This window comes from Melanerpes formicivorus, unplaced genomic scaffold (assembly GCF_026170545.1).
Source record: "Melanerpes formicivorus ecotype bairdi unplaced genomic scaffold, bMelFor1.0.p_v2 SCAF_5, whole genome shotgun sequence".
Taxonomy (NCBI): Eukaryota; Metazoa; Chordata; class Aves; order Piciformes; family Picidae; genus Melanerpes; species Melanerpes formicivorus.
This window is the reverse complement of record NW_027142357.1, coordinates 20,809,589-21,051,119: the sequence shown is the minus strand read 5'-3', so window position 1 is coordinate 21,051,119 and position 241,531 is coordinate 20,809,589. Positions and strand designations below refer to the sequence as shown.

The 241,531-nt window shown below is 39.0% G+C and overlaps 11 protein-coding genes across 29 annotated transcripts; 7 read left to right on the top strand and 4 right to left on the bottom strand.

The window, feature by feature from the left end:
• Positions 1 to 6,368: 6,368 nt before the first annotated feature.
• BBS5 (Bardet-Biedl syndrome 5) lies at positions 6,369 to 19,752 on the top strand. 2 transcript variants are annotated; one of them, XM_068138661.1, is made up of 12 exons: positions 6,369 to 6,465; positions 8,048 to 8,130; positions 8,965 to 9,030; positions 10,464 to 10,513; positions 11,210 to 11,337; positions 11,818 to 11,953; positions 12,913 to 13,008; positions 13,528 to 13,590; positions 14,400 to 14,534; positions 14,655 to 14,738; positions 17,278 to 17,301; positions 19,364 to 19,752. In XM_068138661.1, exons 1-12 carry the CDS (start codon positions 6,404 to 6,406, stop codon positions 19,379 to 19,381), a joined length of 945 nt encoding a protein of 314 aa, XP_067994762.1. In that variant the 5' UTR covers positions 6,369 to 6,403; the 3' UTR covers positions 19,382 to 19,752. The 2 variants fall into 2 exon arrangements, with proteins under 2 accessions (XP_067994762.1, XP_067994760.1); XM_068138659.1 differs by lacking the exon at positions 19,364 to 19,752 and adding an exon at positions 17,417 to 18,895.
• Positions 19,753 to 20,062: 310 nt separating this feature from the next.
• Positions 20,063 to 28,983, top strand: KLHL41 (kelch like family member 41). Its single transcript, XM_068138658.1, has 6 exons — positions 20,063 to 21,272; positions 23,486 to 23,643; positions 23,735 to 23,842; positions 24,661 to 24,846; positions 26,424 to 26,570; positions 27,989 to 28,983. Exons 1-6 carry the CDS (start codon positions 20,163 to 20,165, stop codon positions 28,098 to 28,100), a joined length of 1,821 nt encoding a protein of 606 aa, XP_067994759.1. The 5' UTR covers positions 20,063 to 20,162; the 3' UTR covers positions 28,101 to 28,983.
• A 41-nt stretch (positions 28,984 to 29,024) lies between these two features.
• Positions 29,025 to 49,599, bottom strand: FASTKD1 (FAST kinase domains 1). Of its 4 annotated transcripts, none has more exons than XM_068138654.1 (17): positions 49,446 to 49,599; positions 48,985 to 49,195; positions 45,930 to 46,432; positions 45,511 to 45,579; positions 44,490 to 44,615; positions 43,016 to 43,414; positions 41,294 to 41,404; positions 40,824 to 40,955; positions 39,465 to 39,951; positions 38,589 to 38,703; positions 37,788 to 37,916; positions 37,130 to 37,261; positions 36,006 to 36,119; positions 35,607 to 35,748; positions 32,726 to 32,840; positions 31,535 to 31,644; positions 29,025 to 31,035 (listed from the first exon to the last, which is right to left on the bottom strand). In XM_068138654.1, the coding sequence occupies exons 3-16, from the start codon at positions 46,262 to 46,264 to the stop codon at positions 31,555 to 31,557; spliced, it is 2,496 nt and encodes an 831-aa protein (XP_067994755.1). In that variant the 5' UTR covers positions 46,265 to 46,432; positions 48,985 to 49,195; positions 49,446 to 49,599; the 3' UTR covers positions 29,025 to 31,035; positions 31,535 to 31,554. The 4 variants fall into 4 exon arrangements, with proteins under 4 accessions (XP_067994755.1, XP_067994757.1, XP_067994756.1 ...); XM_068138656.1 differs by having other exon boundaries at positions 45,930 to 45,993; positions 49,446 to 49,598; XM_068138655.1 differs by lacking the exons at positions 48,985 to 49,195; positions 49,446 to 49,599 and having other exon boundaries at positions 45,930 to 46,796.
• A 2,087-nt stretch (positions 49,600 to 51,686) lies between these two features.
• On the top strand, positions 51,687 to 80,071 carry PPIG (peptidylprolyl isomerase G). Of its 3 annotated transcripts, XM_068138641.1 has the most exons (15): positions 51,687 to 51,921; positions 53,576 to 53,775; positions 56,196 to 56,263; positions 58,377 to 58,456; positions 58,563 to 58,637; positions 60,826 to 60,933; positions 61,403 to 61,447; positions 63,387 to 63,474; positions 64,659 to 64,688; positions 64,779 to 64,918; positions 71,463 to 71,667; positions 72,635 to 72,802; positions 73,341 to 73,425; positions 75,031 to 75,167; positions 75,472 to 80,071. In XM_068138641.1, exons 4-15 carry the CDS (start codon positions 58,396 to 58,398, stop codon positions 76,595 to 76,597), a joined length of 2,268 nt encoding a protein of 755 aa, XP_067994742.1. In that variant the 5' UTR covers positions 51,687 to 51,921; positions 53,576 to 53,775; positions 56,196 to 56,263; positions 58,377 to 58,395; the 3' UTR covers positions 76,598 to 80,071. The 3 variants fall into 3 exon arrangements, with proteins under 3 accessions (XP_067994742.1, XP_067994740.1, XP_067994741.1); XM_068138639.1 differs by lacking the exon at positions 56,196 to 56,263; XM_068138640.1 differs by lacking the exons at positions 53,576 to 53,775; positions 56,196 to 56,263.
• Positions 80,072 to 80,122: 51 nt separating this feature from the next.
• Positions 80,123 to 90,492, bottom strand: LOC137441317 (cilia- and flagella- associated protein 210-like). 3 transcript variants are annotated; one of them, XR_010987382.1, is made up of 9 exons: positions 90,418 to 90,492; positions 90,049 to 90,213; positions 89,020 to 89,176; positions 87,882 to 88,021; positions 87,391 to 87,583; positions 86,640 to 86,804; positions 86,031 to 86,137; positions 84,937 to 85,135; positions 80,123 to 82,639 (listed from the first exon to the last, which is right to left on the bottom strand). XR_010987382.1 is itself a non-coding variant. In XM_068138647.1 (8 exons), exons 2-7 carry the CDS (start codon positions 90,144 to 90,146, stop codon positions 86,036 to 86,038), a joined length of 855 nt encoding a protein of 284 aa, XP_067994748.1. In that variant the 5' UTR covers positions 90,147 to 90,213; positions 90,418 to 90,492; the 3' UTR covers positions 81,504 to 82,639; positions 86,031 to 86,035. The 3 variants fall into 3 exon arrangements, 2 of the variants coding, with proteins under 2 accessions (XP_067994748.1, XP_067994747.1); XM_068138647.1 differs by lacking the exon at positions 84,937 to 85,135 and having other exon boundaries at positions 81,504 to 82,639; XM_068138646.1 differs by lacking the exons at positions 80,123 to 82,639; positions 84,937 to 85,135 and having other exon boundaries at positions 85,678 to 86,137.
• A 1,910-nt stretch (positions 90,493 to 92,402) lies between these two features.
• CFAP210 (cilia and flagella associated protein 210) lies at positions 92,403 to 99,868 on the bottom strand. The gene is made up of 10 exons (XM_068139206.1): positions 99,832 to 99,868; positions 99,144 to 99,674; positions 97,972 to 98,195; positions 97,532 to 97,705; positions 97,255 to 97,448; positions 96,202 to 96,358; positions 95,181 to 95,320; positions 94,191 to 94,383; positions 93,727 to 93,891; positions 92,403 to 93,237 (listed from the first exon to the last, which is right to left on the bottom strand). Exons 1-10 carry the CDS (start codon positions 99,866 to 99,868, stop codon positions 92,974 to 92,976), a joined length of 2,079 nt encoding a protein of 692 aa, XP_067995307.1. The 3' UTR covers positions 92,403 to 92,973.
• On the top strand, positions 99,406 to 105,505 carry PHOSPHO2 (phosphatase, orphan 2). The gene is made up of 2 exons (XM_068138648.1): positions 99,406 to 99,769; positions 100,304 to 105,505. Exon 2 carries the CDS (start codon positions 100,306 to 100,308, stop codon positions 101,029 to 101,031), a length of 726 nt encoding a protein of 241 aa, XP_067994749.1. The 5' UTR covers positions 99,406 to 99,769; positions 100,304 to 100,305; the 3' UTR covers positions 101,032 to 105,505.
• A 1,707-nt stretch (positions 105,506 to 107,212) lies between these two features.
• Positions 107,213 to 114,068, top strand: KLHL23 (kelch like family member 23). Its single transcript, XM_068138642.1, has 3 exons — positions 107,213 to 108,552; positions 109,991 to 110,143; positions 110,727 to 114,068. Exons 1-3 carry the CDS (start codon positions 107,340 to 107,342, stop codon positions 111,035 to 111,037), a joined length of 1,677 nt encoding a protein of 558 aa, XP_067994743.1. The 5' UTR covers positions 107,213 to 107,339; the 3' UTR covers positions 111,038 to 114,068.
• SSB (small RNA binding exonuclease protection factor La) lies at positions 110,055 to 123,831 on the top strand. 3 transcript variants are annotated; one of them, XM_068138644.1, is made up of 12 exons: positions 110,055 to 110,143; positions 118,328 to 118,403; positions 119,703 to 119,806; positions 119,972 to 120,146; positions 120,294 to 120,401; positions 120,502 to 120,602; positions 120,811 to 120,882; positions 120,969 to 121,011; positions 121,636 to 121,776; positions 122,156 to 122,339; positions 122,506 to 122,634; positions 123,389 to 123,831. In XM_068138644.1, exons 2-12 carry the CDS (start codon positions 118,338 to 118,340, stop codon positions 123,484 to 123,486), a joined length of 1,221 nt encoding a protein of 406 aa, XP_067994745.1. In that variant the 5' UTR covers positions 110,055 to 110,143; positions 118,328 to 118,337; the 3' UTR covers positions 123,487 to 123,831. The 3 variants fall into 3 exon arrangements, with proteins under 3 accessions (XP_067994745.1, XP_067994746.1, XP_067994744.1); XM_068138645.1 differs by lacking the exon at positions 110,055 to 110,143 and adding an exon at positions 114,134 to 114,223; XM_068138643.1 differs by lacking the exon at positions 110,055 to 110,143 and adding an exon at positions 114,351 to 114,453.
• On the bottom strand, positions 123,489 to 128,151 carry METTL5 (methyltransferase 5, N6-adenosine). Of its 4 annotated transcripts, none has more exons than XM_068138652.1 (8): positions 128,059 to 128,151; positions 127,525 to 127,647; positions 126,822 to 126,936; positions 126,211 to 126,392; positions 125,741 to 125,823; positions 125,231 to 125,282; positions 124,566 to 124,615; positions 123,489 to 123,599 (listed from the first exon to the last, which is right to left on the bottom strand). In XM_068138652.1, exons 2-8 carry the CDS (start codon positions 127,631 to 127,633, stop codon positions 123,546 to 123,548), a joined length of 645 nt encoding a protein of 214 aa, XP_067994753.1. In that variant the 5' UTR covers positions 127,634 to 127,647; positions 128,059 to 128,151; the 3' UTR covers positions 123,489 to 123,545. The 4 variants fall into 4 exon arrangements, with proteins under 4 accessions (XP_067994753.1, XP_067994752.1, XP_067994750.1 ...); XM_068138651.1 differs by having other exon boundaries at positions 128,039 to 128,144; XM_068138649.1 differs by lacking the exon at positions 128,059 to 128,151 and adding an exon at positions 127,788 to 128,032.
• A 1,117-nt stretch (positions 128,152 to 129,268) lies between these two features.
• Positions 129,269 to 232,374, top strand: UBR3 (ubiquitin protein ligase E3 component n-recognin 3). Of its 6 annotated transcripts, none has more exons than XM_068138634.1 (40): positions 129,269 to 129,857; positions 138,592 to 138,731; positions 139,130 to 139,288; positions 140,538 to 140,681; positions 141,918 to 141,967; positions 145,716 to 145,782; positions 148,808 to 148,938; positions 153,308 to 153,536; positions 155,405 to 155,584; positions 156,742 to 156,875; positions 158,191 to 158,277; positions 158,889 to 158,954; positions 159,042 to 159,131; positions 159,928 to 160,056; positions 160,141 to 160,193; positions 160,845 to 160,978; positions 161,426 to 161,513; positions 162,853 to 162,992; positions 166,027 to 166,123; positions 167,258 to 167,399; positions 168,123 to 168,227; positions 168,997 to 169,170; positions 169,396 to 169,425; positions 170,691 to 171,151; positions 175,662 to 175,750; positions 182,930 to 183,079; positions 183,332 to 183,465; positions 185,580 to 185,690; positions 188,494 to 188,694; positions 189,480 to 189,616; positions 193,330 to 193,415; positions 203,446 to 203,620; positions 210,167 to 210,267; positions 218,510 to 218,634; positions 222,978 to 223,085; positions 223,555 to 223,665; positions 224,443 to 224,619; positions 226,039 to 226,248; positions 227,836 to 227,975; positions 228,433 to 232,374. In XM_068138634.1, exons 1-40 carry the CDS (start codon positions 129,406 to 129,408, stop codon positions 228,548 to 228,550), a joined length of 5,655 nt encoding a protein of 1,884 aa, XP_067994735.1. In that variant the 5' UTR covers positions 129,269 to 129,405; the 3' UTR covers positions 228,551 to 232,374. The 6 variants fall into 6 exon arrangements, with proteins under 6 accessions (XP_067994735.1, XP_067994734.1, XP_067994738.1 ...); XM_068138633.1 differs by having other exon boundaries at positions 188,494 to 188,706; XM_068138637.1 differs by having other exon boundaries at positions 188,494 to 188,706; positions 203,446 to 203,551; positions 228,433 to 232,373.
• Positions 232,375 to 241,531: the final 9,157 nt, after the last annotated feature.

Here is a 241,531-nt window from a genome sequence, read left to right as displayed (position 1 = left end):
TATTAGCTATTAATGCTCCAGCTCATTCTCATAAAATAATGCCATCATTTCATTAAGTGGCAGCACTTGAAGTAAATATCAGATGGAGAGCTGGACGTGATATAAGGATTGATATCTTGCTGGTGAATATCAGTCCAAATCTATTAATGACAGTGGAATTGTCATCAGACAGGTTCAAGAGCCTGGCCTGATTTTAGATGAAATTAGATGACTTAGGATCAAATGGGTTTACTCAGCATTGCCATATTTTGTGAAATTAAAGAAAGATGAACAATTTCTTCCTTTTCCCAACCCTTGTCCCAAATCCCTAACAAACAAGAGCAAAACCAGGATGCCCTGTGCCTTTCCACTCTCACAAAAGTATTTTTTTTGTCTGTTAATGACAGAGAGATCGGTTAATATTTTGGTCACTTTAGCACTAAGACTCCAAAGAGCGAAGATCTTCAAACCTGTCATGGTCTAGTGTGCTATACACTTAATTATACTTCTGGTAAGTCTGGACTGCACTAGACCCAAATTCAGTGAAGCATGTCACTGAGTATATAAATACTACTGAGCTTTATGTTGGAAGCTGAGCAGCTGTAGCAAAAGGTATTTAGAAGACTGACTCACTGCCAAATGAGTCCTGTCATGCACTTCAAAAAATGTAACAAATGATTGCTCCAATAATGAGAAACTCTTTATTTGCATGTCACAGCAGCTATCACTTTTCTAAGCAGCTCTGAAGGCAGAAGCTTTTTTTATTTTAGTGTCTGCTGAAAGCTGGGAGTGCCAGGCACACTAGAATTTACAGATCCAAATTTCACTCTCTGTCATATGCCAGCTCACTACAAGCAAAATGCCTCCTAAAGTTGGATTTATTTCTCCACTGCCAAAACATTTAAAAGGGATATTCATATCCTAAAATATAAATAGGTTTTAAGTTTTCTTGAGAACCACATCACCACAAAACATTCTTTACAAAACTGTAGTTATTAGTTTTAGACAGGAGTCTTACTGTGTTGTAAAGTTAATGATTCTTATATACCATATAAAATAGTATATGGTAAGATATGAGACTGAGTCCAAGTTTGGAAGTTAAAAAGTAAGGGGTTTTGTTGGTTTTGGTTTTTTTAAGTTCCTGTAGAACAGATATTCATTGTAACTAAAATCCTAGGTACTGCCAATGGTATATCTCATTTAAAAGAGCCCATTTTTATTTTATTTTTTTCATATCCAGAGAGAAGATATAATTAAATTAATTAAAGATAGATGTGGTAAGTACCCAAGAATTCCAGAATCTATTGTTAGTTGGTTACATTTACATTCTTCTCCTTTCCAAAAGCATACCAAGTCAAGTCATAATGATCTGTTTGTTTGGTTTTTTTTCTTTTTGTTTCCTTTGCAGGTTGTGGTATTAAATGTAAGGAAATACCTATGGAGCTTGTATTTGTGATTGACAGCTCTGAGAGTGTGGGACCAGAAAATTTTGAGATTATCAAAGACTTTGTAACTGCTTTAGTGGACAGAGTAACTGTAGGAAGAAATGCTACCAGAATTGACCTTGTGTTATACAGTTTAGAAGTTTGGCTAGAATTTGGCCTCAACAAGTATACAACTCAACAGGATGTTAAGCAAGCAATTAGAAAAATGCAGTACATGGGAGAAGGCACTTACATAGCAACTGCTACCCATAAGGCAACCCAGGAAGGATTTTTTGGTGCTTGAAGAGGAGTGTGGAAAGTAGCTATTGTGCTAACAGATGGCCAAGCTGACAAGAGAGAAGCTGTAAGACTAAATACTGTTGTTCGAGAGGCTCACACAGCAAACATTGAAATGTATACTATAGGAATTGTAAACTCTTCAGATCCAACACAAGTTGAGTTTGTGCATCAACTAAATCTGATTGTTTCTGATCCAGACAAAGAACACATGTATCTTACTGATTACTTTAATACCTTGCCAGATGCATTCATTGCAGTTTTACTCTGCATGACTGGAAGAGACCTTCAAGATCATTGTGTCTAACCTATCATCCAACACCACCTAATCAACTAAACCAAGCAACCAAGCACCCTGTCAAGTCTCCTCCTGAACACCCCCAGTGATGGTGACTCCACCACCTCCTCGGGCAGCCCATTCCAGTGGGCAATCACGCTCTCTGTGTAAAACTTCCTCCTAACCTCCAGCCTAAACCTCCCCTGGCACAGCCTGAGACTGTGTCCTCTTATTCTGGTACTGGTTGCCTGGGAGAAGAGACCAACCTCTGCCTGTCTACAACCCCCCTTCAGGTAGTTGTAGAGAGCAATTAGGTCACCCCTGAGTCTCCTCTTCTCCAGGCTAAGCAACCCCAGCTCCCTCAGTCTCTCCTCATAGGGCTTGTGTTCCAAGCCCCTCACTAACTTTGTTGCCCTTCTCTGGACACGCTCCAGCAAGTCAACATCCTTCCTAAACTGAGGAACCCAGAAGGAGGTGGGAGGGGCATTGTCTTTGTGGATCTGTTATGTTTTGATGCTGAGTTGGATTAGTTACAAGGTGCAAAGCAACAGGAACCTAGAAATACAGAGTCCCTTCTTTTAAGGAGTCACCATTATAGGGCAAAGATTCATGACACCAACAGGGAATGTCACCTACACCATAGGAAAACAGCTGCTTAAACTTTGTAAGCTAAGGGCTCATGCACCATAAACCCAGTTATTCCTTTCCATCAGGAAATAACCCATTTTCACTGGCAATGTAAGCAGTTACTTTGCCACTCCCAACTAGTAGTAGGGAATAAGCTCAGATGAACAACTTTAGGTGAGTTCATTGTATTTTGTGCCATGTACAGGGCCTACAGGCTGGCAAATTTGTAACAAATAAAAGCCATAGTCCAGAGAGCCTGGAATAATCTTCTAAGATGCATATAAATAATCCAAAGAAGTACCGGATTATATGTGTATTATTTACATGTATAAAAAATCCAATTTTTTTTTTTAAAGCAGTGAATTTCTCAGTATGAGTTTTTTACTTTGTTTTTAAACAGCTCTGGAGTCCAAAGCAGTCAACCAGTTTCGTGAAGATGAATGTGGTACCTTAATATACAACCATAATGGAAATGGGGCAAGCATCTTTCCATTCAGTGTCTTCAAGTTCTTTATCATAGTATTATAGTATCAGTCAGGGTTGGAAAGGACCACAAGGATCATCTAGTTCCAACCCCCCTGCCATGGGCAGGGACACCCCACACTAGATCAGGCTGGACAGAGCCTCATCCAGCCTGGTCTTAAATACCTCCAGGGATGGGGCCTCAACCACCTCCCTGGGCAACCCATTCCAGGGCTTCATCACTCTCATGGAGAAGAACTTCCTCCTCATGTCCAGCCTGAATCTCCCCACCTCCAGCTTCATTCCATTCCCACTAGTCCTATCACTACCTGAGATCCTGAGAAGTCCCTCCCCAGCCTTCTTGTAGGCCCACTTCAGATACTGGAAGGCCACAATTAGGTCACCTCGGAGCCTTTTCTTCTCCAGACTGAACAGCCCCAACTCTTTCAGTCTGCGCTCACAGGAGAGGTGCTCCAGCCCTCTGATCATCCTCATGGCCTTTCTCTGGACACATTCCAGCATGTCTATATCCCTCTTGTAATAGGGGCTCCAGAACTGGACGCAGTACTCCAGGTGGGGTCACACCAGAGCTGAGTAGATGGGGAGAATCATCTCCCTTGACCTGCTGGCCACACTTCTCTTGATGCAGCCCAGGATCTGATTGGCTTTGCGGGCTGCAAGTGCACATTGAGAGCTCATGTTGAGCTTCTCGTCCACCAGCACCCCCAAGTCTCTCTCCTCAGGGCTGCTTTCCAGCATTTAAACCTACTCATTTACAGAATGTTAACATTATGAAGTCAAATGCTCACTAACTAAAAGTACATCTACCTCTGCAAGCTCACTTTCATTCTTTTTGCATATATTGCATAATGTAGTCCTCATGTAATAAAACAAGCAATTTTTCAGCCGCATCAAGAATATAAGATTCCCCTTTTACTAAGGTATAGTGAGATCAGTACAGCATTTGCCATAGTAATTGCCCCTTCTTTACCTAGATCTTTAAATGCTACCATGGTACAATCACTAACTATACATAATTTTAAATTACATGTATGGCTTCGGAAAGCAACCATTAAACTTTTAATTTAACTAATTTTTAGTTTCTCTGTTTCAGAAATCTGATGTTAGACATGGCTTCTGCAATGAAGACTTCACTTTTTTTTAAGCAAAAGTGTTCCCACAAATCCTATTTTAGTATTTCAAGAATAAAATACCAATTTCCAAACTGCACATAGAATGCTACTGAGTAGAGACAAATACAGCAAATGCATCAACTTGTGGCCTATGTGCTTTCTGGGTCACTGGAAGGTAGCTCAGCTACTCACCATTCCCAACCACATCATAGTTATATTTTGTCCTTTTCTCTGTGAACTTTCTTCAGTTTCCATAGCTAACATGATACACGATAAAAGCAGAGCACATCCACAGATTTATATACCAATAGCTGACATCATGCAATTAGGTTTGTTCAGGTCTGAAGTGGTCCTTAATCATAGAATTGTTAGGGTTGGAAGGGACCTCAAGGATCATCTAGTTCCAACCCTGCTTCCATGGGCAGGGACACCTAACACTAGATCAGGTTGCCCAGAGCCACATCCAGCCTGGCCTTCAAAACCTCCAGGGATGGGGCTTCTACCACCTCCCCGGGCAACCTGTTCCAGGGTATCACCACCCTCATGGTGAAGAACTTCTTCCTGACATCCAATCTGAATCTACCCATTTATAGTTTTTTTCCATTCTCCCTAGTCCTATCATTACCTGACACCCTAAAAAGGCCCTCACAAGCTTTCTTGTAGGCCCTTTTAAGATACTGGAAGGCCACAATTAGGTCTCTTCAGAGCCTTCTCTTCTCCAGACTGAATAGCCCAAACTTTCTCAGTCTGTCCTCATAGGGAAGGTGCTCCAGCCCTCTGATCATTCATGGGGCCCTTCTTTGGACACATTCCAGCACCTCCAGATCCTTCCTGTAATAGGGGCTCCATAACTGGTTGCAGTACTCTAGGTGGGGTCTCACCAGAGAGGAGTAGAGGGGGAGAATCACCTCCCTCGACCTGCTGGCTATGCATCTCCTGATGCAGCCCAGGTTTGACGTGTTTCTCTTCTGAAACCCAAGTCTAATATTCAAATGCATTTCAGTATGTTCATCTCTTTCTTTAAAAACTTTATAAGCTTATGTTCAGAACATCAAATAGCATGGAATTTATTCTTTACCACCTGTCACTGTCATACTGCTTTTTACAATTCTGTCTCCCTGTATATGATGTATTCCCAACTACCTGACTTATATACTTAAAGGCTTGTTTCTAATAAAATATTTCTGGGTTTACTGCCAGGACACAGAATGGATAATGGTACTTTTACAGCATTGAAAACTTGCCTCACAGCTAAATTACGCTCACTGTGCTCCCAGTGATATAACTGGGCTTCCGACATGGCCCTCAACAGGGCAGAATGTCTCAGGCACTCGATGACCATTTTTGGTTGGGTTTGTGGGTTTTTTTAACCTCATGAACAAATGTTAAGTTCAACGTATCAACAAAAAGTGGAATTTGTCTTCAAGTGAAACACCTGCTACAGTGGTTTGGAGGCAGAGGCAGTAAGGACAGCACCGGCAGTGTTTCCTACTTAATCGAGTCCACATCAGCTTCCTGGTGGGTAGCAATAGGTTCCAATTCCAGGACCAGCTACAGGCAAGGAACTGCCAAAGAAGTTATTTCCTATGATTTGTACTTGGTGTGTCTTTTTCTTTGAGCACAGATACTGCAACTATTTCAAGTTACTCCAAATTTATTAGGACACATCCTGTCAACAACAACAAAACCCACCAAAACACCAACAAACAATACCCCCACTCAACCAAGCAACAAACACCAAAACCAAAAGCCACACCAAAGCACAGGACTTAACACTGCTTTACCCAGTAGGCGAAGGTTTCACAGGTTTTGGGTTTACCGACTGTACACGGGTTTATCTTAACGATGGTCCAAGGCAATACAGATGTTACCTTGTAACCCACTGCACCAAGACGAGGAAAAGCTGCAACTACTACACGTTCCAACAACTCGGAGCACTTGGCTCTCCTTCACAAGCCATTCACAAACGCTAGGCCTTTGGCTCTACGACCGCGCCCCTGGAGCGGCCACAAGGCACAAACTGCCACACACACGGACCCGCCCAGCACCACTCGCTACCGCCCTTCGGCCGAGTCGGGGCGCGCTAGGACAGGCGGGAGAGCGGGCGGCCCCGCGCGCAGAGCCGCAGCCACGCCCAGTCGATGCGGGATCGCGAGACACCGCCCCCGTTGCCACGGCCGCACGGGGACTCGCCGGGAGGAGCCATGAGCGCGGTGCTGGACGTGCTGTGGGAGGACAGAGATGTCCGCTTTGACATCTCCCCGCAGTGAGTGTCAATTCAATGCCTCCCCTTACATCGGGGCGCTCGGAGCCGTGCGGCCTCTGTCAGCAGGCTGAATTCTGTCTCTCAGTAGGCTGAGCGCGGCCGCCAATAGTGTGCGGTGCATGCTGGGAGCCTTCCCGGTGTTGCGGCGCTGGTCGCGGGGAGAGTGTTTTCTTGGCAGGCCGGAAAGGGTTATGTGGTCCTTGAGACTCAGGAGTGGGCTGGCCGGGGGCGTTTCGGTGGCTGGAGTCTAGTCACGGTTTTCCAATCTATTCAACACAAACCAACAAAACCTGATCCCCTCAAAATAACAGCAACAACAAACCCAAACCACCACCAACAAAAAGTCGCTCACTGGGGGACTGTGGGGTGATTTGTTTGTATGTTTGTTTTTCCCGCCTGGCGCTGAGAAGTAAAAACGAAGTTGAGGTATTTGTCTGAGGTGATGACGCCAGTTACTGGCAACAAGGACCCGGTGTCGCAGCCGTGGTGTTGGCAGCCTGAGCTGACGGAAATGGGCAGTGGCTATGCGGCTGCCGAAGGACCAGAGGGCTGTCAAGTCCTTGTAGACACAAATTAGCAGCTGTTTGGTGGTCATTGAGGGAAAGTGGGGGGGCGCTGAAAGTGTGCTATCAGGCTTAATTTCCCTCCTGCTCAGCTGACTACTGAGAACATCCCTTGTCCCTCAGACTTGTCTCCTGCGGTAATTTTAGGAACACAAAATGGTATCTTGGATGCTTAAGCAGTTACGTCGTATTTTCTTGTGGAATTGTCATGTAGACGGAGCCTAGTCACAGATTTTCTTTAATGCGATTGTTACTCTTCTTGCAACCTCCTGCCTAACATCTTGTATGCTGTTCTGCTGATGCATTGCTGAGTCCACACCTAGTGAATCACTCCTGATCTTCAGTCCCCTCCAACCCAGTGCAATCTGTGAACCTGTCAATTCCTCTCCTGATTATACATTTTGTTTTGTCATTCCAATGCCCTGAAGAGTTTTGGCAGCTTCAAACAATATAATTAAAATACAGCATCTATAATACTAAATCTCATTATTTAAGTGATTAGATGACCTAAATCAACCAAAATACAAAACTCCCAAACAGCAAAATTACACCCTTTGTGGAAAATTTAGCAGAACATTTCAGCTATTGATGTACAAATTGATATTTCCTTTGCTGGCACCTATTCTTTCCCAAGCCTAGCTCCGCTCCTTGTGACATTACAGCAAGAGGCAACAAACTATCAACTACAAGTTATGCAAATGCAACTGTTTTTGCTTTTCCCTCTAATTTTCACACACTTTCTATTTTGGGGTCTAGTTTGCTTAGTCATACTTGTTATTTTTTTTTAATGTTATGATTTAATTTTAGAAGCATTAATATTTTTCATATGGCAGGTGTAGTGATGGCAATTGCTAGTATATAACATTAATTTGTGTGCATATGTAGATTTTTCATTGTATTATGCACTAAGCAAAAAAAAAAAAAGGAAAGTGGAGAAATAGAAATGGCCCTTTGGAGGATAAATCTATTTTTCTTTAGGTAATTTTTTTCTGCTTTTTTATTTATTTATTTATTTTTAGACAAATGAAAATGAGATCTGGAGAGGTCCTTATAGACTGCTTAGAGTCTGTTGAAGATACCAAAGGAAACAATGGTGACAGAGGTAACTGCATACTCAATGAAATGGTAAACTTTCTAATACTTAACCTGTGTAGGTTCATGAACACCCTCTCCGGTTTCCATTGAACTTGTTGTCAGTGGTCTGTTGCAGAAAATAGATCCTGGCTGTTTCACAGTTATGTCTCCCCATGGAGTATTTTCAAGTAGGATCTCTTGTTCAAATTTACAGGAAAGTGATAATTTTGACTCAGAATTTGTTTAGAATTGAAAGTCTTGTAAGAGTAATTAATTTATAAACTTGTGGTGCTCTTTTGCTGCAATCCTGTTTAGCTATTCCTAACCTGATTTAAACTGAGTCAGTAAGGAATATATATATCTGTAGTGTGCAAGGCCATGAAGCTGCCAGTGTGCTGAGATGACCCTTCCTGGGGCTGGATTTGCTGCTGTATAGGGTTCAGAATCAAAGAAATTTGCATGTGACATAGAGGGGTGAAGTTATTCATGAAGACAGCTGCAACAGTTAACGCTGCCTTCTCCTTTTCCTCCTCAGAGCAGTTCTGCACTGATTGTATCTCCGCATTTTTACCAGAGGCAGATGGATGTGAAATCAGTAACTGTTCTTAGCTTAGTTTTGAGGAATGCTGATATATATTAGAGGTTCATTTGTTTATTCTTTTCTGGATTTTCTCTACAAGCTTTCAAAAAAAGGTGTTTAATGATCTTTTTCTGCTAGGGTGTCCTGTGCTTCTTTTTGTCTTATCAAGGAAAAGAAATATACTGGTATTTCAAAACTAGAGATAAATGTGTACCAGAGAATGGAATGCTTCATTTAATGGAAGTTGTTCAAATTTAAAATATCTACACTCTTGATTTCCAGGTAGACTGCTTGTGACAAATTTGCGGATTATTTGGCGCTCATTGTCATTGCCCAGAGTCAATCTGTGTAAGTATCATCTCCTTAAACAGATGCAAATCTTGTTTTCCTTTGTGGTGTCCTGCTATTCTGTAACAATAGTACTGATTATAACACAGAATAGTAAAATATAGTTCTTTTACTCTGAAATAAACTTTTAGTGATGACTCTATTTGTAATACAGGAACTGTTATAACAATCCTTAGCAAAATATTAATATTAAATGTTAATTTCTCAGAACATAAGTTGAAGAAGTACTTCAGACTTGTTTTTCATTTGTCATATATGGGATTAGTTAATTTTTGTAGAAAGAATCAGAAGTTTGAGTTTCTTCACACTTTGCTCTACTTGTTCCTCTTTCTTGTTGCCACCTGTTTATTCACATTCTGTGTTGTGCTACAGTTTTTATTTCTTTTATTCCCATTTTTAGAGGAGATCACAAGGAAACATGAACCAGTTCAGAGCTCAAGGAAGTCTAACCCTTACAGTTTTTAGAGTTTAAAATACTCTTTAGTTTTCAAGACAATGCATTGTTTCCTAAATTAAGTGAATGTATAGGCCCAAAAAAAAATATTACTGGATACCATTTTTGGCTATTAGTTTTTCTTCTAGTTTTAGAAAAATTCTCATATGCAACATAGGAAATACTCTTTTCTTGGTATTTCCTTAGGTATTAATTCTGTAAAAACTGAATGTGCTTATCTACATAACTGCTGCCATAACTGAGCTTAGTTCTGTTTTAAAGATTTTTTGAATTTATATTAGAACCTGTCCCTGTTACTATCTGCTATCAGCAGCAGGATTGTCAGTTGTCATTCAGATTTAGCCAGCATAATTTTCTTGCCTGTTTGTTTGGTTTTTTTTTAACCCCCCCAAAGAACAGCTGGGAGCATTTCAGGTTTTATTTTGTATCAGAGCACTGTAGAAGAGGCAAAGTGAAATTTATAACTGTTTTCTTTTTGTTTACTTCTCCACTTATACTTTCCATTTTGCTGAGAGTTTTCTATGTCATGCCCTTTGTTCTTCTTCTGCAAAGCATTACATTGATGTAGAAAGTTTTATCAATGGGGGTACAATGATGAGACAGATCTTGAGGCAACAGTCAAGCACTGAAACAAGGAAAATTCTGATTGGATATTAGGAGAAAAGTGTTTGCAGTGGAGGCAGTCAGACAGTAGAACAGGCTCCCAGAGCAGTTCGAAAGTCGACTGGACAGTACCCTGAGCAGCCAAATGGAGTTGGTCTTGCTTTGAGAAGAACATTGGACCAGACAACCTCCCACAGTCCTTTCTTGCTTAATTTTTGATTCTGTGATGAGGGCCCAGACAGTTGACCACCATATGTAATTCTCACAAACAGCACCCAAAGCTGTGCTACAAAATTCAGTATTATACTTGTAATTTTTACTATTATTTTTTCTTGTTATCCAAACTATTCTTTCTTTTTTCTCCCCTTACATTTAGCTGTTGGATACAACTGTATCATAAATATAACTACAAGAACTGCCAACTCGGTAAGTTTCAAAACTACTTAAAATATTAAAAGAAGCTGTAATTCATTCTTCATAGTTATTGCACTGTATCAACAATAATCTGAAAGTTTACTTGCAGAACAGTAACAGAATAGTAATGGAAGTTAAGTTTTAAAAGTTGAGAGTTTTACAGTTCTGTAGGAGTTTGGTTTTAGTGAGTTTTCTAAAGCAGTAAAACTCATGTAATTGTAGTTTTGTGATTCTTCTGCTCTCCAGATAAGACAAGCATGTGTTGGCTCATTGACTCTAAATTTAACAAAGGTCTAGACAAGCACTAGTTTTGTGCAAGAAAGTTCTCCTATACATAGCCTGGACTCTATACAACGGTGAAGCCATTTGTTTGGCTTGAAGTAAAGACCTGTCAGGGAGACTATGTAGGTTAGCTGGACAGCCACATGGTAACAAAGCCAAAAATACTGTTTCAGTTATGATAGAGCAAATGTGTAGCAAGCAGGCTTTACTAGTTTTACTGATGATGAAACTGCTAGTTTCTCATTTAAAAAAAAATAAAAATAAGCGCTGTTGAGAACAGCAGGAGGTGAGTGGTAAAATCAGAATGACACCTTCAGATACACCATTTAAAGCAAGGAATTGGAAAACATATCAAGATTATTTGTTGCCTGTACAGTCAAGCTACTGTATTATCAAAATGTTAAATTTCTTTTTTTTTCCTTGCAGAAATTACGAGGGCAGACAGAAGCTCTGTATATATTGACTAAATGTAACAATACACGATTTGAGTTCATATTTACCAATGTTGTCCCTGGGAGTCCTAGACTCTTCACTTCAGTTATTGCTGTACACAGGTAGCATACTGAAAAATAGCTCTTGTTCATTTACATAATTCGGTGAATTGGGTCTGTGCGATTACTACTGCTGCTGGACTGCATATATAACTGTCCATATTTAATACTCAGAAAACTTCCCCAAAAGAGGAGAACACAATATCTGGAAAGAAGAGAGAGAATGATCACAAATTCATAGACAGCTGTGCATAATGAAAATCAATGTGTCATTGATCATCATTGATAAAATGCTAACAGACATAGATGTTGAATGTTTCTGATTTAACCAGCACTGAAAAATAAAGGATTCTTGATGTCTAAATGATGTGTAATAGGGGACCCAGAAAACATGCTTTGCAGTAGAGGCCAGGAGATTACTATCTTAAGGAAAATAAAGAATAGCGTTACAAATTAACAACACAGAAGATCAAAGCAGATGTCAAAAAACCACAACTCTTAAGTTTAAAGATATCTTCATTAAGTATTTTTGATTTTTTGCAGAGCTTATGAAACTTCTAAAATGTATCGTGATCTGAAGCTGAGAAGTGCATTGATTCAAAACAAGCAGCTGAGATTATTACCACAAGAACAAATATATGATAAAATCAATGGAGTTTGGAATTTATCAAGTGACCAGGTATAGCAACAAGTGAGACTAAGTTGACTATAGCAAAGTTAAAATGTTTTGGCTTTCGTCTAGTAATTGTACTACTAGAGTTTTATGACCTCAGAGAAATTACCTTAATTCATCAGCTGATGTATGCAGAGAAGCTGATCCCATATATTCACTACTCAATACAACACAGGCATGTTTTTGGCAACCTCAAGCCTCCATGACCTGGCTAATATGCAAGGAACTGTTAAAACCATATATTTAAGTGTCTAAAGTTCTGTATCATCCTGGAAGACAATCCTGTTGTTTCCAAAGTGCTCTGCTGAATATGTGTATGTTTACATGCAATTTTGACATCACTGTAAGACAATATTGTCTATTGATTACTGGAAATTGAAAATATTGGAATCTATGTCTTAAAACACGGGGAAAATCAAAACCATTTCTATTATTTTACAGGGCAATAGTTGCAAGTATTCCCAAGAGCCATGAAACAAAATGGGAGCTGTTATTTCTGCCTGTCCATTTTTAGTTCAAAATGGAAATAGGATCCCTCTGACAAGCTAAAGGGCTCTTTACTCTGCATTCACTTGGCACACATCTCCACAATTGCCTAAGTTTAACCCACATGCCGTTATACTTACACTATAGGCCAATTCCAGATCTGTACAGTTAAGAACACTCTCAGATCCTTCATGTACTCCCATGAGGTCTGCTGTGCTGTGATTTTGATCCAGCTATGCTGCAGTAATGGGTACTCCCAGCTATTTTCACCACTAGTGTGCCGTATCCTTTAAAGATTGGTTCTTGCTTCCTTGCAATCAATAGAAGCATTTTGACTGTTTTTGGTAGGAGAGTCAGGCTTTTATTGAATTAAATGTGAAGCTGTACCTTGCTTGTATTTAAATGGACAGCAGTAATCACTGTGTTCAGAAAAAGGCTCTGTGCTTCAAAGGAGCTCTAACATACATCTTCTTTCATAGGGAAATTTGGGAACGTTTTTTATCACTAATGTGAGAATAGTTTGGCATGCAAATATGAACGACAGCTTTAATGTCAGCATACCATATCTACAAATTGTAAGTATCTCAAAACAACTGTTTTCAAAATTAAATGGCATATGTTCAGGCCTTCAGTTAAGACTCCCAAAATTAATATTTCATGTCCCACAGTCAAGAAGGAATTTTGTCTTATCAGTGTCAGCCGTGGGGTAGGAGTTTTTTTTTCTGTCCAGATTATTTGGGGGCTTTGATGGGCAGCTACAGATGTTGAAAATGGCATGTATTTTCAATTTTCAAACTATAATTATGATGCTTCACTCCACCTACATACACTGGGATTAATGATCTGAGAACTTGATGTTTAGAAATGAACCGTTAACACTGTTACTACTTCAATAAAAACTTTCCCATGAGGTTCAAGGATTCAGATTTGCAATGGTAAATGGGAGGGAAGGCTAGTAGCCAATCTACCAGAACCAATAATTGTAATCATTACAGTGTAAATAAAGATAAGTTAGGGAAAAAAAAAGATAAAGCAGATTCTTATCAAGTAATTTTAAAATTGTTAACAAACAGTTTTTACCTCTTTACCATTAGCGTTCAATAAAAATAAGAGACTCAAAGTTTGGCTTGGCACTTGTGATAGAGAGTTCTCAGCAGGTAAGAAGCTTTCATAGCCTTTTTTCATTGGTTAGATTCTGAAATGTGACAGGACTGTTTATAAGGTACTTAAGAGTGTTCCTTCTATGTGGCCTTTTGAACATAGCTTTAAAAAAGTCCTCTTTGCACTGCTTAAAATGTTTGTATGGTAAGGTTGTGGCTGTTGTGAGTTACAGTTTCTCTCCAGTGAAGCCACAGTAGACCAGCACAAATAGTTGAAATAAAGTAAAATAACAGTGAAAAATTGCATATTCTGTCATATTATCTTTGAGTTCTAATTACTTCTGTACTTAATTAAGACTGTTATTTTTAATCTTACTCACTTGTGTATCTGTTTTGCTGTAAGAGACAAGATTATTTTCCTTCAATTTGACCTCAATAACAAATGTTTTTAATGATGGGTTTTGGTTTTTTTATGCTCAGCTCACGTAGTTTACTGTACCTGAACATTTCTTGAATAACAACATCAAGATCTAGCAGACTCACTTGCTGAGTAGCTAGAAATAAATCATTATTATCCCTTCTGAATTTCTCCCAACATTGTTTGCTTTTGGGTTTCTGTGTAAGTTTGTTCCCCATTTTGATAATGGACTAATCGTTAAAAGCTAATATACCTCGTAGAGAACATTGTCATTGTTTTTATTTCACCCATGACTTCAGCAGAAAATAAGATAATATCAAAATATACATAATGTTTTATCAGGAAACTGAAATTTGCTGTCTTTAAAGTGCAAATCCCTATCAAAGGGAACAAGTTACTTAGTAATAAAAAAATTAATTATGTGTCTTCCTTTTTCTCTGTTGTGTAGAGTGGGGGATACGTTCTTGGTTTTAAAATAGACCCTGTGGAGAAGCTACAGGAGTCAGTGAAAGAAATTAATTCAATTCACAGAGTTTATTCAGCCAACCCTATATTTGGAGTGGATTATGAAATGGAAGAAAAGGTACTCCACTAATTTACTTTAAATTAGATACACTATTGTGATAAGATTAATAAAAGATTAATAAGAATATATTAACTATGTTAGATATGGATCTACTTACTTCAGTGTTTTAATTTGCAGCCTCAACCTCTTGAAGACCTAACTGTGGAGCAGGTTCAAGATGATGTGGAAATAGAATCTGATGAACATACAGATGCTTTTGTGGTAAGCTGCTCCCCTGAAAAGTGAAAGATAATTCTGTTTTGGTTAATTCAATTGTAAACAACGTTGATTTATAATCCTCTGTTAAACATAAGCTATAACTGAACTTTCTATATTTAAAACACACCTACACATCTTTAAATCAAAATCTTGATTCCTGCAGGAATTTATTCTCTGTGTGGATTTTTAACTTTGGAACAAACTATTATCCAAAATAAATAGGTAGATAGTAGGTATTTAAAGTAATAGTTGTATGTAGTTTCTCTACACATCAAGATCAGGAATATCTTGAAACTAGCAGTATAATATAAAATGTATTGTATTGAAACTTTTCCTTCTCCTGGAGCAGGTTAGTAGATGGTAATGGCTGTATACACCACATTCATCTAAGATTCAAACTTGAAAGATTTTTGAAAGGCTGCAGTAATTTTGTACTAATAAATGCTTTAGGTTATTGATGACTTTCTTTCTAGGAATTTCTGTATTTACTGTGCAACCCAGTAACACCTGATTGCATGGTTGACTGGACAGGCAGACTGCACATGTTTTAAAATACTGGCCTTGACACAGTGACCGTTGACATGCTTTCTTAATTCATCTCTAAAATTTGGTAAATTAGCAATGCTAGCACCGATCTTATTTCCACTTTCTTTTCTTTTGCTGTCATTTACTGATGTAGATAAACTTATCTCTTTCTTTCTCTCCTTTTCCCTCACTTTTGGCCTTTTTTTTTCTTTCATTTTTGCACATTTTTATTTGGTCTTCAGCATAGTTAAGACCTACCTTTTCCTTAAAGGCAGATTCTGTTTGCTCTATTGGTGCCTTTGTCACCTAGATTAAAGAACTGTGCTTTGCATATTCTAAAACAAAAATTAGAAGCTGTAAATGATTAGAAAGTGATTGCTCTAGGGTGCAGCAGACACGCTGGAGGGAAGGGAGGCCATCCAGAAGGACCTTGACAGGCTGGAGAGGTGGGCACAAGCCAACCTCATGAAGTTCAATAAGAGCAAGTGCAGGGTCCTGCATCTGGGTCGAGGCAATCCCAGGCACAAATACAGGCTGGGCAGTAACTGGCTGGAAAGCAGCCCTGAGGAGAGAGACTTGGGGGTGCTGGTGGACAAGAAGCTCAACATGAGCTCTCAGTGTGCACTTGCAGCCCACAAAGCCAATCAGATCCTGGGCTGCATCAGGAGAAGTGTGGCCAGCAGGTCAAGGGAGGTGATCCTCCCCCTCTACTCAGCCCTGGTGAGACCCCACCTGGAGTACTGTGTCCAGTTCTGGAGCTCCTATTACGAGAGGGATGTGGAGGTGCTGGAACGTGTCCAGAGAAGTGCCACAGGGATGATCAGAGGGCTGGAACACCTCTCCTATGAGGACAGACTGAAGGAGTTGGGGCTGTTCAGTCTGCAGAAGAGAAGGCTCCCAGGTGACCTAATTGTGGCCTTCCAGTATCTGAAAGGGGCCTACAGGAAGGCTGGGGAAGGACTTCTCAGGATCTCAGGTAGTGATAGAACTAGGAGGAATGGAATGAAGCTGGAGGTGAGGAGGAGGTTCTTCACCATGAGAGTGGTGAAACCCTGGAATGGGTTGTCCAGGGAGGTGGTTGAGGCCCCGTCCCTGGAGGTTTTTTAAGAGCAGGCTGGATGAGGCTTTGGCCAGCCTGATCTAGTGTGGGGTGTCCCTGCCCATGGCCAGGGGGTTGGAACTAGATGATCCTTGTGGTCCCTTCCAACCCTGAATGATACTATGATACTATGAATTGGCTTCACACCAATATTCCATGACACTTATGACTGTGATGCTGTTCTGTTGAGTCTTGTGTAGCTTGAGAGACTGCTGAGCAGGAATATGCTTTTCTCTGCGGCCCCTTGCCAGTCTGTAGGGACAACTAAAGCAAGATCAAGCTCTTTTTGATAAACATTAAGATCTAGAAGTTGCTTCTTGGGAGACTTCAAGAGCTGTGAATATTTTCTGAGAGCTGATTTGCTGAAGAATTTGAGTTTTAATTTACACACCCATAGAACAGGAAAGATTGTATGTCTTTGCCAGATCTCTTCCTGAGAGTGGGGTTGTTTGGTTCTTCCATGTTAATTTCTTAGACCGAGTATGATGTTAACTGAGTTTTAAGGTAGTTTTGGAATTTGAATACTAAATGCTGCTGCATGTGAGGCCAAAAATGCTATAGTGCTGTCAGTTTGTCTTCATATTAACATTTTTTCCCTTTGAAGTATTTGTCAGTGTAACAAATGTAATATGAAAATTACACCATTAAAAAAATCTTTATTATGATGGAAAATTCAAAGATTAGTATTTAATGAAAAGCAGCACAATCATCAACTACTGCTAGAAATGTTTTGTAAACTATTCCAGCATAGAAAAAAACCTGTAATTTTCTTTACAAAATAAACCAAATGGATCCATACAGACAGGTTTGTTGAAGAAAATCTACCAAATAGAATTTTGACCCGAAGAAGCAGATCAGGTTTTAGACTTTTTTGGGTGTTTTGGTGATTTTTTTTTTTTTCCCCTCTTTGTTTTACAGGCTTACTTTGCTGATGAAAACAAGGTAAGAATATGTATTTTTCATACTATCAAATTCCTGTTGTTAAAATGGGAGAATAAAATTTAAACATACCTTCTGCTTTATTTGATTTTCTCTCATATCTTGTGCATTCCAAAAGCAACATGATCGGGAGCCTGTTTTTTCAGAAGAACTGGGACTTGCAATAGAAAAGCTAAAGGATGGATTCACACTCCAGGGACTCTGGGAAGTAATGACCTGATTTAAATTGGCTTGTGTTTGTTCCTAAGCAAGGGAGGACTCTCAGTCCTTACTAGGCTTGTGACATCTGTAGAAGATGATTTAGAAATACCGGAGTAGCAAAGAAAGATGATGACAAAGATGAAGAGCAGGCAGATACTAGATTATATGAACTCATATCATAAAGATTATACAAATTCCTTGTATGTGTAAAGGCTTTGTATTTGTTACAATGCTTCTGTGGGAGGACAACCAGTATCTAATACTAGAAGAGGCATGGCCCCAGCTGCTGCTGGAAGCCCCACCTCCTGCAGCCACTCAAAGAACTTAAAAGAACTGTGTTCTAGAAGCCTCAGAAATCCCACTCTTCCTCTGGTCATAGGTTGTAAGGACTGGAGAAGTGCCTCCTCTCTGATAGGGTATATGCACCTGGAACCCCCTCCCCCTTACATGTATGGCAGTTGCCATTTTATTTCAGCTGCCATGATGTAAGATCTCACACCCCATGTTTTCTACTGAGTTGAGATTGGCTGACTGAGGGTGTTGACACACTTGTACCCTCAGGTGTTTTCAGGAATGTGATTGGCAAGACCAGCCATTTCATCCTGCTTTTTCTAGCAGGTTGTCAGAGCAGGAAGTCCCTCCTCTAACAATGCAACAATGGAGTCTACCATGGACTGTTTTAGGGCAGGCAGACCTTCTCCACCCCCGTTTTGATGACCCATGTGTTTACACACTGCTGTGATTGGCTTCTAGAACCAGCCACCACCTGGAAGTATGTCAGAAAAAGAAGCCTTCCCTTCCTATGTATATGGAGACAACCCTTCCATAACTTGTTCAGTGTTGTGCAATGCAGAAATGTCATTATCTGCAGAACACTCTTGTATCTAGACATATTTGCTGTGTCATCGCAGCAGTGCTCTGTTGCTGGTAGCCATGACAAAAAAGCAATACTGTTCCAAATATTAATTTCCATGTCTCATAATTTTGTTAAATGTTCAGCACATATCATTCCAGGTACTTAATTATAATCCAGATAGCTTCATAAAATTGTTGTGTTGGGGTTTTTTGTTTTGGGGTTTTTGACTTGCTTTGGTTTGTTTGGGATTTTTTGGGGGTTTGTTTGTTTGTTATGTGGCTAGAGCACTTATCTGAGATATGATGCACATAAATAGCACATTAATAGCTTCTGTGTCTGAGTCATTAGACCTTTAAGATCTTGTGTGTTAGAGAGAAATGAGTCATTCATTGTTTCAAAGCAGATGCAGCTGTTACGTTTTCTGGTGAGATAAGATGTCTGCACTATTTTCTATAAGTGGAAAAAGTCAAATGAGCTCTGCTCTCAGCTGTTACCTTAGCAGCTGACTGTCATAATAAAGTAACTGTGGAGTGAATGTAATCATGATGTCTGTATATATATTTTAATTAAATAATACTTAATATTGAAAATCAGTCAAGATTTCAATAACCTTTGACAATGCTATGCCTTGTAGATCTTGTATTGAAATAATTGTGTTTTGATCTTGTTCCCATTACACCTGAAGAACATTTTACCATATTGGTTAAAAAAGTATTCTCTACATGGGCAAAATACAGTCCTCCAAGACACATTAAATAATATTTTTAGTTTGTTTTGGATCTGTATGACTGCTTTTAATAAAAATCTGAATGTTCCCTCTTTAAAGTGTGAAACCTTCCAACATGCATAGTTTTTCTAAATTAGCATTCACTTTTCAAACTACTTGTCTGATTTGGGGCTTTTCTAGTTTAAATCCTCTCTCTTTTATTTTAATTAATTTACACATTCATTAAATAATGTTGATCTGGCAGGTGACATGTTTTTCATTCTCTGTTTTACCTTCCCTAGGTACTGTTTTTGGCTTAGTTTCACAGCAGTTAACACCATTTCTATCAATCAAAAGGACTGGTAATGTCTACAGATAATCTGAAATTAAGAATGGGGTTGATAAAGGGGGTGTTGGAGACTTCATTCTAAGTAACTTTTGAAAGCAGAACTTTACCTAAGTAAAAAATGTTTTATGTCTAAACAGTAGAGGTTTGTTTACAAATAAACGGAGCCAAATAGATATTAAGAAGATACTTTGTGAAGAAACTGCAGATGGGGCGGGTGAAAAAGTAATCTTAAAGTATAGAGAATTAATGCAAAGTTCTGAAGTTTAAAGAAAATCTTTATGACTGCAGCAATGAGATGTACTGAGCAGCTCTGAAAAAAACTAACAGTAGTTGCAGCTGACAGCTATATTTATTTCAGAATATTTGGTGACATGAGTATTTGTAATCTTGCTCATAGCTGTCTCATTGAGGGTCAGATTCTGCTGTCCTTACTCATATCAAATAATTTCTTACATTGCACGTGATGTCATTGATTCAATGTGGAGAATGATGGGAAAACCTGACTGTAGTGACTAAAAGCAACAGTTGCTTCTTTCAGTCTTTGACAGCTGTGAGAGCCACTCTTTTTTTTTCCAAACCATCCATCCTACATTCCAACTCTAAGAGTATGTACCTATATTTAGCTAGCAAGATTAAGTTGCAGAGGCTTCAGGCAGGGCAAAGCACATTGGTCTGCCTTTTTTACAGGCAGACCTTGGGGCAGACAGCAGCTATAGCTTTCTGCTCCCTCCCCTTTCTCAACTATTTGGAAAATGGATTCCCAAAGGGAACTCACTGAAGAGCTCAGGCTGTACCAATCCACCCTTCTTCAGGATGGCCTCAAGGAACTTCTTGAAGAGAAGAAATTTATAGATTGCTCTCTAAAAGCTGGTGACAGAAGCCTGCCTTGCCACAGGTTGATTCTGTCAGCATGTAGCCCTTATTTTCGTGAGTACTTCTTATCTGAGCAAAATGAAGAGAAAAAGAAGGAGGTGGTTCTAGATAATGTTGACCCCAACATCCTGGATATGATTGTCAAATACCTCTATTCAGCAAGTATTGATCTTAATGATTCTAACGTGCAAGATATTTTTGCTTTGGCCAGTCGCTTTCAGATCCCTTCTGTATTCACAGTGTGTGTCTCCTATCTTCAGAAGAGGCTTGCTGTTGGTAACTGTCTGGCCATCCTTCGATTAGGTGTTATGCTTGATTGCCCAAGACTTGCATTTTCTGCCCGTGATTTTGTTTCAGATCATTTTATGCAGATCTGCAAAGAAGAGGATTTCATGCAGCTTGCCCCACATGAACTTATCTCAGTTATTTCACCTGACAGCTTAAACATAGAGAAGGAAGAACTGGTATTTGAAGCAGTAATGAGATGGGTCCGAACAGACAAAGAGAACAGAGTTAAGAGCCTGGGGGAAATTTTTGACTGCATACGTTTTCGTCTTATGCCAGAAAAATATTTCAAAGAGCATGTAGAGAAGGATGATATAATTAAAAGCAACTCAGATCTTCAGAAAAAAATAAAGATTATTAAAGATGCTTTTGCTGGAAAACTGCCCGACCCTAGCAAGAGTACAGAAAAGTCAACCAAAGGGGAAGTGAATGGCGATGTAGGAGATGAAGATTTACTGCCTGGCTACCTAAATGACCTTCCCAGGCATGGCATGTTTGTCAAAGACCTAATTCTTCTGGTTAATGACACTGCTGCAGTGGCTTATGATCCTCTTGAAAACGAATGCTACCTAGCAGCTCTGGCAGAACAGATTCCCAGAAATCATTCCAGTATAGTCACCAAACATAATCAGGTCTACGTTGTTGGAGGACTGTATGTGGAAGAGGAGAACAAGGATCAGCCTTTCCAGTCATACTTCTTCCAGGTATAAGTTTTTAAAATGCTGGTACTTGTAAGAGTTACTGAAAAGTCTTCTGAGTATGGAATTGTGTTGTCTAGTCTCTACACCATTGAGGGAGGGAAGTATCTAAAGAGAGTTTTTCCTGTCTCAGAGAGATAAATGAAACTAAGGGGCTTGCATCTTCTCTTTCAAGATGAAAAGGATTAGTGTGTTATAACTAGGCACTAGTTTTCATGGTCTAAGGCCCAGATTTTTCATGGTACAGATGTCTAAGTTTAAGCCTGGTATTTTTGTAAAATACCTTCTGTGTGTTTCTGTTAATTTCCATGAAGGTTGAATGTTTACCTGCTTTAGAGCTAATTAAATGTCTGTCTTCTTTTTTTTTTTCTTTTTTTGCATCTGAAATATTTTTACAACAGCAGTAGTGTGCATATTTTAAATGCTACTTTTGTCACTAAAATTCCAGTAGTCCTTTGAAAACCTAAGGACATTCTAAAAGACATAATTTAGAGGTAAATGTGCCAATATTAGTACACTAAATACTAGGTTTCATCCAAGAGTGTAATCTTATATCGTTGTTAATCTGTGTAAGCACAAGGCAAATTAATACAGGCTGTAACTTCTACAGCATATTTCAGAAAAATCAGTAAAAATACTCTTTGGCATGCTTATACCTTCAAAAAGTTCTACTGTGTTTTTTGCTACCAGGCTGCATGCTTTGGGGGTATTTAAACTATCTCATGGTGAATTATGCAGTGTGATGCTGGCCCTGTCCTGTCTTTAGGCACATTGGCTTAAAAGAGTGAAAGCAGGTCCAGTTTCAATATGAAATAAAGCAGAGCGATAAACAGTGATTGAATTTAAAGCCTTCAGACATTAAAATATGCAAATAGTGTTTACAGCAGTATGCCTCACTGTGATTTTATATGCAAAGAAAGAATTGGCTTGAGGCATCGTTATATCTGTAGGAGGGAAGTCTTAGTATGCTAGAGCAGGATTAGCACTGTTTCATTTCCTTATGTGAAACTAATTACTGAAGTGCAAAACTTGCTACAGAAATACTGTGTTGATGTTGTAATGTATGTAATCCAAAACTGATCAGTCTCTCAGGCTACTAGAAAGGGGTCCCTGGAAAACTAAACCTCAAAACTGAGATTAAAAATTGATGAAATTTTAGACTTTTACTTTGTGTGTCTACATCCTTCTCTTGAAGTCCTGCTCTCTCCCTTATCTCCAATCTTGCTTGCTGCTCCTACTAAAATACTTGCCCACATTAGCTATGTGGCTGTTGCTTTAAAATGGTAATGCGGTGCAAAACTGCTTTTCCCTTATCTCCACCAGTAAAGTAAGTATTACCATTTTATTTAGTAGCTAGTAACCTAGAAAACAAGGCTGCAACTGGCTCAGAAATGTACAACTAGTTTATGCCCTATCATCAGTTGGTATGCTGTCTTCAAGATTGACTCACTAATCATGCTGTGATCTGCAATAGGTACATCTCCTTGTTATGCCACCAGATCTATCTACTGGGGCAATCCATGTCCATGAGCTAGGTTTCACTACTGCAATAAAACTTCCTGTCACATCGTGAACCCAATCTGTATGCAATAGGAGAAGGTACTCTTTTTTTCTAATGTTAGAGAGCATTCAGATTCCATTCTATTCTAATTACAAGTTCTCAGAAAAAATAAAAAACTAAGCACCACAGTTCCACAAAAATACTTGGTTTGGTTGGTTCTTTTTCCTTCTCCTGCTGCTGCTTCTCTGTAGGTGTTTTCAGCATACTGGCTATGAATTGAGACAGCTGTGGGAGTACTTCAGTAGGAATGACATCAATATTATTGCCAATGGATTTGCATTGCCTGCCTTTTTTGCTTAGGAGTGAAGTCTTTAGGCAGGAAGAACAACTTGCACTTTCCAACATGTCTTAGAGAACCCAGAGAGTAGGGGAACTTTAAACAAGGAAGAAGAGCTTAATAATGAGGCAAAGGAACTCGGGATGAGTGAGGGTGAGCAGATGCAAAGAGAGCTGTGTGGCATTGACTCTGCTATGTCTCGGCACCATGAAGCATGGGTGGGTAGTCATTGTTCATTAGTTGCACTGAGGATTGGTTGTTCATGCAAGCAGATAAGCTGTTGAGAGACAGTGAGTGCAATTAATTTTGTACAATGATGTTCATTGTCAGGATTTTTACCATTTGCCTTTCCTAACACTTTCTGTTCTGATGCTCTTTCAGCTGGATAACATCGCTGGGGAGTGGGTTGCCCTTCCTCCACTGCCATCAGCCAGGTGTCTCTTTGGGCTGGGAGAGTCAGACAACAAGATCTATGTAATTGCAGGCAAGGACCTTCGCACTGAGGAGTCTCTAGATTCAGTACTGTGCTATGATCCTGAGTATGTTTGAAATTTAATTATGCCTACTGAGAACATGTAAATAGCCCATTGTTAATTGAAAGAGCTAACGGTGATGATATTCTTGTTCCAGAGCAATGAAATGGAGTGAGATCAAAAAGCTACCCCTCAAAGTATATGGCCATGCTACTATTTCAAACAATGGACTGATATATTGTCTTGGTGGAAAAACTGATGATAAGTGAGTTTCTGAATCCTTTTCGTGACAATTTACAACATTACTTGGTTGGTCCTTTATAGAGTGTATGTCCTCACACCCAGAAATCAGGGTTTCCTTTTTAACAGTTCTGAATTTAGGTTGCCAACGATTTGGCAGATGGGAACACGTTAAGGTATATCTTTTTCATATAGTAAAATTCCATATAAATTGTAATCCTAACTAAAGTTTTTAATGACTGTAGTTATTTCCAAGGCAAATTTTACTTGCACTGCAGCCACAGTACTATTTAGCTATGAGGACCCTTGCTGAAAGTACTGTTTCCTCCCAGGTAGAAATATTTAGGTGCCATGGCATTACTGTGTCAGTTTTTCAAATTTTCTGATGTGTGATGCCTGTTATATCTTAAAAGGTATAACATTAGCAAACCAAAGTTTTGACTCACCGACCAAGTGGTAGTAATTTTTCAGTGTCTGTAGAGGGGACATGTAAGATACAAGATCATCAAAACAGCAGCATAATCTTAATTTTTTAACCTCTCTCATGCATTTGTCCATACCCCCATCTGAACAGCATACGCTGGGGATGGATGTTGTCTTTCTTTTGGAAAGTGCAGTGAATTTGCTGCCCTGTGTAAGCAGCATTTAATATTTTATTTAGTTCTATGGATGTGACCAGTGCTTTGTAGGCATGCAGATTCCCAGATTAGATCCAAGAACGGACCTCAGAGGGAGGAAATAGCTGTTATACATAAGCCCACACCATCCATCTCAACTAGGTCTCACTTGGATCAAGCCAGAAGTTTATTAGAAATGATCAAAGGTTTTGATTTTCCTCTCCAGGAAATGCACTAATAGAGTATTTGTATACAATCCCAAGAAAGGAGACTGGAGAGACCTGGCTCCAATGAAAGTGGCTCGCTCAATGTTTGGAACAGCTATTCATAAGGGCAAGATTGTCATTGCAGGTGGCGTCACTGAAGAAGGCCTTACTGCATCTGTTGAAGCTTTTGATCTGACCACCAATAAGTAAGTGCAATATTCAAGATATTTTTAAGCAAGGGTTTATCATCCAGGCTTTGGGAGCGCTGAGATGTGAACCACAAAGGTGTTCCACATGCCTGTACTCTCTCTTTAGCAGCAGCAGCAGCTTAAAGAGCCTGTTACCTCTAGCCATTTTTCCTGTCCTCACATGCATTTTCTGCACTGATGACACAGATACATAAACAGGTGTGCTGGCAAAGCAGCAGAGGTGGGAGAGGTGGGCAAGGGCTACACAATCTTGCTGAAACAGCACTGGGCCTAAATATGAAACCCCAGCAACAGAAATCAGGTGTCTGAACAGGTCTAGCTGAATGCCCTTCAGGTATGTGGCCTTGTGATGTCTTTATGTTCACTTACCTTATCACAGGGAATTCTGTTTACTACTGGTTAGTGACACACAGATAAATCTGTTCACTGATTCATCATGAAAACTTCAGGAGGGTCTTTAAGTGCATGCTCTGAAATACTACAAAGTACTTACTACTGAAGTACTTACAAGACCAGATACTTTCCAATGTTCTTCACAGCCAGAATCTCTCAAATGTTTATGATTTTCCAGGAGTTTATACCCTCTTTATCAGCGTCATTTTTTTTGTTACTTTCATTACTTTTTCTTCCTGTAATCTCATTTACAAACTGTGATTTAAACTAATATCATTATAGCTTCATTATGATAGCTCAAACTCGTACATGGTTCTGGATGCACCTTTATTATTAAACACTTCCATTATATATGAACACAGTTGGCTGTGCTGTCTTCGCTGGTAAGTGGCATTGCAGCCATCAGCCTCACAACACAAGCTTTCACTTAAATACATGCTCCCCTGAAGAGACTTGCTTCTAAAATTTAACAATTAAAAATGTGAATTGCACAAGAAGCAGTTCTATGAGGGAACTCTGGGCTTCACACATTTGATAGACAGCAAAAGAAAGGTCATTTTCTCCTCATGTTTGGCACATTCTTCTCTTCCATTGAACAGAAACACATGCAGCTTGTGGTCTGGAAAACCTATAGGTTCTTGTTCTGGTCTGTTGTGTTTTGTTACAGCCAAGCCACACAAGCAAGAGACAAATTATCCTGCTAGCTTGGGTGACATTATCCAGAAAGAAGATGTCTGTATGCTTTAGATGTTCATAGGGTGTGAATTGCCAGAAAATGTGAAAGTACAGTAATGAGCTCTGGTTACTTTTGCAAAATTCAAATTATTAAGTCAATACCACTCAAAATGAATATACGTTTTGGAAACTATGGAAAAACTTTGAGTAGCTTAAGAACATGAAGCATATTATTGATGATGGGATGAGGCAACCTGTAAGAAATAGAGATCTGGGCAGAGATGTCATCACAGTGTAACTCCATCACTTAAGACTTGCAGGAAGTCCCTATGGGAACAGAGACTGAAACTCACTGCTGCTAAATCTCAGTATTTTTTTTCCTTTTACTAAACTAGTCACCCAGCTGTCCTTGGTACTGAATTTAGGTCACCCAGAGGTGTATTTTAGTGCATTCACTTTAGAATATTTCTCATGTGTCTAATTTAGAATTCTCTTTTCATCTTCAGGTGGGAGATTATGCCTGAATTTCCCCAAGAGAGAAGTTCCATCAGTTTAGTCACCTTAAGCGGAGCTTTGTATGCTATTGGAGGCTTTGCAATGATTCAGCTTGAATCCAAAGAATTTGCACCCAATGAAGTGACTGACATATGGAAGTAAGTTTTATTTTAATCATGCTTTCCTAGTGGAAAGCCCTACCTAAAATTGAGGTTTGTAGACACCGGATGCTAAAATTAGTTTTCTGTTTAACTCTGGAAATGAACCATAGCACAGGTTGTAAAGCACTTATTGATAGATACAAATGTTTGTTGGTAATAAATAATGATTTTATCTGAAGATCATAATCTTCACATTAATTTACTCTTTAAAAGAGTATGTTGCTGTTTCTCTTGGCAGGTTTAGCCAGAGGCTATTATAAAAACATTCAGTTTCATGACTTGCTTCTGCAGAAAAGCCTGTATACAAGCATATACATATGGCAATAGTCATATGAGTAATTGTCCCAAGAGAATAAAAATCCTTACCTTTTAGATTTTTTTTAAATCTAAACCAAGGGTAACAGTGATGAAACATCACATCCTGGGCTGCATCAGGAGAAGTGTGGCCAGCAGGTCGAGGGAGGTGATCCTCCCCCTCTACTCAGTCCTGGCGAGACCCCACCTGGAGTACTGTGTCCAGTTCTGGGGCCCCTATTACAAGAGGGATGTGGAGGTGCTGGAGCATGTCCAGAGAAGGGCCGTGAGGATGATCAGAGGGCTGGAGCACCTCTCCTGTGAGCGCAGACTGAAGGAGTTGGGGCTGTTCAGTCTGCAGAAGAGAAGGCTCCGAGGTGACCTAATTGTGGCCTTCCATTATCTGAAGGGGGCCTACAGGAAGGCTGGGGAAGGACTTCTCAGGATCTCAGGTAGTGATAGGACTAGGGGGAATGGAATGAAGCTGGAGGTGGGGAGATTCAGGCTAGATGTGAGGAGCAGGTTCTTCACCATGAGAGTGGTGAGACCCTGGAATGGGTTGTCCAGGGAGGTGGTCGAGGCCCCGTCCCTGAGGGTGTTTAAGAGCAGGCTGGATGAGGCTCTGGCCAGGCTGATCTAGTGTGGGGTGTCCCTGCCCATGGCAGGGGGGTTGGAACTAGATGATCCTTGTGGTCCCTTCCAACCTTGAATGATACTATGATACTATGATCTCTGCCATGACTCTTCAGTTGCTAAGGTAAATTCAAGAGTTTTAACTGGTGGAAGGGTAGGGAGTATTCCCAGAAAAACCACCTGTAAGAATCTGAAAGAATTCATAAGGGAGACTTAAGTCAAGTACAAAGCTTTTACAGGAGTAATTAAAGTATGGCACAAGCCAGCAACAAGCTTTAGGGACCAGGAAAAGGCCAACTCCCATGCACAAGAATATATTTCCATTCTGTTCTAGAGGACAAAAGCAGCCTTCTGTGGCATGCTTTAGCACACATGGTTGCTGCAAGCCTTTGCAACATGTAGACTACCCTCCTTTTCATGTATGTGTGATGAAGCACCAAACTAAAATTTCAAGAAGCTATGTTCTGACCTTATTTTGTTAAATGCAGGTATGATGACGAAAAGAAGGAATGGATTGGCATCTTGAAAGAGATCCGCTATGCTACTGGAGCCTCCTGCCTGGCTACACGCTTAAACCTCTTCAAATTATCAAAACTGTAAACAAAATGCTGGAAAATGTCATATGGTGAGGGAGTTTCAATAGGCTCTTCTGGTTTTGTTGCATGAAAGTGTCCCCACATTATAGCAGCATACTAGTTCTATTGTTAACCAGTTTGTCCAAGTCTTAAGATATTTACTAGCTAACCAACAACTGATTTTTTGCCAGCGTTTAAAATCCTAAACAATCCTAAGTAATGCTGTTTGGAATAAATGAAGATTTCCAAGAGTTCTCCAATTTTCAGTCTGTGATAGTGCCTGTAAAAGTAGTTAGGCTCCCTTACACTCAGACAATCCAGGATATTGATGGCTTATCCTCCAAACAATGCCCATGAATTTATTGTTCAGTTAAATACAACTAGTAGGTAGCTAATTTTACTCTAACTGGCTGTTTGTACAGCCTGATTTCCCTCTTCAGCAATGTATGTAAATCTTGCATTCCCCAATCATATCTTGACAAGATTTTCTTTAGAGCCTTCTAGAAGTAATTTAGTCTAAAACTGAGGTGCATATTAAAAATGACAGCAGCATAATACTATGTGGCCCAAGAAATGCTAGGCTCAGCCAAAGCTGTACAGCCAGACATGAAGAAAGAAAGAAAAGTTCACAAGGTTAACAGCCTGACCGTTTCCCCTGCTATGTTTAGGTTTCTGGTAACAAGCATTTTCCACTTTTTTATGCTTTTATATTTATTTCCAAAGCAAGTATTTTATGGAAGTTTTTCTCAGAGATCTGAGGCCATTAACAAACACTCATTAAAAAGTCTCAGAAGAACAGATCACCAGCAAATACCTACAGCAGAGAAGACATCTCCATCTAGCAAGAAGAGTTGATGCGTTTTGATGTTGAAAATTTTAACAATTAAACTTTTGTTTTTAAAACCCTAGATGTATCATTTGCTGGTGTCTCTCGGTGATCAGCTTGTGATTACTATCATATTAACAGGACATAGATTTCTTCTTAGAACCTCTGCTCAAAACAGAGCACTCAGTTTTCTTAGTACTGCATGCCCACTGTTACAGAGTCTCTCTCCAAAGGATTTCCCCATTAAGTAGAAAAAGTGTGGTAAATCTAAAGGATGTCCTAAACCTAAATCTAATTACAATTAATATAGCAGGAAAACTGGAAAAGAAGCCCACCACTCCTGACCAAATAGCAATTACAACCATCAAATGGCCTTGCTCTCCCTGGAGACAGAGGTAAACAAAATGGCAAAGCCACAGCCATTGCAGTGTTACTGTAGACTGGTGGTTAACCTGTAGACTGGTGGTTAACCTGTAGACTGGTGGTTAACCTGTAGACTGGTGGTTAACCTGTAGGCCATCTTGGGTACTAAAGGGGAAAATAGACAAACCTTCAGCTGTTTTTACCATCTTTTCATTGGCTCCATATGCTCTGACACTGATTTAGTTTAGAAAGAATGTCTGCAAAGAATCAAAAGCAGCACATTTTACTAAAGTACTCATATTTTGGTTTTCTCAAATGCCCTTTCTGAATCCACTCAGAGCAACATTTAATCCTCTTCCCTTTGAGAATACCCATGATTTTATCCATACATAACTTGAATATACCTCATTAGGCACAGTGACTGTCAGATACCTGAAAAGCAGAGTTCTGCTCAAGCATGTGGCCACTCATGACTGATCACTTCAGCTACACCCACTGCCATCTTACACTCCAAAGGTGCTACCTGAAGGCCATCTGCACAGGCAAGAGCTCGCTGACTTGTAGCCCATCTTCTGAAATTGTAACCTATGTTTATTGTCTTCTCCTTTCATACAAAATATAATGTGCATATAGCCTGTCTTCAATGACATTTCCTCAAAGTACTCATTTTCTGTGTCCTCACATCTTTGTCCATTTGGTACCATAAGCAGACAAACATCTATTAGATTTTTCAGTCATCCTACAATGTGAGGACTGCCTGAGGAGGAAAGAGTCTTGTAGCTTAGATCAGTTCTGTTGAATTTTTTGTGGCTTTTCATTATTGACCCGATTTGTAGTCAGTCAATAAAAATACCTTCTTCTGTAATGAGTAGTTTAAAAAAAATAAATAAAATAAATAACCAGGTGCATAATGGTCAGTTCAGAAATGCAGCTGCTTACCTCTGCCTCTTCTAAAAGAAGTATTTCTATTGCTTCTACTAAAAAGGCAAGAAAAGATATACCTATTGTATGTGTGTGTGAAAGAGATGAGCACAGCTAACATTTGGCATGAGGTAATGGCAGCTATAGTTAACAGGGCTGCCCCTGAAAATGGGCTCATTTGCAAAACCATGGCCACTCTACAGTTACTGCTCTGCAGTGAACATTCTCATGAACTTCCTGCTGCTGCATCTCACTATCTGATGCCTCTTGACACAAACCCTGGCTGAGCATCATCACAAGAAGCCTGGTAAGTGGCAGATGGTTTTGAGATGTGATAAATAAAGCAGCAGTGTTTTTCCCCACCAAGGTGGTTGTCATTCTCTGAAGACTTTTCTTGGTTTTGATTCTTTATGCCCATTTTCAGCCTATTTTTGCTCTTCTGTACACTGTCTTATTTACAGAACAGGCAGGTTAGATGGTTTGTCTAATTGTGTTTGTTTTCTATTAGCAAAGACTATAGTCCAATGCATTATGTCACATTGATAAATTTAATGAATTGTCCAGTTGATAGCACATGCCTATGTCTGACATAAGCATTATTTTCTTCTTTTCTTGTATAAATCTTTCAGGTATCTCTTCCAAGTTGCATTTAAGAGGAGAGCAGGTGTTTCAAGGGTTTGGGTGGCTGCCAGACCTCTAGAATTAGTCTATCTGAAGTACACAAAGGTGTTCCAGAAGGCTCAAGCCATACTTCTTCTGCACATGCCACATCACAGGGTAGGAGAAGCAGCTGGAGGTTCTTCACTGCACAACACCCTCCCCCGACACAATCATCCATGGTACCTCTGTTCTGGAAGATGGAAACAGAATGGCTGTAATGGCATTCCTATTCTTAGTAAATCTGGATTTCAGTTTCTTGGTTCCACAGCACAGATACTGTTCGATCCCTATTGCTCATTCTGTCACATGCTGGAGGACAGACATAGTTTCTAGCAGATCTGCTGCCGCCTCTCTCTCAGTCGAGAGCAATACCAAATTTATCTTTGGGAAGTTTTATGTCTGGTTAAGTCTCTTGTGCTATTTATTTAGGAGATAATAATGTAATTCTATGGCAAAACTATAAAAGACACATGTACTTAAAGAACAGCTTCCACATAGTGAGAGATTTTAAGCATCTGATTCACATCCCCATGGCCCATTGTGACCTGCCTTTTGCAATAGCTAACAAATTGAGGATTAAATTTCTTGACACTTGATGCCCCATAGCAAGCCTTGATCCAAATGATTCACACAAAGAATTCCAGTATTACAAGAAGTTTAAAACCATAAAGTGTTTGTATAAAACATACTTTTGACTCCATGTCTGAGATCACTGTTTTCCATAGAGAAGATTTCTCAGATATTCTAGCTGTTCATCTTTTGTTGACAGAACCATAGAATTCCATTCAAAGTGAGGAATCTGTAGAATGCAATCAAATAATGATAATATTGATATAATCCACATATAATTTCACAGCAAAGAAAAGGTTCTCCGATATCTGTTGTTCTCCACTTGAAATTATTTCATCAGCTATATCCTTCTAAAAGCTTGGCTTATTCTAATACCAAGAAGATTAATTTCTCTATATGGTTGCTCTTCATGTCAGTAGTCAGTTTACTTCCAGAGAGCAGCACAATTAACAGAGATGTAAAGCAGACACTTGTGCCAATACAGGGTACAACAACTCCATTACACCATCTCCCAATTTTGGTAACCCAAATCAAGAGAAGAATGTTAGGTCACTGATTTGTAATGTTGATGTATCAAACTGGAATGATGTAGCGTAACAGTAGCATAACATTTACTGTCAGGGCAATATGAGAAAGGATGATTATCATGTTAAAAAAAACAAACAAGCTTAAGCTTAAGGAAGGATTCCAGCTAAAACTCAAGTAGGTGAGTAATTACATAGGCAGAAGAATCTGCACTCTGGCAGGGGTTTGGACTCGATGATCTTTGGAGGTCTCTTCCAACCCCTAACATTCTGTGAATGATTCATGAACCTCCATTACCCAAATGTTTCTACGCTGGTAGCTGGGAATCATCTCTGGCCACAAGTCTTCCCTGACAATGCTAACACTGCAGAAGACAGGCAGCATCCATATCCCATCTTGCAGCTGCCATAACTGTCCATCACTCAAGGAGCATAGGCTCAATCTTTTTCTAATATAGAAATCTTTGGTGAACTCTACTTGAAACTCATTTCACTTTTTCTCCTTTACTCAGGCTAGGTGGAGATTGCTAACTTGCCTGCAGTTAAGGTAAGACTTGAGACCTTTTGACTTCAGTTTTATGGCAGCCATTTTCAACGGTGCAAGTTCTATGAAGTCCTTACACTATCTTGAAAACAACTTGGAATTTTCCTCCTAAATACAAAAATTGCTCTCACACAGTGTGTATTTTTCAATATCAAAACTATCTTTACATCTGTTGCAAGAAAAGCAATCAATGCACTATCCATGCAACTCAGAAAGGACGTAAATCATTGCTGACTGCTCACCTGAACTACACGGTATCCCAGCATTTCCAAGTGTCGTTTTTTCGCTGCAGGTTCCCCTTTCAGGTGATGTGAATCTTTGCTAAAAGCTTTTGAATCAAGAAATTCCAAAGCAATTCTGCAAACAACAAAATACACATTTACTTTCAGGTCCTACCTGAGCTGCAAGAAATATTTCTAGTGCAGTATGGATAGTTGCAGCAAGACTATGACTAGATACATCTGACAATTCATAGAAAAAGAAAATTAAACAACTCCCTGAATCTAGATCAAGTATCTCTAGATAAACAGGAGGGAAATATTTTAACTTCACATGTTTTAGAAAAAGCACTTCTTCCCTGCATCAGTTTTTCAAATGGCAAAACCAGCTAACTAGCATTTTCAAGGCTTACCTTTAAAGAGGTGGGAGGAGAACAGTATTCCAATCTCATGAAACACATTTTAAGAACACTCTGTCTTGACTCAACTCAAACTATAATCATTGTAAGAGGGGAATTAGGAAAGGGACAGATTGCACCCTGTGGAGGCAGAGCAGCAAGATGCTTTTCTCTGCTTGCCCCATATGGCTGGAAAACATCAGTTTAAGCATGCGCTGTCTGGCAAGTCAAACTTTGGCCTACTGCTGCCCCCCTGAAATTTCTTGCCCAGTTTCAATTCCCAGCTATTACACTGTCATCCCCTAAATTCCCTTGAACACTTGACCAGGCAGACATGAGACAGTCACCACCCCAAAGGTGGTCCTGGACAAAGATATATAAGGGTAAGCATGTGCATTTACCTTTGTTGACCCACCACCTACAGATCAAGACTCCAAGACAACAATGCTGGACCTAAGGGTGGTGTAATCTCTCTCTTTCCCTCTCTCTCCCCCTCCTTGCTTTTCTCTCAATTTATTTGTTTTTCTTTTTGATAGACACTGCCTATTCTAAAGTAGTAGATAAAAACTCCTCTGCCAGAATGCCTCTACCATTAACACTTTTTGCTAGGTATTAGAAAAAAAACAAACTGTTTTGCATTTTTCCTCAGGGTCACTGTCATAACTATTGCCATTTTGGTCCTGCTGAGCAGGGATAGCCCTCATTGTCCACTGAGTGGGTCAAGGCTTTTGTATTGTTCCTCAGAGTCATTCTTGTGACTCTTACCACTATTGCAGCCCTGCTAAGCAGGGATAACCTATACAGGGGACTACAAAGATTCACCCCTGTCATACACTGAGCAGGATGAGACACCCTGTCTAACCTAGTGTCTGTGTGGGGCTGGTGAGGATGGAGTTACTTTTATTCATAACAGCCTGTATGGTGCTGTACTTTAGGATCTGCAACTAAAATGGCATAGATAACACACCAATATTTTGGCTACTTGCTACACTCTTGCTGAAGAGTGCTTGCACAGCATCAAGGCCTTCTCCATTTCTCATTCTGCACCCACAGTGCATAGGCTGGGGCTGCAAGAGGTTGGGAAGGGATAGAGCTGGAACCCTAACTGGCTAAAGTGATATTCCACATGTCATGGTAGAGCCAAACGGCCCCAGCACAAACCCAGACAGACACTAGGGTGTCTAGACATGGTCCCCCTCGTCCCCCTCCTTCCTGCAGAAAGCCAGGGTAATGTGGGAAAAGGAACAAAGGGGACAGGACCATGCAGGTCTGGTAAACAACCCTATATCTATGGGAAGGGCATGTGTTCTGGTCACAGCCTGGCAGAACCCCTTCCCATTGGGTAACTATGTGCTGGTTTCAGTGTCCTATTGGCCAAATCAGTCTCAGGCAAGAGTTATACACAGGCTGATTTCTAGTCGCCTATGCCTTCCTCAAGCCTTGCTTAGCCTTGCTCATGCCTTGCTCAAGCTTTGTGTGCTTGAACCTGCTTGGACCTTGGCTGGCTTGAAGTTGCCTCGGGTTGCCTGGTCCAGCACCTGGGATAAAGCCACAAGCCTATACACTGCAAGCTACAAGAGAAGTCACACACTCAGGAGTTGGAGCCGAGCCTGATTCCCCTTGCGACGAGGATTTTGCCATGCCTCAGTTTCTCCAGGACAAAGCAAGCGCCCATCACAACAGCATCATTAACAGCCTGCTGTATGCTGAAGCCAGACCAGCCATCCGAGGCCGTGTGGCATGCCGGCTGGCAACCTGCTGTGCCTGGTGCATGAGCGCCCCAAAGCCTCTAATACACAGCAGCAGCACTCCCTACCTGGGTACAACCAGATGTGAGTAATCAATTCATTTCCTCTTTAGCCCAACAGTTCTTGTGACATCTCCCTGCAATGTGGTCCAGTGCCATTTCACTCCTGGGGTATTCTCTTTCTATTCTATTCCCCCCAGTTTGCATAAAATAGTTAAATTGTTATAGTTGCCCAAATACTGTACATTCCCACTGTAAATACATTATAACTGTGCATTGAACCTTTTGATAAGTTTTGGCAATTTTCATATTAATAAAGGTTATTAATATATTGATATTTCCATATAATTTATAAGTAAAGGAAGTATTATATTCCTTCCACACCATATAACATTGGGGGGGGGGGGGGGGGGGGGGGTGTTCCATCTGCATCAATTATTTTATTTTCCCTTTTTGTTTATCATTTTTAATCCTTTCTTCTTTTCACTTACTAAACTGTCTCAATTGCAACCCAGAAAGCTTCTTCATTGGTTTTGCCCTCCAGATTCTTTCCCCCCATGACAATACAGGGGAGTGAGTGAGCATCTGGGTGGGAGTTTAGTTACCAGCTGGGAACACTAAACCTCATAAGGCTTTGGGAAAAGAAGCAGAAAAATAAATAGCCTAAGGGTTGCAACAACCATTTAGGACATAAGCATCAAAATGTTCTAAATTTGATCTAATCTTGGAAGAGTAACATGCAGGAACTTGAAGTACTAACCTTTGAGCTCCTGGTGGCAGAACTTTTCTCCAGTCATCCTTGATGTCGTGTCCGAAGTGTATTCTCTCCATATCATCAAAAGGTACATTCAGAGCCGTATAGGAAAGAGGATTTTTATTTTCATCCAGAATACACTCAAAATCTGTGAGAAAACACAAACCAGTTTACTCATGAAAAAAGTGAAAGCATTTGTTCTGTATGTTGTTTACTTCTAGAAAAACTAAGTGATAACAATAATTAGCTACCCAACATTATTTATACTGTATAGAACTTTCTTGAAATCATATCTTACACAACAATTTCTTCCTTGCAGTATCTCGTGGCCACATGCTCAGGGGTTCGGCGGCAACAGTGGTATCAGAGGTCTCCATAACAACCTTTGAAGGATTAATAACTCACCTATTTTATAGTAGTATGGTGTGAGAACAGACATTCTTGCATAACGGCTCCCTCCCAAGATCTCTGTCAGTAATCTGTAAATGTGTTGTCGCAGTGGATTCATTCGGCTACTGCCTACAAGGACGGAATAAAGGATTTATGTATCAAAATTTCTGCAGCCAAAATTTTGAATGTAATGCTTTGTAACACTGCATTTTTGACAGCCAGAATTACACTTTTCCACAGATCCTTGCTGTTATTCCATCACAATTCAGAAACTATGTGATCATTTTTTGGGTGGAAAGTGGCAGCTGCCTACAAAGCATGAATTTCACAGCCAGATTTTCCATCCCAAGACTTTTACCAGTCACAGATACTTTAGTTCAGGTTTCACCTGTTGAATTTTGCTTGCTTTCATGTGTGCCCAGACATAAGTATTTATTGATTTTGCATCTATTACAGGTTCACTACACTATGTCACTTCTCTGTCTGTTGCAGATTGTTTAATACCTTGCTCCACGAAGTATCTTTAGTCTCAGAGATAAAGTAGATGAGTTCAGTGGATAGCAAAGCAGATTTTTCCCATGAGAATTAGTATCAAGTTTGCATTAGCTGGATTTTCTGAAGTGATCAGTACATCAGTTCACAAAGACCTCAGCTGCAACAATTGGGTCAATAGCCTACATCTCCATCTCTCATCCTTCATGGATCTTGAGTCTTCTGAGATGACAGTGCAGAGTTCAAAAGGAGGCAGCAAAAACATTCATCTTGAAAAATGTAGTGTTCAGTCTCGTAAGCTAAGCAGGGTCAAAGTGACACATCTCCAGCACACAATCCTAATGATCCTCCTGCCTCTCTGTACTCCAAGCCATATACACTGTTTCTGCTTGTTTAAATGTTCTTCTTCTGAAGAAATATCCCATTTCTATTAATTCTCACAGGAAAAACTGGTTTGCTACCTGTCACACTACTGAGCAATTGCACTGTTCAAGAACACATCCTCAGCAGAAAGTGAGGCACACGTTTCTGAGCTCCTATTGTGTGCTAGTGTCAACATGACAGTTTTAGAAGAAGCCTCTATCAGACTGTTGAAAATGGATTATTACTAGTAACATGGGCAGCTTTCTCTCTCCTAAATTACTTACTGTTATGAAAGACCCGTTGGCAGTAGTGCTCGTGAAACCAAGGGATGTGAAACTCTGGGCATTCCAGACAGACTGCTCTGTTCAATTTCATGAGGTGTAGGCAGACCTTCTGCTTTATTGTATCAGGCAGAACTGAGTTAACAACATAAAAAGGTGTGAACTGCAATGTGAAAAACCCAACACATTGACCTAAATGGCTACTTCTGAATTATTCTTTGACTTTTAATGAAGTGGTTGAAGGCAAAATGGCAACAGTGTACTGATAATGAACAAGATACAGGCAGAGAAGAAGAAAGCAGTCAGTCTTATTTAAAGAGACTGGTAGAACTCACTCCTTGTAGACAAGAATCCCACATTGCTTCTTGAGCTGTGTGACTATTTCTAGTAATGAATACCACACTCAGGTACTTACTATCGAATTCATTCAGAAACAAATTTTCTCATCTTCAATGAAAGTCTGTACTTTTAAAACAATGCATATTTTTTGTTCATTCTGTGCCCCTTAGCACTCAAGTAACAACAAGGCTATATAGAGGGGTCTTTCCAGGAAACTGAACTGTTTGAAGAGTAATTCCACTTCTCAAGTCATCTATATGTTCACAATCCATTTTATGCCAAATGCCACATAATCAGATTAATCAGAGCGCTAGATCTCTACCTTCAAGTTCAGCATCCAGTTTGCTTAGGAAAGAAACGTTAAATATCCTTGTTATCAGAACTGGAGGAAAATACCCAGCCACTGCCAAAACATGACCAAGCAGCACCAAGTGGTGAGTTTCAAAACAACCTTTAAGAATCAGACAGAAATTAATATTAACACATGACAATCAGCTGAAAGGCAACGCTCTCCCCCTGGCCTCCCAGATCACCCCAGTTTCTCTCAGTGCAATAAATGAACACAGAGGGAGGTCAAGGTTTACTTCTGCTAACTGCACCAAGAGATTTGCAGGGGGAAACGAGTTAGTCTTAAACCCCAGGTAATTCAACAATAGTTATGTAGACATCAAATTTTCACAGTTATGAAAATTTTTTTAAAGGCACTTTTCCTCTAAAACTTAGCATTTCTTTGTGATGAATCACAAAATGTATCCTGCCCCCAGATCATGAATTCTTGAATTCAAATATTGAATTCTATCCAAATAATGAACTCTATCAAATAATGAATTCTATCTAATAATAGCAGAGCTAATTGGTCAGAATTTTCACTTGCTTTTTACTACACTCAAGATAATTTGCTAGTCCCTTAACAGTAGTTATTAAAGGGTGAAATGAAGCTATAAAACCCAGCGGAAGCATACATTGAATTTTGTTGTGGTTTAACCCGAACATACAGACACTTTTTTTTCTTTGCTTAAAAAAAAAAAACAACCACCAGGCCATTCTATTCCCATTTTTATTCAGTACAAGTAATATCTTCCATTAACACTGGTGTCAGAATATCTTTGTCTAATGTACTTACTCAAGTTAGAAGTAAGATACTGGATACAACTCTCAAAGAACTGTTCATTGGCAGGAGGGTCGTAATTCAGAGCAGAGAAAAGGAAGAGAATAAAATAGATTTCAAAGGGATGAATCTGTGAGGAGGAAAAAAAAAAAGACATCCTAAATTAAGTCACTCCAAAATATCCTCATATTGCTTTACAATAAAAAGGGTTTATATTCATTCAGAATAGGGAGATTTAAGACAAGATTAGCTATTTTCTAATTTTATTTTTTTGGGGGGGAAGGTGTCAACTTTTCCTGGAGAAATATATATTTCAGACAATGCAGAAATCATTAAAATTTCAGTTATGGCTAAAACTTAAAATCTATCTATGCAGATAATCCCAGTGTTTCTGTGTATTTGGATTTTTAAAGCTTTTTAAAGGCTTCCCATTACATACTCACAAAGAAACTAAGCTGTCACAGAAAAAAAATAAAAGATCTATACAAATAGCAGATTGAGAAGAGAAAAAAAAGACAGCAAGAAAATACAGCAATTTTGACCAAAAGACAGACTCTTAGGAAAATCCCTACAAGAATGAGTAATGTGGAAACATACACTACCTGATGTGACCATTTATAAAGAAGTGTAAAAAAACAACTAATTTAAGATGGTCAAATGTAAAGCCAAACTCAAATGATAACAGTTGACCTAGCATCGCCTGAGTGCACAACAAAATTAAAAAGGAAAATTAAAGAGAAGTAAATACAAAATAATATACAGGGAAGCAAAACAATCTGGTACACTCAAGAAAAGTCTCAGAAACCATGTGGACTGTGCTCTGAAACACATCAACCTGCACTTTCTTATTGAATAATTTACACAGTAAAGAGAAGGAAAAACTGCTACTACCTTGTCTATATTTTGAACAGTCACAGAAGCTATTCTGTCAAGTAGCGAAGGACAACGGTGGTTTGTTTTTGTGAGAAAATGAGACAATTGCAATACATTTGCCCATGTTATCTGGTCTATCAAGCGTTGACACACGGCCATAGCTTCCTCACTGAGAACTTCTTCAAACCACTCTCCATTCACATGTGTAACTTCTTCCAACAGATGATTTAAGTTGTTGGCTTTCTGAAGCCTCTGAAATCCAGAGTCATTTAGTTTTTGCAGAAGCTTTACATATAGCTCAGAACTGTTTTGCCAGTGCAACTGGTTGTCATGATTCCATTTGACAAGAGCTGTAGCAATGCAATTCAAATGATGGAGTCTGCATTGAGGTAAAACTGCTGCTGCTTTGTTTATAACAACTTTCTCCACTTTACAGGAAGGAAGCATGGCCAAAACACGAATTATTGCAGCAGTATCAGCAGGTGCGACACTAGATTTTAAAAAGCTGGTAGAGACAGAAATAAAAAACATGCCATCAGTATAAATAAAGTCCAATATTTAAAATATGAAGTACATTACATGCATGAAAACTCTATTTTGAAAGTAAACAGCTGCACATCAAACAAAATATTAATGACATGAGACATTCACACGGTGATCACTGTATTTTTTTGCTGAGATTAATTTCTTCCTTCTAATTTATTCAAAATTAAAAAAAGGAAGAAGACAGGGAGCATCTCAGATGATGAGGCTTCAAGCGTTACTCATTAGCACAGAAGCTCTTAGTAGCTGCAGCAGGGCCATCTTTTTTAATAAAATCTTTGGGTTTCTGTGCCTGGATGATTTCTGTGATTTCTGTCCTGAGGAGCACCAGGTTCTGAGGTGTCTGAGGAACATGAAGGCATTGTTCACAATAAACATGCACATTCCTACAGTCAGCTGAGTAGCATGATTCTAGAAATGGTTTCCATATGTTGCAACTGTATAAACCTGAGAACTTGACAGTTCTTCAGCCAAGAGACTGCTTCTGCTTCACACTTTCACTTGTCCCAACCAAAGCATTCTTACTGGGTATTTTTCATTACTTATTCCTTCAAACATCAACCAAGACACAACACCTACCCTTCCTATTAAGCAGCAGTCAAAATTCCTGTTCATTGTAATTATATTGTAGCAGCCAAGGGGATAGAGTTAGTATTTAGTCTTTCAGTCAAAAACAATAGCCACTTCCTATCCTCTGATTTTCATGATTAATAGACTTGAATACTTTTAATAGTTTGTTGCAGAACAATGTAACATCTTAGCATATTATTTAAAACATCAAGTACACAGCTGTTTAATACTTAAATTGCTGCATTTCCAACAATACACACTTACCCAAGTAGTAACATTTTTAGTCTGGCAAACAGTTCCAGATTGTGGCAATGCAACACCACCAGGTACTGTGTTAACTTTACCAACTGCAATACATGATAGCTGTCCAAGTGTTTGTGCAGAACAGAAGCGATTCTAAATACAAAAAGACAATATGGTATTACACCAATACAGAAGATAGTGCAAAACCCAACATTCCACATGAAGTGGTGTTCCATGGTGCAGAATACTTGGGTGGAAGGTTGCACACTCCTGCACTCCACCTCAGTTGAAATTCTTAAATTGCCTTCATTACTTCTGGGTCAAGCTGTGATATTCTAAAATCTGTAATAGCTGATTATGTATATTGTATATGCATTTGTGTGCATATACACTCTTCACTCCCAACTTAATGTGTATTATATAGTTTTCCATAGTAAATGGAAGCGGTTTACCTAAAGAAGACAACTGCCCAGTAATATCAAAAAGATTACTTTTTGAGTAGATGAGAATTTCTGCATTTCATTTTCTGCATCGTCCTCAGTATTAGCAATACTTGCTGACTGCTAAATTCTTCTGCCATGTGCACTGCAGTTATTAGCAACCTAAAGAGGAAAATTAAAAAAATTACTTTCCAAAGAAAAACAGTTCAGAATCTCTGAAGACTGCAGTTATTTTCTTTGTTGAGGATGGAAAGAAACCACAGACTACTTGAAGAAATACAGTAAACCAAATTCCTCTGAACTAGAGACCTTGTTCTATGGATCCGTTTCCAAAACATTTGACCTGCATGGCACAGATGAGAGATGTGAGTGTGTCAAGTCAATACTTACTGCTGATGCTAGAAACCAGCAAGTCCAACAATGGTGAAAGCAGACAAGAAGCAGGGAAGGTACTATAATAAACTAAACAATTCATAATAAATCATGTGGCCACAAATAATGGAATCAGAGTCGAACTGGTCTGTAGCAAATAAAGCAAATGATGACTAGAAGCCCATATTGATTTTTATCAACGTAAAATAATTTCTTTAAAACTCTAGGAAAAGCTTTTGGAACTAAGTCAGCTGTGACAAAACAGATCTCTCAGTAGAGGCAAATATTCATGAAGAAAAGTCTGAAAACATGACTAATTGTAATTAATACAGCCAAATTCTGCCTGAAATGGCAGATTTTGAGACTCATGACTAATACCACCCCCATACAGAATTTTGTAGCACAAGAAAAACAGAGAAAAATCTGCCGCACAATACTACACTCTAAGTGCTAAATAAATGTTGAAGTGTTCCCTGCTGATGACCTTTCATAAAGAATAGGATGTAAAGCAAAAAGGGATAGGACAAGACTCAGGCTGTTTCTGCTAATGTGGTGGTTTGAGCCTTAACTGGAGTTTAATCTACCAAAAAATAATCCGGAGTCTGTTTGGAAGTAGGAGAAGTAAATTTTTTAACAATATATAGAGAGAGCAGTAACAGGGGGGATTTACAAGGGTAAGGAATAAGGATGAATAGGAAAATATACAAAATCAAATTTGGATGGCCTTGTATCTCCCCCGATGTATGTGGATTTCAGTCCTTCAGAGAAGCGCGGATGCGGCAGGGAGATCAGGCCTGACCAAGTGGCAGAACCAGGAGGCCAGACGCAGATGTGGGTCCTTTTGAACAGGCAGGGCAGGAGCAAAGAGACAGATAGCTGCCACACCCCCCCCTTCATATATGGTCTTGCTGGACAGGAAGGGGGAGAGGAACAGACCACCTTAGATCTGTGGGTCCCCGCCCCCTGGGAAGGGGAAGCCAAGTCCACCTGGATCAGGTTTCTTTTGTCCCCTGAGGGAAGCAGGGCTCTCACAACCCTTCCCTCACCCAGTATGGGTGTAACCCAGCACAGCTAATTAATGTATTTCTCAGGAGAAAGTTAGAAAATTCTTTACTACCAGCTACAGTGAAAGGAAGGGTGTAGTAAAAGAGACAGAACTACTAAATGCCCTTAACACACATCTTGATTACTGGATCCAGCTTTCTGTGTGACTTTCTATGTGACTGATTTTAAGACAAACTGCTATCACAGTGTTTCCACAATGCTACAAACTTACAACTAGGAAATCCAATGTTCAGCCCATATGTAGGCTCAGTAACTCCTACAAACGTGGCACATTTTTAATTTTTGTGCAAGACTACACATACATCATAAATTAGACAAAACTGTTAATAAACTTACCTTTCTCTTACCTTGGATCCTGCCATAGGACCAAGAGTACAGAATAATTTTACAAAGGATTCAGGATCATAATAATCATCTATAGTTTCAAACAGCAGTCGTTTAGCAACCAAGCGGAATTCAGCGCTGTCAAAACCCAGCTGCTCATACAGTCCAAAAATAAAATTAATATTGTGTAGATCAAGACAAGAGGGACTTTTAAGGAAAATCCTGTTGCATTTTTCTAGCAATGGATGGTATCTCAGTTTAAAATTTTGAAGAAACTGTAGTATTCTTTTGGCATAGTTGAAGTGGGCTTCATCCTTTTCTTGCAAGAGCTGTTCAGCCTTGTGTAGTAATCGATCTCGAAAACTCTGTGAGATAACATCAGATATGCTGATCATCAAAACTGACAAGATCCTAAAAAATTCAAAATATTTTACACTTACACACTGAACATGTTAAGTAATAAACTCTAGATTTCTTCAATAAATTACACAAAGAAAGGAGCACTAGTCTGGGTGTAGCTAGCTTCTGCATAAAACTGGGATTTTAAATCCATTGCAGAAAAAACAGATAAGCAAAACCCATTTCTCTCACTAAAGTCAAAATTCTGCTTTCAGTGAATTTCTGAAATGATTGGGATTTTTCAACTATCCCTTGCAAAGTTGTATGCAATGAAAGCATTTGCCTAAGGCATGACCCTGACTTGCTTGATTGAAATTTGCAAAAATTAATGTTCAGTGAAAACTAAAAGAAAAACAAACAATTCTCAAGTAACAAAATAGAAAGAAGAGTCATTGTCACTCCTAAAGAAAGGAATCCCTTCCTAAGGAAATAAAGTTATGACTACAGGGAGAGTAATTTTTGTAACGAAATGCAGTCCCATTCAATGGGACAGAAATAACCACTGAGATTGCTGATTGTGGGTAAAGCAGAAAAAAGGAAGAGCAGCCTTTGCTATAATGGCCAAGGGGGAACAAAAGCATGAAAAAGATTGGACTTGACTAGGGTCAGATTTTAAATATTAGGGTAATGTACTAGACATGCTAGCAAGAGAATTATCAGTTCAATTTGACATCAAACAAATGTTCTGAAGATAATAAAAATCACATTGCTTTAAGACTCCTCGTTATTATTGACAACAGTAAGCTAAATCCATGACATACAAACTACCAATGCCAAGAAGTAAAAATATCTTCTGGTGATCTACATTTAGAATCAGAATAATTATTTCCTGGTTTTCTACTCTAAGTAGAATATTAGTTGTAATTAAAAGTGTTTAAATTGGTTCTAAAGAAATTCTTTGCAAAATCATTGAGAAAATCCATTCACACCTGTTCAAGACAACCAATGCATAAATATAATCACCTCTTTCCCACAAATCCCAAACTGAAAAAAAAGCAACCTACAGTTGAGGAAAAGGGTAAGTGCTCAGCAAAAGCAGCCTAGTAATTGTGACATTGCTTCTCCTACCTCTCATACTGCCACTTACCTTATATCCTGTATAGCCTCCAGTTTCATGTCTACAATATGAGCTACTTTGCCAATTACGGGACTTGAACGCCTGTGTTGCTTGTGTAAACACAGTGAGAATTTAGACAGAGCTGGCAAGCTAAGCCTGTCAAGACATCAAAGAAAGATAGAATACTTACCTTTTATTTCTAGTGAACAACTAAGGATAAACATTTACTTCAACAATTATATAGCACACAAGGTTATATTGAAATCACAAAACAAGGCAAAAGATACTTACAGATCTACAAAAGACACGGATAATTTGGACTTAGTAGATATTTCATGTTAAGGCATACTGTGCAAATGGAACTCTACAAAAATCCAAAGTTCTCCATTTAGCCAAACCAGCCTAAGAAACCTACAAAAATTACATTCTCAAGCAATGATGTCAAATAACTAAAATTAATGTGAGCAATTTATTACCTGAATGTCATTTTGTGTTCAAGCTACACTTATTTGTCAAGATGCCCCAGGTGTTAAGCTGGGAGAGGCAATCCTGTGTTGCTGGTGCCAAGACTGACACTAACTTCTGCCATTAGCCTGAGATTAAAGAATGAAAATTACAATATCCAAAACCGCCCCCCAAAACCTACACCAACATAAAACCAACCCAACACAAAAGAAAACTGTTGAAGTTTTGATACAAATAATTTTTACTAAAATTGAGATAAGCAGGGTTCTAACAACCATCCAAGAGTTGGACAGCAAGCACTAAGGTAAAAGTGAAAATCAAAACCTGTGATTTACTTCAAATGCATGAATCTACATAGACAATATATTTAATAATCTTAAGTTGAAGTTCTGAATCTCTCAAGCATTTGTGTATTAAAGTCCACCGACACTCAAAGCCTCCATATATATCTTTTAAAATAAACAGACATTTAAAATACATGTTTAAAACATTTTATAAATACTCGAGAACTTTGTGCAGCCTCAAAGTGAAGCAAATCATACTTGCATCTTATACCTTTCACACAGCATAGCAGTACAGTACTTGCCTGTCTAATCTTTTCCATGCTTCTGTAACAAGCACTTCCACTAGAGAATCATGGCCTTCAACATTGAGCCTTTAGAAGAAAGACATAATAGTTTGAAGTTTGCTTCAAAAAATATAATTACATGTGTCCTGCCATTATTTCTCAGAATGCTTTCTCTATTGCTTGCCCCATTCAAACAAATAATAAACATTTCTGCATTAATAAGTGTAACTCCATTTACGGGTAGTACTATACAGATTGGTTCTGCTTGCATCTAAAAAATGAGGCACAGGACACGGTTTGTGTCACAGGGAGTATGGAAGCTGGGGCAGGGCAATCTCTCAGTCCCCTTTAAGGATGGCTTTGTAATCAAAATTCCATCTTGTTTTATTACCAAATACAAAATATACAGAGGTTGAAATCAACACAATGCTGCTTACCTCAAAATACTGTACAGGGTGTCCACTATGGCATCATCTTCCATGTGTTTCACCTTGTTTTCTGCTAAAATGCAAAGGGTAAGAAACTGGGAGTGATTTCTTATATAGTCACTAGTCCTTGAAAGAAGCGGCCTCTTCTTTTGCAATTGCCACAGCGTGTTCAATGCTATTCCCACATGTTTTTCAGAAAGCCTGATCTTGTTCTTTCCAATGATGCTGAACACTTCATCTTCATGGGTGCAGCTATTTATCTTGCTCAAAAGCAAATCGCTACTCATAGTCCGAGCTTGGTAATGTCTCAGTCTAAACAAGCAAACCTGTCTCAAACAAAGCATTTTGCTGTGCCTACCAGCTGTCTTTAAAGTGTCCAGAAAGACCCTTCTTCCACTTTTCACAGTAAACTCTTGCTACAAAGAGCAAAATCAGGTATTAGAAAAACAGACAATCATTTTTCTTTCATCCTGTATGATCACTTCATTAAGAAGAATTCAGTTCTGAGGTATCTGTAATGAGATAGCATTAAAGCAGTTAAGTACAGTCATAACTACTAGCTAAAAATTAATCTCTACTTTTCAATGGTCTGAGTAAGGTAAGCTTGAGAAGAACCAACAGCCTTGATTCCTCTCAGAGAAGATCCCAACAATGAACACTATTTTGTTAGTATATCCTCCAATCTGTACACAGCGCTAATAACTATGTATTGTAAAACCTACAAAACTGGTTCCAAACTGCAGAACACAAACCACTGGGGGCATATGTCATGGTACACCAAAAAAAAAAACACCAAAAGCCCACCAAACAGAAGAGTCTAGAAGTCTTTCTTTAGAAGATACAATCATCAAGAAAAATTACCAACATATCATGCCTTAAGCAAACGACTGCTTTTTATCTGTAGAGATGATTCCATCAATGTAAGATTATCGTGCTGACAGCAGGACACACTAAGTCTCCTAAGAAAGAAAAAGGCTTCTTACTTGAGCATTATATGTAAAATACTGAAATTATTCCATAAAATTGGATATAGCTGAATTTCTTTTGATGTATGCACAATCAGTTTCTCCAGAGAATAAAAAGTCATGCGACATTTGTACTACATTGTTATCACTGATACTTAGGCAGATACAAGGAAAGCTAACATGAAATATTTTAAAATTATGCTATCATGTGAAATGTTTGAACTTAAAGCATACAAAAATAAGGTATAAATTTTCTAGATATTATGTATTAAATATCTTTTATTGTAACTATTTGCTTTATAGGCGCTTTTCACACACAGAATAGAATAGAATAGACCAGGTTGGAAGAGACCTTCAAGATCATCACGTCCAACCTATCATCCAACACCACCTAATCAACTAACCCATGTAACCAAGCACCCTGTCAAGTCTCCTCCTGAACACCTCCAGTGACGGCGACTCCACCACCTCCCCGGGGCAGTCCATTCCAATGGGCAATCACTCTCTCTGTGTAAAACTTCCTCCTGACCTCCAGCCTGAACTTCCCCTGGCGCAGCCTGAGACTGTGTCCTCTTGTTCTGGTGCTGGCTGCCTGGGAGAAGAGACCAACCTCTGCCTGTTTATTGCTTTTTATTGCTGCTGTGTCCCAAATGATAGTTGTGCTTACAAAGAATTTATACCACTTTGTCACAGAGAAAATTTAGGTGACATTATTTATTACATACAATCTCCATAAAAAGTATTTTTTTGCCTTTTCCTATAGTATGCAGCCACACAATTTCAGAAATAGCTGGGAGTTCTTATATAGTTTTATAATGTGTATTGAATAAGCTAAAATACAAATCAAACCCACTGTTTAATTTCTACCTAGTACTCTTCCACAAAGTGCCAGAAATTAATCACATTTACCAGACCATTTGACAATTTTTTTACCCTGCAGATTTTCCAGCTAATTAAAACTGCTTTTTCTGTTCCCTTTTGAGATGTAGATGGAGAAAGTCAGATAGTGACAATAATCAGAAGTGATCGACTGTTCCACTAAGAGCTTCTAAAGGGAAGCTGCAGTACAGTTACCAGAATTACTGAACTAGCCAAGCTACCTAGTTTAAAGAGAAAAAAGACATTTCCTCCTTAATGATTTCATAGTACATTTCTATGCTCATGTCTAAGAGTCATAGCTGCAAATGAACAGCTTTGGGTTTTTAATCCTCTTTTAAAGAGCTAAGCATCATTTAAGAGAATAGTGGTAGAGTTAATCTTGGTTTTAAGATTTCATGTATTGTACCACAGATCATTAAACAAAGTATTTTTATTAGTGTATTTTTGCTTCATTTAATGATCCTCTATTTTCCTGTTTCCATGTGATGAACAAAAGAGCCACAAAATCAAATTGCATTTACTTCTCACAGTACTAGCAACTAAGCTGCCAGAAGACAGGATAAAGTAGACACCTTAATATGAAAAATCGAAGTTCAAACAATTTCCTTGTAAGCCCAGGTAACATATCCTTTCCTTTTCTTGTGCTGCAGTGGACCTTGCAGCCTCTATCCCAATGACTAGAAACCAGGATCTCACTATGCAATGAGTTTCCAAATATTTCTCTTTCTGGAAAGCATTTAGCAGATGCAAGTGATTTACCACAATCTTGTATGCAATTTTAAATGGTAAATAATTTTAATATCTTACAAAAATGAAATCAGTAGAAGATGCTGGATGTTTCAAAACCTACGAATACATTGATTAAAAATAGGACATTTCTATCTACTTAAAGAACTATTTCTATAGTGTTATGCTCACCGTGCAAAATATACACTAAAAGGAGAGGAAATGATTTTAAAATATTTCCTGTCAGTTGAAACACAGTAAGCATTTTCATGGCTGTATTACAAAGTACACTGATACAGGAGGCCTTCCACAAAGGAGAAAATGCGGAGACCCGCACTCTCCACCTATAAAAAGTATCATTTAAGTAACTAAGTGCTAAGAGCTGCTTGTGCGGTACGGGGTGTGTTTTTCACCCGACAGTCACCTCAGCTTTCACGAGCCATGCCCTGGGCAGTAACAACACCCCTGCCGCACGAGTACCAGCAGTGACTTACCTCGTGTTCTGCAGCTGCCCTGCACCTCAAGGGCTGCTCCGTGCCGCACTGCTGCCGGGTCATCCACCATGCCTGCTCCCACCTGCCAGTAGCCTTCTTTCCTGCGTGGAAGCTAACCCAGAAGCGCTTCAGGAGAGAGGAAGGGGCTGAGCTGCCATACATACCACAAGGAGGTAGGCAGGGAAGACGTGGCCGGGGTCCCGTCGCCCCCCTGTCCAAAGGTAGGAGGCAAACCGCAGGGTTAGGCTCCCTTCTTCCCACCACCCAGCCCTCCCTCGGCTACCTTTAGCCAAACAGTGGCTCTATTAAGCGCGTACGTTCTGGAAGGAAGAGGACGCAGCCACGCTCGGCGGGAAGAAGCTCCGAGCCTAGCCTTCCGTAACCACCTCGCTCCGCTGCGGCCTAGCCTGCCCCCTCGCCCCGCAGAAATCGTGAGCTGCAGCCCTCGCGCCCGCCCATACCGGCAGCCGTCGCCAGAGAAGTCCAGGAGGACCTTTCCCAACCCGCCCTCTCCTTTCGCCTGGGAGAGAGGTGACGGCGGCCGCAGTAGGACGGCCCGTGGGACTCCCTGCGAGCCTGCGCAGGGGTGGCGGCAGAGCGGACCCTGAGGCGAGGCGGGAATCCCGGGTGACGGCGGGCACGGTCCGGCTGCCAAGAGCAGCCGCGTCTGTGAGACACGGCGGGACGCGTGGTATCAGCTAGTGCTGGCTTAAGTGAGGGCGAGTGAAACGGCAACGTCCAGCACCCGCGTACGTTAAAAAAAAAGAAAGCAAAGGAATCGGTATCGTCAGCGCAACTTTTTGACACCTCCGCCCCCGGAACACAATTTGAGAAGCGCTTCTCTTTATTTTTCACAAGACTCTTTCTGCATTCAAGCCACAGATGCGTGGTTTAACCTCGGTCCCCCATGTGCCTCTGCATTGTCATTCACTCTGGGTATGCCCCAAGAGGGAACATTCCCCTTGAGTCAAGATGTCAGGAAATACAGGGAGAAAGTTCAGGCCCTTAGATCTTCCAAACGAAATAACAATAAAAATTTCCAAGGTCATCTTGATTATTTAGGTCATATTAATAAAACTAACATTTACAAACACATTTGGGGGAGGGAGGGGGGATAGTCTTCCTTGCTATGAAAAATCAAAAAAATACTGAAGTTCAGGAAGAATTTGTCTTTGCTGTACTGGAATTAATGTTACTTTGTTCTACATTATAATTTTTTTCATGCTTTGGAAAAAACAACCAAACCAAACAAAAAAACCTGCAGGTCATCTTCCCAGACCTTTTCTCAACACTCTTGATAGTAACAATGATATTTAGATAGAACAATAACAATCTCTGATTGTTCTAAAACTGCGTCAAATCTAAGACACTAAGACTATACCACGACCACTTTTGACTAGCTGTTTTTCAGCTGTCTGTCAAAGGTTGGGGATTTTTACTTTTTGTCTGTGCTATGTGTACCTCATATTGCATGCTTATGATTATGGAACTTAGAAAAACAGCATATAGAACTTCTAGCAATTTATCCACCTGTAATTTTTTTACTGGAAGAGCTCCTGTGCCCTTCTGCTAGCAAATTCAGAAAGCCGTAGTTACATGCTTATGCAGATGTGCAACTAACAGAGTGATCTCAAAGGGTAGCATTTACCTCTGTCAGTAATTTCAGGTGTTGTGCAAACTCATGCAAGAACTCCAGTGCATCCCTTGCTTTATTGAAAAACTGTCCCATGTTCATATAAAGGGGACTTCTGCAAATCATACAGATTTTTATTTACAAGAGGCTGAACTTTTCACTTTTGAATTGCCAACTATGTTTGGATTAAATAATAATGCCTAAACCAAATTAAAAATGCTTCATTAAATGATCTTAAATTTCAAGTTGGACACATAGAGGGAGAAAGCAAGATTTATCAAAGCATGCAGTACAGAAATTAGTGCTGATTTACTGAAGCCCACTCACCGTCTTATTCAGGATTGCAGAACTCCTAACGCTAAATATTTCAATGTTTATTGTTCAGAAATGCAGGGAAAAAAAATCTCAACAGATTTCCCAACATCCAGTTTGGACTTCCATTAACACCTGTTATGTATGCCTACTAATAAAAAAAATCCACTGATCTTATTTAAAACTCTTCAAAGGAGGTATACACTTCTAATTTGTCTTAATTTTTAAAGTACAGCTTTATGCATTGTCATAAGGTAAATTTATATTGACTTTGAATGGCAATACAAAGATAATATTATCATGATTTTCTTTTACATAAAGTTGGTCTAAATTCCCATTTTAGTTCTTTACAACGTAACGACGTGTGTCTGTTGGAGTAACCCTAGGCCCTTACAGTGCTGTATGGACGTTTCATTTACCTCCAAACAGTCCTGGGCCATTTCCCGGGCTTTTTGCTGAGCTGGTATCCTGCCAGCAGGGAAGACCAGCATTAGCCCCGGACACGTTTGTTTGGGAAGTACTGGTGTACCTCCAGACAGAAGGCAGAGGCTTCCTGCCGCTCCAGCGGCACCGGCGCCTTCCCGCGCGCACCCAGCCTCGCCTCGCTAGTGGAGGACAGATGGCCGGCGCCGACGGCGAGGCGCGGGGCAGCAGCGGCCGCGGCAGGCCGGCAGAGGGAGGGGGCGGAGCGTCTCTGATGAGCGCGAGGAGGCGGGCGGCCCCCTCCCCCAACCGCTTCGGCTGCTTCCAAGCGGCCCCAGCCGTTTGCCCTCCACTGGGTAGGGCTGTATTGCGGCCCGCGACCCTCCACATCTTTCTCTAGCTGGGGTGCCGCTCCTCCTGTCTCCGTGCGCCCCTTCACCTCTCCGCCGCACCGCCCCCGGGGTCGCCCCCTCCCGCCCTTTCCTTCCACTGACGCAGTCTGTGCCGCACCAGCTCTAACATGGCGGCGAGGCGCTGAGGAGAGCGGGGCGACGCGGGCCGTGAGCGGGGTGAGTGCTGGCGCCGCAACCGGGCGCCGCAGGGGTCCGGCGCTGTCGCCATGCGGTCAAGTGAGAGCTGCGGCACAGGCCGCGGCGTGGGCACCGGGGGCTCAGGGAGGGTGGAGGTTGTAGCGCTGCTAGATCCGAGCTTAGGTCACGTTCGGAGGTGGGAGCCCCGGCCCCTCCCGGTCCGCCGGGGGGACTCCTCTGGCCTGGCCTGGCCTGGCCGCCGCTCAGGGCCGGATCAGGGTCAGTCTCGTTCGCTCTCGTCGGCTCCCCGCGTGCACACGCCCCCTCGCAAGGCCCGGTGGCCCTTCTGCGTACAAGGGGCGGGCAGGCCGCAGCCGGGGCGTCCAGCGTTTCCCTGAGGGGGTCCGAAGGGTGTACCTGGTAACGGGGCACCCTGAGAGGAAAAGGGGGGTGTGGGAAGCCGCGAGCCGGGCCCGGAGGCAGGTGGGAGCAAGACGGGGTAGGCGAAACGGTGGACTAGGCCTGGCAAAAATTGTGCCAGGTGGTAGGGTCCGCGGCCCGGTATTGCCGCTTTTCAGCCTAACGAGCTGTCGGACAGGCATGCCGCGGGTCTACCATCCCGCTGCCAGCGCACTGCTCGACCTCGGGTGCTGCTCGAGAGTTTGAATGAGTTCTATCTCCTCCCCTAGAAGGCGAAGTAACCGGACTGCCTGCGTGCCACATGTTCTTCCCTCTACAGGCCTCTTCTAAGGAAGTGTAACCTATAGAACCTACCGTGGCTGGCAGGAGAATCCTCTGCCTCTCTCTTTTAAGGATTTTCTAACCCACTTAAGAGATTTTTGAGTTTCAGGCTCATTTTGTTTGCAGCCAAGACCAAACTATAAGTACCGTGTATATACGATTGTACTCTGAGTGATTGAGGAGGCTTTGAAGGAGGGAGGCTTAGGAGAAAAAGTAAGCGTTTATTGGAATTGTAGACAGAATATCTATTGTATTGTTAAACAGCGCCTTAAAATTTAGCAACAATTAGAAAAGTATATTCCATAATGGTGGTAGTCACTTGTAGTTGCCTAACGTTTGACTATTTAATTTAGTAATTATCTGAGACCTGTGCAAAGAGGAATATTATACTGTTTCTTTTGCATAAAGTCTGTTTTCTAAGATTTTTTTCTTCTGAGGGAAAAATGTGGGTTGTTTTTCATGGTTTTGTTCTGTATTGCCTGCAGAAGAAGCTGTTCTTTGGACAGAGATAAATGTTTTTAGTTTGGGTTGGGTTCATTGGATTTTTCTTATGTTTTTTTTTTCTCTCCTTTTGTTTTACCATTCTCATTCATTAATGCATTGGGGTCCAACATGACTCAAACTTTTAGTTAGTACTATGATAAAATAGGGAAATTACACATGATTTATTAAGCATTAGTTTATCTAAACTTGCAGAGCTTGATTTATCAGTTGTTGTTTTTTTTTAATTATAAAGATTACAGAAAAAGTATAGTTTCCTGTATGTGAAGTAGATCTGAAGGGGAGCATGTGAATGATGCCAACATCAATATTCCTCTGAGAGCACCCTTTAGGACTGCATTTCTTAATAAGGTTTCCTGTTTTTCTGTTTCTGTTGTGTGAAACCAACATATTTTTTAGCTAAGTAGTCACCCAAAGCTATTCTCAAAAGACTTTTTTTTCTTCCTCTTAGGATCTCAGTCTGGATTATGAGGGAAACTGAAGTGAAGAATATGTACTGCAGCGGAAGATTTTACTCCGCTGCAGCCTGATGTCTCCCATTGCCAGTTCACTCCTCCATGCCATGTGCATTTCAGAGCCACCTTCCATTTGGAAGCAGTCAATGAGTGCCAAGGAGCAAATCTGGCCATCTTGTAGTGGAGTGAAATTTAGGTAGGAGGCTGCGTTGAGGCAGGGAAGGAATTTAGAGCTGAAGTAGAAGAGGAGGGAAAACATGAGAATAAAAGATGATAGAACAAGCTTTTATTGGTTATGGTCAGAATTAAAAACTACCTCCTGCTGTTGCATGGTCTTGCCTTACACTCATCTTCAGTAGTGGGTAGGAAGGGATTCCACTTCTGAAATACAGTTTGGGGATCTTATTGAGTAAATGGCTTTAAAAGGATGGTATTTTCTTAAATCTCCCTAACAGGATAGCGGGCTCCTGCCTTACGTCCAAGGAAGACAGTATTCGGTATTGCCAGATAACTCTTAATTTAATTTATATTTTTAGGGGGAAAACAATCCTATGTCAGTAGTCTGAAATATATTCGTAGCATTATTCTAGAGGGAGACCTGATGAGAAGTGTTGTCAATCACTCTTTGCCTGCAAAAATGTGGAAAGTCTTTTTTGTGGTTGGCTTTTCCTCTCTAAATACTATTAGAAGGGATGGTCAGGTTGAGAACCTATAGAATGCCATTTCTAATGATGAGTGGAAAGTCTTCCTGCATAACACCATGGACCTGTGTAGAATGCAAGTGCTTTCTTATTTTCTTACAAGTAGGTTAACTTCACGGGATTGCAAAGACAACATCCAAAACCTGAAATGTGTTCAAGTGTAGTACCTTATTCCTAATTTGCTACTCAACAAAAATCCTGCTCTGATGATAGTAAAATAAAATAAAATTTCCTTAGTTGCCATTTCTTCTACCTCAGAATTTTTTGATGGTGAAACCCAGTGTTTGGGGAAAATGCTGAGGAGATGATGGAGACAGTGTTGTTGTGTTGTTTATACTTCCTGTAGCATCCTACAGATGGATGCTCTCTAACAAATGTACCTAGGAACAAAATTTCATGTCTTCCATTTCATAATCATAAGTTAATTTCCATTTTAATCCATACTACTACATTTGTAGATGGCCTGAAACAAAATGCTAGTAATTGGAATTTACACACTTTGTTGTTCATTCCATTTGGACATTGAATGAAGACCAATGCAGAGATAAGTGTAAATTGATGCAAGGAAACAAATGCAAAGGCAAGGTTAAGGAGAAGTTAAAAATAAGGGAGAGCTGATGATAATAGGGAAAGATGTGAAGGAGCAGGAGACCTTTTTTTTTTTTTCTCTACTGAATACATATTTGCTCCAAATTTGTTCTGTCCTGTGCAGAAACTGCAACAAATAGATAGTCCCATGACCTGTTCAGCATAGTTACAAATAAAGGAAAATTTTTTCCCCCCATAAAACTAGGAAATAGTCTGTATTGCTGCTTGCCATCAGCTCTTGTGAGATGCATGACTTTTCAGTTAGTGTGCATTTGTGAGCACTTTCTAGCCTGTCTCAGTCAAAAGGAGCTAGTTTATATTAAATGGTATTATTACCAGAACCTTGCTAGTACAGGTGATTTTGAAAAGATGTATTTTCAAGCATATCAACACGTAAAAGTGATAATCTCTGGTAGAGAGGTGCTAGTGAACAATTTGGGATGATTTTCCATTGGCACATTCATACTCAATGCACTTGCTTTTAATACAGACAAGTTTTAAATGATTGGTATGTACAAGGTAGTCTTTGATAATAGATACTACATGAAAATGATCCATAAGCTATTAATTTTTATTTAACTTATTAGTTTTCCTTCAGGAGAAGGTCTACCTGAAGTAATAACTGTACAAAGGATGCTTAAAGTATATTGGTGAGGAAATGCTGGGATAAATGACTCTGATCTTTTAGCCTGGCTTGTTAGACAACACCCACTTGAAAGTACCATGTATTTACTTGGCCCGATATTTGTGCAGTCAGGGTGTTCATACTTACCAATTGACATAGCTGTCATTTAGAACCCAGTGCAGCCAGTATTTAGGGGATATTATTGGAGGATTTAGGGAAAGTGCAGGGAGCACTGGAAGTGAAGTTTAGTCTATGTTCTAAATGTTACTTGGTCCACTGTTCATGAGACAATGTGGAGGTAGAAAAACATCAGACTGAGTAAAAGTGGGTGAGAACAGTGATTCTTGTAGAATTCTTTGTTTCTTCATTCTCTGTCTCACCCTGTTCTCTACAAAACTGAGTTAAAAATTGACAAAGGTATACTGACATTTATTATACAGTGTAACTTTAGTAATGATCAGTGTTTGAAATAAAAATTGTCATATTAAGATAGTTTTAATTGATTTTGGCTAAAATACTGTATATCAAGGTTAAGGCTTGCATCTACATATCTCAAGCAAATTGCCTATAAAGCTGCAGCAAAATATGTGAAGTTTGTGTGCAATCAGTCAGTTGTGGTACTACTGCTCCTTAGATGTCTCAATTCAGTTAAAAGTGTCCAGTCTATCACTAAACAATATTTAATGTAGCATTTGTTCACAGAGATTTCCTAGGAAAAAGTTGCTCCCCTGCCTCTTTGTGCAGCTGTATAGTCCACTCTGTTGACAAGGGTGAGTTGGTATCTGTCCTTTGCTATCTTCCTTGTGCTGCCCCAGACTTTTTGCAGCAGCATGGGCAGCCTTCTGCTAACCCACCAGTATGAAAGGTGGATTAATGGCAGCTACAGATGTTTTCTCCATTTGTTTCTCTGCCTGACTACAGAGTTTGTTGTACTAAGTGATTCAGTGAGAGGAGCAAGCAGACTGAGGCAAGCCTATTGCTTTTGATGAGTCTCTGGTTTGTGTGAATTAATGTGTTTGTTGCACAGCTAAGAAGGTGTCAAGTGAGAGTCTGCATGTTTGCAAAGTCTTGATGTGCTATAAATCACACCAGTGGTAAACTGCTGAGCGACATTTAATCAGTCCTGCATTCTTTCTATGATTTTCAATGTGTAACCTTGGCAAAAAGTTGGGAGTGACAGCACAGGAAGAAGGTATATAGACTAGCATGATTATGTTGCTTTTTGATTTCTTAAAGCCTCTTCACTGTAATCAGGGAATGACAGATGGTGACAATTGAATTTTTTGAGTCCATTCTGTGGCACAGCTAAGAGTGAAACTCTATGAGAGATGTATGAAGTATTTCAGCAAGATTTAAGTAGTATTTTCTGTCAAAATATAGTTAGCACTGAAAATGCATTGATTATATTCCGAATCCTGGAAAAGGTACTCCAGTCTTGCAGATCCTTTTGTCACTGTTTTTTTTTTCCCTTCTCTGAAGTAATTCAGAGAGCATGTAGCTTCATAAAAGGAAAATAATATTATGATTATTCATAATCCTGGAAGACAAGAGATGTAAACGGCATTAAGACATTGCTTACTACACAAAAATAAAGGTATTTGTGTACTCAAAGGTGAGGGAAAAGTTGTATTGATACTCTCGATAAAGAATCATAGAATAACTTAGGTTGGAAAAGACCCTTAAGATCATTGACTCAAACTGTATACCTAGCACTAACAAATTCACCACTAAATTATGTCTGTAAGCACCACATCTACACGTCTTATAAATAGTTCCAAGGGTAGTGACTCAAAAGAGATAAGCAATGACATAAAAGGAAAAGAAACTGTAAGAGTCCCAAATAATTTTGCTTAGCAATAACTGCAAAAAGCGACATGTTTGTTTTTTTCATGTATAATGGTTAGGATCCTAATTAGAGCAGCTCCTGATAACTGCAGTGACAGGAATCCAAGAAACATGTTCCTAAAAAGTAGAATACTTAGTGCTGACCATGACAATACATTGTGATTTGTCAAGTTGTAACCATCATAAGTTAATGTCCATTCCTTGACCATTCTCTTTATTTGTGGCAGAAGTTCTGAAAGTATGCCTACTTGACTTGTGCAATTATTACTCACCTGCAGTAGTTAAAAGTTCAGCATCCTGGGTTGTCCCCCTTTCTGTGCTCCTGCACAAGCAGTATATTCTCACTTGAGCAGCTTTGGTTCATGGCCCAGGAAATTAACAGTAGCTATGATGAACTGAACTGGGTTGTGGACCGCAGCAGCTCATGTATTACCAAGAAGAACAGGCCTGATTTGAGTTGGTAACCTTGACCAGAGGTATGAGTTGGCATCTGGAAACGGCAGCCTCCTCAGCCACTAATACTGACTGTAACAGAGATTGCAAAATAGTCTTTTAAGCAGTTGGAAGTTGCAAAAAGTTGTTTGAAAGCAGTCAAATAAGCTGGTTGGTCTCAAAGGTGGTTTTGGGTTTCTTTTGCTCTCTTTCACCTTATTTTACCTAGGATCTACAATTTTAGGAGCAAACAACTTAGATGATTTCCTATGCTATCTGAATAGCATAGGACTCAAAGCTTTATTATCTGTATTCCTTACAGTATCTTTTCTTTTTTGCATTTCCTCATCTGAAGTATGACACTCAAATTTAATACTGTTGCAGAAAAAGTGAAAAAAAAAAAAGAGTCATTTGGGTCTACAAAACATGAACAGAACCTAAAATGCTTTGCGTTTCCTGAACCTTTAAAAGTACTTAGGCTTGCTATCTGTTTTTTTTGAAAGCTTGCTTTCCTGCAGTTTTTGTTGTATTTGTAAAATCTGCATTGGCTTATACACAGTTTCTCTGCACAAAAGGAAAACTAAACTTTATTTTTATCACTTACAGCATTTGAACTTTTGAAGCCATGGGAGTAAAGGTCCAGAGACCTCGTTGCTTTTTTGACATAGCCATCAATAACGTACCTGGTAAGAAAATTAAAATACACATTTAGTGATATGATATTCATATATACACACACATAAAAGTAATGCAAATACCAATTCATAATGAATGTGGCTTTTTCCTTTACAGCTGGAAGAGTAGTCTTTGAACTGTTTTCAGATGTATGTCCAAAGACATGTGAAAATTTTCGCTGCCTTTGCACAGGTTTGTGGATTTTTAATTTTGTTCATAATCTTTAATGTAATATGATACTAGGTAGTTTGTAGTTGGCGTTATTTTTCCTGACATTTTCCTTCATATAAAGATAAGATACCCATTGATACTGGGTATGTCTAGAGATTTAGGTGAGTATTTACATACATTTGGTATAGAATTGAAGCAGTTGTAGCTCTGGCGTAGTATGTTGCAAAGAGTATATGTTAATCAACTTTAAATACAGGCACAGTAAGCTGATTTTCTGTTACTAGCATAGATACTACTAGAGACCAGCCATGCAGACTTAGTTTTCAGTCATGATACTCTTGAGGTATTTGAAAGGTATTTCTGGTATTAATTAGTTCTTTTGGGTTGTTAATGGTTTTTTGGTTTTGTGGTGTTTTGGGTTTGTTGTGGCAGGAGTTGGTGGATTTTTTTTTTGGTGGTTTGTTGTGTTGGGTTTTTTTTTGATACTGGTGATTTCCACTCCTGTTGAAATTCAGATTATTTCTTGGACAAAATACTGAGAGGATTCTGTCCTGGAAGCATTTCCAAACAGAATTACTGTCCTGTGAACTGTATGCTTTTGTTGAAAGTGATGAAAGTTTCACTGAATTTAAATATATTATCCCAAGGATAATTCTGCAAATGCATAAGTAGCATGCATGCTTTCTGTCTTCAGCATTTTCTGCTTCTTTCCAGTTCTGTTGTTTTTCAGGTCAAAGCTCTGTAGCTGTTAATGTTGAATCACTCAGCAGTACTAATAGGATCTGAATCAGGTGTGGGTACATAATTACATTCATATTAAGTTAGCTAGAACAGCAAGTGCACCATTCATGATGATTGTAGGAATGTAGGTATTATTTGATCCGACATTAGTTTTACTGGCACTGAATCAGATTATCAAAATCTGTTAATAAATTTGAACCTTGAAGTTGTTCTTTTTAATGGTTGTATGTTACCAGTTGACAATGGCGTTCTTGATCTGCTATCAACTGACCAAAAGTGCTAATGCTTTAAATTTTTTACTTGAAGTCTTTCAGCATCATTTCAGGTCAGGAACAAGTACTGCTAAGTTTATGCTTAATTGCTGGCCTTAGAAATCAAATTCAGATGCTGAACTACTTTGCTGTGGGTTTTTTAATGTTTTTTAAGAATAGTGGGGAAAATTTATAGGCAGAGTTTATGGTAGTCGTGATCAGGAAGTTAATTCACAATTTTCTTACTCATTCATGGGAGGGAGCAAGGAGGTTTTGAAGAGTATATGCTACCTACTTCAAACTGGGATCAACAGCTCCATGTTTTCCTAGTATACATACGTTAGGCATATGCCAAAGGAGTGGAACACACTTACCAAAGTTCCTATCAAAAGTGTGTTCTTACCAAAAGTTCCTGTCAAAAGCGTTTTTTTCTGGCTAGCTAGATCCATATGGAGCCATCAGTCTGTTACAAATAGTTAAGAAAGAGGCCTTGACAAAAGCTTCCGGTTTAATAGCTCAGAATAAGATTATGGGAAGATACAGTCTAATGGTTTGCCAGTACAGATAGGAAGAGATCCTTTTCCTTCCAATGTATTTCCACTCATTGCTTTACTGTTACCTTTGGGTTCATTTGCAGGACTTGCCATGAGCCATTCATCCTGCTAACTTAGCAGAGACCTTATCTATTCAAGGGTAGCAGGGAAAGTAGATATTGTAGATGAAGCAAGGAGTCTGCTTATGGGTCTTGGGCACCAGAGCTGGTGTAAGCGAGTAAGATGGAAATTGTAATAATTATCAGAGCAGGGAACAAGGCTCCTCCTCTTTCCCATGCCTCTTTGTTTTTACTATGAGCTTTTATGGTACCTCAACCTTGTCATGTTGTAGCTGAAGAGCTGAGTGTTTACTGCATGCTTCTGAGCAATGGCACTTAAACCTAAACTGACTTTTATTTCAGTCAATCTTCATGGAAGAGACAGAGTTGTATACTGATGTCATTAAGGAATTCTTTGGGTACAGCTGTAGAGACAGAATGTAATTTCTGCTCTGCCTTCTTAAGCATTAATTTATTCATGCTATAAGTATGTGTCTGCCTCACAAGCTAATTTTTTAGAGATTAGCACATTATTTTGATTAAGGGCCTGTATAGCCTTTTTGTAGTGGGGATTCTATGGGCACAGGGAGTAATTACGGTTTTTGTTTCTCCTCTCCTCCTTTAGGTGAAAAGGGTACAGGAAAATCCACCCAAAAGCCATTGCATTACAAAAGTTGTCTATTTCACAGGGTCGTGAAAGATTTTATGATCCAAGGAGGTGACTTCAGTGAAGGTATGACGTGAATCTTTGAAAAAACTTTAGTGCTTATGTAATAGAATATTGTGGGAGTTCTGTGTAACATCACTTATACTCTGATTCAACTCTGTTTTTGGTTTTTTCTCGCTTTTGTTTGATGAATCTTTACAGGAGTACTTACATACTAAACTTACAAATGTGCATGTGCATACACACGCTTTTCCTTCATTATTTCAGTACTCTAAGTACTTTCTATTGAAAGGTTTGAATGTGAGGGTAAAATATATCTCTGCTGGGAAATAATTAAAAAAAAGAGTGACTTTTGGAGAGTACTTTCTTATTTTTCAAATTCACTTTGAAACTATGGTTCATATCTTCATAGTCTTACCATATCTCAAGTAGTAATGTCAGTGACTTGTATGCAGCTGGATCAGGGTTTTGTATTATAAAGCACCTTCATAATAAGTCTCTTAACCACTGAATTGTAAATGTCACTTCTTTCAAGGAAATGGCAGGGGAGGAGAATCCATTTATGGGGGCTTTTTTGAAGGTAAGAGTTTCAACAGTCTGTTGGTGTTATTACAAGCTTTACATTCTTTACAATCACTTTTACATAGTCTTGGTTTGGTTAAACCTGAACTCCACTGTTGTTGGGGTTTTTTTAAGAGGTCTTAGAGACCTTTGTCCAATTTAGGTTATTTTATTTTGCTTTTAAGGTATGAACCTCTTTAATGAATGAAAAATTAAACACAAACTCCTTGAAATTCGTCCATTTTACCAGATTTACATTTTTATAACTGTTTCTGAGTATACACTTTTGGCTTGGCCAGCTAGCTAAAAGTTGGGAGCCGTGTTTTCTTGCAGTGAAAAGGACAAAGGTGTGGTGAAGTCAGGTTTCCTTGTAAATGTTTATTTAAAATAAAACATGAAGCCCTGCTTTCTTGAACCCAAGTGCAACTAATGATAGAGAGCCTATCAGTTTCTCACAGCCCTGGTTCTTTTTCAGTCAGTGTTGCAGAAGAGGTACATGTTCTGCATTCCAATGTGTTTTTGAGCCTGTGTTTGTCCAGAATGTGGTGGAGCATCTGTATTTCTTGAGGCAGGTTTTGTATTACACCTAAACCCCTGTGATGCCTGTCTGCCACCAACAGAAGTGGTTATGCTCCTCCCTCTTCTCCTTTTTTCCCCCTTTTTTTAATATTTGCTCTTGCTTGCAGCAAATAAGCTAAAGAGATAGTGACTATTTTAGGAAGGTCAGGCTGCAGTTTTATATTAGACCTTGAGTTGAATAGATGGTTTGCAGCTGCCAAAACAAGGAGATCTTACCTTGCACTAATCAGGTCAAACTTCCAGCTATTCAACTTGCTTAAATGCTCAAAGATTATTTCAGAAGAAAAATAATATATTTCTGTATTAGTGAGTGGACCCAATTCAGTAATTTGTCAATCATCAGAACCAACACAAATGATTAGTGGCTTTTGAGGAAATGTATAGTTGAGGGAGGTAGAAGGAGCAAAACCTCTACCTACCTTATAGCAGTTGCAGGACAAGTGTTCAGCTCAGCCACAGTTGTGAACCTGAGTTCACAGGAGTTCCTTTTTGGATTCCTTAAGCAACTCACCATAGGATTAGACTGCTCTTGATATCTGTGCCAGATAGAAGTTGTAAAGGTGGATGGAAAATGAGTGGCACTGTCCCTTGCAATGCTAGTGACACTGTGTGATGTGAAACCTTAGCCTTACAGTTAGAATATGTCTTTGTACTGCCATCTGTATTTAAACAACATTGAGCAAACTTCCCTGTCTGAAGAGTTTGAATCCCCCACCAGCTTTTATTCTGTTTTGGAAAAAGAGGGAGATACGTTAATCTGCTACAGAGATGAAAAATAAGGAATAGTAATTGCATTTTGCAGTTTCATTGAGATTTAGTTTGAATGATTGTAATGATTTGCTCATCAGAAGTGGGATTCATTCATATTAAACTTACTTTCTTAATGATAGGCTTGATAAGTTCATCTCTGTTTGACAAACAAGTGGCTTGGGATTGTGGTCGATTGGGTACCTTTGTGTATTAAAAAAAACAGTAAAGCAACAAACTGCCCAAAAATGAGACGTTTCCTAATAGTTAATGCACAGCTGAAAAACTTCTGCTCCAAAGAGACAAGGATCAGTATGTGCAGAACAGAGAGAACAGTGTCTTAAAATGATGAAGCCTTTGCTAATATTAGTAGGAAGCAAATCTTTTGAACAAGAATACTCTTTTTTTCCCCCTCAGGGTATTAACAGTTAATTCATATTTCTCCTAATGTAATTGCATTCTTTTGAATGGAAGGAATTACATGTTTTTAAAACAGGTGTTACTTTGAATCTATTTTTAATATAACTTCAAGTGACTGGCATATTTATTTAATAAGGATGAATTAAGTTAGATTGTAGCATTTATCTAAGCATACATAACGTATTTAAAGTCACTGAAAACCCTTTCTTTAGATGAAAGCTTTGCTGTAAAGCACAACAAAGAATTTCTCCTTTCAATGGCTAACCGAGGGAAAGATACAAATGGTTCACAGTTCTTCATGTAAGTATTGTACTGTTGTGAAACGTGTGTGGTTTGCTATTTGTAAGCAGTAAAAGGAATCCTTTTAAATTTTGAAGACTAGCTTCTGTGCACATGCAAAGTTGATGGCTTTTCACAAAGTTGCATCAAAGTAGCCGTTTTCTTAATACACCTCACTATTAATTGCTTTTATGTTTAGTGCTTATTGACTCTGCAGAAGAGCTTTTGGTAGTTTTCTGTAGCTGTGTTCTAACTTGGACAATAAAGCAGACCTGTTAGTTCCTCTTACCATTTTTTTTTTAACCAGTATTGTCAGAAGGGAGTAGAACAGCTCTAGGGGTTCTCAAAAGTAGTAGAGAAGTTGGGTTTTGGTTGGGTGTTGTTGGTCACAAAGTGACTTTCTAGTGCAGTCACATTTGCAGTTAAAACTTAAAAAACATTGCAGTAGACTCTTCTCAAATCTAGTTTATCAACAGAAAACATTTTTGAAATGCACCACTCTTACCCATGTTTTATGATCTTAACTAATGTGAGTTGTGGATGTCATTTCAGATTAGACCCTTATTTTGGGATTTCTGACTGTTCATTACTGTAATTATCCCAGTTTTCTACTTCTTGCCATGGCTGACATCTGTATGCCTTATTAATGCTGGAATAGGGAAAAGCTGAAAGAAAGTAAATTCAACTTTCATATCAAATAATCTATATGCACTGAATTTTTTCTGTATTTTTTCCATTATTTTCTAATGTACTGAAAGCTATTTGCAGCTTTCCTGCCCTGAGAAAGTTGCCTTAAATTTTATATCTCTTCCTGGTAGTATTTATATAGTTTACTAAACAGAATACTTAGCATCTTCATATAGGATATAATATCTGAAAATGTGTGTGCTTGTTCAGTAAAATGTGATAAAGTAATGACATGAATAGGTAGTTTAATGGATAAAATATTTAAAGTAATGACATGAATAGGTAGTTTAATGGATAAAATATTTAAAGTAATGACATGAATAGGTAGTTTAATGGATAAAATATTTAATGCATTTAACTGCATGCAAACTTAATATATACTGGTTTTGTTAAATTTTACTAGTTCACTCAAAATAATTTTTGCCTTCATATATATATATGACATGCTTCAAATGCTGACTGCCTTCCACTAATAGTGACTTTGTCTTTCTCTTTAAATTAAAATCTGGAAACGACAGAACAACTAAACCTACACCTCACTTAGATGGGTAAATATCTTTTATCTTACTACGTTTGTTTGGGAACTGCCTTGAGAAAATTCAGTACTAAGAAGTCTTAATTCTGTTTAAATTCTTCAGACATCATGTTGTTTTTGGACAAGTCATCTCAGGTCAGGAAGTTGTGAGAGAAATAGAAAACCAGAAAACAGATGCATCTAGTAAACCCTATGCTGAAGTACGCATACTGAGTTGTGGAGAGTTAATTCCAAAGTCCAAAGGTAAAGTTGAACTGTACATTTACGTAGATGCAAACTATGAGGTAATTTTGCTGATTTTCTTTGCTGTTGGTTACTTGGAAAAATATTCAGGAATTTACCTGTGATGCATGGAAGGCCAGTTGGTGAAAAGGTGAACATTGCAGTACAGTCTGTCTCCTAAAAAACTTTAAAGGTGTTGATGCAGAAGACGTTAAAGAAGCATTGTATATGCTTTTTTTGAAGTTGCTCATGTCTTAGATTTCCATATACTAGCCAAACCACAGTACAAAGCTGGCTACCTTAAGAAAATAGATGGTAGTCTGACTTTGATAACTGCTGCTTTTTACCTTTTTTTTTTTTCCTTTTCCATTTTTTCCCCCTTTTTTTTAGTTTTCCCAGATATTTAACTTATTTCGAGTTTCTTAAAGGTAAATCTTCAGAACAGGCCCTTAGAGTAGAAAAGCCTGGGATTACCCTTTAGCAGATACCCTCTTAAAGTTACTCTAAAGTATATTCAACAGCAGTATGTCAAAACCCGTCTTTCTTTCTGGAAGGGGTGCCTTGCTCTGCCATTCCAGAGCTGTACATGGCTCATCCATTGGAGATTGGATTCTGCCTCTCACACAAAGCATGCCTCAGTCTAAGATGCTGCTGTCACTCTGGAGAATCTTAGTAGAGAAAACCCAGGATGTGTGTTTGGTAGGGACTATGTTACAGATCATCATGCTTTTTCTTATTCATAGCATCTTCTGCGGATATATACTGTGAAGAGTTGTGCCATGAATATTGAATCATGAGACATGAATAGCTCTTCCTTTGGCCTAAGGAAAGCAGTCATTCAGACATGAGCTTTTTAGTTTTTTCTTTCCTTTTTGATGCAATCTGTTGTGATATATAAATACATCCTGTAGTGATGTCTAGCAGAGTGACTTGGGAGTGTGAAATGATCTCTTAAATACCTTGGAATTCCAAGCAAAGTTATTTAAAGGCTCCTGACTTCTCAAAGATTCTAGAACTTCTTAGATTAACTGAGAAGTCACCCTGTGTGTTAGGAAATAATTCTGGGTTTTTTGGACAGTACCAAAGAGCATTGTATCAGTTAGAAAATGCACAGGTGGCATAGATTAGAGAATGAAATAAAACCATACAGATGCAGAACGAATGAAGCTCGTGCGTGAGATGCTCTGTATATGTCTTCCCATGTTTGCTGCACTCCCTTTTTCAGTCTACTGTAGACATTTGAAACTGAATGACTGGATTGAAGTTTTGGCACAGCACCAAGCAGTCTAACTGAAAGCCTTTAGGCAGAGTTTTAAAGTACTTGTCCTCAAAAGAGTGAGTAAAACACATACAAAACGTTTTGGTGCATTTTTTCTTTTTTTTTTTTTTTTTGCTTTAACTTTGCCTGAAAGAGAACACATCTGACTGTCTGTGTCCTTGCACTTTTTTGCCTCGGTACTGCTGGGATCCTGAAAACAGACTGCTCTTTGTAGCTGATATGGTGTGCCTTGAAGGGTAACTGGTGCCAGGGCAATGGCATAACACATTCAGTGGGCTATAAGGCACAGTACTAGATAGTGGTGGGCATCAGGAGTGCTTGGAAAAGAAGGCCTTATAGGCACCAAGATCAGGTAGGTGGAGGGCAGAGCTCAGTGCAGGAACATGTGAGCCCTCATGGGCACCAAGGTAGAGCCAAGCTGATGAAGATGGTGCTGTCCAGCAGACCATGATGGAGGTCCTGGTGAATGAAGAATCCTGCTATTGAAATGGAAAACCTCTCTGTAGGACCTGCACAGAGAAATCTTCCACTACTGTGAGAGGTGGTAGTATGGCTGATACTTTGCTAAATGCACAACATGGAAACACTTAATGAGCTGTGTTGACCTGAGGCAGTGGAGGTAGGAACAGTTTGTCATCACATCATCAGAAGGAAATTTGCCAGGCTGCAGTCCAAAATTGACGAGTGGAGCAGGAGAGACCCTTGCACTTGTCACTATCTAGAAGAGGACAGGGAGTCCAGATAGGAGGAGCAGTTTCTGAGACGTGAGTAGTGTCATCGAAAATCATTGACAGTGGATCTCTTACTATGGAGGACAAAAAGGAACTGTTACTGTGAAATATGAGGAAATTTACCAGAAGAGACTGCTTCTAAGAATTTATTGTTAAGACAAAGAAATAAGGCTTCCAGTGAAGGAAATAAAATGGCAAATTTCAGTGGGAGGATGCATTATGACAGCATGGGAGGCTTAAACTAATACATTGTATGAACTTGTCTGGTAGGCACACAAGGGAATTGGACACAATAGAAAAATATTTATACCAAGCATCCAAATTCTATTAGGTTAAGGTTGCATTGATTTTTGTGTCATGCTGAGTGTGCAGGTGGAATGTTTTGTGAAGGAAGCAAATCTGTCTGTGGAGAATTAGATGATTTAGGGATGAGTAGATGATGACTTTACTTAGTTAACTTTACTGGATGCTATGTGAATCAAAGGATACAACAATCATAATTAAAATATTGCAGATACCTAGATTAGAAGCTTTCACCTGGGATTTCGGAGGAAGATCATCTATAACAGTGGAGTGTCTGTGCTCTTTCTGGTTTGGTTGGTTGGTTTGGTATTTTTCGTGGCGGGGAGGGTTGTGTGGTTTTGTCTTTTTATTCCTTAGAGTTGGAGGAGTTAGTGCAAATGAGTGTGAGAAGGTAAATCATTAAAGCAGAACGTCTCTGGCCAAGTGGTATAATTTTTAGAAAATCTTAAAGGATCAGGGAAAATCCAGAAAGTTGCACGGGGTGGGGGGAAAGGCAAAAAGACAAGTATTAAGCAATTGGAAAGGTCATTATGGACTAGCTGAACTAACACAATTCTCAAGGAAAAATGTGGAACAAGTAGCATAATACTAATTTTCTTAAAGACAAATGGGAGTTTGATACCAGTTAACGAAGTTTAGCTGCATGGTTGGAGATTATGGCTTTGGTTAATCAAATGAATATCTTGGATGTTTTCAAGAATGGAAAACACTGATATTCTGATTCAAAACCAAAAAAATTAAACAGCTTTGTGCACTGGGCAGATTTTAACAAGAGCTTGTAATGAAGATTTTTCATGAGAAGTGTACTTCTAGGGGTTTCTGCACAGAGCAGTGTAAGATCTGATTTGTGATCTTTATTATGACTCTCTAGAATCACTGCTCCTAAAAGTGGGCCTTTTGCAATTAAGGCAGATTATGACTGCCTTCACAATTCATGGGCAAACAACATTGCAATTAGGTCATTCTATCAGTTCAGTTTCTTTTTTTGGAAAGGAAAGAAAAAAAGTACCAGAACAAACAATTAAGCACTGATACAGAGTACAAAGTTTGATATATAGGAATTATGATCTCTTTGGCGTAAGAGCAGTCCTAGAAAGGTAGTCTGGATTTTTGATTCATTTGTCCTCCCTTTCCACTTTCTTACCCATTCAACCCCTGAGTACTCATTTATTCTGCAGGCTTGTTACACATCACTGTCAGCCCTCTTTCTATCTGCTAGCTGCTTTGAACAGTTGTTTCAGCCTTTTCTAGTTCAGATTTATTTATTTGTAGTTGTCCTAGTGAACTGGCCATTAGGTATAAGCTGGTTTGGTTTTCTTTCTTCCCCCCCCCCCCCCCCTTTTTTTTTTTTTTCTTTTCCCCCTTCTGTTGTTGCAATTGTATGGTGGGTTGCTTTTCTACAAAAACATGTATGACCAGAGGCATTTGTGATACAGGACTCCTCACAGTAATAAAGTCATCTAATCAGTGAGACTCAAGTATGGTAGAGTTCCCTAAAGGATGTCTCTGAGGACTTGATTACTGTGTATAATCGCTGTTTAGAAGCAGTGGGACTGTCTGTAAGCAGTGAAAGCCATCATAGGAATCTGTGGCAAGAAATTAAAGCAAGATGCATGCAAAACACTCTCAACAGCAATGTGATTTAAAACTGGGAAAAAATACTAGCGCTTGTTACACTCTCTCTGTATACACATATATTTGGACAGTCTAAAACTGATCCACACTATTACAAAGACTTTTTATTAAATAGAGTGTATTAATAAGAACATCAAGCAAAGAGAACATTGAGAAAAGAGACTGGGTGCTTTAGTCTGGATCAACAGGAAGCATTTTGCAAGAAGCTCTTAAAATACCTAATGAAAAGCAGCTGACTTCAGTCAGCAGGCTGTCCTGAAGGGGTTAGACAGCCTGCTAGTTTATACTGCACCTAGTAATGACCAAAAGACTAATGCAGTCTATAAAGCGCAGAGATTGTGTTTTAGTTGGTTGTAAGGCATTTGTGAGTCTGTGTCAAATAAACACAAAGAAAACACCATGTAAAAAAAATCTGTAGAAGTCATCCAGGTGTGACTTGTGTTGATGATGCTAATCTGAAAAATTAATGCAGTTTAATTGTGACAGTCTCAAATTTCATCCACTGTCCCAGTGTGGGGATTCAGTAGTGTGTGGAAGAAAAAATGGTATCCATAAGGAGTGTCACCACAAAAAGGCCAAGATGCTGTACTTATTTCTGCTGAGATTTTTCTACACCATGTATTTGTTCCACTGTTACCTGAATTAAGCCCCAGCTAGCTTCCTGTCATCCTGAATGGAGTAAAATTGCACAGCTTCATATATTTGAAATGTTACCCTTTTACTTGCAGTAGCTATATAGACAACAGAAATTAATATTAAGTGATGACTCTATGAGTGAGAGCGTAATTGTTGCTTCTCTGAGAAATGCTGACTTTTCTCCATTACGAACCCACAGCTGTCTGTCTCTGCAGTTGATCTGATGTAATACATCCACACTTAAATTTGGCACTCTAAAGTATGTCCAGTTTCTGGGAGGCAATATACAGTTCCCACAGCATATTACCTGTCTTATAAAAGCTGTCTGAAATGCAACTAGAAGTGTGGTGTGGGCAACTATGGATCCATCCTCACTGATTTTTACCATTCTAGCCCAAATGAAAAATTCTTTCCTGTGAAAAGTGAGGTTGATAGGAAGTGCTAGCTTGTTACAGACAGTAAATCTCTAGTACTAAGATTCATTATCCTCGAGACTCATTTTTATTCTCTGATAAGTTTGGCAAGAAATTTTATGACAGTTTTACTGCTTTTGACCATCTTTGAAAAACTGCTGCCTCCTGTCATGCAGTTTTGCAAAAATGAGATCAAGTTGGTGTTGAATTTAAGAATTTCTATACTGAGCTCACATGATTGCAGTTACAGACATCTAGTGCTAACTCTCCAGAGCCAGCCAACTCAACTCTCTAATACCTGCTAAGTAGCTGGAGAATCTAATCTGAATAATTCCAAATGTTGATATATTGTTGCATTAAATAACCATTTGTGTATTCAGAAGGGCAGTTACTGGTTCTACTCTTTATCAAAATGTTTCCTGTGCCTCAAGGTATCTACACAAATATATCATGGAAGTCCTGTTTCTCCTGCCTGTGCCTGTAGTTTGTCATGAATGATGGGCTGTCTTGACAATTTGCAAAGGCAAAGTAAAATAATATTTGATGCTAGTTAGAAAAGTCAACTCACCAGTCTGAAGCAAACCAGTCAGCTCTTTTGGGTTTTCTGAATAGGACTTTTAATTTTGTGAGGAGTAGCCTGAGAAGAATTGCATAATGCGCTTGAAGAGTATTCATACCATTTAACTGATCTACCTGAAGTGTCAGAATCATAGAGTTCCTTTAGTGAATGTTTCTTTTATTGTGCTTTTTCTTTCAAATTACCATGACTGAAACATACTTGTGTCACTCTTAATAGTTCAAGTAGGTTTCAGATCAGTTACAAGGGACAAAAAGCTGTGTTTGTTCTTGGATTACTTCTGTCAGACTAAAAGCAGATTGCCACTAAGTTGCTCATTTGCAGCCATGCAAGAAATGGTGAAACAGGTAATAAAGGACTACTCTGCGATTTAGAAGCAGTCCTTTTCATACTGGATGCTTATTATTTGTACCTTTTCTGTTAAAAAGTCCAAATAAATAAACAAACCCCCTAAAAAACGTACAGTGAGTTGGAGGATTAGGACTGTTCTTTGAGCATGATTTCACTTAGCAAGACGGTTGGTTGGTTGAATCTTCCCTCTAAGCTAAATTCACTGAATTACAGATTTAGTCTGTGCCACTTATTTTCTGTTTCAAAATTTTGTGATTTGAGTGGGTTTTAAAGTAAGTTTTTTATATAAACTTTTCTCTAAGCAAATACTAAACAATTCTTCATATGTAGGTTAGGTTGTATGATAATGTCATCTGGATATTTACATGATTCTACAAGTTTTCCTGTATGAATTAATACTGTAAATACAATGTGTTGGAAATCTCTTACATATTTTGGACATTTTTGTTGTATTTGGGAGAAACAATGTTTTCTCCAAAACTGCAATTTGTTCTGAAGTATTTTGATTAAGTAGTCTCATGACACAATTATAAGAAATTCAGGCAGATACTACATAGGTTGATTTTTTTTTTTTTTTTTTTTCTGAGATTTATTTAGAAGTGTTTGATATAAAATGTGTCTTTACTATTCTGACTTAAAGCCAAGAAAGAAGAAAAGAAAAGACACAAGTCGTCCTCCTCGTCTAGTGACTCGGAAAGTTCAAGTGATTCAGAATCATCTTCTGAGTCATCATCAGATTCTGAGAGTGCTTCAGAAGAAAAATCTAAGAAACGAAAAAAGAAACACAAGAAGAATGCCAAGAAGCATAAGAAAGAAAAGAAAAAGAGAAAGAAAAGCAAAAAAAGGTCAATTTTTTGTTTGTGTGTTGATTTGGGTTTGTTACACATACACCATACAGTGCCATTTTCTTGTCCTATAACTTCAGAATAGTGTTCTGTAACTAGTGAAAGAGATACGTTGAACTGTGACACAGTTGGTTTCCATATGCAAACTGAATTTTTTATGATTTCTTGGCAAAGGACAGTGTCCATATGACTATCTGCTGCAGCTTGTGAAGGAGTGGACTAAGAGTATATTTGGCTTGAAAAGTTACACTTCTGTACAATTCAGTTTAAATTACATCTAGTGAGACTTGGAAGAATGTAGTATGCAGGGATAAAAGCAAAGCTAAAACAAACAAATTAATACACCAACATTATTTCTGTCTGATGTGTCAGAAGTCTTGCAGCTTTGCTGGAAGATAATACAACTCCAAAGGCACTCTTGCTTCTGAAAATGTTTTTTTTCTAATTTAATAGTTTTGTTTATAGTTCATCAGGTGGTACAAGTTGTGCCAGTGCAAGTCATATTTTTCTAAGCTAGCAGTAAAATGTAAGAAATGTTCATTTAGGGCAGTGCTGCCTAAATATTATTTCTGTGGAGCAAACCTATTTTCACATGTTTGTTTATACCAGCTGCTGCAATTTACAGTACTTTATATAGCCAGTTATATCTTCCAGTGCAAAATTTTAATTTGACTCTCCTGATAGTCTTTTTGAAAGAAAATAAATTTATTTTTTAAAGGTGTATCTAAATAGAGAGCCAATGTATGTTCAGTGTTGCGCCACTGGATTTCATAGATTAAAATTGTTGGTCAGAAATTTACACAGTTGTACATTCTGAAGCAGAGGTACTATAGGGGAAAAGTTGCCTATAAAATAGGGCTGTTTCTTGTGGTATCATTTGGTATTGAATTAAATAGATTGAATAGTCTTCCCTAATCCAGGTAACTCACTTCAAATACATTTTTTTTTTTTAATTACAAAAATAAAGTTCATCCAGTGAAAGTGAAGATGAAAACCCTGAAGCACAGCCATTGTCTACTGTCCGTCCTGAAGAAATTCCTCCTGTACCCGAAAACCGGTTTCTGATGAGGAAAAGCCCTCCTAAAGTAGATGAGAAAGAAAAAGAGAGGAAAAGCCGAGAGAAGGAAAGAGAAAGGTAATATGTCTGTGTTGAGTCTGACTGTGTGCTGACAGTGGCATGGTCACATAACTGTTTCAGAATTCTAATGTTAAGTGAACCCTTACCCTGTTAAACTGTTCCATGTTGTGAGCACTAATGGATGAAAAACATACTTTTCAGTTTACTGGCAAATCTTGTCTTTGTCCTAGAACACAGGACAAAGTCTTTGGAAATGATTTAGTGAAAGAAAAATTTTAAATGGCTCGTTCGAGAAGAGGAAAGTGAAATGCATTTGCAATTTTACTTAGAATTTATTGGGACTGTCCAGGCTGAATGTATAATTTACTCTTTCAAAAGTGGAAAAAAATGTGAATCTTATAAAATATTTTGTGGGAACAAAAGTTGAAGTTTTTGCTGTGTGGTTCTTACTGTCTGCAATGATAATGAAAACACACATTTAATTTTTTTTTAATTTAGTTTAATGTCTGAAGAGGTTTTAAAATGGGGTTTGTGTTCTCTTTCTTACTTGTTTGGTGTTGAAACAATATAATACTTCTTTTCTAATTACTTTCAGTAATCTATCAAACTCGCAGTCAACGTACCAGAGGAGGCTGTTAGTGACCAGATCTGGAAGAAAAATAAAAGGAAGAGGACCAAGGGTAAATGTTTACAGTCTGGTCTACAAAATAAACAGGGTGGTAGCACAGTGTTACTGATGGTGTTATCATAAGGATAGTTGATTTTAAAAAACCCAACCAAACAAAAACAGCAGGATGTAAGGTGTATCATAATTGATTCAGGGACTGAGGCTTGTAGGAAGACAACAAAATTGACTTATTTTCTTATTTATATGAAGGAGAGAGGGATGGAAAAAGAATTAGTGAATGGAATTAACTCAAGGTTCTACTGAACACCAGTACAACATCAGTACCAGGAATGTGGGCAAGACTTCTGCTGGCTTTGGCAGGGGAAAACTGTTGAATTTGTTCTGGTTTTGTGAAGCCATATCCTATACACTACTTGTAGCGAATGTTTTTAGTAACAGAAATCACTCTTCCTTTAGTAAATCATAAAAGCATGAAGTACTGTTTCCTTGTTTGTCATAACTTAGAAAAAATTTCATCATTAGAAAGATGTGTTGCATTTCTACTAATACAGGTGTTGATCTGTAAGAGGGTAGGAGACCTCTGCATAGGGACCTTGACAGGCTGGACAGATGGGCAGAGCCCAAGGGCATGAGATTTAGCACATCTGAGTGCCAGGTTCTAAACATTGGCCATAACAGCCCCATGCAGTGCTACAGGCTGGGGTCAGGGTGGCTGGAGAACAGCCAGGCAGAAAGGGACCTGGGGGTACTGGTTGATAGTGGGCTGAACATGAGCCAGCAGTGTGCCCAGGTGGCCAAGAAGGCCAATGGTATCCTGGCCTGTATCAGTGTGGCCAGCAAGAGCAGGGAAATCATTCTGCCCCTGTACTCAGCACTGGTTAGGCCGCACCTTGAGTACTGTGTCCAGTTCTGGGCCCCTCAGTTTAGGACAGATGTTGAGTTGTTGTCCAGAGAAGGGCAACAAAGCTGGTGAGGGGTTTGGAACACAAGCCCTATCAGAAGAGGCTGAGGAAGCTGCGGTTGCTTAGACTGGAGAAGAGGAGGCTCAGAGGAGACCTTACTGCCGTCTACAACTACCTGAAGGGAGGTTGTAGCCAGGTGGGGGTTGGTCTCTTCTCCCAGGCAACCAGCAACAGAACAAGAGGACACAGTCTCAAGCTGCACCAGGGGAGGTTTAGGTTGGATATTAGGAAGAAGTTCTTCACAGAAAGAGTGATTGGCCATTGGAATGGGCTGCCCAGGGAGGTGGTGGAGTCACCATCCCTGGTAGTGTTTAAGAAGAGACTGGATGAGGCACTTGGTGCCATGGTTTAGTGGATTAGATGGTATTGGGTTGGACTTGATGATCTCGAAGGTCTTTTCCAACCTGGTTAATTCTATTCTATTCTAATTAAAGACCACAGGAAAAGGCCTCTCAGCAGAGTACAAAAATCCTAAAATAGCAGTTAACCTTAAAAATATTTGTTTGATCAGATATTTTGTTTTCTGGCAATAGCTGAATGTCAGGTGCAGTTTTCAGCAAGATAATAACTTGTCAATGTCAACTTGGTTAAGTGTCAGGTGCTATGTAGAATAGACTGCCAGGGATAAAAATCTTTCTTACTTTTCACAGTATGTGAAGTTCAAACTTACACTCACTTTTCTTTTTCCTCTCAAGCGTTATCGGACGCCTTCCAGATCCAGGTCAAGAGATCGATTCCGACGCAGTGAAACTCCTCCACATTGGAGGCAAGAAATGCAAAGAGCTCAAAGAATGAGAGTGTCTAGTGGAGAAAGATGGATAAAGGGGGACAAGTAAGACTCTTTGTTTCCTGAGTATATGCATTGGGGTTTGGTTTTTGTTTGGTTGTTTTGTTTTTTTTTTAACATTAATCCTGTCATCTTAGATTTTTCAATTACAGTTACTTTCAAAAAAAGCAGAGCACTTTCACTTAACTATGATTTTAATAATGCTGCTGTAAATACATAGCTATTGATATAGATGACTTAATGTGATTCTTAAGTTTCAAGCGAAAAACTAAATCGCTTCTGGTTTAATTTTTCAGTGTGGAGTTAATTAAAAAGATGTTTTTTAAAATTGTATCTTTCTCTCTTCAAGGAGTGAAATAAATGAAAACAAGAAAGATAATCAAAAAAGCCCAGGAAGAGGAAAAGAGAGAAAAATATCAGATCATAGACAAGTTTCTGAAAGTCCAAGCAGAAGAGGGGAAAAAGAGAAGAAAAAAGATCACAAGTCCAGCAGTAAAGACAGGGAAACAAGAAGGAATTCAGAAAAAGACGACAAGCATAACAAAAGCAAGGCCAAGAGAAGAGCTAAATCCAGAAGCCATAGTAAAAGCCGAGAGAAATCAAAAAGTAAAGAAAGAGACTCTAAACACAGCAGACACGATGAAAAGAGAGTAAGATCACGAAGCAAAGAGAGAGACAGAGACCATGAGAAAGGTAGAGAAAAAGAGAAGTGCTATGATTCTAGAGGGAGAGATAAAGAAAGAAGTAGGAGCAAAGAGAGAAGTAAAAGAGCAAGCTCAAGAAATAATGAACAAGATCATAGAAAGAGTAAAGACAGGGAGAAACGTAAGTCAAGAAGCAAAGAGCGTGAGCATGCTAGAGGAAAACATAGTTCCAGCAGCAGAACAAGGGACAGAAGCAAAAGCCGAGATAGGGGTAGGAGAGGAAGATCAAGAAGCAGAGACAGAGATCGCAGTAGAAGTAAGGACTATTCAAGGAATAGAGATAGAGAGACAAGAAGAAGAGGAAGATCAAGAAGCAGAGAAAGGAGAGGTACACCAGATAAATACAGAGGAAGAGAAAATAGGAGGAGGAGAGACTCAAGGAGCTCTGAGAGAGAGGAAAGTCAAAGCAGAAATAGAGAGAGGTATTCAAATAGAGAAAGTAGAAGCTCACATAAAAGGAATGATACTGAAAGCCAAAGGAAGAGGCGCTCAAAAAGCCGTGAAAGTAGTAGTCCTGAATCTGGTAAAGATAAGAAGTCTAGTAGAGATCATGACAGAAGTCCAGACTCAAAAAAGAGACCAAGTAGCAAAGAGAGAGAATCAAAAAAAACATACTCACGCAGCAGTAAAGAAAAGGAAAAGACCACATCATCAGCAGAAAAAGAAATAAACCAAAAATCTAAGAGTCAGGAAAGAGATCATGCTCCTAGTAAGGATAAAAAGTCTGATCATGAAACAAGTCCTGGAACAGATGATGACAGGCACGGATGAGTTTGTGGACTTAATGTTTCCATTGTCTCAAAGTTTTAGAGACATTTTGGGGAACGCCTTTTTTTAAGATGTGGACTTCAGTTTGGTCTTTTGATAATCTAAAACCTGGATCATTTGTACTGCTAAAGTTTTAATAAACTTAAAATGAAAAATGTATTATATGTGTAATACAGTGTGCTGTGTTTTAAATATTTCATTGGTTTGTGTATCCTTCTGCGTGTTGCCAGCTAGAAAGGTAGCTCCTCTGCTGCCCTTATTTTTTACCTGATGAATTTAGTTTAGTGCAAACAGTGACTGCCTGTGGAGGAGCTTGTTTTTGTGTGTGAAGAAGAAAGCTGCAAGTACACTACATGTCATCTTAAAGCTAGGAGAATGTTGTAAGGTGTCCATCACTTCAGTGTTGCTGCATCTGTATTTCAGTAGGTATAAATCTTAATGAAATTATGGCATAAAATTGTCGTCTTTTTTTTTTGTAATCACAAAATGAATTCATTTAAGGAAGTCACCACCGTTTGTACTACTGTCACTGCCAACAGCGGAATTAATTTGTGATGTAAGGCAGTCACCTGTGCTTGGGAGTTAATATTTCATTTGGCAGTGTGCATCGGTGTACTTTGTTTCCCTGTAACCCTTTTTTTGTTTTTTCCGGTTCTATGGTTTTATGTTTGGCTACTGCAGAAAATTCAGCTTTGATGCTTCAGATTATCATGTTTCTGTTGCTAATTAACAGATGCACAGAGACAAAACACTGCTAAAATTCACAGTGGGTGTCAATAAAGAGCCAGGAAATCCTTTCTATCCTTGCTGCTTCTTAGCAGCCAATGAGAAAGCTACTGCAGTTCTCCAATGCTGTTTTTGGGGTAGTTGAAGCAGAATTTCAAGTAATATTTTGAGAGCCTCCTAGTTTTTTAGAAGCAAAACTTTGCTTTCCTCCTCACATCCCCTCATTCTAAAGACTGTACTGTGAATCCCTTCCCATTCTCTGCTACCTTTGTGTTTTCCTCAAACCAATTCTCTCCCTGTTGTGTTTTCCTCTCCTGCTTCTAGGACCTGCCCTTGTTTCTCACCACCACACCTTCATAGAAAAGCAGTGTCTTGGTGTAGCAGGCTGAGAGGAGAAGAGATTTGGTACAAACCCCCAACACCTCTTTCAGTTCTTTGAACAGTTCACACCAAAGGCTCTGAAGATAAGTGATGAGAATTGACGTAAAGCTGTGTGAAAGCAAAGCAATGTTTTAATAATTGCCTTTTTTGGCAGATCTTTGAGTGTGTGACATAACTTGTTCTTGCTGTCAGGAGTTGGTCACTGTTTTAGCTGTGTAACCCACTTTGTGATCAGTGTGCATCTACAGCAGACAAACACAGCTGCTGCTTTGGCTTTACTTGTGAGCCAGGTGGTTATTCCAAAGGAAAATAAAACGGCTACATCTTGAAATTACAGGATTGTGAACAAGATAAGCAACCTTTTTAAAGGAAGAAAAGTAGAAAGGTGTGGTGGTATTTAGGAGAATAGTTGGTGAAGCTGCTTTGGCTATCAACTTTTTTCTTCCTGACCTTAGGTTTAGTGTGAAGTTTGAGTTGCAGTGATGATTTTATGCAGAATGTGTAAAAATTTCCCAAGCCCATGTGTGATGGATTATACAGCTGTTAATTAAGAGAGCTTTTAAGCAGAAGACCTGTATAGTGGACCTGTTCTATGTGACTCTGACTTTGGAGAGCTTATCCTATTTTGAGGGACTCTATTAAGAAAAAGATGGGATATTAGGTTTAAGAGAAGGGTATGGCAGCTTGAACAAAGGTTTCCTCGTTGCGTTTATGCTGTGCTACGCATGCCATGTAGGCCAGAATCTTATGTAAAAAGTTTGCAGTGTTATTTCAGTATTTCTATGGGGCTAGCACAAGCAAACTATGTCTGAAGAAGGATGTTTGCACTTCTGAGAATGTTCTTTCCAGTACCACTGAAGCTCATGTAAGCATATGAACAAAACCCCCTCAACTATATTGACTCTAGAAGAGGGGGGAGAAATGCAAATGGTCAGAAATGTTACAGAGTCTTGAACTTCAAATCTCAAACCAGAGGTTATATGCGATTGTAGTCTGCAGTTGTCTGTAACTGGCTGTTTCAAATGGTGCACCCACGTATACCTTTTCATATGGTTTTGTTGCAGTTCAGAAAATTCTTTATACAAATTAAAGAAGCTCTCATTCTTCCATGGCAGATAAAAAATTTGTTGAAGTTGGTGGCACAGAGCTAATTTTCTTGAGTTTAATGTGCTTTATAAGGAATTGATTACCTTTACTTGCACATGGTGGGATACATACACTTGATCTCTTGCTTAGTTGATGTCTTGCCTGTATCATATTTGGTGAATTGTTCTAGTGCTGATCACTTTGTTTAAACTGAAACAACAGTTGTGGTCTAAGATGGAGGAGTTGCCAGATTTTGTTTGTCAGAATGGGAACTGAGAATGATGAGAAAATTTCAGTGAGACTGAAGCACAGTCCCATGGACAACAAGATGTCCTCAGGCACCAGTGAGCTCTTGCTGTTTTCTGAGACACTGATGACTGCTCTTGCTGCCATTTCTTCTTTTGATGGTGGAGCTCTCCCTTTCCCAGCTGCACAGTAACTGCCTTATGCTTCAGTAAGGCCATCTTTGTCAGCTCTATCACAGGTAGTTGACTTCTGTCTTGGAGTATTGAGCTGAAAGTAATACTTACACGTACCAGTGGTAATCAAAATAATGCTTACCATTTTTCCTTTTGAATGGGGGGAAAAAAGGTAGTACCTTTAGGAGACTTTGTTTTCTGTTGGTACCCCAGAGCAGGCCTTGCTGCAGAAAATTTGTGAACCTCAAGACAAGGTAAAATAAGGATGGAGAGCACTGGATACTGATACTTTATTAATTCCATACAGCCCTCATGTATACATGAAAATGCTGAATTTAGCATTGGCAGTAGCTTTCCAAACTTTATCATAAAGAGACCTTTTTTTTTTTTTGACGTTGGATTTCCTGGGTACTGCCATCAACTTGGAAGCACAAATTCTTACTGAGGGTGGGTGTATGCGGAGTAAAGTTGTGCAGACACTATTGCCTGTAAAAGATGTGTTGCTAACACTGACACAGCCATAGTACTTCAGTTGTTGCTTTGTTTGGGTTGTTTTGTTGGTTGGTTTGTTTTGTTTCATTCTGTTTTTAAAACAAGGCTATGGTTATATTTTAACCCTTTGTTCAACGCGATTATCAAAAATTTAGCCTGAAACTTCTCACCTGCTACTTGAAATCCCACACTGTCTCCTTTTCTTGAAGTGGTCTTTGTCAAATGCCCCAAAGACTTTTTAGTGATTCCCTAACAATGTCTGATTTTAGATTAATGTAAACATAAAAGAAGCAGTCCTTTAGCTGCCTTTCCTGGAACTGTTGATTTATTGTTGATTTATTGAAGCAAATAAAGTATTTTTGGACACACTTTCTAGGGGCATAGTAGACTCATTGCTTGTCCGATTGACAAAAATGTATATCCTTGCTTTTAGGATTTTCCCTCGAGTAGAAACCTGGAGATAACACATCCTATGGTTTATGGAAGACCTCTTTTAAACGGTGTATATATTGGTTTCTCTTGAAGAACAATTTTTGGGGGAAAGGCCCTTAGTATTTTAACAGCAGTCTTGAGTTAATTTGGGCTGGGTTTTTTATCAGCTTAACTTGGAGGATATCAGTGACAAAATTAATCTTCACACTTCTAGGGTCCATGGGTAGAAATGTAAAGAACTGTTACTTTCTCCTTTTGCTGAAAGCAGTAATTTTTCCTAATGGAGTATTTAACTAAATTATTCAAGAAAATTCTTATTAAAAAGTCTGTGAACTCTGCATTTTGCAAAATCCAAGTTTTGTGCAGTTCTGCAGTTGCTTTGCATGAAACTTCAGCTTTCCATTTTGTTGCATACGTACTTTTAGCAAAACTCTTATTTCTTACCCTTGAGCAATTTATGTCATTAGGAACACTGTTCTAGCAAAACCTGTGTTGCCTATAAGCCAAAAGGAATACTAACCTTGTAAAAATAAAACTAAACCAAAGCAACCCTCTCATACTAAAACAAATTTTCACGTTTCAGTAAAATTTCACAAAAGGAACAGTAAAACTAAATAATGGTCAAGGTATATTTTGTCCAAGAATTAGTGTCCTTCCTTATCAGGTTCATGTTCAAATGAAACTAACAGGGCAGTTAATACAATTAAGTTCAGAGGACGGCTCTTTAACTGCTGAATATGTATATGGTTTGATCTAATTTTTTTTTTCCATAAAAGGTCTATTGCTAACTCTGAGAGGACAATAAGCTGAGCTAATGCAGCACCCTAACTTTGAACGGAAATTTTGCAACATGCAAAGCACTTAATAAATCTTGCTGGATTTGGCACTTACTTAGACATTTCTACATATCCTGCACATACCCTTCTAACTGCCTGTAAGAAGTAGCCCATGTGTAGCTTTAGCCATCACTGCTAATGGGGGGCGGGGGGAAGATTGGAAGGATTGGAAAGAAGAGGGCTCCTATTGATTTATGAACAGTGGCAAGAGGAGGTAGCTGGTAACTGGTTTTCTTCACCAGCTGAAAGAATTGTGGCTAATTATGCAGGCAGTATTGTGCACACATGTAGCAGAGCGCTTGGAAACCTCCATCTTTTGGACATTTTGTAATTTATAGTTTCCAAGAGGTAAGATGATCCAGTTGTCAGCTGGGAGAATGAATTCTTGGTATGAAATGTACAACTTGTGTATTAAAATACTTGTCAGAAATAAATGCTTTTTTGCAGAACTGTTAGTGTACTCCATATGTATGCTTCTTGTAGTATTACTTAGCATCTTTGGGATTGTTTATTCACTCCTAAATCATACGGTGCAACTTGGATAGGTGAAAGTACTTGTGCCAAATCTCCAGCCGTGTGAAAGGGTACTACTCTCAATACAGATGTACAAGGTGTGATGATTTGCTGTCAGGACATCATCCAGTTAAATCAAGATCTGTACATTTTTACTGCATATATGAATAATCAGATATTTATTTCACACTAACTTGGTTGATAGTGGTGAGCTCTAGATGGAATTAGAATTTTTACCACAGCATGACAAATGACAGTCTATTCACTGTCCATCTGTTATAACATAAAAATGCAGCCATGTATGAAGCTGATCTAGTGTCTGATCACTAGGGTTTTTTGCCAATTGCAAACTTTAATCTTGTACTTAACAGAAATACATCAGTCTTCTTTGCATGTGAAATGGCAGTTTTCACTAGTTACAGAAGAACTACCTGACTTATGCTGTGAATGCAAGTGTAGTGATAGTTCAAAATTGACCGTAAGCTGTCCCAAGTGAGGAAAGAACAAGTTTTTATCAAAGTCACCCAGCCTGGCACCCTGGCTGTGCTGGCAGCAGAGTGATTAGGAGGAAGGAGGAAAATGCTTTTTCCTATTCCCTACAGTCAATTTAGATACTTGAGTGGTAGATAACATAGAATTTTGCTGCAGACATCTTTCTTCCCATAAAGGATTGAAGCCTTTGCCAGTGCCACAACTTTCTCAAGACAATACTATCTTCCACTGCATTCTCCAAAGTAAAGTAAGTAGAAAACCATCACAAATAAAAAGTGCATTCAACATGGATTTTCTCTGCATTACAGACAGATACTTTTTATTTGCTCACTAAGAATTCTAAGCCAAAGTATAAGGTTTTAATAGCAACCTTAAAACAGAGTACAGATGAACTAATGCTTTACCTTTGGTTGTTACTTTCTCACTTCCAAGAAAGTGGATCTACTATTTTATTCCCTAGTAAATCTAGAGTAGATAAAGGCACAATTGGAAGCTATGGCTGTAGCTGTGATACTTGTTTCCTGAGCTGGGAGTATAGGCAGGTTCTGGCAAACAGCATGCCTTCCGCCTTGGTCCGGCGTTAACTTCAGCTGATAGGTTTAGGCACATAACTTTTAAGGAGACAGTGCCTGACTTCATAGCAGATACTTCTGTAGTTGTCAGGTATTCTGAAGAAGAAAGAAACAGAGTCTAACTGTATAATTAGTAACTGCTGTACAATTGTATATGCACTGATAGGTTGTAACTGAAACTGATACAGAAATACTTGTTCTCTAGCAGTAATGTAACACTCAGCTTTATCAAAGACCAATTTCTCCCTCGTCTAGTGCCACTGGTACCAGTTGCTGGATTTGTACTTCCCAGATCCTAGCTGTCTCTGCTCAGTAAGTATCACTTGATGCTACTAACCTTTGTCTGTTGGGCTTGGGGGGTTTATGATGGGTTTTTTTTTCCTTGCCTTTATTATTTTCCCTCTTTAGAAAAGGAGTCAGAGCAGCTCTTACCTACTTAAAGAGCACAATTACTATTAACAGAGATGTAGCACTGAATTTCCTTGGCCCTGCAGTTCTGATGTCTGAACACTTTAGCATTTAACAGAACTGTGCATTTCCCTGGATGTTTTGAAGGTGAGGAAAACTACAAGAAAAGAGAATGCCATGCTGGTTCATGAAACACAATATCATACAGCTTTGAACAGATAGTTTTAACATACCAGAGGGCAGGTTTGAATTGTGTGTCCAGTTAGGTATCTGGTTTTTAATGCCAAAGGCCAGGATACACCAAAAGAAAAAGCATTTTATGTGGCAGTAGTGACAGTGCAGGTATGCAATAGGCATGACTATATACATTCCAAGTCTAATGACAATAAAGCCTTCAGCACAATTCCAAAGAAGACTGGTCATACCTCTGGCCTTCACTTGAACTCCCTCTGAAGTCTTAACCTTCAGAGATGAGAATTGTCTTTGTACTGATGTTTTATTTGAGAGCTTTTATAAATACTGAATTTTCCTTCTCTGAAAGGTGCGCTGCCAGAACAAGAAAGATTCAGCACAGACAAGGATACACTGCCAGAACAAGATGATGATTACAGGCTAGTTGTAGCATGCTTCTCTTCAAGAGGTACTAGAAAGGTGTAAGCTAGTAATAGGCATCCGAAAGAAATTAGCTACTGAGACAGAACAAATAATTTGACCTAACAAAACAAGCAAGCTTTGGAAAGTTCTTTTCTTTTTCAGGGCCATACACTACCTATCTGTATTGGGATGTGAAAGTGTCCATCCTTAATAGTTCCACAGCACCACAAGTCTCTTGTTCCCAGGTAAGTGACCTCTTCGAACTTTTTCAGAGTTGAGCAGTAGCAAAGACAGTAATGTTAAATGAACCTGACCAGAATTAGAAACTCCAATGTGGAGCACTACATAGCAGTGAAGAGCTGCACAGTGAGTTGGGGTATGAGGCATTCTAGAAAAGCTCTCTTCCATTTTCTAAGTAGGAGTTATTAGATCCATGATGGCAGTACTGTGTTACTGTAGTCCTGCAGGCCCCCATGTTCAAATTAAGTTGCTGGTGTACAGTACTTCTAGAGTGGGGGAACAAATGCACCTTGATTAAGGGTTTGTTTCAGTCCCTCTGAGGGCTGCCTTGCATTTCTAAGGCCTTGGCCTTTTAGTAAGGACAGTATCTATTATATTGCTCATCTGCTACAACCTGCTGACACAGCACACCATCTGAAAGCATACTTTGTGAGCAAAACCAGTGAAGTTTACCAGTCAGATTGTTCCTCAAAGCATGTTCCGCTTTGTTAGCTAGTAATTAAACCTTCCGCTAGTAACCAATACAAAGACGTGACAGACATTGCATTAGAGGTACCTCTCAATTAACGTATTTTTTCAGGTCAGCAATCTCTTATCAGCTGCAGATATCCCTGTATTTTGTTGCCATCTTTAAACAACGAAAAAGGACCTCTGGTAGTCAGCCACACCAACCTCCTGCCTTACATATTTCTTCATGTCCTTGAAACATTTGGGGGTCTGGCAGGGGAGGTGGCCTTGGCCTATTTTTATAGGGGATTACTAACTAAGGCTAGTCATTTTAAGCAAGTACACAAAGCATGTGCAGCTTAAAAACCAATGGAATAAAGTGACATCATCATTCCTGATGGATTTTTTTTCATGCTGAGTTTGGGTAATTAAATACGTTTTTAGCCAACATGCTTTAAAATTGTGCAAGATTCCTACTTCACTCTGGGCACACTGAAAGGAAGAGCTGTTTCCTGGTACTTGAGTTTGGTATTTCTTTAGATGTTCAAAGTGAAAGGGACATGAACCCTGCAGAAACAGGCTATAGACTTCAAATGCACATAAACTGCAGAACAGGGCATTTCTTGAAGCTGAGTAGGTAATGAGCCTGCAGTCCACCTTGCTTCTTGCTGCTGTGGAGGCACACTAAAACCCATTTAACTCACCAGATGCATGGTAGTGAGCATGTGCAAATATGCCCTTAGGGCTGTACTTGGAGCATTATTAAGCTCTGCAGATTTCAGCACCACTTCTGCTGTAGTCAATGCTTCTTCTCAAGGCTCCAGCTTCTGCTATCAAAAGGTTTTATTAAAAGTTTACATTCTTTCTACTTCTTCAATAAAGCTTGAAGTAGTAAAAGGAACACTGGGTCAGAGAGAAGGGAAATAAACTTTTCATTAGTGAACTAAGAAAAAACATACTTTGAGACAAATTAATTTCACAAATTAATTGCCATGTCTTTTTAAAAAAAAGTGTGATTTCCAAAAATCAAATACTTCCATGATAACTGGAAAAAAAACTATTAGTTGTAGTTGATAGTGTAAAGGTAGCATTTTAGTTTACATCATAAATTATTTTTTTGAGAGAAGACTCTGGATTGTTCCTACTTACTGTGCTTTGGTTCACATTACAGAGTGATCATAGATTTGCCCTGTTTTGATGAAACATAAGAAAATGTGCCCCACCAGAGATGGGCATTCAGCCCTGACACCAGACAGAGGTTCTAATCAAAACCTCTGAAATAGATGCATCATGGGTGTCAAGTTCTTAGAAGCAACTTCCTCACTCCACTGATGAGCCCCTTATTGGCCATACTAACTGACATGGATAGAATCACTTAACCCCACCCCAGCCATGCCTCACTGCTCAAAACCAGTGCATCAGTCCAGACAAGCAGGACTGACCAACTAAAAGAGTACCTGGGTCTGTGCTGGCTCTAAGGAGAATTCTTGGCCATGCCCTCAGTCAGGGCTTTGAGGGACACACAAGCTGTAACATTTCTGCATGTGGCTAAGTATTTGCAGTCCTTGAGCTTGCTGGGGGCTCACGCACATTTGCCAGGAGGAAAATGAATGGTGTAACATCAACCATCTTTCCCCACCCTGCCATTTTGTTGTTGTTGTTTAAAATATTGCATATGTAGATATTATACCACACTTCCAATTGTCCTAGTTAGGAAGCCCACATCATCTTCCCTCCTTTGATTTTTGGAGACTAGAATAAAATTAAATCTAGTCATGGCACTGATTCAGTTACTCACCATCTTTATCGATGAAATGCTTGATCCCTAGAGAAAGCAGCTTCTCTCTGAGCATCATAGTCCAAATCTGCTTGCTTTTCTTGCCGCTTTCTTGCCTCTTTTTCAGCCTAATGAAGAAAATGGATGTTGGGTGATATTTGCCAAGTATCACCCCTCCCCGTTTCTCTCTCCTGCCATACCCCCTACAGAAAAGGTGTGCTGAGCTAACACCAGCATTAGCTACTGCTCTTTGGTGACCTGCCCAGAAGATACAAGTGGGCAGCAGTAGTATGCGATGGCTCAGGACAGGATGCAATCTGTCATGGTTGATCTCTTTCTTATTACCAGTCCTCCCTGGTAATCCTCCCCAACCAACATGGGCCAAGTCAGCCTGGAAGGGGCCTCTGTTCTGCTGCTCTGAGAAGAGGCCGATCCCCAACATTTGCACTTGTGGTACACACAGGTTAAAACAAAACACAACAACTGACCAACAAACCACAAAAACAAAACACACACATAACATGTGTGATGGGTTTCTTCTCTCTCTTTCTCTCCTACCCAGGAGATCTAGTATGTCTAAATGTGTGTTTCTTTACGAGGGGGTTACCAGGGTACAGATCCCCTGTTTACCATTTGCTGGATCTGAATTTTCTGTACTTCCATGCTTGCATCACGTTGGCTTTGTTTCTTGGCCTTTTCTATTTCCAATGAGATATTATCTGCTGTCATCCACTCATTATAAGCCTTCTTACCCTCTGCTTTTTCCTCTCTCTCGTTTTCTGCTTTCATCTTCATCTGTATTTCAAAATACACAAAAAGTTAACCAAGAAGATAGCCTGCTACTTTGGAAGTCATATCTTTTGGCAAAAGCAGCTCTGCATCAATACTCTGATAAGCACGGTCACTGTGGATGGCCAGTGCCCAAGCCCAGGGATTTCAGCAGCCCTGGCAGATGTGTGATGTATACCTAACATGAAAGTGGGAGAGGGAAAAACGACCCCAAGAGAGATATCAGCAGACCCAATGCAGTATGCTGATGCCCAGGAAGCAGAGCCACCAGCTGTGATATGGCTCAGGCTTCTCAGTTTGAGAAAGCAATGCAGGATCTGGAAAAATTTTTGCACAAATTTACAGTTAGAGTCTTCCAAGTATTTTTGTTATTTTCTCTTTTTTTTTCTTTTTGAGGATCATCACTGCTTTCTCTTTTCTTAAGGAGTTAGTTCTGAGACTAGATGATAAATGTGAGACAGCCGTTAAGTAAGAACTTGCACATGCATCTCATTCAAGACAACTGTGGTAGAATCTATAGTGTTTTCTAAAAGGTATTCAGAAGTCCAAGTACATGACAGAAAGAGGAATAAGAACATGCTAGGTTTCTTACCACAGTTCCTCTGTGTTCAGTAATAGATTCAATGGCAGCTCTTTTTTTTAATTCTTTCTCTTTGTTTTTCATTTGGTATTCATATTCTACCTCTGCAGCTCCTCTAGCAATACGACGGTCTTCGATCTTACATGCCTCATTCATCTGTGCAGTTAATTGTTCAACAGCTTTGTCCTTATGCTCCTGTATTATCCTACAGGAGAACAAAAGTTACCATAACAAACCAGGATAGCAACTCACAATCACCTGAGACACTGCTCCTCACAGCCAACAATCCTACTTTCGACCCTCAGCAGCACCAATCACTACCAGAACTGGTATGCATTTTATTTTGGACTTTCTATTTCTTTTTCAAGTTTAAATTACAGAAAACTTGCTTGCATCTGAAAGTTCTGATTTCACTAACATAAAAATTGAGTAATACTTGTCAAAAAAAAAAAAAAAAAAACAAGTTTGAATCCTAGTGTTGAAAACTGTAGCCCCAGACGCACCTATTAGTCTCTACACCTTTTTCTCTTGTCAAATCAGCCATCCTTTCTTTTCCTTTAATATAAGCCTTAATCCGATCATCCTCTTCATCTTCTCTTTGTTTATCTTCAGCTTTCACTTTTTTCTGCTCAGCTACATGCTCCTGTTTAAATGGAAAAGTACTTTAATGTAGAAGAAGGTTTGGGAAACAAAATGGAAAAAAAATACCTAGCAAAGACTTACCCTGTAATGAGAGTTTTTTTGGTTGTATCAAAGGAGAAGCTACAGAAGATAGAAACCCAAAAGAGAACTCTCATGATCTACTTGCTAATTTTACTTTTGTGGTAGTTTGTGGTATGTGGTTGCAGCCCCAAGTACAGTATCTTTAACTTACATTATTTCTTCTACTTCTCCACTGGCTCAAACTGTACTGCTCCCATTCTGTGTATCATAGACACACAGAGACTGAAAGGCTCACACAGTAAAAGCCTGTAGACCCACAACGATCTGAGGCACAAGGAGTTTTGTAATCACACAGAAATGGCACTTACAGGTATGTGTATAGGTTTTATTGCATATACAAGGTTGGGAGGCAGTGGGCTAAGATTTGACTACTCAGGTGAAAAGGAGAAGAGTATGGGGGGGAAAGTAAGGTCATAGTGACAGTTCTTGTTTCTCATTTAATTGTTGTGTGAGAAAGTATCGCCATACCTCTATTTCAGCCTCCCTATTCAAGGAGGCATTGGGATAGGAGGGGAACAGCAGGTGCGGTAAGTAGTTCTTCGCTCATCTTCTAAACATGGCCAATTTAAAGGGAAAGATAAGTTAAAAAAATACTGTTGTGTTCAGCCTCAGGAATATAGGCCTGAAAAAGAGAAGGTACGTGGAACTCAAATCTATTCTCAAGTCCTGCTGTCTATAGCAGACTTTTTCAATTGTAGATCAGTTGAAGCATCACAACTTTCACGGGGAGGAGCCTTTCTCAAGAGCAGGATAGCACCTGCAACTGGTAGGGTAGGCATATGATCCATTGCTGCTGAAGCTGTCAAAAAAACTCCTGTTGCCAGAAGGCAAATTTATTTGTCCATCTAATGCAACCACTTCACTCCAGGCAGCCAAGATGAACAAACATTCTGAACTCTCTACTTTCCCATTACTTACATGATACTGCCTCTGGCATTCAACGTTTTCCCCCCGTTTTGTTTCTTTTTCACTCTGAATTTCCAGTTGGTACAATTGGTACAGTCTCTGTATTTGTTCCCCTTCTCTTTTGTCTTCTAGTTTGGCCAGATCAGCCTGATGCTTGTGCTCCTTTATTCTGAATTGGAAAAAAGGAGTTGAAGAAATGAGCAAGGGACTGCATGAAGTAAAGAACAGATACAGATTCTGCCTATCTACAGGTACTTTAATAGGAAAAAAACCCACAAAGAAACCCAAGAAACAACAACCACCACAAACTTTGAAGTGAAAGTAGTATGTCAGCCATCAAAACCAGAATTGTAGTTTTTAAAAGGTAGCTGTAAATCCTTTGGCCAAAGCTCAGTCCTAGTGCAAGGGCACTGGTTAAGCCTGCTCTAGCAAAAATGATCACCATATAGACTTGAATACTAGATTGAATTAGATTAGCCTGTTTGATTTAGCCCACTCCCTCTACAAACTGGGAATTTGCCAGCTAGCTCTCTTCCAAGCAGTGCCATGGTATTATGGCCATTATCATCAGCTTGTAGTAGCTGGACACGTGACTGATGCTGGGAAAACAGTAATTATGAAGAGTTTTGCCTCAGGGAGAGACAAGCCATTTGCTCTCAGTGCCAGAACGCAGACTGTCTCGTTTAAGCCATTAGACGTTTCTGAGGCTGGAGAGCTACATAATGGAGGAACCAGAGGTGACTAATCACACTGCGAAGGATGCTCAAAAACAATAGTTTCAAAGAATGCCATGCAATGCCAGGCGGGCACACTGCTCTCGCTGCGGCAGGCCTGGGCACAGGCCTGTTCCTCCAGAACAGGGTTGACTCAGCTGGGTTAGCCCCCATATATAAACTCCCTCGTGTTCTGCCAGCCCGGCGTGCCACCGCACCCATCGTGCGAGCGGGTCGTGGAAACCAGGAATTTCCACGGGAAGTTTTTTAACTTGTATCCCGCTCTCCTCACTGAAGGTCCTGCCGCCACTGGCTCGACCACACTCACTGCGCCAGCTGCTCCTGGGCCACGGCCCGGCGGTCCAAATAACGGCTGCGCTCCAGGGCTGCCTCTTGGCGGGCGGTGTCTGGCCACTCGCCGTCCATCTTCGGCCTTTCTTCTCCGCGAGCCGGACGCACACCTAGCACCCAGCTCTCCAGGAAGCGCCAAAGTCTGAAAGAGAGAGAGAGGGTAACGGTCCGTCTGTCCCGGGAAGCCGAGGCTCGCTCTTCTACCTCCGAGAAGGAGCAACGGTGGCCGCCGCCGCCACCACCGTCATCTCAGCGCGGCTTTAGCAGGTAGCGCCCACGGGAGCGCTCCGGCCGTGTGCCGCCCCGCCTACTGCTGACCCTGACGGGGACAATAGCATCTACTCACCAGCACAACAGCAGCCGCAGAAGGAAACAGTAGCAGACGGCGCACCGTGGCGTTCTAACAACTCGCACAGCTCCGCCCAGCCTCGCCCCAGAGAGTTGCGGAGCTACAGCGCCCGCTGTGGGGAGGCTGAGCCTGGCCCAGCCTGCTGAAGAGTGGGATCGCGCAGCTACAGAGCCAGTCTGAGTTGCGGTAGTCTCCACAGAGGCCACGGCCCGGTTGCACGCGTGCGGTAGCCGTCCCCTTCTGCAGCTGGCTCGTTTTCCTATAGCGAGCCTGTACCCGGTAAGAGGACGTACCGTGTTCCCTGCCTCTCTCTGTCAGCTCTGAGCTCGGGGTCTTGCCCTGCTGGATCATCTCCACTCTGCGCGGCTGGTGCTGTTGCGTGATGGCGTGGCCTGGTCTTGCGGGGTGCCATCTCTTACACGGAACCTTCATTTCACTATAGGCTTGCCTGTAGCTGGGGTTGTTAGAAAGTCACTTTTCTCTGTTACTTAAAAAATGGTCCCCAGTGGCAGTTTTCTTGGAAGAAGGCCTTTGGTGGCCCTGGGAGCTGGATTTGTATAATGAATGCCTTGAGTTGCAAGGGACCATAAAGATCATCTAATTCTAAGCCCCCTGCTATGGGCAGGAATACCTTCCCAAGTTGCTGAAAACCTCATCCATCTTGGTCTTAAATGCTTCCAGGGATGAGATGTTCACAACTTCTCTGGGCAATCTATTTCTGTGTCTTCCTTGTCCTCATAAGAACTTACAAGGAACTTCTTCTTTATGTGTAATCTTTATCTACCCTGCTGTAGCTTACAACCACTGCCTCTTGTCCTATCACCACGTGCCTTTGTAGAAAGTCCTTCTGTAGCTTTTCTGCAGGCCCACTTCAAGTATTGGAAGGCTGCTATACGGTCACCTCAGAGCCTTCTCCAGGCTGGACAGGTCCAGCTCCCTCAGCCTGTCCTCAGAAGTGCTCCAGCTCTCTGATCATCTTTATGGCCCTCCTCTGGGCCCTCTCTAACAGATCCATGTCCTTCTTGGGAACTCCAGAGCTGGACACAGTGCTTCAGGTGGGGTCTCAGCAGAGCAAAGGGGCAGAATCACGTCTCTTGACCTGCTGGCCCTTGATCCTCTTTTAATGCAGCCCAAGATATGGTTGGGGTTTTTGGGCCTCCAGTGCACATTGCTGATTCATGTCAAGTGCCTTATCAACCAGCACCCTCAAGTCCTTCTCCGCAGAGCTGCTTTCAATCCACCCATCACCTAGCTTGTATTTGTGCTTGGGATTGCCCCAACCCAGGTGCATGACCTTGCACTCAGTCTTTTCGAACTTCATAAGGTTGGCATAGGCCCACCCCTCCAGCCTGTCAAGGTCCCTCTGGATGACATCCCTTCCCTGCAGCATGCTGACAGCACTATGTAGCTTGTTGTGGTTGGCAAACTTGCTGATTTTTTTTAGAACTTGTATCATGCATTTTATAATTTGGCCAACAAAGTCGAGCTGCTGGGGTGGGAGGCTGGAACAGAAGATTGTGCACCACAAAGCAAAGTTTTGGATTGCTTGGACTTTGTTTTCAGTGGACTCAAAATAGGGGATATCCTGTTTAGACCCTAGATTGCTAGTGGAGTGAGTCATAGGAAATGCTACCTATGTCCAAGGCAGGAACATGATGGTAAAATTTCAGCAAAGCAGCTAAGCATAAGCAGTGAGATATGTTTGTGACTGGTGTTGGAAAGCAAGTCTGCTGAATAGTGAGAGGAAGAATTTCAGATCAGCATCTATTTACTGCATCTTGAGTCATTGTTAGTCTTTTTTTTTTAAAAGAACAGTGCAACTATATTGTCTCTTGTTGCCAAGCTCTTTCTGTAATAGCAATTTACAGCTACATTGGGGCCCATTTGCCTCCTATGTGTCTTTTCAAATCACATTTATATTTTCTTTTAACTAATTTATAGCATAACATTCATTTTACAGAGGTAGTTGCAAAATGCTAACTTCTACATGTATTAGGTTAGTTTTGCTTCCTCTAGATTCTGTAAAGTTGTTTTGTTTTTTTCCTATTATGGGGAATACTTAACTGGAAGTAGGCTAGTGGAAAGTGACCTTTTGCACTAGGAGTTCATATCCCAGGCCTGAAGAACCTGGGAGAGTGATTTTTATTTTGTGAACCATGAATAATACAATGGCAATAGTGAGCTTTTGGTTTGAATGGGTTATGTTGATGGTCAATTAAATATTATGTATTGCTGTCTCATGTTTAATTAACTTTTATGGAATACCAGCTGGGGATTTTTGAGACAATATGGTTCTCTGGCAATTTGGTGGGTTTTTGTTGTTTTCATTTGGTTTTGTTGGTTTGTTTTTGTTTTGGTTGTTTGTTTTTTTTATAATGGACTTCTGGTTTCATAGTGTATATTTGATGTAGATCATTTACATTTCAACTCTGCCCATAAGGTTAAAAAATACATTTTTGTTTAAACCACATGGAAACTGCTTCTGTCTGGATAGTCTTAATGTTATTTAATGTTTTTAACTTCTTGAGCAGTATTACAGCTACAGCAAGGTAACTATGTTCCAGCACCATCCTGTGCTTGATAACTAGTATTTATTTCTTCTCTTCCTCTGGAAGATGGCCCATGTCCAATTCCTCTTCCAGCTTTGGATGCTTTGAGAAGAGGGTAAAGATGATGCGTAGTCTTTGACTGCGATTCAATTACTTGCTTTGCATATCTCTGAAATTCACGCTCCTTACAAAGTGCGATATACTCTCTCTGAGCATTGTAGTCCAAATCTGCTTGCTTCTCCTGCTGTTTTTTTAATTGCTTTTCAGCCTGATGAGGAAAAGGGAATAAAAAAGCTCAGTATTTTTTACATAATGTAACTATCCCTTGAAACATAGAGTAACAGCTTACAGGAGATCTGCAGGGATGTTAGCTGATACTTGGCAAATATCATCCCTCCTCACTTCTCTCCTCTACTGTACCACCCCCCAAAACGGTACATTGAATAGCTGAGTGAACATCAGCATTAGCTGCTGGTCTTTGGTAACCTGCCCAGAAGATAAAAGGAGGTAGCGGTAGAATGTGATGGTACAGGATAGGATGTGATACATCATTGCCAACCAGCCCTGACTCACACCACTGCTCTGAGAGGAGGATGGTTCCCAACACCAGCATATGTGGAGCATACATGATTTAAAAAATACAAATCACACTAACAAAACCCCAAAGAAAACTTCCTCTCAAGCCAGAGCTAGTGCAGTTGGTTTAGATGTGTGTTTCTTTCTGAAGTGATTGACAGGATACAGATGCCCTGTTTACCATTTGCTGGATCTGAATTTTCTGTACTTCCATGCTTGCATTGTGTTGTCTTTGTTTCTTGGCTTTTTCCATTTCGAGGTAGTCAAGGTTCTTTTCCAGCAATGCATAATACTCTTTTTTACCCTCTGCTTTTTCCTCTCTCTCCTTTTCTGCTTTCATCTTCATCTGTATTTCACAAAATACACAAAAAAAGTTTGGTAGTCACACCTTTTGGCAGAAGCAGCCCTGCATCAGTACTCTGATAAGCACAGTCACTGTGGCTGGCCAGTGCCCAAGCTTTCAGCAGCCCTGGCAGATGTGTGATGTGTGCCCAACATGGAAGTGGGAGAGGGAAAGAGGACCCCAAGAGAGATGTCATTCTGATCTGATGAAGCATGCTGATGCCTGGCAGCAGTGCCAGTATCTGTGATCTTGGACAGGCTCTTCAGCTGAAGTAAGGAATAAGAACAGGCAAGGTTTCTTACCACAGTTGCTCTGTGTTCAGCAATAGATTCAATGGCTGCCTTTTCTTTGGCTTTTTTCTCTTTGAATTTTCTCTCTTGTTCAGCTTCTTTTTTTGCAATTTCTGCAGCAAGACGACCATCTTCTCTCTTTAATGTCTCATTCATTTGTGCAGCTAATTGGTCAACAATTTTGTTCTGACGTTCCTGTATTAATCTGCAGAACATGAGCTACCATAATGTACCAGGGTAAATACCTGGGTCTACCTGAAGTATTTTTGCTATCAAATTCAGCAATCCTACTTCTAGTCTTCTTGCCATGCAGACTGGCCTGCCCACCCTGCTCTTATTTTATTTTTTTTTTTTTAATTACCTGATGTAGCAAGTACAATTGAGAAAGTACCTTTCTTTCTAATAATGAACTGGATCATTCAGTGAGGACACGGCCTAGCATCTTGCCATCACTGGAGAAATGTTAGGAGTATTGGCCAGAAGCAGAAAGAGAATGAACCTCACATTGGCTCAGTGGTGGTGTCCTGCTGGAACCCTCAATGTGGAATTATTAAACCATCTTCCCTTAATAATAGCCTGATATAATTAATTAATATAGATGCCTAGTTAAGAAGTCAAATTATTTTTCTTGACCTAATTTGGAGAAAAGCAACTTAGGTCCCAAAATACTTTTGTTAAGGATTTTAATTGTCTTTAATTGTTGAGAAGGTGGAGGCTTGGAAGCCATATGGAAAATTATTGTTCCAAACACAATGGCATAGAGCTTTGCATTTCTCCAAGTCTTTGTACTATGAAGGGCAGAGAGATGACTCCCCTCCACACCTATTACTAAAGAGCATAGGAAATAATGTCCTTTTTTTCTCCTGAATTCTCTACTTTCCCTGTCAGTAGGGTAAAATTTCTAGAATGACTGTGGTTTGTATCATCATCCTGAAATATTTTTAAATTGCTACAGCATGATTTTTAGTTTATTTAGAATTTATACTCTCATTTTATACCTACCTATGCATTTCGGCTTCTTTCTTTTTTATCTGCTTGGCAATAGTTTCCTTTGCTTTAAAATGAGCTTTAATCCGATCATCCTCTTCCATTTGCTTTTGTTCCTCTAATGCTTTGATTATTTTCTGGTTAGATAAATGCTCCTGCATGGGCAAAATAGTCCTGATATAAGTGATGAAGTTCAGAAAATCTGGGCCTAGAGCAGCAACTTTAAAGAATTGCACTCTATTCTCTCCATGTGTCTTTCAAAAAGAGAAAAGAGGGAAGGGATCCTCAGTACTTTCACTTACTTCTGCCTCCCTGTTCATGCATGATGGAGGACCTACTAATAGGACTGTGCAGCCCCCACCAACACATACACAGGCCATGCTGCTCCTGACCCACCTCATCCAAAACACTCCCAGTCTAAAAGCTTAATCCAAATCATAGCTGAAAAGGAGTCTTCTATAATTTTGTGCAAAAAGACAACTGTCCTTTGCATGCTGGCCACAATGGTTCTGAGGCATTTCTAGTTTGCATTTAGCAAGATGTCTTTAAAGATGAAGAAAGAAGGCAGCAGGTATTGACTAAATTTTCAAACCTCTCAAATTATAAAATGAAAGTCAAGTTAAAAAGGCACTGTCATGCTCAGTCTCAGACTATTCTGACTTATTAACAGAGAAAAAAATGGGTTTAAACCAGTGCAGATATGTGGAGCATTTTAAAATCAGTTTTCAAGTCAAGAAGAATATTTCTTGATGTCTACAGATTTTTATTTTTTTTAAACCATAAACGAGTCAAAGCACACAGGGCCTGTGTCCTTTCAAACAGGAGAAGGCATATGATGCAAGAAGCCTTCCTCAACAGCACAGAGGAAAGACATGGCCTGCAACTGTCAGGTTAGGCATATGATTGGAAGCTACTGAAGCTGTCAGCAAACTTCCCATTGCCAGTAGGTCCATTTAGATATATGAATGCTTTTGTTTCACTCCAGGCAGCCGAGGTGAAACAAGAATTTTAAATTCTCTGCTTTGCTATTACTTACATGATACTGCCTCTGACATTCAACTTTTTCCTCCTGTTTCTTTTCTTTTCCTCTCTGAATTTCCAGTTGGTACAGTTGGTACAGTCTCTGTATTTGTTCCCCTTCTCTTTTGTCTTCTAGCTTGGCCAGATCTACCTGATGCTTGTGCTCCTTTATTCTGAATTGGAAAAAAAGGAGTTGAAGAAATAAACAAGTGTCTGCATAAAGTAATGAACAGAGAGATATTCTTCACAACCATAGAAGAATATGATTCTTTGAATTGGAAGTGGGTAGAATACCGGCAGTAAAAAATGCCACAATTGTTTAGTGTTGTGTAGTCTCACATCTTTACCAGAGGACTGAGGGCTACCATTGTAATAATGAGCTGCGTGGTATGCTTACAGTTTACAGTCTACTGGTACCAAGTTTTAGCTGGGTGACTCATTAGCACCATTACATTCATAATGTTCTGATCTATCTCTGCTGGACTTGTAGTGACCAAGATTTCTTCAGTAGGTCCCACCATATCTATGCTCCTCCTTCTGTGTGTGCAGGCAGCAGCTTAAGTTGGTAGCATTCTGTACTAAGTTCTGTGAGAATTTGTGTTGGGCATGGAATATGTGAGACAAGAACTTGAACCCTTCCTCTGCCTCAAGGAATTTGTTTTATTCTATCAGACTATCAGGGCCAGTCATATAACTACCACCAGGGACCCCTCCTTAAGGTTTTTGGGGGACCTGAGAGAGGAAATAGTGGTGGCAGTAGTGATGTGTTCTCTTGATGTATTCTTTAGTTATGGGCAAATGGAAAATCTGGTCAGACCTTTTCCTTTTCTGGAACAAAAGCTGAGTTAAAATACAGTTTCAGTAACTTTTGTGTGGACTGACAACTAAAAGACAGTGCCTATCACAGCTCTTCCCTTTGTGCAAGATCTTTTGCAGCACTGAATATTTCTTTTAAAGTGCCACACTTGTGAATCAAATTATTAGCAAATTTCTGTAAAAACCTTATAGAATGTATTTGTGGGAAGATAATTTAAATTAAAAAAGTTACTTTTGATTAATTATTACTTACTGTTCCAGCAAATCTCTGCGTAGTGCCTTTTGATTCATATAATGTTGATGTGCCTTTTCTCGCTCTCTAAGAATAGCTTCTTTATGTTCACATTCCTTTTCTTCATCCTCCTTTTTGTTAACATCTGACTTTAACTTTTTAAATTCAACTTGAGCATCTCTTTCTTTTAGGACCTCACTAAGTAGAAGTGCGCTCTGCAAGAGAACATTTAATGTAATTAGTGTGTTCGGAACATTCAGTACAATTTGAATTGAAAAGCAACAAGTTGTCAACAAACATGTAATCCTTTCACTCTTTCATTCTGATAGCGCAGGTAGGTTTTTGCACGATCGATAGCCTCCTTCCGTTTTGCTGCTTGGAACTGTTCTTCCTCCAGATCAAGTAACTTTCTTTCTTCCTCTTCCCTTTCTTCACGTAATTTTTTGGCTTTAAGTTTCTGTTGTGCCACACCCTACAATGCAGATAAAATTAGAAATTAGTATTTAAAGCCTGTGGATTAAAAAGATCTAAGCCATTCTGAATGGTTGAGGGGTTTTTTAATTTTGCATTTTATATTTAATAAAAAAAAAAGAAGGTTGATGTCAGATATTAAATGTATTTAAAAGTAACTTAAAAGCAAATATCAAACAAAGAGAGTACAGTTAGAAATGTTACTCTTGAGTGGTTTTGCATGTCTGAAAATAAATCCCCTTATTTATAAATGTACCTTGTACTTACCATGATGGTATTGGGCCAGCCTTTTACAGCAGCTTTGGAGCGTAAGTGCATTTCTTCCCGTTCTTTCTTCTCAGTGAGTATGCGTGCTGCTTCTCTAGTTGCTCTATCAAGATTGTCCTGAATCCTTTCCCATTCTGCTTTTGGCAATACAATTACCTGATGAAGATCTTCATTTGGAAGAAAATACCCATCTAGAACATTATTTTCTTCTAAATTATGTGGTGCTGTGCAGAGGGAAGAAAAGACACTGCGGTTGATGTCAGAAAATTCTATGTTCGAACTTGTATCAGGATTGAATTCTTGTGTAGTAACAGTGTTAAGTTACAGTAGTATCCATTATTCTTCCTAACCCATACACCAGAGCTAAGACAAGGTATAGGTATCTGTTGTCTAACTATGGCCATGTACTTGGCCTGTAGCTCTGGGAGAATATTGGTAAAGCTGTTCCACTGGCTGGATGAGGCAGCAGTCTGGGCACAGGTCATGCCTTGCTACCCTTGTTCTGTGCAGTCATCTTAGTCACTAAAATAGATCTGCTGTAAAACGGTTTATTGATTTGTTGGAATGATTAGCAGTTCTTTGTTGAATTAGGCTTACATACACATGTGCATGCATAAATACAGCTTTTCTAATGATCACCAGGTTTTGTTTAATGTCATTCAAACTGCCACCAGTATTTTTGAAGGAAATAGCATTCTGGAGTGGCGTCCTGTTAGAAATTCTTGTTCTGATTGGCAGCTCAGTGACATGCCATGTCTAAACTGTAAGGAAGCCTTCTGATGTCTGCCTCAGGTGAAGCTGTTAATCTCTTTGATTTATTATGAGGACCAGGCCTGATCTTCTCCCTGTGTTGCAAGGTAGCTTTACCAAAACTAACAATTCACTGACACGTCTGTTTTCTATGGACAGGGACCCGCCAGGTACGCAGTTCTTCTCTAGCTACGGCTGTGGGAAGATCCTGCACTGCTACCGGTTTCAGATTAGCTCTTTCTAGGTAATTCATAGGGAGAAACAGCCTGCCTGGCGTGCTGCAACTGGAAGACCAGGGGCGTGTTTTGGGGGAGCCACCTTGCACACCGGGATAAGGAACATCCCTACAGCCTCCCGGAGCCGGCGCGGTTACAGACTCTGCACCGCCCTCCCCCGATGCCCATAGGGGAGGCTCCACTCACGGGCTAGTTGCCGCCGCCGCCGCAGCCTGCCGCGGGGGAGCGCGGGCTCTGCCGCCGCCATCGCCCGCGCCGCGCTTCCTGTGTACGCGCGCTGTTGCCGGGCAACCTGGAGGCCAGGGCCACGTGATGGCGTGGACTTGCGGCACGTGCCGAGCAGCGCCGGGACTCGCGCGGAGGGAGCCGGAAGCGGCGCGCGCGGCGGCGGGTCGTAGCGGTGAGGCCGTGCGAGGGCGGTAGCGTTTCGGCGTGGGGCTGCCGGCTGCGCCGTTTTGCACGGGCTTTCGGGCTGCCGCCGAGACCCCGATCCAGTGCTGCTAGTCAGCTGCCCTCTCTTCGCCAGCCGCTCGGCCTGCCGCGGCCCTCCCGCCGGGGCGGCCGTGGTGCTTGACCAGCCGGGGCAGTCGTTGCGCTGCGGTCTGGCGGCGGCAACAGCAGCAGCAGCAGCATCTAGTGAGCCGCTTAGGTGGCTGCGCGGCCTGCTGGCTGGGGCGCTGGCCTGAGGGTCGCCGGGTGCGGTGGTAAGCGGCAGTGCTCGTATTAAGGGTGTGGGAAGACTTGCCTGCGAGAGAACTGCGTTTAGCAGCTGATGAGGTGCCTCCTTCTCCTAGGATTTCCGTAGCCCACAGGTGGGCTGTAGGTACTGAATTTGTGCGGGACTACAGCAAGCAGATTGATTTTATTTTTTCACATCCACAAATGGCAATATTTTCGTTGGCTGCGTTCATTTGGTGTATCCTTGCTAAAAAGACTGGTTCCATCTGTTCAGTAGTGGTTTAATTTTGAAATGTATTATAAGGTGCTTTGCCAGGAAAATCCTGCTTTGCTTGTGTTGGCGAGTGAGATGATGGAGGAATTCAGAGCTGTTGGTCAAACTGATAGTGCATGAGTACTGGAAGACTGACTTTGTGTTACGAGGTATTAGTAACTATACAGCATAAGTTTAGGTATTTTAACGTTGTCTATTTTAAAGTGTTATATTGAATTAGAACTTTGACCTTTACAGACTGCTTTTTTTGCTTCAGCACAACTTCCCTTAGGTGTGGTGGCCATAAATAGTGTACTTTGTTTAGGTATTTGCCCTACACAAGATCTTGGTTGGAATTTAGTACTTTTGTTTATATAAATAATTTTGTTTTGTTTTGGAAACTATTTTCTGACAGCTATGAAATTTCTGCTGGTTTTTGATTTTGACCATACAATCATAGATGAAAATAGTGATACCTGGATTGTGAAATGTGCTCCTGAGAAAAAACTCCCTAATGGATTAAGAAACTCCTACCAACCAGGACATTGGACAGAATATATGGGCAGAGTCTTTGTCTACTTGGGAGAGAATGGCGTCAAAGAAGATGAGATGAAAAGAACCATGACAACGATTCCTTTCACTGCAGGAATGGTTGATCTTCTGGGTTTCATTGCTGAGAACAAAGAGTTGTTTGACTGCATCATTGTTTCGGATTCTAATGCAGTGTTTATTGACTGGATTTTGAAAGCTGCTGACTTCCATAAGGTGTTTGATGAAGTGTTTACAAACCCTGCAGCATTCAACAGTACTGGTTACCTTACTGTGCAGAACTTCCACACTCATCATTGTTCAAAGTGCCCTAAAAACCTTTGCAAAAGGAAGGTTTTAAAAGAATTTCTAGATAAGAAGTTGGAGCAAGGAGTACGTTATGCCCGAATTGTATATATAGGTGATGGTGGGAATGACTTATGTCCAGTAACATTTTTGAAGAAGGATGATATTGCTATGCCCAGGCAGGGGTATACCTTGGCAAAAAAGCTTTCTCAGCTGGCCCAAGATCTCAGTCCTGTAGAATGTTCTGTTCTGGTTTGGTCATCTGCTGCTGACATTATGTCTTATCTGAAACTGCTTACAAAAGAATAATTCCAATTATAAAAACAAACTAATATAGCTATATTTTATCTTCCTGGGAGAGAAAAACTGCATGTGTATAAAAGCACAAAATTGTAAAATTGGGCTGTTACCTGAACTTAATTTTTCTTAAAACACAATATTAAACTGTTAATGTTCAATATTGGCTATACAGGCCTGTCAGCCTTACCCAAGTGCCAGGCAAGATTATGGAACTGGTCATCTGGAGTGCAATCACATAGCACTTACAGGATGGCCATGGGGTTAGGCCCAGCCAGCATGGATTTAGGAAGGGCAGGTCCTGCCTGACCAACCTGATCTCCTTCTATGATCAGGTGACCCACCTGGTGGATGTGAGGAAGGCTGTGGATGTAGTCTACCTGGACTTCAGCAAAAGCTTTAATACCGTCCCCCACAGCAAACTCCTGGCCAAGCTGTCAGCCCATGGCTTGGACAGGAGCACTCTGTGCAAGGTTAGGAGCTGGCTGGAAGGCCAAGCCCAGAGAGTGGTGGTGAATGGTGCCACATCCAGTCACTCGTGGTGTCCCCCAGGGTTCAGTGCTGTGCCCCATCCTGTTCAATATCTTTACTGATGATCTGGACAAGGGGACTGAGTCCATCATCAGTAAATTTGCAGATGACACCAACCTGGGGGCAGGTGTTGATCTGTTAGAGGGTAGGAGAGCTCTGCAGAGGGACCTTGACAGGCTGGACAGATGGGCAGAGCCCAAGGGCATGAGATTTAGCACATCTGAGGGCCGGCCTCTACACACTGGCCGCAACAGCCCCATGCAGTGCTACAGGCTGGGGTCAGGGTGGCTGGAGAACAGCCAGGCAGAAAGGGACCTGGGGGTACTGGTTGATAGTAGGCTGAACATGAGCCAGCAGTGTGCCCAGGTGGCCAAGAAGGCCAGTGGCATCCTGGCCTGTATCAGGAATAGTGTGGCCAGCGGGAGCAGGGAAGTCCTTCTGCCCCTGTACTCAGCACTGGTTAGGCTGCACCTTGAGTACTGTGTCCAGTTCTGGGCCCCTCAGTCTAGGAAAGATGTTGAGTTGCCGGAACATGTCCAGAGGAGGGCAACAAAGCTGGTGAGGGGTTTGGAGCACAAGCCCTGTGAGGAGAGGCTGAGGGAGCTGGGGTTGCTTAGGCTGGAGGAGTCTCAGAGGAGACCTTAATGCCGTCTACAACTACCTGAAGGGAGGTTGTAGGCAGGTGGGGATTGGTCTCTTCTCCCAGGCAACCAGCACCAAAACAAGAGGACAGTCTCAAGCTGCACCAGGGGACGTTTAGGTTGGATGTTAGGAAGAAGTTCTTCACAGAAAAAGTGATTTGCCATTGGAATGTGCTGCCCAGGGAGGTGGTGGAGTCACCATCCCTGGTAGTGTTTAAGAGACTGGATGAGACACTTGGTGCCATATTTTAGTTGATTAGATGGTATGGGGTTGTATTTGTGTGTCAGATTGCCCCATCCCAGGTGTAGGACCTTGTTCTTAAACTAAGATGACTATGACCCCAACCCCTAATACTTGACCCCAAGCCCCAATAGCCTAACCCTAAGGGCTAAACCCAAACCCTAGTGATATAACCCTATCCTAACCCTAATGGATAAAACTAATCACCTAACACTAACCCTAATGGCCTTACACTAGTGATCTAACCCTATCCCTAACCTTAATGGCCTAATCCTAACTGCAGCTGTAACCCCAAAGGGCTAACACTAGCAGCCTAACCATAACTCTAACCTTAATGGACCCTAACTGTAACCCTAATGGCCTAGCCCTAACCCTACATATTCTGACATAAGTGGAGAAGGGGAGTTGCAATAGGATTTGTCCTTCCCCTTGCCCTAAGCCTTTACCAACTACATAACTCTTCCACATGCTCAAGGCGGGGGGAGTAGGATTAGTGCACAAAAGAATGAAATTCCTTAGTACAGAACATTAGGTGCCAGGAGCATGGTTCTGGAACTCATGGCTTTTATACTTCTTTGATCATGATAGCTGCTTGATTTTGTAAATTATTTGGTGTGCTTGTAATCTGGTTTGGTCTGAAGATGCATTTATACTTTAAATATACTGAATATTTTACCAAACAATATCACTTTTTAACAATTTGTATTGTTTTGTGTTATGAAGACAATAAAAGTTACAGTCACTGACAAATGCCACACAAATTATTCTGCTGGCCTGCTGTGTCATCAGGCACTGGTTCTTTGTAAGGGCCTGGACAGCATGAACTCAAGTGTAGATGTCAACCTTTGGATAACACCAAAGGTTGTTTATTTTGCCCGTCAAACCCCATCTTTTCTGGAGAGCAGTAAGGAGATTGCTGTTCTGTTTCAAGAAAAGTCACTTTCCTATTCTACTGGCTACTGCACTGACAGTGCTGCTGCCACTCTAACACTGGTTTGATATTCTGTGCTGACATCTCCAAGACAGCCAGGTGCGTCTTTCTTGACGGGTTTTTGTTGCAATGCACAGGCCGCACAAAATGGTGCTTATGTATGTTTACACTGATTTCACCTATTCATTCTTGTCCATATCTATACTGTAATCATCACTTACAGGCTAGGAGGGAACACCCATGTCCATTTTAACTTTTTAACAGAATTGTTCTAAATAGTTTAAGGAATTGTTTGTGAGTGTGCAGTCCTTGCCACTCAGTGAGATGAGCCCCAAGAGTTGTTTTTTGCTTATAGAAGTATTAAAAATGTCACATTTAAGTGAAGTGATGTATATCCATGCCAAATACTTTTGTTCTTATAGTCCCACAAATGGTCCAAAATGTTGATGTGGTTTGCTATGAAACTGATGTGTGTTTTAGTTTAAGTGCTTTAGTAACTAAGATATTGGTCCAACTTTTGTAGTGCTTTGATTGCAGATTTCTGAGGTGTAGCTCAGCAGCCTGCAGTTGCTGTTAGTGGTCTCTTGTTTTCTGTGCAGTACTGTTTTAATTTTCTCACTGACTATTGTTGCTACATTCCTTTTCTCAGTTGAAGGTTTTTAGGAGTGGTCTTGCCTGTTTTCAGGATGGTAATATAAGAAGTGATAAATTAAGATTTTATTTGAATACTTCCTTGTAAATAGTCCTGCTTTTAGCCCTTCATCTATTTTAATGAACTGTAGAGAGCTGCTTTGAACAGTCTGTCTAAGATATGCAGAATAATATACTTGAATTCTCAGGAGCATTGCTTTAATGATGGATATTTGCTAGTTGCCTGAGATGTTTGTGTTTGAGACCTTACTCTGTCTTGTGCAAAGGCACAAAGACAGCATATGAAGAACTGGTAGGTCTCAAGCTGTGGGAGATTCAAATTGTCTGATTTACAGGTCATACAAAAGAATAGTAAGGGCTGTTGCATAGTACAATTTTGTATGGTTACATTTTTTTGGTGTGTGTCTCCTCATAGTTTAACTTCAGCTGGTAACTAAGCACCATGCAGCTGCTTACTCACTCCTCCTTCCTCCAGGGAAGAACTGGAGCAGGGGACTAAAACTTGTGAATTGAGATAGGCAACAGCTTAAGAACTACAAATATAATAATATTAAAATATAGTAGTAATAATAAATAATAAGAAGGAATATAACAAGAAAGAAAAGTAAACCATGAAGACAAGTGATTCATAGTGCAGTTGCTCATCTCTTACTGACTGATGCCTACGCAGAGATCTGCCTCTCCTGGCCAGCTCCCCCAGTTTATGTACCAAGCATGATGTTCTATGGTATGGAATATCCCCTTGGCTAGTTTAGGTCAGCTATCTGGGCTGCACTCTGTCCCAGCTCCTTGTTCACCTAATCAGTGGCAAAGCATGGGAAACTGCAAAGTCTTTGACTTGGGACAAACACTGCTTAGCAACAACTAAAACATCAGTGTGTTGTCAACATTATTCTCACACTAAATCCAAAACACGGCACTGTACCAGCTACTAAGAAGAAAACTAACTCGATCTCACCCAAACCCAGGACAGTGTTTTTCTCTAGATGTGCTGCTACATGTTACCACTGTTGTAACATGCTGTTGGCCTCTTCTGTTGTTTTTGGAACTTAATTGTGAGGCTGCTTGCTTTCAGTTTGTCCACAGATCTGTTACTGGTTTGTTTGTTTTAGTTTTTATTTGTTGTGGTTTTGTTTGTTTGTTTGCTTTTCTAATTAAGCTGGATATAAATAATTGATCTTTTCCTTCCTGTTGTTCCTAACTATCGTTCTTAAACCTTACAGAACCTACCTCATTTGTTGTGAGAGTGGGAAATAGTGTGAAATACATTGTCATGCTCAAAAAGGGGTGCTTTTTGTGGCTTTGAAGCAGCTGAGAGTAGATTAATCAAAGACGACTACTTGAAATATTAGCAATTGTGAACTAATTGAGTCAAGATGCTGATGCTATTTGCTAGTCAAAGTGAATGTTGGAGACAGAAGAAATTTTTTTATTCCAGTAGGTAGCCATTATACTATTCATACGAGATCTTGGCATTTTTGCTCTCTTCTATTAAAAGGAAACATTTCTAAAGTACCACTGTTACCAACTTATTCCACATTTGGGTATAAGGGTATCTCCAAAGGATGAAGCTGGTTTAAGATAACAACGTACCCAAAAGAGAAAAAGGTCCTGGGAGGGAGATGATTTAGGTAAGTTAAGTTACGAAAATAAATGCATAATGGTAGGCATATGTGTGTATAGGAAATTTTCTATATGGTAATAGGTCTGCTGTCATGCACCAGCTACTATGAACTGTACTTAGCCTTAGTATTATGTGCTAGTAGGATAGCTAAAACCTGGAAGAAGCTCCTGCTTGTCCATAAGAAGCTGATAAAATTGAAAGTGCAAAACTACAGCAAAACAAAGCTGTTGGCATGGGAATATATAAACAGGGTCAGGACTGTACAAGGGAATGCTTTATAAAAAGAAACTGAGTAATGTAGCTGAGGCAGTGGCCTGGGTCAAAGACTACTGCTAATTTCCAGACTACACCACAAAACTCTGATTTCCCTGGCTAACAGTGCATCAAGAGTGGTTGAACAAACAAAGGGAAGGATATATGAAGGGTTTGTTGGTTGGTGGAGTTTGTTACTACACAAAGGCCAATGGCAAGTCTGAATCCTGTGTATTTGAGGAAGGATGGCAGAGAGGTATGTCCATATACACTTTCCAGTTCAAATTCCTTCTTCAGTTCATGCTTCTGGTGAGCATCAGGGAGAAAATACCACCAGTAATCAAAAGGCAAAAAAAAAAATTTAATCTGTGTAGAGCAGGAGCTCTCCTAATTTCTCCTTTTGTGTAATAATAACAGATATCCCCCTCCTTTTGATTGGAGAAATCTTTGCTGGTTCTTAAAATCCTGGAGAGCTCTGGCACGGCGGGGGGAGCCTGGATGTTGGATCCAAAACATCCAAACCCTGCAGCAGGTGAAGGAGAGAGCACAGTTCTTCACCCCAGAGGATGCTCTGCTTCAAATACTTCTTACAGGTTTCCATTACAGGAAATGTTTTGCCAGCAAAGAAAAATACTTACTGATTGTGAACCACACTTTCACAAGTGGCGATGTAGCCTTCTGCCTGAATAACTTGCTACTAGTTGGAGTCTGTTTGTCAGCATACTTTGTGACTGTCCTTTGCACCCTGCCAGCCTGAGGTGTTTGAGGAGTGCTGTAGCCGGCCCCTGTCGAATCCTGCCCTTCCGTAGAGGGGATTTTCAGCACTGCCCAGCGGGGTGCCCGGGAGGGCAGGGCGTCTCATCAGGAGGCGCCTTCAGGTCGCTGTTAGTGGGAGCCACGAGCCCCTTGCTTTGTTATATGGCTGAGTACCACCGGGTTGGTGACGCTCCCCAGGCATTTGCTTCTGTCCCTGGTACAGCTGAGCCTATGTCATCATCGCAGCCAGCCTTTAATGCCCTGCCCCCTGGTAGGGGGAAGCCCAGGGCGGCAGCAGCGGTTCAGGACGAGGTTTCCCCGGGGCCAGCCGGGCGGCGGGGCCCGGGCTCAGCGCCAGAATCCGCTGACCTCGCGCAGGGGCCCGCGGGGGAGGGGGCCGGGCCGGGTGTCCGGACACCGAAATAGGAGCTGCAGCTCTGGCCCTGCCACCTCCGCAGGCAGCAGTTCTTCCAAAGATGGTGACGGGGCCGCCACGGGCCGGAGAGCGCCCCTCGCCGCGGTCCGCCCAGGCGTAAGTACCGCGCCGGGAGGCGGGGCGGGCCGGAGCGCGTCGGGGCCAGAGCGGAGCGCCTCCCGAGACCGCGGGCGGGGCGTGGACAAAGCGGCGCGGAGACCGGCGCTGTGGGGCGGCTCGGCGCGTCCGGCTGTCCGAGGTGTGCGCGGGTCACGGCTATGGCCGTGGCTGGGCAGGAGGACTACGCGTACTTCTACGAGGACTCCTCTTACCCCGCCGGTTTCTTGGAGGCGTTCCGGACGTTTTACCTGGAAGGGCTCTTCACCGACATCACCCTGCAGTGCGCTTCGGGGGTCATCTTCCACTGCCACCGAGCCGCTTTGGCTGCTTGCAGCAGTTATTTCAAAGCCATGTTCACAGCCGACATGAAAGAGAAATCTAAAAATCAGATCAGACTTCCCGGGCTCAGCCATGCCGTACTGGAAGCCCTCGTGAATTATGCATACACGTCACAGATCCAGATAACAAAGAGGAATGTCCAAAGCCTCCTCCAGGCTGCAGACCTCCTTCAGTTCGTGTCAGTAAAGAAAGCCTGTGAGCAGTTTCTAGTGAGGCATTTAGATACTGACAACTGCATAGGGATGCACTCCTTTGCTGAATATCACGACTGCTCAGAGCTAGAAAAAGAGTCCAGAAGATTATTGTTATCACAGTTTGAAGAAGTATGTAAGCAGGAAGAGTTTTTGGACATTGGCAAGAAGAAGCTCTCTTTCCTTCTCTCCAGAGAGAATCTCAATGTTTGGAAAGAAGAGGCAGCTATTGAAGCTATAATTAAATGGGTTGCACATGATGTGGAAGGAAGAATTGAAGATACCTGTGAACTGTTGAGCTGCATCAAAGTAGACTTAGATAACATGTATTTGAGGTCAGCTTTAAGCATACAAAAAAAAAGCCGCCTTAATGATAGTAAGATAAGATCACTCATATACAATGCCTTGAATCTGTGTCCCAAAGGCCTTTCCAGGAGACCCACGGCAGCTATGTATGTGATTGGCGGATATTACTGGCATCCGTTATCAGAAGTGCATGTTTGGGATCCTTTAACCAATGCATGGGTCCAGGGAACAGACATGCCTGATCACACCAGGGAGAGCTATGGGGTCACTAGCCTGGGACCAGACATATATGTGACAGGAGGTTATAGAACAGAGAGTATTGAAGCCCTTGACACTGTGTGGATATATAACAGTGAGAAGGATGAGTGGACAGAAGGCTGTCCTATGCTTGATGCAAGGTATTACCACTGCGCAGTTTCCTTGAGTGGCTGCATCTATGTTTTGGGTGGTTACCGAAAGGGAGCTCCAGTTCAAGAAGCTGAATTCTATGATCCTTTAAAAAAGAAATGGCTTCCTATTGCAAACATGATCAAAGGTAGGTAAGCTTTTGTGTTGCATCTGCCTCAAACGTTGATCCTTTTGTATTTGCTACTGTTAAGTGCCATCAACACATTTAGGGTTGATCCAAGTTCTGCTAAGTCCACAGGAATCTCCTGTTAATGGTGAGCTTTGGTACAGATCTTTGCTAGCCAAACAACTTCAAACATATGAATACTATGCCAGGCTGTGCCACAGGGTGAAAAAGCAATCTTAGTTGAATTTTGCTTTCTTTCAGGAGTAAAATTTCTATTCAAATTAGAAAGAAATCAGAACACTACTTTGGATTAGAGTCTATTCAGTAGATGGTCAAATATCAAGCTTCAATAAAGAGATTGTATTATATTAGTATAAGACCAGATTACTAAGGTTTTTCTGTGCAATCATTTATAAAGATGTAATTTTCATTTAAAAATGTATTGCATGCAGTTTCCTCTATTTCAGGAAATTTCAGGATCTTTAGTTTAATCTTTAGGTTGAGGGTAATGAAAATCGGTATTACCTGTTTCCAGCAGGCAAAATAACGATCTATTAAAAATGTTTGATTTTGGGTCACAGCCTAACTAAAGGGTATTATTTTGTTCTAAAATTTGTAAATAGTTAAGACTTTGTATCATGCATTTTAATAAATTAATGCAATTATTTACAATTAATTACAGAATTATACTGAAAGTTGATGCAACATCAATTTTAGAGGTACCTATTAACATGAAAAAAACACTTATGCTCCTACAGCTTTATTCATTGCTTGTATGTTTTCCACAAACATTGCTATTATTCACTTTTTATTTCCTTAAGAAGAGAAATGCTGTGCTAAAACTGTGAGCAGTTACACATTCTGTGCTATTGTTTCATGCCTTTTTCTGTTAAGCTTTTTAGATGCCTAAAAAACCCACATTAATTTCCTAATTTTGGCCCCTTTTATCTTGCCAGATCTCTAATTTTGTTTTGTTCTTCTAGACACAGAGCTAACATGGCTCCATTCTGTTTGTGTCCTTGTTTATACAATAGCATAGTTAGTAATACCATGAGAAAGACTAAAAGTATCAGAAAAGATACCCCAAGACACTGGAAATCTCAGCTTCCATTGTCTGTCCTTTCCTTACGAGTGACTTTTTAAAATCTCCTAAACTCAGTAAAGTATTGAAAGTAATTCTCTCTTCCAAAACCAGTGTGACAATATGTCCTTAATTACGGCGTAAAAGTTCAGTGAAATGTTGTGTGGCTGTATTATATGCAGTTTTGCTGTTACTGCAGCTTTATTTCATTGCTCTTGACTGACACTGATAAGGTGCTGTTTTAAAGATATTAAAAATAAACACAATTTCCTCTAAAATATTAATTAACAAGTAATTTGAAATGGGATTATGGGTGGAATTGAACATGGTTATTGTTTGTAGTCTGAAGGTGTGTTGTGACTTTCACATTGTGTACAGGTGTTGGAAATGCCACTGCCTGTGTCCTGCATGAAATCATCTATGTAACTGGAGGTCACTATGGATACAGGGGAAGCTGCACCTACGATAAAATCCAGAGATACCATTCAGGTAGCAATACATGGAGCATAGTCACCACAAGTCCTCATCCAGGTAAATAATGTTTTCTGTAATGCTCGTAGAGCTTGATTTGATTACTTGTATCTACGAGTCTTTGTGCCTGCTGAAGAGTTTCTGGTGTGTTCCTAATAAAAGGAGCAATGCCTTTAGGGCATCAAGGGCCAAAGAGGGATATTCTCCCATTTCCAGTCTGAGAGAGGAAGGGATAACTGTCTTCAAGCATCTATTCTATAGAAGTCACTATCTAAACATTAAACTGACATTCTGTGACATTCTATTCTATTACATAATGGTAAACTAACTTCTACAAAATCTATCTATTTATAGGTATTTGGCAAAAATAATTTGTATTAATGTTAAAAGGGTTTTATCTATGTTTACATTTGGTAACAGCAAATTTTTAAAGCCATTCTCACTAAGTACTGGTGCTCATATCTCTTATCTTCTGTAATGATTTGAGCTTGCTTTCACCATGTGTAGCAGAAAGTCCTGAGGTGTCTCCTAAGCTCCTTGAAGAACCTCAGTTGCCCTCAGTGATGCCCAATATTTGTTATGTAGTTGCAGTTTAAGTTAACATTATCATGCTGACTTGAACTGTATTCCTTTCTTCCCGAAGAATATGGATTGTGTTCAATTACATTACAAAACAAGATCTATTTTGTGGGTGGACAGACCACGATCACAGACTGCTATGACCCAGAGCAAAATGAGTGGAAGCAGATGGCTCATATGATGGAAAGAAGGATGGAGTGTGGTGCGGTGGTTATGAATGGATGCATCTATGTGACAGGAGGATATTCCTATTCAAAAGGGACATATCTGCAGAGTATTGAGAAATACAACCCTGAGCTGAACAAATGGGAAGCAGTAGGCAATCTTCCCAGTGCTATGCGGTCACATGGCTGTGTCTGTGTGTATAATGTGTAAACATCTAATTTTCATATTGCTGTTACAGAAGACAGCCCATTCAGTATTCATAATGATACTGATTACCTCATGAATGAGATGTGTAATACAGTCTCTTCACACACATCATAAGAACTAGGTATAGTTTGTCTTCATTTCAAACAATTCAGAAATACAAATGTGGTGTATTTTTCCCTATTTTATCAGTCCAGTCATTGTCTGTCATGAAACAGATCTGTTTTCACTAACCCTGAGGCAGAACTATGATGGTAGTGCTGAGTATGGCCAAACAAAATACTCTGCATTTCTATGGACTACTGGGCTTAAAATGAAATCTTTGATACTCCAAGTGTTATACCACCCACAAGTCCTTCTCTGTTTGCAGACAGCAGGTCCAGCAGCATGTCTTCCCTAGTTCGCTCTGTCACAAGCTGTGTCAGAAAGTTATCCTCCACACACTCTAGGAACCTCCAGGACTGCTCCTGCTCTGCTGTACTGTATTTCCAGCAGACATAAGGGACATTGAAGTCCCCCCATGAGAAAAAGGGCCAACAATAATAAAATTTCTCCCAGATTCTTAAAGGATATTTTATCTATCTTTTTATCCTGGTTGGGCGGTCTGTAACAGATTCCCACCATGATACCTGCTTTGCTGGCCTTCCCCCTGATTCTTACCCTTAAACACTTGACCCTTTCATCACCGTCATTAAGCTTGAGACAATCAAAACACTCCCTGACATACAGGGCCACCCCACTATCTCTCCTGCTTTCTGAAGAATTTTTACCTGTTGATTGTGGCACTCCAGTTGTGTGAGACCTCTCACCATGTTTCTGTGATAGCCACTATATCATAGCTTTCCTGATGCACAACAGCTTCCAGCTCCTCCTGTTTGTTTCCCATACAGTATGCATTAGTGTGAATACAGTTGAGCTAATAGTTCTGCTACCTTTTTGCAAGGAGAAGTCATAATTCCTACTTGACTATTTTCAGGTGCTCCTATGGAGCTACCCCACCAATAACCCTTGACTCTTTGCTGCATATGGATCTCCATTCTCTACCTCCACTTGACATGTTGGACTGAAAGACCTTTCTAGCACACTGTTCTTCAAACACTGGTGTGCTGGTCTTGGACTTATTTCCAGCAAGCCCGATTTTGTGCCTTTCACCCTTCACATCTAGTTTAAAGCTCTTTCAATGAGCCCTGCAAGTACCTGTGCTAGAACCCTTATCCTCCTTGTAAGAGGTGTACCTCATTTGTTGCCAGCACGCCTAGCATCCTGTAAATCAACACACCAGGCTCACAGCCAGGCATTGATCTGCTGGCTCTTTCTGTTTATTGTCTCATCACTCCCTACAACTCAAGATACTTCAGCACTGCCTACCAGAAAGATCAGCAGTGGATAGTAACCTGAGGGCTGTACTAGGGAAGAAAACTTTCTCCTTATATTGTTAATATAGACTCCAGGGAAGGAGCAGACTTCCCTAAGAAATGGGTCTGGTCTGCATATTGGGCTTTCTGCTCCCTTCAGATATTAGTCACCCATGACAATGGCCCATGTTTTATTCTTTACTGAAGAGGTTTTGGTGAAGAGTGTAGACTGACTAAACCTTGGCAACACTTCCAAGCTGGGTGAACCATATTCTTTGTTATTGTTCAATCCTCCTTGCAGAGGAGAAATAAATGCCTTGGGGAGCAGAGAGGCTCTTCCAGACCACATCGGTTCCTCGGTCCTGCTTATAAAATATTTGCAGGAACAGCTGTTAGGCACTGGCATAAAAGGTAGAGACAACACAGGGGTGCTGTAGGGTGTGGTGGGAACTTCATACACCAGCACTGCCTCAGAAAATGAAGTTCTAGGTTTATTTGACTTATCAGATATGATGAAAAGAGCTTTCCAAGCAGGTAAGCCCTGAGTTTATAGTATTTATTTCTCTTGATCATAAGCATTTTCAACACATTTCTGTGTTTTCTGTGCTTTCTCATTTTTGTGCTATTTCTCACTTGCATTTGACTGCATTAGGCTGCACTCAACTCTGAGCTTTGATGTGATGTTCTGTGGTGTATATATATAATTTTTGTTTCAATATCTTTTTGTGTCAGACTACTATGTCAGAAGCTCATGTGTGTGTGGATTCAGTATTTTGCTTCATTACCTATCCCAGTGGAAGCTATTTAAGGATTTAGTGTAATTTGTTTAAATACTCTAAATTGTAAAGAAGTATGGGGAGTTGAACTCTGGTGCTGTTCGAAATGCTTGGGCTGGGCAGCTATGATCAGCCTCAGCTGACTGCGAAGTCAAAAAACCCCACTCCAGTTCTTACTTGCCAGTGGAGCTATGTGCTCATCTGGTGTAAACAGAAGTCAGTGGGGTCACTGCTTAGGGCTTCAGGTAAGTAAGTTGTAATCTGTCAGAGACTTTTGAATGCATTAGAATAAACAGAGCATGGAAGTTCAGACTTGTGGTTAAATTTTAACTGGTGCTATTTTTTACAGTAACCTACCATCCCCTTTTAAATTAGCTCAGATCTGTAGCACATCCCAAGAAAGCATGTAGCAATCAAGTCTTGAGTACAGGCAGGAACATGAATTTAGTGAGAGAAAGCAGAACTCTCACTTGTTCTGTAACGTGTGGGTCCTGTGACAGGTAGAAATCTCAGTGCAGAGCATCTTGTGGGCACTTGTGTGGTGTAACAGTGGTTAAACGTGAACACTGAATTATTGTGCTATCGGGCCTGTATTATGCTACACATTTTTGTTTAATTTGTGAACAAGAAAATTAACTATATGGGAAGTCGAATGAATTAATTCAGTCCTATTTATTAAACGTTTTTCTTGTATGATCCCCATGTTTGTAGCGCTATATATGTCCATAACACATCTATGGTACTTAAGTGAATGTCTGAAATAGTAAATAAATATAAGTATAGTTATCAGTGTGCAAACAGGAGCTTTTCGGTTACTTCTTACGTTAACTGCAAAGGCACGCGACCACATCCCTGCACGCTCGGACCGATGCCCGGGGCATGCGCTATGGCCTCGCCAGTCCCTCCTACTGCTTCCTGAGCCTTCCCTGATGTGAGGAACAAACGGGAACGTGTTTCCCTACTTCCCGTGCTCTGTTTCTCAAATCACTGCGGGAGCAGCGGCTCTTCTATCCGCAGACACCGCGGGACAAGCTACTTGGGGCGGAGCAGGGGCCTCTCAGGTAGGGCTGGGATCCAGAGCTACCCACAACAATGCAGGGGTACCCTAGTACACATAAGCATCGCAGCCCCCTGCCCCATCGCTTGAGGGCTAATAACGCCCCGCCCCGGAAGCGACTCCTACTTGAGGGGCGGGCGGTCGCAGGGGCTGCTGGGCCGCGCGGCGCCGACTGCGGCCTTTAAAGCGGCGGAGCCGGGGCCGCGTGTAGGCTTGTTCGCGGGGCTGCAGCAGGTTTGTGCTTGGCCGGTTGCTTGCTCTTGGGGAGGGGTGCGGGTGCTCGGGTGCGCTGTGCTCTGTAAGGTCATCTCCTCGGGGAACTGATGAGCTGGGCTGTGGCAAGGTGGGCTAAGGAGCGGCTCGTGGGGCCTGGCGGAGCGAGCGGAGCTCGGGCCGAGAGGAGGAGGAGGAGGAGTGGCTGGAGAGAGGTAGCATGTGCTCGTTCTCTTACCCCGGTTCAGGCAGGAGCGCGGCGTGGGGCCCAGCCGCGCCCAGCGGGATTTGAGTGGTTGTTCGCCGGAAGCTTCTCATGCGTGCTGGGATGCGTGCGTTTCACCGCTGTGTGTATCGCTGTGGATCCAGGCACGCTGGCGGCTCCGCTCCAGCACACGCGGTACTAGCGCGGCTACCGCCAGGCCTCCCTCGCTGCAGGTGAACGGCCCAGGGCTGCCTATGCCCGTGAGATTCGGAACCCGGCCCCCACGGGAGCGCGGGCGGGCTGAGGTCTGCAGGGTGGAAATCTTGGACATGGGGGTTGAGGGTGCCTGAAAAGGGCTGTGTTGTGACTGTAGTAGTATAAAAGTGGCATGGGACAAACTCCTGATCTCCTGGCAGAGACGCGTAAGGTTCGGGAGCCAACTTTGTTTATCATTTAAATACTTACTGTAAGAAATTATTTCTTTTATTGCACTGATTCTACTCAAAATCAAACATCTACTATAATGAATGGTGGCAGTGAATCCTCGACTTAAATAAAAAGATGTATTTTAATACGGAATCCGGTCATGTCCAGATCTCTTACACATGGGTTCTTGATCACATTGCATGAATGACAGTTTCATGTTATTTTATTGGGGAAACTTTCTTTAGGCTTTCATGCTGTTACAGCAATAGAATAAAACAGTTAATCTTTTCACTAAGCTTTATCCAGACCTTGAAACTAAATGATAAAACCCATTTTGAAAGTTCATTTGGGATTATCTAGCTAATAAGGAGTGGGATCAAATTGTTCTAGCTAAAGGGCTTAATTTGTAATTGAAGTCTGATACTAGCTTGCATTATGTTAACATGTTTTTTGTTTTGAGTGATACCGATACTACTGTCACACAGAAGGCACCCTGACTTCAGTGTGATTACTAAAAAAACCACTTGTATTAAAATCTTATGTAGGATTTTGCATGCTGTTCAGACTGTGATTGCTTTTCAGTTGAGTTAAGCTTTTACCAGTCTTCATTGCTGTACGACTGAAAACTATTGATCTGGAAGTTGAATCCAGAAGACCAGTTTGTACAACATGACTAAGCTAAAGAGTCTGAAGTGAGCATGTGCAGCAAGACTAGGATTTCCCTTAAATTAGAAGGCTGCTGCTTTTATTCTAAATAGGTTAAGGACTTGATCAGTGTTTGAACTGAATTCCATGTGTGGCAAGCTTGAGTGTGTCACAGTTTTCCTTTCAGATTGTTATTTGCAGCTCAGTGAGGTGGTGTGTTTGGTGTGTTTTTTTTTTTTTTAAAAACTTTTCCAGGTGTAAGACTTAATCTGGTCCTAGGTCTTGCATTGTTTTTTCATCTCTTCCTAGCAGTGTACTTGGGGCCAGCTGACCAACTGGAAGGTGGTGAGGGACAATTCCTCTATCCAGCTCAATCTGTATTTCAGTGGGCACCAGCAGATTGTCTCAGTTCTTGAGTTCTGTACCATTGTTAATGCATTTTTTTCTTAATAGGATCAATGACTAAAAGCCAAGTTAAATTTTTTCCCCCTCAGAATATGCAAGAGAGCAGAATCTTCTCTTAGGAAATTAGTATGTCTTCCTAAACAATAATTGAGCTGTACTGGGAAAGCACCCATAAAAGAATGGGGTGCTTTTAAAAAAAAAAGCACTTACACATGTTGCTCAGTTTGGAAAAAAAACACAAAACCAAAACCCTGCCATACCTGGAGAAGAGACTGTAGTGTGAGTTACATCACCCAGTTATGGTTCAAGAACACAGATTCACATAGGTGATTAAAAGGTTGCTATTCAGTCCTTTTTTTTTTTTTTTTGCTCCTGAGGAATAGTTTGATGTCAAACCTAACCCAGTACTGGTTACTGCCACAGAAAGGTTTTTCTGTTTTGTTTTGGTTTTCTCCTCTTGTGCTCTCTGCCCTAACAGCTCCATCACTACTGTTTTCTACCAGCTGAATCAAGTCAGTGATGAATTTATCTAATGGAACTGTTCTTACCTTTCTTCAGTGAAGGTTCATTTTCTGTTGTATGAGGTTTTCTGTAGCATACAAGCAGTGTGATCAATTAGCTGATCCAATGGAAGAAGCTGAGACTACTACAAATTACACCAAATCAGATACTATGTAAAACAGAACACTGGTTTCTTTCACAAGTCAGGTGTTAGGGACAACATTCAGGTGCCAGCACTATATTAGCACTCCCCTGCAGTGTGGTGGTAAACTGAGTCTCTTTCAGCTGGGTGGCTAGTGTGAGACATCTCTGAAGTAACTGGAAGCTGTCCGTTTGTGTACTGTGGCCTGCATATTTGTGAAGTTGTTTATAGACAAGTGGATCACACTCTGAGCATAGCTGTCATCTAACACTCACTGAAGTCATCCTTTAGAGTACAAGTGGAAGTCCAGTAGTGGAGACCAGGATGCAAATTTTAAGGCTGTAATTGCTTAGATTGAGAAGAATGGATACCACATAGTCTTGAGATCAGGAAGAAGAAAAAATGAGAATACTACAGACTGCAGTAGGTTGAACAATGATTAGTAAATTAAATGACTAAAATAACATGAGGCTGCCAGGCAGGTGTTCTGATTAACGTAATTTCCTGTGACAAGAGAGGCTTAGGCAATTTTTTTTTCTTTTTTTCTATAGTGTCAGTCACCTTGCTGCTCTCAAAGGTGTTGCTGTTCTGCAGGTAGCAGAATGTGTATGCCTCGATCTGCCAACATACCATGTGAGACGAGTGCAAACCCGTCTTCACCAGTAGTCTGAACAATCATCAATCTGTGACCTGGGGTAACTGAGGACCATGAAACTGTTTCAACTGATGTAGCTGGAGTTAATAAGTGTAACAGTGCACAAACAGAAAAAGAAGTCTGTGCCTCATAGTTTGAACTGAACCCAAATTCATCTCTACCATCTTCAAAAAGCTGTATTTTTCCCTTAAGGATTACTCTTCACACTCTAGCTTCAGAGCAGTTAGATAGACTTGGTTAACTTTCTGTCCAGTAGCTGCTTTCCTATCAACCTCACAGTGCATGTGGTATCTAATGTACTGAGATGATATGCTTAATGCCAGCTAAGGGAAGAAGTTACTTTCAAGTTAAAAGATTTTACCCCTTATCAAAAATACTCAATTCAGTAATCAGGAGCAACTGCAATGAAGACAAGTTTGTAAAGGAGAGAACTAAACATTTTTAGGATGTTGTCAGTAAATGCAAATATTTTAATTCCTTCCACCAGTAAGTTCCTTAAACTTTCAAAGACTACTTAGGAGGCAGAAACTTCAGAAATGCTTCTAATTATACTGATTCAGGAATAGTAAACAACTTTTATTATTGATATTTGCCTAGTGATGAGAAGTTGGATTTGACTTCAAGAACAAATGTTGGCTCTCAGGTTTGTTGCTGTTAGGTTCAAGCTGAAAATCTATGCCTAGAAAAAGGTAAATAAAAAATAGCACTGTAAAGTGCCAGGGTTTTTAACATGGCTTGAATGTGGTGTCCCCAGTGCTGCTTTAACAACCAAAGTATCTTACTTGGGGTTGCACTCATGTTTAAAGTCAGCTCACAAACATAAACCTACAGCTAAAAAACTTACCTTGTTCAGATGAGGGTGCAGAAAGCACTGCTCAATACTTAGCGCCTTTGCTGTATATTCTTTTCAACACAGCTGGTGAAAAATGGCTGAAAATGGAGATGGGGAAAACATGTCTATTTTGGAAAGCAAAATCTGTCAGCAAATTGAGGTAAGTTCCATTTTAAATTTGGGATCTTGAATGAGATATAGTTTTGGAGATGTTAATTGCTAGGGACTTGTCTAAAGGGAAATTAACTTCATAGGGAGTTAGACTTGAATCTTCAGCTTTCTTTAAAAATGTGGGAAGTTCTACTTGTGTAGAGTTGCCTGTAAGATCACCATTTAACCTAGGCCAGTAAGGCAACACATTTCAATACTCTATCACTTAAGATTTTCTGGGAAGAAAATCCTCTTATTTGAGAATCTGTGCGGGTGAAATATTGACACATTGCATAACTTGCTATTATGACTTAGTACTTTGTAGCTTATTGATACAAAATACAACTAAACTTATATGCCTACTTCAGATTAACTGTTTCTCACTTTGGAAAATGGAGAAAAAAAAACTCAGAAAACTGAGCACATCAATTAAAATGCCATCTAAAACAAACCCAGTTTTCTGAAGGACAAGAATACAGCTGCATGTAAATACCCCCATTAGCATATGGACCTGTGGCCATTGGTTTATGGAAAAAAAATCAACCAACCAAAACAGATCCAGAGATTGAGGTAAAGATAGCTGACAAAGCTAGACTTGTGATACGATTTTTGAAGTCTACTAAAGGGAACGGTATTGACTTCTTAAAGCACAATGATATTGGTAGAAATGCTTGAATTTACCCTATGGCTTCAAGTATTTGACCCTAATTAAATGACTGCTAGTAAGCAAAAGAATCTGATTAACTTGTCTTATACTCAATGGAAAAATTTGTCAACTATGTAACACTCTGCTCTTCCCATGCTGGATGTGTTCAAAATAAGAACATGGTAAATTAAAATAAAACCAATTTTTGTATCTTGCAGTATTTCCTTGAATGAGACACAGAAACTCTAGTCTAGGTGTATGATTTCTCAGTGTGGCATACACAGTATTCTTGCTTATACATTCCTTAAATAAGGACTAACACTTGACTGTTGGGTGACAAATTTGATTCTGAAGAGCTTGATGAGGTTAATGTTAACAGAATAAGGTTTCTGTCTTTCCTAAACAAAACTGCAGTCTACCTCTGCTGCATTAGTCCCATTTTATGAAGCACTGTGGTTTTTTCAGAGCTTACATGTTAAAAGTAACTTTTCAAAAAGCACCATGTTAAGCAGGAAATAATAATTTCATGATTTCTCATTATTAAGATCAATGAATTCTGGTGTCTCAGCCCACTGCTGTAAGTTGTCAGATGAAAACAAGTTTCTAAGACTAAACATTGAAAGATCTATGTATCTCTCCTCATTCCCTCTCCATCTTTTGCAGTACTATTTTGGCAATCACAATCTACCAAGAGACAAGTTCTTAAAGGAACAGATCAAACTAGACGATGGCTGGGTGCCTTTAGAAGTAATGATCAAATTCAACAGGTAAACCAAAATACAACTAACCTGGATGGAAGGGCAACTTTCAGCTACTTAACCTCTATTTTGGAAGATATGTCCCTAGTCTGCATGTACAATTCTTGTTATCATAACATTTGGCTTCAGCTTTGCCTGTGTATTTTTAATAACTTTTGTCTGCTTACTCAATAGGTTAAGTCGTCTTTCAACAGATTTTAGCGTTATTGTAGAAGCACTAAGAAAATCCAAGACTGGTCTAATGGAAATAAATGAAGATAAAACTAAAATCAGAAGATCTCCAAACAAACCCCTTCCTGAGTTAAATGATCAATATAAGGCTGCAATTAAAAACAGATCTGTATATATTGTAAGTAAACATATTCCTTTGCTCTGTGTTCTTTTGCATGACTTTGAAAACCATCTGAGTAAAGCTTCAATTAACTCAAATTAGATAGGCTGTAATTTTTGGCTGTCAGTTTGCTGTATGTAATTGAAGGTTATTGCGATCTTGCAGAAAGGCTTTCCACTAGATGCAACTCTAGATGATATCAAGGAATGGCTTGAAGATAAAGGTCCAGTTGAAAACATTCAAATGAGGAGAACATTGCAGAGAACATTTAAGGTATGTCTTACGATGAATACTTAGACCTGGGGCATGGATCTTGCCTGGGCAGCCTTTCATTAACTTACTCTAACACTGAATGTCTCTTATAATTAAACAGGGCTCAATATTTGCGGTTTTTGATAGTGTTGAATCTGCTAAGAAGTTCACAGAGATCCCAAACCAAAAGTACAAAGACACGGAGCTGATAATACTTTTCAAGTAAGTCCACTTACCTGATCCATGAACTAATAATGGTTGAGTGGATTTAGAGGAGAACCTAGCTTGACCCAAGACATTTCTACACTGTTGTTAATTGGTCCTTGTACATTTTGGAGACTAACATCTCAACTGTTTCATATCTACTACTGTATTACAAAGTAAATATAATTAAACACTTCAAGTAGTAGTAACTTTCATTCTGTTGAAGGGAGGAGTATTGTACAAAGAAGAATGAAGAAAGGAAACAAAACAAAGTAGAAGCTAAAGCAAGAGCTAAACAGTAAGTCATTATCAACTGAAGTGCCTGGCTTTTTGCTCACCTGACTGCACTTGAATCAACTTTGAACTAATTTAAATTTTCCACAGGGAAAAAGAAGAAAAAGAGAAACAAGCAGCAGATGCCGAAATGGTATGGGTTTCTTAAATCTCTATACCTGAAAACTATACAATACTTGCTTCTGTGTGGACTTTTAGTCCACATGTAACAAACGTGCTTCTGCAGTTACATTTTGTAAAGCTAATTCAGTATATTTTGTTTGAAATTCTGTAATACAGAGCACTCTCAGCACTTTCTCTAGAAAGTCACTTTAGCTTTTCCAACTGATTTACAGTAAGATTTAGTTTCTTAACATAAAATATATGACAAATTGAATTTTGTTTAAAGGACAGTATCTTGAGTTTAAATTATTAGGCATGTTTACCTGTTCAGAAGTGATCCTACATGCACCATTGATATGATCGTTCTTCTGTGGTATTTGAAGAATCCAGTAAGGATTTAACCAGTATCGTGTAGATTTTCAACGTGACACACCAGCCTTCAGAAAACTCTTGTACAATTTAGACTGTAACTCTTCTAGGGGAAAGGAGTCCTAAGTTTCACATAAATGTATCAAAGTAAAGAAAGAAAATTGTTTAAAATAAAGAGGAAAGACACCTCATCCAAGAACACTATCATGATTTAATAGTATTAGGATTGAGTGAAAAAAAACTTTGATGCTTCAACAAAAATGTGGTATTTTAAAATTTAATTTAGAAGTCTCTGGAAGAAAAGACAGGATGCCTTTTGAAGTTTTCTGGTAATCTGGATGATCAAACATGCAGAGAAGATCTCCATGATGTATTTTCTGATCACGGAGAAATCAGATGGATACACTTTGTCAGAGGCGCAAAGGAGGTCAGTACAATCTTGGATAAAAAGCTAAGATCTCTGTATTTGCAACTGAATGATTAAATGCTTCTTCTCTAGTATAATCAAGAGAGAAACTTCTTGATTCGTGGAATTGCAGAATGTTTAGATAATTGTATTATTCTTCAAAAAAAAAACAACCAACCCCAAACAGATAAAGGTTCAAGATACTCCAGTGGTTCAGTTTAAAACTAGGACTGAGAATATTTGTTAAGACAGTTTGAGGGTTTCATTTCAGATTTTTTTTTTCATTATGCAAGAGTAATGAACTTACTTACTGAGATACCTAACAGGATGTGTTATTCATCATTCCAGCTGAATGTTTTTGAGTGGCACCTGCATTTGAATCTCACTGTTTCTTTTTAAGGGAATTATCCTATTTAAGGATATTGCTAAAGAAGCTCTGGAAAAAGCCAAAGCAGCACATAATGGAAACTTACAGCTTCGGAACAAGGATGTTACATGGGAAGTGCTAGAAGGAGATGCAGAGAAAGAAGCTCTGAAAAAAATACTGGAAGATCAGCAAGAATTACTGAAACAGAAATCAAAAGGTCATCCTTATATTGGTTCAAGCATTTTTAAGGCATCAGAAGTAGCATTGTGTTAAAGTAACTAAATAGTAAATATGTACTAAATACTTTAGTATGCATGCATTCTTTTAACTGGCCAGTTCAAAGACAAATGATGCAAAATTCCTGACATCTCATATCCCCACAGGTCGCAAAATTAAAGGAAAAGGAAGAGGGGGAAAGACACCTCAAGGTGCACAGAAAGGGAAAGTACAGTTTCAGGGCAAGAAAATAAAGTTTGAGAATGAAGAAGGTGGCGAAGATGATACCAAAACAGGTATGTCATTCTGTGCAGTGGATGTAGCTTCTTTAGCACATGGGTACTTTCCCAGAAAGTAGCTCTGTTTCGTAAATGTTTCAGATTTGGCTCTATATTGTAGTATTTGTCCTCTCTCAGTATTGGTAATTTTAAGGATCTTCTATGTGGTTCCTTCCAGAAGTGTCAAAAAAAATCATGTTAAAATAATTGCAAGATAGCTAAGGCTGTACTGCAGTGCTGTTCAAAGTGTTCTGCATTGAAAGATGGTGGCTATCAGCAACGTTACACAACCTTGTAGATTCAGTCTGTTGGGTGGTCAGTTTATTTTTTCCCTTTTGCATATGAGGACTAACAGTTTTGCCTATTGGTATTTAGCTTGGAGAAGATAGTTCTGTTCATTAGGTATGGTCCATGCTTAAAGAGAACTTGGTGCAACTACTCATGGTAGACTACAGTTCTTTTTCTTACCTGTGTGCTCACTGTTAAAGTTATGTAGGGAAGGAAGCTCTTTGAAGTTTGTATTTTAGAACCTCAAAAAACTTTAAAGGATTTACTTACTACTGTGACTTAGAAATAGCTTTGCATAAACTACGACTCCTTGTTTCTGTGGTGTGTGGTTGTGGTTTTGTTTGGTTTTGGTTGTTTTTGGTTGTTTTTTTGGTGGGTGGGGAGTTGGGGGGAGTGTTTGTTACCTATTTCTGCCCCCTGAATATGTCAAGTAATATTGAAATGCTTTTCTTTACCATAAATGATCATATGTTCAATCTTGCAGAACCAGCAAGTCCTAAGAAGAGACCACTAGAGGAAACAGAAAAAGAAGAACCTGCTCCAAAACAAGTGAAAACAGAAAATGGAGATGGAGATCAGTAATATTAAAATTTAAAAAGTGGTTTTATTGTTCCATTTTCAATATGTTTTAAAGACATGCCTCAATTCAGGAGTTTCTTGGCAGAAAATCTAATGAAATCCACTTCAATGTCAACCTACAATGAAAGGAAAGCTTCATTTTGAGTTACAGCTGGTTTTAATTTTTTTTTAAGCATGCTTATTCTTAACATGCCACCTTGGAAAACTTTTTTATATTTATAGTTTGGTTTATACTGTCAGATTCTCTCAACTTCTCTGGCATCTCATTCAAATGTAAAAGGTTCTGGACTTTGTAATCTTATGGTTACGTTAAATAGCAGCTCCCAATAAATTCAGAACTTAAAACTGCTTACGGCTGAGCCTGGCTGTTAATGTAGTATAAAGCTGTGACTCTGAAGCAGCAAAACTGAAGGACAGACCTGCATCATTCAAGTCACCAAGAGAACAGGTACAGCTAAATAAAACTTCCATTCTTTGCTACTCAACACATTTTAACAATTTTGATAGTTTTGACTGGTCTGCTCCAGGACACTCTGCTGCTTCTGTGCAACAAGGATACATGTTTTCTGGCCAGCATTCAGCACCTAGGAACTTGCCTGTTGGCTTAAGTTCCATATTCCAGCATCCTGACTATATCTTCACATCCTCCCTTGTGAAATCAAGCGCACAGCTTCCTCCTGCCTCCCTCTCACATAGTTCTGTGAGGGATTTCCCAGGCTCTAGCTATTAGCAGTACAAAGCACAAAACACTGAAATAATGCTACAGCTGTAAAATTCTTGTTACTCTGGCCTTTACTACTTAATATGCTCCAAGTTCCAGATGCAGATAAGGGCAAGGAAATAACAATTAAAACCTCAGTTAAGGAGACTACCCTTGATCTCTCACATGTAGTTGTAGTTCTGCCTTTAATCTGTGCATAGCTTTGACTTGCATTATGATGATTCTTTTCTCAGTTCAACTACAAAATGTAACAGCAACGGAACTTGATGCCATTGTAATGAACTCTTAAGTGCTGTGAGCATTCCTCACCCAGTTACATACGGCCCTCAAACTTAATTTTCTTAAGCGAAATCATACTTACCGATTTCCTCTTATGGAACTTGTATGATGCTGGTAGGTCATATTTAAGTTCTGTGAACAATACAAAGAATACACTCATACTCTTCTATTTCTTTCATTGCTTACCACTGTTGCCCTTTGACTAGATACTTGTTTTGACCTCTGGACTATGAACAGTTAAGCTGATCACATCAGACAGTTAAGTGGATGGCAGACATGCAGTTGTGTTTAAAGTGCTTCTGCATCTTCCATGTGTCCAGCTGTATGGCTATACTACATCCATCTGGTAATACTGATCAGCTGGTAGATGGAAGATACTAGAATTGTCAGAAAACTATTTACAGGACTGTAAGGAGAGGATGCTTTTTTGTGAGAAGTGGCCTGCACTTTGTTTTTGTTATTTACCAACCTTCCTTTTGAAGGAGGAAGGTAGGCAAGTCCTGCTTGAGACAAAAATACAAATTCTACACAGAATATGTATTTCTCAGAGCTTTATCAACTGTCTGCTTGTATTCTAGCCTACTAGCAAGGTATAACAAAAAAAAAAGGCTGCTTAGAAAAAAGCTTTACTTTCAGTGTTAAATCACACTCAGGTTTACCTCAGGATGTGAAGACTGGCTAGTAGTGTTCCAGATATTAGCCCCCCTGCAGAATGTGGGGTGTTTTTTAACTACATATTAGTCTTACCTGCTATGACTTCCATCTTCACTTCCCATTCATCTGCTTTTTTCTGAATGTGCTACAATATTAAGTAGATCCAGGTAAATGTAAAAGTTTATTCTCTACTGTCTTATAAACACCTACACAGAAAAGCATAAGAAACATCTTTCTCAAGCCACAACATTAGATCGCATACTTGTCTTAAAGTATGTGAGATCAGTTATTTGACACCATTAATATTTACTTAAAAGAAGTTTCATACCCCATAGAGATATAAATAAATCAGTGAAGCTATAGACAACATCAGTAGTAGGCACTAGAATGGGCTGCCCAGGGAGGTGGTGGAGTCGCCATCACTGCAGGTCTTTAAGAAAAGATTGGATATGGCATTGGGCATGGTTTAGCTGATGTCACAGTGTTAGGCCATAAGCTGGACTTCATGATATCAGAGGTCTTTTCCAGCCTCAATAATTCTGTGATTAAATGCTAGTTATGCCATTGCCTAATTCACTGACCCTACTAAAAGGAAAGACTTGCCTGTCGTGTTGACGTCTTGTGAAGGGAATATACAGCTGTTTTTGCTATTCGCAATGCAGTTTTCAGAAATATCATATCCATTCCTAAAAGTAACAGAATTATTAGAATTGTTAAATGTAAGCTTAGACTAGAGAATTAAAATTCTGCTTCATGCTTCAGTTTTTTAGAATAACAGCTATCTGAGAAACAGCACTGAACACATTAAGGTACAGAAAGTATTTCTAAAAGCTACACAATTGCTTTTAGCAAAAGAGAAGATACAAAAGAGCTAGTGTCATTTATTTCAAACCTAGCAATTGTTAGTTACAATGCTGAAGTTGTTAATTTGTACTTAGGAAATGGATTTCAGTAATTTTAACTGATAGGACACTGGTAGGTAATTACAGTACAGAAGGGAGATGTTTCACTAAACATGTTTCCATTGCTATTTTATTCCTAGTAATTTCTAATGGACTTCCAGAATTACCAACCTTTATTATGCTTGGTACCAAAGGGAGGGTTCATAATAACTGTGTCAAAAGTCTTTGACATGCTGTCAGATAAAGAACACACATCACACTGAACCATGTTGATGTTTGTGAGTTCAAAGTCTTCAACATTGCTATTAAATACTTCCAGTGCATCTGCATCTATGTCAAATCCCACACACAATCTATTAAGAAAAAAATAAAAAAGGTGCCATGTATTAGTCTCCTTCAAAATAAAATGGTATTTAAATTCTATAGTAAAGGTTTCAATTGTGTCTGTGTTTTATCTAGGAAATGTACAAACATACATTATAAATTCAGTGCCAATAAAAATGCAAGTAGCTCTGTTACCCTTCTCCCCAATATACTTTTAAAGTTTGTGAAGGTTTCCTCTGTTCATGTTTCAGGAGAAAAGAAACACTGTGACTTCCAGATTCAAGGCAACTGTTGATCCCTTCTGCTACTTGAATGGTTATTGACTGTCTAAACATAATTAAATAGCCTCATTATGCACCAGATACCCAAAATTGGTTTAATTCAGCATTACTATGTTCTCATCTTATTTTCTGCTCTGCTACTGCAGAAAAGTCTACAAGTTGGTATTAAATACTTACCCAGCTCCTAATATTGCACTTCCAATGCTGAGTATGCCACAACCACATCCTAAATCTGCAACTGTTTTGTTTTCAATATCATCAAAAGTATTGTGAATTGTATAAAGCATACATGCTGGGGGGGTGGAAAAACAACATGGGTTAATAATATCAAATATGCATCTGGATTAAGAAAAGTTACTTCTGCTTTCAGAAAACTGAGGCTGATGTTCTCACTGCCTGTAATTCTCTTTTTCATTGGATGTGAAAACAAGTCAAAAACATTTTGACAAGTTTCAGGACACTGATCTTTGGCAGAGAGGTTGCAGTGAGTACTGATTGTGGAAAAGCATGCCTTTAAATTTGTTTTGGGAAAAAATTAGGACATAAAATATTGGGGAAAAAAACAAACAGAATTAAGGTATGGGTGAGTGTCCATATATATACACACATTTTTTGTGCCATGAAATAAGTCTGTTTCAGATTTCTCATTTACAGATCAAGATGTTTTGCAATGTTATCTTTTAAATCAATTTACTTGACTTCTGGATTGTACATAAACAATTAGAGGTCAACAGAACATTAAGAAGTACTACATTCCTGCTGGATACAATTATACAATTTCTCAACTACTGTTAATATATACTTTGGGGTGTTTTTTTTTTTTTACAAAGGGCTTATGAAGAACCAGTGAAAAGATACCAGTGCTGTTGGCAGCCTCTACCTGCGATATGAGGTCTTGTTGGATACTGTTCAAGGAGTAGTTTTGGAGTTTCAAAAGTATCAACTTGTTGAAGACAGCTTTCCAGTTCTTTAAGTTTTAATTTCTTCATGTTTATAGTTTTATCTAAGGAAAACAATACGTAATCCGTTACAATAATAGATGTAACTTTTAAAATTATTTTATATTTTAAAGCTCACTGTACGCCTCAGCATCTCCCAGGTGTTTTCACACAGCCGTTTTCAGAGACCCATCTGCCGGCGTACCGATAACGGGAGATAAGGGCAGCATCGGCTAACGCGAGGCCGTTCACGGACGGCGGCAGCTCCTTTCCTCACGCATCGCCAGTACCCGGCTTCCACCCCAGGCCTCGCGCCCGCCTCTGGCCGGGGCTTCAGCCCTCGGCTCCTCTTCTACTGCCAGGCTCAGCCCGCTGCCGAGAGAGGCGTCCGGCCCTTAGAGAAGCAGGGACCTTCACCAACCCGACCGGCCGCTCGCCCGACAGACCCACACAAACCTCCACCGCACTCGAACCACCTGCGCCCTCACGCCGCCTTCACTCACTGCAGCCCAGGCGGGCCGGGCTGAGCCAAACCGAGTCGCTGCGCACTTCCGCCGCGCCGACTGCGCAGCGACAGAGATTTGCGCTCCGCCTCTGCCGCCTGGCAGGCGTTACGCTGCAGAGCCAGCAGGAGCGAGAGGCAGCTGAACTTGGTTCTTCCTTTAATAAATTAGCAACTCTTAGTTTTGACTGTTATGTATTGTAAACACGATACAGCTTATTACAGCCTTCGTGTTACCACTGTCAGGTGTTTGTGAGGGGCCGGTGTTCCACGTTTGTCCCTCCCATGTGTTCGTAGTGGTCAAGCTGTGGGGTGCTGTTAGGAGAAGTCAAGCGAACTTCAGCCTTTTCGATGGGGATGGTGGTTAGAAAAAAAGTAAATGGAGGGTGAGGTGCTGCATTGTGTGCCCGGTAGTCCCTGCTCTTAAGGAACCACAAGTCACCAGAAAATGGACAACCATAGGAAATATGGCGGCAAAGCCAGCACCGGGGTGTCTGCCTGGAGTGTTGTTGCTGTCAGATAAAAGGTCATTCTCATTTAGAGACAGGTTGGTTTAAGTTTGTCCATTATACAGTTGAAAATCTATCGAGCTTTAGAATTGTATATCAATATGTATGTTACGGTAACTTGCAACAAAACACAATTCCCTCCTAGGGAGAGCGTGCAGATGCACCCCGGTAACCCGACGCGTGTGGCTCTGCAATCTCCATCGACGCTGCTCCTGGGACCGACAGCGCAGCCATGTGGCTGTGGCGTGTCCGCGTCCTCAATTGTAACCCTGCCCTGAGGCTGGCCACTGCCTCGACCCGGCGGCAGCCCCGCGGCCCGGGCACAGCGGCGGCTGCGTGGTGTCCTCATGACAGCCGCTTCACTCGGGGAGGGGGTCGGTAGCAAGTAAGAGTCCGCTGCCGTCTTTGGGGATCGGCGTCCCTGGGAGGCTCCTCCAGACGAAAGGCGGTCGGGCCTGCGGTGGCGGGTTGCGAGCAGCCCCGTGCCTGCTGTGCCCAGTCCTGACAGAAGTTTCAGGCGGGTGGGGGGGCGAGCAGCATTTAGCAGAGATGCGGTGTGGGGCCCGCACCTGCGCGCTGACGGGGCGGCACGGGGCGGCGCGGACCGCCGGGCAGGGCAGAGGAAGAGGAGGGGTAATGTCAGGGGAGGAGAAAGGCAGTGTCAGGAGGAGGGAGCGGGTGGGTGGTGGGGAGGGCGCCGGTTCTGTGGCTATCGCGAGAGGGAGGCGCCGCTGGGAGCGGAGAGAGGGCGACGGGGGGAGCCCCAGAGCCGGGAGGCCGGCGCAGCCGTAACGGCTCCTCAGTTTCCCATCATGGCGGGGGCCGGCGCCAGCGCCCGGGATAAGCGGGCGACGGCGGCGCGACTGAAGACGGGGCTGGCCAGCGAGAGCGACGCGGTGGAGGCGGCGGGCGAGCTGCGGGTGCTGCTAGAGCGGGTGTTGGCCCCGGCGGCAGGCCCGGGCGGTGGCGGCGAGGCGGCGGCCGAGGCGCTGGAGTGGTGCCGTTGCCTGCTGTCGGGCGGGGAACCGTGGGACAGCTTCGTGCAAGCTGTACGGGCCTACGACCCGGCCACGCTGTGCGGCCTGGTGTGGACGGCCAACTTCGTGGCCTACCGGTGCAGGACGTGCGGGATCTCGCCCTGCATGAGCCTTTGCGCCGAGTGCTTCCACCAAGGCGAGCACGCCGGGCACGACTATAACATGTTCCGGAGCCAGGCGGGGGGCGCCTGCGACTGCGGCGACAGCAACGTCATGCGGGAGGCCGGGTGAGCGGCGGGCGGCCTTGGCGGGGAGGGCGGGCACCTGCCGGCGGGGGCGGACCCCGCGGGGTTCAGAGGTGTGTCCGGAGCTCGGCGTCTGCGCTGGGCCTCCTTGCGCGCCGGGGGAGGGGAGCAAGTGGTCCACCTGCTTCCGTCTGGATCGCCTCCTGCCCTCCTTGGCTGCAGGACGGTCAAGGCTCTGTGGAAAGGGCACCCGGGCCGGTCAGACACGGGGGTCAGCCCCGCCTTCCCGGTCGCCAGCCGCCGCCGGGGTCCGGCGAAGCGGCTCCCTTTGTTGATGTGTTTGTACCTCCTTTTAGGACGCTTTATGCAAACCTCGTTGCCCTTGCACCGAGTGCTTAGATTCAGGGAAGTTGTTAACGCGGAAAGCGTGGAAGCCAGTGCCTGTCAGCTCCCAGCTAGCTGCCTTGACCTAGCACAGCCAGCTGTTAAGGGTGTCCAAATACTTTTGGACTACATACGAGCAAATATGCCAGAGTGAGCAGACTGAGAAGGAGCCATGTTTATGTCTTTTCCTAGTCTGTAGTTCATTTTGCCTTCTGTTTTTGCTATTCTCCCTTTAAAATCAAGGAATTGGGTAGCTCTTGGATGAGTACATCAGGACAGGGTTTTGTGGAAATCAGACGTTCCACATATTCTCTAAGTGTGCAGGCCTTCTGGAGGCAAGACAAGAGGAAAAGTAATGTGCTACCTTGTTATACTCTCCTTTGTTCCTTTTGTACTCAACAGTAAAAAGAAAGATCAGTTAACCAGCTGTTGGGTGGAGGTGATACCTAGGCAGTAAACTTGAAGTTTCACAACTGGATGTGTTTTTGGAGGTCCCTGTTTTCCGTTCATTCACCAGAGAGCTAAGGATTTTTCCAGAACACAGTTTGGGGTGCTTCAGTCAGGTTTCTCTTCTGACTAGTTTTCTAGAACAGTTTCTATCTTGATTGTCTTAACCTTGGTGATATAGCATGTGTGGTTCTTTTAATGTTTTTAACATCTATGGTATGTAATGCTGCATTACTCTGCATCCAAAAATTCCTTCTCTTTTTACATTTCTGCTTAAAATTTCACAGATTCTGCTTTTTTGTCTTGCTTGAAGGTTGCTACCTTGGCTCTGCCTCTTTGCGTCTCTTATAACTGTTCTGCTCTGGGCCTTCAGGTGTCTTCATTCTTTGTTTCTTGTGTTTTTCCCCCTTTAGTTTGTTATTCTGTCTGCCTTCATAATTTCTTTAGTTTTTTGTGGTATTATTTTCATGGACGTAGACTCCCTCCAATAGAAGAATATCCTTCTTTCTTTTGTTTTCACTGATGTTTGGTGGCTTAAAGGGGCTACTCCTGAAGTGATTCTTTATTAGGTCTTGTTCAACTTCTGGTTATTCTTGTTTTCCTCTGTCATTTCTTCCAGGGCTCAGTGTGGGATGGATTTAGGGCTCCTCCTAGTGTTAGGATTCTAACAGCACAGACAAATTGATCTGCTTTAGGTAAATACTAAAAGGTTCTATGTTGCTTTTGTCTCAGAGTTTATAGCTTTCTCAATTGGTGGGGTTTTTTTCCTATTATAAGGTGTGGGTTTTTATTTTAATAAAGAAGAAATAAAAAATGTTGTTACATTTGCAGTTTAACCAGATGTAAACCTTGGGAGAGTAAGAATATTTTAATTTCTTTGTTATACTTATCCTACTTATTATTTTTAATAGGGAAGTTTGAGATTAAATTGTCTTGGGTGTGAGGTAGGTCCCTTCAGGAGTTTTGATCATTCTAGATAAGGAATTCCACAGTATCTGCTCAGAAACAATGCTCCTGAGTTGAGCAGATTTTCCAGTCCTGGACATACAGAAGGACTACATGATAGTATATGCAGTGCCTGCACTCCAAGGTTGCTTCTGTTTACCTAAATAATTGATGTTAAGACAGTGCAATTAAGTGAACTAGAAACTGTTTCCTGTGCAAGACAGAGTAAGTGAAGTTTAAATCTATGTGAAGCATTACTGTGCAAACACACACACACAGGTTTGCCTGTTGGCTTGAACTGCTTCAGTGAAGCATTTTTTAGATAAACTGACTTAACTTTGTGTGTTCAAATCAATTGCACAATTAACAAAGGTAATGCTTTACACATTGAAGTTAAGAGGCCTTCATGGTAGGTTCAGAAATCCAGAATGTGTCTAGCCTGATATAACCTTGGCTTCCACAGCCTAATCTTCTATTAATAGCAAGGGAATCAAACGTGGAGTCTACTTATGAAAGTTATTTACCATCTGCCTGCTCAGATGCAATTTTGTGTAGATACCGTGTATGAATGTTACAGTAACAGTATCTTGTTTCTGCTGGTTCTCTTTATCTGGTCTTCACATTTAGAGTTTTTTTGATTTGATGCATCTCAGAAAATACTTCTGATTAAGTCTTAACTCAATTAACTGATCTGCTGTAAAGGAAATCTCTCTGTCTTACCATCTGGAATGTCTTATTTTCATTAGGGTGGCTGTAAATCTAGAGGTGGTTTGGTCTGAGATATAAGGATGTATGTGTTAATCTTTTATTACTAATTAACTCTATGATTTTTAGAGATAATGTTATTTTCTAATTTTCTGATGTCTTTATATAAGGAAGCTGAAATACAGTATAATAGATGGATGCTGATTTGCTTTACATGTTTTGTGGAATTCCTATTTGGTTTTGAAACATCATATTGTCACTCTCTTGAACTTTGGGTTCCCATGCACATTTCATACAAGTAAATTGCAGTTGGTCTGATCTACTAGAGTGTGACTTAGACCTCAGAAAATATCTAGGTTGTCAAAGTATTAAAAAGTCTGATCTGTGACAAGTTTTAACAGATTTTTAAGATCCAGTGATATGTCGGTAGGTGAAAATAGTTTGTAGTGCTCTCCCATACGATGTCTATCCATGGGCAGATTAAATTTCACAGCTTTATCAGAGATAATGCATAATGTTTTGAAGAAGGCAAAATCTTCAATTCTGAAGCATTCTTAGTAGACATATGCTCTTAATTTTCAGCAGGTGACATCCTCTGAGTTAAAAAACCTCTGCAATTGGACAGGGGGAAATTCAGACTGGAGCATTTTTTTGGTTAGAGTACAAGTAGTCAGTGATCTGTTCCTGATGAGTACTGTCTTGTTTCTGCGATTGTCTTGTTCTGAATTCCCCTTTAAGTCTGTAGGCAATAACATGATACACTAGAGTCTCTATACTTTGGTTTTTTCATTCCCCTGTGTCCTGTTTCTGAGTATGCCTCACTGTGTGTTGACTTATTTGTTAAATTAATCATGTGGGAAGCAGATGTTTTAGTGCTGCATTACAGTACAAAGAGAATAATATCTCCATCAAGGATTGCATATCCTGAAAGACAAAAAGCCAGGCTAAGAATTTCATTTAACAGGCTTTTGCATTGATGCTTGCTGTGCATTTGATGATGCTTACAGCAGTCAATGGCTCCACTGACATTACAGCATTGCCTTCTCTTACGATATATATCAAAGGATCTAAGAAATTATCAATTTCCACTTGAAACAGGGGGCCATTACTTTATTGGTAGGCATGTGTGAAGTAAAAAAAACTTACAGTTATAAGAAGGCTAACTGGTGCAGTATGCCATATATTGTAAAATGCCTTCAGGTACCTACCTCTAGGCTTTTGGCAGCCCTGTCTCTATCTGTGTTTATCTTTCTGTTTAGCTCTGTGTCTTAGAGTGTACATACATGTAGGTATCATGGAATTCCTGTCTGAGCTGCACTCTGTATCTCTTCCCCCCCACCCCCGTTATGTCTCTCCTGGGGATGGATGTGTCTGTTAGGTCTACTGAGATCCTTCATGAAAAGGCTAGAAAATTCTCTATTTATGACTCTTCCTTCTTTTATCCCTTTTCAGAGACACTTCCTTACAGGAACTCTTTTCAACAGAATTAGCCTTGCCATGCTGTTTAGGAGCTATGGAAGAATGTATGTATTTTACTGTGTGCTGCTAAGTAAGAGTAAAGGACCTTTTTCCTATTCTAGACTTGAGAAAATGTTCATAGTGTGACATAAAAGCAAAGTTGCTGTTGAGAAAGCTATTACTGTTACTTTTGGATGTATTCTGAATATGTTAATCAGTTAAAGTTTCTTGTATCATGTTGAGTTGTAGCAGCTGTGATCCGCTTCAGAAAAGTCAGGTCTGCTTGCAGCTGAGTTCTGGGACATACAAGTAATTATTTTACTGGCGTGAAGTACATTACGTGGTTACTTGATGCAATGTCTTGCAACAGCAAATCACCTGTTTGGTTTATGTACAGCATGCTGCTGCTTCAAGGTTATTCCTGCCACTGTGACTCTACCACTTGCATTATTTAGCAGTAGACAAAAAGGTTTCAGTTCTCCGAGGTCTAGGTTAGGTTTGGTAATGCAGCATGAAGGAGGGAAATGTGCTCTTTTGGACCTTTCTTCAAGAAGTTGCTGAAACATGGGTAATTCAGCAGGCTACATATTATCAAGGAGTTCAGCCTGTGAGCATTAGGAAGCTATGTAAAAATGTGCTTGTATTCAGGATTGTACCTTGTACGTGAGCTGGTACAAATGGTGTTCTGTAGGATCTCTATCAACTCTGTGCAGCTTCTTTGCTTTTGAAGTCTTCTAGGCTACTAAGAACTTCTGGCTGCAGTGACTCAGGAGAAGCCTGAGCTGTACTGCCTGTTAGCTGGACATGAGGGTATGAATAAAGCCATGCTTGCGTACTTTGGTGGGTGTAACTCTTCAGAACAAAAACTTCTCTATATGATCTTACACATACAAGGTATAGGAATTCATTCTGGAATTCACATTGATCACAACATTTCGAAGAGCCACAGTAAATAATTTATTCCCTTAGCCTTTCTCCCCCATCCCTCAGATGTAAAGCTCAGTATATTTTATTGCCTCTTAGGATTCCACATTCAGTGGTTTTAGCAGAGCTTGCTGTTAGGCCTTGTCCTCAGAAAGCAAAAAAGATTTCAGGTCAGTCGTGGCATATGGTCATCTCACAAACTTGCCTACCTTGATTTCTTCTAAGAATGTTTCTATTAGAGTTGCATCAACCTCTAAATCAGTTTCTGCAGTATTTTCCAAATGTTTAACAGCCAAATGATAATTTGAATTGTCACCTGACTAGACACTATGACATACATGCCTTGGGAATAGCATGCAGTTGTTTCAAATGCCTCAATAGGATGCTCAAATGGATCAATATACATGACTTTAAACATTTAGAAGCCTGAACCTTTGCTGGTAAATCTGCCTCAAAGCTTTTTCTGATAGGCTCTATTCAGTTTGAAGAACAGAACAGTACTCTGAAGACTAAGCTCACAAAATAAAACTCTGGTGTATCTTGCCTTGTCTGAAATAGGTTTATTTATTGTATAACATGTCTGTTGCTTTGTAGCATACTTTGGTATACATTCAATTTAAAAAGAGCTAATGTTTTGGGGGTCTGTGGAACAATCTTGTTTAGATTTGGGCCAACCAGTGTTATTTTCAGTTCCTTTGCTTTGACTAGTCAAACCTTCTAAGCTCCCTTTACCCTTTTTGTGAAACAATGAGCTGTCCAGGATTCTAGGTTTGCTATGTCAGGGTGGACTGTTATTTGTCTGGTATATATGTAATCTACATGGAGCTGTTGATCTGTTTGCAGTGGAATAAAACATGTTTGGGTGTACACATTCTTCTAGAGCTTTTGTCTCTTAGATCTTTCTAAATGACAACATAAGTTGAGTCAGAGTTCAGGCTATTCTTCCTTATCTCTTGCAGAATATCAGGATTTTTAATTTTACTATTTTTTTTTAAATATCCTGGAATGGTATCTGACAGCTGAAGGTGATCTTAAATAATAGTATGCTAGGTGCCCTTCTCTGAGAAGGATTTGAGTAGTCATCTTTGAAAAATAATAGGAGCCTTCTTTACATTGAAGTGATAGAGATAGCAGTCTGGGTATTACAATAACAAGGACCAAATAATTATTTCTGATGCCTTCATCAGGACACGTTTCTGCACAGTGCCTGCCATGATAATAGCTCTGGCTTGAAACCCATGGACACTTTTCAAATAAAACTGCAAATTACATGTATATGAATCTTGTCTGCTGGACAAGATTTGGCTTGACCAAAGTGGTATCTTCAGCACAAGTTGCTAATTTTTATTGACATCTGTACATAGTGCTCAAATCCTGAACAAATGAAAATTGGTTTTACATTTGTCTGTAACTATACAGTTGCTTAGAACTTTGTCAGGTGAAGTATTTGGGCTAAAATACTACATGCTGTGTGTTTGACCTATTTAAATCTTGTCAGAACAATATTTTTGTTTACTCTATTTTGGATAATTATTTTGTATTATTTAAATACAAGATGTACGGTCCATGTGCTTTAAGGTAAATAATTAACGTGAGTCTGAAGGCAACCGGGCAAGGAGACTGTGTATGAACTCATGGTTTGGGAAGAGCAAGGGCATTTGAATGTAAATATTTTTCTTTTGAACTTTTTTAATGTTGAACTTCATGAAAATCACCTTTTAAAGATAGATTTGAAGGGTATTCTTGTCACTGCCCTCTTCAGTGCAAGGAAACAATAATGCTCATTTAAGGAGGACTGTTTCTTTCACAACTGAAAAGGCTCCAGTTCCTGTTGGATAAAATGGTTGGAGACTTACTTGTATACATGCAAATGGGTGAATTAAGATAATTTTAATAATATTTCCATTAACAGTTTAACTGATAACCTTTTAACTTGCAAGGGCTTTACTTTGCAATTGCTATGATATTTGAAAAAGATGCACCGAAGAGAATCGCTGTTTCGTTTGTAAGTTAGCTAGCTATCTGTTACTGCACAAATATACTGTGCGTGAATTGTGTCTTTTTGATCAAACTTGGTAAAGGTAAGCTGTACTTCAGTGCAATCACAATGCAGTAGTTACGTCACAGAGCACCCATCCTTTTTACAAAGACAGTGTTTTTGCATCAGAAGATTGTGTTACTCTTCTGAATTGCTCTAGTCTATCAAAATGCTAAAATTCAACAAGTTTGTGGGTCCATTCAAGGATAGGCTCAGCTTTGGCTCTACTTGCAAGTGTGTTCCTTCTGATTTAAACTGTTTTTCTAAAGTCAGTAAGGATGTATTCTGGGGTCCTTACCCAATACATGTTTCTAACTGTTGGTTACGAACAAAATCAATACTGTATTGATTTTGAACAATAATACCACAGCCTTTGAACCATACATAGAGAAAATGTTTCATCTTACAAAATGATACTGACATTCTTACTCTAAAGTATAAGGCCTCATATGTAGAAGTTGTTGCCTGTTTGGAACTGCTGTAGTTTTTGCATGTGACAGTGGAAGTCTGTTTCCTTGCAGTGAGTTGAATTCAGGTTCGTCTTTGATTTTCCAGAACCTGTATTAATATTGTAATAGCAGCACACAGTGTAAGCTAATAATGCTTTTCATGTAAATCTCTGGAGAAGACATGATTCATAACTGTCAGTTACAGCATATGTTAAATTTGGGATAACTAATATATAGACCTATTCATGAGTGGTGTGCTTCTTGTGGAATGGAGGTTTTTTTATTTCCTGTGAAGGGAAGCCTTGTACTTAGAGGCTGGGATTCAAAATGCCTTTATGTGTGAGTTTTGTTACTGTGGCTCCGTTATCTGGTGATCATAACCAGTGAAAATGTCTTTTGACTGATTGCAAAATTTGTGGAAGGGACCAGTAGAAGGTTTTAAAACTATTGCATAGTAATTATTTCCTTATGTGTCTTTTAAGTCTGTATTTACTTTTGAACTTTCCTTGTAAGTCTAGTGGTGAAAGTGAAACCAAATAACTTTAAGATAGTAAATGAGGTACCATACTGCAACACAGATAGTGAAGGCAGATTTGTTAGTTATAGCAGTTCAGGTTTCTGTATGTGGATGAGACAAAACTGAATGATGAAAGTGAAAAAGTGAACTATTTTTTATAACTTCTGTGAATGTCACTTGCAGAAGTGGATGACAAAAGTAAAAAACATCTCTGTGTGTGTTAATTAACATGAAGTTGTCAGTTGTCACTGAACTCTGTCAGTCACTTTTTCCCTCCTCCTTGGAAGAGTAGGCTGTATACATAAGCTGGAAATAATTTGGCTAGTACTGAATTTGTTTACCTTTTCTGAATACAAAATGTTACCTCTAATATGTAAGACCAAAGTAGAAGCTCTTAGTCTTTAGTTTTTTGAAGATGCTAGCTAGTCTTGTGAAGCTGCCATCTTAATTGATGGACTTTTATCCTCTCTTTTTTTCCTTTCTGTTTTCCTCTCCTACATTTGGGTACTTGGGCTTTCTCTTACTTCCTCCTTCTATTGAAGATGATGATACTTTAATGGTCCTCAAAGAAGGAGGAGTCTTGTATGGAAAGGAGAGAAACTGGTTTAGTTACATATTTTCAGTTAGCCTGTTTAGAAATAGGGAGGTTTGTCTTGATAAAAGAAAAATTCAGTGTTCTTGCTTCTTCAGTGTTCAATGGAAGATGGGGAAAAAATTGACAGCTTTGCAGTTTGATGGTCTCAGAATAAAGTGATTTGAACATAGTAGTTGGAATTTCAGTATACCATTTCTGCAGTATCTTTAATGTAACGTACATACTCTCAGGAAAAAATTGGAAAAGTAATGGTTTTCTTAATATATGTTAATGCCTGCTGCGCTTGGCTAACATTTTTCTCCTCTGTTTTACAGGTTTTGTAAAAGACATCGGATTAAGTCAAATTCTAATGTTCCATGTGTCCCAAAAGACTTGTTGATGATGTCAGAATTAGTTCTTCCACAGTTCATCTTTAGTCTTATTCAGCACTTAAGAGAGGGGTACAATGAGCCTGGTATGTTTTAAATCTGCATGTATCTAGCATATGTTACCGTGCTGCTAGCTCTTGTTCTGCGGTCTGTGGGAGTCATTTATATATGAATGAATACATGAATGCTATCTATAGTTTGTCGTTTAATTTTGTGCATCTTTTCCTAACCAAGTTACTGCCTGGCTTGGCAATTTGATTTTGTTCTCTGCTAAAGAGCTTTGTAAATATGTCTTAAGGGTTACCTAGCACTTTGAGCTGTCCAGAAAATGAAATTGGGGTTAACTTGAAATTTGTGGATGTGAATTTTAGAGCATTATGAATATGTAAATGAATTTCTTTTATGGTTTTTCATAGCTGTTTTGTGTTGTGAAGTTTTAGCCAAATTAAGTTTACATCAAAAGTTCCTGTTATGTGGTTTTCAGCTCTTGATCTGCCATCAGAGAAGGACCTTCACAAAATCCTCCAGGTTTTGGAACCTCATGTTTCCTTTCTAGAAGACTTGACCAAAATGGGAGGAGCAATGCGATCAGTTCTTACCCAGGTTTTGACTAGCCAACAGTTCTACAAAGATCTTAGCTCTGGTATGTTTATGTTATTTGTAATAATTTTAAAATTATGAAGAATGCAAGGGCATATGTTTTGTTTATTACTTCAGTTTCTGCATGTTTTTATTTGTCTCCTCAAACCATAGAAAAATGTTTTTTAAAGGATATTTTTTTCATTGTTGATGGAAAGGGGAGACTAGCAACATTTGTTATTAAGATCTGTAAGAGAAAACCCTCTTATTTTATGTCTTCCAGATAACTGTATGTTGATACATCATTTAAAAAAAAGTTTTTACAATAAATCCATTGTTCTTTTAAATGAAATGAACATGGTGACTTAGTACTACCAAATAAGGCATATCAAGCTTATTCAAAGTGGAATACTAAAAACCTAAAAAGATTTCTGGAGGAGACCTGAATGGCAAGAGGCCATTGTCTGTCCTGCACTTCTGTGCAAAGCCTTTTTGGTTTTTGTTTTTTTCTGTGTGGTGTTTTGTTGTGGATTTTTGGTTTGTGGTTTTTTTTTGTGTGTATGGTGGTGGTGTTTGGTGTTTTGGTGGTTTGTTGTTTTTTTTAACACTTCCATCCTGTACCAAATACAATGCATCTGGAAGTGTTTGTCAGTCACTATTAATCTGAAACCACCATCTTGTTTTCTTTGTGTTTGAAGGTGTCTTTTTGAGTCCTTTGCATAGGTATGGAACAAATATTGATTACTTTAGATTTAAGTTGCCATTATTGGCTTGGGCAAATAGTTAGTTAAAGAATGGACAGTCTCCAAGACTTTATTTGAAAAGAGAAGCACCTGGGAAAGGTGCCTCTGAAGTTTGTTTTATGTTTCCTTTTTTTTCCTCCTATATAACAAATGCACTGGGGTTTCTTAGTTCATTTCATTGGTTGCTTTTGGTTATGTGGTTTTTGGTTTTGTTGGTGATTTAATTTTTCCCCCTCATTGGAAATCATAGGTGTCTGTCCCAAACCAACTGTTCTGAAATAGCAAAACAAATCCTTTTTTCACTGTAGTGCTAATGGGGCAGTGCTGGTTATATAGAAATTAAGTACACAATTTAGAAGAAAATGTCCCTGGAAGGGAAATCTGAGAAAGTTTCTGGCCTTTTGGGTTTAAGTTCAGCAGTTTGAAAGACTTTTTAGCTCCTACATCTTGTAGTTGAACACCTTATTAAAACATTTAGGACCATTTTGTTGATTGCTTTTATAGAATATGAAGTATCTGAACAAGGTAGCTGCTATTGAACTTTGATGCTGTTTTACATATGTATTCAAGGTGTTGGAGAGAATGCGTGTGCAAAGAAAAGTCACGAAAAGTACCTCATTGCATTGAAGGGCTCTGGACTGGCATTTCCTGAGGATAAAATTGCATGCGGTATTCAGGAACAAGGAGCTGGAACTAGCACATTAGCAGTTCAAGGTTCGTGTAGAAAAATATTTTAAGGGTGGACTTGATTATTTCTGGGTTTTATATAAAGTATTTTATTATTTTAGAAAGAAAAATCATAATGAAACTTAAAGAAGTACCTGTTACTTGGTAAACCATTGAATGACAGAACTTACTTTAATTCTATCAACAATGCTCAACATACTAGCTTTTTGTTGCTAATTATATTAAGCATCATTTCCCAGTCACAGAATTGGTGGAATTTGAGTAGGCAAGATGAAATTGCTCCTAATGGAATTTTGTCATTGCAACTGTGTCAAGCCACCTATTTTTACAAAACCGCTGTGGATTTTTTTCTGATCACTGAAGATGGTCAGAATTTTTTTATGTTTCTGAAAGAGTGTATAGTTTCATAGTTTCATTCAGGGTTGGAAGGGACCACAAGGATCATCTAGTTCCAACCCCCCTGCCATGGGCAGGGACACCCCACACTAGATCAGCCTGGCCAGAGCCTCATCCAGCCTGCTCTTAAACACCCCCAGGGACGGGGCCTCGACCACCTCCCTGGACAACCCATTCCAGGGTTTCACCACTCTCATGGTGAAGAACCTCCTCCTCACATCCAGCCTGAATCTCCCCACCTCCAGCTTCATTCCATTCCCCCTAGTCCTATCACTACCTGATATCCTGAGAAGTCCTTCCCCAGCCTTCCTGTAGGCCCCCTTCAGATACTGGAAGGCGACAATTAGGTCACCTCGGAGCCTTCTCTTCTGCAGACTGTACAGCCCCAACTCCTTCAGTCTGTCCTCATAGGAGAGGTGCTCCAGCCCTCTGATCATCCTCGTGGCCCTTCTCTGGACACGTTCCAGCACCTCCACATCCCTCTTGTAATAGGGGCTCCAGAACTGGACACAGTACTCCAGGTGGGGTCTCACCAGGGCTGAGTAGAGGGGGAGGATCACCTCCCTCGACCTGCTAGCCACACTTCTCCTGATGCAGCCCAGGATCTGATTGGCTTTGCGGGCTGCAAGTGCACACTGAGAGCTCATGTTGAGCTTTTTGTCCACCAGCATTAGCTCAGTATGTTGAAGTTCTGCAGTGGAACCTACTTTGTAATACCTGGAAATCTTACTCCAAATTCTCAGTCCACTGCTGTGTATCTTCAAGAAAGTTAGTGTAGTATTTCATAGTGGCTCATTAAATGTTGTAAAATACTCTCTTTTCGTATAAGACTTATGAAAGCAATCTCTGAATTTTTTATTTCAAAAGGTTTAGCAGGTGCTACAGCAGCATCAGGACAAGGGGATTCTTCAGATGAGGTGAGACTGTTTTTCAAACATAGTAACTGCAACAGACAGGGAGAAAGAGTTTACAGCTAAATCCCACAAACCTTGTCTTCTATCACACACTGTCTCCATTTTAATAATCAGAAATAATGGCAATATAAAGGAACACATCTCATACCTTTGATTTGCTAATAACCTCTTGAAAAATCCTTACTCTTGCTGATACTATTTCAGTTTAATTTATGTATGTAATACAGAAGAAACTTGTGTAGGTAGTTCAAAAGTCACAATGAAGTAATTTGGACTTCATTAAAGCCAGACTTAAGGCATGTGATACTGTGAATAGTGTTAGCAGGTTTTGGTACTTCAGAATCCAGCTGAACTGGTGGTAGCAGCAGTGAGAATTTCTTTACAGGTAAATTCCCATGTGTAGACTTGACCAAACACAGTAAGTGGAAGTAAAAAGGAGGGAATTTCCTTTTAGATTGGGCTGTAGTAGATATGAAGGTTTAATTCTAGTAGGGGTTATTAGTTTATTGTCTTCTTGACCTACTATTTAAAGTGTATTTTAAACAAGTAGGCCCTAGCAGCCATTCTGGTAGGGCAGCATAACAAACTTTAAAATAATGCAAAGTTCCTGTAAATTATGAGGAGAGGAGAGTAAACTGAAGTTGTGAAGTCTGAAGAGAGATTTGGGTATCACTGACATTTCTTTTAGGAAAGAAGTTGAAGGTAGAGATAGATGTATTTTAGGGAGAAGAGTTTTTTTATCAGGATTTTTTTTTTCCCAAGGAATTAGAGCAACTACATTATAGCTTGCTAGTTCAAGCTGCTTATTTTCTAGAGAGGTTTTTTCTTTCTGATCTCCAAGATACAAATACACATGTAGGTATTTTATGATGTTGGTGCAGATGTGATTTTTCTAAATTGCATTTCTGCATATAATCACATACCTAGGATAGAGTTTCAAGATTCGTTGTAAAAAGCACAAGACCCTGTGTTAAAATTTGTATTTAGAAAATTTTAAAAAGGATGAGGAAGTAACATATAGAATAGGCACTCTAAATATTCTGTAGTATATGAATTTTCCTTTCATATCAGATCACATTGATACAGTATGGTATGCAATTAAAAGGTGTGGAAACAAAAAAAAAAACAACCCACAACCCTCAGTTAATGGCATCTCTGAAGAGTTAATTGTTTTGTAATCTTTTTCTTGATCATGGTCTGCTTGAAAAACATGAATTGCTGAAAAGAAAGTCTAGTCCTTTAATCCAAAAGCTAGAACAGAAATGCACAGATGGAAAGCTGAAATGTTTATTAGAAAAATGATATTGTTAGAGAATGCTTCTTTGAGGAATGAGGAATAAGTTATCTTGGTTTCTGATCTTTGTTCCTCTCCCTTGCCCTTCTATGTAACTTAGGGCATTTCAGCTTTTTTTTTTTTTTGAATGTTTTCTTATACTCTCTTACAGCAGAGTAAATACATATTCTAATTAAGAAGTGTGGCAAGAATACATTTTTAACTGGATTTTCTTCCTCTGGTATTTAAGATGAATCTCAAGTGGTTGATGTTCTTTTTTACTCAATTGAGTCTTAAAGGCAGCATTGTTTCACAAGTGAAAAGGTGGATTACAAATGTTATGTAAGACACAAATTAGAGTGGTCCTTTTGCAGGGAACCAAGTAACTTGAAAAGTTTTGCACAGTTCACTTCTACAGTGGTAGATGGTTCTAAGCTAAAAATGAATCTGAAGGATGTATGTATTCTGAGATACATGTGGGTTGTGGGTTGTTTTGTTTTGTTCCCCTCCCCTCAAAACAGTGAAAGCTCACTTGTGCTTCTCAAATAGTTTGTGCCATCCTGTGGTTTTTTGGAGGGGACTCACCGTTTTTTTACTTTTATGCGTGTATTTTTTTTTCCCCTTTTACACAAAGGAAAATATCAAGAAGACCCTCTCTAAAGCAATTCTATTTAAGAAACATTTATATTCCAAGGAATCAAAATTCAGTCCCTGAACACTTTTTCCATACTAACAAAGAAGTCTTTTTGTATTGGGTATCTTAGTTGGGCTGACCTTGTAGTTCAGTGAGCACTCAATGCCTTATTACTTAGCTATTTTCTCCAACTGCTGTTTAATATAATTGCACAAAATCTATGTATATTATCCAATAATACATGAAGTTTATTACCTGAATTTACAATAGATGTGGCACACCTTACACACATTACTAATATTCTAGTATATAAAGTAAATATACATAGATCTTTGCTGTTAATTCAAGTATGTTTACACAGCATTATCCAATGGGTGAAAACAAGGTATTCTACATTTACTTCTTATCCCTGGGCAGATACTGTGTGACTTAGCACTCGCTTTCTCAAGGCTCTTAAAACTCCTGCACTTGACATTAAGATTTGAATCTACTTTACTGTGGCAATGGAAAGCAGCTGTCTAACATTACTGAGGAAAATAGTTTTCAAGAAAGTGTTTCTCATGAAGTCTCTCCAATTTTCTTTTATTACTGAAATCACTTCCTAAATTGCAGTGAAGAGTGTTACATGTTTAAATTTTACTCATACTGAAGAGGATGAAATGCATTTTGTTTGCCAAAGCAGTAGTGTTGGAGGCTACAGTCCAACATGTTAATTGCAATTTGTACACAAAAATGCATAATTTTCTGGTTAAGGCCCCTATAGCAACCCTCTTGATTAACTGAAGCAATGGAGGAGGTCTTGAGACCTCCAGCTATCAACTTTCTTGCTACAGCAATTTAGATTCCTGTTTTTCAGGGCAGGAGACTTAAAATGTAGTATCTCAGCAGGTCAGATTTTTGCTTTAGAGTACTTGGCCCCTCTGAAGGGGGAATGGAAACATCCTGTGAAAGCACAGACTCCTGACTGAAGTATGAAGTTGCACGTTTTCACAAAGACCACTGGACAGTGAAGAGTTCAAATCTATGTCCATCTTAAAATGAATTTTCAGGTGGTGGTACTAAAAGGACAGAAAAATTCAGACCTTTAATTAACATGATACTTTTGGTCAGTTCCTAGATGTAAAATAGGAGTAATCTATCTCCTCAAGGAAGCACAGTCTCTTCCTGAATACCAGGTTCTTTGTCATTGAAGTGAAGTTTGTAAGTAAAATAATACGACATTTGCTTAGAGGAGAAGGATATTGATTACTTACTTTTAACTGTAGATCCCTCTTTTAATTATTTCTCCTTTTATTGGTTCTAGTAGTAATCTTTCCAGAATTCCATTGTTTCATTAGGACTACCACTGCTAGTAAAGATCCATGCAGCATTTGGTGTAATCCTGTAATGACGCATTCTTGTTACAACACCCAATCTTAGATTTTTGTAAAGTGGTGGTGGTGTTTTTACCTTGCATTTCATTTTGTAACCTTTGCTGAAACCTTGGATTTGTAACATTTAAAACTTTTGTAGTGTTAAACATTTTTGTAGAAATCTGTTTCAGAAATCAAAACAGGTAACCATATAAAATTAATTAAATAGATGGAAGATGTCTGAACTTGCAGATGATAATGTTGCCTTTAGGGGGGGGAAAGTGCATTTAAAAAGCCCCTGTTTTTTTTCTAATGAGTTGCACAGTCCATGGTTTCTGTGCACAGCAAAAGTAATTTTTTAGTAAGAGAGTATATTCAGGGCTTTTCTGATTTAGTTTGATAATTAAACCAGAGTTTTGAGAGTGTATTGACTCTTGGCAATAAGATTCTAAACATACCATTGTCAATTTTTAAACTCTTCCCCTACCCCAGGAGGACCAGGATGGTAGCCAAGGTGTGGGCAAGCGCAAGAGGGTGAAACTAAGCAGCACCACCAAAGGTATTTATAAAATACTGATCTCAGTTTGTTTGCTTTGTCTGCCTTTAAAATTATCTAGGGCTATTAATTTACTTCTCAAGCGCAGTAGTGCTGGACATGACAGGTATTAAGCATAGCAAAGTCTGAAAAAGAATGGCAAGTGAAACAGGTAATTGGCAACTTTCATTTCTGTTGGGTGAGTACCACTGTCTGGGACTGATTGACCAGTGATTTTGTCACCTTTATATTGTAAGTTGACTTCTTAAAATTCAGTCCATTTTCATTATGTGGCTAGCAATATAACTTGGCAAACAAGTTTTTTATGTATTTAACCTTTTTTTTTTCATTATATCACTGTACAGTATGATTGTGTTCTCAGGCAGGCGAGAAGGGTTGTCTGTGGTTCTAGTTGGTCTTTCTGTACTGTTCTAGTAATGCCTTAGATACTTAAACGACTTCATTATTTTCCTAAATTTAGTCCTCTATGCAGTTTCCAGTCCAATGTGAACAGTACTTCCTGTTGAGAACAGTGCAAGTTTTAATTCAGCAACGAACATAGGCTAGACACAAGGTAGCCCTAACCTCTGCTTGTCCTTTGCATGTTTTTGTGCTAATAAATATTAAAATAATTCTTAAGCTCTTGCTGCTAAATAGGGAATACTCTTCTGATATGAGTACAAGGAGATTGACAGCAGAAGCACAAAGAAATTGCAAGCCTTGAGAGAAGACCCTTGAAGTGAAAAGCTGTGGTGAAACTTAAACAAATTTCTGGAAAGGTTTTGGAGTGGAGGTTTAGAACATGAATTTGAAATCCAAGGGTTCATGAAGTCAGTAAAAAGTTACAACGGTGTTCTGAGGAGTATGTGAAAGTAAGACTGATCGTTTCTAGTGATTTCAGAGTGAAGGAAAATTACAGGGGAGCTGGAAAAGTAGAGAACTGAATGTTTTGGCAATAGTGTTGTTAAGAGCTATCTTAGAAATAGTGTGTGAAAGATTGTGGCAGAGAATAATAATGTGGAAGAGGTGGTAGTTTTGGAGATGTGCAGGGAACTTGCATCCAAGGAAACCTTCCTTACTTGAGTAAGGAAGTTTTAGAGGCTGTTAGCTTGACTAAAAGATAAGTTTGAGTCAGATAATGCAAGAAAAAAATCTGATTTTCTGATGCATAATAACCAGTTATGGAAAATAGGCAGGGAGGTGGCTCAGGGTGAGAAGCTGCCAAATCTGAAAATCAGTATCAGCAGTAGCATTTCAGGAAAAGTGATACTTCAATTCATCATTTCATTTCCCCTCAGGATTATAGTATTTCCCCCTCTGAGGCATCCCAACATGAACTGTTCTCATGATCTTGATAGCTCCTTATATCAGCCCCAGAGGAGGGAGTCTGCCAGTGGGGGAAGGGTAAGTATCTGTTTTTATTAAATATTGAATAGTTTTCTGAAGTTTTCAGTATTCATATTTTATGTCCAATAGGGTATAAAATAAGAGTATGAAAAGAAAATTTTGGAAAACTGAGTATTGAATAAAAACAGATTTACCTTTTCCATATAAGCAGACTCCCTGTCCCATTCTAGGTCATAAAGTGTTATTTATTTGTTTGGAATATCTTGGGATGCTAAGACTCATATTCCATGGAGACAAGAGTCTATGGCAGTAGGAAAGAATAAAAGATTTCTTTAAAGAAAATAAAGGGTTTATGCTGAAGTTCACTGAAATGGGGGACTGAGTATTGAGAGAATTTTAGTTTTTGCTCTGCTGCACAACCTTCATCCATCTGAAATACCTGATGTTTTAAGACAATTTTAAAACCACAGGCACTTTTTATTTCTAATTTTCTGAAAGAAATTTAAAATCATGTGGTGCTTTTTACAAGAGTGGGAACCCAGTGTTCTTGGCAAATTTTCCAAGTTGGGTAAGATCATTCTGCCTACTTAAATTCTGTAGCAGGTATAAGTGGATGTATCTTCTTCTTTCCCTGCCTGAAACTGCTGTGTGAAGAATTTGATGTGTGCTGTTCAACTGTCAGACATATGTCAAAGAAGGCTGCACATCAGTGACAGATAAGGTGTTGTGTCACTTGTCTTCATACCTGGTGTTCTCAGTCGGGGGCATTTGGCATGTACCTGTGCTCTCTGTTTTGTGGGTAGAGGACTTCAGTGTGCAGGCTACCAATCTTTCATGGGCAATAGTCACACATACAATTTCTTAACAAGAGACAAGAAAGAGAACACAAATGATCACCATGTGTTTGCTGTAGTGCATGACACATAGTGCTTTACAAAATAATTTAGTATTAAAATATCTTTAATGACTCTGTGAAAATAATTTCTTCTTAATCTCTTGTAGAATATACTGAATAAAACGTGTTGTTCTTTGTGTGGTTTGTGAAAGTCTTGAGGAGATCCCTAACATTTTAATTGTCTATTATTCCCCATGATCTTTTGCAATTTCTGAGAGGTTTTGGGCTGAGATTGATTGATTGATCACTTGGCTGGGGAATTCTGACCTTTGGTAATGGTGGAAAATGGAGGTAATTCTTGCTTAGGAGAAGCACAAATGACTTTTTTAGAGCATTGTAAACAGAATTTCAGTGTTTGTAGGTAATAGACCTCATAACTTATTATAAATTATATTTTGTTGTTTTGCTGCTTTCACTTCAGCTAAGTAGTAGTCTACATTAACAGTTTCCCTGTGTTATGTAAATATTGTGCAAATTGCTGCTGTTGTTTACTGTCAGTGGAGCTACTGCAGGGAAGGGATACAATTCAATACAGTCAATGAAAACTGAACCCTTGGTACTAGCATTGTACTGAAAGCTTTCATTGACTTCTCTGGGAGGACGTTTTTGTTGTTACAGACTGACTCTGCAGTGTTTGCAATGTTCATTTTCCCAGTGTTTTTGAAAAAACAAACAACAAAAGCCTATAGACCACACCAAAATCTTAATTTTTTTGTTCCTAAATTTTATATAGTACAGTGCAACTTCACTACCATTGGTTTTAATAATTACGACGTTACACATTCCTTCCTCCAACCTTTTATGCAGATCAATCCATCATGGATGTTTTGAAGCATAAATGCTTTCTAGAAGAATTGTTATTTTGGACAATAAAATACGAGTTTCCACAGAAGATGGTGACTTTCTTACTCAACATGCTGCCAGATCAAGATTATAAGGTACTTAAATGCTTTTTCTTAGTTACATACTTCATGTGTATTATGCCTTACATGAGACCATGTGTATTTATATTTGAGTAATAAACTCAAATAATACAGGTCTTTTGCCTTGTTTTGAGTATCTGGTTAGAAGTTTTAAAGAGTCTATTTGAAGAGAGATGTGGACAAAACAAGACGGATAATTTTGAAGCAGCAATATTAATTTTATTCTTTTAGTTTTTAGCCATTAGCACATAATTGCATGGATTTAGTTTTGGTTTATTTTACTTTGTAAATTGGATTTTTTATCAGTGTAAAGAAGTGGATCAGCACTGAATTATTCTGCAGTGTGATGTAACTGATAAGTAATTGCAGTGACTCCGTTCCTGTTGCAACAGATGTAGTAGGCAGTGGTTCTTCCGGTTAGGCTCTCATAGTGGGAGTGATTTTGCTGCAGCTACGCCCTAGGTGGTTTTGTCAGTTGATTCCTTACAGAGTTTTGCAGTTGTCTGTACCAAGTGCCTTCTGGCCTGAAGTCATGAAGGTTGGATTTCATCTTTCTGTTTTAAACCTTGGTCTGCAGCCAGGTTTGGTTGTTTGCTCTATGTGTTTCAAGAGCAAGTATACATAGCAGTCAGGCTTAACATTTTGCTCTGATCATGTCATACCACTTTTGAGCTGAATATTTTGGACCTTCTCAGTCCCTGCTGGGAGGCAAAGATCAAGAAATCCTGAAGTCCAGGCATGCAGATTTCTTAAAAAATGTGTGTTTATAATGGAACAGCCCTCTATTCATGCTGCCTTTGAACCATGCTATATCAAAGCAAAGGATATGAAGATAACTTGCAAGGAAGGAAAAGATATGTGCTTTCAACAGTACTCCATCCATGTCAAGATAGTGTCCTGATTTGGGATACCAGCACAGAATTCATTTTGGTCTTGGATTCAACTAGTGCATAAAAAGATATGAGGACTTCTTGGCCACTTCCTTTGCCATGAAGCTTGAAATCTTCTTGATGTTTGGAGACGCATGTAGATGTACAGTTCTCTAGATGCATTGCCAGCTGAACTGCCTGTAAGAACACCCGCCCAGTGGAATAATCTGGTAAGTGTTGCTATGTTTATCATTTTACTATTTCTTTTAAACATGTCTCTCAGGATTGTGGCTAATTTACAAGGGGTGGTTCTGCCTCTTCACATGTGTACAGAGAGAACATATGATTTTGTGATGAATTAGAAGAATTTTTATCTTTCAAGCTTCAACTTAGCTTTTATGAAGGAGAAGCTTGTTTACTATTTAATCATGGTGCATTCTCAAATGTAGGCATATAAATTGTTCCAAGCCATCTCTCAGCTTTCTATTCTTTTTCCCATCCCATCTATACCATATGTACTGTCTTAATTTTTCCAATTTATGTTGTGATTTGTCTGATTCTTCATGAGCTGATCTAGCTTATTAAATCAGCAGAATTTTGCTAGGTTGGCTTTCTGATAAAGCTAGCCAGATGCAGAGCTGGCCATCTGTGCATGCTCTGAAATTGCTGAAGTCTATATCCTCTGGTGTAAACATAGTAGAGCTGACTACCATGCCCTATGCAGCAGACAGTGAATCACCAGCAATCTCTGTTGCACAGATTGACTTTTAAAAAGGAAAGCAATTTTCTCATTTAGGATTCTCAGTATGGAAAAGAGGTGTTGAAAGAGGGGGCTAAACCTTAGCTCTTCTTTCCCCCTTCTTCCTCCCTTTCCCTTTTGCTCATGAGAGACAGCACAAGAAATGGTGTGGTCTTTGCCTTACAGGGTTTGTGCCAGAGTCAGCACTTTGAACCTTAGAAGACTCACAAGTAAAGAAAACAGAAGAGCAGTTTACCACAGCTTCCAAGAAATTGGAGGTGATATGGCGTGGACAAGGTTTCTGCAAGAGGAAAACCAAAAAGGCCAGATAAATAGGACTGAGCAGAAGACAGAGAAGGAGTTGGCCATAAAGAAGCAGCTGATGGAAGAATGTAAATCATCCAAGACCAGAGCCCTGCAGAAGTCTGGAATAGGAATACTGGAAATGGAGAAATGCAAAAGCGTCTGGTAGAGATAATGAATCAACAAACACACTTACCAAAATGCTGTGCTTGACAGGCACTTCCTGTAGTGAGCACTGAGGCAGTTATTACAGCAATAGGACTTCACTGAAACCTGGGTGTACTGTTCTACAGTTTTTTACTGGAAACAATTTTAGAACAGTTTTCACCTGGCAGAGCTGTCTTTGTCTTGACATTAAAAATGTGAATGTGGGAGATCCAAGTAACTGAAACACAGGGTCAGTGTCAGTCTCCTAACACCAAGCAGCCCCCAAGAAGAGAGGCTAGATGAAAAAATTAATTTTGTTTTGCATAGGCTAGAAATTTAGAAGCTGCATTATAGAGAGTAAGTCAATGAAAGTAAATAAATATACAGAAAATGTTTGTCTTAGGAAGCCACTTCCTGCAAATGTTTGGAAGCTGAGTAAGTATTTGTAAAGATGTGTCAGTGTCTGTAGTCCTGCTCTATGCTGTATTTTTTCTTAGCTGGGTGTATGGTTGTGGCCACACAAAAACAGGATACTGAGCTGGCTGGACTGATTTGACATGCCTTGGCTGTTTTTATACACAGACTGCAGTTTACCAAAGTATTTCAGCATTTTAAATTCTGGAAATGAGTTTTAGTTTCTTCCTCTCAAAACTGGAACGGGTTGTGTGTGTTTAACTGCCAAGTGAATGTAGGATTTAATCTGATGTTTCTAAATATATTTCAGAATCTCATGATATTGATAACAAATATACAGTATTTTCAGAAATTCATTATTGTATGATGCATAGAAAGTTTTGATATATGCTGATTTATATAACTAAATAAAAAAACCCAAGATTTGTCCTTAGAGGACTGTGTTATTCCAGTCAAATTGAGTGCTGAGTAAAACAAGTGAAACACAGCTCCTACATCAGAGAACCTGAGAATCCTATTTAAACATAGCACAATCTGAAGTACTATGTAAATACCTTTTTTGACTAGCACCATTAATACACCAATTTCTTAAAATATCAGGTGTCATTTTGTGTCTGAGGCTAGTGTAAATGTGTTTATGCTTATTATAAATGTGATTGTCAGAGATGAAAGTTACATCAAGCTTTAAAGGAAATTATTGTTCTGCCTTGGAATACCAGAATGATACCTTACTAATTCTACACGAGTATTGTGAATACGTTGTTCCAAACATGCCATTGTGTTGGGTGCTGTATGTAGAAGGTACTTCCAGTAATTTTATAGGTTTCCATCTTTGTGAACCATCTAAAGGAAGGCAACCTGAGCAGTTTTGTAGTGTTTCTAGGAGTGGCATTCCCATCCTGGGCCATTTCTTACATGGGCGAGTTTATTTTTGAGGATTTCTTACTGGAAGAAGAAATCTTTGTGCCCGGCATTATGGCATGATGATATTTTTGGAAACTGCCTGAGAATAATTTAAAAATTTAATTATTTTTTTCCTTATGAAAAATTAGTATTTCTAAAAGGAATAAGCAGGGAATTTTAGATTTTAAGCAAAAAAATTTCATCAATTCACAGCTCATATTATCCTTTCTTCTTATGCCAAGGAAGTCCAGATGGTGTTAATTTGGAACTTAAAGTACCAAGTGAGAATTGATTTAAAAGCTGGCAGATACACATACATGTATATGCAGTGCAGAACGTTGGTTTACAGTGCAGTCTGAGGCTAATGGAGTGGGACAAAAAATTGTACCAAGGTTTATATGTATGTGCATCAATGCCAACCTAGTTGAAAAAAAACCCAGATAGTTATGTGAAGAACAGCAAAGCTTGCTAATAATTTTTATTATTTAGGAGAAAACACTTAAGATTTATCTAAAAAATGTAGCATGTTGTGATACCAGGGTTGTTTTGGGTGTTTGGTTGGTGTGGGTTTTTTTGTGGTGGTGTGTGTTTGTTCGTGGTGGTGTGTTGGGTTGGGGTTTATTTTGGCTTGGGGATTTTTTGTGTGTGTGTATTTTGGTTTTGGGGTTATGTTTTGTTTTGTTTTTTTGGTTTTGTGGGTTGGCTTGTTTGTGTGTGGTTTTGGTGGTTTTCTTTTTTAGTATGGGAAATACAGAAGGACAAGATTTTGGTATAAAGTGATAAAATTGAAGGTATAAATTAGCCCTCTTTATGGATAGGTCTTTTCATGTGGACCATTTCTAGACATGGGATAGTTGTTAGAGCATCAGTTTTGGTTTGTCATGGCAACTGGTGTTTCTTAGTTTATATTGATTGTATGTTTGTAAAGGAATATTTTATAATGGAAAAAAAAAAGGCTATACTTTTTGTGTGATACTTCCTAATGACAATGTTTCTTTATAATTTTCAGATTGCTTTTACCAAAACTTTTGTTCAACATTATGCTTTTATTATGAAAACCCTGAAGAAAAGCCATGAGTCAGACACTATGTCTAATAGAATTGTGCATATCAGTGTTCAGCTATTCAGCAATGAGGAACTAGCACGCCAAGTAACAGAAGAATGTCAGCTGCTGGACATTATGGTCACTGTTCTGTTATATATGATGGAAAGTTGCCTTATTAAAAGTGAATTGCAAGGTAAGTTGATGTGTTTGCTTGCTCATTTCCATGGATAATAGATTTTATTATAGAGAAAACTTAACCTCTTTCTACTGCAGTCAGTGCATGCCGTAAATAAAAAAAAAAAAAAGCACAAGTGTAGCAATATGAAGTTTGTGCTGGTGAGATAAATGGAGAAGAATTCAGATTGTGCAGCTGCTACAAACAGTAGTATCACTTGTTGAGTATCTGACACAAAGTTTATAAATCCAGCCAATGGATAGATGGAGAAAACATGTTGGAGGGGACTAAGCTGAACATGGAACAGGAATTGCGTCTGCTAAGGCATTTACTTTGCACTGCTCACACTTTCCTAATTGCCTTTTGAACAGCTGACACCTGTTAAAAATATCCAGTTCATTATGGGTATTTGTGGAGGCCAAGTGACAAACTGTTCCTGGAACAGAGTTGACCTAGTAGCTGTGTTGATATCAACTTCAAAAGTGTTAGTAGTTGAGCTTACCTGTTTCACACATGGTGTAAAAGGATGAGAAGGTGAATTATGGGTGCAGATGATAAAACTGTCTCCTTAGGAAGGTTTTATTTGCCTGTGCTCTTAGACTTCCCACACCCCCCACCCCCTGCCCTCCATCAGCATTTTCTTCCTGCTGAACTTTTCATGGGAGAGGAGTTTACCCCAACTTTTTCCTTGGGTTATAAGGGTTCATTCTTTCAAAAAAACAACTGTTCCTTCAATTGACCTTACATTAACCCAGGCTTGTAGATGTACTCTTGAATGAGAAGCAATGCCACTGCCAATTCCAAGGAACTTTAGATTTGTCTGTTCTGTACTGGGGCAGAGAATCAGCAAGGTGTAACTGTTTGTTTGTAGAGTCCTTCAGTGAATTCAGGCAAAGCCAGCTGAAATGTTACCCTGTTCTCATTCTGTGTGAGCATATGGGAACCAGGAATCTTTTAATAATAGAGTGTCTTTTTAGCTGTGGCTGCACTATACTGCTTATGACCCTTTTTCACTGTAAAGGTAAACTACAAAGGTCCCTTGGTGCATTTCACCTGGACAAGAGTCATCTCCAAGGCTGGTCATCAAATGCAAGACTTTTGTTTTGTCTTTCTTGTTCACTTGAAATAGCATGGCAACTGACAGATAGGTGCTGGAATTTACTTCCCTTGGATAATGAATCCAGGACTCATTTTCTTTCCCTCCTGGACTTTTCACAGGCTCCCTCTTAGAAAAATCAAATAAGGAGGTTTGTTGGACAGCTATAGAGGATGTACTTACATGATTTGGGGAAGAGACTTTTAGACCAAACTCCCACCCTGATTTCCGTTCCTTTTTGGGACCCTTCTCCTGCACTAGTCTCAGGAAGGCTGCATAAACTCTCTCCCAGAATCAGAATGGAAACGTTTTTTTTTCCTGCTGTCCTTCTCAGACTCAACATGCCAGATTCCTGTTTGCGTGCTGCTTGTTTGCCCTAAGTTGTTGAATTCAAAATAGACTTCAGATGTTTGTAATAGAAATTCTATTGTTTGGTCTTTTTATACCTTTTTGAGAGTATTCAAAGGTGGCATAGCTATGATGGTTTTACTAATAAACTGCTTTTCAAAGGTGGTGGTACCGTTCAAAGTATATACGTGTCCTATGGAGTGGGATCTTTGTTAGTGAGTCTGTGATAAGAAAACAGCCTCAGATACCACAAAATAGCTATTTTTCTTTTCTGCAGTTTTTTCTCTGTGTGATTGCAACATTGCAGCTAATCCTAATTTTTAATTTTGCATTAGGTTGTGAATTTATTTGAAAATTAAAACAACGAGCAAAACAAGTATTAACTTGTTAAAAAAGTGGTTTTGTTGTGTGTTGGTTTTCTTTTTTTCTTTTTTAAATCTAGATGAAGAAAATAGTTTACATGTTGTGGTGAATTGTGGGGAAGCACTACTGAAGAATAATACTTACTGGCCCCTGGTTAGTGATTTTATAAACATACTTTCACACCAAAGTGTGGCAAAGAAATTTCTGGAAGATCATGGTCTTTTGGTAACATGGATGAATTTTGTATCATTCTTTCAAGGTATGTGACTTCTACAATCAGTACTAATCCCAGGATGCTCAAACAGCTTAAAGTTTGCAGTGGCAAAATCCTTATGCTGCTGTTTATAAATATTTAATTGATTAGTAGTCTCATAGGTCTGTATTCTTGTAAGGGAACAGAGCTTTGTCTTGTCTGGACTCGTTAAAGAGAGGTTGCATCACGCTTGACTGAGATTCATGGTGCCAGAACTCTCAGTTTGTACTTCAAGTGCAAATCATAACTTCTGCTAGAAATGTTTTACTGGTGAAGTTCTAAATTTGAATATAGGGTAAATTAATGTGATAAATATGGATCTTTTTCAAAGTGTTACTGTGAAGAAACATTTTTATTATTCTAAATTTAAAAAAACCCAAATCATGAACTTTCAATGCTAATAAATATTCTCCCTAGAAAGAGGACCAGATATATTTTCCATCTGCTTGGAGATGGCACCAAGTTGGGCAGGAGGGTTGAGGGTAGGGTGGCTGTCTGAAAGGAGGTTGTAGCAAGGGGTGTGCTGGTGTGTTCTCCCAAGTAACAAGTAATGAGACAAGGGGAAATGGCATCAAGTTGCTCCAGGGGAGGTTTAGATTGAATATTAGGAAAAATCTATTTACTGATAGGGTTGCAAAGCCCTGAAACACACTGCTTGGGGATGTGGTTGAGTCACCATCCCCAGAGGTGTTTAAAAGATATGTAATATGGCACTCAGGGACATGGTTTAGTGGTGGTCTTGGCAGTGTTGGGTTAACGGTTGGACTTCACAATCTGAACTGTCTTTTCCAACCTAAATTATTTCATGATTGTGTGGCTCTGTATACACATTGACTTAGTGGAGTTCAAAGTAGAAGGGCTGCTGTCACCTGAGCACCAAGGGCTGTATTGTATTCTCTTGGTGTGTTCTGTTCAAACTTTTCTACTTATGTATTATCTATCATTCTGTTGCTAGGTAATGTAGATTGTTACAGTTTTTAGTTGTTTTTGCCTTAATAGGTGTATGAATGCATAACCCCTGCCATGGCAGGGGGGTTGGAACTAGATGATCTTAAAGGTTCCTTCCAACCTAAACTATTCTATGAATCTATAACATTAAAAATACTACATTCTTCTTAGACTTTTAAGTATTTGCTTGTACAACTCTGCTTAAATCTTTGAAGGTATGAATTTAAATAAACGAGAATTAAATGAGCATGTGGAGTTTGAGTCACAGACATACTATGCTGCCTTTGCTGCTGAGCTGGAAGCCTGTGCCCAGCCAATGTGGGGTCTTCTGTCACACTGCAAAGTTAGGGTAAGACATACATTTATCTGTTGTTACTTTTGGGTTTATTTTATTTTAGAATTAGTTATTTATTTTAGTGTTGGTTTATGCTGTCTTTGTCTATTGTGTGTGTGTATATATAGTGGTGATCAACTTGGATTTGGTGTGTAGTGAGTGTAGAAATCACATTTGTATCTAATTTATTGTCTCCCAAAATGGATTAGGAGTACGGGATGTGTGCAGTCACTCCATGTAACTGTACATAAGGAATATTTCCTAATCTGATGAAGAATTTGATAAATGTCTCTGAATTATTCTGCCTTTGTTCACTGGGAAGAGAGATACATAAGTTGTTGCTGATGTCATTATAATGCTAATTGTACCTGCAAATAGATACTTCATTATGATGGAGGATGGAGTAATTTATTAGTTTTGTGGTGTTTTACTAAGAACCTATTGGTTCTTTTATGTAATGGTCTTCTAATTAGAGCAAAGAGTTGTTATTATTTGCTACACTGTAATTTGTATTAAGTTATAGTAAAAAAATCAGTTTGTAGCATACATAAGTGAAAAAACTTCTACTTTTTTAAAATGAGATAAATACCTTTTAATTAGCTTATTCAGATACATAATAGCATTCATGAGACAGTAATAACTGAATTGATATTCTAAGAGTGTGAGGCAGGTCTGGTGTCTCTCTTTAGGGGGAAGGGGGAATTAAAGGAAAAATTAGTGAAGAAATAAGGCTTTGGAAGTTCTACTGATCACAGAGCAATTTAGTTCATCTTCTCTCCTCTCTTCACATCACAGCTTTGCTCCTGGAGAGCAGTGGGGAGCTCCATCTTGAAATACATGATCTAATCTGAAATGTTTTACAGCATTTTTACAGAGTTATGTAATCGTAATAAGGTTTGCTTATTATTAAAATCTATGCAGTATTGTTGCATTTCAGGAGTATTGTGTTAGCCTGCCCTTTCAGTAGCTAAAACTTACAAGACATTAGGTATTCCTTTTGGTTGCATGGAAAGCCTTTTTTTCTTTTCCAAAAGTAAAAATACAAATATTTATGCTTACACTTCTAAATTTTTGGTAAAAATAAATGGATAAATTAAGAGTAGGCACTAGGACCAGCTGACTATTCTGAGGGTACTTAATTCTCACCACTAAAATGATTGTGTTTTACAGAAGCAATGAAACCATCCTAATAGTTGCTAATTTCCATATGCTGAAGGCATAAATTATGTACTGTGAACATTTTACTGAAATAATATTTGTAGTAGAAAAACAATGACACTTGTATAAAATTGTTTTAGCTTGTGTAGTACACTGGGTTCTCTTACTGCAGGAAACACAGGAATACACACGAAATGTTGTCAGATACTGCCTTGAAGCACTTCAGGACTGGTTTGATGCTATCAACTTTGTAGATGAGGTAAATACCCCTTGTTGGTGAATTAACAAAGTATTGGGAATTTCTGACTGCATTTCAAAGGTGATACACTCTTTTTTTAACTCCCTGCACAGCCCTCTCCAAACCCCCTCCTCCCATGTTGAATCATCACTTTAGGTACTGATTGGAAACAGGATTACCTTGCTGAAGTTAGGGTTTGTAGGCAATAGTTGCAATGTTATGTCCTAGGATCCTATATATGTAGAGTCTTGGTGATTTAGATTTTGCTTTTGCATGTTTATTGTACTACTGTTCTACTGCATGAAGAGCTGAAGCAATGGCAAAACAGAAGTCATCTTCTGGTATGGTAGTGGGGTGCAGCTTTGCTACCTTAACAAGCAATTCTTAAACAACTCTGCATCATTGGCTACTGAAAACTTAGTAAGAGATTAACTGCATTAGTCTGAATGAGGCAGATTTCTGAATCATTGGAATGTGCAGGGGAATGAAGTAATACTAGGTCAGTGGAAAGTATGTCCACTGAATGAAGACATAGAAGATACTGTTCTTGGTGGTTCTGGCAAAGATGTTTGTAGGTTTGGTTTTTTTTTTTTTTAATATGTGATTTAAAAATATCTTTATTTTACTTTCAGCCAGCTCCTAATCAAGTCACTTTTCATTTGCCACTGCATCGTTATTTTGCCATGTTTTTAAGTAAGGTAAGCACATGTTTAGTCATATAGAAGATGGAAATTCCCTGTTGAGTGTGATTGTTCAGTACAGTGGGTGCTTGCTTTTATTTCTAGGCTGTCAAATGCCAAGAGCTAGATCTGGATACAATCTTGCCAGATCAGGAGATGTTGATGAAACTAATGATTCACCCACTTCAGATTCAGGTATGGGCAGCTTCTGACTTTGATGCAGATACAGAGATATACAACAAAAAATAGTAGAAGTATTTAACAACAAAGCTTATCTTAATTGTGGAATATCATAGTTATCAGTATGTGACAATAATAACAACTAGAATATACTGAGTAGTTAGGATGAACTTTTTTTTCTTTCTATTTCTAAAATGTGTCATTAGATATCATATTCTTAGAAGTAGATAGGAGATTATAATAATATTTGTTATTGCACTTTCAAAAGGGTAGGGTGACCTAACCCTTTGAAAACACGGAATTGCACATTAGTGGAACATCTACCAATGGAGCACAGGTTGAAAAGAAACCTATATTTGAAAATACCATATGTTAAATTGTGAATGAGTTCAGGAATGGATGCAGTGCACTTTTTATTTACAAATTTGTATTTAATTGTATGTAAGTGGTACTGACTGATATTTGTAATCACTGCTTTTATATCTTAAGTTCTTTTCAACCGTGATGCCTTCATCTTTGGAGAAAAATCTCTGAAGATTTTAATACATAGATAAATCACTCCATTGATTTTGATAATTTTTTCTGAAATATGGTCTCATGTGAAAGTATGGTATCTAAACTCAGTGTTTCCTCTTCACCCCTCACTTTCCAGGACAAGTACAATTAGTATTAAATAAATAAATCTGTATAAAGGTGTTGTGTGTATGTGTGTATATAGGTGATAATATATTGATGATATGCTAACATTGAGCCTGAACAGTTCAATATCCCTGGAATGCTTGTAACTCTTCATTTCAATTACCCTGAACAGGCAAGTCTTTCAGAAATTCATAGCAACATGTGGGTTAGAAATGGTCTACAGATTAAAGGACAGGCCATGACTTACGTGCAGTCTCATTTCTGCAATTCAATGATCGACCCTGACATTTACCTGCTGCAAGTAAGTTATGTTTTCCAAGAAGCCAAGACAATGCTTGTTTACAAACAAACTACTGAATAAAAGGATTTTATTCTCTTTCCATAGGTCTGTGCCTCTAGGCTGGACCCAGATTATTTTATTTCGTCTGTTTTTGAAAGGTAGGGTTAAAAGATAAGTGCTCTTGCTCAGTGTTGTAGCTGTTGACTAATGGATGTCATTTGAGAGTAAAGTTGCATATCTGATACGCATCTTTAGTGGGTACAACTCTTCTTATCCAAAACTAACACTTAACTAAGGTCTCTATTGAAAGAGGTATCTTAAGGTATATCCTTGATTTTACACAGGAAAGGCTTTTGATTTATAGTGCAGTAGTGAAGCTTCAGACATTTGTTTTCTGAGCATCATTAGGGGTTTTAAAGCTTTACAATTGCTCATACGCAAGCCTGTAGGATATGCTTGCCTAAAGAAGTAGCTGAACAGAGCTGCAACACAGAAGAATATCTGCTTTTCTGCATAGAGTAAAATTGGGGTTTGAAAACAGATGTAAGCATTACATGTTATATGTGTGTAAATGCAAGGTGTTTTTCTGCAGAGTAAATAACACATTCCATAGATAGTTAAATAAAAATCTGAATTTAAAAATAAAAGGTTGTTCATGTATGCTTGAATATTATTGTATTGTATGCATTTACTTCTGTACTAATTTTAGGTTGTTGGAAATGGTGTACTTAGAGCTTTATCAGTAGACTTCACACTGATGTTTTAATGTTGGAAAAATTATGTTTTTGACTGTGCTTTTTGCTGTGTAGATTCAAGGTGGTAGATTTGTTAACGATGGCATCACAGCATCAAAATACAGTTCTTGATTCAGAGCATGAAAGGTCCATGTTGGAAGGAGCCTTAACATTTTTGGTCCTTCTGTTAAGTCTCCGTTTACATTTAGGTAAGAACCATTGCTTTAGTAACACTTGTATGTAAATGACATGCCTCTTCATTTATATTCAACATCCAGTGGCTACCGTAAAGTTGATGATCCAAATAGTAGCATAAAGCATTCAACACATGGTTTCATTTTTGCTGGTTACTGAATTTTAATTGAAATAAACGTCGTACATAGAAAAGGAGAAAAATGTCTGTAATGGAAGTGAATGTTTTATAAATGTGGTCACATGACTTTTTTTTTATCCTTTTCAAAAAGAAAGCAATTTTAGTTTGTACCTGTTTTCTCATTGAGGTTGTGCCTTTCATAACTTTTGTACCCTGCCTCATTTCTTTGCTGCATTTTCATAGCAATATTTGTATAATTTTACTTGCATTTAATAACAACTATGTACTGAATATGTTTAAAAATCATGTCATTTTAATGGCTTTTAAAATATCATTTTTCTAGGAATGACAGATGATGAGATCCTCAGAGCAGAGATGGTAGCCCAACTCTGTATGAATGACAGGACACACAGTTCATTGTTGGATCTCATATCCTTGGAATATATTAACTAATGTGCATAAACGTGAATGACAGGTACCTGGGTTTTGGAGATTGAACAACATGGTTTCAGTTTTCATAATTGTGTGGAGATGCCTTTTCACATACTCATCAGTAAAGGCATTTGCTCTAGCTTTGTTTTTGCTTACAAAGTGTGTAATACTTTGTCATAAGTCAGTTTTGATACAAAAAAACTGCTCATGGTTTTTTTTCCTTTTTTTTTTTTTAAACACTACAAGGGACTTGTAGGTGTGAAGTGGAAAGTCTGCTTTTCAAGGACATTCTAGAAAGTTTAGACAAGCAACACCTTTATCTGTATTTGAGCCTTCAATTATTGCTGATATTATGCCAGTAGGAAAAGAGACCACTCTATTGGCTTTTGCTATCAATAGCTGAACATGCAACCGATAGCAATTTTTAATGCTGCTTTGAAATCAAAGTGAAATACACATATTATGGTGGGAGCATCTTACTGAAAGAATAGCATACTCTAGGAAGTCTTCTGGTGCCACTGCATGTGGTTTGTGTCCCCAGACAGCTGACACAAATAGGCAGGTTTTACTGCTATCTCAGTGTATTAGGATGTGTAGGCAAATCAAACAGCTTGTGGTGATTTCCCAGAAGAGCTTGCAATTCAAGGATAGGCACTGAGTAAAAATACTAGGAATTTATAATGATGAAAGAGGAGGAGGAGCTTAAGAGTTGGAAATATGTAACAAGAATTAATAATTACAGTATGATCTTGGAACTCTATCACATACATAAAATAAGCAAAAAAAAAAAAGTGTTTCACTTAAGTGTATCATTTTACTATGTAAAATTAATGAGTCAGTCATAAAAGCCATCATTTATCACTGGGCAGAAATTTTTTATCTTGTAATTGCTGCTGGTGATTTGGGTAATGTCAGAAGGACAATTAAGTATTGCTACCAAAAGTGAGAAATAGCCAGTCTGGAGATGGATAATTGCTTACTGTATTTATGGGTCCCAAGTTACTCACTTGCTTTTTGCGCACTTACCTGTACATGCAAAAAGTGTTACTAAAAGAAGGCAAGTACAAAAACGTTATACGCACCGTGGGTAGTAGGTTTTACTTCTTGAGCTGAACACATAGCAGTTGGTTTGCTTTAAAAAGTTTTACGTCCTAGCTAGGAGGCTTTGATTCACTTCAGTGACAGTTACTGCTCTATAGCAGCTGGAGCAGACAGACCTCTTGTGGTCAATATAGAGCACTGTCGAAATGTAGACAGAAATGACTGTAAATGTCAGAAATATAATGACTGTGTCCTGCAACTAAGTTAACTTTGCTTTCCTTAACACAAACATTACATTCCAGAAAACCCCAATCCTAAAAGTGGTATTATTCCAGGAAGCTTAAGCTTTGAGTCGGTCTTGTCAGCAGTTGCTGATTTTAAAGCTCCTGTTTTTGAACCTGGAGGTTCCATGCAACAAGGAATGTATACACCTAAAGGTATGGTAATCAGTGTCCTCTTAAAACATGCTCAGTGGCTTGGTGCTTAACAAAGGACAGCCCACCAAAGTGATTATTCTCCTCTACCAACCCATAAAACACCCAAGACAAAAACCCCCCAAAATTTACTTGACTTTTTCATTATTATCAATGGCTCATATTAAAAAGCTAAAGACTGTTAATAGTCTTTAATAAATTCATTTTGATCTAGAGAGAAAATGAGGTTCTCATATTAACAAAATATTTTTAGAAAGCAAGGGTAAAATGGAGAATGGAGAAATTGTTATTTGTATTTTACTGATCTGCATATTTAGGCACTTGTGATTTTAAAAAAATCAGTGGAATTCAGAACTGTTTGCACTAGTGAACTGTCAGTTATGAAGATGTTTTCTTCGAACTCTGTATTTTCATTGTTAAAGGTACTATGATAAGTAATTCTTTTTTTTTAATGTTGCTTAACTATGCTAGAAGCTTGTAACTTTTTTTTTTTTTCCCCAGTCAGTAAGTAGTGAGGCTCTAGGGCAAAGTTCAGACCAAACTGGCTGCAGAATATTCTCCTGTAATTCTACAATGCACACAGTGCAAAAATGCCAAATTTTTTCCCAGACCAGCTTGCAGTCTTAATTGGGCTCAACATGATATTGATATATCAGAGGAGAGGAAGAGTTTAAGAACTGGGTGTTCCATTACTGTTTCCTGTCACTGAGCAGATAAGCTTGTGGGAATGCTCCATGTGCTTTGGTTGTACTTCAGCTCCTGGCAAAGCTGAGTCAGGATTAACTCCATTCTCTCTGGAGAGGCAGAGTTCACAATTTTGGAACCAATTTTTTTGTTTGTTTAGGTTCTGTTCTTCTGTTGTTCATGTAGAAACCAATACTGTACTAACTTGTTTACCAGTTCTTTGTAGTGGCAGAGTGGTGAGTCAGTGAGGCACTTGTTCTTTTATACAACTTAACAACCAGCAAAGTAATTTTATAAACCCAAAGTTTTGGGAATTGATTTGTTCTATTTCCTTCATGTGTAATTAAGCAGCTTAACACTTATGTATTTTAAATAACATATTTTTAATGTTATGTAAGTTGCATTTCCATAAATTTTGTCTGATTTCCAGAGCTTGTGGTGTATTGGTCTTTTTCAAAACAGTGTGAAGGGAAAAAAAACCAAAATGGATTATGGTATTTTTCATTATAACACTTAAGGGAATCTGATGCTAGATTATAGTGTTTGCTATTTATTTTTAACATAGTTTACTTCTGGAATAGGTTTTTTTATCTTAAAGCCTTTTTAAGTACCTCATATATAGCTGAGGTATCTTATTATTGAAGGAATTTGTAACACCACCCAGAATCCTTTTTCCTGAAGTAATAAAAAACTCAAAAGAACTTTTGGAAGACTAGAAGCCAGCATGGTTTTCTTGTGTACTGTATCCTTTTAAGTGTTTGTAATCTTTATAAGACTATATAAATTCTCAAAAAGAATGCTGATATTCCAGTTGCTTTTAAGAGTTTTTAGCTGTTGCAGTTTAAATCACGTCAAGATCCATTCTTCCTAAATCTCTATTTTCTCTAAAATAAGGGTTAAAAAATTTCCACTTTATGATCACATAAACCTGAGGGTTTGCTTCCATTAATGATCAGTTGAAAAAAAACCCAACCAGAAAAACCCCAAACAAAAAAAACACAAAAACCACCAAGGACAATCAAGACAACTACAAAACCAGGTCATAGCTCTGCCTGTCTCTGAGGATTTGTGTGATGATGAGCTCTGCACACATTTCTAGTATTCCCTGTATAGCTCGCTCGCTTAGTCCTTTTCCCTCGTTTTGCATAAACACTTTGGGCTTGGGCTGCGACACAAGACTGTGTTTCAGACTGCTGTAGTAAACTGTCCAGAAAAATTACTTTATGCAAGTGAAGTTTGATCATCTTTCATATATACTAGAAACTATCCTGTGTTCTCTGTCAGCAGTGCCTGAGAATATGTGTAGAACTGTTAACAGTAGTAGGGGTTAATAGGAGTATAGACCATTTGTCTTCCCCCGGGGGCAAATTAATATCAAAAGCATGATAAGACTACTTCTGCCTGTGAAAGCTTTAAAGAAGCACTTGTATTATGCCTAAAATTCTGTATCCACTGGATATCTTCTTTCTTTGATGGGGCCATTGAGTCTTGCTTTCATGTTGCTGTGTTGTGAGAGCTGAATGCTTCCAAATAAGACTGACCATCTTCATTTGGCTTTAGTTTGAAAACTTAGTTTTGTTTTTTAATAACTTAGAGCTACTAAATTGAAAAAGATAACTAACATTTTAATGCCGAAATAATGTATGGATGCTAGTTATAAAACAAAGGCACGTTTGTAAAGGATTGATCACAAATGTGGCTTTTTTCAATACTGAACAGAAAATTGTTGTTGCAGTTATTCGGCTTGCTGCACTTAATATTTAAGTGTCACCTACTTGCTGACTGCTCTGCTGTCTTTACTTCCTATTTTGTACTTATCAAGTACCAAGAGAACAATAATTTAAACTTTTTCATACGTGTACTTGGAAACAAAAAAAGGCAAAACAAAATTCATACGGAAAAGGGGCTGCCTTTATGTACTTAAAATTGGATAAATACATTTTTCATTTAATAACGGGGAGATAATTTTTTCTTTTTCCTCAACATATGTTGCAAGTGTTGATTTATTAGAAATATGTGTTTTTTCTTTTTGTCTTTTATCCTATCTTGTAAATTATGTCAAGTGTGTAAGGGACAACAAAATTAAACCCCACTAATGTAAAGCTTGTTAACAGAAAAGACTATTGCTTTAATAAATTGCTGCTTCTTTTGTTTTCCAGCTAAGAAATAGATGCTTGAAATTTTGATATCTTTATAAGTAGTAGTAATTATTAATATAGTAAGAAGTAGTAAAAATTACTGAAATTGCTGAAAAAATATTATATAATAGTAGAAAATTATGTAATTAAAGATAGTTAAGAAGTTGTAAGGCCTTTAAAGAGAATTTTAACAGGTGACTTCTTTTAAACAACAGCTGAAGTGTGGGATAAGGAATTTGACCCTGTCATGGTAATACTTCGGACAGTTTACCGTAGAGATGTGCAGTCTGCAATGGACAGATACACAGCATTGTAAGTTGGATCATTTTTAGAAATGTAATATCAAATTTTTGCCTGCTACCCAGTATTTTTTGTTTTGCTCTCATCATCTGGTATTGCTAATGACGTTGCTGATGCTTTTGTGGTCTTAGATTTGTCTTTGAGTGAATAGTTCATAAGTATATAGGCAGAATCATGGTTTTGGTTGTCTTAGTCTATTGCTCTTCCATATGTATTTAAAAATACTACTCAAGTGCCGTGGACAAAGCAGTGAATGTCATCACAGATAAAACAGTTAATGTTTAAATATAATTTATAAATTTAAAACAAAATCCACATCTATTTTTTTTGTTTATGTATGTGAAGCATAGTTGTGTTTTGAGTTGATATTGAAGACAATGAGGACTGATAGAATTCTGTCCCTTACCATTCCATCCTTTACAAATTCTTGCCCTTACAGATTGTCATTTCAGCTAAATTAATTTGGTTGTCTTTTATTTCACACATTGAGAGTGAAAATCAAGTTTAAAAATTTCATATAATAAACTCAGTGAAATAATACTCTGACCCGTGCTCATTCCATTAAATCAAAGGGTCATCATACATGATGTAAGTGCTTCTGAGCAAAGTTGTATGCTATTAAATACTTGCCTTCTGTACTACACTGGATTCTAGCTCATTATTAGAAATATGGGTTCACATTGAACTTAACACTTATTTTTTAAGATTGTAGGTAGGATAACAGTGGTATTGTCAATTATGTCTTTCCTGGTGTTGCCTGTAATCCGTTCCTACAGATGTGAGATTTGTTTGACATCTGACTACCACCCGTGTGGTCTTAGGTGAAGTGAAAAGTTGTTCTTTCCTGCTATGTGCCTTTTTGAATGAAAGAAGAATTCTTAATATTTTAAATTTATAGCAGTAATTAAAATTTTATTTAAGTTTATAAGTAAAGGTCATTTAAATCAGCACTAATACACAGGAAAGGAAGGCTGGATTCAATTTGAGTATATATTCCAAGTTTTGGAATGCTGCCTTGATAAATGGTTTAAAAATGCTTGTCAATTCTAAAGTTGGTCTTGGCAAAAAGAATGCGGGGTAGTTACTGCTAACAGTGACAGTTGCCTGCTTACTGCAGTGTTTAACATGTCTCATTTGTTTCAACAGTTTAAAGCAAAGTGGTAAGTTCAATGGAAACCCATGGCCACCTTACAAGAAAAGATCACCACTGCACCCAAGTTACAAAGGTCTCATAAAGCTTTTACACTGTAAAACCCTGCACATCGTCCTGTTCACACTGCTTTACAAGGTAGAGTTGTAATTCTCACTATTTTATTAACATTTTTTTTAAGAACAGGAATTCTTAGAAGCATGGTGTGTTTTATAGATTAATTGGAGTAGTCAGGTTCAAATTTATATAATATATTTATTTTTTTTCATTTTCTAAGTCTAGTATTAGATAATTAATATGGTGGAAAACCATAATTTCATAAATGATCATTTGACTAAGTTACGTGCCCAAGTGGATGGGCAGGCCTGCTGTGCTTTGAGGAACACTCTCTTAACCATCAGAGGAAGTTGTTCTGTTCTCCCTAGTAACAAGTGATAAGGTGAGAGGAAATGACCTCAGGTTGTACCAGGGGAGGTTTAGATAGGAAACTAAAGAAACTTCTTAACTGAAAGGGTTATTATACACTGAGGTAGGTTCTGCAGGGAGGTGGTTGAATTCCCATTTTTGGAGGTCTTTAAAAGTTGCAGAAATGTGGTGCAAAGGGGCATGGTTTAGCACAAGACTTGGTAGTGCTAGATAATGGTTGGACTCAATTATCTTAAAGGTCTTTTCCAACCAAATCATTTCAATGATTCTACGATATAAGACACTCAACTGCTGTCTTTACCTTCCCATTTAGGTTAGAGTTGTCCATCAAGTTTTTGTCACTGTTTGGTTTGTTTGGTTTTGGTTTTTAGTGGGAACTGTGAAAGTATTAAAGGTAAAACCTTCTAAGATATGAATATGTCTTTTTCTGTCTAGATATTAATGGATCATCAGAATTTATCAGAACATGTGCTTTGCATGGTTTTGTATTTGATTGAGCTAGGACTGGAAAATTCTCCAGAACAAGAGTTAGATGAAGAGGTAAGAACAAATACCATCCCTTTCATGAAAACACAAAAATGTTGTCTAACCATTCAATATTCTTTAAAATTGGTGTTTGTGAAAATTACCATTTTAACACAGGAATTGGAATAAAACAGCTTTATTGCTACACGTAAGCAAGGATGAAGTAAGAAATCTGTACCATTCCATAAAATAGTACTTGAAATTGGGTGGAAAAGATGAATTAAACAACTGGATCTAAAACCAACCTAAATGTCTGGATTTTCAGCTGAAGCCTTTATCACTGAGCATTTTATTGCTAAAGTTTTGTATCTTCTAAAATACATGAAATAGCCAAAATTTGAACTGTACTTCTGAGAATTTCAAGTACCATTATTTTAATGATTCCAGATTCCTTAAAAATACTACTTTCATAATTTTTTGCTGTTTCATGTTGCTTAGATGACTAAGGATCTGCCACTTTTTTCAGAGATCGACTTCTGCATAGTTCCCATTATTTATAGTCATCTTAGCTTGTATGTCTTCGAATTTTACTCTGAGTAGTTTCTTTTACATCTGCCGGGTAGCACTGATACCCAGATAAAATGTGTAGATGTGTGGGTTTATCAGACCTGTAGTCCTCATGGGAGGCATCGGCCATACCATAATTAACAGGTAAAATAACTTTAGTCAGGTACATATTACTCCTATCTCATGGAGACATGATGGCCTCTGTAATCTGGTTATAAAGCAGCGTGTGTTATTGTAACATCTAAGAGAAAGTGTGCTTGGTCTTTTTTTATTTTAGGAGTCTGGAGGTGGACAAGAGCGTTGCCATGATAGCTGGTTTCCAGGTAGTAACCTGGTTTCTAACATGCGTCACTTCATTAACTATGTCCGAGTAAGAGTACCAGAAACCGCTCCAGAGGTAAAGAGGGAGCCACCTGCAAGTACAAGTTCTGATGGTTTAGCTTCATCACAAGTACGTACAGACCAGTCCTATTCCTAGAGCAATTTAAGTTCTTGCTTGTTTTGACACTTTTTGTTAGGATTATTTCATTTGCCTTTTCTATTAATTTCTCAGGCTATTTTTTTTTCCTCCAGTAATCTTTCCTTAGTATATTGGTAACAGAAATAGAAGTTATTTAAAATGATAGCTCCTTCCAAATGATGTATTTAATCACTGTTTTTGTGCTCAATCTACCAGAGTTCAAGGCGGAAGAGCCTCCAGAGAGAGGTAGATCTGTGTGCAGTTTGTTCTGCTAAGCAGTTAACTAGCAACGTGGCTTTAATTGTGCTCACCTTAACATCCAGTGAAATCTTCTAATTTTTCTGAATTTCCTCTTAATTCATATTGCAAGGACTCATGCTTTTACCATGTTCTTGAGTGTAGTCATTACATTTTTAGTATGTATTTGAAATAAAAGCTTTTTATCAAATATAAAATGTTATTGATAGCTTACTGCTTGAGCTTTGTGTTTAGGCCTGGTTTGTCTTGCCAAGATACTACTAACATTTAATAATGTTGAGCAGTATTGCTTTCTTGAATCTAGGTAAATTTAATCTTACATTGAAAGTACGTTTGAAGTGATTAATGGCAAGTTGGGTATTTCTTCCCCTTTTGTGAAAACAAAATGAATATGTAAGTGATGGCCTCTGAAAGATTTATGGCCAGTAGATAATCTGTGTGTTAGGCCTGCTTTTGTGTCTTTTCTATACGGCACTTCAGATAACTCTTTGCCAGATGTAGTGAAATACAAGGCGTATTTCTTTAGGATGTTAATGCTAGACAAATATATCAAAATTCAAAGTAGATAGATGAGGTGAACATAAAGAATGTAGGTGAGATGAGTATCAGAGTCACATTTTTATATTTCATCTCTGAAGTATTTGCTATCTCTTGGCTGCCCAGCCTTCTGAGAGTGAGATGTAAACTCCTCCTGAATTCCATGTGTAAAGTATTCAAGAAACATCTCTTTTCTGTGGATCCAGTATATGGAAGTTGTTTCCGTGTATTCTTAATCTGGGTTTGAAAGCAAGGGTAGCACAGAATAGAAACGTCAGCGCAGGCTTTGTCATTAATGTGACTGCACTCATGGTCCTGTGCCTGCTGAATAGCAAGCTTGCAAGTATGGGTATGTGGCTTCTGCATCTCGCCCAGTAAATCGCCACAAAATGGACAGTTATTATGGAGATGTATGGGTTTACTCATGTTTTCCTGTGTGGAATTGTGAATTAAATTGTGCAGCAGTGCTCAGTAGACTTTGCTAAAGACATTTAAATAACTTAAAGATACTGAAATAACGAATATACTACAAAAAGGAAGTAGTAATTGGAAAACAGAATTATGAGTTTGACTGCAGGAAAACCAATTGTTAGTTGCTTTGCAGCTGGCTTTTTTTGTCTTTTTTTTGCATAAAATCTACACTTGGTTTTATTTATTTATTTTCTTCCTGTGTGTGATTTTTTTTTTTTTAATTTTTATTTTTTCCCCCTCCTAAGAACTCAGGGACAGCTCAAGTGTTCAGTCTGGTCGCAGAACGTAGAAAGAAATTTCAAGAGATCATCAATCGTAACACCAGTGAGGCAAATCAGGTGGTTCGGCCCAAGACATCAATGAAATGGTCAGCACCTGGTGCAACTCCACAGCTAACAACAGCCATTCTAGAGGTCAAGGAAAGCATATTGTCCTTGCTGATCAAATTGCACCACAAACTCTCAGGAAAACAGAACTCTTACTATCCTCCGTGGTTGGATGATGTGGATGTTTTAGTCCACCCAGAAATTCCAAGATACTCTCATGGTGATGGAATGACAGCTGTAGAAAGAATTTTATTGAAAGCTGCTGTACAGAGCAGATTGAATAAACGAATAATTGAAGAGATATGCAGAAAGGTGACACCTCCTGTACCACCGAAAAAGATTAGCTCTGCAGAGAAGAAAACTTTGGATAAAGAAGAAAGGTAATGTAAATATGAAAGTAAAGGGGTTGTAGAAGGGCAGTGCATGTGGTGCACTTGCAGCCTGGAAAGCCAATCACATCCTGGGCTGCATCAAGAGAAGCATAGCCAGCAGATTGAGGGAGGTGATTCTCCTCCTTTACTCTGCTCTGGTGAGACCCCACCTGCAGTACTCTGTCCAATTCCAGAGCCCTTGTTACAGGAAGGATCTGGAGGTGCTGGAGCATGTCCAGAGGAGGGCCACGAGGATGATTAGAGGGCTAGAGCACCTCTCCTATGAGAACAGACTGAGGGAGTTTGGGCTATTCACTCTGGAGAAAAGAAGGCTCTGAGAAGACCTTATTGTGTCCTTCTAGTATCTTAAGGAGACCTAAAAGAAAGCTGGTGAGGGACTTTTTAGGGTGTCAGGTAGTGATAGGACTAGGGGAAATGGAACAAAACTAGAAATGGGTAGATTCAGATTGGATATTAGGAAAAAGTTCCTCACCATGAAGGTGGTGAGACACTGGAACAGGTTGCCCAGGGAGGTGGTGGAGGCCACATCCCTGGAGGTTTTGAAGGCCAGGCTGCATGTGGCTCCAGTGTGATGTGATCTAGTGTGAGGGGTCCCTGCCCATGGCAGAGGGATTGGAACTAGATGATCTTTGAGGTTCCCTCCAACCCTAAAAATTGTATGATTTTGTGATTCTATGTGATTCTATTTGTTAATTGATCTGACTCTAGGTCTTTTCTTTTATTAGAGTGTTTTCTTTTTCCATTTTGAATGGATACTCAGTACATGAGTACTGAGGAAGAACTTGCATCTTGCTAATTTAGATCTTTAAATTAGAAACTTTCATAGTTCTTTTATGGTATACATGCTCACTCTTCATGTTGCCGTGTATTCTATATACAAAGGTACAGAATTAAGATAATATTTTCATTCACATGCACACATATATAGCTGTTAATTTTTAAATTAAAGTAAGATTTTATTATAATGTGGCCTGAAAACTTGAATGCTAGATGTCTAGTTTGGGCTGAATTTTTTGGGGAGACAGTTTTGAGCTTGAGGTTGGGACTTAATGAGTCCCAAGAACACAGAATACTGACAGTTGAAACTAGATGCAGAGTGCCTGCTTCTCACAGCAAACATTTTGTTGGCATCTAAGCTCTATGGAAGAGGAATCATCATCCATTTCAGGTGCCTAGAGGACAGCATCTACAGCTGAGAAGCATAGGGGAAAACTAGGATTAGCAGGGACAGAGTTGAAGACTGGGACTGGAATAAGAAACGTTCTAGTCCATATAGTAGTGGCAAAGGGAAGATGCAAGGTCAGGTGAATGATATGGGAAGACAAAATGGCAAGTTGGGAATGGTAGGGAAGAACTGGATTTTCAGGACATGAATGCTCAGAGAAGAGCAGCAAATGAAAGAACCGGTTTTTAGTGAAAATCTCAATATGGGAGAATGAAGTCGTGAAACTTGATAGAAGATGAATGTGGAACATGCATGGAAATGTCTGGAGGGCACAAGTAAGAGAGAGAGTGGCATTTGGGGGAATGTTATAGCCAGCCAGAAGGAAGAGTTGGCTGTACTTGGACAGTGAGAAGAGACTCCTTAGTGCAAAGCACTAAAACATAGTATCTGAAGTGAGAGGATGGTGGATCACAGAATCACAGAATGTTAGTGGCTGGAAGGGATCTCAAAAGATCATGTAGTCCACCTGCCCTGTAGAGCAGGATCACCTAGAGCAGATCACACAGGAATACATCCAAGTGGGTCTTGACCATCTCCAGAGAGACTCCACAACCCCCCTGGGCAGCCTGTTCCAGTGTTCCATCAGCCTCACAGTGGAAACAGATTTTCCTCATGTTTACATGGAACTTCCTAGTGTTAGAAGATTGGAGCATGGAGTGTGGAGAGGTCAGGTCATAATACCTTCCACGTTTACCTAAGTGGAGACAGCACAGGACAAGAATGCTCTTGAGTGGCTTGTCCATGCAGTATTTTGATATATCAGTGGTTTATGCAACCAGACTACATGATTATGGTTCTAGAAATTTGGGTGGAAACTTCAGTCATCTGACTCGGTTTCTGGATTACCTCTATTTGGCTTGCTATTTTGGTTTGGAAGAGAATATCTCTGAGACCTGCACTGTATTTGAATATGAAACATAAAATTTAACATTTTTAATGTTATATATTTTACAGAGTGAAGTTGTTTGGCTTTGTTGTTTTTTGGTTTGTTTTTTTTTCCTTGCAGGTGTTCACTTAGTGGTTTCATTTTCAACATCCCTTATAGTAGTTCAGAAATGTAGAGTAGTTGTCAAGGTTTTTAGCATGTAAAACCATTTTTTGAAAAATGCCAGATAATGGCTGCTTTAGATAAAACACAGCTACATCTTGGACACCTACTTGTTACTGTATTCAGTGATGCTCAATTTATGTACAGGATCAACACAGGAACCACTGAATCAAATAACTTCGTATAGAAAAGGGTAAGGTCATTCCTTTGTCCCTGTAAAGAATGTGATACTTTCAAAGGTCTGTTGTGGCCACTTTTCAGATAAGTTCTGTTCACTTCTTTAAGTTTCCAGTTCTGTTCAGTATTCAGTTAAGTTCTGTGGCCAATATAATGATAAAAATAAATGTTTTCTGTTGTTCTGAGTGACTGTTTCTTCTCCCCAGATACATAATGGCTTTGGGGACCTTTGAAGTTTATGAAAGGACAGTGTGATAAATGACTAGTCTCATGAACTGACGGTGCTCATATAGTCAGGCTGCAATTTTTACTCTCTTTTTTGATTATTTTGTTTTAATTTTCTTTTTCCCCCATGTCCAGTTTTGTATTAGTTCAAGCTGAGCAGACTGTGAGTGTTCAGTGATCACACTTTCTGGTTACTTTGACATACAATGACAAACTTGACATCACTCAGGCAAGGTGCTGTTGCCAGAGAAACCAAAATGCAGAAGAGAGCTTGAGCGGCTTGCAATATTTTTTCAATTGCAATGTCATACTCCCATGGCACATCATGGAAAATTACTGAGCTGTACTGATTCTGTCAGAGTTTGTTTATGTCTTCTTATTAAAGGCCTCTATTTACAGTCACTCCATTTTTAGCTGATGTGTATATCAAGAAATTCCCAGGGGGAAAAAAAAGCGCATATTTAATGAATGCCTGGGTATGATCTGCAGAATAATGAGACTTAGGATTGTTGTAAATAGAGGTTGTTTTGAGAAATGGTGGCTGTGCAGTATGACAGATAAATGGGAAGAGATATCTGGGGTTTTAAGGTGCTTTTAAGAAAACGAGTTAGAAGCTCTGACTTACAAAGAGGCCACCTCAGGATAACAGGGTGCAGTATATTAGCTACTTTGGGCCTGTGCGTGCCTGTTCTGTTCCAGGACAGTGATAATCAGGCAGTGCTGGAGACTAAAGAGAACTCACCTGTCAGGGTATCAGATACCAAATGATGTTTTTAAATCCCATTAGTTATTTGAATCACCTCTGGGTGGGGGTTAAAAATCCCTGTAAATGCTGATGCACAGTTTGCAGCTATCTAGAGCTTCCCTAACTGCACTGGGGAAGTGCTGTGGAAATCCTCCATCCATGTGACACATAGGAATTTACCTGTGTTATGTGGTGAGCAGCTATGGCGTGAGCTTGCTTTTCCCGCTTCAGCTCTCCTACTTCCTCTATTTGTAAACTCATGTCAATGCAAAGATCCTTTCCTAGTACCTCAGGAACTGGAAAATCAATGTCTATTTTATTTTCTCTTTTTACATCCATCAATGTTCCTCTACCTGCTGCAGTATGCATATACAGGGTGTTAGAGAATGACTGGTCATGTTGCCTTGTACAGATCACTAATAGAGTTTAAGTAGAACAGATAGGAATGAATCTCTAGTGTTGTTAATTTGTAAATCTAGAGCTGTTAAATGGTGTGAAAAGTCAGCGAAACCAGCTTGGTTTCATGGAGATGAGGGCCTTCAATCTGGAAGCAGGTATAAAAGATGTTGAAGACCAGTATCCTGGTTGGAGGTGAGGCAGAAGTAACTAGTATGAGGAGCCTTAGACACAGAATAGTTGAATCATATTTTTTCCTCTTGGCATCAAGCTTCATATCAAAAGTGAGTGAGGTAGCCTTATTCTTATTAAGCTGTAAACAGTGATTGCTCACTAGAGTATTTGATTTTGTACAACAGTTGGTATTTTGCTCTGTTATTCTTCCCTTACATAACAGAAATGTAACTCTCAAGAATAAGGTCTTGGGTTCTTTTTCTTATGATCTAATCCTTTGTTTGGCTGAAGAGTGTTTTAGGACAGGATTTTATTGCTGTCTTTCAGACTCAGAAAATAACCCTTACTTCTTAAATTAAATTTTTAAAGGAAAATACTCGCTTTTATATTAGTGAAGGTGGTGACTGTTAGCAGCCTGACACTACAAAAGTAGGTTGTTTTCCTCCATCATATATACTTTTTTTTTTCTCCCCCACCACTGTCATCTTTCTCCTTCTCTTTCACTCAGACGACAGAAGGCCAGAGAAAGGCAGCAGAAGTTGTTGGCTGAATTTGCCTCAAGGCAGAAAAGCTTCATGGAAACTGCCATGGATGTTGGTAAGTTTTTGTGTGATTGCTTACGTTTAATTTTTTTTTAAAAGAAATTTATTTATTTTTCCCCCAGTTAGTGTTAAGGTTTTTACTCAAACTGCTTAAAAACAAGTAAAACGACAATAGCCAACTAACCAAGCAAACAAACACAACAAAAACCCAAAACCAATACACGAACCCCAAAAAACCTCTGTATCCGTTTGTTCACTTCTTAAATGCTGAAAGTTATGTTCTCTGGGACAGAGAATAATGAATACATAATTGCTGAACAAAAGACTAAAATATTCTTGAAAATATTTTAAAGAACATATGTGTAGGACCTAATTTTATTCCATTTTTTTTCTTAATACACAGTGGATAAAGTGATTAAGTGTGTGATGTGGTTTATCTTTTAATGGAAAATGTTAAGTCTTTTAATGATTACATTTTCTTTAATCTGTAACTATAAACTTTATTTCTTCATAGAGCCTAACATTTCAATAAGGTAAAAGTTTTGCAACTTTGAATTTATCTAAAGAATAAATCAAGTATTTTTAATTTATTTATAGAATTAAGGAGAAGGTAAGTTTTAGGTCATCTTAGTTGCTGTAAGTGCTAACATTGTATTCTATCTGAAGTATGGCCTTCACAGCAGAATCAGCTCTTGTTTTTATTGAAGACGGGTAAGTTCTTTCAGGTTCTTCTGTGTTAGAAACACATAATGTTGATGAGTTTTATTGTGTTTAACAGAGCAATGGAAAATATGTTCATCATCTGGATTAATTAATTGAAAATCAGCACTTTTGAAAGAGAAATCAGGAATCTTTCTTCCTCTTTCAATCAAATATCATATTCTATGTAGTTCCTATGCAGTTTAAGCACAGGTTGGAAATAGTTTGACAACTGTTTGTTGGAAAATGTCTGGGTTTGGAAACGGTTAAATTCCCTTCAGTTCATAGGTTGCTGAGAAGATTTATTCCTTTATACTTATGAAGGACTACAGTGGTTGCTGAATTTCTATAGCAAATTAATGACTATATCTATATATATGTGTGTTATGTTTGGAGGATGTGCAATACAACACAAAGTTCACAGCTAAAAATGAGTTTAAGTCATGCCTTATAAAGGGTAGCTATTTTAAATCTGTTGAAATATGAAGGGAGAAACATGCATTTCTACATATTAAAAATGAAGTTGTGGCTAATTGAAAGCAACTGGGAAGTTGTTTCTGCAGTAACCTATATGATGAATCCTCAGTATTGCATATATGCAATCACATTTATCTATATATATTTACCTTTTAGATGTATTTGTATATATACGTGTGTATGCATAAATACTCCAATGCTTGAGTTTTATAAGCTAAGCTATTGTTCAAGGTAACTGCTTTGATTCATGGAGGAAGCATACTAGTTAAATCAGTAACTTACACAGCATTTACTTGTATGTAGCACAGGGAACACTGCTTTTATTTAACCACGTATGTCAAATACTAAAAATAACCCATAATTTTTGTAACAGGCAGACCTGGGCCTTTGAGCTTGTGATTTGACATTACTTCCAGAAGGGAAGTATGTATTCCATTATAGTATGTATTTATTTACAACCTGGATTAATTGTTTACCAGGAATATTTTCTTTATTTGGATTTTTTTTTTTTAATTGAAGTAATTTGTTCAGCTCTGAATTCAATCTCTGAGTGTCAGTAAATTACTGAAAAAGTTGCAGCAACAGTTTTACTCTAATGTTAAAGCATGAGACATGGTAAGAATTCTTGAAACTAGTCTTTCTGGAGTGAATAAATTTAAAGCTATGTATACTTGAAAACAAGAAAATCCTTTCATACTGAGTCATTTAAAATGCATTCCCCCCCATACATTCAAACTCTATTACGTGTTACTGTTATGATAAGTTGAAATTCAGCAGTAGGTTTATTTCTTTATTTTGGTTGTTTGGTGTAAGAGTAATAACTGTCAAAATGCAGGGATGATGTGGTCTCAGCCCCCTGGCTTTGTTACTGGTTCAGTTGGGGTCATTTGTACAAATTGTTATTATTATTATCATCGTCATCTTACAGAACTTCTCTGTGTAATCTCTGTGTGTGATTCGTGGTAAAATGTGAGAACTAGTGTAATTGGTTTAGGGTATAGAACTTTCTTGTGAGAGTATAGAAGACTGAAAATACTCTGTGTTTAGATGATGATAGGAATAATGGAGAAGAAACAAAGCTTAAAGATTATTTTATTAACCCCCCATAAACTTAATAGTTGCCAAAGTGTTTATTAAAATGTGCAGAGCTACTGTTAATCCCCTGACGTGTTCCTCCTCTCCTGTTGTTGGGATGCTGCAATGAAATATGGCTTAAAAGCAGTTTACCCAATTACATGTTCATTCTTCAGTATTAAATGTTTCTCATTTTACCAGCCACAATTATTTATCTGAATTGGAATTTACCAAGTCATCTGAGATTCTGAAAGTGAAGGTTGGCATTTTCTTGCATATAATCACTGTTGAAAAAATTCCAATTATGTAGTCCTTTCCATTTGTGTCCCCTGTTACTTTCTATTTATATTCTGTGACATCTGCAGAACTGCATTTGCCATTCAAGCTTGCCTGGAAGTAATTATGTGAAATTTAGAAACAGTTATGTTAATGAACTAGGATGGCACAGAATCCACTATGCTGTCTTTAGCTGTTTGACTGGAAGATAAATGTAAAAAGTAGAAAAATAAACCAAGAAACATCATCTGAAGAGCATCATATAGAGCCCTTTAAATATTTGAGGAGAATGTCTAGTAAATCAAATATGTGTTTTCGTGTAGTCATATACAGTGTCTACTCCAAAGGCCTTCTAGTAATATCTACATGTTTGTTTTGAGGACACTTACCTCACTATGAGGCTATGGTTTATCTGTTGTGATGTGGAACTCCATGCAAGAGATTTTTGAAGCTTCACTGCCTTTCAGGCAGGGCTTGATAAGAACAGAAATGGTCCTGATTAGTAGTTGATAATACCCATTAACAAATTACAGCAATATTGCTAAGGATATGTCTATCTAAATTTTATAAACCTGAAATTTTGTGGTCCATTCCAGGCGTGCTGCTGAACTACTTAATTGTATGTTAGTGAAAAATTGTAAACTGGTTAATTTGTGAATTTTAAATATAAGGATATCTTGCATTCCTTCAGTAGTTTTGCGGTCTCTAAAATGCCCAATATGACTTTTTTTTTTTTTTTAATATATATATAAATGTTATTTATATTTCAATGACTAAGTGTGTGGTATAATAACATGTTGAGTTTTAGCAGGACATAATTTTGTCCTTCAAGGGAATGTTCTGTAGCTAGAGTTAACAAGAACTGCAGAGTTTTAATGCAAGGTGACATACATTTCCTAGTGTTCAATCTTCTGAACCCAGATAGGAAAATAAATTAGGTACTGATCTCTTGGGAATGTATATGCTGGGTCAAGGCAAAGAATATTAGCATACTAATGGTTGCTTTGATACCAAGAGGCCACTTTGACACAGAATGTATACAGCAGGAAAATGTTGACTACAGTCAACAGAGATTGTAAACTATATTTACTGTGTTTACAAGGCCCTTTTGGTTCTGGGCTTTTGCTGAATAAGGGAAAGAATAGGAGTCAATCTTTAACTCTGGAGAGCAAAAATAAACTGAAATTTAGGCAGCAGTGCATTCTGCAATAAAAGAGTCTGCTGGACTTGAGCAGATTGATCAGTATTTGCTAGGAGGTAGGAAATACTAGGATTTTGTAACTTTGAGTCTTTCACTCACGTTGGTACAAAACTAACTAAAGAGTGAAATAACGTTTTTGAAAATACAGGAAAATGATAGTGTGTGGCACTGCTATGGACTTCTGGCATAGCTGAAATGTTTTCATCTTCCTTCAGTGTTTGTTTTTAATGAGTTCCTATTTATTCAGATTTCTGAAATAATTCACAAAAACAAAAGGTCCAGAACTGTGAGGGTGTGGAGTGTGTTACTACTTTAGACAAACCTCATGAGAGATGAATTTGATACCAGTGCCGTGTGTCTTTCTTGTATTTCCCTTTTGCTCTTCACACACATCGACATCATCAGGACAAGTATCCGTGAAGTCAATTAGGTTAAATCTTGGAGAGTTGGAGTTGTAAACTGTAAGCATCCTTGTTTGTGTTCCAAATAATATATGAGACAGTAAGTGTGTGACTGCTCCCTGGCTAGTAAAGTCTTGCTTCTGTCTTGCAATAAAAGCCGCCTTGGATTTCCTTGCTCTCTCCTGTTGTCACTACCTACTCTCTAAATCTTCAGTGGAGTGATGAGGCGTCTTGGTTTGGGTGCCAGTGGTTTTCACACAAAAATGCAGACTCCTACAAAACCTCTTTTAAAGATGGAGAAGATGCCTCAAGATCAATATTTTAACAAATAGCCAGCAAAGGATTCCTTTGATGCTCAGTGTAGACAATATTGTTCTGGTACATAGCCCAAGGGCTGTTTTTTGTGGAAATGTTGTCTTAGTGTCAGCAAAAAATGTTGTGGATTTGTGGACCAGAGGAAGTGAAACAAGGAGATTTAGATTGTTCTTGACCTTTGAGTTGCAACAGAAGTAGCTGTGTTCACATGACAGTTCCTGGTGGTGATTTGCATGGGGTTTTAGCCAGGATAGAAGGAATTCTAGGTTGATGTGTACATGTTATATAGTGTAACAGATGTACATGTATCTGCCTAACGTATATAATAACACTGTTATTTTAATCAGTGTTTAAAGATTTTTTTATAAGTATAAAAGGAAATAGTACTTCCAACTAGACTGTTGTTTTTATAATTGCATCCTGGGAGCTAGGAGATGTTAGCTTGTGCTGGATAAACTGGCAAGAACCTGTGTTTTCTGAAGCACATGAATAAAATAACGTTACAATTCCAGTAATTTTAAATAAATGCTTCACAAGTTGCTCTAGAAAACACAAAGCCATTCTGTACTTTTGTTTACAGGAAATGGAGAGCATACATATTAGTACCATCGCAGTAAAATGTCATTTAGCTTTATTTTTCCTGGGTGAAACAGGAAATATGTAACTGAAAGTGAAGCAGAATGGAGATGTGCCAGCTACTGTCCATTCAGAAGTGTCAATGCATTAATGAAATACTTCAGGAGGAGATTTGAAGGAAAGACTCTCATTTCCAACCGTATTTTGAGATGAAACGTGTTTGTCCTCATCTTTGACAGCGTAGGTAGACCACGTAGCTGGTGAGGCAGAATCTGTTGCTTTTCACAGGAAAATTTTTATTAGGAACCCTTTTGTGATGCTAAAAGTGTAATTACTTGGAAATGTTGCTGTTTGCCAAAGTAGCCTAGCGCTAGATCCAAGCAGTCTTTGAAGGAAATGTACGTTTGATAGTTCGGTTCTAAAATGAAATTCTCTTCATTTTACGTGCCTGTTTCACATATGCAATAGAAGTAGATTGCATGTACTGAAATATCTGAAACACCTTTTAAATACTAAGATCTGTATTTTTTCCTGTTGAGTAGTAGATTGTTACCATGAATGAATGGTATTTTGTAAATTACGTGTTGACTGATTTTGAGGGATTCCACTGAGTAGTTAAAAATCAGGTTGACACATTATATTCTCTTTCTACGTTTATTAAAATGTTGAATGGATGTATGTTTCATGTTGCATGGACAGTATTTTAGAAAAAGGTAATTAAGAAGGCTGGAACTCTAGTCATTCTTGCATCACATTTCTGGTAAACAGGTGTGCGTGAGCGTGCCTTGCACAACTATTGGTGATGTTAAATATACAAAAATAGCTTTAGTATTTACTTCTTCCCTTCAGTGCTACAGTTCCCAGCTTTTCTGGATGTTTGGACTTAAAGAATAAAAAGCGTTGGTGCTGTGCATTCTGCTTTCTCTTTCACTGTATGTCTGACTGCCACTAGATGGTGACAGATGTGTGCTCAATATTAACTGTATGTCAGTGAAGGACATGTGACTCAGTAACTGGCTTCAAGTCAGTAGATGCTGAAACAGTGTCATTTTGAATCAGCCTTGTGAGTGAGGGCATTGCATAGAGCTTTTCATAGCGAAGGTGCTGCGTGGCATCCACACCTCCCCTTATAGAATCAGGCCTGCTGTGCTGAACTTGAAGTGGACTTTGAGAAGAAAGCAGCTGTCCTAAAAGCAGTGCTGTATGAGGACTTGATACGCTCAAGGTTTTTGGGTTCTCTACCCAGCACCTTGGCCTGCATAATCAAAGAGATAAAAGACATGGTTGAAGGTTGGGAGGAAGTGTTTTTCTTTGGAAAATAATCTTCTAGAAAAGAAACAAAGTAGCCTTATGTTCCAGATACATGTTCCTGAGCAGTCAGGAGAGGATCATTCAGTCGTAAGGTGCTTTTCATTCAAGCCAATAAAGTACTGTTACCTTTGGTTGTAACATAAAGTTGCTTCTGTTTTGCTTTGCCCTCTGCCCTGAAACCAGCACCACTGTCATCTGAACAAAGCTCGATCATATGCAATTACTTTGAAACTGATCCTTAGCCTTGAATATTTCTGTCTTTGCCCCTAAGAAATAATAATAATGTGGATCATTTGGAAACTAGGTCACTGATATGAGTTGTATAAAACACGTGTTAAATTAACATCTGCTCTACAGCAACAGCTTACTTTCTTAATGCACTCCAAATTTTAAAGATTGTCCAAGTCTTATACTTTTAAAAATATGTCATTTGTGGTTTTATGTTTCATTCACCTTGTCTAAGTGTCTTAAAATTACTTCCAGGGTCTCCGGATCAATGTTTTCCTTCTAATTATTTTCAGATTCAATTATGAGCAAAGCTGATTTTTAGTAGAGATTTGTATTCGTTGCTCTTCATCTTTGTTCAAAGTTTTCAATATAGTGTCTAATTAAATAGAAGTTGGATTTCTGTTTTATAGATGTTTAAAAAACTTGAATGTCTGATTCCACTGGGAATAATCTTGTATATGGGAAAACTTGTATTTCATTACATAGCTCGCTCTCTGTCTGAAGCAGCAAGGTTAGTTTCAAGGAACTGTCAATGTTTTAGGTGTAGATAAACTAGATAAATTATTTTGGAGATACTTTGTCACTGCATTGATGCAGAAGCGATTAGATTTCTTTCCCACTGTTTAATACTAGTTTTCTTACTCTTTTTTTGGTTTTGGTTTTGTTTTGTTTAAAGAATCACCAGATGCTGATATTGCCATGGAGGTAGCTACATCAGAACAGCATGTTTCTGAGGCAATATATGATTGTGTCATTTGTGGACAAAGTGGTCCTTCTACTGAAGACAGACCTACAGGGCTAGTTGTACTATTACAAGCATCCTCAGGTATGAACATGACTTGTTGGACAAGCACAAATACTCTTATGTGTCATGGAGCCCGGAAAGAAGTCTCCTTTTCTGTGAATAGTCCTCCAATGAGGCATATGTGTCTAAGGCTACTAAGAAAATTTTAAGTGTTTGGGAAAGGAGTAAAAAGTTTTCTTTCCTACTAGTTTGTTAGCTTTTTTTCTTAATTGTTTACCATGCTGTTACCCATTGCATTCTTAATTGCTGCTGCTTTTGGTTTTTCTCATACAGTGTTGGGACAGTGCCGCAATAGCACTGAGCCAAAGAAACTACCAACTAGTGAAGAGGAGCAAATATACCCTTGGGATACCTGTGCAGCACTGCATGATGTGAGGCTTGCAACTTTACAGCGATACTTTAAAGATGTAAGTATTTCGTAAGAACAATACTACCACTCAGGGAAATTTGTGTAAAAACGTAAATGAAATTACAACTTAGTCCTCCTATTCCCCAGTACTGACCTCTGGGGAACATCACTAGCCACAGGTGTCCAACTAGACCCTGCCCTATTAATTACAACCCTCAGAGCTCTGTTGTTCAGCCAGTTCTCATGAGATCTACATCACTGTACCCTTATCTAGGTTAACCTATGAAGATGTTTTTACTTCTGTGCTTAAACAATGTCTCTACATGAAAGAATTAGTCCTTAAATTTCTTGTGGCATAAAAATGGAAACTTCTGTTTATGTCTGCAATGTCTGTTCAGCTGAGCTAAGTAGTAAGAAGCTCTTTTGTTTATCAACTGTGTTCTTCCCCGTAAGTGTCCTTCCTCAAACAGCAGGTTTCAGGAGGCAGTGAACAATTTCACCTGGATTTAAAAATTTTCTTACAGAACATAATCTAGCTTATTCTATTAGCAGGGGAAAAAAGTACTGAAAAGCTATATACTATATACAGATTGGGCAAAACAGACCAGTTCTTTCCATGGAGATTCCTTTTGTGCTTTCTTAGCTGAAATTTGATGCCTGCTGTCTGTCAGGGCACAGAGTACCTGATCATTAAAGAAAAAAATCACTTGATTTATTTTTAACATGGAGAAGTATGGCTGAGGACATGCTAGATGGGTAGGACTGCTTTCAGAACCACATAGTACTCTGTAACCAGTAACCTCATAGTGGTGTGCTCCATCTCAACCCTGTGACTTTCTTTGGGATTGCCTTTGTTTCTAAACTCAGGAGTAACACAGTAAAGCCTTTCTACAAAGCCTCTGGGGTGGTTTGTTGTTGTAGATTTTTTTCCCCTTTTAGAACTGCTACGAATTGTCCTGCTTCAGTACTTGTGATAAGTAATGCTTTTCTTGAATGAAACATTTGCCTTGTGGGGCTTATCCAGGTATATTACATGACCTTACTAATAATGCAGTCTACTAAATCATGCAGGAACTAGCAGGACAAAAAAGAAAGCTTTTCTTGTTCTGTGTCTCTTGAAAGGGTCATAGCACATTTTGAATATCAGATTGAGGCAAGGTAAGTAGGAGCATGTCTTGTAGATAGAATTTGTAATTATTTCCTGTCTATATGCAGGGAATAAAAAAGAGGTGTTAGTTTGTCCTTAAATAATGAAATTACCAGAGTTTGTTACTCATAGTACCTGTGTCTTGCATCATACACAAGACCATTTTAGGGTGAGTCTACATGAAAAAATTTTCTGATTGTGATGCCCATAAATATTTTCTATTCTTTGAATGTATCACCAGAATGTACATTTCAATCTCTGTATGATTTTATTTATCTTAATTTTTTTTGAGAAGGGGAGGCTTTATGATTAGACTGACTAGAGCTAGATAATTCTGTACAACACTTTTCTGGAAGTCCTTACTGTAAGGTTGCTAGTGGTGACTGTTTTCTCATCTCATTATTTGTGAGAACTACCAGTGAAGTAACTTTATTTTCACCTGTGGACTGTAAGTGCAATCTTTGAATAAGGCAAATATTTTCAAAGCAGTCCTAGTATAAAAATTATTTCACTAAACAAGAATTATTTCACTTTGTGATGTGTGGTATATTGTACTGTTTGACAATACATTAAACCCTCTAAGTGTTTATGCTGAATTTTAATAAGATTGGTGTTATATAACTGTGATCTTGTTACTCTGTTTACATACTGAACTGAATGAAAAGTATTGAAGCAGTATATTACCCTTGTACATGGGATAACTTGTACTGTTGGAACAGATGGTAGTGTTAGAGCTCTCTTCATGCTGTAATACGAGATGGTCTTTAGAGAAGTCATTATCTTAAGTGACAAGAATTGCAGAAGTTGTGTATGCCTCTGATTTGGAAAGTGTAGAATAGTGGTGGCCATGTAACTCACCATAAATAAATACTTCAAAATGTTTCTTTATTTCCACAGCATATGTCTTTTAATAGATAGTGTGCAAATAAAAACTTAGATTTTTTTTTAAAAAATCTTAAAACAAGTTGAGGTGAATACCTTTATAACTTCATATATCTTTTCTTACTGTCTTTGCTTTGTTTTAGAGTTCCTGCTTGCAAGCCGTGTCAATAGGTTGGGAAGGAGGTGTTTATGTACAAACTTGTGGTCATACTTTACATATAGATTGTCACAAATCTTACATGGAGTCTTTACGGGTAAGTAAAACTCAAGGTGATCTCTTTTTATTTGGATCCGTACTGGTTTAGTGACGTCAGTTGGTTGGATGCTGTTCAATTCAGAGAAAGAAAAGTTGAGTTTGCATGGATGGACAAGGTGTTTGCTTTTTTTTTTTTGTTTCAAGAACTGTAGCTTCTAAGTATCTTGTACATCTTGACATTAAAGTAGGACTTTGTTTTCATTTATTTGGACGTATCAGTAAAACACTGGACTAAATTAGCCTGTTAAATTACTGGATTTTGGATTTTTTTTTTCTTCTGGTATGCATTTTGAGGAAAAGCAATACTTAGAAATTTTTCATGACTTGTACACAGATTTGTATTTTTATGTTTAATGTGTGTTAGGAATTACATCAAACCTGAAGGAAAAATTAGAGGGTAATTTTGCAAATATGAACTTGTGGGTTTGGTTAATTCTTAATATCAAAATTCAAGTTACCAAAAACTAGCTTTTTTTATCTTGTTATGTATGGTATATGTTATATATATTACATGAAGTTCAGTGAAATGGGTTAAAATACTTCAACTCTTGTGAGTTGAATACAGTTAGTCAAGCCTCAGAAATTGTTTACTAGAGAAGACATCCATTTGTTTTCACATGGTCTGAGTAAAACCAGTGGTGCTCCATTGATGTTGCTGGACCCCTCCATCCCGCTCAACCTCTTGCAGCCCAGTTGCATGGCACTGTAGTACTTATTACAGAATCACAGAACTGTTGAGGTTGGAAGAAACCTTTGAGATTGTCAAGTCAAATTGGTTGCTTTGAGCTTGCAATCCCATGACTACTGCTAAACCGCTACCACTAAACCATGTCACCAAGCACCACGTCCCTCCAGGGATGGTGACTCCACCACTTCACTTGCTGTGAAAATCTTTTTCCTAATATGCAACCTGAACCTCCCCTGGCAGAACTTGAGGCCATTTTCTCTTGTCCTGTCAAATGCTGCATGTGAGAAGAGACTGACCCCCACCTCGCTCCAGCATCCTTTGAGGTAGTTGTTGAGGGCAGTGAGGTCTCTCAGCCTCTCTTCTGAAGACTAAAGAACTCCAGTTCCCTCAGCCATTCCTCATTAAGACTTGTGTTCAAGCCCCTTCACCAGCTTGGTTGTTCCTCTTTGGACATGCTTCAGCACCTCAATATCCTTCTTGTAGTGAGAGGCCCAAAACTGAACACAGTACATGAGGTATGGCCTCATCAGTGCCGAGTAGAGGGGGGGCAAACACATCCCTGGACCTGCTGGCCACACTACTCTGTGATACAGGCCAATGTGCCATTGGACTTGGCTTCCTGAGCACCCCCTGGCTCATATTCAGCCAGCCGTTGATCAACACCCCCAAGTCCTTTGCCGCCAGGCAGCTTTCCAGCTAGTCTTTCCCAAGCCTATAGTGTTGCATAGGGTGGTTGTGGCCCAAGTGCAGTACTCAACACTTGACCCTGTTGAATCTCCTACTGTTGGCTTCAGCCCATCTATACTCAGCCTGTCCAGATCTTTCTGCAGTCATTCTGCCTTCCAGCAGGTCAGCACACCCACCCAACTTGGTGTTGCCTGCAAACTTGCTCAGGGTGCACTTGACCTGGTCATCCAGATCACTGGCCCCAGTACTGAACTCTGGGGAACACCACTTGTATCTGGCTGCAAACTGAATTTGACTCCATTCACCACAACTCTTTGGGCCTGGCACTGATCACAAGCTCAGCAATGCTAGAAGTCATGAGATTTTAAGCAATCATTTCTTTCTGTATTACTAAATGTAATAAAATAGACTAAGTGATGACATCTTGCTGGATATGAACTTGCTTGTTTATTCAAGATTACATTATGTGGTGTTTTTTATTTTTTCCCCATACGTTGATTCATTTCCATTTTAAGAAAAATCTTATTTTTAGTGTTGTTATTGGTCATGCTGTGAAGCTTACTTCAAGAGAAACTGGAAGCTCTACCACCTTTGTTGGATCCCATGGTGAATTGTTCTTTTTCATATGATTGTAAAGATGCTTTCAGGGTTAGTTGTGTTAATCAGGGTAATTAAGTAAAATCTGAGCTTTCATGGTAGAGTCTCACATTACAGAATTTTGGAAGAATAATTTTTTGCATCACATAGACGCTGAAGTCCCTTTTCTGGCAGGCTCCCACTTAAAACAAACTGTCATTCCATCTCATTGTATTCTTGAAGATTTTTAGATTATTTAAGTTAACTTTTCATCCCAGCATGTACTGCCACAACCTAGTTGAGTGCACAATAATTTTTACCATTTTCTAGCATTCTTAGTACAGAAATAATACATATGGACTTGAGTTCATCTGAATAAAACATACGTTTTTGAGTAATACACTCAGAGATCAACATTCAGAAAGATATGTAAAAGCCTCATTGTTGTGGGTTGCTTGTTTGGAGTTAAAATTGCAGTTGCTATTAATACAGCATGTCTCCCAGGAGTGGGAAGCTGTTGAGGGAGTCTCAAACTTTATGGGAATTGCTAGAAAGGGACAACATATGTGAAATGTTAAAAGTACCCCACTCAAGTATTTCTAAGGGGGGTATTGTTGCTACTGAGGAGTACTTAAAAGTTAGGAGAATAGTTGAACTGGAAGATTGTAGGGCAGTCTCTAGTAGTTAAGACCTTTGTCCCTAAACTGAGGAGCTATTCTAATTATTCTTTCTTTACAGTTTTTGGTTTTCAGCTTAGTTCTTTAGCTATACACCTTAAAAATCAAACTAAAAAAAAACCAAATCATGATCTTTTGTAAATTTGTGCTACATCTTCTTTATTTTCTTTTAGAATGACCAGGTCCTCCAGGGATTTTCAGTGGACAAAGGAGAATTTACCTGTCCCCTCTGTAGGCAGTTTGCTAACAGTGTTCTTCCTTGTTATCCTGGAAACAATGTGGAGAGAAGCCTTTGGCAAAGTCATAGTAACAAGTGTATGCAAGATCTTGTACAAGAGGTGGAAGATCTTCAAGAACAGCTGGGAACTTTCCCAGTAAGCATCAGTGTAAGGCAGAAAGATCCTTGTTAATTTGCCTCTACCTTTCAGTTTTTACATTATATTGCGTTTGTGACCTCTTACAAACTTGACAACCTGGCAAAATTAGTTTTCTTTTGATAGGAAAGACAACATACTTTTTTCTTTTTCTTTTTTTTTTTTTTTGATGGCAAGACACTCTTAAGTATTTGAAGTGCTTATTGTATTGCCTACTAAAAACAAAATATTTGATGTGATTAATATGTTTTTGATGGAGTTTAGTCTCTTCTCTCCACAGTAATTTAAATATAATTATTTATATAATGTAACATTTATGTATTATTTCTTTATAATGTGAAAATACCAATATCCTTGTAACTAGAAGCTGTTTAAAGAATGCTTATTAAGAACATTTTAAGGTATGGATCATTTGTTGTACAGAGAGCAATTTGTAAATGCTCATGTATTTCAAAGCTTCTTGAGGTCTTCCTGAATGATGGAATTAATTCTATGAAATTTTGCTAGTCTTGCAGTCTTGATGGAGATATTTTGAGTTATTTTTTTTGTGCTTCAAAACAACGCAAGCAGTGAGATTGTTGAACTCATGAGATGGCTGAAACAGTAATGTTTCATATTCAGAATAAATCAGAATAACTTTCAGATAGAATGCTGGCTTTTAATGTATGTATTGTCATAACATGCGAGTGTGTTTTTATGAATGTGGAAGTGCTACGCTTTGCAATCGGCTATTGCCATTTCTTCAGGAAAAATTAACTGATCATCTTTTGTGTCTTTGTTCATAGTCTGAAACCAATCTCAGTAAAGAAATGGAATCTGTAATGAAAGATATAAAAAGTACTACACAGAAGAAGTATACAGATTACAGTAAGAGTCCTGGTTCACCTGACAACGATTTTCTCTTCATGTATTCAGTAGCCAGGTGGGTATGCTTGTCTCTTCAGGTTTTATTGTGTGTTCCTCAGTAATAGTATTACCAGAGAGTTTTCTTCTTTAAAAATAATAAATTAAAGATATTCCATCCTCTCCATAAAGTACATTTTGAGTACTTAGTACATCTAGGTTCAATTTTTTGGTTTTCACAAGCAGGCTTATGCAAGATAGAAAGCGGCGCCCCTCAGTTCGTTTTTCGTATATGCACTGTGGCACAAAACTCTGAGAACGTTTCTCCTTATGCTTATTTAATTTTCTTCTTTATTCAAGGTTTTGCTTTCCATATATCAGCGTTTATGTTGAATTTCTGTCGTCTTCTCAAACTGTAAAATCTCCTCTACTGTTGAGGAGAATGAGTTTCTTTCTATGCCATTGCCATATTGCTGGTTTTCAAATCACAGGGTGTTTTGGCTTTCTCTGTCAGATTTTTTTTTTTATTTACTTACAGGAGGATCAGAGAAGGAGTCTTTTCATATCAGCAACCAAGAATCTCTCTTTATGATAAGACTCCTAAATATGTGTGAAAACCGCAAGCTTTTTCTCTGTGATGTTAGATTCCAGTGTTACAGCTGTCAGTACCAAAAATGCCATCTCCAAGAAAATTAAGCAGTCCTTCCTTCCATTAAGATGCTGAGGCCTGCAAGGAGGGTGCTGTCTGCAGAAACAGTGCAAGCATACAAGTGATAGCATCCTAGAGCATTTTTTACTGCATTGTCATATACATCAGTTGCAGTGTGTCTTTAGCATATTAGCAGTGCATAGACTCAAGACTGGCTCAGCAGGACTCTGGAAAATCAAATCTGTCTCAGCTTTTGACAAAATGTTGGATCATCTGATCTCCAACCTAGGTTATTGTATTTTTATATATTTATCTTTGCTCTTTAAGAGTATCTTAAATGTGCCTTGATTAAGAAGAGCAATTAAATATAACACATGGCAAGTTTAAAGATCATTCTTACTATTTTAAGTTGTATATGCTATACAAGGATGAATAACATTGAGCTTTTTAACAGTGATGTCAGTGTAATTTAACATCCTTACAAAAATTCAAAGGACTCAAAATTAATGCTTCCCATATAAAAGTATGCTTATTTGTAACTGTAACTTGGCATGCCATTTAAAGTACAAAAATGGTGTTGTTTCTTCCATTCCAATAGGTAGAGGAGGCTTATCTAAATATGTTCTCTTTCTGAAAAGGGCATTGTGTTTTTCCTCCCCCCTACTCTGTCCTGATAAGAATTCTGAGAAACATTGTCACCCTCCCTACTCCACACCTAGGGGATGAAGTAGGACTGTTTTGGTAATCACAAGTCTTTAGAGCTGAGCAAAATCCATCTTCTCAGTTTTTTTTCTGAGTGAGGAAGATTAAGCAAGTGTACTACAAAATTTGTTGCTCCAATGAGTGACACAAAGATTTCTAGATAGAGAAAACAGTCACTCATATAGATTTTCTTTCTTCATCTTTCTTTCATGTTCAGGGGGCTGAGATAGCAAAGGATACTTTCAGAGATCACTCCATGTTCTAATCTTCTATCAGATGCCCCAAGTTTTTTCTTCACTGATAAGAGAATAGGCATTGAGAGCCCTGCTTTTCCTAAGTTGTGGGCTGGTAGTACTCAGATCCTCCAGCCAGAAGGGATCTTGAATTAAACACTGGTCTCCTTAGAAAATGATGATGTAGGGCTCTGTCTGGTTTAGAACGTTTTATGAAGAAGAGGCGTTCTCTACTGCTCACTTTTATGCCAGAGTTGGGGTGTGCTTTGAAAGCGTTGTCTTAGAGGAAAAGGTTATTATTCACGTAAGCTGCCGTCTTTGAGGAATTGGGGGTAATGAAGAAGTATGGGAGGTGAGAGATGGTGTGATAACTGTAATGGAGTATATGTTACCAGAAATATCTCCTGATGCTCCTTATAGCAAAAAGTACTGTATAACACATCATCTGCATCAAAATGAGCTTTTCCAGAATTGTCCCTGAGGTTTGTTTGGTAAAAATGTACATAGTCCTTAGTGAAAGGGCAATTTAAAATCTGAGATTTGGAAAATTGTTCTTAGACATTCAGGTAGTGTTTCTTATTTAAATCTCTCTTATTGTGGCTTTCATGGAATGCTGCCATTAATTTTGTTCTACAAATTAGTTATCAGAAGGTTTGTAGGAAAAAACCCTCCTGGTTTCCTTTATATTCCCATGATTAACTAGCATATGCTGATCTACAGTTGCTATTTCATCCACTAATATGAAATCCCTGTCCCTGCTTCCTTGCTGGTAGATTTTTAGAAGTTCAGTGAGCACTGCAAATCGCCTGAAGAGTGGAAAATTCCCCTGTCACATAGATGCCCTTATCAGCAGCAACCAGATGGAGCTCTGAGCAGACACATTATCAATGTTAAATTGCCTTTTCTGAGTAGAGAGGATTAAAGCATTCCTTCAGAAATGGGTGGCATAAGCTGCAAACTTAGGGACAGTAATATTCTGAAACATTACTATTTTAAAAACATATGAAAGTATCTTAACAAATACTGCATATCAAAAATGTCTCATTCTATCAAGCTGATGGAGCTGAAATTCTTAAAAAATAATATATTTTGAATAAAATAGTAATCCTGTAATTTTTTTCTTAAATAGGGGGGGGGGAGGGTATATGTTTTTAGCTTAGATGTATTATGTACTAAAATGGACTTTAATATGTATTCAGTCACATTATGTTGGGCCTAGAATTGTTTTATTTTCAGTTAAGGGACAAAATATGTTTAGATTGAACTTTGCAGTGTGGATTACATTAGCAAAATAACATTTCAGAATAATAGAATTACATACTTTTAATAAATATATGTTGACTTACTAAAACAAACTCTGAGAGAATATAATTTAAATTGTTTGCTCCAAGTCCTGGGGGTACAAGATAATGTAGTATTGAAGTACCCAGTTCCAAAACTAAACAAAGCTATTGAATTTAGCCTAAACAACTGGTGCCTAAGTATCAGATTACAATAATACCAAGAAAGAAAGCATCCATGTGATGTGTAGTGATTTAGTGACACAACTCCTGTTTCATACTAATGGGCTGCAGTGAATATCAGTGTTTCATTCAGAATTAACCTACAAGGCTTTTGTTAACTAACTTATCTATAAAGGTCAGTGCTTCCATTATAGTTTTAGACTAATTTCATACTGAGTTACTTGATGGCATATCCATTTTACTGTCTGTTTAAAGCAAAACATAAGACCTGCCAATGAAGATAACTCTTTTTAGACATATCTGATTGATTGAAATTTAGCTATTCTGTATATTGTCTGTCAAATTTGCACATAAATTCCCTTTTTATCAAGGGATTGTGTATGCACACAGAAAAAAGCCTCAGAATGAATATTGTTTTATTCTTCAATCACAACTGTAGCAGCTCCCTTTTAAGTGGTTTGATTAGCAAGTGTCATATGAAATCACATCTGGCAATATCTTTATAAAGTTTCTTCTGAATCACATTTCGACAGTATCTCTCATACTAAATATTAGTTCTCTAAGTTGGTGGGTGCTGGGTGTTTGTGGTGACTTGTTGGTGTCCCTGGAAGCTTGAATAATGCTGTTCACAGTATCACTTAGGTTGGAAAGGACCTCGAGGATCATCGAGTCCAACCTATCAACACAGACCCCATGACTAGACCATGGCACCAAGTTCAATTCAACTCTTATGTTTCTATTGCAGAACAAACTTGGAACTTGAGCTGGTTCATCGAGGAGGCAATTTATGTTCAGGGGGTGCAAGCACAGCTGGGAAAAGATCATGTTTAAGTAAGTTTTATGTCTTTTATTCCAGTTTGAGAAATGAAATTGGAATCTAATTTGCACAAATTATTCAGAGAGGCTCAGGTGTTGTGAGTATACTCTACTTACAAATTGGTTGCCATAGTATCCAGGTAATATTCTAAAAATAATTTCACATTTATATAAGCAAAACTGGAAGTACTATAAGGGTGAAGTGGGAATGCTTTGTTCCACCATGGCTGTCAATAGTAAAGAAGTTTGTTTCTCTGAGTACTAATGTAGCTCATGACTGGGTCTTGTACTTGGAAATCTGTAGCTACGATGTCTTTAATGTCCCTAGCAATTCTCTGGCAGAAGAGTTTTGCATATTTTTCTTGGCGGAAAATCAGGCCTTCGTTGTTCTGAAATCTTTAGTATTTGGCAAATAAAGCACTTCTCTTTGACAGAACTGCTATTTTACTTAACATAAAATATTCAGTCTTTTAGTGGAATATAAACTGTTAGGAAAGGACATTTTCTTTGTCAGGAAAATCTGGAAAGCCTCCCAGAATGCTGCTACCACTAATAGTTGTTTAAATCGGGCTCTTGCAGAAGTTGCAACAGATTCAGTAATAAAAATGTCTGAGCTTGGGCCCACCTCTGCCTTTTGGTGGACGATTTGTGTGTCATGCTTTCCTCATTATTTGTGATGATGAGCTGTCATAGAAATCCCTTTGTGTACTATGCTTTCCACATCCTCTCTGGATTCGAGTCTTCCGTTACTGCTGGGGTGTAGTTTAACTGATTTCATACGTGTGATTTATGAAAAGTAGCTTTAAACTCTACTTCTCGTTCTGTTCCCTCACCATCGTCACCTGACATTCCCAGCAGAGCAAAGTACCTGAGAAATGCGTGTGTTTACAGTGCTAGATCCCTGTTGCAGATTTATAGCACTTCATAAAACCAAGGCTGTACAGGTAATTTCTATGTGGATTAAAATATATGTTTAATTGTATACTCAGTAAGATGGATACTTCTGACACTTCTGTTGTGAATTTTAGCAACTCACTGGATGCATTACCTATTTCATAGGCAGGTTATTTGGAAGACCATGATGAGAAACTTAGGGCAGACATTTCTGCTTTGAAATTGAAAAACTGTTGAAATATTGAATGTGAAAAAATTATAATTATTATATGTGTGTGTGTGTGTATAAAAGTATACACACACATAAAACATAGAAAGATCGTAGAATTGTTAGGGTTGGAAAGGATCTCAAGGATCATCCAATTCCAACCCCCCTGCCATGGGCAAGGACCCCTTACACTAGATCAGGTTGCTCAGAGTCACATCCAGCCTGGCCTTAAAAACCTCCAGGTAAGGGGCTTCTACCACGTCCCTGGGCAACCTGTTCCAGTCTCACCACCCACATAGTGAAGAACTTTTTGCTAACATCCAATCTGAATCTACCCATTTCTAGTTTTGTTCCATTTCCCCTAGTCCTATCATTACCTGACACCCTAAAAAGTCCCTCACCAGCTTTCTTGTAGGCCCCCTTAAGATACTGGAAGGCCACTATAAGGTCTCCTCAAAGCCTTCTCTTCTCCAGACTGAATAGCCCCAACTCCCTCATTCTGTCCTCATAGGAGAGGTGCTCCAGCCTATAATAATCCTTGTGGCCCTTCTCTGGACTCATTCCAGCCTGTCCAGATCCTTCCTGTAATAGAGGCTCCAGAACTGGACACAGTACTGCAGGTGGGGTCTCACCAGAGCAGAGTAGAGGGGGAGAATCACCTCCCTCGACCTGCTGGCTATGCTTCTCTTGATGCAGCCCAGGATGTGATTGGCTTTCTGGGCTGCAAGTGCGCACTGGTGGCTCATGTTGACCTTCTCATCCACCAGCACCCACAAGTTCCTTTTCTTCAGGGCTGCTCTCAAGCCAGTCCCTGCCTAGGGAGAGTTTTGCTTTTTTCTTATGGTGCTTTATCACCAACTAATGTCAGTAAGCATTGAAAGATTATGACTTCACAGAGAATGGTCAAACCACCAGAGTGCTGAGCATTGTTTCTGTTGGCATTACATGAGGTGGCACCAAAGGGGGAACCACGTTGAAGCCCTATTTGTTTCTCTGTTTTAAAAAAATCCAACAAAGCTGGAACCTGACACAAAGTGGTTTGTAAACTATTTTAGTTTTCTTTTTAGTTGTACTTACTGCAGCACCCCTTCAGCCTCATCTTGCATGAGGAAGGGCTCTTAACATAGTTAAGACCTAACTTCAAAAGAGGGCATACTTCTGTTGTCAGCCAGTGAAAAGATCAGTGAGGATTTTTAATATATATTCCTCTAGTCTTGAAATGCAGGGAGAGTATTGTAATCATTGGAGAAATTCTACTTTAATGAATTACATAATTGGAAGTGATACATGGAGAATCTCTCTCCACTGGAGAATTGTCCTATGCTGGATTCCTTTGAGACAAGACAAACTTGAGTCCTGTTTAAATTCATGTCATACTTACCTAATTTTTTTGCAGCACTTACACCATTTTGCCATTAATTCTGTATGTCTCAGAAAATGAGTCGATGTTGTCTGTTCATCAGAACAGATTACTGGAACAAACTGAACTTAGGGAAAGTTGAAGATGCTTCAGAAGCATCTTGAGAAGCACAGAACCTGTCTTCCTAACTAAAGCTTTAAGGAAGATTACATCAACTGGTTGCTTCTAAAAATATGTGTTAGTTTACAAAACTAAAAATATTTACTAAATGCATCGCTTTTTGGTAGCAGCAAATCCACTTGTAAACTGTCCATTGCTTGTCGACTATAAAGGGTAAAATAGTTGAGTAACAAAAACTTTGTTTGAAATCCTTGTCTGCAGAATTTTATACTACACATATTTAGTGAGATTTCCGCCCCCGGCTATTTTCACGGACTAGTACACAATGTCTTAATCTCAAATGGGTGGAGTATTTCCTATAAATGAAAATTGTCTTGATGATGTTGTAATTAAAGCAAACAAACAAAACCACAATACCAAACAAACAAAAAAAACCCCAGCATGATAACGTTTCTTGATTGTTTGTTACTACTTACAATATATTGCATTTTGTGTACTATATTATTTTTCAGTTCCATTCTGAAACTGTCCTGTAATTTTGTCTCAGAGCGTTGCACATGGAAGTAGTGCTTTTTCTTTAGCCAGTTGTATTATTTTAAGGATTAAATGTGAATATTTCCAGTGAGGCACAGGGACAGCGTTTAAACACAATGCACTTACCTTTTTCAACACTTTTGGGCAGAATGGTGAATTTTCTTATTTGGATCTAAGTCAGTCATGTTAGTTTAGTGTTCATTAGATCTATCTTGTGCTGCAGAATAATTGGAAGGCCCTTAAAGCTTTCAGGTGAAAGGGGCTGTGTATATGAATGTTTTTTTAAACAGCATGGAGACGTAAATGTCATCTGTTCCTTGTCATGCTGTTTGTGTTCTGACATTGGTAAAATTAGTATGTATCAAACTAGTTATATTTATTCCTGCATTAAAATGGACTTATTTTTAATGGAAGGTATGGGGTTCTCCTAGAGCAGACCTGCACAATACTTCCACTGAGTACTATTATGATTAGTATTGCACATTAGGCAAAATATGACTAGAGGAGACTTGATGGGGTTCTTGGTGCTATGGTTTAGTTGTTTAGGTGGGTTGGATTGGTTGATGGGTTGGACACGATGATCTTGAAGGTCTCTTCTAACCTGTTCTGTTCTGTTCTTACTTTTCCAGTAATAATTCCAGTGAGGAAAGAAGTACTTTAAAAATCCACACCCTCTTTGAGACTTGAATACTGTTTTGTAGAAGCCTTGCTTGCGCAGTACTGAAACTGCTTTTGCTTTTTTACACGTCTTTTATGTCAGGTCCAGCAGAAGTATCTAAAATATAATCTGGGTTTGTTTCTTATGTGGGAGATGCTGAGGTGTCTGCCTTGTGATTAAGCATTTTGGTAATCAGTGCAGAAAACAGAGTATGTTGTCCCAGGTGACCTGTTAGAGCAGCAAGCATTGTGGAAGATAGTGGGACAAACAAGTGAAGTGCTGTTTTAGTAGATTTCACCATGAGAGCAGATGCTTTAGGGAGGTAAAATTTAGAATGATTAATGAAGCTGTTAGTGTCACTGATCAAGTATCTGTGAGAAGAGTGCTGAAGAAAATTTGGCTGTAAAATTGCCAGTATAAGGTTGAAACTTTTGTATGTATGTTTGCATGAGTGCAGTAGTATGCAGCCAAAAAGCACAAATGAAGTCCTATTTACCGTATTACTTAAATGTCAGGACCTATTGTAAGGGCCATGTCACAGTTTTAGAGACTATGGCCTTGAAAATTTCCTTGGATTTAGGTCATAATTATAGCATAGCATTTGTACAGTTCTTCTCTGGTTTATAAAGTTAAGAGACTTGGTGTTTTGCTTTTTGTTTTTGTTCTTTTTGTATCTGTGGAACAGCTCCAGAACACAATTACTAAGGCTGAATAATAAGGATCTATCTGTACAACTTCTGTATCTTTTTTTTAACTTGTCTGTACGTGTGTTCCTCTCTCATTGTCACTGATAATCTTGCAGTAGTCAATAAACTATTCCACAAAATTTATAAGTTATCTACATATGAATGTATAATCTGGCTACTTTATTTTCTTTTTTCCCCTCATGATAAGGATAGGATTAAGATTTCCTTTTTTTTTTTTTTTTTTTTCTTTTCTTTTTTTTTCCCCCTGGAAGGATTAAATATTCTGTCACAAGATGCTTGTCCCTGTGCTTCCCACAGATAGCACAGTCTGGCATTTCATCATTAACTGCATTAATTGGAAAGGACATGAATTTGCAAGTGGACATAAAAAAAAGTATTTAAGACTTGTTGTGTAAATTTGCCTTAAATAAAATGTCTAACACCTTCGTAACTTCTGGTGTGGTTTCTAACCGTTGAGAAACCATATTGCTCCACTGTGGTTTCTCATGTGTTAGTTGCCTTTTTTTCCCTCTTACTGTTCATTTGAAGCCTGTGGTTTGTGTTTGTAGATGGCTCAGTGTTGTCATATGTCTTGACTATGATGTTAGCATCAGTTTAATCAGTGCATTTAATGGGTTTGTGAGCACAGAATTAATTTTGATGTGATGCATTTTACGCTCTTCATGCTCCTTCTCTATAACATTTTACAAGCACATTGATAATAATGGCTGCCTCCATTTTATCAGTATGGACAGTGATACTTGGAACCATTAAGTAGGGACAAAACCCTGATTCTTTTATGAAATGTTCAGTGGCAACTGTCTCCTTTCTGTAATCTATTGACCTGTGAATATGGTTGCAATGATTCCTACGCGCTCTCTGCAACCACTGGAGATAAAAAGAACAACAGATAGTACAATTTCGTAAAAGCCTCGGTATGCCATTCATACATGGCATGGGAGAGACAAAGACAGACACCACTAGAATTCTGTTGCTAAAGTTGAGGAGAATTAGTTGCTTCATCGGCAATTAAGTCTTAAGATTTTGCAAAGACTGCTCATGTCTTAACGCTTTAATAAGCTTTTCCTGACCTCCCCATTATGTTTTTTCCTTCACTGATTCCAGTCTACTGAATGAATGGGAAGATGCTGTCAGCAGGTCTTTGCAGCAGCTGCTTCTAAGTGGACTACATAAATCTCTACAAAGAGAAACAAATTCCTCAATCTTATTAACAATCAAGTCCCATCTGGTTATATCAGTTGGTTATAATCCATGTTATTCGTGATAGTCCCAGGAAGCTTTGGGAGAAGAAAGGCGTGAGGTCTCTAGTCTAAGATCCTTATACAGCAGTTGAGACAAGGATGCTTTCAATTCCACTTTGGCTGTGTTTTCTGATCTTTTGACATTGTAAACATGATTACTAATTTGTAGAATAAAAAAAAATAAAGACTGGATCAAAATAGCTAAGTAGACATTTTCATGACAGTAGTATGTGATGTTTACATCCTTCTAAAACATAAATGTGAGAGCAACTGGGGAACAAACACACATCTAGCCTTTACAAGTAAAACAGAGCCAGCGCTAGTTCCTAAATTTTCTTTGCTATCATTATTACAGCACCTGTCTACTCATTGTGGAAGTAGAATCAATAACACAAAAAAATCCTCTGATTTTAGCTTCGGTAATCTGAGAGTTTGTTTTTCTGTTCAAGAGACCAGAAGAAAGAAACAAGAAAAACAGGCAGCATAACTCCTGTAGAAATTTAAGATCTCTTTGGCAAAGACCAAATCAAGATTACTAGTGAGACCAAAATTTGTACCTGTAACCTCTGGAATCATTCATTTTTATCAGTTCAGCACAGCATTTTTGTAAGTTCTTGTCAATTCCATTCATCTCAATTCCCTATCTGTTAATCTCTCTGAATTTAGTCTCCTTTTGTACTGTGCATACCACACTACACCCAAAAAGAGCTGTGAAATCACCTTTATAGACCCCTGCTTTATGCACTTGATCACAGCAGAATATTTTTTTAAAAGCTTTTTTAACAATCTGTAAATTCAGGTGCTGGTGCATACAGGGTGGTTAGGTAGACAAAATCCCCACTAGCTCTTTGTTATGAGAAGAGCAGCATTAGAATACTTTATCTAATAGCTTCAGCCTCAGTGCAAAACAGTCTTATCCTTTGAGCTGCTCTTTTGAAAATACCAATTCCTTTTGATTTTATTGCTCTTCTCTCTCATCTGGAGAACCCTGAGAAGTAGAGCTGGTATAGGAGGAGCTGGGGGGGGTAGGGGTGGGGAAAGTACCAAGAGCAGCAGTGTGTGGAACAAGTGATTTATTTTCATAATTTTAGAAATGGAACTAGGATGGCAAACATGATTCAAAGTTAAAGCTAATGTCTATCTGTTAATCTAGATGATTCTATTTAATGTATGGTACAAGCTTTACATCTGTTCTGTGAAAACAAAAACCATATAAATAAGTTGGGAGAATTAAGACAGTGCTGCTTCAATATAGGTAATAATCGAGTCATAGACAAGTTTTAAAGCCAATAATAATCTTGCCCAGTTAAATGTCAAAATCTTGGAATCCTGACAAGCCTTTGGTGACTTGCAGCAATAAATTATTTTGTGGATATTTTTTCATTGTAGTTGGAAGCCCCCTGTCTCAAATACAGTGAAGTTATTATGAGAGAAGGACCATATTCAAATTCTTTTCACTGTTTACTTGTCATGATTTGTTAACAATGAACCTGCAATTTTCACTTTGTTGTGTGTTTGCAACGATCATTCTCTAATTTTGTTGCTGCTGTGCTTTCTAAAATTAATATTCTTCTACTAAATCTTGTTACGATGTTGTTTTGGACACCAAGCTACACATAGATCCTGTCTTTCCCACTTATGAAGGTGGGCTGTCCTGGAGAGAACTGGCCATAGACTTTGAGTGGTGGAGGGTCTTGGGATATCTGTTGGGGTTATGACCTTCCTTTCCTTTCTTCAGAAGGCTAGGCAGGGTTGTGTTTGAACCATTGCCATATAGCTGTTTTGCCACTACTTGTTTGATAAAAAGGGTGTATTTTAAGAAATTTGGGAGGGTGTTCTGCAGTCTTATGTTCATGTCTCAAAACCCAAAACCCTATGGTACTCATTTGGTTTTCCTTGACTTTATCCAATACCCCAGAATCACAGCAAATTTGAGGTAAAGCAGTTGGAGTCACTGTAGTGTAGGAAGAAATAAATGTTTGTATCTTAGTCTGGATAGTCCTTAGGTTTTGTTAGAAATACCAAAAGTACAGAAGCAATGTACAAATTGAAACTCAGTTAACCTACCTTGGAAGGTGGCAGCCCTCAGGCCATTTCTGTTGCAGTGTTTCCTTAAGGGGGCAATGTTTTTCCTTGGGTACCCTGGGCCTAGGAACAAGCAGCTTTTAAAGTCAGTTGATAAAAAATAGTCCAGAAAAGGTCATTGTAACCATATTTGATTGCCTGCTTCTTAGCTTTACATTTACATGCTGAAGATGTTTTCTTGCAGAGGAGTAATAGGTGCCTTAATAACGAACAAAGCTTTTAAGACTGCTAAACTGGTTTTTTTCTCAGGTTCAGTCAGTGTTAGAATATATCTTGATTCCATAAATGTTACACACTTGGAAATTACAAATAAATTCTCCAGTGCTAGAATTTGATAGCTGCGTTCTTTTTCTATCAGTAGAAGCTCAGGAAAATAGCTGTTAAAGGTACAAAGGGTTAATTAATTATGCTAAACATTTTTATTGACCTAGTTGCCCATTTCTGAGTGAGGCAAGGCACAATTCAGAAAAGGAGACATCCCTTTTAGTAGCAGAGAGGCAAGAAGGAACAGATACCTTCATGGGTTTAATTTCAATTAAAACTATACTCTTTTTTCTATTACTGTTTGGATGAAATACCAGTGTATTTTCAGGATTTTGAAGTTTGTCAGCAAAGCAGTGTTTTGATAGGTTTTCTTGTCAGGAGAAAAGATTGCTTATTTTGCCCTCATTGACTGTTTTTATTCAGAAAGCAGGTGACAGCAATCAATTCTAATGCCATCTACAATTATTTTACAAACCCCAGGAGCTAATTACAGCCTTCAGGCTCTGACAGTCAGCTGACTTTATCATGCGACTTTTTTGGCCATTGCATACCTCTGAGTAATTGTCTATTTATGGAAAATAAATTAATAGCTGCTTGTTCTACATAAAAAAAGGACCTTTAAGTGTGTGTGCAGGTTGAGCAGAATGGTTGTAGAGAGAAGGGAGAGAGATGAAAAGTTGAAGGGATCAACTGAAAGAATAAAAGAGGAGTCAGTGTGGGGAAGAAGGTGGCAAGATGCTATGGGGAAAAACTTACAATGAAAGGAATATCCCAGAAAGCTGAACAAGAGATGCTCATATGGCAGCAAATAGCAAGATAAGAGTGTGACAGGAGGAAACAAGTGGGTAAAGTCATTGGAAATAGTGTTTTAAAATATTATTTTAATCTGAACCTGTGAATATAAAAAAGATGCTTTTTTTCCCCAGATTGCAACTGTATTAGAAACACAGAAAATTCTTGCTGTACATACCTCTGAAAATGCTCACAATATAGATGCTGCCTACCTTCTTGCCTTTTTTAAGGAGGGAAAGGATTAATTATTACATTCATTTGTGCTGGTCATACAATCCATAGAGAAATGAAAACTGCATTTTAATATGTGATATTGCAGTATATATTGTGTGTGCATTGTTCAGAAGATTCTGGAAGTGCAAATGACACTATGGATGTACAGAAGGTTTTCAGTATTCAGTATCACTAAGGTTGGAAGAATTGGTGAATACCAGCAAACTTTGCCTGCAAGCTGCATAGACAAATCAATGCCATTAGGAGGTGTGTTACTACTTCAGAGTTATTGTAGCATGGTCAGAAGTTTGGGAGTTTTTCTATTCCAGAAGTTACCTATGAAATAACTTTAAGGTGGCAAGAGGAGTAAAAAAGACTTTTCAAGATGAAGACTGGAAGTGACCCTGCAATAGGCCAGAACTTCTGGCAACTTTAGGTTAAATTCACATATATGCATGGATCTTAACTGTGAGAGAGGGGAGTAAAAGCTCTGTGTATTAGTCTCTGTTTTTAAAAATATGTTTAGGAAATCATAGCTTAAGGCATAAAGTGGAGAGGAAAGTGAAGTGAGTATGGAACCTTAGCAACAAAGCAGCAGATGAAACAGGGCTTTTTTTAAAGGCCTATAGTTAAGTATGTGTAGCTGGTGTTCTATGCACCCCGAAACAACTGAGATGTGATCAAAACAGTCTAAGCAGCCTTTATCTACTTCAAAATTTCAGGAAAGAAATTTTTGTGTGTGTGTGCACATGTATGGTCACTGTTGTTTGTTGACATCTCATTTCTCTTCAAAACCTCTTTGAAAAATAATCTTAAAATGAAATAAGGATGCCTTTTAAGGTACTGGACTTACTTGGAATGAGATGACAACCTTTTCAGGATCTTGTCAAAGAAATGACAGCAACTTAATGTAAAATACCTCATATTATTGTTCATAATAATCAGCAATCTATCTTCTTCATCTTTCAGATCAGCTGTTCCATGTGTTGGCCATGCACATGCGCCTCTACAGCATAGACTCCGCATACAATCCTTGGAGAAAACTAACCCAACCAATGCAGGATAAGAATTCAGAGCAAGTATTTTTATTTACCAAATATCAGTTTTACTTTGGGAAAGAAACATCCTTACAAAGGGACTCTGGGTAACTTTCTGTCTTAATTTAAATTCTCTGTGAGGTAGGCTGATGAACTTAACATATAATAGTTGTGTTTATATATTTGTAAAAACAGATGTTCACATTTCTCTTACTTAGAATGACATGTACCAGTTTCGAGTTGAAGTTTAAATACGCTGCTTGCAAGCTTAAGCACATACAGATTTAATAGTATTAAATGGATAGCTGCACTGTCATTCTTGGTACACATGCTAGACTAGGTTCATAAATAGTTTATTGAAACTTGGACAATGACTAATAGCTGTAACAGAAATAACATAAGTTGGTCTGAAATATGAGAAATAATTATATTTGAAGCTAAAAAATCTTATCATGCTATTTTTTTTAAGCAAATTATTTCCTTTATTTTACTTTTAAAACATTAACTTTGCATGAATAGCTGTACAAGGATTAACAATATAGTAAATGGAGCCATGTGTTTCTGTTCCCCAAGGGCTCATCTCCCTGCTTGATTTAAATTCCTTCAGTTTTTAGTTTCTATCTTCATGGTGAGAAGAAAGGTTTCTTGCCTAAACCCAGATGATTATTTTTCCTCATAAGATTATAAAAGTAATTTTTTCTTTTCTGTTGGCACCTTTAACATCATCTTCCTAGCTAAGGTCTCCATTTTGTATCTTGAAGTAATGTTGAAAAGACTTGTCTCTTTATTGCCTATCCAACTGTATATTTGTCAGTATGTTTCTAGGAGCATGATGAGATGTGCAAAGCATCATGGCATTGCAAAAATTCATCTGCGATACTGATGCCACAATCCAAATCTGCAGATTAGGAATGATTATTAAAATGGTGCTTGTTCAAGATTTTACTGTTTGTCTCCTTGGGCTCAGGTCTTTTTGTGCAATGAACACTAGGTTATTGTAGTAATTAGTCTAGATTAACATATTAGTTTACAAACTAATATGTTAATTAGCAGAACAAAGTATCAAGAATTTAATAACCTAAAAGCCTATGCTATTCAAGATGCATTCAAAAAGCTTTGGGAGTATGCTTTCATGTGGTTCTGCCCTGACCTAGATTGAGCTGTGGAACAAGATTAATAAATTTGGTGTATGGTTGACTGAGTTATACCAGACAAATTAAGATCGTGTTGATAGACTGTTGTCCCATTCTGTTGTCAAGAATGGCTGTGAGACTGGTCCTGCACTTCTCATTTTGCTATTTGAAGAGCTTGCTGGTTCTGGAAGCAGCTATTAATGTAGAGGGGCTTCTTTTTCTGTACATGCAACATGTTTTTCAGCTGTGCTGACTTGATGGAATTCATTATACACTGGTCATGTCAAAGTTAGATTGCTGCAGGTTAGATTTCATTTGGCAGTATTTTGAATCCCTTCAAAATGATTGGTACTGTAGTCCATAATGGCTTGCTTTGGAGGGGATGTTGTGTGTTGAATGCATCTGAGCAGTTCTCTTGTTTTCTGCGTTGGTTTTCAAGATTTCTTGGAAGACTTGCTTATGTTGGTTTGGCACTAATCATAAATGGTTTAGGAAGCTGTAACTGACAGATCATTTATTTTGCCATGAAGTAGTTTACTGTCAAGATGCACAAATGTGAGCTGGAAGTTTTTGCTTGCTCTTCAGAACATTTTTTTCTTATCCTAGTCTGCTGGCCTCAGAAAGCTGCAGAGGAAACAACTTGGGGACATTTTTAATGTATAAATTAGAGTGTAAGATGGATATCTATAATTCTATTTCAGAAATTTGTTGTAGATCGACTTGAGGATGGCATTTATGATTGTTTTGTGTAATCTAATTGCACACTTCTTAGTCATCCAGCCTTTGGAGAAATCCAGAGGAGCAAATTCTTTTCAGGTACAGGAAAGAGTGATCAGAGCAATTGGAAAGTGATACATTGCTGTAAACTGAAGAAGATTAAGAAGGTGGTGGAGAAATAACCACTGCAAATTTAAGATGTGGATAGCACTCCATTTTGAAGCTAGCCAATAATCTTGGTTCACCAGCCTCACTGGTACATGAGACTCTGTAAAGAGTTGTAGGGGGAAAAAAACCACCAACAAAATGTCAATGAGAGGAAGAGATCTAAATGATCTGACTATATTACTGTGATACCAAACAATTTAGGATCCGTAAAGTCACAGGAATGACTATACTATAATGTAATAACTAGAAACCAACTTGCTGTATTTTTATAGTTAATTTTTACTAATTATTTCAGTTGCCAGAGTTTTCCAGTGAAGTAAATTCCATCTTTATTTATTTTTTAAAAGTAATTTTCAAATCTAAAAAAGAATATAATCTGTTGGATACACATGCATTCTATTATCTCTTCACTTTTACTTAATTGTTGTTACTTTAAATTTTACATATCTACAATTAACACTACCTAGGTTTAGAACTTAGATTTTAGCTTGGTTTTCAAGACTACAGTTGTCATTATTCATAAATCATGCCTTAGATTTCATGTGTCTGGGAGAAATGATCAGTTTAATTTGTAAAGATTGTCACAGAATTGCTTCACTCCACAAAGTCCCTGGGTTTGCCCAGTGTCATCTTCTACAATAGCTCTGTAGTTGAAAGTGGCAGCTGAGAGGAAAGGCAGGAATGAGCTCATGCAGTCACACCAAATTAAAGTAGAAATAAAGAAATTTTGAGCAAGAAGATACACTATCCAAATGGGCCTAAATAATGGGAACTGTTTTGAGGAAGGGGGGGGGAAGCTAAGTCTGATGAACTGTGAATGGTAGAGTAGATTCTTTCTTTCTCCTGTGCAGTTCATGTTGTCAAATTTAATATACAATTGGTCCCACAGGCTGTGCTTCAGCAAATTGTTCTGCTAGGGGCAGATCTGGTTTCAGTGGTGATCAAATAAACAATTATTGTGGTGTAAGTGGGGGAATAATAGCTTCTGGCAGGGGGCAGAGAAAGAGCAGCTGAAGGCAATAATTACTAAACCCAGATGTGAATTTAATGGGCTAGTCCAAACAGCCAGAGTTTCAGGAACAACAAACCTGAAATAAAAGGATTTAGTTTGGTGGCTTTTTTTCATTTAAATTTATTTCTCTGTGTAGAATAAGACTTTTGTGTCTGTTCTGACAGACAAAAACGTGTTGGCAAAGAATAATTTGGTAAAGCAGGTTTTTGCAGTAGAATCACCTGCAGGAGTGGAACTGCATGATAAACTGAAGTGCTGAAATACACTGGATTAATTTTAACACAGTGTTTTACTGTTGTTTTGTTTTAAGCTAAATCACTTCATGATTGTTTCTAGTGTCGTACTGGAGCAACAACTCCAGCACAAGGAATGAGCAACTGTACACAGGGACCTCTTAAGTCACATCTCCACCACAGAAACTGTTGTGAAGTGGGGGAAAAAAATGCCAGTTTTTGTGACTAGTCTAAGGCAGACTGGATGATGGGATTGTGGGGTTTACTTAAGGTTTGTGCAGGAGCACAGTTTGTACATACATATATTGCAGCAGGACTTAGGTGATGCCTTCAGTAAACACACAAATACTGTCTGAAACATCAGTGCCTCAGGGCGTATGTTATGATACAGAGGTTTTGGCAGTAATGCTAGCTTCAGATGTTCTTGCTCTTGGCAGTTTCCTTTTTCCCCTATACTGTAGGTCACCATCTTCAGATGTGCTGATGTAAATTGAGCTGGCTCCATCACAGGCAAAGTCAAGGAAATAACTGATGTTTTAAAAAAGGTTTATTTGTGGTTTTGGGAACAAATGACAAAGAAGTGCTGGGGGCACAGTGGTAAAAGAGAGAATGGGAGATGTCTAATGTTTTGTACTGTCAGTAAAATCCTGTCTGTGTAATGACAGAAAACTGACTGGCTGTAAAATTTGTGACACAATGAAGAGCAAATAGGAAATTGTGATTATATCTTAGAGTATAACCTGAATAAATGGTAGAATTCTACTTTCTAATCATGAGCAACAGAAACTATGTATTATTCTGACCTTTCTGCAGGCTGGTATTTGTAGACTGGATTTCTCATCCTGCAAATACTGAAGACAATATAAATTTTGCCCTAGTTGATTAAGCCTTTGTTCCGCTGTATCCGTTTGTGTCAGGTTTTCTGCATCTGACAGTTTGAAGAAGTGTGGTGCTCAAAACCGCAGCTTTCCTTTATTTATTGGATTTCTAACGTTATAATCCATTTGAGTTAGCATCAAATTAAAATTGTAAGTGTTTCTAGTTGGTATAAGAAAGGAAAGGGAGCAGCCGTGTAAGGAAAAGCCGTAAGCAAATGCTGCTTGTTTCAAAGTAGAACATTTCCTCTGTATATTCTTCTGTATCCATTCCCAGCAAAGTGATTCCCATATAACCTCTGTCAGGAGGAGAATGCAGAACACTGAGGCAGTTACTCAGCTGTCAGCTGACAGATGCCTCTGGTGTTGGCTCAGAGAGAGATGCAGCCCAATTACCTTGGACTGGAGGAGAGGTCAGTTCCACAGAGAAAGTCAAACAATGCGTTTTTCATTTTGGTATGTTTACATTGCACTGTGCAGTTTATTTCCAACTGCTTTTTTAAAGTGGATACAACACACAGATACAGTAAACTTGAATAATTTTATATAACTTTTATCCCATCTGAAACTGTACATGTTTTAATTTTATTCAGTGCTTCTGCAGCATAATTTTTTTTGTAAAGTCAGATTTATCAAGCTTTCACATATGCATTGGGGATTGCCAGTATGGGCAATTTCCATAAACCACCTTTCTAAGCACATTTTATAAATTCAGTTTCAGTCTTATAATGAAGAAGTTTCTTAGGCTCTTTACAAATGACAGAGAAGTTTTTAAGTGCTTCATCTGCTGCAACACTTGATGCAAACAGAAGCAGCTTACCCAAACTCCTGACATTTAATTTTACTTCTCCAATTCATATGAAAAATGAATAAATTAGACAAGGAATTCAGTTGGTTCTGCATGTGAAAAGAGGTTAATTTTTTTGTGATATTGCCAGTCAGTCTCAGTGTTCTCTATATATATTTCCTAATTTTTTGACCTAGTTGTTACACACCTGTGATGATAACCCCTGCCAGAAAGAGTTGTTCAGCTGAATGTAAACAAAGGGAGTTAATTTTTGGTCTTACTGATGATATTCCAGATCTTTCCCAAATTTATATGTAAATTAAAAATTAAAGGTATGAAGTAATTTAAGAGATATCTGTGGCTTAAAAGTCATTACATAATGAGAATTATTTTAAAACAGTGTTATAGAACTAGTTATAGGTTAAAGTGGAAGTAGAGAGACTTGGTGAGATTAGCATCTTCTTTCTTTGCCTTTGAAAATCAGACTGGTTTGTAAAGTGTTGGGGTTTTGTTTAGAATGGTCCCATATATAACTATACTTATGTACATTACAGTGTTTGAAAGCAATCATTTTATGAAGGAAGAGGCTTTACGGGCAGGGTTTATTTTGTAGGTGTTTGGGTTCATTAATTCAAATTGACAAGTAAGGCTGTGTTTTCTGTAACTTCATTTTGTATGACCAGTCAACCATTCCTTCTGTGCTTATTCTTACAATTGAGAATGTTGCATAAAATGACCCAAAACTTTAGCCATTTGATAAAACTATTGCTTCACAGTCTGCCTTACTGAGCTGGGAGAGAGGGGAAGGAGAGCAGTTAGAAAAATGTATAGTTGGAGAGCACACTTAGTATGACCAAAAGTGTTCTTTTCATTCTCCTCTTGTATGACTGCTTCTGCATGGTAAAAGTCATATCACAGATGAATCCTGGCAGCACCTTTTGCAGAGGCAAGTCCGAGCTCTCATGAAATCAGTAACTGCATAGGGGTCTCCTTCCAAAAGCAGAATCATGTTTATGTGCCTCAGAGATGACAAACTGGTTGGATCTCCAAAGCTATTAGAGGCTCTAGGGGTCTTATGCCTGCATCCTTATCCCACTGCACATGGAAAACTGGTACATGATCTGCAAGAGCTCAGTTTCTCTGCTGCATGGATGATGGATGGCACCAAGGGGAATTGATGCTGGTGCTGTGTGTAAGATTGTATAATCCTACTGGTGATTGTTGCTTGAGTCTTCAATTCCTTACATGAAGAAAGCAATGCCTTTTTCAAGGTCTCAGTATTTTCCAACAGGGACAGTTCCTGTAATATGAATGTGACTTAAAGATTCATTATGGTTACAGCATGGGTATTTGTATACTTTTAAATGCCTCTCTTTGAAAACCAATGAAATTACTATGTTACTATGTAGTATATTTTCTTACTTCAGAACATACGTTCTGAAAGTGATGTACTAAATGCTCCCTGACTGTGCAGAGAAATAATTAGTTCAGGCAATTCTGGAAAGTTTTAAAATACTTTGAGTCAAGTACCCAAATGGTAACTTCTTCATGAGTTATTACAATCATTCAGTAACACTAAATGGTTTTAAAACTGAGATCAGTTAGTGAATTTGTTTTCTATAAGCTTAATTCAAATGTAATGCTATTTCAAATAAAGGCAAAATAAAATATGCAAATTGAAAACAGATTTAAAGTATCAGAGGTGATTTTCTTTGGGTTTCTTTCCAGGCTAACAAGTGAAGAGCTGCCAGAAGTTCCTGTGCTTTACAGAGATGTCTCATCCCTTTTGCTTATCCAGATTTTAACCATGCCTCAGCCATTGCACAAAGGTTTGTTACAGAACAATGTGTATTTAGATGATTGTGTATGAGAGACAGCATTCATGGTGATTTCCAGGGTGGTAAATCATAGCTTGCCTACTGTGTATTCTAAAATAATGTTTGCTTTATCTAGAGAAGGTGGCATTGAACAGAAATTTTTGTTGTGAGTCGACAGGCTTATCTGTGTGCCCTGTCTTCTCACCTTATCAGTCAGCCTATTCAGTAAAGATACAAGAGCTGAGGGAAAACTATTAAGTACACTTACTGAAGGAAAAATGTCCTTTGTTTGACCTTCATCTCTTTGCATAGAGGGGCTGCACAGTACTTCAAGTTGAACTGAGGGCCTAAGGGTGAAAGATTGTAATTTAGTTTGACTTTTGGAGTTTAAATTGCAGCAGTCTTACATCGCAGGAGGTCATGTATAAATATGTTAATTGCTGTAATGCAGCAGCTTCCATAGCCACAGCATATAGTGTATTTGAAATGCGTATTACACAGATGTAGCATTTTTTCAATGCTAAAATAAAAAAATTAAAACCTAGGTTCCCTTTTTCTTTTCATAAAAGCAACAGCTAAAGCTGGTCAGTCTTGCTGTTAACATATTAGAATAAACCTTTATTAGAATAAACCAAACCAGGTTGGAAGAGACCTTCAAGATCATCGTGTCCAACCCATCAACCAATCCAACCCACCCAAACAGCTAACCCATGGCACCAAGCACCCCGTCAAGTCTCCTTCTGAACACCTTCAATGACGGCGACTCCACCACCTCCCCGGGCAACCCGTTCCATAGCGCAATCACTCTTTCTGTATAGAACTTCTTCCTAACATCCAACCTGAACCTCCCCTGGCGCAGCTTGAGACTGTGTCCTCTTGTTCTGGTACTGGGTGCCTGGGAGAAGAGACCATCATCCGCCTGTCTACAACCTCCCTTCAGGTAGTTGTAGAGAGTGATAAGGTCACCCCTAAGTCTCCTCTTCTCCAGGCTAAGCAGCCCCAGCTCCCTCAGCCTCTCCTCATAGGGCTTGTGTTCCAAACCCCTCACCAACTTTGTTGCTCTTCTCTGGACTCGTTCCAGCAAGTCAACATCCTTCCTAAACTGAGGGGCCCAGAACTGGACACAGTACTCGAGGTGTGGCCTAACCAGTGCAGTGTACAGGGGCAGAATGACCTCCCTGCTCCTGCTGGCCACACTGTTCTTGATGCAGGCCAGGATGCCATTGGCCCTCTTGGCTGCCTGGGCACACTGCAGGCTCATGTTAAGCCTACCATCAACCAGCACCCCCAGATCCCTCTCTGCCTGGCTGCTCTCTAGCCACTCTGACCCCAGCCTGTAGCACTGCATGGGGTTGTTGTGGCCAATGTGCAGAACCCGGCATTTGGATGTGTTAAATCTCATGCCGTTGGATTCTGCCCATCTGTCCAGCCTGTCCAGGTCTCTCTGCAGAGCCTCTCTACCCTCCAGCAGATCAACTCTTGCCCCCAGCTTGGTGTCGTCAGCAAATTTACTGATGATGGACTCAATGCCCTCATCCAGATCATCAATAAAGATGTTAAAGAGCACAGGGCCCAGCACTGATCCTTGGGGCACACCACTAGTGACTGGTTGCCAGCTGGATGTGGCACCATTCACCACCACTCTCTGGGCTCGGCCCTCCAGCCAGTTCCTAACCCATCGCAGTGTGCTCCCGTCCAAGCCATGGGCTGACAGCTTGGCCAGCAGTTTGCTATGGGGGACGGTGTCAAAGGCCTTGCTGAGGTCCAGGTAGACTACATCAACAGGCCTCCCCACATCCACCAGGCGGGTCACCTGATCATAGAAGGAGATCAGGTTGGTCAGGCAGGACCTGCCCTTCCTAAATCCATGCTGGCTAGGCCTGATCCCTTGGCCATCCTGTGAGTGTTGTGTTATTGAACTCAGGATGACCTGTTCCATGATCTTGCCTGGCACTGAGGTCAGGCTGACAGGCCTGTAATTCCCTGGCTCATCCAACCGGCCCTTCTTATGGATGGGCACCACGTTGGCCAGCTTCCAGTCCTCTGGGACCTCGCCAGTGAGCCAGGACTGCTGGAAAATTATGGAGAGTGGCTTGGCCAGCTCATCTGCCAGCTCTCTCAGCACCCTAGGATGAATCCCATCTGGTCCCATGGACTTGTGGGGATCCAAGCTGCTAAGGAGAGTTCCAACTACCGCCTCATGGAACATAGGGAAACTGTGCAGCTCCCTGGCTCCTTCTGCTAGCTCTGCAGACCAGCTGTCAGGAAGACGTTCTGCCCTTCTAGTAAAAATTGAGGCAAAGAAGGTGTTAAGTATCTCTGCCTTTTCCTTATCCTTGGTTACAATGTTCCCCTCCGTATCCACCATATATGCTCCAGAAGATGGGATAGTTCAGAACTTCTGGTCTCTGGCTTATCTATAGATATACCTTTATTTTAAAATGAGAGCATATAAACAAGTATCCTTTTACTACTTCATTGAAAATGAGCAGAGTATCTAGTTCCGAGTCGTGTGTGGCAGTTTCACTTATGTGTGACTAGGCAAATAGAGGGACTGCTTTTGATACATACACCTGACTCAGGAAGGATAGTAGAAACTTTTTGCCCTTAGGAGTGGTTGAGTTCTCAGTACTGAATGTTCAAGCTCAGCTCACATGGCTCTGTCTGTGAACATTGTAGGTTGTGTTTTTTCACTTCAGTGTACATGTTTATGGATTAGTATGTCAAATAAAATTTTAGGATAAGAAATTATTTTAATAGCCTAGTGTCAAAAATATATTTTTTTTTTAAACAACAGTTTTAACTTAAATTAACTTTCATTGAAATGACCTAATAAAAACAGTAAAGAAAAGTTTAATGAGACTAACATCTGGCGTGGTGAAACCAAAGTACAAATAGTGGTCTTTTCATAGTTTATATGCAAGCATTGAAAAATGCCATTTATGAAAGTATATCTCACCACAGGAAAGACAAAATTCAATTAAAAGTAGGACATCTTGTGGAGAATTCTGTAAAATACCACATATCAGCAGCATGTTTTGCCTTTGCTCTTAGGTTTAGTGTATGTTGCAGTTGACTGGAAATGGCAAGTGGCAGGAAGATGAATGCAACCATTTCAAATCTATGAAGCATTAAATTGGAAATAAATTGCCATTTATCTTTCTAATTTTTATTTCATCAGAATGGTTAGGCAGCATAAAAAGTCTTTTATGACTTTTTTGTGTCCTGAGGTGTGGAGTGCAGTTCAGAAAAATGAGTAATAACAAATGTGTTCAGAATTTTTGTAGTGGGTGTGTAGGCCACAGTGTTGAATTTGATACCATTAATTCTTGGTAGAGAGCTGAGGCATGAAAAGGTAAAGTGGTTTTTGCAAAGTCACATGGCAGGTCAGTAAGAGGGGTGAACAATGCCTGCATTTGGCTCTACTTCTTCCTGAATCTTCTGTACTTCTTTGACATTATTGTGGAGTGCAGAAGCTGTGTTCTTTGCTGGATACCATTATGCAAACAGAAGGTTGATGCCTGTGTGCACTGTTATTTCCAGTATATTGCTGGAGCAGTGGACTTAACTGTTTTGTCAGAGAAGTGGTCTTGCAGTCTGATGCAGAATGCCATGGTAATGGTGTTAGAACCCTGGTAACGAAGGAAGAACCCATGAAAGTTCTTCACATTTGTACTCAAAATCCATTTTTGTTTACACAGTGTTTTTCCAAAGTACTGAGTTCTCTGCAAGGAGGACACAAACTTTGTCACCTGCCCTTCAGATAGAGCAGTAGGAATCACACTAACTAACTGCTGAATTGGTGTTGGTATCTTTTTCAATATGACATTGGTTAAAGCAATAAAAATGCCATTACTGTTCAGTCACTTCATTCTGAGGAAAATTGATCTGAACACGTCACAAAGAACACTGTAGATGAATTTATTATTTTTTGTGGCAGAGACTTTGTCATGAAGGTCAGAGCATTTACAGTCACTTAGCAATTTACAAAGATGGGAAAGTAAACATTGTGTTCCAAGATACTGAAACCATTTGTGGTTTTTTTGTTTGCTTGTTTAATGTTAGAACATGGGCACAGCTTTTGCAGATTTCACATGCTCAGTGTTTTGAAACTGTGCATACTAAATCCACAGAGGTGTTTCTGTTAACTTAAATCTGCCCTTGTAAACTGAATTCAACACCCTCTACTACCTCTTTCTGCAACACAATAGCTATACGCTGAACAAGTAATTTAATTCAAATAGAACTTTCTTCCTTGTTACCATCAGTTCCCAAATGTTCTATTGACCCAGTACCTGACTTAAGGCCTCTATGGACATATTTTTAGAAGCACAGAGTGTGTGTAGCTTCCAGTGATATAAATTTTGCCTTAGCTTTGAATGTAAAGAATACCATATTTTAGTATCAGAGACATTTGAAGTGAGTAATAGAACAGAATAGAATTAACCAAGTTAAAAAAGACCTTCAAGATCATCAAGTCCAACCCATTGCCCAACGCCATCTAATCAACTAAATGATGGCACCAAGTGCCTCATCCAGTCTCTTCTTAAACACCTCCAGTGATGGTGACTCCACCACTTCCCTGGGCAGCCCATTCCAATGGCCAATCACATTTTCTGTGCAGAGTGTTTTGAAACTGAGGTCTGGATGAGCAGGAGTGAGCCTTAGGATAGTAGATGCATAAAACTGCATCTACGGGCCAGCAATGGTCTGGTGCTGTGCTTCCACACGGACAAGGAAGGTCATGCAGCAGTGTGGGGGTTTGCCAGCATGCTGTTATATAATCCTAGCATTGCCCTAATATAGGCCACTGTGCTGCTTTTAGAAGTTTCTGACTTGGGAGTGGTGGATGTGTGCCAATTTTGAGAGTTTAGCCCAACTGTCACACTCTATGAACTGTGGGAAAGGTTTTCATCTCTGGTCTGAGACACCTAAATTCAGTCCTTTTTTTTTTGTAGTCCTGATAATCCCACATGCTGAAGAATCTGTTCTGATACACAATTCTTCCATAAAGTTTCAATGATGTGCAACAAAATTACAGTAAGCACTTTAATTATTGGATAAGGATCTTGACTAAATATAGGATGAATGTAGTCAGCTTGAATAGTATCCAGTTTCAGTGCAGAAGCTGAAATATTTATCTGTATCCTGGAATTTTCAAGACACCTTTCATGGATTATTCCACGCTGTCTCCTTTTGTTGTGAAGTTATTTTTCCAAATAGCCGTTCAAGCTTTAGATCAAGGACAATATTTTCAAAGGTTATTTATAAAAAGATGTCTTTCTGAATTCACTAAGACTGATCCTAGTAACTTAATTTTGCATTTTGTTGACTTTGTGCCAGCACATATCATCTAATTGGGTAAAAAATTAAAGGATCCATGTTGTTAGTAATACACATACTCATCTGCACATTTCTTGCAATAATGTTAAAATCAGAGTTCTAGAAGTGTTTCCTGTATAAACTTTATATTTTTAAGGGGGTTGGTTTAATGCATATAACTGGATGGGATGCTGTGAAGTAATTTGGTTCAAAAAATTTTGTTTCAAAAGGTACTTGAACTAGGAATGTAAAAGCACTTATCATTATTGTTCTGAAATAAGTACAGAAATTCTGCATTAGATTTTGTTTGGATTATAACAGCCTAGACATCCACAACTTCTAGACTGTCAGAATATCAGACTTAGTTTTTGGTTTTTTTTAGTGCAGGGTATCTTCTGAAATGGAAGGCACTTTGAAAATTTATATGGCTTACTCCCCAGCACACAAATATACCAGCACCCTTTAGAATTATTAAATGGAAAAGCAATGTAGCAAAGCAGGGCCAGAAAACACCGTGCAGCCCCAGCACCTGGTTCATGGAAAGGAAGCAGGCAGGAACATACCAATTCTATGGATACCTACAGCTGTGAAGCATTTTGCATTTTACAAATACAAGATAACACACAGTAATGAAATGATCATTGATCCTTTAACTGTTGGTTTTGGTGTGTTTCCCGTGAGATGTGCAACTTGCTTTGAAAGCCTTGGCTCTCATTACACAGCATGCAGCCTCTCCGCTGCTCTTGTGACATTTTCCTAAAAAATTAGCAGCAAGTGTGCAGAAGTCAGGACTTCATTAGGGTCATGCAGGTGTGAGAGTCTGTGATTTATTTATTTCCACCTCCCCCCAGTTCTGGTTTCTCCAAAAATACAATTCCTAGTAATGTGAGTGACATACAAGTAAGTAAATACAAGAACATTAATATGTGTTTAAAAAGACATAATATGCACAAGATTAAGTAATTCTGCTGAATTTAACAATTAGTGTTAAGGTGGGGATAGGGACAAGGAGTAATTATAATTAAGCCCCCCCACATTTAAAAAAATGTAGTAATTCCAGAGGATGCTAAGACACCCAGTGCTGAGAACACTGTATAATCACCTCAACAGAACAGAATGAGAACCAGAAGACAAAGTGGTCTCCAGAAGGCTGGTGAACATTGAGAAAGCAGTCTTGTTTTTCCAAAGTGCAGTGGCTTTCATTCATGCTTTCACAGTGTAAATTGATCTCTGTTGCTTATACTTGCTATTGATAGAGATAGAGCATAGTTTTATCTTGAGTTCACTCCTAGCTGCACTTACAGCCTGTAGCTCAGGCTGAATGGTTTTGTCTTGTAGATCTTGGTCCCTGAAAATTTACTGAAAGCTTACCAGCTATAATTCCTGAGGAAGAAGATTGCTAAGAAAATGGAGGTTTCAACAGAGGGAAGAAGTAGGGCATACAAATCTAATGGGATCTAGTGAATTCTCCTTCAGGGGAAACATGGCAGGGGTGAAGTATAGCAGTGTTTGTTGTGTTTAACTTAGGGTCCTTAGGAAGGCATTATAGAAAAAAAATTATACTTTTAAGTATGTATTTACAAATTATCATTCAAATGCTTTTTGTACATAGTCAACATTAAAAAGTTTCAAAATCCATGTGTGCATTGAATTTGTAAACATTTGTTACATTAAAAAACAATTGTTAGTTCACAAATTTAATTATGTACTCAAGTCCTGACTGTGTGTGTTTTAGACCTGAGTGGTGGGTTTTGATATTAGATACAGAAAGGAGAAGCAAGGAGTTTTATCTCCCTTATGTGCTTTGCATTTTCACATACGAGGCTCTTCTATATCCTTTGGGAAGGAAAAATTAATTTAACCCAGTTTTTGTGAGGTGCTTATGTAAACAAAGTAGTTCTGCTTGACTTCAAAGCCTAAAAGGACTCTTTAAACCCCTTGTATTTGTTTACATTGTTTTATATATATTATAGTTATGTTTGTGCTTAAGGAATGATGTGATACTAGAAACTTCTTTGATCTGCTTAGATTTTAAAAAGTCATATTGTTTGAGATGGGGAAATTAAAGCTAAAATAAAAAGAGGAAAAAAGACTGCCACCATATCTTCACTTCAGAGAACTGATCACCTTTACCTAGAACTGATCACCTTCAGTTTTTCTCATGTTGCAGTTTTAGGAACTCTTATTTTGCCTCTTTGGTAGTGTCCCCAAAAAGATTTCATAGGCTTTCTCCTGCAGCCTGTATGTAGGAGATGATAAAGCATTATTATCCTTTAAATATTAAGAAAAATCTAAACAATAACCATCTTTTAAAAGAAGGTAAGTTGTAAAAACCTCTTTTGTCTTCTTTGTGCATTCAGGTGAGGCCAGTAAATAGGTGCTCACTAAAGAATGATTTGCAGCAACCATATCTGGAAGTCAAGGGATAGAAAATTATGTGTACTAAATGTCCTTCTTGTGGCAGTATCTTTGGGAACTTAACTTTTTCAGTATTTGTGTGAATATAACTTAGCCCAGATGGTTTAATCATTGCTAGAATAGTCAGTAGGATATGCATTTGCTTCTACAACTCCCAATTAGCTGTGGCTATCAGTAATCACTAGCTTATTTGATGTAATGTTTGGACAAAATAGAATTTTGTAGTATTACCAGGTCCTTAGGAGGAAGTTACTGCTGATCAGGATTAAGGTGAACATACGGAACAGTGGGAAAGTACATGTCCTGTACTTGTTCCAGTCACTACAGCTGCCAAGTAATATCTGAAGGCCAGTAAATATATTTATGTTGTTTTGCATATTCTGGGGGGGGGTGTACTTTTTGTATAGCACTTGCTTTTTATTTGAGAAGCAGCATTTCCATAACTAGACACTCTGTAATCGGTGTATTTGCTAAAAATACCAAGTGTTTAAAAATTAATTTCTTTGTTTTACAGAACACTTCAGCTGCATTATAAAAGTACTGTTCACTTTATTGTATACTCAAGCCTTGGCAGCACTTTCTGTTAAATGCAGTGCTGAGGATAGAATGGCGTGGAAAGAGTCAGGAGCTCGCAAAAAGGTTGGTTAATTTATTAAAACATACATGAAGATTTGTTTATGTATGCCACAGATATTTCTGCTTTGCCTATAATAATTGCTTCTGCTTCACAAATATCCAGTCTTCTGCATGTGGAATTTTTGGAGATTTTCTTATGTGATGGGACTTGAGATTTTCATGAGTGTCTAGTTCCAGATACTTGGATATTCTAGATACTCATTTGTTCTATTTCCCATTGCAGAAAACTGAGGTTCAGTTTTAAGGCTGTATCTCTACAGTTTTATTAGTCTTGTGTTTGTTGCAAATCATAGCATCACAGAACTGTTTTGGTTGAAAAGACCTTTAAGATCACCAAGTCCAACCACTATTTAACTCTACCAAGTCTAGTGCTAAACCATGTCCCTTAGCACTGCATCTGTGCATCTTTTAAACATATCCAGGAATGATGAATTAACCCTGAGGAGCCTACTCTGGTATTTGATGACCCTTTCATTGAAGAAGTTTCTTCTAATATCCAATCTAAATCTCCCCTGACTCAGCTTGAGGCCATTTCCTCTTGTCCAATCACCTGGGAGAAGATACAAACGTCTGCTTTCACTACAGCTGCCTTTCATGTACTTGTAGAGAATGAGGGGGTCTCCCCTCAGCTTTTTCTTCAGACTAATCAACCCCAGTTCCCTCAGCCACTCCTGTTCACCAGGCTCTTCACCAGCTTCATTATCCTTCTCTGCACCATCTCCAGCACCTCCATGTCTTTCTCAGAGTGAGGGCCCCAATACTGAACACAGTACTCAAGATGTGGCCTCTCTAGTGATGGGACAGGTGGTATTGAGTAAGTGCGACTTTCCTTCCTGTGAAATTGAAGCCTTTCTAGATAAACCATAGGTTCATCTGATGTACTCCTGTACTGGAAAAGTGGACAAGATTGGTGGTGGTGGAAAAAAGAGGGAGAGAAGGAAATTTGTAGACAAGGCAGATAGATATATTTTTGTTGCTTCCTTACCTTTAGATAGTATTTACGAGTTAAGTGAAGTCGTACCTTGCTGTTTTGGTTCAGCTGATTGAATGCTTCCCACCCAAAGACACAGTGCCCTCCGCTGGCACTGGCATTCATTTAAGCCCCCTTCTCCATGGATTAATTCACCAGAAAGTCAGAAGAGTGCCAATGCCAGACCAAGAGAAGGGGGATGGAAGTGTTGGACCAGGAGAGGAAATATGTGGAGGAATACCCCTGTATTACAACAGCTGGGCCTCAGGTTGTGTTGGCTGTAAAATGAAATGCACACTGAGAAGGCTGACCTGCTTTTCATGTGTAAGTTAGATTTGTCATACTGGTCAGTCACAGCTTCAAGGTATTAAGGACAAAGTCTCTGCTGGCCAAACTGCTACTGTGCAGGATTGGTTGGTTTGTTGGTTTTTTTTTCTGGACTTGCAGGAAGCATGATCTCTGGGCAGCTTTTGTTAGCTAGTTCCCTCATTTCCTTAGAAATTCGAGAACATTTACTTGAAATTGTTTCTGGATGGGGGATTGGTTCCCCCCCCCCCCCCCCATTTTTGTGTTTACGTAAGTGATTTTTCAAGTGACAGGTAATTTTGCAGCTCAAAATTCATAGTAGAAAGCATATAAACAGATCGAAGTGTTGCCAGCTTATATTCTTTCCTAGTCCATATGATAACTAGAGTTTATCTGAACATATATTTACAATGCTTTATTTTCTGCCTACACTGGGGAGATTATATTGTAGGGAAATAGATTTAGGGCATCTGGTAGGTAGGCTGGCTATCCATACTAAGATATTTTCTTACAGAAACACTTTTTTCTTACTCTCTTTGATATTAAAGATGATCCATTTTAGTGGAATTTTCACTAGTGTGCTTTCACTTTGATGGTTGATAAGGCTGAATGAAAATTAGTAGCACATAAAACTGCATTACTATGAATGGATATTGTGATTTAGTGTAAGTCAAATAACATAACATTAACTTCTGATGGTGAGAATTTTGACTTTTCTTCTATAGCAGCCCACTAAAGGTAGTGTCATAGGGTTGGAAGGGTAAGGCCAAGAAGCCTCTTCCCTCCCCCCTGTAAAGTAAAGGGAAAGAAAATTGGAGGGAAAGGAAAAAAAAACTCACAGCTGAATTAGCAAAGCAGTGGAGCTGTATATTTACAAAGCAATGTAGGATATGCAGGGGAATATAGACAAATTTACAATATTTACAATATATACAAAGATATACAATAAAGTAACACAGAAATGAGAGTTTTCCCCCCCCTTGCTGAGGGGGTTCCCCACCTCCGCTCTCCCCCTCTCTCCCCCTATTCCCCAGAGTGGGTTAGAAAAGAGAGAGAAAGAGAAAAAAAGTTAGAAGCAGTTTGTGTTAATTGGAAAGGAGTTAATACAGGCCTTTATCAGTTTCAAGGCCGAAGCCTTGGCAGAAAGCCCAGGAGCTGCAAGCTGCTACCCGAAGGAGAATCGGAAGCAAGACTAAAGATAAAGTGCTGGAATGCCCAGTATACCTTCCTGCACTCCCAGTTCAGAAGGTGCTTCCTCCCACTTAACCAATGAAATTAGTTTAGATTGTTCTTTTCATTTACCAACTTCCGTCCACCATATTCCCTTTCTTAAAGGCACAGCCTCAAACGGTGACAGGTAGCCCTTGTCTTCTTGATCCTAGGCATAATCATCAGAGGAATCCTTTCTCTTTGCAGGTCACAAAGGCAGATGCTTTTTAGTTTAGGAATCCAAGTTCTTTCTTCAAAGTTTAATGGTTTAACTTTTCCCTATATTCATGCCAAACTACCAAGCAACATTAGTAGTTTAATTTCTCAGCAGGGCTGAGAGGTGATGTTCTACTTTTGATTCCATTATCTTTGCAAAGAGCCTTATGGTGTCACAAGCAGCACATTGTAAACGTCTGCAGAGCAAGCTTCCAAGAATAATGTAGGCAAAAGGTTTGTCCTTACTGCTGATTTAAATATGTGTTTCCTTCTGATTCTTAGATTATGAACATAAACAACAAATCCACCTTCTGGATCCTGAACATGAACTCATCTAAAATTAACAATTCTAATTATAAAAATTATAACTTATGTCAAAATGCAAACCAATTGATGAGTAACATACAGTATTATGTATCAAAGTCTTTTTATATTTCATCTCACCTAGTTTCTTTGCTTTACTCCCTCATTGTTTCTTGTGTTGAAGAGATACTAACAGAGCTCAACATTCATATCCAGTCATTTATTTTCTGGGTCGAATATATTGTGACTTAGAAGAAAAACATTTATAGGAATATTGCTTTCTGTTTGGGATGACTTTCTATAATTGTTGCCTTTCAATGTGCTGTGGCACCAAGCTAAGCAGCTATTTCTTCTTCTCACTGTAGCGGTTTTAGGCTTTGCCTTTAAAATTTAGTTACAGATTTTGAGCAGAAAAGTAGAAAAAAATAAATCACTATTGGGTGTAAAAAGGAAAACAAATTCATTGGGTAAATATCTGGAATAAGAGGAGCTGTACCATAACAATTCTTCCTTTTTCTCTTCTCATCTCAGCTGTTTTGCTTCACTCGGGAGAGATAACTTGCTTATTGGCTGGCTTTGGCTAAGTCTAACTTCTCTGCTCCTCTCCCCTTTTGTACAGGGGGGTAGGGGAGGCAGGGAGGGAGAAGCAGGGAGCTTCTCTTGATCTCTTGACCAGGGGGGTTTTTGTGTTGTTTGCTAATTGTAAATATCTGTATAATATTGTAAATATATTTTGTACATATTCATTGCATTCCATTGTAGAATGTAGATTTTGTTTGTAAATACAGCTTCATTTGCTTCTAACTGAGTTGGTCTGGCAAAGTTAACTTGGGGGGGAGGAACTTGAACCCACCACATTTACTACCTAGTTTTTGCCATCGGCAGTAGATACTGTTCACATTTCTGATGGACTCCTTTCAACTTAGGATACAGAGGATACACAGTGTTTTGATAACTGTTGTGGTTTGGAACATTTTAGAAAACAGCTACTCTTTTTTTTGTTTTTTTGTTTAGTTGTATTAGAATTCATATTCCATCAAAGCATGTTGGATCGATGAAACAATAGAGAAAATTCAAGGGAAACGTAACATTATGAAAGTATTTTCATATACCACTCAGTTTAGAACATGCGAGATTGAAGTAGCAATCCACATTTCACTCTCTGAGCTGAACACAGCCTTTTTCTGTAGAATTACATTTTCTTTTTCTAAAGCATATCTTTGTAGGTCAGAATTCACGTTGATCCAAAGGAAATGTACTTCATCGCTGTTACTTTCACATGAACAACTTTTTTCCTCCTTGTCATGACCATTGCCTTTTGGATTTCTTTCTTTATTTGCAGAATACGCCTGGTGGAGAAAAGTCTTGGGAAGTATTGCTGGGTCATGTGATTACCGAGCTGTCAAAGGGGAAGATCTATGAAGAAGGAGACACTGAAGAATTAACAGTGGTATTGGAAATGTCTTAAGATTTATCCAGCATAGCCCTGTTTCTCTTTCATTTTAGTTTTTCAGCATCATTGTTACATTGATTTTTCTCTCACCTTGCTACAGACTGCAGTACTATTTTTTTTTTAGATCAAAGTTACATCCCTTTAGGACAGATCTTTCTTTTACTAATACCACATGTGGCCAGTGCTGTGTTGAGAAAGTTATTTGCAAATACTTCTTATAATTGTGGTTTTAATCATATGTATGAAAGATTTATCAGAAACTTGGAAAACTGAAGTAGAAAAAAAAATTGTCAAGGGGAAAAAACAGTTTTTTCAGATTATCAGTGAAATGCTGCCCTTTGCAATGTATGTTTCATGCGGTGGATTATATAGTGTGCTCAAAAAGCATTTGGTTCATATTGGAGGTTCTGGCATAGGAGACAACTTACCTGGGGCAGAATTTAGTAATTGCTTCCTTTCTCCCTAGGTAAATCCTGATTCTGTAGAGTGCTATCTGCAGCAGTTCTGCCTTCCTTTCCTCAGGATCACAAGCCTTCTTCAACACCATCTTTTTGGAGGAGACCTACCTAGTTGCCAGGTACAGATTGAAAGTGGCACGTGAAGTTTTCCTGTAAAAGCTAGAGATCAAAACTTTTAAGGTGTCTTTTTTTTCTAGTATGTATTTTCTATCCTAAGATGATTAATTCTTGAAGTCATATTTCCTAGCGTTGTTGGTGCATTGTTTGTCCTCTATAAATTTGTTTTCAAGGCAGTTTCTCTGACAAATTGTAATACTCTTAAAATTCAGCAAATACATGCTTGATATGTCATGCTTGAATAAGTCATAAATGCATGTCTCATAAAATGGCAACATACTTTTAGAGCTTGTCCAGCATTTGCAGAGATGCTATAATTTCCACACAAACTGGAATTAAATCCTGATTTTGTTTAATGCCTGTTACTATTTGGACTTTTTTCTCAGACATTCTGCTTCACAGACAATTACGTTTAAGTTCCATGACTGATTTTAGCAGTTTGCTGCAGCTCAGCTCTCTTATTTCCTTTGTGTCAAAATCATCTCATCTCTAAAATTTAAAAGCCAGTTTGGGGTGTTGAACAGGAAGAAAATTGAGGAGTTTTGGGTGTTCTTTTGTTTATGGCTTTTGATTTTGTGGTGTTTGGTTTTTGGTGGGATGGGTTTATTTTTCTGACTGCTTTTCTTGTATTTTGAAAATCCATTTTGAGTTAATCTTGGCATCATTGTACTAGAACATTGTTACTTTTTTTAAATTGAAATAGACATATTTTTAATAAACTATGTAAAAATTCAGAGTGTAGATACTGATCTAACGCTGTCCCTTTTCATACCTTAAAGGAAGATGAAGAATTCACTCTTCTTGCAAGCTGCCTCGGTCTATTACCATCTTTTCAGTCAGCTCATCAGTTCACCAGTGCCTCTTGTCTGGATTGGCCAGTGCCAGCATTTGACATGATATCACAGTGGTGCTCAGAACTGGCTTCATTTGCAGATAGACATCCAGATCAAGTCAAGGTAAGTAGCAAAATGACTTCTTCGAAAGTAGTCGTGATGTGGAAGCAGCTATTCATGGTTTGGTTCACTATGCACACACCCTGTTGTTGTGGATGAGGATCAGAAAACCTGACTTGTACATGAAAGAGAAATTGTAATCAGAAATATTAGTTAGAGAATGTGGGTTTGCTTGGCTAAAAAAAAATAAAATAAGGAAACCTATCTGTTTTTTGTATGATTGCTGGAGACAGAAAGTAGAAATGCTATCCTTAGATGGTCCTAAGTATATTCATATCTTCTGCCCCTGAAGCCTGTCAAGGGCAAGTAGTAGAAACTTGTTTTTTTAAGAAAATACTTACTAGAAGTTTTCTTTGCACATTAGACATTATTGATAGTTTTGAGCATCTTCAGTTGCAATACCAAAAAAGACCAAAAGGATAAGGAGTGTTTAATAGTTGACTAATAAAAGCAGCTTAAAGAAACAATACCAAGTCTTGAGCCAGTGCCATTAGAGTATCAGTTGTGAAGTGGAAATTTTTCAACATTCAGTGCATTGTATTTATAAGGAAGCTGCCTCTCAACAATTCCAATCCCCCTCTCCTAATTTTATGACGCCAAAGAGGCAAGCGAGGTGCGTTCTTCACTCTGCGATGTGACCTGCAGCTGTTTTTGCACGTTTGCAGGCTAAATTAGGCTATTATGAATGAAACTGTGAACAGTGAGATTAATCACAAAATACAGGTGCTGCCAATCTGGTGGGTATTTCTTTTATTTTAGCAAGTTAGGTTTTGAGGTCATGCACTTTTCTTCTGACCCCTATCCCCATCAGTTTTAAAACAAATAATTATTAGTAGGTTGAAAGAACAAGAGAGTTTTGAGAGCCAAAGAGAAGAGCTAGGCTATTTAAATCATGCCTGCTCTAGTAAAAATCTCAAGAATCCTGGTAAGTTTTTAATGGCTTCAAAATTTATGTGTGCAACACAGTTTTGAAAAAGGTAGTCTTTAAATATCATCTGCAGAGCCTAACTTCAGTTCTGGTTTTGAAAGTTTTAATCTAAATTTTAGCAAGGAGACAGCTTTCATAGTCAGTGGCAGGGTTTAGCAGCAGTGTTGCTGTTGCCAAGGTAACAGTGTATTGAGTTGAAGCCTTCCCTGCAGATCATGCTTAATCCTCTTGGTTTACCTATGACAATTTTCGTGCTTAAAACGTGTCACATTCAGAAAACATCTTTGGGATAAGGCTGGTACCCGTTTTGCACCTGTTACAAAAGATGAAATGTGACCACAGCTGGGAATGGTGGTCTGCCAGAGGCAGCTGACTTCTAATTTCCAGATTTGTGAAATGCAGAAGTGAAAGATTTTTAAAGTGTTCTCTTTTTAGGGAAATATAAATGCATAAATGAATGTGCAGGACTGACACTGTTCTTATCTTCTTTGTAGGCTTTGCTTATCCAGGAACCTAAGTGGGATTTACCACGTCTCCTTCAGCTGCCTGAGAATTATAATACCATTTTTCAGTATTATCATAGAAAAACTTGTACTGTTTGTACCAAGGTTCCTAAAGATCCGGCTGTTTGTCTAGTTTGTGGTACTTTTGTATGCTTGAAAGGACTATGCTGCAAACAACAGAGCTACTGTGAATGTGTACTGGTAAGAGAAAGTTAATTCACATTATGTAATTGATTCTCACACTGGTGGGTAGTATTTAATGCCATTGCTCAGTTTTGATGGTTTTCATTCCAAAACCATGTCTGTGAAATCAGAGAATAGTATGGGTTGGAGGAGGCCTTTGACGTTTTAAACATTTAGTGCCGATTTGTGATAGATGGATCTAGACTGGATTCTAGATAGTGATTTTATTCACCTTGTTAAGTATAAAGCCTATTTCACTAGTTTGAGAAACTCACAATGCCAATGTGTGTAAAGTTGACACATGGTTCTGATTTCATAATCTATTTTAATTTGTCTGCATTCTAATGGTTCATAATCCTCTGATGTTAATAATCCTCTGTTTTGTTTCCTTGCTTTCTGCATACATGAGACTATCAATGTTTGGGTTTGGGGTTTTCTCTTTTATAGAGTACTGTCTGATATACCTGACCAACTACTAGTGATCTACAGACTACAGCTAGATAACTATTATGTTAAGGCCTTTGACTTCAATTCAGCAGCACTTTTCTAGTCAGCATATGTATACATTCTTTTAGGAACCTGAGTTGGACAGCATATAGTATTGTTTTCCTGCCTATAATAAAGGTTTGCTTTGACATCTGTTCTGTTTCCTATCATGGAACAGATAGAAGATTTGAACTTCACAGACTTCATAAAACTGTCGGGGGGGAAGTGGTGGTGGGGATGTTGTTCAGGAGATGATTACAAATGGGACATAAAATCAAACTCAAACAAATTTCAGAGGATCTTGAACTTTTTAGACGTTGTTGAAACTTGCCTTTCTCTCTCATACTGCTAGTATGGTGGGAGAAGGAGGGGTGAGCAAAATTTAAAATAGAAATAACAGATTTCTATTTAAGGTGTCAAGCTTTGTGAAAAAGTTATGGGGGGAAAAAAATCTATGTAGTTAATTACATTTTATGTTAAGTTGATGAGATGATAGTCTCTGATTGTAATAAAACTATACAGGAAGAACACTTTTTTGAATTGCTAAAATGAGTTGATTAATACAGCATGCCATTCACTGACACGAATGACACTGAAGCAAGCAAAAGTTTTAAAACTAAATTTGTAGAGCTACAGAGTAGACCTCTGACCATGGATACAGAAAGCAAGTGTTTAGCAAGAAAGACTATAGTAAAAGAGGTCGTGCTGAGTTTTTCTGAACACTTTCTCCTACTCTTGCCATTCATGACAAATATTTGGTGCCAGGCACACAAAGGCATGCAGTTTGCTGTACAACCACAAATTCAAAATATTGTAGAAAATATTTGTGCTCATTCTTGATAAGTAATTCTAGTTTTACATGAAAATTAATACCCTTCCTTATTGAGCAGGAAAGCATTTTTATATGTGAGTGTCATGGCATCACAAGACATGGAGTTCTAGTTTGCTTGGAAAATTTGGAGGCAGGCTACCCTTTATCAGCTCTTTCTTAGCAAATAATGGGTGTATGTTATTTCAATCAAAATCAGTTACTATTTTTTTAAATCCTTTTTGGGATTAAGTTGACAGACACTAACAGAATCTTTACACTCTTCCCTTTCAACACCCATAATATTGTAGCATTCTCAAAACTGTGGAGCTGGGACAGGAATATTTCTTTTGATTAATGCATCTGTAATCATCATCATACGAGGCCACCGTTTCTGCCTTTGGGGTTCTGTTTACCTAGATGCACATGGTGAAGAAGACAGAGATCTTAGGTAATGTTTGCTTGATTTCTTTCTGTCTTTTTGGCCCAAAGGTTGCGTAAGCGTGCTCACTGAGTTACAACACACAAGGCACTCGAGGCAGATTTGTCGTTGCCAATAATAGTCAATTTAAAGTGTTGCACTGGGCAAGACTTCTGTCACAAAGTTGTTTTTTCACCTTCAATCAAATGATGAAATTGGATTCCAGTGTAAGGAGGTAGTGTACCTACCAAGCTACACATGCCTGAGACATCAAGAGATGGTTTTGGGATTCTGCTATCCAAGAGAGAGAAAGGGAAGCCCCAGCAGTTAGGTTATTAAAAGCAAACTCAAAAGCCCCTCACCAATATAAAAGCATGCTTCCCCTGGGAAAAAAAAAGTTGCATGAGTATTGTGTGTTGACTGAATAATGAAGCAGTTTTCCATTTATTGGCTATATTAACTATTCGGTTTTCTTTGTTTTCTACAGGCGTGGTAAACCTCTCTACATATGCAAGGAAAGATACAAAGTGCTTGAGCAGCAGTGGGTGTCTCATACTTTTGATCATATCAATAAAAGATGGGGGCCACATTATAATGGCTTGTAAATCATCATTATCGTCATCATCTACACACCAGGATGTTGCTGTTACCGTGATGAATGCATCTTGACTGACAATAGCTTTAATTGAATTGGAGTTTAGCTCTCTGGCTCGGGATGGAGTTTAGGGTATGGGCAGAAAAGGGAAATGGAACTTCGTCAACATGTGAAATTTTTGCAAAATTAGCTGCTCTTGCTGTTAAATATTGATACAATAATTTGAAATTAAATCCTCAGAATGGTGTGAGCAATCTAATTGCACTCAGTAGTCTATTTTTTTCTTTTGTTTTTTAAAGCCCATTACTGTTAAGAAGCACAAATTTTAGAATTGTTTAGAGGCTTCAGGGTCAGCTGTCAGGTTTTATTTTTTTTCTCTGCATGGAGTTGAGTTTTTAGCAACTTCTGCTGAAGCAGTGTGTGTGTCTATTACATCCACTAAATATGTTGGATAGAATTTATTTGCCTTCTTTCTGTTGGTTTGAGGTTTTTGCTTGCTATGCGTTTGTAATTGGACTAAAGATGTAACACAGTAGTGAGACTGCATGGTAATAATTGGTCTGAAAGTTGAATTTTTAAAGAGTATTTCACTGTCATGAAAGGTCTGCTGAAATATTTCAGGCATTGCTGAAAACTTATGCATTCTCAGGAATTCCTTATTTTTTATCCATAAATAAGTGAAGTAGCCGTAAATTAGGTATCTGACTGTTCTTAATGTATTCCAGAACACACACTCTTTCTTTTTCTTCATTCTTTTTCAGAAAGGAAAGTTTTTTTTTTTTCTTTTCCTCATCAGTTGATTAAAGTGTTTGTGATTACACATACAGAAATTGCTGTATGTAGAGAGAATTTGTACTGTGCCCAACATAGCAGATCCCAGTTACAAGCATAACAACCTAAGCCAGCCTGTCATTTCAAACTAGATGTATGTTTCAGAATGATTGGATTGGCAATGTGAAAGTTATTCTGCAAATGAAACACAATTATGTATCTTTCCTGTCATTTTGGGAGGTTCCTCTATATTGTGTTTGTTTAGAGTAATCACTGTTCTTTCTGCTTGGTTTCCTAAAGGAGGAAAAATAAAACAAAAAACATCAACTGAGATAGCCCAGATGAACAACCAATGCATGTGCAGCCTCACTGGATGAATGCCAAAAGTGTTAATGCATAGAGGGCTAAAAAAATTCATGAGAATGGGTGTGACTGGGCTAAACCCCACAGTGTAAGTAGGTAGGAAAGATTACAGTTAAAATACTGCTATGTAATATATTGCTACTAATGTTTTTCACAAGTGTTGGACATTTGTTGGCTATTTCATACTGTACTACCAAGCACCTCCTGGTAGTTTTGACTTTCATAGCTTGTGTGTAAAATAAAATTTATATGTGTAAAATAAAACCATCCTGTGATACAACCACATATACAATGAGACCAGTTTGCCAGTGGAAGTCATTATCTAGTGAAAAGTGTATAGGGGAAATAAAATGACTGTATAGTCATCAAGGAGAATGGATGGAAGGAAAAGTAAGTAAATAAAATTAGTTTTTCTGGATACTTGCAATTCAAAAAAAGCCCACCATAAAGGATTTTGGGTTTTATACCCACATATAAATAGATATATATTTCAAAAGTATTACAATACTTCATGTAAGATTAGAATTACTCTGTTTCACCAACTAAATGTCTTTTCCAAAATACTGCTTTTTTGATACTGTATTATAAGTTCTGCCTGTAATATTTTTGCATTGCTCACTATGAGTATCAGGCCATTTTTTAAGTGTGGTTAAAGAGCAAAAAGATTCTTTACATCTCCAGCGTAATATTATTACAGGGCTCATGAACTTGAGTGGTCTGTAGTTTGAAGCTACAGTGCTATATTTACAGGAGACAATGTATCCAGAATTTGACTACTGTGTTTTATTTAAAATGGAATGTTCTCTAGTTGTGCATATGGATGTGAAGTAAAACAATTAGCCTTAACTTTAACATTTCGATATTTCATAGTGTTTATTTTAGTACTGGTGGATTAGTTACCAGTCAACTTAAAAACAAACAGAAAAATCACTTGGTTGAAAAATTGTACTTGAATATCCTTGCATGCTGCTAAACAAGAATTTTGATTTCCCCCGTAACTTTTTTAATCCTACTTTATTAAGCTAGCCTTGAAAAAACAACAGGTCCAAACTAGAGTGGTGTGTGAGTGTGTTACTCAAATGTTCTGGTGTGATATCCTGTAAGAATAATCATTTAAGTACAGTACATTACTGTTAGATTCTAAAGAATCAATCTTTATAACACATCAGAAGAGTATAAAACTAGGAATACAACAATCGACATTGTAAGATATGTGAATAAAAGTCTACTGTCAATCTCTATGTTCATGATATTTTTTTCTCTGCCCACTCATCCAAAATGTGGTTAGTGTTGAATTCTACCCAACAGCCAGGCAGTTATTTAAATGTCAGAAGCTTATGCATGCAAAGTACTTTGCATAGAGAGTAAATCTGGTTTATTTGTTTTTCCTTTTTGTTCCTCACAGTCATGTATTTTGTATTCATAATTTGGACTGTTTTATTTTACTCACAAGCATAAAGTTGTGCTTAATTTTACGTCAGCTATTATACTATTGCTGCTGCAAACTGCTACAATTAAAATGCTGAACTGAGAAACTGTACTTCTGGGAGAACTATGCTTGAATCTTCTGTCAAATCTGTTTCTGGAATAACTATTACTTCAGTTTGTTGAATGTATATATTTATGTATTAAATTTTCCCCTTTTTTTTGACCTTTGAGAAATTTGGTGACACAGTCTTCTTTCAACCTTGACCTATGGACAACAGCTTTTTTGAAATGGCAGCCTGAAATTTTCAATTATACTTTTGTCACCCTTGCAGTAGAAATCTTGCATAACTCACAGCATTTCACAAGCAAACAACATTTTTCCTTTAAAAAGAGGATCTTGTGCTACAGCAGTCAACAAATGTTACTCTTCACTGTAGAATCCAGTGGAGTCAGTTTGTGCATCTTGGTATGATTTTGGTCTAATATTCATCTAACTTAGATTGTGCAGTCCTGCTTTTCACTTTGTTTTTCTCAAAAGTGGGGGGTAATGATGAATAGAGACTGTCAAGGCATTAGCTTAGTTAAGAATGAAATTACACTGTTTGCAAACAGGAATGAGCTGACCCAGTGTATGGAAGTTCATAGCTCCCAACTGCAGGATATGAGGGATGCATGTTCTCAGAGGAGCCTGGCTCTGTGTGACTGACAATTTCTGTGGTATGTGTTGCTCATTGCAGTCAGGGAGATCCATACTGCTGGTTTGAAGACCATGCTACATGTATGTCTCCTTTGGTAGAGCAGAGTGTCCCAAGCATCTGTTCCTGTTTCCTCGGATGGGCAGGTGTTTGCCTGGCAAGCGCTCTTACCACTGAGAAAAGCCCCAGCTGCTGCAGTTCAGCCTTGTGACTTACCTTGTCCCTCCTGCCACTACAATGTCCTGTCATGGCGGTTGTCATCTTGCTAGGTTTTACTAGCTATTACTTCCTGGAAATGGATGTCCTTAAGTAGGAAAAGCATATTCTCAAAGGAAGTCAAACACTTCATAAATTCTTAGCCATAAAAATGGCCAGGGTGTTTTACAAGTTAAAAAAATATTTTAACTGATAAGAGTTTGGGGTTTTTTTTGGTTTTTTTTTTTTTTTAATTCACTGTATCATTTGTACTTTCTTAACACTAATACTGTTCAGGACATTTAATGCTGTATGTTTCAAATATTGTGTTTCTTTGAAATATTGATGAGAAAGCAAAACTGAATCTTGTTAAAATAAATGATGGTTTCAAAAAAGCTAATCTTACTACCCTAAAACATTATTTTTGCATGGTACAGGAAAATGTGTGGGGGAAAAACACTCCTTTGAAAAACATTTTAAATTTAGCTCTGAGTCCCAGTTGAAACACCTCAAAATGAGCTTTCATAAAAGTACCATTATTTGAAAAGCCATTTCCTGTAATTCTGTCACTTAATGTAAAGCAGGCTGGTCTCTTAATTTGTGAAAATGGGAGCTGGTTCCATGGAAACCCCTCACATCATTGAACGATTTACTACCCAGTAAACAACTTACTATTCCTTTTGTCTTTATCCCTCATACATAGTACATGGATGGTAAACGTTTCCATTTCCACTGAGTATGGAAACAAGTATTTTAAGGATTGGAGCTAAAACTACTCCTTCCCCCCACCCACCCCTTTAACATTATCTGCTGTCATGGAGCAGGAACTTTCTGAGAAAGGAGCTTTCCTCTCCAGTCACCTCCCTCAGTCACTTTCTTATGCTGCCTATAATGTGCTATTTTAGCTCCTGAATTGCTTACATCACCTGTTTTCTAATACATTTCCTATTGATGGGACTGAAGTAAAATACATCCTTACAAATGAAGATGCTGCTAGAGAAAACTTGAAGTAACAGAGAGAGGACCAGACTAGGAATCTCAGCAGTTCCCAAATAACAGAAAGTCTCTGCATCCTCAAGACTGTTGTCTCTAGAGGGGTCTTTCCCTGAATTCACAAGGTGTCTTTCAAAGGCAGCAGGAATCGGGAGTAGTTGGACACAACCTAAACTTTTGGGATAGCGTACAGGCTAATAAGCTACTGAATATTAACTTCTCTACCCAGGGAGGTGTAAAGCCTAATTTTAATGAACATGGGATGTATGATGGAGGTGTGTGTGTACATGTAAGGGGGGAACATATAGTAGGCAGCCCAAGAATTCAGTACATCGAGTTCCTCAGCCACTAGGGAAAAGAAGAGGGTCACTTGCAGCCAGGAAACTAAGATAAAAAGAGGATGCAACCTCCAGCAGTTTGAAACATCCCACAGGGATCTGCCCCATGGACGTTCCCTGTATTCAAATAAAGTTTTACAGGACTCTTCTGTCTCCTTTGTGAACACAAACCTCTAGCAGAGAAAGCTTTCCTTATACCAGCTTTGTACTGTTTTCAACTCATGATAAGGAACGTCTTAGTAATTTTGACTGAAAATTATTACAGTGGGTTTATTCCAAAGGGCTGAATTGTTAATTGTTTTAATGTTGGGGGGTTTTGGTTGGGTTATTTTGTATGTTCTTTAAAAGCAAAGAAAAAAAAGTCAAGGTATCTTTCAGATATTAAAACTGAAAAACACACAAAACAAAAAACCCCAAACAACAATTGAAAACACCAAAACAAACAAAAAACCCACCACGCACCCAAAAAACCACCAAGCCAAATGTTTTCTTCATTTTAACAACAGTTTTTCTATATGTTGGGTGTATCTATTGTCTCTGTGCTTGACCTTAAATGTGGTGACCAAATGTGTATGGGTCACATACCGAAGTAGAATGGAACTGCATACCGAAGCACTTGCCAGATCAGAGCAACACGTTCTCGGGGATTATTTGTAAGTACTGGCAAATACCTAAAGCAGATAATGAGCATTTGTCTTTCAGGTGTCAAGGAACATCCTTTGCACCTGGCTCGTGAAGCCACTAATGCAGTTTGCCATGCCAAGTGTTGTTTCCCTTGTTTGAAAGGCTGTAATGTAGCTGTTTCTTTCCCCATGAGGTGCAGCCACTTTTTTCATGCCTTTGTTCACTTCATATTGTATATGCAACTACCTTGTTTGTGTAGTATTCTACAATAAAGAACCCTAAAACAGCTAGAGAGCCCCCTGCAACTGTATACCAATACTTCACAAATAAGATTGCGTTTTCTCAGAGTACTTAATGTGGAGATAGCTAGGGGGTACAGCTTGAAAAACAGCCTGTAAAGGCTGTGGTTGGTTTCTTGCTCTCTGGTGCTAGACTTTTCAGATTTGTTTTACGTGATCTTTGAAAACTGAAACTGCATTTATTTTTTTTTTAAGGTACCTCCACAGGCCGTAAAAGATACTGCCTGTGTTCTAGAACAACTTCCCATTGCTCTTAAGAACTTAGTACAAAGCTGCTGTTCTCATCTCAGAGAGGTCAGTAAAATGGTACTTAGAACTGTTAGTGTAAAGATATGTATCATACAAATACAAATCTGCAGGTTTTGTTAAACTAAGATTTTCAAAGTAGCTGGAGGGACTGTTAAGTATTGTATCATTTATGTTCTCTGGCTGTCCAGTTTATCCTGTTGGTTTTGTCTCACAATTTGTAAGCTCTTTTAAGACAGGGAATACCTATTTGGCTCAGTGAATCAGTCAAGGAAGTGCTACTCTGTAATGGTAGATAACTGAAATTACAGCAATCCAGACAGGACTTAAGTGAGCTACAACCCTTTCATGCATCACTTTAATGCTTTAAATGCTTTAATGCTTTGTGCATGTTTTCATGCTTTGCTGCTTCCAACCTCAAATGTTGGAAGATATTTTGGCAGTAAACAAAATCACCAGGAAATTAAAATTGGTTAGTTTCCTATAGTCAGCAGTCTGGATGCCTGGACATAATGATACCTCTTCAATATCTCTACATCATGTTAGGTTTTTTGGGTTGTGGGTTGTTTTTGTTGTGATTTTTTTTTCCTGACAGAAGCTGCTGTTTCAAGGAACAAATATATTCTGAGAGCCACAGACGCTTATTGCCTTTCATGAGACTAGAGCAGTATCGTACAATTGATAGTTTCCAGCAGATGACTGATGTAATTCAAATAACCTTCAAATAGCTGGCTGTTCAGAAGTGGCTCATACTTCCACTTCATCACTGCTTGGACTGGATTTCTTTTTAATCACATAACTGACAACAGCAGCAAGGAAAAGAGTAATGTTTTAAGAAGTATGAGTGCTGTTTTGGCAACACATTTCACAGACTGGAATTCTTTGTGCTTAAATTGTGGGCAAATTAAAGGAATGTAATGTTACTTAGATTATGACATACAATTTTACAGTTCTTACCTGTCTGAAGAAACAAGTATGAAATCCAAGCTAAGATGCTACAGTTAAACTGCTTTGCTTTGTGAGTGTATTTCCAAGGATGCTGCAGTATGTTTTTCCACTGGATGGCGAAGAGCTGTGTTGCATCTAGTCCTCAGAAACACGTCAAAAGATGTGTTACAGTGGTGAATACCAACAAGGTGTTTCTCCTAGCAACAATAAATAGAAGAAAGCTCAGCCTATTCAAGTGATTTACCTTTCTAAGTGTGTAGCAGCAAAGATGGCTTTTGAACTCTAAGGGAACTTATCAGCTGTAAGAATAAAAGCAGCAAATAAAGCACTAGATTTCTCTTACCCAGTACTGCTATATATTAGAATCATATACAGCATAATTATTGGTAATTTGCATAGGATATTATTAATGTGCAATACTATCTCCTTTTTCCTTTTGCAGCTTTTAATTTTCTGTGCAATGGGAGAAGGAGAGGAAATGCTGGATGTGGGAAGAGGAAGGGAGAACATTGTGAAAGGGAAATAATTATTTGGATAAGTTCACCTTCCAGACTTATTAATGATACCCTGAATCAGGCCTAGCATTTAAGTGACATAGGCTTCAAATGTTCATACACTAAGGGTAAATTTAGAGATTTAAACATAATAGTTATGGCAAGTCTGCCCAGCAAGAATTCTTAACATAGCCATTAGGGGTTTTAATGGCACTCCCAGTCATATCACTGCTTTCTCTGTGAAGAAACCTGCACAAAGCAAGGCTAAGGCTTGGGAGCATCACACTCCAGCTCTGCAGAATAAAGGGGAAGTTTATGGTATTTGAGTAATCTGACTCATGTTGTAGAAGAGCTGTGCCCTAGGTACCACTGACTGGTACACATTGCTTGTTAGAATCTGTGTATCCTTCTCTTGGCAACTGGTATCTAGAATCAGCATTGGTATCTATAGAGCATGTAGCTCTTCTGTGTGTATTGCTTGCTGTTGGCTTTTACGTCCTTTGAGTCACGTTTTCTCTGGAGTTTAGAGATGGGAATGAATCCAATATAATTCTAACTCACTGTACTTTAGCAGTGCTATTTACATTTCAGTGTTACCTCTGTCTTCCCCCTTCTGTTTCCTGGTGTCTGAAGTTTGTGCTTGTAATTTGTAAGGGCTGGGCTACCTTGCACTTCAGTCTTGGCTAGAACTGCTATGTTGTTGAACTGCTTCTCTTGCTCTTTCCTGATGCATAGTTACTCTTTAACGCTCTGGTGCTAATTACATAGTTTTGCTGCACTTCTGTAGTCCTTATCTGACTACTCTGCAGCTGCTAGCTTCTAATTGAAATCAGCTTTGCATATATGCATAAAGCTCTTCTCACTACTACCGTTGATTTCAGAAGCAGTGAAATCCACTTTTACATTACTACTAGTATTTCATTTCCTTCATTGTTGAAGATTTTTTTTTAAACAGAGGTTCTCTTTCCTTTTCAATTCCCTTTGCTGGTTTTTGTTTGGTTTGGTTTTGTTTGTTTGTGTTTGGCTTGTTTGGTTGGTTGGTTGGTTTGTTTTTTCCTGTTTGAATCCATGCTGTAAAACTCTTCAGTTGCTTTACCCTTGCTGTCCTCTGTATTCTTCTTCCAGTGCAAATGAGAACAAAACTAAATGTCTCAGCTAGAGCACCATCTTTATATGCAAGTATGCACAGCCACATTAAAGCTAGGAGCTGTTGATTCAGATATTTGTCTACTAGAAAGCCTAACTGTAATGATACCTTGACTATTAGAACCCTTGGACACAGCTTACAGTGTAGCTGCTCTTCCTCTTGGGTGGTGAGTGGGACAGGGAGCAGTCCAGGATGGAAAGGTCTTTGAGATTAAATTGTAATTCAGGGACAAGGACTCTCACCTGAAGCATTTTCACATACTTTGGAACAGAGCAGTCTAAGCTTTGGATCAGCAGGTGGCATACTGGCAGCTTTGTTTCATTCAGAGGCTCTGACCTCCTCTCCTGCAGCCTGAGCCCTGATTTGGAGATGTGCTCTAGGAGTCACTTTATCCATACTCCCAGTCTGTGTAAGTGGAATTACATTTTTCTGAGGAGTATCATTTGCAGCATTTCATGTGTAACAGCTGTGTGTCTTAAGCCTACTCTCCATTTAAATACCTAAATCAAGGTGTGTTATTGGTTTTTCTGCTGAGTGCTTTACCTCCATCTTTGGAGGTGTTTAAAAGACATGGAGATATGGTGGTGAGGAACATGGTTTAGCACCAGAATTGGTAGAATTAGATAATGGTTGGACTTGCTGATCTTAAAGGTCTTCTCTGACCAAAACAATTCTATGATACAGGGGTTTGGGGCTTGTGGTTTCTTTGGGGTTGGGGTTTTTTTGTATGGTGGTTTTTGTTGGGTTGATTTTGGTGCGGGATTTTTTGTTGTTGTCTTAAATTACAATCGATTGGCTGCCTTTTCAAATTCTGTATGATAGTATGTCTGTGAATCATGGATGCTGGCTCCCTGGGCAAGTTGTGAATTCCAGCTGTATGTACAAAGTCACCATTACAAAAATTGCTGCACCATGGAAGACCACTGCCTGTTTTGAAATCCACCATGGGACATGAAGTCTGTTAATTGTACTGCTCATAGCTCCAATACAGTGCAGTTACCCATCACAACTGTGCTGGAAACAGGTATGTTTGAAAGACTTCAAGACCCATCTGGATAAGTTCCAGTGTGATCTGGTATAGGTGATCCTGCCCTGGTAGGGGGGTTGGACTAGATCTTTTGAGGTCCCTTCCAGCCCCTAACATTGTGATTCTGTGTGATCTAATGAAATGGAAGTGAAAAACTATCAACAACAGAACAAAGTAAACAGATGCAGGGAAATACAAAACTCAAGAGATTGGAATAAAGATTAAGATATAAATGAGCTGTGGAACAGAGCTCACTAAGGTCTAGATTGCATGGGGCAAAATTATTTGTTGTTAAACAAGAACATTTCTGTGGTTCAAAAATCAACATATATGTCTGGCAGAAACCTGGTAATAGCCAGAGCTTCTAGATTATCAAAGATTTCTTGAGAATACTAAGGGGAAGATGTGCAGAAAAGGGCATATGGATGGTATTTTGCCTTGAATCTAGGTGCTTCTTTGCAACTTCATCAAGAACAATGACATTTTAGAATCTTATGCAGAACTGACAGGGATTGCAGAATCACAGAATTGCCAGGGTTGGAAGTGACCTCAAAGATCATCCAGTTCCAACCCCCTTGCCATAGGCAGGGACGCCTCACACTGGATCAGGTTGCTCAGAGCCCCATCCAGCCTGGCTTTATAAACCTCCAGGAATGGGGCTTCTACCACCTCCCTGGGCAATCTGTTTCAGTGTCTCATCACCTTCATGATGAATTTCTTCCTAACACCCAATCTGAATCTACCCACTTCTAGTTTTGCTCTATTCCTCATAGTCCCATCGCTACCTGATATCCTAAAAAGTCCCTCATCAGCTTTGTTGTAGGCCCCCTTAAGATACTGGAAGGCCACAGTAAGGTCTCCTTGGAGCCTTCTCTTCTCCAGACTAATCCCAGCTCTCTTAGTCTGTCTCCATAGGAGAGGTGCTCCAGCCCTCTGATCATCCTCATGGCCCTTCTCTGAACACGCTCCAGCAAATCCCTATCTTTCCTGTAATAAGGGCTCCAGAACTGGACACAGTACTCCAGGTGGAGTCTCACCAGGGTAGAGGGGGAGAATAACCTCCCTTGACCTGCTGGCCCTGCTTCTCTTGATGCAGCCCAGGATGCAATTGGCTTTCAGGTGGCCTGTAGCAGACCCCTATAGTAACCACCTTCCCCTGTCTTCCCTTTCATCTTCACCCATATGTTCTCAATCTCCTCATCATCCTTGCCCAGGTGGAGCTCCACTGATTCCAGCTGAACACTGATATAGAGAGCAACACCTCCTCCCCTCCTACCTTGCCTGTCCTTCCCAAAGAGCTTGTACCCATCTATCCCTGCATTCCAGTCATTCATCACAGTGAGAGACAGTCTATCTAAGATGCTTCTACTCTCTTTTGAAAGCAATCTGCTCAATGGGGCTGCAGACAGTGAGGGTAGCCACTTAATGTGCTATCCACATCTAGGAGCTCATCTGGGTTGCATTTCAGAGGGAGTTTTGGAAGAGAGGAACCTGAATGAACACAAGACCTACTGCATTTGAAATTTAGGCATTAGCAAACATCAGAATATGGGTTGGCACTGAACCCTGTAGATAGGTTGAGATGCTACAGAGGCCAACTGTGGGAATTAGGGGCTTGCCAGAGGGCATCTCTGGATCCCCCAAAGGCTTCCCCAGGGCCACAGGAGTGTAAGGTAAAGCTGTTTGACGGTATCTACAGGTAGGTTCACTTGCAGGATCTCAGCTGGAAACCCTGTTAAAGTGGTAGCCAGTCTTCTTGAGACCACTTCTCTTCCCCCATGACCCAACATGGACGTGAGCAGCGCTGCTTTGCCTATCTAGGCTGAAGCAAATCATTTGGGCCCTTGGCATAAATGGTTGCAGATACATCCCAGATATGTCACTGATGGCTCATGTTGAGCTTTTCATCCACCAGTACCCCCAAGTCCTTGTCTTCAGGGCTGCTCTCAAGCCAGTCACTGCCCAGCCTGTATTGGTGCTTTGGATTCCCTTGACCCAGATGTAGGACCTTGCACTTTTAAAATATGTTATCATTTCTGTAAACTGAGGGCATGTAGGATGAAACATTTGGATTCCTCTTGAACAGGCCTGTTTATTGTCCAACAGGGTCAGCTTGACCACACGTTACTATTTGCTGCCTATATTTCAGTGTGCTGTTATAGTGTTTATATAATCCCCTATTCTGCAGGATTTTACAGACAACCAGAGAAAACAATGGCTTCTGATTAAGACTTTGTATACTGCAGTGTACAAAAATTCAACATAACGATCATACAAAACGGAGCACTGCTCAGCAAAAACTCTTCAGACTCTCACATCACCCGAGGCTTTTCTAATGTTGTCATGAGAGAAATTAAGATAAAATGCTGCTTAGGATTTACATTCCTTACTGACCACCTAAATCAAGGCTTGGCTTCAGTTACTTTCAGTTTTGATAAAGGATAACCTTGATGTAGTTTACTAGAAAAAAAATTATTATTACAAAGCACTATACTTTGATCAGAATGACTCCAATTCACTGTTAGGAACTACTAGTCCAGCAATTGCTGCTAAAAGAGTTTTGTGGAGAAATGCCACTGATTTTTTAAAGATTGCACCTTAAATAGTTATGAAAATATATATAGCTATAAAGCTCTCCTTTCATTATTATTTTTTATTATAAAGATTAGTTAGTTCTGTATCAGTGAGAACTCATCTAGCACTTTTGTAATTGAAGTGCCACTGGAGGCTGTGTAGTGAGTCAGACCTCACTGATGCTGATGAATACAGCAGTTGCTCTTTATTTGTAACAGACTAAATTAGAATGATAGGAACTGTCACCCAAAGCAGAGTCCCCAGGCAGGGGTGAGTCGAGACAAATAGGCATGTTTCTGACTACTGAAATAGAGATCTGTTTATCTGATGGATTGGTATGTCTCATTATATGAGACAGATACAGTTAAAAACTCTATAGAAGCAGAAGCTGGTCACGAGTAGGCAAAATGCGCTGCTTACAGCGTGACTGCTACAGGAAGCTGGGGGAGAAGGAGCCTGTGCTCGAAAAAAACAATACTGGCATATTGAGCAGAGGAACAGACTTCCATTTAGAATCACTGAGGTTGGAAAAAACTTTTTAAGATCGAGTCCAACCGTAACCCAACGCCTATGACCACTAAACTACATCCCGAAGCGCCCCATCTACACACTTCTTGAACACCTTTAGGGGTGGTGACTCCACCCCAGCCCCGGGCAGCCTGTTCCAATGCCTCACCCTTCTCGAAGTTTTTCCTAATATCCAGTCTAAACCTGCCCTGGCACGACTTAAATCCACTTCCTCTCATCCTATCACTGGTTACTTGAGAGACCAGCACCAGCCTCACTACAACCTCCTTTCAAGTTTTCGGAAAGAATTTCCTTCGCCAGGGCCCTTTTCTCAGAGCGGAA

Excerpts from the sequence above, each read along its gene's own strand:
- BBS5 (XM_068138659.1), top strand. The coding sequence starts at position 6,404 with ATGAGCGCGGTGCTGGACGTGCTGTGGGAGGACAGAGATGTCCGCTTT. Across the intron at positions 6,466-8,047 it reads CGCTTTGACATCTCCCCGCA|ACAAATGAAAATGAGATCTG; the intron begins GTGAGTGTCAAT and ends ATTTATTTTTAG. Across the intron at positions 8,131-8,964 it reads AGGAAACAATGGTGACAGAG|GTAGACTGCTTGTGACAAAT; the intron begins GTAACTGCATAC and ends CTTGATTTCCAG.
- KLHL41 (XM_068138658.1), top strand. The coding sequence starts at position 20,163 with ATGGATTCCCAAAGGGAACTCACTGAAGAGCTCAGGCTGTACCAATCC. Across the intron at positions 21,273-23,485 it reads TCCAGTCATACTTCTTCCAG|CTGGATAACATCGCTGGGGA; the intron begins GTATAAGTTTTT and ends ATGCTCTTTCAG. Across the intron at positions 23,843-24,660 it reads GGTGGAAAAACTGATGATAA|GAAATGCACTAATAGAGTAT; the intron begins GTGAGTTTCTGA and ends TTTCCTCTCCAG.
- FASTKD1 (XM_068138654.1), bottom strand. The coding sequence starts at position 46,264 with ATGCTTTGTTTGAGACAGGTTTGCTTGTTTAGACTGAGACATTACCAA. Across the intron at positions 35,749-36,005 it reads ACCATACTACTATAAAATAG|ATTTTGAGTGTATTCTGGAT; the intron begins GTGAGTTATTAA and ends GTTTTCTCACAG. Across the intron at positions 32,841-35,606 it reads CTGCCACCAGGAGCTCAAAG|AATTGCTTTGGAATTTCTTG; the intron begins GTTAGTACTTCA and ends TGTTGTTTGCAG.
- PPIG (XM_068138640.1), top strand. The coding sequence starts at position 58,396 with ATGGGAGTAAAGGTCCAGAGACCTCGTTGCTTTTTTGACATAGCCATC. Across the intron at positions 58,638-60,825 it reads TTTTCGCTGCCTTTGCACAG|GTGAAAAGGGTACAGGAAAA; the intron begins GTTTGTGGATTT and ends CTCCTCCTTTAG. Across the intron at positions 60,934-61,402 it reads AGGAGGTGACTTCAGTGAAG|GAAATGGCAGGGGAGGAGAA; the intron begins GTATGACGTGAA and ends ACTTCTTTCAAG.
- LOC137441317 (XM_068138647.1), bottom strand. The coding sequence starts at position 90,146 with ATGGACGGCGAGTGGCCAGACACCGCCCGCCAAGAGGCAGCCCTGGAG. Across the intron at positions 86,805-87,390 it reads CTGAACACAGAGGAACTGTG|ATGAAGATGAAAGCAGAAAA; the intron begins GTAAGAAACCTA and ends TTTGAAATACAG. Across the intron at positions 86,138-86,639 it reads AAATTCAGATCCAGCAAATG|GCTGAAAAAGAGGCAAGAAA; the intron begins GTAAACAGGGGA and ends TTTCTTCATTAG.
- CFAP210 (XM_068139206.1), bottom strand. The coding sequence starts at position 99,868 with ATGAACGCAGCCAACGAAAATATTGCCATTTGTGGAT. Across the intron at positions 97,706-97,971 it reads GCTGGCCCAATACCATCATG|GGTGTGGCACAACAGAAACT; the intron begins GTAAGTACAAGG and ends TCTGCATTGTAG. Across the intron at positions 94,384-95,180 it reads AAAGAAGCCGAAATGCATAG|ATTAATACAGGAACGTCAGA; the intron begins GTAGGTATAAAA and ends CATGTTCTGCAG.
- PHOSPHO2 (XM_068138648.1), top strand. The coding sequence starts at position 100,306 with ATGAAATTTCTGCTGGTTTTTGATTTTGACCATACAATCATAGATGAA.
- KLHL23 (XM_068138642.1), top strand. The coding sequence starts at position 107,340 with ATGGCCGTGGCTGGGCAGGAGGACTACGCGTACTTCTACGAGGACTCC. Across the intron at positions 108,553-109,990 it reads TATTGCAAACATGATCAAAG|GTGTTGGAAATGCCACTGCC; the intron begins GTAGGTAAGCTT and ends CATTGTGTACAG. Across the intron at positions 110,144-110,726 it reads CACCACAAGTCCTCATCCAG|AATATGGATTGTGTTCAATT; the intron begins GTAAATAATGTT and ends TTCTTCCCGAAG.
- SSB (XM_068138644.1), top strand. The coding sequence starts at position 118,338 with ATGGCTGAAAATGGAGATGGGGAAAACATGTCTATTTTGGAAAGCAAA. Across the intron at positions 120,883-120,968 it reads GCTAAAGCAAGAGCTAAACA|GGAAAAAGAAGAAAAAGAGA; the intron begins GTAAGTCATTAT and ends AATTTTCCACAG. Across the intron at positions 122,635-123,388 it reads CGAAGATGATACCAAAACAG|AACCAGCAAGTCCTAAGAAG; the intron begins GTATGTCATTCT and ends TCAATCTTGCAG.
- METTL5 (XM_068138649.1), bottom strand. The coding sequence starts at position 127,812 with ATGCTGCCCTTATCTCCCGTTATCG. Across the intron at positions 125,824-126,210 it reads TGGTACCAAGCATAATAAAG|GAATGGATATGATATTTCTG; the intron begins GTTGGTAATTCT and ends TGTTACTTTTAG. Across the intron at positions 124,616-125,230 it reads GAAGATGGAAGTCATAGCAG|AACTTAAATATGACCTACCA; the intron begins GTAAGACTAATA and ends TATTGTTCACAG.
- UBR3 (XM_068138633.1), top strand. The coding sequence starts at position 129,406 with ATGGCGGGGGCCGGCGCCAGCGCCCGGGATAAGCGGGCGACGGCGGCG. Across the intron at positions 169,426-170,690 it reads GGAAGAGCCTCCAGAGAGAG|AACTCAGGGACAGCTCAAGT; the intron begins GTAGATCTGTGT and ends CCCCCTCCTAAG. Across the intron at positions 203,621-210,166 it reads TCCTTACAAAGGGACTCTGG|GCTAACAAGTGAAGAGCTGC; the intron begins GTAACTTTCTGT and ends GTTTCTTTCCAG.